The 288358-nt window shown below is 37.4% G+C and overlaps 3 protein-coding genes and 1 pseudogene across 5 annotated transcripts; 2 read left to right on the forward strand and 2 right to left on the reverse strand.

Moving 5' to 3' along the window:
• Positions 1–517: 517 nt before the first annotated feature.
• Positions 518–18900, forward strand: LOC138335668 (uncharacterized; annotated as a pseudogene).
• Positions 18901–27637: 8737 nt separating this feature from the next.
• Positions 27638–216566, reverse strand: LOC138335669 (uncharacterized). Its single transcript, XM_069284830.1, has 150 exons — positions 216365–216566; positions 202092–202211; positions 200903–201120; positions 200467–200614; positions 196737–196963; positions 196166–196267; positions 195769–195934; positions 195269–195474; positions 194898–194980; positions 194600–194663; positions 194247–194459; positions 193150–193252; positions 192910–193018; positions 192398–192561; positions 191868–191989; positions 191133–191276; positions 190688–190844; positions 189766–189944; positions 189324–189545; positions 188687–188801; positions 188199–188471; positions 187362–187625; positions 181846–182078; positions 181377–181469; positions 179859–180062; positions 179302–179523; positions 178946–179022; positions 177671–177944; positions 177256–177367; positions 176900–177008; positions 176207–176364; positions 174213–174325; positions 173729–173884; positions 168937–169123; positions 168526–168716; positions 167785–168003; positions 167219–167333; positions 166761–167030; positions 166169–166426; positions 165518–165771; positions 164675–164767; positions 164065–164327; positions 163597–163806; positions 162955–163018; positions 162278–162487; positions 153197–153308; positions 152747–152855; positions 152226–152377; positions 149225–149337; positions 147270–147425; positions 145898–146048; positions 145409–145640; positions 144620–144836; positions 144012–144126; positions 142741–143078; positions 142005–142364; positions 140179–140255; positions 139810–139873; positions 139035–139241; positions 138276–138393; positions 137290–137404; positions 136820–136968; positions 136340–136440; positions 135989–136144; positions 135580–135757; positions 132486–132676; positions 131148–131339; positions 130628–130742; positions 130347–130384; positions 129546–130182; positions 128924–129144; positions 128335–128427; positions 127864–128066; positions 127343–127615; positions 126702–126969; positions 122259–122479; positions 121518–121696; positions 114639–114748; positions 114278–114433; positions 113817–113994; positions 113153–113349; positions 112594–112779; positions 111717–111831; positions 110892–111527; positions 110160–110410; positions 109727–109819; positions 106884–107285; positions 105404–105480; positions 104719–104782; positions 102851–103063; positions 101379–101490; positions 100943–101051; positions 100421–100596; positions 99837–99949; positions 99018–99173; positions 97281–97461; positions 96855–97048; positions 96422–96622; positions 95182–95296; positions 94088–94720; positions 93748–93965; positions 93360–93452; positions 91186–91667; positions 90920–90983; positions 90391–90597; positions 89882–89981; positions 88819–88924; positions 86797–86978; positions 85517–85623; positions 84950–85105; positions 84324–84507; positions 83829–84022; positions 83473–83664; positions 77349–77463; positions 76067–76649; positions 75978–76033; positions 75445–75671; positions 75067–75159; positions 73966–74334; positions 73321–73397; positions 73076–73139; positions 72584–72790; positions 70675–70783; positions 69720–69828; positions 69247–69452; positions 65354–65460; positions 64366–64521; positions 63807–63987; positions 62356–62543; positions 61803–62018; positions 61266–61380; positions 58480–60888; positions 55905–56120; positions 55121–55359; positions 54297–54389; positions 53289–53678; positions 51682–51758; positions 51429–51492; positions 50905–51105; positions 46680–46782; positions 44592–44706; positions 43977–44122; positions 39720–39847; positions 39100–39255; positions 38517–38703; positions 37558–37748; positions 36318–36548; positions 31446–31560; positions 30863–30980; positions 27638–29031 (listed from the first exon to the last, which is right to left on the reverse strand). Exons 1-150 carry the CDS (start codon positions 216444–216446, stop codon positions 28767–28769), a joined length of 28992 nt encoding a protein of 9663 aa, XP_069140931.1. The 5' UTR covers positions 216447–216566; the 3' UTR covers positions 27638–28766.
• A 27364-nt stretch (positions 216567–243930) lies between these two features.
• Positions 243931–258374, reverse strand: LOC138334292 (protein TRC8 homolog). 2 transcript variants are annotated; one of them, XR_011210084.1, is made up of 3 exons: positions 258081–258374; positions 249745–254236; positions 243931–249633 (listed from the first exon to the last, which is right to left on the reverse strand). XR_011210084.1 is itself a non-coding variant. In XM_069282932.1 (2 exons), the coding sequence occupies exons 1-2, from the start codon at positions 258268–258270 to the stop codon at positions 252501–252503; spliced, it is 1926 nt and encodes a 641-aa protein (XP_069139033.1). In that variant the 5' UTR covers positions 258271–258374; the 3' UTR covers positions 243931–252500. The 2 variants fall into 2 exon arrangements, 1 of the variants encoding a protein (XP_069139033.1); XM_069282932.1 differs by having other exon boundaries at positions 243931–254236.
• A 234-nt stretch (positions 258375–258608) lies between these two features.
• LOC138334293 (RING finger protein 145-like) lies at positions 258609–264776 on the forward strand. Of its 2 annotated transcripts, none has more exons than XM_069282933.1 (3): positions 258609–258664; positions 259493–259690; positions 260980–264776. In XM_069282933.1, exons 2-3 carry the CDS (start codon positions 259522–259524, stop codon positions 262806–262808), a joined length of 1998 nt encoding a protein of 665 aa, XP_069139034.1. In that variant the 5' UTR covers positions 258609–258664; positions 259493–259521; the 3' UTR covers positions 262809–264776. The 2 variants fall into 2 exon arrangements, with proteins under 2 accessions (XP_069139034.1, XP_069139035.1); XM_069282934.1 differs by having other exon boundaries at positions 258615–258630.
• The last annotated feature ends 23582 nt before the right edge of the window (positions 264777–288358 follow it).

Below are 288358 nucleotides of genomic sequence, written 5' to 3' on the forward strand. Positions count from 1 at the left end.
CTTGAGATTTCCTAAATGTCAACCCGAGACTCTTTTACCAACTTCCATGGGTTATTTAGTTGGGCGTCAATGTAGAAGAACAGGGAAAATGCACATACCTGTCGAGTGCCCTGACCAGGAATCGAACCCTGGTCTCCAGCGTGAAAATCTACGACTCTGTCGACTGAGCCAAAGAAGCATGCTCCGTCAGCTGAGTGACAGAGAACGTATTTAATAACACTATGTACCAATCACACCGACCCACTCATTTTACAGTATCATTTGACAAAGTATAGGTCATATTGTCTCAAAGGGCTGATTGTCATTGATATTTCAGAACTCTGGTGACAGTCTACATACGAATGTAATTATTACATAGTTCTGAAAATAACACCTTCTAACTGCTTAGAGCTATTGTCTATATGCTTGTTTTCTTTAAAAGAATGGTTCTTGTCACTCATTTTCCTGATTTTAGCACGTCCCCAAATCATGCTCAGACACATGATTGATTTAAATGCATTCTCAATAACGATGTGACAAACGCCTGGTTGACCAAGACAGCTGAAATTGACAGGTGGCGCGAGATTCAACATGTCCGCAGGATGGGCTCGGCTGTTCTTATTGGGGGCAGTTCTCCTGAGTGTTTTTAAGAAGGTAATGTTTTGATATGCTTCTTTAGTAGAAAAAATATCACACTTGTTCATTCATTCAAATAGCATCCTCTTGCTGAGAAACTCACAATGATGTACACAATTATCAATAACGTACACTCATCCTCGCAATTTCCTGGCATGCTTATAAAAAAATCATTCCAACTTACACTCTGTTAAACCCTGATCAGATAACAATCATTCTTCCAAATAACGATATTTGAATGGTACAATATCACATTATATTGTCCACTTTATTCAAGCCTGCTCTTCTGTCAGCACATGTATTGTATCCAAAATTACTAAAACACATTATTATCCATTGGCTTTTCTGGAATCGACTTGAGTCCCAAATCTCTCACATGACATTATCTTCAGTTTGTTGAAGTTAATTACGCAAAAAAATATGTCTGTTTAGGGTTACCCGACCGACCCTATTTTTTTTAACCCCTTACCCTATTTTTTCCCACTTTGCTACGAAAAAAAAATAAAAGTCGAGATTTCGATCTCAGACTCCAGTTCTGGTCATTATTTTAGAGTGAAAGATACTTAAATAAAAAAGAAAAATTCTCCTGACCTACCGACCATGTTTTTTGTTACAGACATATATCTTTTGGCCTCATTAATTACCAATTAGAGATAAAAGTAAATCCATGTCTTTATACAAACTTAACCTTTCTGTTAAAATTATATAACTGTTATAACGTTTAATTATTGGTCAAATAGCTAGGCTAGATTGCTAACTTGATTTGTTTTGGGAGTAAGCTTTTTGGCAGAAAACATGGGTGATGAGCTAGGTTTAAATGTGTCCTTGGGGGCAGAGGCTAAAAGGACCATGTAGCTGAATCAGCAGAGCATCTAAATGACGACCAGAGGTTCAAACCCAGACCTTGTCAAATTATGCCTCTGGTAGACAATTATTGAAGCCTTTGAAATCCTGATCTGAAGCATTAACTTTGAAACAGACATTTTCATCATCACATAAGTCTTTAAGTCTTTGTTTCAAGAAGTTATTTTAGATTTATGCCTGATCCAGGAGATTCTTTATAAAGTTATTGCTGAGAATAGTAAAACCTGTTTATAATGAACATGTTTACAAAAACTTCATGGTTATAGCGTAGTGAATTTAATTCCCCATCAAGGTCTTTATAAGATGTCTGTATGATGTGTATAACGAACTATGACTATAACAAATTGATTTTGTCAGTCCCCAGAGGTACATTATTACTATTATTATTTTGCTGTAAGTATATAATTATCCCCCGCCCAACGAAGTTGGCGGGGGATATACAAATGGATTTCGTCCGTCCGTCCGTCCGTCCGTCCGTCCGTCCGTCCGTATGAATGGTTTCCGGAGCATAACTCTAAAACCAGTAGAGATATTTCCACGAAACTTCATACACACATTGGTGTTATGGTCTAGTAGTGCCTTTTGCTATTTTAAGGTTTTCAGTTTTTGTACTTTTTTCTGTAACCATGGAAACATTGCTGAAAATGGCAGATTTTTGTGTAAGAATCGTTTCCGGAGCACTACTCTAAAACCAGCAGAGATATTTCAATGAAACTTCATAGACACATTTTTCTTATGGTCTAGTAGTGCCTTTTGCTATTTTTAGGTTTTCATTTTTTGCAATTTTTCCGTAACCATGGAAACATTGCTGAAAATATCATATTTTTGTACCAGGTTCGTTTCCGCAGCATAACTCTAAAACCGGTTGAGATATATGCAAGAAACTCCATAGGCACATTAGTCTTATGGTCTTGTAGTGCCTTTTGCTATTTTAAGGTTTTCACTTCTTGTACTTTTTTCTGTAACCATGGAAACATTGCTGAAAATGGCAGATTTTTGTGTAAGAATCGTTTCCGGAGCACAACTCTAAAACCAGCAGAGATATTTCCATGAAACTTCATAAAAACATTGTTCTTATGGTCTAGTAGTGCCTTTTTATATTTTTAGGTTTTCACTTTTTGTACTTTTTTCTGTAACCATGGAAACATTGATGAAAATGGCAAATTTTTGTGTAAGAATCGTTTCCAGAGCATAACTCTAAAACCAGTAGAGATATTTCCACGAAACTTCATACACACATTGGTCTTATGGTCTTGTAGTGCCTGTTGCTATTTTTAGGTTTTCATTTTTTGCATTTTTTTCCGTAACCATGGAAACATTGCTGAAAATATCACATTTTTGTGTAAGAATCGTTTCCGGAGCATAACTCTAAAACCAGTAGAGATATTTCCACGAAACTTCATACACACATTGGTCTTATGGTCTAGTAGTGCCTTTTGCTATTTTAAGGTTTTCGTTTTTGTACTTTTTTCTGTAACCATGGAAACATTGCTGAAAATATCATATTTTTGTACCAGGTTCGTTTCCGGAGCACAACTCTAAAACCAGCAGAGATATTTCCATGAAACTTCATAGACACATTTCTCTTATGGTCTAGTAGTGCCTTTTGCTATTTTAAGGTTTTCATTTTTTGCACTTTTTCTGTAACCATGGAAACATTGCTGAAAATATCATATTTTTGTACCAGGTTCGTTTCCGCAGCATAACTGGAAAACCAGCAGAGATATTTCCATGAAACTTCATAGACTCATTCTTTTTATGGTCTTGTAGTACCTTTTGCTATTTTTAGGTTTTCATTTCTTGCACTTTTTCCGTTACCATGGAAACATTGCTGAAAATATCATGGTAAATGGTAAATGTTACTTTGCAAAGCTCCACCCATCTTTGTGTATAAAGTCTAATATAAATGTCAAGGCTGTATACCTGATTCAACAATTGCAGCCCCGCTCTACTTGAATTATACTCCATCTTTCTTTAGCTAAACTTCCTTTTTCCTGGTTTTTTTCATACACATAAGTCTTCTCAATCAAACTTACTTCAGCTTTGATATCTCCATTGGCGGGGGATCTGAATGACTATGTCCTTGTTAACTTTTCAAGCATGCATTCAGTAGGTGAGGGGGTTGTTCTTTGTAGCTTCTTAAGATCTGAAAAGGATTGCTTATATTTCTTGGTATTTGAGGATACTGCCAAGTTCAAACAGATTTGATAGTGTCCACATAGTTGAATGAATCTACAAGGTTCTATCTGATGGATATAGTTTCATGTGAAGAAGTAATGGAGATTTCAGATTAATTATGTTTGCAGGACAAATCCAGGAAATGTATTTTAGATCCACATTTTACAATTTGTACTTCAATACATTCTATGTTATACATGTACAGTGACGAACCACTCAACCATTTGTAACTAATGTTCCTTTCATTTCTTAAAAAGAAAGTTGTGTCCATGAACGTTTCCACAAGCTATTCCAATCCAGAAGATGTGGTCTCCAAGACAACTCCAATGGGAGTGTGTTCCCCACAGGAGAACTCGGAAACAGGTACATGTCTAAATAAAACGTTCTGAAGAATTTTCTCATTTATTCCTGACCAAGTATATATAATTCAAAGTGAAAATTGTAGCATAAAAAAATTGTATACTTCAATCCTCTGCACCCACTTAGTAGTTAATGAGCATAAGGTCACATTCACCTTGAACTCAAAGACAAAGGTCAAATAAATATTTGTCTTTATTCATACATGTTTGCATGAAATTTGAAACTTTTTAGCACATAATAACAAAACAGATGATAGGCATTGAAAGGCATCTATGTAGAAAACTACCAATTACTTCAGTAATGATATTATATGTACCTATCTGTTTACAGGTAAAGATGAGAAGCCAGTTCTATTTTATCTGTTCCTGCTACTGCTGCTGGTACCTGTTGCCATAGCTACCTACATGTGTATAAAGTAAGATTTGGTTACTTTTTCTCCTGCCATTGAAACAACTTCCAAAACAAAGAACATAATTGATGTAGTAATCCGTCAAAATAATTCTTATGCAGGAAAAGAAAGAAGGATAGAGAGAGAGACAGAGACGCGGAATTAGTTTTCCAAAGATTTCAGAGGAAACATTTTCACACAACGACTAGGAAGGCAGGAAGGAAAATCAAAATAGAGGTATTGTTTGACATGACCAATTAAAAAAAAACCACAACAACAGTAATTAAGTTGTATAGTACTGGTAATTCTTAAAGGTAGGTTTCGCCCAACCAAGAATTTTTTTTTGTAAAATCCTTTAAAGGCCCACTACCTTTCCGAAACGGCTTTTAATTTTTAAAATGGGAATGTAAAACAAGATCAATAATTTTGTAGAGTCGCAAAAATTATTAACTTACCGTTAATACTACATTTATCATCACCTTCTGAACGATTTGAATAACATAAATAAAATGTTTAGTTTTCATAACGCGGGTCGTATTATGTTTCCCGCCGTCGTCCTAAATACCGCGCGGTAGTTGACTTTCACTGCGCCAGACGACAAAACAGCAAATTGACTCTACACTGTTTTCATATATTACGCAGGAAATCTTGCATATGTTTGGTGTCGTAACCTTATTTTAGGTCATCGGTATGCATTTTCTGATGTTATTAATGTTTTTTTAAGAAACCTTTATATTTTGCTCCAGAAAGGGAATGGGCCTTTAAACGGAAGAAAAGATGAAAAAATATATTAAAAATACCTCAATTTAATTTCTTTAAGCATATGAGATTGAGCAAATGTGTCTTGAATACAAAATTGAAGGAAATCCTTGATTTATTACAATATGTCAGCCAGACAGGATAGTATGCAAAAGAAGCTGTGATGGATTGTGTTGTCGAAGTCTCGCGCATGCGCATTGTTACATAATAAAAGTAAACAAAATGGCTGAACGAAAGCGTGTGAGAAAAAAAATGTATCTGAATCAGCAACAAAGAGGATGGAATTAGAATGGAATCGGTAGCACCCTAATCTATCTATAGGGAATGAAATTCGGAGATGGCATATAGCAATAGAAGAAACAGAAGCCACATCACAAGCAGAACTTGCCCGGATTCTGATGTGACTTGTTGCACGTGGTGAATTAATTTCAAAACATATGCCAGCGCACATACAGCGACAGACAAATTAGATATATATTTGATGTACTAAGCTAGCGAGCGTATGTAAGTAACATGAAGTGATTATATGATATGTATTAACAGTCCATCACACTTCGAATTGTTGTTGTTATTTTTTACTAAACACGCCGTGGCAAGACTGTCACTGCTACCTGACTTTTTGTTGCACACTTCCGTTTGTTGATGCGGCCTCGTTTTGGAAAAAAATATGTCATGTTCTATGTAAAGCTTGACTTCGCTCTATTTTTAGAGGAGTATTTTTCTGGACAAGCTAGGCAACTGACCACCCATATTGTTCGCTGTATGCGTTAAAAATGATCTAAAGATTATATCTATGTACAGGATAAATTTCAATTTCGTAGTTTTTATATTTCATTGGGCGAAACCTACCTTTAATCTGACTCTGATTTAGTTCATTGTAACTGTATGAGGTTGTAGAATTTCTATGTTTTTATTCATAGTCATAATAATTTTTAGAAAGGATGCCAAACAAATGGAATAATATAAGGAATTAATATCAATGATTTATTGTGTAAAGTTGTGTGAACTGAAAACTTTTCTTATCAATATAGGTGTCACCACCTTCGGAGGACGAAGGCGAGTATCATTCTCGAAGACATTACAGCAGGAGACGGATGCATACAACTCCCTCTGGTGACTACGATCTCATCACTAATCGGGATCACGATTTCCATGTTTACAGAGGTGTGTTCTGGGGATAAACCTGTTATCATAAATGAATTATCATATCAATATCTCATCACCAATCGGAATCATGATTTCCATGTTTACTGAGGTGTGTTCTGGGGATAAACCCGTTATCATAAATGAATTATCATATCAATATCTCATCACCAATCGGGATCATGATTTCCATGTTTACAGAGGTGTGTTCTGGGGATAAACCCGTTATCATAAATGAATTATCATATCAATATCTCATCACCAATCGGGATCATGATTTCCATGTTTACTGAGGTGTGTTCTGGGGATAAACCCGTTATCATAAATGAATTATCATATCAATATCTCATCACCAATCGGAATCATGATTTCCATGTTTACTGAGGTGTGTTCTGGGGATAAACCCGTTATCATAAATGAATTATCATATCATTATCTCATCACCAATCGGAATCATGATTTCCATGTTTACTGAGGTGTGTTCTGGGGATAAACCCGTTATCATAAATGAATTATATCATTATCTCATCACCAATCGGAATCATGATTTCCATGTTTACCGAGGTGTGTTCTGGGGAGAAACCCGTTATCATAAATGAATTATATCAATATCTCATCACCAATCGGAATCATGATTTCCATGTTTACCGAGGTGTGTTCTGGGGATAAACCAGTTATCATAAATGAATTATCATATCAATATCTCATCACCAATCGGAATCATGATTTCCATGTTTACCGAGGTGTGTTCTGGGGATAAACCCGTTATCATAAATGAATTATCATATCAATATCTCATCACCAATCGGAATCATGATTTCCATGTTTACCGAGGTGTGTTCTGGGGATAAACCCGTTATCATAAATGAATTATCATATCAATATCTCATCACCAATCGGAATCATGATTTCCATGTTTACCGAGGTGTGTTCTGGGGATAAACCCGTTATCATAAATGAATTATCATATCAATATCTCATCACCAATCGGAATCATGATTTCCATGTTTACTGAGGTGTGTTCTGGGGATAAACCGTTATCATAAATGAATTATCATATCAATATCTCATCACCAATCGGAATCATGATTTCCATGTTTACCGAGGTGTGTTCTGGGGATAAACCCGTTATCATAAATGAATTATCATATCAATATCTCATCACCAATCGGAATCATGATTTCCATGTTTACCGAGGTGTGTTCTGGGGATAAACCCGTTATCATAAATGAATTATCATATCAATTATCATCATCACCAATCCGGAATCATGATTTCCATGTTTACAGAGGTGTGTTCTGGGGATAAACCCGTTATCATAAATGAATTATCATATCATTATCTCATCACCAATCGGGATCATGATTTCCATGTTTACCGAGGTGTGTTCTGGGGATAAACCCGTTATCATAAATGAATTATATCAATATCTCATCACCAATCGGAATCATTTTACCGAGGTGTGTTTCTGGGAATACAACCTTGTTATCATAAATGAATTATCATATCAATATCTCATCACCAATCGGAATCGACGATTTCCTTGTTTACTGAGGTGTGTTCTGTGGGATAAACCCGTTATCATAAATGAATTTCATATCAATATCTTCTCATCACCAAATCGGGTATCATGATTTCCTTGTTTGGAGAGTGTGTGTTCTGGGGATAAACCGTTATATAAATGAATTATTATCAATATCTCATCACCAATGAATCTATGAATTTCCATGTTTACGAGGTGTGTTCTGGGGATAAAACCCGTTATCATGAAAAATGAATTATCATATCAATATCTCATCACCAATCGGATCATGATTTCCATGTTTACCGAGGTGTGTTCTGGGGATAAACCCGTTATCATAAATGGGAGAATTATATCAATCACCAATCTCATCACCATCGGAATCATGATTTCCATGTTTACCGAAGGATGTGTGTTCTGGGGATAAAAACCTGTTATCAATAAATGAATTATAATATCAAGTCAATATCTAACATCACCAATCTGGGGATAAACGAGAAAACCTATACTACCCCCCCCAACATTGAAAATATCATCCAAAACACAACAAAGAATTATCAATATCACACCCTACTCAATCATCACCAATTAATCGGTCGGACGGAAAATCAAAATAATTCCTTCTTCCATGTTTAAAATATATGAATTTCCCACCAAGATTAAACAAAAACCACCTCCTGTTTAAACTGAACACCCGAGGTGAGTGTATGCTGGGCTCTGGGGATACACCTAAACCCCGTTAATCAATAAATCAATCCATTAATTCATATCAATATCTCATCACCAAATCGGGATTTCCAATCATAGCCGAATATTCCATGTAATTATAACCGAGTTGTGTTCTCAAGGGGAATAAACCGATGTTATCATAAATGAATGTATTAATATCATTATTATCTCATCACCAATCGGAATCATGATTTCCAATTTCCATGTTGTTACATAAGAGAATTATGTGTTCTCTGGTGGCAAAATAAACCCAGTGGGGGGATAAATCATCCATAAATGAATTATTAGTATCATTATCTCATCCATCCAATCATGATTTCCAAATCAGGTGATTTCCATGTTTACATCATACCAGAATTTATATCAATTATCTGGGGATAATCAAATTTTCCCCGTTATCCATAGCCCGTATCATAAATGCAATTATCATATCAATATCTCATCACCAATCGTGAATCAATGATTTTTCCATGTTTACCGAGGTGTGGTTTCTGACGGAATCACAAAACCCGGTTATCATAAAATAGAAAATTATATCATATCATTATCTCTCATCACCAATCGGGATCAACGATTTTCCAAAGATTTACTGCGAGGTTTGTTCTGGGGAGAATAAACCCTTTATCATAAATGCATTATCATCTATCCATATCCTCATCACCAATCGGGAATCATGATTTCCATGTTTACTTGAGAAGTGTGTTCTTGGGGAATAAAACCCTTATCATAAATGAATTATCATATCAATAACTCATCCACCAAAACGGAATCATGATTTTCCAATGTTTTACCGAAGGTGTGTTCTGGGGATAAAACCCAATATCATAATTGAAAATATTATCAGTTTAACTATCCATTCACCAATCGGAATCATGATTTCCATATATTACCTAGGTGTGAGTTCTGGGGATAACAACTCCGGTTCTATCATAAATGAATTAGATCAAATTATCATCATCGGTATCATGATATAGTTTGTTCTCATCACCCCAATTTTCATTAACACATCAATCATCATGGATTTACCATGTTTTACTAGAAGGTGTGTTCTGAGGATAAACCCGTTATCAAAATGAATTATCAAATCATCTCATCACCAATCGGGATCATGATTCCATGTTTTTATAACCCCGAAAATATAAAATATCAAAATCTCATCACCAATCGGTAATCGGGATCATGATTTCCATGTTTACCGAGTGTGTGTCTGGGGGATAAACCCGTTATCCATGCAATGAATAATAACAATAATATCACCATATATCTCATCACCAAGTTTACCAGGTGTGTTAATATGGGGGATCAATGAAAATATATCAATTCCATGTTTAACGGAATCGAGAATTGTTTACCGAGATGGGTTTTCAGGATAAAACCTGTTATCATTAATGAATTATCATATCAATACCTTCATCACCAATCGTGAAAATCATGATTATCCATGTTTAACCAATGTGAGTTCTCTGGAATAAACCGTGTTATCATTAATGAATTATCATACAATTATCTCCATCAACAATCGAATCATGATTTCCATGTTTAACGAGGTGTGTTCTGTTCTGGGGATAAACCCGTTATCATAGAAAATGAATTAACATATCAAGTATCTCACTCATCACCAATCGGAAAATCATGATTTCCATGTTTACCGAGGTGGTGTTCTGGGGATAAACCTGTATCATAAATGAATTTATCATTATCCTGAACACCAAACGGGTCACTATTATCATTGTATACAATATCTGCTGGGGGAATAAAACTGTTTATCATAAATGAATATCATATCAATATCTCTCACCAATTGGGAAGCCGATCGATTTCCAAGTTTACCGAGGTGTGTTCAGGAATAAACCCTTTATCAGTAATGAATTATATCCAATCTCAATCACCAATCAGTCCACGATTTCCATGACATACCGATTGGTGTTCTGGGATAAACTGTTATCATAAAAGAATTAAAAATCATTAACTCATCACAATCGGGATCACGATTTTCCATGAATATCAGACTATCGGTTTTGGGGAATACACCCGTCACAAAAAATGAATTATCATAATAACTCATCACTGCAATCGGCAATCATGAGAATTTCTCCATGTTTACTCTAGGTGTTGTTCTGGGGGGGATAAAACCTGTTATCATAAATGAATTATCGTATCAATATGCCCATCGACAAACGGTAATCATGATTTCCATGTTAACCGAGGTGTGGTCTGGTGGGATAAACCTGTTATTATTAATGGAATTATATCAAAAATCTCATCACCAGATCGGAAATCAACAGATTTCCCATGTTTACTGAAGTGTGTTCCTGGGGATAAACAACCTGTTATCAATAAAAATGAATTATCATATCAATAATCTCATCAATCAAATCGGAATCATGATTGCCATGTTTAACCAGAAGGTGTGTTCTGGGGATAAACCTCGTTATCATAAAATGAATTATCATATCATTAATCGTCATCACCAATACGACATCATGATTTCCTATGTTTACAGACCGATCTGGTGTGTTATCTGGGGATGAAAACCGTTTTTATCATTAAATGAATTATCAAATAACAATATCCTCAATTCACGAATCGGAATCATGATTTCCATGTCTTTACTAGAGGTGTGTTCTGGGGAATAAACCCATTTATCAAATAAATGAATTATCATATCACATATCTCATCACCAAAATCGAATCATGATTTCCATGTTTAACCGAGGTGTGTTCGAGGGGATAAACCCTCGTATCCATAAATGCAATATATCATTAACAAAAAAATCTGCGTCACCAAGTCGGAATCACGTTATTTCAGTGTTTACAAAGTTGTGTTCTGGGGAAAAACCGTTATCATTAATGAATTAAAACATATCATTAAACTCATCACCAATCGGAATTCACGATTTCCCAATAGAGTTTACAGAGAGGTATGTGTTTCTGGGGGATAACACGGTGTTACATAAATGAATTATTCATATCAATATCTCATCACCCAATCTGGATCAATGATATGCCAAGTTCATTTACTACCAGAAGGCGTGTGTTTCTGGGGTGTAAAACCCGTTATCATAAATGAATTAATCATAATCATTAACTCATCACCAATTTCGAATCATGATTTCCATGTTTACTGAGGTGTGTTTCTGGGGATAAACCCGTTAACATGAAATGAATTGTCATATCATTACCTCATCACCATCGGAATCATGAATTTCCATGTTTTACCGAGGTGTGTTCTGGGATAAACCCGTTATCATAAATGAATTATCGTATCACAATATCACATCACCAATTCGGGATCGATATTTCCCATGTTAACCCCGAGGTTTGGGTTCTGGGATAAACCCGTTATCATAAATGAATTATCATATCAATATCTCATCACCAATCATGATATGTGTTATATTTTCCATGTTTTACAACATTTGATGTGATGTTCTCATAAACCAAATGTGTTAATTCATAAATGAATTTCCAATTTATATCACCAACCGGACATTTTTATGTGTTAATTACCCTCTGTTTTCTCATCAAAATTGTATGTGTTATTATAATGTATTTAACATACCACATTTGTATGTGTTAATTTCCATGATGTATTTGTAGGGTACCAACATTTGTATGTGTTAATTACCCCTCATTATGTATTTGTAGGAGTACATATGTGTTTCATGATGTATTTGTAGGAGTACATTGTATGTGTTAATTACCCCTCTGAATGTATTTAGGAGTATCACCAAATGTATGTGTTTATATGTATTTGTAGGAGTACCACATTTGTATGTGTTAATTACCCCTCTGATGTATTTGTAGGAGTATCACACATTTGTATGTGTTATATTAATAATCTGATGTATTGTATGTTTACCACATTTGTGTGTGTTAATTACCCCTGGGATACATATGTATTTGAAGGAGTACCACATTTGCGTATGTGTTACTTACCCTGTCTGAAATATTTGGCGAAAGTCAGTACCACATTTGAACTGTGTTAATTACCCCTCTGATGTAATTTTGTAAGGAGTACAGACATTTGTACTGTGTTATTACCCCTACTGATGTATTTGTAGGAGTACCACATTTGTAAGTGTTAATTTACCCCTCTGAACTGTATTTGTAGGAGTAACTCATTTGTATGTGTAAATACCCCTCTGATGTATAGAGTACCACTTTTGTATGGTTAATTACACTCTGATGTATTGGTTGGAGTAACACTCACATTTGTATGTGTTTAATTACCACTATTTGTCTGAGTTAATTACCGCTTCTAATATATTTGTAGGAGTATCCAGACATTTGTATGTGTTAATTACCCCTCTGATATAGTTACCACATTTGTATGTGTTAATTACCACTTATTATATTTGTTACCCATCTGATGTATTCTGATTATTGGTAGGAGTACCACATTTGTATGTGTTAATTACCCCTTGATGTATTTGTAGGAGTACCACATTTGTATGTGTTAATTACCCCCTATGATGTATTTGTAGGAGTACCACATTTGTATGTGTTAATTTACCCCCTCTGATGTTTTTGTAGGAGTACCACATTTGGTATGTGTTAATTACCCCTATGATGTATTTGTAGGAGTACCACATTTGTATGTGTTAATTACCCCTCTGATGTATTTGTAGGAGTACCACATTTGTATGATGTTAATTACTCCTCTTGATGTATTTGTAGGAGTACCACATTTGTATGTGTTAATTACCCCCTCTGATGTATTTGTAGGAGTACCACATTTGTACTGTGTTAATTACTACCCTACTGATGTATTTGTAGGAGTACCACATTTGTATGTGTTAATTACCCCTCTGATGTATTTGTAGGAGTACCACATTTGTATGTGTTAATTACCCCTCTGATGTATTTGTAGGTAGTTACACATTTGTATGTGTTAATTACCCCCTCTGATGGTATTTGTAGGAGTACCACATTTGTATGTGTTAATTACCCCTCTGATGTATTTGTAGGAGTACCACATTTGTATGTGTTAATTACCCTCTGATGTATTTGTAGGAGTACCACATTTGTATGTGTTAATTACCCTCTGATTGTATTTGTAGGAGTACACATTTGTATGTGTTAATTACCCCTCTGATGTATTTGTAGGAGTACCACATTTGTATGTGTTAATTACCCCTCTGATGTATTTGTAGGAGTACAACATTTGTATGTGTTAATTACTACTCTGATGTATTTGTAGGAGTACCACATTTGTATGTGTTAATTACACCTCTGATGTATTTGTAGGAGTACCACATTTGTATGTGTTAATTACCCCTCTGATGTATTTGTAGGAGTACCACATTTGTATGTGTTAATTACCCCTCTGATGTATTTGTAGGAGTACAACATTTGTATGTGTTAATTACCCCTCTTATGTATTTGTAGGAGTACCACATTTGTATGTGTTAATTACTCCTATGATGTATTTGTAGGAGTACCACATTTGTATGTGTTAATTACCCCTCTGATGTATTTGTAGGAGTACCACATTTGTATGTGTTAATTACCCCTCTGATGTATTTGTAGGGAGTACCACATATTGTATGTGTTAATTACCCCTCTGATGTATTTGTAGGAGTACCACATTTGTATGTGTTAATTACCCCTCTGATGTATTTGTAGGAGTACCACATTTGTATGTGTTAATTACCCCTCTGATATATTTGTAGGAGTACCACATTTGTATGTGTTAATTACCCCTCTGATGTATTTGTAGGAGTACCACATTTGTATGTGTTAATTACTCCTGATGATGTATTTGTAGGAGTACCACATTTGTATGTGTTAATTACCCCTCTGATGTATTTGTAGGAGTACAACATTTGTATGTGTTAATTACCCCTCTGATGTATTTGTAGGAGTACCACATTTGTATGTGTTAATTACCCCTCTGATGTATTTGTAGGAGTACCACATTTGTATGTGTTAATTACCCCTCTGATGTATTTGTAGGAGTACCACATTTGTATGTGTTAATTACCACCTCTGATGTATTTGTAGGAGTACCACATTTGTATGTGTTAATTACCCCTCTGATGTATTTGTAGGAGTACCACATTTGTATGTGTTAATTACCCCTCTGATGTATTTGTAGGAGTACCACATTTGTATGTGTTAATTACCCCTCTGATGTATTTGTAGGAGTACCACATTTGTATGTGTTAATTACCCCTCTGATGTATTTGTAGGAGTACCACTTTTGTATGTGTTAATTACCCCTCTGATGTATTTGTAGGAGTACCAACATTTGTATGTGTTAATTACCCCTGATGTATTTGTAGGAGTACCACATTTGTATGTGTTAATTACCCCTCTGATGTATTTGTAGGAGTACCACATTTGTATGTGTTAATTACCCCTCTGATGTATTTGTAGGAGTACCACATTTGTATGTGTTAATTACCCCTCTGATGTATTTGTAGGAGTACCACATTTGTATGTGTTAATTACCCCTCTGATGTATTTGTAGGAGTACCACATTTGTATGTGTTAATTACCCCTCTGATGTATTTGTAGGAGTACCACATTTGTATGTGTTAATTACCCCTCTGATGTATTTGTAGGAGTACCACATTTGTATGTGTTAATTACCCCTCTGATGTATTTGTAGGAGTACCACATTTGTATGTGTTAATTACCCCTCTGATGTATTTGTAGGAGTACCACATTTGTATGTGTTAATTACCCTTCTGATGTATTTGTAGGAGTACCACATTTGTATGTGTTAATTACCCCTCTGATGTATTTGTAGGAGTACCACATTTGTATGTGTTAATTACCCCTCTGATGTATTTGTAGGAGTACCACATTTGTATGTGTTAATTACCCCTCTGATGTATTTGTAGGAGTACCACATTTGTATGTGTTAATTACCCCTCTGATGTATTTGTAGGAGTACCACATTTGTATGTGTTAATTACCCCTCTGATGTATTTGTAGGAGTACCACATTTGTATGTGTTAATTACCCCTCTGATGTATTTGTAGGAGTACCACTTTTGTATGTGTTAATTACAACCTATTTGATGTATATTTGTAGGAGTACCACATTTGTATGTGTGTTAATTAACCCCTCTGATGTATTTGTAGGAGTACCACATTTGTATGTGTTAATTACCCCTCTGATGTATTTGTAGGAGTACCACATTTGTATGTGTTAATTACCCCTCTGATGTATTTGTAGGAGTACCACATTTGTATGTGTTAATTACCCCTCTGATGTATTTGTAGGGAGTACCACATTTGTATGTGTTTAATTACCCCTCTGATGTATTTGTAGGGAGTACCACATTTGTATGTGTATTAATTACCCCTCCGGATGTATTTGTAGGAGTACCACATTTGTATGTGTTAATTACCCTCTGATGTATTTGTAGGAGTACCACATTTGTATGTGTTAATTACCCCTCTGATGTATTTGTAGGAGTACCACATTTGTATGTGTTAATTACCCCTCTGATGTATTTGTAGGAGTACCAACATTTGTATGTGTTAATTACCCCTCTGATGTATTTGTAGGAGTACCTACATTCATGTATTGTTAATTACCCCTCTGATGTTATTTGTAGGAGTACCACATTTGTATGTGTTAATTACACCTCTGATGTATTTGTAGGAGTACCACATTTGTATGTGTTAATTACCCCTCTGATGTATTTGTAGGAGTACCACATTTGTACTTGTTAATTACCCCTCTGATGTATTTGTAGGAGTACCACATTTGTATGTGTTAATTACCCCTCTGATGTATTTGTAGGAGTACCACATTTGTATGTGTTAATTACCCCACTGATGTATTTGTAGGAGTACCACATTTGTATGTGTTTTTAATTACCCTTCCTGATGTAACTTGGTAGGAGTACTACCAATTTGTAATGTGTTAATTACCCCTCTGTTGTATTTGTAGGAGTACCCACATTTGTATGTGTTAATTACCCTCTGATTATTTGTAGGAGTACCACATTTGTATGTGTTTAATTACCCCTCTGATGTATTTGTAGGAGTACCACATTTGTACTTGTTAATTACCCCTCTGATGTATTTGTAGGAGTACCACATTTGTATGTGTTAATTACCCCTCTGATGTATTTGTAGGAGTACCACATTTGTATGTGTTAATTACCCCTCTGATGTATTTGTAGGAGTACCACATTTGTATGTGTTAATTACCCCTCTGATGTATTTGTAGGAGTACCACATTTGTATGTGTTAATTACCCCTCTCTGATGTATTTGTAGGAGTACCACATTTGTTGTGTTAATTACTATGTATGTGTAGGAGTACCACATTGTATGTGTTAATTACCCTCTGATGTATTTGTAGGAGTACCACATTTGTATGTGTTAATTACCCCTCTGATGTATTTGTAGGAGTACCACATTTGTATGTGTTAATTACCCCTCTGATGTATTTGTAGGAGTACCACATTTGTATGTGTTAATTACCCCTCTGATGTATTTTGTAGGAGTACCACATTTGTATGTGTTAATTACCCCTCTGATGTATTTGTAGGAGTACCACATTTGTATGTGTTAATTACCCCTCTGATGTATTTGTAGGAGTACCACATTTGTATGTGTTAATTACACACCTCTGATGTATTTGTAGGAGTACCCACATTTGTATGTGTTAATTACCCTCTGATGTATTTGTAGGAGTACCACATTTGTATGTGTTAATTACCCCTCTGATGTATTTGTAGGAGTACCACATTTGTATGTGTTAATTACCCCTCTGATGTATTTGTAGGAGTACCACATTTGTATGTGTTAATTACCCCTCTGATGTATTTGTAGGAGTACCACATTTGTATGTGTTAATTACCCCTTGATGTATTTGTAGGAGTACCACATTTGTATGTGTTAATTACACCCTCTGATGTATTTGTAGGAGTACCACATTTGTATGTGTTATTATGTATTTGTAGGAGTACACATTTGTATGTGTTAATGTGTAGAGTACCACATTTGTCTTGTTACCCTCTGATGTATTGTAGGACTGATGTATTTGTAGGAGTACCACATTTGTACTGTGTTTAATTACCCCTCTGATGTATTTGTAAGAGTACCACATTTGTATGTGTTAATTAATCCTTGATGTATTTGTAGAGTACCACCTGTTAAATATTTGTAGGAGTATCACATTTGTATTGTTAATTACCCTCTGATATATGGTAGAGCCTGATGTATTACCCTTTGTTTTGTAGGAGTACCACATATGTATCTACACATTTGAGAGTATCACTCATTACACCCTGCCTCACCCTCAGCTGTTTAAAAAACGGCTTTAGTCCAGCCCCACAGTATGGTGACTACCGATGCAGTCCCTCCCGCCCAAGAGGTAGACCAGAAAAAATTGCTAAAAGTCTGCCATTCTTATATGACTTTGCACTTAACGGGAAAACTTATGTTTCATCTGATTCCTTAAATCACAAGGAGTCTTGGCAGAATGTGAAGTCTCACGCCAATGAATTGTCCAACAGAAGCTGGTTTCCTAGTGAATCTGATATTGCTGAGTACTGTACTGCCCACGAAGACACGCTGATGAACTGTACAGAGAGTACTGTTTTTGAACAAGGTCCCAACATTTCCCAGGGTAAACCATCTGGTCATGGAATCCACAGTATCAGTCAGACACCCGTCCAATCGACTGGTCGATCTGTCGTGACTCCACAGACTGTTAAAGTACAGAATTTCTCTGTGAGTCGGGTGTACGCCGCCGATGATTCTAGTGATGGTAAAAAGGCTCTGTTTACCTCCATGTACAATAAGAAACAATCTCTATTGAGCATTGAGTGTGATTCTGACTCTGTTGTAGCAGGTCAGGATTGTGACAGTCACAATAATTCATCAAGCAGACACTTTGACTCCATTAACATGTCACAGCGGCCACGCTTGGTTGCTGATTATGAAAACACTACATTTGAGACATCTGTGGTAGAAGTTGTACCAAGGCTTAGTCTTCCCCTCCAGGATAATATAGGTGATATTGAAGCCCCAGAAAACAAAATGTCTGCTGTATTAATAGATCCTAATAATAATATTGAGGGGAAAACGGGTCTAGTTCTGCAGAATGAAGAGAATGGTGATGTTTTCGTCCTGGAGGAGGGAGAAAGTATGGTGTGACCTTAAGGAAGGTGAAAGTATGGTGTGACCTTAAGGAGGGAGAAAGTATGGTGTGACCTTAAGGAAGGAGAAAGTATGGTGTGACCTTAAGGAAGGAGAAAGTATGGTGTGACCTTAAGGAAGGTGAAAGTATGGTGTGACCTTAAGGAGGGAGAAAGTATGGTGTGACCTTAAGGAGGGAGAAAGTATGGTGTGACCTTAAGGAAGGTGAAAGTATGGTGTGATAGTATGGTGTGACCTTAAGGAAGGTGAAAGTATGGTGTGACCTTAAGGAGGGAGAAAGTATGGTGTGACCTTAAGGAGGGAGAAAGTATGGTGTGACCTTAAGGAAGGTGAAAAGGAGGGAGAAAGTATGGTGTGACCTTAAGGAGGGAGAAAGTATGGTGTGACCTTAAGGAGGGAGAAAAATGGTGTGACCTTAAGGGGGAGAAAGTATGGTGTGACCTTAAGGAAGGAGAAAGTATGGTGTGACCTTAAGGAAGGAGAAAGTATGGTGTGACCTTAAGGAAGGAGAAAGTATGGTGTGACCTTAAGGAGGGAGAAAGTATGGTGTGACCTTAAGGAAGGAGAAAGTATGGTGTGACCTTAAGGAAGGTGAAAGTATGGTGTGACCTTAAGGAAGGTGAAAGTATGGTGTGACCATAAGGAAGGTGAAAGTATGGTGTGACCTTAAGGAAGGTGAAAGTATGGTGTGACCTTAAGGAGGGAGAAAGTATGGTGTGACCTTAAGGAGGAGAAAGTATGGTGTGACCTTAAGGAAGGAGAAAGTATGGTGTGACCTTAAGGAAGGTGAAAGTATGGTGTGACCTTAAGGAGGGAGAAAGTATGGTGTGACCTTAAGGAAGGGAAAAGATGGTGTGACCTTAAGGAGGGAAAAGTATGGTGTGACCTTAAGGAGGGAGAAAGTATGGTGTGACCTTAAGGAAGGGAAAGTATGGTGTGACCTTAAGGAGGGAGAAGTATGGTGTGACCTTAAGGAAGGTGAAAGTATGGTGTGACCATAGTAATGGAAGGTGAAAGTATGGTGTGACCTTAAGGAAGGAGGAAAGTATGGTGTGACCTTAAGGAGGAGAAAGTATGGTGTGACCTTAAGGAAGGAGAAAGTATGGTGTGACCTTAAGGAAGGTGAAAGTATGGTGTATAAGGAAGGTGAAAGTGTGACCTTAAGGAAGGAGAAAGTATGGTGTGACCTTAGTAGTGACCTTAAGGAAGGTGAAAGTATGGTGTGACCTTAAGGAAGGAATGGGAAAGTATGGTGTGACCTTAAGGAGGAGAAAGTATGGTGTGACCATGGTGTGAATAAGGAAGGTGAAAGTATGGTGTGACCTTAAGGAAGGTGAAAGTATTGTGTCTGAACATGAGGAAGGTGAAAATATTGTTTGACCTTGAGGAATGTCCTAGAATGATGTAACCTTGAGAAATGTGGGACTATGGTGTGATTTAGAGAAAGGTGAGACTATGGTGTGATTTAGAGAAAGGTGAGACTATGGGTGTGATTTAGAGAAAGGTGAGAATATGGTGTGATTTAGAGAAATGTGAGACTATGGTGTGATTTAGAGAAAGGTGAGAATATGGTGCGACCTTTAGAATTATATGGGTAGTGTGTGACCTTGAGGAATTTTAGGGTATAATGTGACCTTAAGAAGGTGAAAGTATCGCGGTTTACCTTGAAGAAAGTAATAAAAGTCAAAACTTTGTGGAAGATTTAGTAAGGTGTCGACTGTGCCTTTGAAAGTGTTAGAAATTTGACTTTAAGGAAATAGCTTGCTGTCATCGAAAATGGAGAATATTTCAACATTCAGATATAAACGTTGAGTTTGATATTATATTAGACAATGAGATTATATACGGAGGAAGGTGTATGAGTATATTATTTGACCATAGACAGATTCAGAAATTAATTTTTACTGTAGCACAAATAGAATGTGAAAGGTTGGTTTGTATTTTTCAGTGAATGTTATACTGTATCACAAGTTTTGACATGCGGTTGTAAACTTGAAGCAGACTACTGCTGAGGTGAAGGTTTCGCTGTTGGAAATGTTCAATAAGTTGTTGAAATTAAACCATACTAATGGAATCAATTCTATTTAGTTATTCTTTCATCAGAAGTTGATCTATTATAGTCACCTTAACCATTGTCTGCATGCAATCCTTGTTGTCTATTAACACCACAAAACATGTATCAAAAACAGGTGTAATATAAGCAAAACAGGTCTCGGAGAACAGACCAGGTCAAAAGTTACCAATGACATCCTAGGCTGCCTTCGACTCGCAACTCTCATGTAAGAGTGAAGTTATTTATAGTAACGTCAAGCTCTTTGTCAGTCGAATGCTGTACTCTCAAGACTAAGGCCGTTTTCGTTACATACGGTTTGACTGGTAGGGCCTAGTTGTTTGTTTATAAATTAAAGACAGATCTGGTGAATTTATATTGTTTTCAGATAAGCTTTGATAACGCCATTGGGTCTGTATTACAAGAGGCCCAAGAGGCCTTGACTGTCACCCGAGTGCTGAAACAGAAAGAGCATTGCAAAGTTGGTCCAAATCTGTAAAAAGTATTTACGAATTAGAATAAACTTTAAAGTTGAATCTTTGTATAAGAATTTTTTGTTTCTCATCTTGATAGTTAGTATATTATGTTAGCAAACCTTATGCTTAAAATTCCAATTTGCTTTGCCAACATTAAGCAACAAAACCAATTTTAGCCATTTGGATCCATTTTGGCCCCACCCCTCTGGCCCCTGGGGGTCAGCCAGGATCAATATAGAGGCACCCCTGGCCAATGGGGGTCATAGATATATAGTGTTAAAATGCTATTTCAGGCTAATAATTCTAACCCAGTTTGACTCATTACCCCCCGCCCAATGAAGTTGGCGGGGGATTATACAAATGGGTTCCGTCCGTCTGTCCGTCCGTACGAACGAATGGTTTCCGGAGCATAACTCTAAAACCAGTAGAGATATTTCCACGAAACTTCATAGACACATTGGTCTTATGGTCTAGTAGTGTCTTTTGCTATTTTAAGGTTTTCATTTTTGTACTTTTTTCTGTAACCATGGAAACATTGCTGAAAATATATTTTTGTAGCAGGTTCATTTCCGGAGCATAACTCTAAAACCAGCAGAGATATTTCCACGAAACTTCATACACACATTCTTTTTAGGCCCTTTATGACACTGTCATTGTACTAGTTATAAACAGGTTAATAGTTTTTCACCTATATGCTTCACATTCATAAAACTATTCACCTTGCTGTATCTGCCCTTACCAGAAAAGAAAGAAAAACATTTGGATTATATTCGTGGCAGTGTTATTTGATGGATGAAAGAAAATACGAATTTAAAACTGCTGTCAAATTTGAAGGATATATGTATCTTAAGACATTAGACAACAGACAACACAGACCTTGAATTTAATACTGCGTGGAGTAAAATATTAAAAAAAAAAACGGGAAAATTATCGCCAACAAATGTCAAGGCTGTATACCTGATTCAACAATTGCAGCCCCGCTCTACTTGAATTATACTCCACCTTTCTTTAGCTCAACTTCCTTTTTCCTGTTTTTTTTTCATACACATAAGTCTCCACAATCAAACTTACTTCAGCTTTGATATCTCCATTGGCGGGGGATCTGAATGACTATGTCCTTGTTTCCTATTAAAACTAAGCAAATAATGTTCATAAATGTGTTTTTCCTATATAAACTATAGTAAATTTGACTCCCTCCACAGGGGAAAATCTGCGATCCCAGGGCCATGAAATATTCACACATTTTGTAAAGGGCCTTAAGACCTTTCAATCTAGGAAGAGTATTTGGTTCCATCGAATCTGTGAATTCAGAAGAAAGATTTTGAAAAGTTAGCCAATTTGACCCCTTTTGGCCCCGCTCCTCTGGCCCCCTTGGGGTCGACCAGGACCAATATGGATAAGATGTTAAAATGCTTTCTCAGGCTGATAATTCTTATTTCCTATGAAAGAAAGCAAATAATGTTCATAAATTTGTTTTTCCTATATATAGTAAATTTGACCCCGTCCCCAGGGGAAAATTTAGATCCCAGGGCCATGAAATTCATAATTTTTGTAAAGGGCCTTAAGACCTTCAATCTATGAAGAGTGGTATCTGTTTCCATCAAATTTGTCAATTCAGAAGAATATTTTTTTTGTTTTAGCCTATTTGATCCCTTTTAGCCCCGCCCCTAAGTCTATTGTAGTCACAGCTAGGTACCAAAACAGGTCTGTCTATTGTAGTCACAGCTAGGTAACCAGAACAGGTCTCTCTATTGTAGTCACAGCTAGGTAACCAAAACAGGTCTGTCTATTGTAGTCACAGCTAGGTAACCAAAACAGGTCTGTCTATTGTAGTCACAGCTAGGTAACCAGAACAGGTCTGGCTGTTGTAGTCACAGCTAGGTAACCAAAACAGGTCTGTCTATTGTAGTCACAGCTAGGTAACCAAAACAGGTCTGTCTATTGTAGTCACAGCTAGGTAACCAAAACAGGTCTGTCTATTGTAGTCGTCACAGCTAGGTAACCAGATCAGGTCTGTCTATTGTAGTCATCACAGCTAGGTAACCAGAACAGGTCTGTCTTAGGTAACCAGATCAGGTCTGTCTATTGTAGTCACAGCTAGGTAACCAAAACAGGTCTGTCTATTGTAGTCGTCACAGCTAGGTCACCAAAACAGGTGTGTCTATTGTAGTCACAGCTAGGTAAACAAACAGGTGTGTCTATTGTAGTCACAGCTAGGTAACCAAAACAGGTCTGGCTATTGTAGTCACAGCTAGGTAACCAGAACAGGTCTGTCTATTGTAGTCACAGCTAGGTAACCAGAACAGGTCCTCTTCTATTGTAGTCACAGCTAGGTAACCAAAACAGGTCTGTCTATTGTAGTCACAGCTAGGTAACCAAAACAGGTCTGTCTATTGTAGTCACAGCTAGGTAATCAAAACAGGTCTGTCTATTGTAGTCGTCACAGCTAGGTAACCAGATCAGGTCTGTCTATTGTAGTCATCACAGCTAGGTAACCAGAACAGGTCTGTCTATAGGTAACCAGATCAGGTCTGTCTATTGTAGTCACAGCTAGGTAACCAAAACAGGTCTGTCTATTGTAGTCGTCACAGCTAGGTCACCAAAACAGGTGTGTCTATTGTAGTCACAGCTAGGTTAACAAACAGGTGTGTCTATTGTAGTCACAGCTAGGTAACCAAAACAGGTCTGGCTATTGTAGTCACAGCTAGGTAACCAGAACAGGTCTCTCTATTGCAGTCACAGCTAGGTAACCAGAACAGGTCTGTCTATTGTAGTCACAGCTAGGTAACCAGAACAGGTCTGTCTATTGTAGTCACAGCTAGGTAAACAGAACAGGTCTGTCTATTGTAGTCACAGCTAGGTAACCAAAACAGGTCTGTCTATTGTAGTCACAGCTAGGTAACCAGAACAGGTCTGTCTATTGCAGTCACAGCTAGGTAACCAGATCAGGTCTGTCTATTGTAGTCGTCACAGCTAGGTAACCAAAACAGGTCTGTCTATTGTTAGAACGAATATACGTACCCGGTCTACTATACATTTTGGCCGGGTACGAATTGTTCCCTATGTATCGTAGTGGAGCACTGCCTCCGAATATCATTCGGGCACAATTTTCTATACTCTGTTGTAGGTTTCCCATTAATTTATGCATATACAAGCATTTACATAATGTTGTTATCCTAAACAAACATAACTACCATTCTTAATATCTACCGTACCGCTCACAAGACGTCAAATTCATAATTTGAAGACTTCCGGTATAAATTCTCTTCAGAAAGGCCTTGATATGTATGTGTAATTAAATAATGTCTAGCTGAGAATTTGATATTTCATACGGTTCAGTTTTATTGTCTAGTAGGTAAGAGATATGAAACAAATAAGATAAAATGCAAACAAACGTTTTATAATGGTTCGCATAATCATTACTTTGCTCCATTAGCAGTAATAGGCACCAATTGTAGCTCACAAGACAACGCCATTTTCTGTCTAAAAGTCTTTTGAGCTACAATATTGCAGCTATCTACTGTAGTCGTCACAGCTAGGTAACCAAAACAGGTCTGTCTATTGTAGTCACACCTAGGTAACCAGAACAGGTCTGTCTATTGTACTTAGACCTAGGTAACCAAAACAGGTCTGTCTGTTGTAGCCACAGCTAGGTAACCAGAACAGGTCTGTCTATTGTATTCACAGCAAGGTAACCAAAACAGGTCTGTCTATTGTAGTCTCAGCTAGGTAACCAAAACAGGTCTGGCTATTGTAGTCACACCTAGGTAACCAAAACAGGTCTGGCTATTGTAGTCACACCTAGGTAACCAAAACAGGTCTGTCTATTGTAGTCACAGCTAGGTAACCAGAACAGGTCTGTCTATTGTAGTCGTCACAGCTAGGTAACCAAAACAGGTCTGTCTGTTGTAGCCACAGCTAGGTAACCAAAACAGGTCTGTCTATTGTAGTCACAGCTAGGTAACCAAAACAGGTCTGTCTATTGTAGTCATCACAGCTAGGTAACCAAAACAGGTCTGTCTATTGTAGTCACAGCTAGGTAACCAAAACAGGTCTGTCTATTGTAGTCGTCACAGCTAGGTAACCAAAACAGGTCTGTCTATTGTAGTCACAGCTAGGTAACCAAAACAGGTCTGTCTATTGTAGTCACAGCTAGGTAACCAAAACAGGTCTGTCTATTGTAGTCACAGCTAGGTAACCAAAACAGGTCTGTCTATTGTAGTCACAGCTAGGTAACCAAAACAGGTCTGTCTATTGTAGTCACAGCTAGGTAACCAAAATAGGTTTGTCTATTTTAGTCACAGCTAGGTAAACAAAACAGGTCTGTCTATTGTAGTCACAGCTAGGTAACCAAAACAGGTCTGTCCATTGTAGTCACAGCTAGGTAACCAAAACAGGTCTGTCTATTGTAGTCACAGCTAGGTAACCAAAACAGGTTTGTCTATTGTAGTCACAGCTAGGTAACCAAAACAGGTCTGTCTATTGTAGTCACAGCTAGGTAACCAAAACAGGTCTGTCTATTGTAGTCACAGCTAGGTAACCAAAACAGGTCTGTCTATTGTAGTCACAGCTAGGTAACCAAAACAGGTCTGTCTATTGTAGTCACAGCTAGGTAACCAAAACAGGTCTGTCTATTGTAGTCACAGCTAGGTAACCAAAACAGGTCTGTCCATTGTAGTCACAGCTAGGTAACCAAAACAGGTCTGTCTATTGTAGTCGTCACAGCTAGGTAACCAGATCAGGTCTGTCTATTGTAGTCACAGCTAGGTAACGCCAGGCAGCCATCTTTGATTTTGGCAATTTGAGGTTTGTTATCGATATTTCTTGAAAACTATTGAAGGGATCTTATTCAAACTTCACATGGAGGGTTCCCTTGGTCCCTAGTTGTGCCATACAGATTTTGAGGCTGATATGAAAAACAAGATGGCCGCCAGGCAGTCATCTTGGATTTTGGTTGTTGAAGTTTGTTATCGATATTTCTTGAGAATTACAGAAGGGATTTTGTTCAAATTTCACATGGAGGATCCTATTGGTCCCTAGTTATGCCATTCAAATTTTGAGGCTGATCAGAAAAACAAGATGGCCGCCATGCAGCCATTTAAAATTTTGGCAGTTGAAGTTTGTTATCGCTACTTCTCATAAAGTTGTGAAGGGATATGTCTCAAATTTCATGTGCAGGTTCCCCTAGAGGTCTTGTTGTGCATACAGTATTTTCGGACTGATCGGTGAACAAGATTGCCGACAAGCCGCCGTCTTGGATTTTGATAATTGAAATTTATTACTGCTATTTCTCAGAAAGTACATAAGGGATCTGTCTCAAATTGTATATGTAGGTTCCTCTAGGTCCCTAGTTGTGCATAATGCATTTTGGGACCGATCAGTGAACAAGATGGCCGACAGACGCCATCTTGGATTTTGACAATTGAACTTTTGTTACCACTATTTCTGAGAAAATACTGAAATAATCTGTCTCAAAGGAGTATATATGATAGGACCAGCATTTGGCCTTAATTTTTCAGGCCGAAAAAAATTAACTCTGATCCCCATCAATTTCATGTCAATAAATACTCTCATACTTGCCATTCATCAAAACATAATTTTTTATAACCATGTACACGATGTGTCCCACCTATGACGTCATCAAATTGATGATTTTCCTCTTCTCGCCAAATTTTGCTAGAAATTCATCATCTTTAGGTTAGAAAAGGCTTGAAATGGATTTGGCCGCCACCTTGGAGCAACTTTGCATTTTACATGGATATGCGTAAATACACGATACAAAACGTGTGAAAATCTCTTTTTGCTCCACGAAGGCGGCCACATTCATTTTTAGAGAAAACCACTCAAAAAGTATGATTTTTCAAGGATTTTTGTGAAAAATGGCGGGAAATTGCATGTTGATGACGTCATAGTGAACATAATTGGCACATGCGGGATATTTTTAGATGTAATGTGTTAGCAAATGTATTCAACTCTTATATGGCAAAATATGTTGTTCTTTACTGGAGAATTAATTTGAGGCCATATTCGAGTCTTAACGTACCTTCTCCTTTCAAGTGCAGGTTCCCATAGGTCCCTAGTTGTGCATATTGCATTTTCAGATCATTCGGTGAAAAAGATGGCCGACAGGCCGCCATCTTGGATTTTGATAATTGAAGTTTGTTACTGCGATATATCTCGGTAAGTAATGAAAGGATCTTTCTCAAATTTTATATGAAGTTTTAGTAAAAGTTTGAAAAGCAGAGAAAAGATCCATCTTTCCATTGTCAGACGTAGATCATTCTTTGGTGGGCACCAAGATCCCTCTGGGATTTCTAGTTATGGATTTTCTTGCCTTTTCTGTATTTTTTCTTGATTCACAAATCTACTAGGTCATCTAACATATCCATACAATCTGTTTTGTTAAAAAGACAAGATCAGATTTGTAACACATGACAATATTTTATTACAAAAATAAGATTTGAGCATAAAACTGTACAACATGTAATAGAAATAGACATGTTTAATATATATTTATAAAAGATAGATTTTACTTGAGAACAACACTTAGGAAGCACCATCTGTATGTTACACAAGATAATATAACCCTTGATTGTGGTACGGACAATAACTGAATGTCAATAATTTTCACATTAGAAAGATAAATACATGTAATAACTGCCTTTGATCTGCTGATTACGAATTTCATCATATACAAAAATAACATCAACAACATGTAGACTATTTTTTACCATTATTCTCTGATATGATATCTTTGTTTACAAAAAGAGACTGAATTAACGTAAGCATCACATCATACAGTAAATGGACCAGGTTCAAAACTTCTCTCAATTCAAAAAGTTACTCCTTCAATCATTGATGACTTCTAATCACAGATATAGAAGACAGGTATATTATCATAAGCCATTTATCTTAAATAACCAAATGTAGAGTTCAAATCTATCCTAAATAGTTTTCATCATAGTAGGCACTAGAGTTCAACATTGGTTCAAACTGATCCTTAAATGGTTTTGAACTAATTGGAATGACCATTGCTTTAATTGGAATCTGTTAAACCCGAATATATTACCTAAACTACTAAATAAAGCACTTATCTGCACAAATACTACTCAATCTTTGAGTAGAAAAAGCCTCTTTGTAAGCAACATTCCGTTTATCTATGGCATCAGGCAAAACATAATTTTTAGTACTTGGTCAAAATAATGGTAGCTGGAAATTTGAGTTTCATTTTCAAGACATTTGGTGTCAAAGATGACCCAACCCTTTCAGTAAGATTTTGTTCACATAAATTAATTTTGTAAATTATAATATTTCAATTATTGTAAAAACTTCATTTTTACATTGACAAAACATTCACAAGCACTACATTGTAGAAATATAAGTATTGAAAAAGTAAAAAGAATAAAATAGGTTCTGTTTGAATCATCCAATCTTACATGCACGTACACACCATTCATATTCATAAAGGCAGAATCTAAAAGTAAAAATTCGTAGAAAAGCTGTGACATTATATTAATTATAGGTTACCATGGTAACTATGATCTTTATTGTCAATCCTCGAAGTAATCGGTGGTTGGAGTTTGATAGAATGTGACCGGTTCTTGGTGTTGTGCTGTATAGTAGCCGGATCCCATTGGGTTGTCGTACGACATTCCATAATCATACACAGGTGTTGTCCTTTGGTCAAATGAATTATTGTCGTACATGTATGTCTGGGGATCATCATTGTACCTTACACGCCGGCCGTTTCCATTCATATGACGAGATGAATGTCGGGATTCCTTCTTACGAGCGAGTTTTCCTTTGCTGTTACTTCTACAACAGATAAAACATACATCTGTGAATACTTTGTGCTACATGTAATGATCTCTCCTTTATAAAGAGCCTATTGTATCAGTGAATACTTTGTGCTACATGTAATAATCTCTCCCTTATAAAGAGCCTATGATATCAGTGAATACTTTGTGCTACATGTAATAATCTCTCCCTTATAAAGAGCCTATGATATCAGTGAATTTTTTGTGCTACATGTAATAATCTCTCCCTTATAAAGAGCCTATGATATCAGTGAATACTTTGTGCTACATGTAATGATCTCTCCTTTATAAAGAGCCTATTGTATCAGTGAATACTTTGTGCTACATGTAATAATCTCTCCCTTATAAAGAGCCTATGATATCAGTGAATACTTTGTGCTACATGTAATAATCTCTCCCTTATAAAGAGCCTATGATATCAGTGAATTTTTTGTGCTACATGTAATGATCTCTCCCTTATAAAGAGCCTATGATATCAGTGAATACTTTGTGCTGCTACATGTAATAATCTCTCCCGTATAAAGAGCCTATGATATCAGTGAATACTTTGTGCTACATGTAATAATCTCTCCCTTATAAAGAGCCTATTATATCAGTGAATACTTTGAGCTACATGTAATGATCTCTCCCTTATAAAGAGCCTATTATATCAGTGAATACTTTGAGCTACTAGTAATGATCTCTCCCTTATAAAGAGCCTATTATATCAGTGAATACTTTGTGCTACATGTAATAATCTCTCCCTTATGATGAGCCAATTATATCGGTGAATACTTCGTGCTACATGTAATGATCTATCTCTTATAAAGAGCCTATTATATCAGTGAATACTTTGAGCTACATGTAATAATCTCTCCCTTATAAAGAGCCTATCATATCAGTGAATACTTTGAGCTACATGTAATGATCTATCTCTTATGAAGAGCCTATTATATCAGTGAATACTTTGAGCTGCATGTAATAATCTATCTCTTATGAAGAGGCTATTGCACTGTTATTTCTACATTTTGTCATTTAGCTCAACTATTCAACACACCACTGTAAATATGGATACACTGTAAACCATCTTTTATTCGCGTGCGATTTACTTTCGCGATTGACTAAAAATCATGAAAGTTAATCTCCACAAATTATTATCGTTACATGCTTTGTTAGGATGATCATATTTGTTCAGAAGTAAACTATCTATGTTCAAACTAAATAAACACAATTCACAGTTCAGTAAAACTAATCCCAGAATGCTACCATTTGCATGAGACGGTGTTTGTGTCGGTCGCCATATGACACGCCAGGCGGAAATCATTATCGGCGCATTCGTTTTGTTTCCGTGAGGGGACAATAGGGGTCACATCAGTTCCGGAGTTTTTCGATCTCAAGTCTCAGAATTTTGAGCTATGTTATCCTATTTAGCTACATTTAGTAAATGTTGTTTTGTTTTGACTACACTAATACCGACATGTTTACCCAAAGACAACTCAAGGCAAACTGATCGTCTTCAATACTGGCAGATTCCATTGTTTTTTTGTGTGTGATCGTGAGTTCTATTCTATCGTGCTGTCTGTGTTTGTACAGAGATTAACACTTAAACCTATTATGAATGAGATACATGTACCTTATACAAACGCAGGTACACGGCTAGTCTGTTTCACACAAAAAACCCCAGATCTGTAATACCCTATAAATACTTTATTACGTCAGAAAAAGTAATGAAAGTAGAACGATAGTCTGATCCGCAAAAGTTAATCTCCATGAACTTGTTTTGAAGTGGAATTCACGAAATAAAGTAACCGCGAATAAAAGTTGGTATACAACATATGGATCCTACTGACCTTCTAACAAAGACTATGCCCAGAGCTATGATGGTGATCAGTAGAACCGCCGCCACGATGGCAGTCACTATGACAACGGTCTGGCTATCCACATCAATCTTCGTAGAACATTCATTCACTGCAATGAAAAATGAAATTTTGTCTCAATCAAGTCACCCATTTCCTTACATATATAGCTGGTGCTGGAAGAATTGCATTGGAAATGTTAATATTTTAATGTTTCTATTATATGGTTCAACTTCCTTGTTTTATTTTGTTCTTAAAACGCTCTCTAAAAGTGATACATTATTTGGACCTTGACTTTGTAACATGGCCTTGACCTTTTATAAGCTGTACTTTAATTTGATCTTATCCTTGTGTCTTGACCTTGATCCTTTACAGTTAGTACTTAAATTTGACCTTGACTTTATGACTTGATACTTTGACATTTGTAGTGTTAGTTCTGGTATATGTTTTAGATTTTTTTTTTTTAATCTACAAACCAAATTACAAATTACTTTGTATGATATAGTTTATATATATATTATATTCAAAGGATGATATCATAAGATTATTTTGGAATGGAAGCATCCATAAATCTTACCAGTGGAGCGTGTCCAGGCTGAAGTGGACACAGATGGACGACAGTAATAACAAGAATCGGTTGGACTGAGATCATTTGCCGAGTAACACACAGAGTTGATATAACAAGCATCCGACTGAAATAGAGAGGAATAATGACAATATATCAAAATCATCAATGATTACATCTGTTATCAGGTAAAATACATTTGTTTACCTGGGAAACAATATTATGTGTAATGTAAACAAACTTCACGATCCAAGTACCAGGTATCACTAAGGTCTATTCCACAAAATACATGATTAAAGTACCAGGTATCAACAAGGTCTATCTCCACAAAATACACGATTAAAGTACCAGGTATCAACAAGGTCTATCTCCACAAATTAAACCATTAAAGTACCAGGTATCAACAAGGTCTATCTCCACAAAATACATGATTAAAGTACCAGGTATCACCAAGGTCTATCTCCACAAATTAAACCATTAAAGTACCAGGTATCACCAAGGTCTATCTCCACAAAATACACGATTAAAGTACCAGGTATCACCAAGGTCTATCTCCACAAAATACACGATTAAAGTACCAGGTATCAACAAGGTCTATCTCCACAAAATACATGATTAAAGTACCAGGTATCACCAAGGTCTATCTCCACAAAATACATGATTAAAGTACCAGGTATCAACAAGGTCTATCTCCCACAAAAGTACACGATTAAAGTACCAGGTATCAACAAGGTCTATCTCCACAAAATACATGATTAAAGTACCAGGTATCACCAAGGTCTATCTCCACAAAATACATGATTAAAGTACCAGGTATCACCAAGGTCTATCTCCACAAATTAAACCATTAAAGTACCAGGTATCAACAAGGTCTATCTCCACAAAATACACGATTAAAGTACCAGGTATCAACAAGGTCTATCTCCACAAAATACATGATTAAAGTACCAGGTATCACCAAGGTCTATCTCCACAAAATACATGATTAAAGTACCAGGTATCAACAAGGTCTATCTCCACAAAATACACGATTAAAGTACCAGGTATCAACAAGGTCTATCTCCACAAAATACATGATTAAAGTACCAGGTATCAACAAGGTCTATCTCCACAAATTAAACCATTAAAGTACCAGGTATCAACAAGGTCTATCTCCACAAATTACACCATTAAAGTACCAGGTATCAACAAGGTCTATCTCCACAAAATACATGATTAAAGTACCAGGTATCAACAAGGTCTATCTCCACAAAATACATGATTAAAGTACCAGGTATCAACAAGGTCTATCTCCACAAATTAAACCATTAAAGTACCAGGTATCAACAAGGTCTATCTCCACAAAATACATGATTAAAGTACCAGGTATCAACAAGGTCTATCTCCACAAAATACACGATTAAAGTACCAGGTATCAACAAGGTCTATCTCCACAAATTAAACCATTAAAGTACCAGGTATCACCAAGGTCTATCTCCACAAAATACATGATTAAAGTACCAGGTATCAACAAGGTCTATCTCCACAAATTAAACCATTAAAGTACCAGGTATCAACAAGGTCTATCTCCACAAAATACATGATTAAAGTACCAGGTATCAACAAGGTCTATCTCCACAAATTAAACCATTAAAGTACCAGGTATCAACAAGGTCTATCTCCACAAAATACATGATTAAAGTACCAGGTATCAACAAGGTCTATCTCCACAAAATACATGATTAAAGTACCAGGTATCAACAAGGTCTATCTCCACAAATTAAACCATTAAAGTACCAGGTATCAACAAGGTCTATCTCCACAAAATACATGATTAAAGTACCAGGTATCACCAAGGTCTATCTCCACAAAACACACATCACCAAATTTAGTAGCTGTGGAAGTTTGTCTACAGTACCTTACATCACAGATATTTTATAGTGTGTACAGTACCTTACATCACAGATGTTTTATAGTGTGTACAGTACCTTACATCACAGATATTTTATAGTGTGTACAGTACCTTACATCACAGATGTGTTTATAGTGTCTACAGTACCTTACATCACAGATGTTTTATAGTGTCTACAGTACCTTACATCACAGATATTTTATAGTGTGCACAGTACCTTACATCACAGATGTGTTTATAGTGTCTACAGTACCTTACATCACAGATGTTTTATAGTGTCTACAGTGCCTTACATCACAGATGTTTTATAGTGTCTACAGTACCTTACATCACAGATGTTTTATAGTGTGTACAGTACCTTACATCACAGATGTTTTATAGTGTGTACAGTACCTTACATCACAGATGTTTTATAGTGTGTACAGTACCTAACATCAGAGATCTTTTATAGTGTCTACAGTACCTTACATCACAGATGTTTTATAGTGTGTACAGTACCTTACATCACAAATGTTTTATAGTGTGTACAGTACCTTACATCACAGATGTTTTATAGTGTGTACAGTACCTTACATCACACAGATGTTTTATGTGGTACAGTACCTTACATCACAGATGTTTTATAGTGTGTACAGTACCTTACATCACAGATGTTTTATAGTGTGTACAGTACCTTACATCACAGATATTTTATAGTGTGTACAGTACCTTACATCACAGATGTTTTATAGTGTGTACATACAGTACCTTACATCACAGATGTTTTATAGTGTGTACAGTACCTTACATCACAGATGTTTTATAGTGTGTACAGTACCTTACATCACAGATGTTTTATAGTGTGTACAGTACCTTACATCACAGATGTTTTATAGTGTGTACAGTACCTTACATCACAGATATTTTATAGTGTGTACAGTACCTTACATCACAGATGTTTTATAGTGTGTACAGTACCTTACATCACAGATGTTTTATAGTGTCTACAGTACCTTATATCACAGATGTTTTATATTATGTACAGTACCTTACATCACAGATGTTTTATAGTGTGTACAGTACCTTACATCACAGATGTTTTATAGTGTCTACAGTACCTTACATCACAGATGTTTTATATTGTGTACAGTACCTTACATCACAGATGTTTTATAGTGTGTACAGTACCTTACATCACAGATGTTTTATAGTGTGTACAGTACCTTACATCACAGATGTTTTATAGTGTGTACAGTACCTTACATCACAGATGTTTTATAGTGTGTACAGTACCTTACATCACAGATGTTTTATAGTGTGTACAGTACCTTACATCACAGATGTTTTATAGTGTGTACAGTACCTTACATCACAGATGTTTTATAGTGTGTACAGTACCTTACATCACAGATGTTTTATAGTGTGTACAGTACATTACATCACAGATGTTTTATAGTGTGTACAGTACCTTACATCACAGATGTTTTATAGTGTCTACAGTACCTTACATCACAGATGTTTACATTAGTGTCTACAGTACATTACATCACAGATGTTTTATAGTTTACAGTACCTTACATCACAGATGTTTTATAGTGTGTACAGTACCTTACATCACAGATGTTTTATAGTGTGTACAGTACCTTACATCACAGATGTGTTTATAGTGTCTACAGTACCTTACATCACAGATGTTTTATAGTGTCTACAGTACCTTACATCACAGATGTTTTATAGTGTCTACAGTACCTTACATCACAGATGTATTATAGTGTCTACAGTACATTACATCACAGATGTTTTATAGTGTGTCCTACAGTACAGTACATTACATCACAGATGTTTTATAGTGTCTACAGTACCTTACATCACAGATGTTTTATAGTGTCTACAGTACCTTACATCACAGATGTTTTATAGTGTCTACAGTACCTTACATCACAGATGTTTTATAGTGTCTACAGTACCTTACATCACAGATGTTTTATAGTGTGTACAGTACCTTACATCACAGATGTTTTATAGTGTGTACAGTACCTTACATCACAGATGTTTTATAGTGTGTACAGTACCTTACATCACAGATGTTTTATAGTGTCTACAGTACCTTACATCACAGATGTTTTATAGTGTGTACAGTACCTTACATTACAGATGTGTTTATAGTGTCTACAGTACCTTACATCACAGATGTTTTATAGTGTCTACAGTACCTTACATCACAGATGTTTTATAGTGTCTACAGTACCTTACATCACAGATGTTTTATAGTGTCTACAGTACCTTACATCACAGATGTTTTATAGTGTCTACAGGATAACATTTTTATTAGGCTAGACAATAACACACAAAGAGTATAAACATAGGAATGGGAACAAGTTTTTATATGTAACAAGAGGCCCATGGGCCTTAACACTAATATACTGGCCCTTGAATTCGGTCAGTGATTTTATAAATTTGACTTTTTAATCTATGAAGAGTATTTGCTTCCATCAAACCTGTGAACTAATTATTTTTTTTGAAATTTTAAGTGATTTTGACCCTGTTTGCCCCACCCCTTTGGTTCCCCAGGGGGTCAGCTAAGACTGAAATGGATGTTAAAATGCTATATCTCAGGCTAATTATTCTACTCAAGTTTGACTCATTTCTTATGAAAATTGAGCAAATAATGTTCATAAATGTGTTTTTCATAACTAAACTAAAGTAAAACTGATCCCCTCCCCGGGGGGAAACCTGAGACCCCAGGGTCATATAATTCACAATTTCTATAAAACACCTGAAGACCTTTCCATCTGTAAAGGTATGTGATTCTACCATTTCCAGAATTTAAGAAGATTTCTGAAGTTTTAGCCTATTTGACCCCTTTTGACCCCACCCCTAAGGCCCTTGTGTGTCAGTCATGGAAAATTGGTTAATAGAATGCTGACTTCGTCTCAGGTGACCTAAAAATCTCTCGCTTTTAGAAGATACTTATGTAATTTAGGAAGAATTATGCATGTGTAGTTAGTACTGACCCTGGCTGAACATGTGGCGTGTGTACTGGTCTGGTTCACTGTACACGCAAAACAGCTGGAGTTGTACACGACGAACAGCGCCTCGTTGGAACTCATTGTAGAACCATCATTACTGATTCTGACAACATAACTCTTCTCCTGAGGAAGGGCACACTGTACTGCCGACAGTCGATGGAACTGAGCACTCGATGTAGTCGTTGACGATAACCTGATGACACGAGTGGTTGTTACCTTCAATAAAACACGATCTTTATCAGTGGGAGTGACAGAAAGTATAAGGACAGCAAAGAATTAATAGTTAGTGCTGTTTATGTCAAATATCAAATTACTTTGTTATCAATATATGACAAAGCAGTCCTACTTAAAGCCTGTATAAACTAAGTATTCTGTCAGGATTAAAACACATACATATGTACCAGCTCATGGTGATAATGACATAAAAATATTACAAACCTGCTCAGTCATATTAGTGTTTGAATGCCAAATTACACCTACAGATCCATGTTCACATTGAAAATCTGGCATTCTTATGGTATCAATTATAACCTGTATTTCTGTGAAATGAGAACCTACCTGTGTTTCTGTGAGAAGAGAACTTACTTGTATTTCTGTGAGAAGAGAACTTACCTGTATTTCTGTGAGATGACAACTTACCTGTGATTCTGCGAGATGAGAACTTACCTGTGTTTCTATGAGACGAAACTTACCTGTATTTCTGTGAGATGAAAATTTCCTGTGTTTCTGTGGGATGAGAACTTACCTGTGTTTCTGTGAGAAGAGAACTTACCTGTATTTCTGTGAGATGAGAATATACATGTATTTCTGTGAGAGGAGAACTTACCTGTATTTCTGTGAGATGAGAATATACATGTATTTCTGTGAGAGGAGAACTTACCTGTATTTCTGTGAGATGAGAATATACATGTATTTCTGTGAGAGGAGAACTTACCTGTATTTCTGTGAGATGAGAATATACATGTATTTCTGTGAGAGGAGAACTTACCTGTATTTCTGTGAGATGAGAATATACATGTATTTCTGTGAGAGGAGAACTTACCTGTATTTCTGTGAGAGGAGAACTTACCTGTATTTCTGTGAGAGGAGAACTTACCTGTATTTCTGTGAGAGGAGAACTTACCTGTATTTCTGTGAGAGGAGAACATACATGTATTTCTGTGAGAGGAGAACTTACCTGTATTTCTGTGAGATGAGAATGTATTTCTGTGAGAGGAGAACTTACCTGTATTTCTGTGAGATGACAGGTGGTAGAACTAGAGTTGATGAACTTGTCTCCCAACACCATCACTGAGGTACATGCGTCAGTCAGAGTATCACATACAACGTTGGACACCTGAGGCACCACGATCGGGACCTCGTTTATCGTCAGTGAACAATCGGGACCAGCAAAGCCAGAATTACAGGAACAATCACCTGTCATCACAACGATATAAACTCTTAATAATTATTTAAGTGGTATCCTGTTCATGTTAAACTTTTATCAGCCTTATAAGACAAATAACATAAGGTATATTTCCTTAATGACCAAGCGACTATGGTCAAGGTCATTAAATCTATTTCCTTGTCTATCTGATTATGAATTGTGGAATACAACTGAATGCATATCAGTTAAGATGGCCAATTTATCAGTAAGTACCAATAAGTAACAAGAGATCCCAGAGGGATCTTGGTGCCCACCAAAGAATGATCTGTGTCACAAAGGAAAGAGGAATCTTTTCTCTGCTTTTCAAACTTTTACTACATACTACATGTGAAATTTTAGAAAGATCCTTTCGGTACTCTCTGAGATATATAGCAGTAACAAATAATTATCAAAATCTGTTCACCAATTGGTCCCAAAATGAAATATGCACAACTTAGGTCCTTGGGGAACATGAACATAAAATTTGAGACAGACTGTTTCAATTCTCTCTGGGAAATAGCGGTAACAATCTTAGATTATCAAAATCCAAGATGGTGGCCTGTCCACCATCTTGTTGACCGATCTGTCCCAAAATGCAATATGCACAACTAGACCCCTAGGGGAATCTGCACATGAAATTTGAGACAGATCCCTTCAGTACAATTTAGAAATAGGGGTAACAATCTTTGATAATCAATATTGAAGATGGCGACCTGTCGGCCATCTTGTTCTTTCTGATGATGGTGGGCTAACATTAACAAACCTAAAGGCTAACTTACCAGCATTACAAGTTCCGTGTCCGGAGCAGAGATTTGGACAGAGTGTATTTGTGACACTAGAAGGCAGAGTCGGGGCGGTGTTGGGTGCGGTTGATCCCCATGTATTGGTGTTACGCTGTATCGCACTGTTACAGGACGCTTGCATACTTGCCAAAGCTGAGTCCGCCCAGGTAGTGGATCCAGACAGCTGCAATCATAAACACTGCATTTTTATCAACAGTTTCCCAGGTTAATATTGATTACAAAGTATCTTCCAATAACTCAAATGTTTTTTCATAGTTGTAGATTGAGCACTACTTGTATGACTAAAAATATCTGCAGAAATGCCACACCTCAATATATCAGAGCGAGGTAAGATGTGACAGGCAATGGTAACACTATCAGTCCCTAAACTGCTTTTAATGGTGGAGGCTCATAAATTCATCAACCAATACTTTAGGTAATTGTCAGGTTTCCACCTGTCATTTGATATTTAACAGGGTTTGATTTTATCCCATTTTCAAAGCCTTTGATTCAAATCATACAAATGGACTCCACCTTATGTATAAGAACCATAGTCCAAACACACCCCATGATCACTCACCTGGACATCCCGCATGCAGGCATTAATACGTTCGAGCACATCATCAGGGATGATATCCTTACAGGCAGTGTACGTGGACGAGCCCAGCAGTTTATTACCACAGGCATCTCTAGCTTGGACCTCGGAGATACCGGTACTTGTAGGCCAGGTGAGAGGCTGAAGGTAAACATGTTAGAAAATTATTAGTTCATATTCCCTTAAACCAAACGTCTTGAAATGATTTCTTTTTTAAGCCGCCTTTCACTTTTGCATCCTTTATGAAAGTCATTTTATCATTGTAAGTTTACTTTAAGTGTAAATATTAGAGTTCTTTAGAGACTTTTGTTGTTGTACTGTATAGCTGGCTGTTTTTTTACAGGAATATTTTTGTGATTTCACAGATCATTGCCAGCTTCGTAAAATTTTGGTCCTAGAAATATTGAGAATTGGTTGAATTATTTGTACCTATAATTAAGGCAACCTGTAAAAATTTGATTCATTAAAATCTCATTAAATTTTAATCAATTTTAGAAAATGTTGACCTGCCAAAAGAACCAGCTCATTGGGTATACAGTACTACAAAGGGAGATAAATCTGTTCAATAGATATCAGGAATATCTATAAAGGGCTTGAATACTTACAGAAGGAGCATCATAGTTAGCATCGTACTGAAAATCTGCATCAGGTGTGGCTCTCTTTCTCCTCCGGCCCAGACTAGCAATGTTATCAGCTAACGCCTCGTTAATCAGAGTCTGTGTCAGGTCTATCCCTGTAATATAGTCAATTGGAAATCTTGTCAAAAATAAAGTCTTCAATCTAATAATGACTTATTATTTTCTAAAAAAAAACCAACGATTCTCCATAGCTATAGACATTAAGATTATAATCTTGAGGTACCATCATCGTAACAATAGACCGGGTAATTGGGGGATAACTTACCTGCTGACGACCGTCCACAGCTGTACACATCCAGATTATAATCACATGACCAGGTACCATCATCGTAACAATAGACCGGGTTATTGGGTGAAAACTTACCTGCTGACGACTGTCCACAGCTGTACACATCCAGATTATAATCACACGACGAGGTACCATCATTGTAACAATAGACTGGGTTATTGGGGGATAACTTACCTGCTGACGACTGTCCACAGCTGTACACATCCAGATTATAATCACATGACCAGGTACCATCATCGTAACAATAGACCGGGTAATTGGGGGATAACTTACCTGCTAACGACTGTCCACAGCTGTACACATCCAGATTATAATCACACAATGAGGTACCATCATCGTAACAATAGAACTAGTAATTATGGGATAACTTACCTGCTGACGACTGTCCACAGCTGTACACATCCAGATTATAATCACATGACCAGGTACCATCATCGTAACAATAGACCGGGTAATTGGGGGATAACTTACCTGCTGACGACTGTCCACAGCTGTACACATCCAGATTATAATCACATGACCAGGTACCATCATCGTAACAATAGACAGGGTAATTGGGTGATAACTTACCTACTGACGACTGTCCACAGCTGTACACATCCAGATTATAATCACATGACCAGGTACCATCATCGTAACAATAGACAGGGTAATTGGGGGATAACTTACCTACTGACGACTGTCCACAGCTGTACACATCCAGATTATAATCACACAATGAGGTACCATCATTGTAACAATAGACCGGGTAATTGGGGGATAACTTACCTACTGACGACTGTCCACAGCTGTACACATCCAGATTATAATCACACAATGAGGTACCATCATTGTAACAATAGACCGGGTAATTGGGGGATAACTTACCTACTGACGACTGTCCACAGCTGTACACATCCAGATTATAATCACATGACCAGGTACCATCATCGTAACAATAGACAGGGTAATTGGGGGATAACTTACCTACTGACGACTGTCCACAGCTGTACACATCCAGATTATAATCACACAATGAGGTACCATCATTGTAACAATAGACCGGGTAATTGGGGGATAACTTACCTACTGACGACTGTCCACAGCTGTACACATCCAGATTATAATCACACAATGAGGTACCATCATTGTAACAATAGACCGGGTAATTGGGGGATAACTTACCTACTGACGACTGTCCACAGCTGTACACATCCAGATTATAATCACACAACGAGGTACCATCATTGTAACAATAGACCGGGTAATTGGGGGATAACTTACCTACTGACGACTGTCCACAGCTGTACACATCCAGATTATAATCACACAATGAGGTACCATCATTGTAACAATAGACCGGGTAATTGGGGGATAACTTACCTACTGACGACTGTCCACAGCTGTACACATCCAGATTATAATCACATGACCAGGTACCATCATCGTAACAATAGACCGGGTAATTGGGGGATAACTTACCTGCTGACGACTGTCCACAGCTGTACACATCCAGATTATAATCACACAATGAGGTACCATCATCGTAACAATAGACCAGGTAATTGGGGGATAACTTACCTGCTGACGACTGTCCAAAGCTGTACACATCCAGATTATAATCACACAATGAGGTACCATCATTGTAACAATAGACCGGGTAATTGGGGGATAACTTACCTACTGACGACTGTCCACAGCTGTACACATCCAGATTATAATCACACAATGGGGTACCATCATCGTAACAATAGACCGGGTAATTGGGAGATAACTTACCTGCTGACGACTGTCCACAGCTGTACACATCCAGATTATAATCACACGACGAGGTACCATCATCGTAACAATAGACCAGGTAATTGGGGGATAACTTACCTGCTGACGACTGTTCACAGCTGTACACAACCAGATTATAATCACACAACGAGGTACCATCATTGTAACAATAGACAGGGTAATTGGGGGATAACTTACCTACTGACGACTGTCCACAGCTGTACACATCCAGATTATAATCACACAATGAGGTACCATCATTGTAACAATAGACCGGGTAATTGGGGGATAACATACCTACTGACAACTGTCCACAGCTGTACACATCCATATTATAATCACATGACGAGGTACCATCATCGTAACAATAGACCGGGTAATTGGGGATAACTTACCTGCTGACGACTGTCCACAGCTGTACACATCCAGATTATAATCACACGACAAGGTACCATCATCGTAACAATAGACCGGGTAATTATGGGATAACTTACCTGCTGACGACTGTCCACAGCTGTACACATCCAGATTATAATCACATGACGAGGTACCATCATCGTAACAATAGACCGGGTAATTATGGGATAACTTACCTGCTGACGACTGTCCACAGCTGTACACATCCAGATTATAATCACACGGTGAGGTACCATCATCGTAACAATAGACCGGGTAATTGGGGGATAACTTACCTGCTGACGACTGTCCACAGCTGTACACATCCAGATTATAATCACATGACCAGGTACCATCATCGTAACAATAGACCGGGTAATTATGGGATAACTTACCTGCTGACGACTGTCCACAGCTGTACACATCCAGATTATAATCACATGACCAGGTACCATCATCGTAACAATAGACCAGGTAATTGGGGGATAACTTACCTGCTGTTCACTGTCCACAGCTGTACACATCCAGATTATAATCACATGACAAGGTACCATCATCGTAACAATAGACTGGGTAATTGGGGGATAACTTACCTACTGACGACTGTCCACAGCTGTACACATCCAGATTATAATCACATGACAAGGTACCATCATTGTAACAATAGACCGGGTAATTGGGGGATAACTTACCTGCTGACGACTGTCCACAGCTGTACACATCCAGATTATAATCACACGACGAGGTACCATCATCGTAACAATAGACCAGGTAATTGGGGGATAACTTACCTGCTGACGACTGTTCACAGCTGTACACAACCAGATTATAATCACACAACGAGGTACCATCATTGTAACAATAGACAGGGTAATTGGGGGATAACTTACCTGCTGACGACTGTCCACAGCTGTACACATCCAGATTATAATCACACGACGAGGTACCATCATTGTAACAATAGACCGGGTAATTGGGGGATAACTTACCTGCTGACGACTGTCCACAGCTGTACACATCCAGATTATAATCACATGGCGAGGTACCATCATTGTAACAATAGACCGGGTAATTATGGGATAACTTACCTACTGACGACTGTCCACAGCTGTACACATCCAGATTATAATCACACGGTGAGGTACCATCATCGTAACAATAGACCGGGTAATTGGGGGATAACTTACCTGCTGACGACTGTCCACAGCTATAGACATCCAGATTATAATTACATGATGAGGTACCATCATTGTAACAATAGACCGGGTAATTGGGGGATAACTTACCTGCTGACGACTGTCCACAGCTGTACACATCCAGATTATAATCACACAACGAGGTACCATCATTGTAACAATAGACAGGGTAATTGGGGGATAACTTACCTGCTGACGACTGTCCACAGCTGTACACATCCAGATTATAATCACATGACAAGGTACCATCATTGTAACAATAGACCGGGTTATTGGGGGATAACTTACCTGCTGACGACTGTCCACAGCTGTACACATCCAGATTATAATCACATGACAAGGTACCATCATTGTAACAATAGACCGGGTTATTGGGGGATAACTTACCTGCTGACGACTGTCCACAGCTGTACACATCCAGATTATAATCACATGACCAGGTACCATCATCGTAACAATAGACCGGGTTATTGGGTGAAAACTTACCTGCTGACGACTGTCCACAGCTGTACACATCCAGATTATAATCACACGACGAGGTACCATCATCGTAACAATAGACCGGGTAATTGGGGGATAACTTACCTGCTGACGACTGTCCACAGCTGTACACATCCAGATTATAATCACATGACGAGGTACCATCATCGTAACACAGACAGTAGACTGGGTCGTTGAAGGTGATTGTTGAAGTGTAACCCAAGGGGTAGTAGGAGTCAGATCGATCGACTCTGTAAGGCATAGAAATGATATGAGGTTTACAAAAAAAAAGTATTAATAACATCTTAATTATTAAAGATCTACCAGTCATTGTAATGATTACACTGAATATTTATTATATAATGGTTTATTTTGCAAAAAAATGTCCTCCAGGCCACAGTACCATTTTATATCTAGAACTGTTGCCAAAGTGGACTAATACCCCCGATTACACTAATTTAAAAATAACTCCATTAATAGGGGACATTGCAGAACCTTATATAGTTTAATCAATTCCCCATTATGTCAGGGTTCCGTGTACCAAATTGTATCAAAATCTGTCAAGGACAAAGTTGTGTCTACAGGAAAACACATGACAAGACGGACAGACAACCCGATTCCAGTGTACCCCCTAAACTTCGTTATGGGGAGTATAAATACTATAATTACTTATCAAGGCTGATTATTATATAACTGTAAGCACTGCTGAATAAATCTTACCTCCAGGTTCGACTAAATGCGTTGGGTCGGTCTGCGGAATTGTTGACAGTGTGTAACACACCATTAGCGTCCACCAAATCATTGCTGCTGATGCCATCATATTTACCACACAAACCTGTGATATATCATTGTTAAAAGACTCAGAACCAGATTTACATTAAACCACTTCAACAGTATCTCTGGACAAAATTGTATTGAAGTATTATGAGCCTGTTATATTAAACAAAGTATTTTAGTATTTTATTCCAGGTGTTTTCTATCCACTACTTAATATGATGATTTCCCTATTGGTTATTTTAACATGGCTACCATCACTACCGTAAACATATCACTATGGTAACCTCTACATTAAACATACCATCATGGTTACCTCTACAATAAACATAGCACCCTGGTAACCTCTACAATAAACATATCACCTTGGTAACTTCTACAATAAACATATCACCCAGGTTACCTCTACAATAAACATATCACCCTGGTTACTTCTACAATAAACATATCACCAAGGTTGCCTCTACAATAAACATATCACCATGTTTACCTCTACAATAAACATATCACCCTGGTTTTCTCTACAATAAACATATCACCCTGGTTACCTCTACAATAAACATATCACCCTGGTTACTTCTACAATAAACATATCACCAAGGTTACCTCTACAATAAACATATCACCATGTTTACCTCTACAATAAACATATCACCCTGGTTACCTCTACAATAAACATATCACCCTGGTTTTCTCTACAATAAACATATCACCCTGGTTACCTCTACAATAAACATATCACCCTGGTTACCTCTACAATAAACATATCACCCTGGTTACTTCTACAATAAACATATCACCATGGTTACCTCTACAATAAACATATCACCCTGGTTACCTCTACAATAAACATATCACCCTGGTTACTTCTACAATAAACATATCACCATGGTTACCTCTACAATAAACATATCACCCTGGTTACTTCTACAATAAACATATCACCAAGGTTATCTCTACAATAAACATATCACCATGTTTACCTCTACAATAAACATATCACCATGTTTACCTCTACAATAAACATATCACCCTGGTTTTCTCTACAATAAACATATCACCCTGGTTACCTCTACAATAAACATATCACCCTGGTTACCTCTACAATAAACATATCACCAAGGTTACCTCTACAATAAACATATCACCATGGTTACCTCTACAATAAAGATATCACCCTGGTAACCACTAATTTTATAAACATATCACCCTGGTTACCTCTACAATAAACATATCACCTTGGTTACTTCTACAATAAAAATATCACCAAGGTTACCTCTACAATAAACATATCACCAAGGTTACCTCTACAATAAACATATCACCAAGGTTACCTCTACAATAAACATATCACCCTGGTTACCTCTACAATAAACATATCACCAAGGTTACCTCTACAATAAACATATCACCAAGGTTACCTCTACAATAAACATATCACCCTGGTTACCTCTACAATAAACATTTCACCAAGGTTACCTCTACAATAAACATATCACCATGGTTACCTCTACAATAAAGATATCACCCTGGTAACCACTAATTTTATAAACATATCACCCTGGTAACAACTAATATTATAAACATATCACCAAGGTTACCTCTACAATAAACATATCACCCTGGTTACCTCTACAATAAACATTTCACCAAGGTTACCTCTACAATAAACATATCACCCTGGTTACCTCTACAATAAACATATCACCCTGGTAACCACTAATTTTATAAACATATCACCCTGGTAACAACTAATATTATAAACATATCACCAAGGTTACCTCCACAATAAACATATCGCCCTGGTTACCTCTACAATAAACATATCACCCTGGTAACCACTAATTTTATAAACATATCACCCTGGTTACCTCTAGTATTATAAACATATAACCAAGGTTACCTCTACAATAAACATTTAACAATGGTTACACTTAATAGAAAGGTATCAAAATAGTAACCACTACTTTTACCACTACATTTAATGATATACCACCAAATTTTTTCCACTATGATAAATGGATACCATCTTACCATCAGTCTTATTCACATCAACTGCTGACGCTTCAATGTACACATTCATGTATTTTCCTTGGTCGTTCTGTAGGATCACTTTGGCACCCGTAGGTAGGAAGATCTGTAGAGAGAGAAACACCAGTAGTAACTATATATAGATACAATGGGGGGTAGGGAGCACCAGTTGGTAGGTAAATCTGTAGAGAGAAACTCCAGTAGTAACTATATATATCAATACAGTGAGGGGTGGGGGCACAAGTGGGTAGGTAGATCTGTAGAGAGAGAAACACCAGTAGTAACTATATATAGATACAATGGGGGGTAGGGAGCACCAGTTGGTAGGTAAATCTGTAGAGAGAAACTCCAGTAGTAACTATATATATCAATACAGTGAGGGGTGGGGGCACAAGTGGGTAGGTAGATCTGTAGAGAGAGAAACACCAGTAGTAACTAAATAAAGATACAATGAGGGGTAGGGAGCACCAGTTGGTAGGTGAATCTGTAGAGAGAGAAACTCCAGTAGTAACTATATATTGATACAGCGAGGGGTGGGGTCACCAGTGGGTAGGTAGATCTGTAGAGAGAGAAACTCCAGTAGTAACTATATATAGATACAGTGAGGGGTAGGGGGCACCAGTGGGTAGGTAGATCTGTAGAGAGAGAAACTCCAGTAGTAACTATATATAGATACAATGAGGGGTAGGGAGCACCAGTTGGTAGGTAAATCTGTAGAGAGAGAAACTTCAGTAGTAACTATATATTGATACAGTGAGGGGTGGGGGGCACCAGTGGGTAGGTAGATCTGTAGAGAGAGAAACTCCAGTAGTAACTATATATTGATACAGTACGGGGTGGGGGCACCAGTGGGTTAGATCTGTAGAGAGAGAAACACCAGTAGTAACTATATATAGATACAGTGAGGGATGGGGGGCACCAGTGGGTAGGTAGATCTGTAGAGAGAGAAACTCCAGTAGTAATTATATATAGATACAATGAGGGGTAGGGAGCACCAGTTGGTAGGTAAATCTGTAGAGAGAAACTCCAGTAGTAACTATATATATCGTACAGTGAGGGGTGGGGGCACCAGTAGGTAGGTAAATCTGTAGAGAGTGAAACACCAGTAGTAACTATATATAGATACAGTGAGGGGTAGGGGGCACCAGTGGGTAGGTAGATCTGTAGAGAGAAACACCAGTAGTAACTATATATAAAAATACAGTGAGGGGTAGGGGGCACCAGTGGGTAGGTAGATCTGTAGAGAGAAACTCCAGTAGTCACTATATATAGATACAATGAGGGGTGAGGGCACCAGTGGGTAGGTAGATCTGTGGAGAGAAACTCCAGTAGTAACTACAGTATAACTTGTCTAAACCGAACCCTGTATAAACCGGAAACTTGTCTATACCAATTAATTTGTTTGGTCCCTGCTTTCTTAATAAACTATAGTGCCCAAAACCTGCATAATCCGGAACCTGTCTACTCTGAAAACCGGAACTGCATAGGTAATGTAACTACACCTTTCTTTGTAAAAGTAACTTGGGCAAACCAGCAGCAATGTTTTCACAACATGGGACTGATCATGAGGCGCCTAAGGGGATTTACCTGTAACAGTATACTAAGGGCCAGATAGTGACAACTTTTCACTTTTCATTCAACGGTTTTGTTACATGTACATTGTATTTGTGAATACTTTTCACGGTCAATTCTAACACAAAAACATACACATAACTTCTGAGAGTTCATTTGAATGTAGCACACCGAGAGATTTAATGGATCGTACATGTACACCTCAGAAACCAAGAAAACGTAGGATGGAATTCTGTGTTCTAACATGTACATATGTGAGAATAAATGTTTGTGCTGTAATAAAAAAAATTCTTCTGATGATTCCGATGTCATCATATTGTAATAAGGTTATATCCTCTATAAACCGGACACCTGTATAAACCGAACAAATAGACTGGTCCCGTTCACATCCGGTTTAGACAAGTTATACTGTATATATAAAGATACAGAGTGGGGTTGGGGTACCAGTGGGTAGGTAGATCTGTAGAGAGAGAAACTCCAGTAGTAACTATATATAGATACAGTGAGGGGTAGGGGGCACCAGTGGGTAGGAAGATCTGTAGAGAGAGAAACTCCAGTAGTAACTATATATAGATACAGTGAGGGGTGGGGGGGGGGGCACCAGTGGGTAGGTAGATCTGTAGAGAGAGAAACTCCAGTAGTTACTATATATAGATACAGTGAGGGGTAGGGGGCACCAGTGGGTAGGAAGATCTGTAGAGAGAGACTCCAGTAGTAACTATATATAGATACAGTGAGGGGTAGTGGGCACCAGTGGGTAGGAAGATCTGTAGAGAGAGAAACTCCAGTGGTAACTATATATAGATACAGTGAGGGGTGGGGGGGGGGGCACCAGTGGGTAGGTAGATCTGTAGAGAGAGAAACTCCAGTAGTTACTATATATAGATACAGTGAGGGGTAGGGGGCACCAGTGGGTAGGAAGATCTGTAGAGAGAAACTCCAGTATATAGATACAATAAGGGGTAGGGGGCACCAGTGGGCAGGAAGATCTGTAGAGAAAGACTCCAGTAGTAACTATATATAGATACAGTGAGGGGTCGGGGCACCAGTGGGTAGGAAGATCTGTAGAGAGAGAAACTCCAGTAGTAACTATATATAGATACAGTGAGGGGTAGGGGGCACCAGTGGGTAGGTAAATCTATAGAGAGAGAAACACCAGTAGTAACTATATATAGATACAATGAGGGATGGGGGGCACCAGTGAGTAGGTAGATCTGTAGAGAGAAACTCCAGTAGTAACTATATATAGATACATTGAGGGATGGGGGGCACCAGTGGGTAGGTAGATCTGTAGAGAGAGAAACTCCAGTAGTAACTATATATAGATATAGTGAGGGGTGGGGGGCACCAGTGAGTAGGTAGATCTGTAGAGAGAGACTCCAGTAGTAACTATATATAGATACAATGAGGGGTAGGGAGCATCAGTTGGTAGGTTGGTAGGTGGGTAGATGCCGTGAACATTCAGAGAGGGGGGGTGCAATAGGGGGGGGGGCAATAGAGTTGAATGTCTATTGAGGAGTGGGGGGGGGGCAATAGGGTTGTATGTCTTTTGAGGAGGGGGGGGGGGGCAATAGGGTTGTATGTCTATTGAAGGAGGGGGGGGGGGCAATAGTGTTGTATGTCTATTGAGGAGGGCAGCAAAAGGGTTGTATGTCTATTGAGGAGGGGGGGCAATAGGGTTGTATGTTTTTTGAGGAGGGGGGGGGCAATAGGGTTGTATGTCTTTTGAGGAGGGCAGCAAAAGGGTTGTATGTTTATTTAGGAGGGCAGCAAAAGGGTTGTTGTCTATTGAGGAGGGGTGGGGTGGGGGCAATAGGGTTGTATATCTATTGAGGAGGGCAGCAATAGGTTTGTATGTCTATTGAGGAGGGCAGCAAAAGGGTTGTATGTCTATTTAGGAGGGCAGCAAAAGGGTTGTTGTCTATTGGGGGGGGGGGGTCAATAGGGTTGTTGTCTATTGAGGGGTGAATAGAGTTGTATGTCTATTGAGGGGGAGGGGAGCGTAAATAACCTTGACAAGATCTTTCAAAGAAAGTCACTCAGACTAATTCTTTTACATAACCAAAAAGCAAAATATGGCATAAATGTATTGTTTTACATTTCTTATGAAACATATAACATAAAATATTGACAAATTCCACGTCATTGATTAGAATTTTAATTGATACCTTTGTAATTACAAATGGTTGATCAATACGATTAAGCAAATACAATATGTACGCTGTACCCAAGTCAAAGTCATGCACGTTAAACAAATGAACTACATAACCACTGAGGAGGTGATAAAAGATTTTTTTAGGCAAGGCAATTCACCTAGTAAGGTAAACACACTGCTGTCAGAGCAATTTGAGCAGTTCTAGACAAAAGTTTGAACATTTCACAGGCATTTCACCACCATGGGCTTTTCTAGCATATCACAGTAAAACTGACTGATCTAATTTCTATAAGAACTGGGTTTTTCCGATATATGTACAAATTTTAATGTTCTCTTAGACTGAATTTCCCTTTAATTTCTGAGAGAAAATACCCCTTATATAACTATTCACAGTGAGTCACATTGACCTGATGTAGGGGGCTGATGAATTTCTAATAGGGAGATAACCAGTTTAGCTGAAAGGGAGATAATCAATTGTTTGTAAGAAGGGGAAATAATTACATCATATCTGTTTCCATCTTGTGCCTGATAAATCTTTGATCCCAGCGTCAACTCAGAGTTGATGAAAAGTCTTCGGTTGATTGGATAAGCTTGTAGTGTTCCTGGCAGACATTTGTCAACCTTAATGACGTCGTCCCCTGATCTTATTAACACTCCACAATTACATGTACCATCACCACACCTCACAAACAAGGCGCGCACCTAGACAGAAGACAAGGTGAATGAAATATTGGTGAGAATTGTGATGTATCAGTAGTTAACTGATGGTGAAATGATTACATTATAAATAAACAACATTCAAATGACAGGATAGACAGTAACAATATAATCATGACATTGTGGTTTTAAAAAGCTAGTGAAATGTTTACCTAACTTTGTTATTAGACAAAGAAATATAAAATAAAGTATGACAACTGAAATTAACTTTAAAACAGGATCTCGGTTCTAATTTGTAAAGATACTTATATATATTTATGTCAGTCTTATTTGAGTTATTGGTTGCTAAGTAACAAAATCAGACTCACCTCTATATTGTACTCAACATTCCTGTACATGATGAATTCTCCAGGCAAGAAGTTATCATACAACCTGTCATAGAAAAGTCAAAATTAACACCAAAATTATCATAAAACCATCTTACTACCATACCTCTGATAATTTACAGTAAAACTTCATTATAAAGAAGTCAGTCAGGACTTAATAAGAATTAATATATCAAGCTGTGGAAAGGAAATTTTCAAATTACACAATCCTGATAAAGGGTCAGGCAGTACTTACACTCCATCAAATGTGGCCATATGGGGATCGTTTTGGGAATGACAGAAGCCTGCATGGTCTGCATCCTTAATGATCACCTGTAATAGATCATCAGAGCATGAACGAGGATGTCAATATTCTTTCTTGACCAACGGTATCTAGACTACCCCTCTATAGACAAACTTACAGTGACATTTTTTAGTAGACTTTCACTGGTCTGATCCCCAACAATATCTAGACTACCCCTCTATAGACAAACTTACAGTGGCATTTTTTAGTAGACTTTCACTGGTCTGACCACCGACGTTATCTAGACTACCTCTCTATTGACAAACTTACTGTGACATTTTTCAGTAGACTTTCACTGGTCTGACCACCAACAGTATCTAGACTACCCCTCTATAGACAAACTTACAGTGACATTTTTTAGTAGACTTTCACTGGTCTGACCACCGACGGTATCTAGACCACCCCTCTATTGACAAACTTACTGTGACATTTTTCAGTAGACTTTCACTGGTCTGACCACCAACAGTATCTAGACTACCCCTCTATAGACAAACTTACTGTGACATTTTTCAGTAGACTTTCACTGGTCTGATCCCCATAGTATCTAGACTACCCCTCTATTGACAAACTTACTGTGACATTTTTCAGTAGACTTTCACTGGTCTGATCCCCATAGTATCTAGACTACCCCTCTATAGACAAACTTACAGTGACATTTTTCAGTAGACTTTCACTGGTCTGACCACCGACAGTATCTAGACTACCCCTCTATAGACAAACTTACAGTGACATTTTTCAGTAGACTTTCACTGGTCTGACCACCGACAGTATCTAGACTACCCCTCTATAGACAAACTTACTGTGACATTTTTTAGTAGACTTTCACTGGTCTGATCCCCATAGTATCTAGACTACCCCTCTATAGACAAACTTACTGTGACATTTTTCAGTAGACTTTCACTGGTCTGACCACCAACAGTATCTAGGCTACCCCTCTATAGACAAACTTACTGTGACATTTTTCAGTAGACTTTCACTGGTCTGATCCCCAACAGTATCTAGACTACCCCTCTATAGACAAACTTACTGTGACATTTTTCAGTAGACTTTCACTGGTCTGACCACCGACGGTATCTAGACTACCCCTCTATAGACAAACTTACTGTGACATTTTTCAGTAGACTTTCACTGGTCTGATCCCCAACAGTATCTTGACTACCCCTCTATAGACAAACTTACTGTGACATTTTTCAGTAGACTTTCACTGGTCTGATCCCCAACAGTATCTAGACTACCCCTCTATAGACAAACTTACTGTGACATTTTTCAGTAGACTTTCACTGGTCTGATCCCCAACAGTATCTTGACTACCCCTCTATAGACAAACTTACTGTGATATTTTTCAGTAGACTTTCACTGGTCTGATCCCCAACAGTATCTTGACTACCCCTCTATAGACAAACTTACTGTGACATTTTTCAGTAGACTTTCACTGGTCTGATCCCCAACAGTATCTTGACTACCCCTCTATAGACAAACTTACTGTGACATTTTTCAGTAGACTTTCACTGGTCTGATCCCCAACAGTATCTAGACTACCCCTCTATAGACAAACTTACTGTGACATTTTTCAGTAGACTTTCACTGGTCTGATCCCCAACGGTATCCACCATTACAATGTTCAGTGTTCTGTTTCTCTCTCCTGTTATCAAGTTGTCTATCACTGCTTTAATCCTCACAACAAAGTTTTGACTACTAGCGTCAGCGGTGGCTCCACAGGTTGCCAGGGTAGCATTTGCAGCAGTAGTTTGGATGGCCAGGTCTGGGATGACGGAACCATCTGTACATAGTCTCTGGTCGTTACCTCTAACCACTTCGGTCTTCATCTGTACGGTACAGCTTTGGCCATACTTCACAGCGCAGTAGTATTCAACCGTCTGGGTCAGCGAGATTGTTATTTCATACGACGGATCACCTTCTTGGACAGTTATAACGGCACCTTCATTTACCTGGAATAACATTTAAGTAATACTAAAGAAAGGACAAAGTACCTGAAGAAAAACCAACGGCCTACATTCTCAACTTTATCACTATAGTAACAGATCCTGATGGACAAACATAAGGTGTCAATGTGACAAAATGAATTAACTAAATCTTCCTAAAGTTTATCTTTCCTTCCGAAATAACGTTATGCACTAGTTACAGACCTCAGGAAAACGCCAAATTTAAACTTCCCTATTTTGATACAAAAAATGCGAAAATTTCCTGATGTCAAAATATCCCAATTTAACTCCATCCTGAAATTCCAAAATGGACTACAGTATTCCAACCTTTGAACTAGAAGAACCTAAATGTGTTTTCATGGGTAAATGGGTTAAAAACACTCACAAGAGGAACCAAAGCCTGAACTATAAATACTCGAAGGAGGTACCAAAACCTGAAAGAACTAAATTAACTTATGCAATGGCATTTATTTGATGTGAATTTTGTATATTTGTGTAGCTTTTTTGTATAAATGAAATTAAAACTGATTGAACAATATGTAAAGCTATACATAAGATGATTTGTGTAAATGTTAATTTTACTATTAACTTCACATCCGGCTACAAAAACAAAAACATATATACCGTTACTGTGAAGATAATACTATCACTGTTGAGTGGGGGACTCGCACCATTTCCACATCTGTCAGGGTTCCAAACAACAACAGCACACCGGATCTGTAATATACATCAATTTATCTCATTTCTGTATCCATTACATCTGATATTTTTGTGACTGATTAAAGAATACATTTATAATTTAATTTCATATGTTACACTAATTTCTATTGGTTAGATCTTTGAGGTTATTTTCCTATACCGAAAGCATTGTACATCAAGTATTATGACGTCATACATACAGAACGGTTTTGTGGGGAATTTTAAAAGTGGCACAGCCATTAGCCAATTTGAATTATTAGATAAGATATCAATGAGCAAACGAGTCAATTTGTTTTATTGTAAAAGTAAGTAAAATCACTGAAATTTATGTTTAATAAGTACCGGATTGATTGATTTAAATCAAATCATAAGTATTATTCTCAATATCTTTTGGGTATATAAAGTAATAGACAAAAAACAGGTGGACGCTTTCTGCTATTTTGTCTGACTTCATAAACCCAAAATATATTGAGAAAGCTTAAATATTTTGTAGAACTAAATCTACAGTAAAATTTTATAGTAATATTCAAAAATATGTCTGCAAGTTGTTATTCCTCACTTAACTTCTACTTGGCAAATGCAGCATAAAAATGAATCATCATATATAGTTGTTCTCAATTTTCTAATTATTCACCATTAATCATTACCGTCTTGATACAGAATCTGATCTTTTGGCTCAGACAGAACACAAAATAACTACCAACTATATACTTTAGTGTTGATTGGAGGACAACTGTTAGATAGCCTACCCCACTGGTCAGTAGAACTGTTGTATCAGTCAAGTCTATAGTCTCCAGTATATCATTTGTATCTCCGGCCGTCAGATTTACTGCTTTGGTTAGTGAGTCCCCAACATACCACCAGATGGCGTGCCGAGCTCCCTGCTCTGTTGACGTAGTAATCATACAGACAAAAGAAACCTTGCTGGTGGTGACCGTTTTTGTGAGGACTGGCTTTGTAGTGATAGCAGGGTAACTGTCTACATCACCTAATAAAAATAGATCAAATATTAGTACCAATTCTCACTTCTTAAAATAATTAAATGTTCTACCATTAAAAATCTTGTTCAAACAAAATGGAACTCAAACTTTATGGAGAACAAACAATTTATTTTACATAGAAGGGCATTCATAAATGGCCTCATTGTATTGTTACTAAAGGCAATGATGAATAAATCTTACCTGTACAGGACTATGTCACTATGGCGATTATGAATAAATCTTACCTGTACAGGACTATGTTACTATGGTGATGATGAGTAAATCTTACCTGTACAAGACTTTGTTACTATGGCGATGCTGAGTAAATCTTACCTGTACAGGACTATGTTACTATGGCGATGCTGAGTAAATCTTACCTGTACAGGACTATGTTACTATGGCGATGATGAGTAAATCTTACCTGTACAAAACTGTGTTACTATGGCGATGATGAGTAAATCTTACCTGTACAAGACTATGTTACTATTGCGATGATGAGTAAATCTTACCTGTACAAGACTATGTTACTATTGCGATGATAAGTAAATCTTACCTGTACAGGATGATGTTGTTGTTGTTTGAGTGGTTGTTGGCTCAGCTATCGTTGTTGTGGTTATTGGTTGAGCAGTAGTTGTTGATGTTGTCGGTTCTGCTGCTGTAGATGATGTTGACTGAGCAATTGTCGTCGTTGGTTCAGGTATTGTAGTGGTTGTTGTAGGCTGTCCTGTAGTTGTCGTGGTAGGCTGGGCTGTGGTTGTAATGGTTACTGCTGTTTTCCATAAAATGATTAAGAATTAGATATAATACAAACAAATGCTTTTATTTCTGTTACAAAACATAAAACAAGAGTAAAAAATAAACCTCATTATATCTGAGAGAAATCCATAGATTTCTTTTCAATATTATATATGTATAATGTATTTCAATTGTGTATTCATTAAAGATAACATAAAAATATCTTTAAACAAAACTGAAATGTTTGAGGTTTTTTTTTTAATATTTCCTTTTATCTCATGAAGTGTATTACAGTAATGATAGTCAAGAGAAGGAAAACAAAGTACAGGCAAAATAAAAATATATTAAAACAATAAAACATTAAACAAAAGAATTAGATTGGTTTAAAGATAATGAGATATATGTTAAGCATGTTGTAAAAAGCATGGCAACTAGTACCTATCAAAGGCATGTTGGAAAATACATTACAGAAAATCAAAATGGAAGTGTGTAAAACAACATTTGAAAAGTCAGTCTTGTTGTGTGGGAATCTCTAAAAGTTATAAATACATCAGCTTCATGTCTGATAACGGATATCACAAGTTAAGGAGAAAATCAAAATGTTTGCATAAAATAGCATCATACAACTCTAGTATGACGAGTGATGACATATCTTACATACTGTAGTGCTGTATGACACAAGACATTCATGTACACTTTGTTATTCTAAACTCTTATTTCTTACTATTTTTCTCTATTTACAGTAATACCAGAACACACAAACTGATCAGATCACAATGACAAATAAAACTTTTTAGTATCTATAAGACAATTTTTTTGTCTAAAACTTATAACATGAAATCCATAGAGGTGTCAATAACCGACCTTTCACCTTTGAAAAGTATTTCATAAGCAAGCTTTTCTGCTGAGACAAATGTGTGTGAAACTTAATTGGAAAACTTGAAATAAACTTAAAACGTTAACTTGCATTATTGAGCAGAAAGGAATTTTCTATTTTGGATAACAGTTTGCCTCACTGGTTTAAAGGAATTTCAGCCAACACTGGCTCTTGCACATTAAAAACAATTCTACCGTACTAATTTGTCAGCTACTTCTACAAGTAACACAAGAGATACGAGAGGGATATTGGCACTATCAAAGAATGATCTATGTCTGACAAATGACAGACAGATCTTTTCTCCCCTTTTCAAACTTTAACAATCACAATCCAAGGTGGCGGCCTATTGGCCATCTTGATGACCGATCGGTCCTATAGTGCAATATGCACAACTAGAGCACTTGAGGGACCTACATATGAAATTTTAGACAGATTCCTTCAGTACTTTCAGAGAAATATAGCGGTAACAAACTTCAACTACCAAAATCCAAGATGGCTGGCTGGCAGTCGTCTTGTTGACCGATTGGTCCCAAAATGAAATATGCACAACAAGGGCCCTAGGGGAACCTACATATCAAATGTGAAAAAAGATCCCTTTAGTTCTTTCTGAGATGGTGGGCTAATAAAAATTTATGTTTTCTGTAACACATTATAATTCTTTAAATAACTTAATAATGTGACTAGACTTACCTTTAAAATACCACAAAATCACAAGTTAGCAATTAAAAAAGAAAGCAAAACAAAAATCGCAAAACAGATATGGCAAATACAGAATATATGAACAAATAGCTGCAATATTGTAGCTCAAAAGACTTTAGACAAAAAATGTTGTCATTTGTAGAGCTACAATTGGTGCCTATTACTGCTAATGGAGCAAAGTAATGATTATACAAACCATTATAAAACGTTTGTATGAATTTTATCTTACTTGTTTATATCACTTACCTACAAGGCAATAAAACTGTACCATATTTTTTTACATAAACATATGAAGGTCTTCATATTATACGACACTTACAAGACAAGTAAACAAATTGTGAACTTGACACTGTTTAAGCCATACGGTAGATATTAAGAATGGTCATTTTGGACAAAAATAATATATTAATGCATGTATACGCTTAAAATAATTTGAAACCTACAAAAAAGGATCGAAAATTGTGCTTGAGTCATTTTCTGAGGCAGTGCTCCACTAGGACACATAGGCACCATTTCGTACTCAACAGAAAGGTATAGTAGGCCAGGTACGTATATTCATTCCAATAAACAACAGGCATCAAAAATTGCAAAGCTAAATTTCTTGCGATAAAAAAAGGTGATGCTAGGCACAAAACTTTCCATGTAGTTGTTTGAACCACCTAACTGTTGGGCGTGCCGGGGATGTAGGTAGTGTGTAATGGAGATGTAAAATTAGGGAAAGGAATACATATAGTTATAAAACAGGGGAGCTCTACAGACTATCAATATTGAAATTATAAAACAGGGGAGCTCTACAGACTATCAATACTGAAGTTACCACTGTGGGTCCGCTCTGACGTGGCACCAATGGAAGGCATCTCGGCTGTACTGCCCGGTAACACAGTGGTAGTCATGGGAGATAAAGTGGTAGATTTTGAAGTGGAAGTGGTTACCATGGGGACAGTGGCTGTGGATAACTCAGAGGAGGTGGGCTTTGTATTGGTTGTAATTACTGTAGGGACAGATGTGGGTGCCTTAGTAGATGTAGTGGTACTACCAGGAAGTGGAGTAGAAGTGGTAGTGGTTACCATAGGGACAGAGGAAGTAGTATTATCAAGAAGTGGAGTAGAAGTGGTAGTGGTTACCATAGGGACAGAGGAAGTAGTATTATCAGGAAGTGGAGTAGAAGTGGTAGTGGTTACCATAGGGACAGAGGAAGTAGTATTATCAGGAAGTGGAGTAGAAGTGGTAGTGGTTACCAAAAGGACAGAGGAAGTAGTATTATCAGGAAGTGGAGTAGAAGTGGTAGTGGTTACCATAAGGACAGAGGAAGTAGTATTATCAGGAAGTGGAGTAGAAGTGGTAGTGGCTACCATTGGGACAGAGGGAGTAGTATTATGGGGAAGTGGAGTAGAAGTGGTAGTGGTTACCATAGGGACGGAGGAAGTAGTATTATCAGGAAGTGGAGTAGAAGTGGTAGTGGTTATCATAGGGACAGAGGAAGTAGTATTATCAGGAAGTGGAGAAGAAGTGATAGTGGTTACCATTGGGACAGAGGAAGAAGTATTATCAGGAAGTGGAGAAGAAGTGGTAGTGGTTACCATTGGGACAGAGGAAGTAGTATTATCAGGAAGTGGAGTAGAAGTGGTAGTGGTTATCATAGGGACAGAGGAAGTAGTATTATCAGGAAGTGGAGTAGAAGTGGTAGTGGTTACCATAGGGAGAGAGGAAGTAGTATTATCAGGAAGTGGAGTAGAAGTGGTAGTGGTTACCATAGGGAGAGAGGAAGTAGTATTATCAGGAAGTGAAGTAGAAGTGGTTACCAAATGCGTAGAAGTTGTGGTGGCTTTATTAGAAGTGGTGCTACTTTCAGAAGTGATACTTGATACCATTTGACCTGAAGTTGTGATATTTGAAGTAACATCGGTGACTGATTGAGTTATATTGATTACTTTAATAGATGTGAAAGCTTCAGTAGTTAAAGTTGGTGCAGTGGTTACATTTAACATATTTCCAGTGGTTATATCTATTGACTTTCCAGTGGTACCTTTGGTTGAGGTCGAGGTAATGACCTCGGGAGTAGTAGAGGTCAAAGAAGGTTGAGTGGTCGTGGTCATAACTTGTTCAGTAGTAGTAGTTGAAGGCAGTTTGGTGGTTGAGGTCATAACCTCAGAAGTAGTAGAAGTCAAAGGCTGCTGAGTGGTTGAGGTTGTAACCTCGATAGTTGTAGAGGTCATAGGTGGCTGGGTTGTCGAGGTCGTAACCTCGGGAGTGGTAGAGGTCATAGGTGGCTGGGTGGTCGAGGTCGTAACCTCGGGAGTGGTAGAGGTCATTGGCAGCTGGGTGGTAGAGGTCGTAACCTCAGGAGTGGTCGTTGTTGTTGGGGAGCCAGTTGAAGAAGTAGAAATCTCTGCAGTAGTAGAAGCTGAAAAAGTTTCAGTAGAAGATGTTGTACCTCTATCAGTGGTAGTTGTGGTAGCCGGTCCAGTGGTAGTTGTAGTAACCGATTCAGTTGTTGTAGATACTGGTTCAGTTGTCGTAGTTACTGGTTCAGTTGTCGTAGTTACTGGTTCAGTTGTCGTAGTTACTGGTTCAGTAGTAGTGGTCATGGCTTCAGTTGTTGTCTCAACATCCAGAACAGAAGCAATTTCTTTAGGTGCCTCAGTTATATCCCAGCCTTCGATGACAATGTTAGCATACACATTGCTTGAGAAGCCAATATACAGATTTGTTACTCTAGTTACTGTAACAGTTCGTGTGATAAATTGTGTTGTTGAGGCAACAACAGCTCCATCGAAGTACAATGACAGTCCTGTTTGTATACTCCACGAAAACTCTATATTCACAAAAAGGTTGACCTGTAGCTGTGTAGTGTAAACCGTCCACTGAGCTGTCGCCGTGGATACTGTCAAATACAGACGACTGTGTCGATAGTACATAGCCACACCATAGCCGTCAGGCTGATCCCCACCAAAGTTCAGGATGTACATGTTTTCTATGAAAGTGATGACCTTGAGATTGAATCCCATGGTCAAGCCAAGTCCACATGTAGTCAGATCAGTTATACAGGTACCTAACTGACCACTGAGGTCAATATACTGACTCACTCCGTCCAGTTGTATAGCATCACCATTTAGTCCAGGAACAAACATGGGATTTCCAAACAAAGTGAAGGAGGCCGACGATGTGACAAGAATGTTAACGTTGATAGAGATGAAGAAGAAGGACACGACCGTTACATCTGTCCCTGATAAAGAAACAAAAATATATAAAACAACATAGAGAAATAGAGCATATTCTTATTATAGTGGCATCTTTGTGACATAACTAAACAATTCTTTCTACTTTTAATTATCAGGGAATAGATATTGTTCATTATAGATATCATATGGTCTTTGTGTATTGTACCTATAGCATTGAAATTTATAACAAACACCTAATATTGATATCTTAAGCAAATACAGCAAGGTATTTTTGAAAATAATGTTGAGTAGACATATTTTCCTGGAACGTTCCTCCCATATTGCTGATTGATTATACTGCTATTAGGATTCAATATTGAATAAAAGTAAACACATTTGATAACAATGACCAAATATTAATCTGAAAATAAAATCGACTTACGTGAAATGGCCGACCAGGAAGTGCTACTGAGTGTAGCATTACAAATTTCCAATGGAGATACAGGATTGAAAAATCCACTGCCATAGCAATCATTTCCAATGAAGCAGACATTTGTCTGAAAAAAACAACAGCAGAAATAAAATAATAACAAGTTCAGCCATTTAAGAAGACATAATTTTCTTTGTGTATTTAATATTAATCTAAACAATTATTTTTTGCAATTGTATGGTATAACAATTATATGATAATTATTTAACATTTTTCTCATATTTTTATCCTACATCTCATCAGATTTCAATGTCTATATATATATATATATACTGATTTCTTCTTCTCCCTGAAATTATCTCTCATTATTACTATTTAACTAAGTCTTATGCTGGAATGTTGCATAAAGTAAAATACTACTGCTTAGATTCTAGAATATCTAAAGAAAATCTAAAAGAGATTTCATTTCATGTCTTGTTTACTGAATTGGATAGGGATCCCTTCTTTGATAAAGAAAAGAAAACAAAGTACACAAGTTCCATAACTTACTCTTTCCTGGCATCCATTTTCATTACACTCATAGCAGATGGGGTTAAAGGTCACAAAGAGGACTGCGGTAGTGATGACAACATTCTCTCCAGCGTTACTAATGGTGATATTAAATGACCCAGCGTCAGGGAGGTCACATATCACCTGTTCACTGCTCACATAGGTGGCGCTAACAGTCACAGTGTCACCAATGGCCACATATGTTGTCGTCGTTTTCTTAAAACATATTTAAATCAATTTTTAAAATTGTTTCTTTCATGTTGTTGGCTAATTACACCACAAGCATCTATTTTACCCACAGCCAAGCCTATGATTACCAGAGTGACACAATCTTGCAGTAATTTTACATACAGTATAGTTCTTAGCCTTTACCAACTTTTTCATAATGTGTATAGAGAATTTTTCCTGTAAAAGGCTTGTCTACAACATGGATACAAAATAAATGTTGCTGTATATTTATATCTATGTTTCCATGATAAGTAAAACAACAAAAGTTCAAAATAATTTAACTTTCCATGTGATGTCTGAACCTCTAGTATAATATATGACTAACCTCAACTCTCTGTAAGATACAGACAAGGTCAGTGCCCTGTATAAAACCTTGTCCTGTGATGGTAACTTGTTGACAAGGGAAGCGTGTGATGTCACAGAAAGGTTCAGGGAGAAGGTCCACAGCCGGTACATCCTCCACAAAGATAGAACAATCGTCTCCAGCAAAGCCGGTGGCACAATCGCATACCCCTACAAAATAAATTTTTTATCTGTGTCACACTTGCAAACCTCTACAATATAAAATTTTTATCAGTGTCACAACTCACATACTTCTTGAAAACAAAAGGCCCAGAGGGCATGTATCGTTCATACATTTTGGACACCAAGCAATGTAAAAGTAATGTGTTTATATAATTTCCTCAAGGATGGTCACACAAGGTAAAACTTACCCTCTACACACTGTCTGTTACTGCTGCAGAGACCAGGACACAGTGAGTCAATAATTAGCTGGTCACACAAGGTAAAACTTACCCTGTACACACTGTCCGTTACTGCTGCAGAGACCAGGACACAGTGAGTCAATAATTAGCTGGTCACACAAGGTAAAACTTACACCCTACACACTGTAGGTTACTGCTGCAGAGACCAGGACACAGAGTCAATAATTAGCTGGTCACCCAAAGTAAAACTTACACTCTACACACTGTCCGTTACTGCTGCAGTGACCAGGACACAGCGAGTCAATAATTAGCTGGTCACACAAAGTAAAACTTACACCCTACACACTGTAGGTTACTGCTGCAGAGACCAAGACACAGTGAGTCAATAATTAGCTGGTCACACAAAGTAAAACTTACACTCTACACACTGTAGGTTACTGCTGCAGAGACCAGGACACAGTGAGTCAATAATTAGCTGGTCCCACAAAGTAAAACTTACACTCTACACACTGTAGGCTACTGCTGCAGAGACCAGGACACAGTGAGTCAATAATTAGCTGGTCACACAAGTAAAACTTACACCCTACACACTGTAGGTTTCTGCTGCAGAGACCAGGACACAGTGAGTCAATAATTAGCTAGTCACACAAAGTAAAACTTACACCCTACACACTGTAGGTTACTGCTGCAGAGACCAAGACACAGTGTGTCAATAATTAGCTAGTCACACAAAGTAAAACTTACACCCTACACACTGTAGGTTACTGCTGCAGAGACCAAGACACAGTGAGTCAATAATTAGCTGGTCACACAAGGTAAAACTTACACCCTACACACTGTCCGTTACTGCTGCAGAGACCAGGACACAGCGTGTCAATAATTAGCTAGTCACACAAAGTAAAACTTACACCCTACACACTGTAGGTTACTGCTGCAGAGACCAAGACACAGTGAGTCAATAATTAGCTGGTCACACAAGGTAAAACTTACACTCTACACACTGCAGGTTACTGCTGCAGAGGCCAAGATACAATGATTCAATAATTAGCTGGTCACACAAGGTAAAACTTACCTTCTTCACATTGTCCGTTACCGCTGCAGAGACCAGGACACAGTGATTCGATAACCAACGGATTTGGTCCGGGGATCCCACCTACAGTGATCCAGAGATCAACATTAACTTCCATCTGTATCCTACACAACTGGAGGATGGAGGCGAGAGCTTCTGCTGCCCAGTCAACGTCATCCATAATCTATATATAGATACATGGACAGTTTTAGTCAATAAGGATCTATTTATAGCTTTTAAATAGATTGCAAATTAATCTCTGCCTTGTAATGTTGATGCCAATGACATAAGGATCCAGGAACTTGTTGATGACGGATTGCAGACAAGATAGTATGAGAAGTAATGAAAGAAGGACACATTACACACACAATAAACCCCTTCCTATGGTAAGGGACTAATGATATTGCTATTTTTATGGCAATAACCAGGTTTGCCTTCATAAATATTTGTTCTTTAAATAATCTCCTATACGGAGTTCAAATTTCAACAGAAATGCTCATTGTATCATGAAGAAAACATAAGTTTTTAATTTGTGATGTTTTGGGAAGTGTCAGTATAATACCTTGAGATCAACAACACAGGAATCAAGTGACATAGTGAATCCAATATCTGGGACATCCTTACAGCCCTGGAACGCTGCTGTCGCCTCGATATACGTCTTACAGCTACGTATGGCATCAACCTCTGTCAGGCCGTTCGGGGTCGGCCATCCAAATTCCTGAAATTACAGAATCAACCTCCATTATTACACTGAGGGTAGGCCATTCCAAAACACTCACTCATTAATGATATGTAAAAGTGAATGATATCACTTACAGGTGAGATGTAAAAGTGAATAATATTACTTACAGGTGAGATGTAAAAGTGAATGATATTACTTACAGGTGAGATGTAAAAGTGAATGGTATTACTTACAGGTGAGATGTAAAAGTGACTAATATTACTTACAGGTGAGATGTAAAAGTGAATGGTATTACTTACAGGTGAGATCTAAAAGTGAATGGTATTACTTACAGGTGAGATGTAAAAGTGAATGATATTACTTACAGGTGAGATGTAAAAGTGACTGATATTACTTACAGGTGAGATCTAAAAGTGAATAATATTACTTACAGGTGAGATGTAAAAGTGAATGGTATTACTTACAGGTGAAATGTAAAAGTTAATGATATTACTTACAGGTGAGATGTAAAAGTGAATGATATTACTTACAGGTGAGATGTAAAAGTGAATGATATTACTTACAGATGAGATGTAAAAGTAAATGATATGACTTACAGGTGAGATGTAAAAGTGACTAATATTACTTACAGGTGAGAAGGTGAGATGTAAAAGTGAATGATATTACTTACAGATGAGATGTAAAAGTGACTAATATTACTTACAGGTGAGATGTAAAAGTGAATGATATTACTTACAGATGAGATGTAAAAGTGACTAATATCACTTACAGGTGAGATGTAAAAGTGACTAATATTACTTACAGGTGAGATGTAAAAGTGAATGATATTACTTACAGATGAGATGTAAAAGTTAATGATATTACTTACAGGTGAGATGTAGGTGAGGTTGAACTGGAACAGAAGTGGAGGCTCTGTAGAGAAACACTTGGTAGGGGGTCTGGCGTCCACCATTAACACGGAGGTCATGTCTTCCCCTGTCAAATACATGTACATAGACCAATGTCAACTGTTAACAATACATTTCATTGTAATCAATAGATGTCTTTATTACAACATGTTCATGAATGATAACTATATTCCCAAAGTCAAACAATAGCATTACATTTGAAGTTCATGAATGATAACTATATTCCCAAAGTCAAACAATAGCATTACATTTTGAAGTTTTCAAGACCATTCTAATTCTTTTCATAAAACATTAAGCCATGTAAACTATCAGCATTGCATTTTAAAAGTGTTTTTATTTTTATCAAATAATGTATTCCTTATTCATCAACATATACACAATGACTATAAACAATACATTTTACATATACACAATGACAATACATTTTACATATACACAATGACTATAAACAATACATTTTACATATACACAATGACTATAAACAATACATTTTACATATACACAATGACTATAAACAATACATTTTACATATACACAATGACTATAAACAATACATTTTACATATACACAATGACTATAAACAATACATTTTACATATACACAATGACTATAAACAATACATTTTACATATACACAATGACAATACATTTTACATATACACAATGACTATAAACAATACATTTTACATATACACAATGACTATAAACAATACATTTTACATATACACAATGACTATAAACAATACATTTTACATATACACAATGACTATAAACAATACATTTTACATATACACAATGACTATAAACAATACATTTTACATATACACAATGACAATACATTTTACATATACACAATGACTATAAACAATACATTTTACATATACACAATGACAATACATTTTACATATACACAATGACAATACATTTTACATATACACAATGACAATACATTTTACATATACACAATGACAATACATTTTACATATACACAATGACTATAAACAATACATTTTACATATACACAATGACTATAAACAATACATTTTACATATACACAATGACAATACATTTTACATATACACAATGACTATAAACAATACATTTTACATATACACAATGACAATACATTTTACATATACACAATGACTATAAACAATACATTTTACATATACACAATGACTATAAACAATACATTTTACATATACACAATGACAATACATTTTACATATACACAATGACTATAAACAATACATTTTACATATACGCAATGACTATAAACAATACATTTTTACATATACACAATGACAATACATTTTACATATACACAATGACAATACATTTTTACATATACACAATGACAATACATTTTACATATACACAATGACAATACATTTTACATAACACAATGACAATAAACAATACATTTTACATATACACAATGACAATAAACAATACATTTTACATATACACAATGACAATAAACAATACATTTTACATATACACAATGACTATAAACAATACATTTTACATATACACAATGACTATAAACAATACATTTTACATATACACAATGACAATAAACAATACATTTTACATATACACAATGACTATAAACAATACATTTTACATATACACAATGACTAAAAACAATACATTTTACATATACACAATGACTAAAACAATACATTTTACATATACACAATGACTAAAACAATACATTTTACATATACACAATGACTAAAAACAATACATTTTACATATACAAATGACAATAAACAATACATTTTACATATACATAATGACAATAAACAATACATTTTACATATACACAATGACTATAAACAATACATTTTACATATACACAATGACTAAAAACAATACATTTTACATATACACAATGACTATAAACAATACATTTTACATATACACAATGACAATACATTTTACATATACACAATGACAATACATTTTACATATACACGATGACAATACATTTTACATATACACAATGACTATAAACAATACATTTTACATATACACAATGACAATACATTTTACATATACACAATGACTATAAACAATACATTTTACATATACGCAATGACTATAAACAATACATTTTACATATACACAATGACAATACATTTTACATATACACAATGACAATACATTTTACATATACACAATGACATACATTTTACATAAACAATGACAATACATTTTACATAAACACAATGACAATAAACAATACATTTTACATATACACAATGACAAAAAACAATACATTTTACATATACACAATGACTAAAAACAATACATTTTACATATACACAATGACTATAAAACAATACATTTTACATATACACAATGACTATAAACAATACATTTTACATATACACAATGACAATAAACAATACATTTTACATATACACAATGACTATAAACAATACATTTTACATATACACAATGACAATAAACAATACATTTTACATATACACAATGACTATAAACAATACATTTTACATATACACAATGACTATAAACAATACATTTTACATATACATATACACAATGACTATAAACAATACATTTTACATATACATAATGACTATAAACAATACATTTTACATATACACAATGACAATAAACAATACATTTTACATATACACAATGACTATAAACAATACATTTTACATATACACAATGACTAAAAACAATACATTTTACATATACACAATGACTATAAACAATACATTTTACATATACACATGACATACATTTTACATATACACAATGACAATACATTACATATACACAATGACAATACATTTTACATATACACAATGACTATAAACAATACATTTTACATATACACAATGACTATAAACAATACATTTTACATATACACAATGACTATAAACAATACATTTTACATATACACAATGACTATAAACAATACATTTTACATATACACAATGACTATAAACAATACTTTACTATACAATGACACATCTACTTACACAATGACTATAAACAATACATTTACATATACACAATGACTATAAACAATACATTTTACATATACACAATGACTATAAACAATACATTTTACATATACACAATGACTATAAACAATACATTTTACATATACACAATGACTATAAACAATACATTTTACATATACACAATGACTATAAACAATACATTTTACATATACACAATGACTATAAACAATACATTTTACATATACACAATGACAATAAACAATACATTTTACATATACCACAATGACTATAAACAATACATTTTACATATACACAATGACTATAAACAATACATTTTACATATACACAATGACTATAAACAATACATTTTACATATACACAATGACTATAAACAATACATTTTACATATACACAATGACTATAAACAATACATTTTACATATACACAATGACTATAAACAATACATTTTACATATACACAATGACTATAAACAATACATTTTCAGGGTATTAATCTTATTTCTCAGTCAGCATTATTAATCCTTACAAAACTTGTATCCATATGGCTTAGGTGCTGAGAAACGGATTAGTCTGTAATGTTGTGGTTACCCTTGTGATGTTGATCTTTACAAAACTTGTATGGCTTAGATACTGAGAAATGGGCTAGTCTGTAATGTTGTGGTTACCCTTGTGATGACATTGTTGGCTTTCTGAGTGAATTGTTCACCATCTGCAGCTATAAGATTTCATCTGACCATTACCCCTTAAGGTTCATTGGGCTTAAACAATTCTGAAATAGCATTTATGGCTTATCTGCAGGCTATTTGCGATATATTTGAATATGACTTACCATATCGAGACTTTTTCTTCTTCTTTTGTGTTTCATCTGTAATATGCTCTAAAGACAGAGGTTGATTACAAGATAAAAGATCAAGGTTGTTGGTACAGGTCATGGCAGTGATGTCACAATCACAGTACGTCTCCATGGTAACGGGTGGCGGTACATCATCAGGACAGATTCCATTATATAGAGTTTCTATTCCCATCTCTGTGACTCTGTCAGTACAAAACACAAACCCTCATCACCATAGCATGTAGTAACAGCTTAACACGTACTGAACACTTCAACAAATGTTAAAATATTACAACATAATGAGAATGTCAAACTGAAATTAAGAGACCAAGTGGCCTAATCATCTTTGCTTTTTTGGAGAAAAAGTGTCTGTTCAATGTAACAAGAGTTTACTCAAACCTTTGACATATTCCAGTTATTTGCAATGTGCGATATGCATTACTGATTTATTCATACCAAAATTAACATACCTCCAGCTTCTCGAGAAATCTGTCGGGCGTTTTTCTGTGCCAAAATACTCGGTCCCATCCGGCATTATAAGATCATTGTTAGAATCATCATCAAAATTTCCACAAAGACCTGGTAAACAAATTGATGCATTTAAAATATTATATAACAGAGTAAACAAGAGGCCCATGGGCCTTAACGGTCACCTGAGTTCAGATACAGAATGAAACAAAGACATGCATATAAACACTATATATTTGCCCATCAGGCCCTTGAAGTCAGTCAGTGATTTCATAAATGACGAGTATTTGATTCTACAAGTTCCAGAATTTCAGAAGAAGATTTTTGAATGATCAAATAATACCTCAAAAATGTGTTTCCCTATATAAAACTAAAGTAAACTAAACCCCCTCCCCAGGGGGAAACCTGAGACCCCAGGGTCATATAATTCACAATTTTTAAGCAGAACAAAAAGGGTACCAGATTTTGCCTTGTCAGAGCAAAGAGGGTTTACAGATTTTGCCCATCAAAGCATAAAGGGTTGAAGATGATTTTGTATTCATTTTGCTCTAAAAAATCACTATCAATGAATATAGCTTGGAAGGACTTAAAAAACAAGAGCTGTTGGAGAACAGCAAAGCTCGCCTATTCAGAAGAAGTTGATGTTCAAGTATTTTTACTATTTAAACATGGAAATATGACAAATTAACAGACTCAAAAACCCCTAAAGGGCCCCAAATTGGTGTAATTATCACGTTCAGCATCCATACACATTAGGAAAATAAAATCATAAACATTTATGATGACTTAAGCTTAAACAATTGACAAAACAGAAACTTGCTCAAAAACTTAAATGTGAAATGGGACGCCAACGCTGACGCCGACGCAGGGGTGACAACATTAGCTCCCCCTATTCTTCGAATAGGCGAGCTAAAAATTTGTTTTAAGATAAGTCCCATGAGGTATAAATGAGCTAACCTTCAGCATTGCCAAAGTCGATTCCAGCAGCCTTGTAGTAAATGTTGATAAATTCCTTCTGTTTGCCTGCAATCTTTACTGTAACATACCCTCCAGTAGGTAACACCACCTGGGGAAATATATAACATATTATTGCTCCACAAATCTTGTATTTTAAACAGAATTGTACATATCATTGCTCCACAAATCTTGTATTTTAAACAGAATTGTACATATCATTGCTCCACAAATCTTGTATTTTAAACAGAATTGTACATATCATTGCTCTAAAAATCTTGTATTTTAAACAGAATTGTACATATCATTGCTCCACAAATCTTGTATTTTAAACAGAATTGTACATATCATTGCTCCACAAATCTTGTATTTTAAACAGAATTGTACATATCATTGCTCCACAAATCTTGTATTTTAAACAGAATTGTACATATCATTACTCTAAAAATCTTGTATTTTAAACAGAATTGTACATATCATTACTCCACAAATCTTGTATTTTAAACAGAATTGTACATATCATTGCTCTAAAAATTTGTATTTTAAACAGAATCGTACATATTATTGCTCCACAAATCTTGTATTTTAAACAGAATTGTACATATCATTGCTCCACAAATCTTGTATTTTAAACAGAATTGTACATATCATTGCTCTCCACAAATCTTGTATTTTAAACAGAATTGTACATATCATTACTCTAAAAATCTTGTATTTTAAACAGAATTGTACATATCATTACTCCACAAATCTTGTATTTTAAACAGAATTGTACATATCATTGCTCTAAAAATCTTGTATTTTAAACAGAATTGTACATATCATTGCTCTAAAAATCTTGTATTTTAAACAGAATTGTACATATAATTGCTCCACAAATCTTGTATTTTAAACAGAATTGTACATATCATTACTCCACAAATCTTGTATTTTAAACAGAATTGTACATATAATTGCTCCACAAATCTTGTATTTTAAACAGAATTGTACATATCATTGCTCCACAAATCTTGTATTTTAAACAGAATTGTACATATAATTGCTCCACAAATCTTGTATTTTAAACAGAATTGTACATATCATTGCTCTAAAAATCTTGTATTTTAAACAGAATTGTACATATCATTACTCCACAAATCTTGTATTTTAAACAGAATTGTACATATCATTGCTCCACAAATCTTGTATTTTAAACAGAATTGTACATATCATTGCTCCACAAATCTTGTATTTTAAACAGAATTGTACATATCATTACTCCACAAATCTTGTATTTTAAACAGAATTGTACATATCATTGCTCTAAAAATCTTGTATTTTAAACAGAATTGTACATATCATTACTCCACAAATCTTGTATTTTAAACAGAATTGTACATATCATTGCTCCACAAATCTTGTATTTTAAACAGAATTGTACATATAATTGCTCCACAAATCTTGTATTTTAAACAGAATTGTACATATCATTACTCCACAAATCTTGTATTTTAAACAGAATTGTACATATCATTGCTCCACAAATCTTGTATTTTAAACAGAATTGTACATATCATTGCTCCACAAATCTTGTATTTTAAACAGAATTGTACATATCATTGCTCCACAAATCTTGTATTTTAAACAGAATTGTACATATCATTGCTCCACAAATCTTGTATTTTAAACAGAATTGTACATATCATTGCTCCACAAATCTTGTATTTTAAACAGAATTGTACATATCATTGCTCCACAAATCTTGTATTTTAAACAGAATTGTACATATCATTGCTCCACAAATCTTGTATTTTAAACAGAATTGTACATATCATTGCTCCACAAATCTTGTATTTTAAACAGAATCGTACATATTATTGCTCCACAAATCTTGTATTTTAAACAGAATCGTACATATTATTGCTCCACAAACCTTGTACTGTTTGCCGTTATTCAGGCTGATGACATAGGTTCCTTCCGTCAGGTCACCATTGACATATATACGTGGCACCAGGGGTGTTTTTTTACCATCAGCCACAGGTCCACACCGATCGAACACAATAACGTCGTCACCTGATCGTACGGCTGCGGCACAGTTACACGAGGCTCGTTTGTTACAACTACGGTAAAATCCTCTCACCTGAAAGGTAAATTTAGGTTTAGTTTACAAACTTTAACTCATTTCAAAGAAAATTATGCTATCATCACAAAATGTTTATATAGATGTTTTTATATAAAGATTCAGTTTTTGCTTAGATATCATGAAATTCAACTACCAGGTAGTTACTCTAATATTCAATGCTTCTAAAGGGAAAATCTTAAATAGCTTCTCAAAGGATCTAGTATCACAAAAATTGTGTTGTCAAAGAATGTCCAGTTGCTAAGGATACTGGGGATAGAGCCTCTCTTAATCCTATTGACTCACCTCGTATGGTAGGGTCTTGTGTCTGAACATCACAAATTCACCCTCTAGGAAATTGTCATATGTTCTGAAAAACAGCACATTAATGATTTTGAAATTTGTTGAGATTTCATATCAGTTGCTGAAAAACAAGAGGAAGCGAAAAACATACAAGCACATAACTTGAAAACATGTTTCATCCCGAAATTCCATCCTTTCAAAATTTTAAAGAAGATGTCCTACATAACTACAAGGATTTTTATACTTACTTTTTATCAAAGGTGGTGATGTGCGGGTCGTTAACTGATCTACAGGTCGCCGTGCGGTCTTGGTCAATTACTTCAACCTGTATACAAAGTCATAGAAATCAATCGTCAAAAATGAAAGTAGTTTTTTTAAAGATGCTCCACCGCCAACGGAGCATAAATGATACCCATCATTTGAACAATAACTGATGTTTAATTGTGTATTTATGTGTCTAATTAACACAAAAATACATATAAAATAATAACTTTGGTTGCATGCACAATCAGTACTTCATCACACATAGGACGAAATTTTTTCAGGATGCAATTAATTATTTTAAACACTTTCATCTTGAATTAAAATGAGAAGCTCAAACTTTTCAATAATGGTAATGGTGTAAAGTAAGCAACTTTTGTTACTAAAGAAAAATACTCATTCGTCTGCTCCTGATTTTGATAATGAAAAATTACCATTTGTCAGCGGTAGAGGATTTTAAAATAAATGATTTCTGCTCCCATTCAGCATAATGCTCATAGCACAAGTTTTAATAAGTGGGAGCTTACTCATCGATACTGATATTAGGATAGTAAAGGGAGATAATCCAATGATAATGACAGCAAATTAAGTTTCACATCATAAAGGATAAATACGAAGGAGAGATAACTCACCGATACTGAGATGGACACTAATTCTGTAACTGTTGTACTATCCCACAACAATGGGATCAGTAGGATTGTCTGCTCCTGATCTTTGTCCTTCAGTCCATCAATAGTGGCCTTGACCTTGATGCACATCTCTGTCATCCAGTTGTCATCGGTGATGTAGACAGAACAGCTGTCGTTTCCGCTGACCTGGAACATGGCCTGAGGGATCTGGCGTCCTGAGGGACAGTAATTGACCATCGCCTCAGTGAAATTATGGGATATCTGGATACTACAGTTGGTACCAGTACAGAACATTCTTGGTGGGAGAAGGGATCGGACTGATACACACTTAGAAACTCCTCCTTCATACACCTTTAGTGAAGTGTCCTCCACCTAAAACATCCACAACATTGAGTATTTATAAGTAACAATATTAACTGTGGATAACTATTGGTGTAATAGGATCAGGTGATGTAGAGGTTAACCAAGGTAAGCCATTCATCACTCACCTAGCCAGCTTGTGTCCGACCCTGTGACCAAACATTTTCAGGGTTATCTGCCCATCTCAGGGCCCTCTGCTTTTCTCCAACTCCAGGTCAATGACAAAGTTTATCCCCATGTGATTTTATCATATTACAAAATTAATGATTGTTATAAACATTGTAAAGATGAAGCAGCACAAAAACAAGTAAGCGTAAACAAACTTCATTCCTTTGCTGACTAGATAATTGAACCTCTCTGTATAGAGGTCACTCTAGCTCTAATTGGCCTTGAACCTACCTGTGTAGAGGTCAATAGCTCCAATTGACCTTGAACCTACCTGTGTAAAGGTCGCTATCACACTAAATGACCTTGCACCTCCCTGTTTAGAGGTCACTTTGGCTCTAAATGACCTTGAACCTACCTGTATAGAGGTCACTATGGCTCAAAATGACCTTGAACTTACCTGTTTAAAGGTCACTATCTCTATATGACCTTGAATCTATCTTATAGAGGTCACCAGCTGTAAGTAACATTCAACCTCACTATACAGAGGTTACTATGACTCTAATTGACCTTGAACCTAAATGACATTGCACCTCCCTGTACAGAAGTTACTATGGCTCTAAATGACCTTGAACCTACTTGTATAGAGGTCATCAATGAATCACTCCGCCTCTCTGGCCCTGTAGTACCGTTACAGTCATCAGCGAAGCAGGCCATCACACCACACATAATCTAAAACAAAAAGAAAGAGATCTCTTTTAATAAGACATGAACTTTGCAAAAGATTCTAATTGCCTATATAACATAAACACCACACCTCTATATGTTAAAGCAGGACGGAGTGGAATGTAATGTAACAGGATTTGAAAAACATAGAAAATATAACATGTCCCTCCATTTCATATTGAGGACTTCAAACTATTCTTGATAGTCGATTATTTTAAAGTAAATACACCAATTAAATCTGAGTCCGATGAGATATAAGTATCCTTTATGAAGAATGACCATTGAGACTACCTTGCTGCCGTAGATGACTTGTCCTAGAGCTTCCTCTGTCAACCTGCTGGAGAATGTGACATTGTCAAGGTCGTACATAGCCACTGTTCTGTTGTCGTTGTACCACATGACTTTGTAAAGGTGCGACGTGGTTGTCATGGTTATAGGTTTGAACGTACACATCAGAGACACACTACCATTTACGACTTCGAGTTCAATTTCTGGCTCCTCGTCAAATGATGGCAGAGCTATAGAGATTAAAACAATGTGAAGTTTTTTACCTTTTTTTTTTTTTTTTTTTCAAATGTTCCTACAATGCACCCATGGTTACAAATCTTTTAAGGGAATTATTTTGCAATTCACAGTATTTTGCCCTCATCAAATTTACTAAACTTAACAATTTTACAATTATCTGAATTACAAAACCATTTAGGTTTTCTGACCTTTGTGACTTGCAAGAGGTAATATCTCATAAGCTTCATATTGTTTTCCATCATTTCCATCAAAATTTATTTTGAGTCCTATTTTTGTTATTTTTACATATGTCAACTTACCGAAGGTGATGTCCAGTTGTTGTATGATATCCAGTGAGGCGGTAACAACAGAGAACCTGATATCCAGTGAGGCGGTAACAACAGAGAACCTGTCCAACGCCATGTGACAGAACCCTCCTGTCAGAGCCTGACCAAAGTAAAAGTTAGTACTTAAGCTCAGACTTGTTGTTCCTCTATCAATGTAATTGGTCGTTCTGGCAACTCTGCTGTTGTCTAAATATAGCTCCAATCCACCCTGTAGACTCCACGAGAACTGGACAAAATAGTATTGTTCTAGTTTAAAGTCTTTAGTGTACACAGTCCATTCCCTTGTTTGTGTAGAAACTCTACAGTACAGCCGATTCCGTGTAAACCACATGGCGTATCCATAGTTACTTGATTCATCTCCTCCATTACTTAATACATAGACCTTAGACCCGCTAACAGATATAATTTCCAGTCCGAATGAGAAGGTCACACCAAGGTTACAACGTTCTACATTTCCTAGACAACTACTGGAATAGTCACCAATATCAAATGCCTGGTCAACACCATTGAGAACAACTGCGAAGCCTCCAAGTGGTCCATACACTAGCTGAGGTGAGCCAATCAGATTAAACTGATAGTTCCCAGCATACAACACAGAGGAAACAATTCTCAGGAACAGGAAGTAATGGACAGTCACGGTATCAGCTGAAACAGATCCAATGTTACTTATAATGTATTCATAAGTCTATAAGTACGCTGGACAGTCACATTATCAGCTGAAACAGATCCAATGTTACTTTATTGAACCACGGTATTCATTCTATATTCAGTCAACTTAGCATTTCTAAGTATAGATCCATTCTTAAAGCAATCTACACTCTACTCAGAAGTCAACTTGTTTTGTGCTCTTCAAAGAAAAGATTTCTCAGAAGATCTTCCACCTTATAGATGGTCCTGAAGCAGAAAAGCTATAAATCGGTTGATCGAAAGGCATATTCTAGAAGTAAATTAGACCCTAGGGGAACCTGCACATGCAATTTAACACAGATTCGTTCAGTACTTTCTGAGAAATAGCGGTAACAAATTTCAATTGTCAAAATCCATGATGGCTGCCTGGCGGCCATTTTGTTGACCGATTGGTCCCAAAATGCAATATGCACAACTAGGGCCCTAGGGGAACCTACATATGAAATTTGAGAAAGATCCCTTAAGTACTTTCATTCTTCATAGACCAAAGGGAGGCAGTGACTTTGGTTTTGGTTCTGATGACAAACTCCTGAAGGATATTGTATGAAGTTCTCAGGACTGGGCTTGACACTGATGACCATTTCAAATGAATTCTTGAATACCAGGAACATAAGTATATAAATCTAACAGTCACTGAACTTGTTCCGTCAAACTTACCCTGTAGTTGTGTCCAAACTGTAGTGGACTGACTGATGTCACACACTTCATTTGGATTGTTTTCATTCACGGTTCCATCTTCATAACAGACTGAATTAATCCTACAAACGTCAGTCTGCAAGTTGGAAAAAGTACAGAACCTTTATTTTAGCTTTGAACAACCTATTGTCAGAAACACTTGAAACTAGAATGTTTGGAAGACAATGTGACCACTTTTAAAAATCACCTAAACCGCCGACAGAACATAAATGATACTCATCAGTTGAACAATAATTGGTGTTTAATTATGTGTATATATATGTCTAATTACCAAAAATAAAAAAATTTAAAATAAATTATTTTGTAATTGGTGCATGCACAATCAGTATTTTATTCCATATAGGACATAGTGCCAGGGATTTTTTTGAGATGCAATTGATTATTTTTTTTTTATATTCATATCTTGAACTTTTTAATTTTTGTAATGGTGCAGAGTAAGTATTAAAACTTTTGTAACTGAAGAAAAATGCTAATTTGTCTGCTTCTGTGTCGGATAAAGAAAAAAATACTGTTTGACAGCGGTGGAGCATCTTAAGTCTAGAAAGGCCAGATGGGTAGGATGGGATATAGCCATCAGATAGAACTTAATCAGAAGTTGATGGGTAGGATGGGATATGGGCATCAGATAGAGCTTAATCAGAAGTTGATGGGTAGGATGGGATATGGGCATCAGATAGAGCTTAATCAGAAGTTGATGGGTAGGATGGGATATGGCCATCAGATAGAACTTAATCAGAAGTTGATGGGTAGGATGGGATATAGCCATCAGATAGAGCTTAATCAGAAGTTGATGGGTAGGATTGGATATGGCCATCAGATAGAGCTTAATCAGAAGTTGATGGGTAGGATGGATATGGGCATCAGATAGAGCTTAATCAGAAGTTGATGGGTAGGATGGGATATGGGCATCAGATAGAGCTTAATCAGAAGTTGATGGGTAGGATGGGATATGGGCATCAGATAGAGCTTAATCAGAAGATGATGGGTAGGATGGGATATGGGCATCAGATAGAGCTTAATCAGAAGTTGATCGGTAGGATGAGATATGAGCATCAGATAGAGCTTAATCAGAAGTTGATGGGTAGGATGGGATATGGGCATCAGATAGAGCTTAATCAGAAGTTGATGGGTAGGATGGGATATGGACATCAGATAGAGCTTAATCAGAAGTTGATGGTAGGATGGGATATGGGCATCAGATAGAGCTTAATCAGAAGTTGATGGGTAGGATGGGATATGGGCATCAGATAGAGCTTAATCAGATGTTGATGGGGTAGGATGGGATATGGGCATCAGATAGAGCTTAATCAGATGTTGATGGGTAGGATGGGATATGGGCATCAGATAGAGCTTAATCAGAAGTTGATGGGTAGGATGGGATATGGGCATCAGATAGAGCTTAATCAGAAGTTGATGGGTAGGATGGGATATGGGCATCAGATAGAGCTTAATCAGAAGTTGATGGGTAGGATGGGATATGGACATCAGATAGAACTTAATCAGAAGTTGATGGGTAGGATGGGATATGGGCATCAGATAGAGCTTAATCAGAAGTTGATGGGTAGGATGGGATATGGGCATCAGATAGAGCTTAATCAGTGAAGATGGATGGTAGGATGGGATATGGGCATCAGATAGAGCTTAATCAGAAGTTGATGGGTAGGATGGGATATGGGCATCAGATAGAGCTTAATCAGAAGTTGATGGGTAGGATGGGATATGGGCATCAGATAGAGCTTAATCAGAAGTTGATGGGTAGGATGGGATATGGGCATCAGATAGAGCTTAATCAGAAGTTGATGGGTAGGATGGGATATGGCATCAGATAGAGCTTAATCAGAAGTTGATGGGTAGGATGGATATGGGCATCAGATAGAGCTTAATCAGAAGTTGATGGGTAGGATGGGATATGGGCATCAGATAGAGCTTAATCAGAATGGGTTGGGATGGGTAGAGTTACAGAAGGATAGATGGGCATCAGATAGAGCTTAATCAGAAGTTGATGGGTAGGATGGGATATAGCCATCAGATAGAGCTTAATCAGAAGTTGATGGGTAGGATGGGATATGGGCATCAGATAGAGCTTAATCAGAAGTTGATGGGTAGGATGGGATATGGGCATCAGATAGAGCTTAATCAGAAGTTGATGGGTAGGATGGGATATGGGCATCAGATAGAGCTTAATCAGAAGTTGATGGGTAGGATGGGGATATGGGCATCAGATAGAGCTTAATCAGAAGTTGATGGGTAGGATGGGATATGGGCATCAGATAGAGCTTAATCAGAAGTTGATGGGTAGGATGGGATATGGGCATCAGATAGAGCTTAATCAGAAGTTGATGGGTAGGATGGGATATGGGCATCAGATAGAGCTTAATCAGAAGTTGATGGGTAGGATGGGATATGGGCATCAGATAGAGCTTAATCAGAAGTTGATGGGTAGGATGGGATATGGGCATCAGATAGAGCTTAATCAGAAGTTGATGGGTAGGATGGGATATGGACATCAGATAGAGCTTAATCAGAAGTTGATGGGTAGGATGGGATATGGGCATCAGATAGAGCTTAATCAGATGTTGATGGGTAGGATGGGATATAGCCATCAGATAGAGCTTAATCAGAAGTTGATGGGTAGGATGGGATATGGGCATCAGATAGAGCTTAATCAGAAGTTGATGGGTAGGATGGGATATGGGCATCAGATAGAGCTTAATCAGAAGTTGATGGGTAGGATGGGATATGGGCATCAGATAGAGCTTAATCAGAAGTTGATGGGTAGGATGGGATATGGGCATCAGATAGAGCTTAATCAGAAGTTGATGGGTAGGATGGGATATGGGCATCAGATAGAGCTTAATCAGAAGTTGATGGGTAGGATGGGATATGGCCATCAGATAGAGCTTAATCAGATGTTGATGGGTAGGATGGGATATGGGCATCAGATAGAGCTTAATCAGAAGTTGATGGGTAGGATGGGATATGGGCATCAGATAGAGCTTAATCAGAAGTTGATGGGTAGGATGGGATATGGGCATCAGATAGAGCTTAATCAGAAGTTGATGGGTAGGAGCAAGGATGTGATGGTAGGATGGATATGGGCATCAGATAGAGCTTAATCAGTGTTGATGGGTAGGATGGGATATGGCATCAGATAGAGCTTAATCAGAATGTTGATGGGTGGATGGGATAGGATGGGCATCAGATAGAGCTTAATCAGAAGTTGATGGGTAGGATGGGATATGGCATCAGATAGAGCTTAATCAGAAGTTGATGGGTAGGATGGGATATGGGCATCAGATAGAGCTTAATCAGAAGTTGATGGGTAGGATGGGATATGGGCATCAGATAGAGCTTAATCAGAAGTTGATGGGTAGGATGGGATATGGGCATCAGATAGAGCTTAATCAGAAGTTGATGGGTAGGATGGGATATGGGCATCAGATAGAGCTTAATCAGAAGTTGATGGGTAGGATGGGATATGGGCATCAGATAGAGCTTAATCAGAAGTTGATGGGTAGGATGGGATATGGGCATCAGATAGAGCTTAATCAGAAGTTGATGGGTAGGATGGGATATGGGCATCAGATAGAGCTTAATCAGAAGTTGATGGGTAGGATGGGATATGGGCATCAGATAGAGCTTAATCAGAAGTTGATGGGTAGGATGGGATATGGGCATCAGATAGAGCTTAATCAGAAGTTGATGGGTAGGATGGGATATAGGGCATCAGATAGAGCTTAATCAGAAGTTGATGGGTAGGATGGGATATGGGCATCAGATAGAGCTTAATCAGAAGTTGATGGGTAGGATGGGATATGGGCATCAGATAGAGCTTAATCAGAAGTTGATGGGTAGGATGGGATATGGGACATCAGATAGAGCTTAATCAGAAGTTGATGGGTAGGATGGGATATGGGCATCAGATAGAGCTTAATCAGAAGTTGATGGGTAGGATGGGATATGGGCATCAGATAGAGCTTAATCAGAAGTTGATGGGTAGGATGGGATATGGACATCAGATAGAGCTTAATCAGATGTTGATGGGTAGGATGGGATATGGGCATCAGATAGAGCTTAATCAGAAGTTGATGGGTAGGATGGGATATGGGCATCAGATAGAGCTTAATCAGAAGTTGATGGGTAGGATGGGATATGGGCATCAGATAGAGCTTAATCAGAAGTTGATGGGTAGGATGGGATATGGGCATCAGATAGAGCTTAATCAGAAGTTGATGGGTAGGATGTGGATATGGGCATCAGATAGAGCTTAATCAGAAGTTGATGGGTAGGATGGGATATGGGCATCAGATAGAGCTTAATCAGAAGTTGATGGGTAGGATGGGATATGGGCATCAGATAGAGCTTAATCAGAAGTTGATGGGTAGGATGGGATATGGGCATCAGATAGAGCTTAATCAGATGTTGATGGGTAGGATGGGATATGGGCATCAGATAGAGCTTAATCAGAAGTTGATGGGTAGGATGGGATATGGGCATCAGATAGAGCTTAATCAGAAGTTGATGGGTAGGATGGGATATGGGCATCAGATAGAGCTTAATCAGATGTTGATGGGTAGGATGGGATATGGGCATCAGATAGAGCTTAATCAGAAGTTGATGGGTAGGATGGGATATGGGCATCAGATAGAGCTTAATCAGAAGTTGATGGGTAGGATGGGATATGGGCATCAGATAGAGCTTAATCAGAAGTTGATGGGTAGGATGGGATATGGGCATCAGATAGAGCTTAATCAGAAGTTGATGGGTAGGATGGGATATGGGCATCAGATAGAGCTTAATCAGAAGTTGATGGGTAGGATGTTGATATGGGCATCAGATAGAGCTTAATCAGATGTGTGGATGGGTAGGATGGGATATGGGCATCAGATAGAGCTTAATCAGAAGTTGATGGGTAGGATGAGATATGGGCATCAGATAGAGCTTAATCAGATGTTGATCGGTAGGATGAGATATGAGCATCAGATAGAGCTTAATCAGATGTTGATCGGTAGGATGGGATATGAGCATCAGATAGAGCTTAATCAGAAGTTGATGGGTAGGATGGGATATGGGCATCAGATAGAGCTTAATCAGAAGTTGATGGGTAGGATGATATGGGCATCAGATAGAGCTTAATCAGAAGTTGATGGGTAGGATGGGATATGGACATCAGATAGAGCTTAATCAGATGTTGATGGGTAGGATGGGATATGGCATCAGATAGAGCTTAATCAGATATTGATGGGTAGGATGTGATATGGGCATCAGATAGAGCTTAATCAGAAGTTGATGTGTAGGATGGGATATGGGCATCAGAGAGAATTTTATTAGAAGTTGATTGGTAGGATGGAATATGGACATCAGATAGAGCTTAATCAGAAGTTGATGGGTAGGATGGGATATGGACATCAGATAGAACTTAATCAGAAGTTGATGGGTAGGATGGGATATGGGCATCAGATAGAGCTTAATCAGAAGTTGATGGGTAGGATGGATATGGGCATCAGATAGAGCTTAATCAGAAGTTGATGGGTAGGATGGGATATGGACATCAGATAGAACTTAATCAGAAGTTGATGGGTAGGATGGGATATGGGCATCAGATAGAGCTTAATCAGAAGTTGATGTGTAGGATGGGATATGGGCATCAGATAGAGCTTAATCAGATGTTGATGGGTAGGATGGGATATGGGCATCAGATAGAACTTAATCAGAAGTTGATGGGTAGGATGGGATATGGGCATCAGATAGAACTTAATCAGAAGTTGATGGGTAGGATGTGATATGGGCATCAGATAGAGCTTAATCAGAAGTTGATGGGTAGGATGGGATATGGCCATCAGATAGCTCTATCTATGTCTACTAACTGTGTTTAAGTTACTAATACTTCAATACTACTTCTGTATCCATAGTAAAACTAGGATTGTCTACAAGATATGAATGTTCATCTCTATATGTAATATTTAAAGGGTGTGACACCAGAAAAGACATAAGGGGACAGAAATGAATACCATTATACCTCCCCCCCCACCCCACTCACAACATCTTTTCTATATTATTTACTCCAAGACTGCATTAGACCTACCCGATCTGTACAGTAGCCTGAAGAGTTACAGTAGGTGCAGAGGGAGTTGTAGACTACGTAGTCCAGGCCGTTACTGAATGTCACGCCATCATTTGTACACTTGACGATGGCCTCGAATAACTCCGCGCTGTTAGGTAGAGGACACATGATGTCATCAAACGACTGGAAGGTCGCAGACTCCAGGACCGTCGGCTGTCACAAATTAACAAAGTCATACATGTTTTATGTAGTCATCACTCAACATTCTTTTTAATTTGTCTCTATTAATCAATATCTTGATTTTTCTACAAAAGGATATTTAATCAAAATTAAAAAAAAAATTGTTGTCATCATTATCATCATCATCATGACCTTACCCTGTCTGTAATTTCAAAGCTACATGACAGATTGCCAACCGGTGAGAATCCCAGTCCATATATTATGATGTTTTCACAGGAAACTGTTTGCCTGTCACAGATTCGGCCACGGAAAATGTCCACAAGTATCGGGGGGTCAGTCAAAGAGATGGAACAGTCAGCTCCTCCAAAGCCAGAAGGACAGAAACACACTCCTAGAGGTCAAGGTAAAAAAAATATGTGTGTCAAGGTAAAGGTGAGCAGTCAGAAATTTGAAATCAACTCATTTCCAGTAAAGGATCTGTGAGATTGTGCGACTACATTTGTAATGTAGTCCCTAATAAAGTTCACATAACGATTATAAGTTCATAACTCACAATGCTTTGATGACATTATTGCAATTATCACATCACAATGAACTTGCTTTCATTCACTTAAACTAATTGTTCAATCTTTCAGATATTGTTTGTATCTGGGAACTGAATTTTACTTAAAATTATTATAACTAAAGGTTACCTTCAGTACAGTTGCCACGGTAACTACATTCATTGGGGCATATCAGCTCAATGATGCCGGGTAACAAAGGCAGCCCATCGTCACCCTCAATCCACAGTGTGATATTGGACTCCATAGCGATGACACACTGCTCATTGATGTCAGACAGAGCAGTTTTCAACCACTCGTCAAACGTGTCTGTTATCTAAACACACAAGCAGGACCAACAGGTGTTAATTAAAGGTGTTCATAAAGCCAATACAGGTGAGTATGTGCCACTTCTTCTTATAGATTATAACTGTGAATTACTCGTTTTATAGCTATATCTAGTAGCCCTTCTGTCTATTTACCAGAAGATTTTTTGGGAAGGCTTCCCTTCTGAGAAAAGTGTTAATTGAGTAAGCCTATGCGTTTCTAGTCTTACACTCAAATGACAAAGCTAAAGGGACATCCCTTTTAGTATGAAGGTAGAAGGTCACACATTATATACAGTCAAAGTTTCCTATTAGTAGTCTATAAATTGATTGATTTAATATTCTTTTATATCATTGTCAAAAGTTACAAGAAACGACCTACAAGAAATTTCTGAAAATATACATATAAACAAAACGGCTGGCTCTCTGTAAGATTATAAGAGTTTTTCTTACTCCGACATCTGACACACAAGCATCGATAGTGGCCGCGAAGTCCACGCCTGGGATGGACAAACAGGCCGCCCCAGACACAGAGCCTTGTATAAAGGTCGTACACCTCTCGACGGCCTCATTGTATGTTATACCACCAGGTGTAGGGAAAGAGGCTGCCTGAAATGTCAAATAATAAAAGTTTTTATTACTCACAAAGCATTATTAAGGAATGGAAAATTTATAAAAGGCTGCCTGAAACATTACATACAAACAATTTTTTACTTACAAGGCATTGCAAAGAAATGGGAGCAATATACACAGACTCCTAAAAGTTTCTATACAGTCAGCCTATCTATAGAGACCACCCAAAGAACAAAGAGGATCTTCATTGACAAATTGTTCTCATATACAGGTCGTGATTGCCAAGTGGTCTTTATACCCGAGTCAAGTTCTGGTTAATTGGCTATTTGAGACATTAAGAGAGGGGTTTTATTAAGCAGGTGGTCCTTAAACAGAGGTGGTCGCTACGGCAGGTTCAACTGTGCACTGTTCTGGGAGGAAATGACCCAGTGATGGCGAGTTACTTACAGGTGAGGTGTACAACAGATTCACTTCAAACGTGATCTGGATCACAGACGAGAAACATTTCACTGTCTCCAGACTTTCCAGTAACAGTTCTGTGGTGATGTCTTGCACTGAAACATAAACATTCCTCTTTGTGAGATTTACTGGTAATTAACAATAAACTGACAAAGAGACCATACATAAAGTCACATTATAGTGTGAGATTTACTGGTAATTAACAATAAACTGCCAGAGAGACCATACATCAAGTCACATTATAGTGTGAGATTTACTAGTAATAAACAATAAACTGCCCAAGAGACCATACATCAAGTCACATTATAGTGTGAGATTTACTGGTAATTAACAATAAACTGCCAAAGAAACCATACATCTAGTCACATTAGAGTGTGAGATTTACTGGTAATTAACAATAAACTGCCAAAGAAACCATACATCAAGTCACATTATAGTGTGAGATTTACTGGTAATTAACAATAAACTGCCAAAGAGACCATACATCAAGTCACATTATAGTGTGAGATTTACTGGTAATTAACAATAAACTGCCAAAGAGACCATACATCAAGTCACATTATAGTGTGAGATTTACTGGTAATTAACAATAAACTGCCAAAGAAACCATACATCAAGTCACATTATAGTGTGAGATTTACTGGTAATTAACAATAAACTGCCAAAGAGATATCAAGTCACATTATAGTGCAGTGAAAAAAATACTGCAAAAGACAAAATAGCTGAGAGTGTAGTATATACAGCTTCCTCTGGGGAGTCTATTGTATCAAACAGTCACTCCACCAGATCACATTATAGTGCTACCTCACTGAACATCCAACAAAATACTCCCATAGTGTCAAATTATTTCAAACTCAATTAGATCTTATGTACTTTATAAAAATGTTTTTTTATATCATCTGTACACAGAATACAATTGCACACGAGAATAAGGTGGTTATATGAAGAACACTTCACACTGCAAATTTAGTGCTATTGCAAGCACTAGTAGTTTCTCCCCTCACAACATGGCATTATATGCAGGAGTAGTCCTCCAGTAACACATAATGCTACACCAGTCAGACAAGAAGATATTTTAACTAGAACTGTCTCTGGATTGGACGACTAATAACCCCTGCTGTACTAGTAATAACTACATTAATAGTAGTTGTGCCGACAGACAGACAGTCGGACAGGCAGAGAAACAACCCAAAGCCAGCATACCCCCCTTAACTTTGTTGCGGGTCCTGGGTATAAAAATTGTGATTAAGAGTTAACTATTCTAATACCTTGTTTGTTTTTCTTGTTGCGGACAATTCCACAGTTGACAACATCATTACCGATGCCACACACAGGTTGTTCGTCATAGAAACAGTCACATGAGTAGCCCCCACCACTAATTAAGGACGTCTGGGCGTCCAGGATGGTCTCTCCACAGAATCCAGTGTATAGAGTGTCTCTTACATCAACTCTGATAGAACAAAGGCCCGGAAATCATGTCAAATTAAATTAATACAAGAGGCCTATGTGCCTTCACGGTCATCTAAAAATCATTTTAACGAATTATAACAGGAGGGAGAGAAAACAAATATATGATTAAAAAGAAACCAAAACATCAGTGTTGGGCAGAGTCACTATACAAAAGCTTTTCCCATTCTCAAAAGGATGTTTGATAAAATTTGGCCAAAATTTATCGATACGTTTATGACTACCAGCTTTTTCAAAACGAATTCCTCATTTTCTACTATTGGGCCCCCACATCTCCTGCTCCAGGGGAATCATATCTAGAGCCATCATTTTACATAATTTTGTAATCTTCCCGCTAAAATGATGTTAGGAGGGGATATCATCTTTTGATGCCATTCCATCACCAATAGAAACAATGGTCCCGCACAAACGTTATCAGGTGTCACTTACTACGTGAATTAGTCCCATTACTGTAAACAGACTTTCCGTCCATAATTGTAAATATGTAATGGATAATTTTCGAAAACCTGTCCATTATTAGAGAGAATGGATAGTACTGAGCCCGCAGCGCGCGATACAATCCATTCTCTAATAATGGATAGGTTGAGGAATTTATCCTACTTAAAACCCATCATACCACTACCCACTACCTTGCGTACCCTGTTAGAGAAATGGGACATCCCACTTCAGGTATTGCACAGGTGTTCACTCACCTGTGACAAATAATGGATTAACAATGTTGAGATGCATGCACAATCATTTAGTTTTACACCTTTGGTGGTACCACAGTGTTTTTGAACATGTCGTTTAGTGATATATTCCTTACCCGGTCATCAATTAGGGATGTACGCAGCTGTGATTCAGATGATATAACGTTCTAATTGGAGTTATTGTTTGCCTGTTTGAAGTGACCTATTTATTCGTACAAGGACAGGTGGATCATCTAACTTAACATCAAATACACACAAGGAATGTGAGTTTTCCCTACACTTTAAACATAACTGGGTTTTTTTAATCGACGATGCACATGTTATTTATATGATGGTATATTGTGAAACCTGTCTAATCCGACACCACATGGGAGCAATTTGTTTGGTCAGATTATTCAGGGTGTAGGAAAGTCAGATATTGTTCCTCATGGGAAAACGGAACAGTTATAGATAGGATGTAGGGAAACTAGGTGTCAGATTAGATAGGTATCGCTCCATTATGATTATTATATATGTTTAACCCTAATCATCAGATTATATGTTATAAGGGTTGTGAGATATCTGACCTAAAAGGCTGCATATTATCCCACCTCAGTAAAGGATCTAAAATTCCTTTTCCTTTTTAGACTTGATATGTTTCTGTATCAGATCACTATTAAACTATGTAACAAATGATGATGCAAGACTCTCATTATGTTTTGTTTTTTTGCTTTCAGAACAGTAACAGCTAGGAAGGGAAGTAATAATTTCGATGGAGCAGTGAACATAAATGTAAAATTTTGGATGGTCCAATAAATTTGTTTGGTTTTCCTTACAGCAGCATTTTTTTACCTTTGTTCAAAATAGACTGTCCATTATTCCCTCTGACTGTCCATTATTTTAGGGAATACATGTAATGGATAGTGGCCCTATAATAATGGACAGCGAGTTACATAATGGACTCCTAGGTGTCCATTATTTAAGATAATGGTCATATACAACAAAGGAAACTTTACTAGCTGGGTTTTAAGTCAGACTTATGGCTATCACCAACTAGTGGTACACACTATGTGAGGCCACAGACAGAACCAGGAAACGGTTTGATTATATTTATCATATAATGATGACAACATTGTCAGGCTCTGTGATACCTACCTCCATGTAATAGAGAATTCATCGGGTTTACCACTCGGTACAAAAAGAGTTCCATTTGGAGACAACAAATCATTGTCAGATTCTCCGTCAAAGTTTCCACACAGCCCTACAACACAAAAGAAGATAACGTATTTAGCTGATATAAACAGGTTTCAGGATTATACAGTTTTAATCACGATAAATCAAGAAGGACAAAGGGCCTAAGGGCCTTAACGGTCATCTGACTACCTTAGCAATAGTCTTATAGGAAATTAATTAGATATGGTGTCATGGAAGCCATTTTCAAATTGGGATCAACCAGAGATGTAAAAACACTGTGTCAAGATAAATTGATGATTATTTCAGGCAAGTTTCAGTCAAATTGCACCGGTAGAATTTGAGAAGAAATTCAAAATGTGTTTTCAAGATGGCGGCTGTGGCGGTCATCTTGGATTTCGCATCAACCCGAAAAATAACAACACTTGGTTGGGACCATGTCAGGATCATTTGAGGCAAGTTTCAACTAAATTGCACAGGTAGAACTTGAGAAAAATTTCAAAATATCTTTTCAAGATGGCGGCTGTGGCGGTCATCTTGGATTTCAGATCGACCCGAAAAATAACAACACTTGGTTGGGACCATGTCAGGATCATTTGAGGCAAGTTTCAGCCAAATCGCACCTTTAGAACTTGAGAAGAAGTTCAAAATGTGTTTTTGAAGATGGTGGTTGTGGCGGTCATCTTGGATTTCGGATCGACCCGAAAAATAACAACACTTTGTCGGGACCATGTCAGGATCATTCATGCAAGTTTCAGCTAAATCTCACTGGTAGAGCTTGAGAAGAAGTTCAAAATGTGAAAAGTTTACGCCTGGCGGACGGCACACAATGACAAACAAAACATGATGACTATAGGTCATCCTGACCCTTTGGGTCAGATGACCTAACACTGTCATACAGTACCACAACTCAAGAGTTTTTAAAATAATAGATCTGAGCTGATGATTTTTTCAAAACAAAACTGACTTTTGTCAAAACAAAATTGACTAACAGTCACATGACTTTGTTTAATGAACATGTTGTTACCTTCAACATTTTCGATGTCACTGGGGGCTGCTTTCATCCAGACGTTGAGGTATGTCCCTTGCTTTGTTACAGTGAGGTAGGCTCCGTTAGGGAGGTAGATCTAGTGGGGAAATGTACATCATTAAATGGCCTGCCTGATTTTCTTTGTGGAAAATCAAATTAATTAATGGGAGCCAACATTTCTTTGTGGAAAAAAATCATTTGATGAGCAGCCAGGATTTTCTTTGTGGAAGCTAGAACACTTTAACTTCAAAAACTTAAAAACTCAGGTTTTTGTATTCTGTTTATATTGAACAAACTTCTATCTATGTAAACTTAACTTAACTAAAATTGTATCATAATCCTTCCAATTTTGAATTAATATGCTTATAAATGAAATTATGGCCAAGATATGTTTGGACAAAATTCAATATTGATCCTGAGTGTGTAGAATAAACTTTTGTGGAAAAATCTATTTAAGATAAAATAAACAACTTTCTGCTAGAAGACTTGTTGATAATGCCGTTTACCATATAGGTAGATCCGCCATTCTTCTGGAAGACGTAGGTGCCTGTGGTTAGGCCTCCATTTACATACATCTTCTTTATCAGTGGCTGAACTCTATCGGTCTTCGTCGGGCCACAGATGTCTAATACGATGACGTCGTCGCCGGATTGTACAGCTACTGCACAGTTACAGGATGCCTTCCCGTTACAGTTCCGATAAAATGTGTGTACCTGTAGTATATTATACAGATATATATACAGATATAGATACATATATATAGAAGACCTTATTTAAGAGACCATTCGTGTTCAAATTCCCATTTTTAACCTCATTTATAATGAGGATCAAATTTTCTTAATCAATCCAAAATCCTGTGAAATTTGGAAAATATAAACCCCGTCGGAAAGAAATGGCAATTCAGTACATTAAAACTAGCTCTGGTAAAGAATGAAGATTTGATTGGTAATTTGGAATCTATAAGTATGGAATATTTCAGCGAGTTAAGAAAGATTTAAGATCTTGGTATGGACACAGTGTAGCTGGAGCACTTACTGCATAAGGTAACCGCTTGTGTCTATATAGTACAAACTCTCCCTCATAGAAGTTGTCATATTTCCTGAAAATATATTAATGTGATAATTTTTGTCATATCTTTGTATAAAATAAACTTTGCATGAGTCAGATTAAAATCTTGGTTCTATTAAAATATATGCAGTGTAATCGTCAACAGTGATTTCACAATAATTAGTCTTTATACTCATTAGTGATGGATATTGAAGTCCTGCAAACAATATTTGCTCCCAAAGAAAAAAACTTACAGCCCATCAAATGTCGTCATGTGCGGATCGTTGATAGATTTACAAACGGCCGACTTATCTCGGTCCTCCACCGTGAGTTTGATACGATCGGTGATGTAACGGACCAATGAGAAGCCAGATTCCACCCGGATCTCCACTTGTATGGACTTTTTCTGGTCGCCGTCATTGATTCCATCAACCTTCGCCAGGATGGGGACGTAAACCTCCTCCCGCCATGTAACGTTGTTACTGGTTGCCATGGCACCACAGATTGACATACGACCCGTAGAGTTATCTGTAGCTGTAGGGAAAACAGCCTGGGCTATTGGAGAACCACCAGGACATCTCTTCTCCTTTCGGGCTATTAATGACGTCCAAATGGAGATGGTACAGTTGTCAGATCGGTCAGCAACTTTACAGAACAGACGAGGAGGAACCATGCTTTTGAAGATTAGATTTTTAGCATCGCCTCCTTCAGATATTGTTATTTCCTCTGTTATTGTCTGCAAAATCGAAAAATTGAGATTATTTGTGTCATTGTCTACAAAACCGAAAAATTGAGATTATTTGTGTCATTGTCTACAAAACCGAAAAATTGAGATTATTTGTGTCATTGTCTACAAAACCGAAAAATTGAGATTATTTGTGTCATTGTCTACAAAACCGAAAAATTGAGATTATTTGTGTCATTGTCTACAAAACCGAAAAATTGAGATTATTTGTGTCATTGTCATGCAAAAAGCCGAACAAGAGATCCAGAAGGGATCTTGGCGCCCCACAAAGAATTGATCTATGTCTGACAATGGAAAGAGGGATCTTTTCTCTGCTTTTCAAACTTTTGCAAACATACTACAAATAAATTTGAGAAAGATCGCTTCAGTACTTTCTGAGAAATAGCGAGTAAAAAACTTTAAGTACTATCAAAATCCAAGATGGCTCCTTGGCGGCCATCTTGTAAATCGATCGGTCCCAAATCGAAATATGCACAATCTAGGGCCATAGTAGGAACCATTTTGAGACAGATTCAGTCAATACTTTCTGAGAAATAGTGATAACAAACTTTAACTATCGAATTCCAAGATGGCTGCCTGGCGGCCTTTTTGTTGAGCCGATCGATCCCAAAACGCATTATGCAACCAACGAGCCCTAGGGAAACCTACATTATGAAATATGAGAAAGATCCCTTTCAGTACTTTGTGAGAAATAGCGATAACAAACTTAAAACTATCAAATTCAAAGATGGCAACCGATCGATCCCAAAAAACGCATTATGCACAACAAGAGCCCTAGGGAAACGATACATATGAAATATGAGAAATGCAGTATCCTTCAGTACTTTGTGAGAAATAGCGAAAATCTTTGAGATAAAAAACTTTTAAGTATTAAAATCCAAGATGGCTGCCTGGCGGCCATCTTGTTAACGATTGGTCCCAAAATGCAATATGCACAACTAGGGCCCTAGGGGAACCTACATATGAAATTTGAGAAAGATCCCTTCAGTACTTTCTGAGAAATAGCGATTGTCTACAAAACCGAAAAATTGAGATTATTTGTGTCATTGTCTACAAAACCGAAAAATTGAGATTATTTGTGTCATTGTCTACAAAACAGTGCTTTCTGAGAAATAGCGATAACAAGAATTGTTAACGGACGGACGGAAGGAAGGACGGACGGAAGGACGGAAGTACACGGACAAAAGCGATTTGAATAGCCCACATCTGATGATGGTGGGCTAAAAATTGAGATTATTTGTGTCGAAAAATTGAGATTATTTGTGTCATTGTCTACAAAACCGAAAAATTGAGATTATTTGTGTCATTGTCTACAAAACCGAAAAATTGAGATTATTTGTGTCATTGTCTACAAAACCGAAAAATTGAGATTATTTGTGTCATTGTCTACAAAACCGAAAAATTGAGATTATTTGTGTCATTGTCTACAAAACCGAAAAATTGAGATTATTTGTGTCATTGTCTACAAAACCGAAAAATTGAGATTATTTGTGTCATTGTCTACAAAACTGTAACATTACTTCTATCTTTACTACTAATTGTTTCTATAGAATTAAATATCGGAAAATATTCAAGATGGTAACCAAAGGTAACTGGTGGTATGTTTTATTCTAACACTGCATCACACTTTACATGATCTGTTATGATATAAGTTATCATGTCAGTGTAGGATGAACAGCTTACCTCAATCCTATTGTAGATGATGTTACTGTGACTTGGTGTTCCTTTTGTGATCTCACAGTTATATGCAAAACAGGCAGACACTTTACAGTACAACTGCAGGAAAGGAAAACAAAATACAATAAGCATTGGCAGATGCTGTCACATTGTGTGTCTTAACTGTAGTTCACAGTTATTTATATATGACCTCCAAATATACTAATCTCAATTTCTATAACTCTGAAACCCAGCATAACCCACCTGACCCGGACAAATGACCCTTGTTGATTTGACAATGGACTCCTGTTGACAGAATTGAGACATGTTGACCTTGACAACTTATCCTTGTTGACTTTAACAATTGACCCATAATGACCTTGAAAAATGACCCCTGTTAACCTTGACAACATACCCCTGTTCCATATTCAGGCTCTCCATACATGTCCTCTGAGAGAGTTGCTTTGTACTCGTCTCTAGTGAGGTTTTGCTTGGTCAGTTTGGAGTCTCCTAGATACCATTCTACCTGGTACTGGACATCGGCACGGAACTGTTGGTAACGACAAATGAACACAGCCTGATCCTGCTCAACATCCACTGTCAGGGTAGGTCTCTCTGTGAAGCTTGGCAAACCTGCAATAACACTTTATCACTGAGAGCGGATAGTGAACATTTTTCATTATTTTTATTTTTTTCTCAGAATATGGAAATGTAAGCATGGTAATTGTGATGTTCTGATACTTAAGAATCCTTACCTATGACAAAACCAAGGTATATGAGAACTTCTCTGGAAGCCAGGCGGACATTCCAGTACTCCACCACCATGTCTGTGAAGTTGCCAGTGGAATGGGGCCCTCCAATGAGCAGGTTACAATCCCTGGGGCTCGGAACATCTCTATACAGGAAATCTACAGCACTAGCCTTATTTTCAAAGTCGACAAACATATGGAGTCCAAACTGCGGGCTCCATGACACATCGAAATGGTAGAGTGTATCGGCGCTGACAACTGTAGACACAGTCCATTCTTTTGTGCGTGTACTCACAGTGAAATACACCAGTCCATTACGATAAAACATGGCATAGCCGACAGAGCCGGGCTGGTCACCACAGTTTGTGTAGATGTACATGTTGTCACGGAGAGATCTAAATCTCAGCGATAGACTGATGGTGATACCCAGGGTACACAGATCAGGATCCATCAAACAATCACCGGCTGTCGAGGAAATGTTGAAATACTGATCTATTCCATTAAATGCTATGGCATTCCTACCATTCTCTGTTACATCTATAACCAGGCCTCCCTCAAAAGGAATCTTTCCTGCATTGGTTATTACGTTAGTTCCTTCAATGTACAGGAAGATCAGGTCGTACCATTCGATTGTTGTAACTAGAAACAAACCAAAACAGAAATGTAGTTGTTTGACAAGAAAAGAATTTCAGATCGTACCATGCGATTGTTGTAACTAGAAACAAACCAAAACAGAAATGTAGTCGTTTGACAAGAAAAGAATTTCAGGTCGTACCATTCGATTGTTGTAACTAGAAACAAATCAAAACAGAAATGAAGTCGGTCGGAAAAAAGGATCTACGTTATTCATGGAACATCTTATCTATATTATCATAATGAGGTTTTATCAAGTAGATACAGATTGTGAGCAATAATTGCTGATCCTTTACTAACTGTACAGAAATGAAAGACTAGACACAAATGACAGTATTCAAACAGTTGTTTTAGCTTTATAGAATATTTCAAACAAGGCCTACTGATAAAACATATGACTGATAATTTTGTGAGGTCATGTGACCCTGAGCTTGCTGATGATAATGTGACAATGTCATGTGACTTACCGCTGATGACTGTCCAGTCTGATGTAGACACTTCTACCCGACATCCTAACGACGGTTCAGCAGGATTGACGTACCAGTTATCATAACAAATGCCGTCAATAACACAAACATCAGTCTGAAACAAAAAGTACAGTTATCAATAATTGACCACTTCAAGCACCATCTTAGATATCTACCATTGGATTCAATGACCTCTTGAATTTCTCAAGAAAAATTCAAACCTTTATTGTACATTTAGATAACATCAGCTGTTACCAAGTATCAAAGTAATAAGCCTGATACTTTTCTGGATACCAATATCTCTAATGCCCTGACAAGTCATTTAGTTTTTTTGTTTTTTTAGGAGAAAAAAAAAGAAGATTTTTATTACTTATAAGAGAGAAATGATACAACAAGTTACCCTCACACAGAAGGGGATCCATTCAACTCGCAACTTTCATACTTATTTAAATTCAAAAGCACGTTGTAAAATTGCAGGGTTCAAGCAGAAGAAAAAATAAGTAAAAGCAAGAAAACTTGAAACTTCATAATACTGCATTTGTAATCTCAGGCCTATTTTTAATTGAGGCATTTTAAGCTGTGAAGTTTCAGATGGTCTAACAATCATTCAAAAATGTTTGTAAAAATATGAAATGTTCTGGCTTCAACTGCCCTTTCTTGACTACTTGAACTCTGTTTTAAGAAGCACATGAATACCGGTATGTTTGTTTGTACAGTACAGTTGTGTAGAATATTAATATGAACAAACACATGGACACACAATTTTACCTCTCAACTACAGTTAGATTCCACACAATGTATATATTCGCTGACTAGGGTGCTTCACCTTATCTATTGCTTTTCTCTTCCAGTAGTGAGAGGTAATTATATATAATTTATAAAGTAAAATTATCATTTCTTACTCCTTTAATTACATTTCTTTGGGTGAATATTAGAGTATAGAGAGGAAAGAGAGAGAGAAAAAAAAGAAAAGAAAAAAAAGAAATAGTGGGGTGTGTGAGGTGTGGAAGGGGAGCTTGAGGGGTAGATCTGGGAGGAGTAGGAAGGAAGAAAGAGGATAGTACTATCAATGTTAATTTATACAAATTTAACTTGATGATATATGAATAAAAATATCTGATTATTCTTAAAAGATGGATCAGCAACACTGTGGTAGCATTTGAGAGTGGTTTTGGGAGAGACGAATATCTACTATAGTTTAGAAAATTTAAAAGTCATTTAGGTGTTAATAAGTACTTACCCTGGGTGAACACCCAACAAGCGTACAGTTGAGACAGATTCCATTATAGATGAAGTAGAGATTAGCCACACTTTGGACAATACCGTTATTGCTGACTGAGATATTGTAAATACCATCGCCAGGCAACACACACTCAACAGTTTCAGAATTGAAATACACTGCAGCAGATGATCCCATGCTTTCCACAATGGACAAGTTCATCTGTGAGAAAATCAAGGGAAAAAAAATCAAATATTATTATCACAAAGAAATGAGTATGTTTTCTGGTAGATTTAGTCACAATGAGCGCTTACAGAATCAAGATTGATCACTGAGAAAATATCATATTTTGACATATTGAATTTAAAATGGCCAAATTTTCTTCTTGATAATTCCCTTGCATCTTACTATTCGAATCATGGAATAGTTTCAGCTAATAACTTGTTAAACTCACTGATAAAACTTGGTAACTGCAAGTCAGGTTCACAGTATCAGCAAAATAGTCTCCGTAAATCCTGAGTGTCGAACATGAACGGGACACACGACTATTACAGAAGAAGCCACCCTCGAAGGAGAAAACATCTGGGGCCCTATTGGCATCAACTTCACAGCTGTCACCCAGCCATCCATCATTACATACACAGACGCCTGTAAACCAATATTAGACATCCACTGTTAATAGTAGTTAAATCTAAAGATTGATTTTATCTCTCACTTTTACTTAATTTGGAGAAAATCTTCCATAAATATGATCTAATAGATCATATAATATTCAAACCTTTTAGTAGTAATATCAAAATATTTGTTAATTTATGAATTTCTCATAATCCCTTTGTAAAATTTCACTGTGACCTTTGGTTGACCTTAGTTGTGAACTTACCGTCCGAGCAGTTGCCATTGTCATTACATTCATCAGGACAAATAGCACCAATGACCACTGGGTCAGGTACAGGTTCTCCGTCAACAATTACCCATAATTCCACATTTACTTCCACGATTACAAAACATTGGAGAAGGAGATTGTCCAAGCCTTCACTGGCCCAAGTGATGTCGTCTGTCAGCTGGAAATTTAGTTTTTAGTTTTTAAACGAAAAGAAAATTTATTAGTTCTTCAAAATCATTGACAATGAATGGATTTTGCATGTTTATGTTTAACAAACCTTTTCATGGCATTTCAATTCTGAGATTTCCAGGTAATTAAAAGTATGTAGTGATTCCAATTTATCTTTATTTGAAATTTTTTCAGTTGATTTATTTTAGCGAATTCTAAATGTCCAAAAAATTAAATTGGATGCAAAACTAAGTGATTAACAGTATTCGGTCAATAATTTATCCGACATCATTAACATTTTGACATCATCAATGATGACCATCAGGGTACATACTATATTATCCCCTAAATTGTTTGACTTTCAAGGACCATGTGGTAGATTGTCCAAGTAAGTTATCCAACATTATTATCAATACTATAACAAATTCTTATCCTACATTATCATCAATATTATTACAAATTCTTATCCTACATTATCATCAATTTTATTACAAATTCTTATCCTACATTATCATCAATATTATTACAAGTTCTTATCCTACATTATCATCAATTTTATTACAAATTCTTATCCTACATTATTATCAATATTATTACAAATTCTTATCCTACATTATTATCAATATTATTACAAATTCTTATCCTAAATTATTATCAATATTATTACAAGTTCTTATCCTACATTATTATCAATATTATTACAAATTCTTATCCTACATTATTATCAATATTATTACAAATTCTTATCCTACATTATTATCAATTTTATTACAAATTCTTATCCTACATTATTATCAATATTATTACAAATTCTTATCCTACATTATCATCAATATTATTACAAATTCTTATCCTACATTATCATCAATATTATTACAAATTCTTATCCTACATTATTATCAATATTATTACAAATTCTTATCCTATATTATATCATCAATTTCAATATTATTACAAATTCTTATCCTACATTATTATCAATATTATTACAAATTCTTATCCTACATTATTATCAATATTATTACAAATTCTTATCCTACATTATTATCAATATTATTACAAATTCTTATCCTAAATTATTATCAATATTATTACAAGTTCTTATCCTACATTATTATCAATATTATTACAAATTCTTATCCTACATTATTATCAATATTATTAATCAATATTATTACAAATCTTGTCCCACATTATTATCAATTTTATTACAAATTCTTATCCTACATTATCATCAATATTATTACAAATTCTTATCCTACATTATTATCAATATTATTACAAATTCTTATCCTACATTATTATCAATATTATTACAAATTCTTATCCTACATTATTATCAATATTATTACAAATTCTTATCCTACATTATTATCAATATTATTACAAATTCTTATCCTACATTATTATCAATATTATTACAAATTCTTATCCTACATTATCATCAATATTATTACAAATTCTTATCCTACATTATTATCAATATTATTACAAATTCTTATCCTACATTATCATCAATATTATTACAAATTCTTATCCTACATTATTATCAATTTTATTACTTACTTTAATATCCTCCACACAAGCCTCCACAATGGGAGAGAGCTCCAGGCCCGGGACACTGAGACAGGTGCTCCCTGATTGAGGACCAGAGAAGTACAGCATACATATCTGTGTCGCCATTTCTAACGTAATGTTACTGGGAGTCGGCCAGGTCACATCCTAAAAGAAATACAATCAATGTCACAGTTCAGATCAATGAAACAAAAAAGAAAAAAGGAATCAAATAGCAATTCACTCCAAAATATTTTTACCAATCTTTTAACATTTTATTTCAACCAGTCAATGAATTTTTTTAATCATAGCAATCCAATAAACTTAGTGACACACTATACCCAACTGTAGGTGTTCCTTGGTATTAGCATGTACTTTCTATTCACAACTTTAGTCATTTAAGGATGGCCTCCCCTGTATGCAATGTATTGTGGTGTGTGGTATGTTTTGGGAGGCTGCGGTATGTTGTGTTGTGCCTCCATGTAATATTGGAACTCTTGCCCTTTTTATAGTAATATAGATCTTAAAGTCATTCCTCTGAAATTGTCTTTACTACATCATGTCTACTGTGTCTTTGTATATAACAGAGTTATCTGCCCTTGTAGGTAGGTATTGATTGTGATGCCATGTATTAGAAAGTGTAGCGTCATACTTTTCCGAGAAAACAATGCAAGAATACCGACCCACAAGGGAGGTAACTCTGTAATGTGTAAAGACAGAATAATACATCATGAAGGTAGAGAAAGACACCATTTATTAATATCAGCATTGTACTATTACCGGTAAGCTGTGATTTGTTGCTCCCTACATGAGGTAGCAGTTCTCCCTTACCTGATGGATGTAGTTGATGTCAAACTCAAACTGCACGACAGTCTGTGAGGAGAAACATTTTGACACTGGACTCTCGGCAGTTTGAATCAGGTCTTCTGTAATATCCTTTGTACCTGTTATAACAGAGCAGTGAAATTCTCCGTTATTTCAGCATTTACTTTTGAAGACAAGCTTTGACTCTTCTAGATTCAGGGAAACGACTCGAAAAGTTGATCCCAATGTCTTTTCAAAACTTTTATGGAGCTAAAATGACCGATCGTTAGCCACATTAGACAGGTGGTCGTTATGCACAGTACAATTATATAGTAAAAACACACAAAGAGTCTAAAATCTGGTCATTATAGACAGACAGTCATTATAGTCAGGTGGTCGTTATAGACATGCGGTCGTTATAGACAGGCAGTCGTTATAGACAGGCGGTCGTTATAGACAGGCGGTCGTAATAGACAGGCAGTTGTTAGAGCAGGTTTGACTGTTCATTTTTTATATATAAACTCCATGCATATCTCTCTTAAACTGCAATGGTATCAAAATTTATAGTGAAGACATACACTTAAGAAAGATTATCTAGAAACAGAGCCAACCTTTCTTTTGTTTTTTGTTTTTCTTTCTTCGCTTGATTTCATCACAATCCATTAGATCAAGACTTGGGCCACATTCACCGGTCAGTCCAGCAGTACAATCGCAATAGGTGGTGGGCAGTTGGTCAAGAACAGTTGTAGGACAGTACCCTCTATACAAGGACTCGGCCTGAGACACTCTGTAAGCAACGTCATTCTAATTAACACTTTCAGGTCACCTCCATGCAGTAGCTTGATTTGCTCTGGGACCAGATTTCTTTTATAACATGTTTCTTGCAATTAAATCCATCATAAGCTTATTGAAAATAGGCATAACTTTTACTTTCAGTAAATTATTGAAAAGTTAAAATTCTAAAAAATAAATATTGAGTTTAACTGAGAATGAGAGATTTCTATATAGAATTCTGTAAATTTTTAAGTAATTATGCCTGACAGAATTGCAAACAGCTTCTGAGAAGGAGATCTGTTTTGCTGGAGGAGTAGAAAACAGGTAAGAAAGCATGGGTCATTAAGACATATACATACCTCCAGCTTTTTGAGAACTCGTCCGGGAACTTTCCCCTCTCTCCAGAGAGACCGCCAGTCCTGAGCCAGAGGTCGTTAGTATCGTCGTCATCAAATGTGCCACACAACCCTGAGTATAAGATATCACTACCATACAAATCATATCCAGCAATATACTTTGGCACACTCCATTTTTCAGTCCATAAAATGCAATTTTGAATAATTTTTTTTTTATGTTTGAGTGCAGTGTTTGACTATTTGCTATTACCAGAATAATGTGGAATATTAGTTGTAAGATAATGTAGTAAATTAAACAGACAATGCACTTCTCCTTATAGACACAATTCCATCGATGCTAATGATTATGTTGTGCAATACTTAGCATGCTCCATTATGATGTTACTTCAGGATCATTTTGTGAGCTTTTTCTGGAATAAAAATTTATTCTAGAACTTACCCTCTGAGTTATTAAAGTCATAGGAAGAAGCCCTCATCTTCACATTGATAAACTGATCGGTTCTTCGCTTTCCTTTTGTGGCAAACACCACAGCCCCCGAGGGTAGGATGATCTGTAACACAACATTTTAATGATCCATCAAAACAACAGAAATTTCTCATGACTTTACACTGTATGATAATTCCTTTCTTATTGTCTGGAAGTCATGGAGGTATAGGTTTGCTGATTCGATATAATCACCATTAGCCCTCCACCTCTGGGTTACGAATTTGAAACCCAGCTACTGGCCACAGGTTGGTGCCTTTCTTCATCTCTGTAAATCAACCAAGCTTCAAAGGACGTTAAAATAGGCTCACTCTTGTTGTGTGATACTGTATCTTTTGTTGTGTGATACTGTGTCTTTTGTTGTGTGATACTGTATCTTTTGTTGTGTGATACTGTGTCTTTTGTTGTGTGATACTGTATCTTTTGTTGTGTGATACTGTGTCTTTTGTTGCGTGATACTGTATCTTTTGTTGTGTGATACTGTGTCTTTTGTTGTGTGATACTGTGTCTTTTGTTGTGTGATACTGTATCTTTTGTTGTGTGATACTGTGTCTTTTGTTGTGTGATACTGTATCTTTTGTTGTGTGATACTGTGTCTTTTGTTGTGTGATATTGTGTCTTTTGTTGTGTGATACTGTATCTTTTGTTGTGTGATACTGTATCTTTTGTTGTGTGATACTGTATCTTTTGTTGTGTGATACTGTGTCTTTTGTTGTGTGATACTGTATCTTTTGTTGTGTGATACTGTATCTTTTGTTGTGTGATACTGTATCTTTTGTTGTGTGATACTGTGTCTTTTGTTGTGTGATACTGTATCTTTTGTTGTGTGATACTGTGTCTTTTGTTGTGTGATACTGTATCTTTTGTTGTGTGATACTGTGTCTTTTGTTGTGTGATACTGTGTCTTTTGTTGTGTGATACTGTATCTTTTGTTGTGTGATACTGTGTCTTTTGTTGTGTGATACTGTATCTTTTGTTGTGTGATACTGTGTCTTTTGTTGTGTGATACTGTGTCTTTTGTTGTGTGATACTGTATCTTTTGTTGTGTGATACTGTATCTTTTGTTGTGTGATACTGTATCTTTTGTTGTGTGATACTGTGTCTTTTGTTGTGTGATACTGTATCTTTTGTTGTGTGATACTGTATCTTTTGTTGTGTGATACTGTATCTTTTGTTGTGTGATACTGTGTCTTTTGTTGTGTGATACTGTATCTTTTGTTGTGTGATACTGTGTCTTTCGTTGTGTGATACTGTATCTTTTGTTGTGTGATACTGTGTCTTTTGTTGTGTGATACTGTATCTTTTGACAAATAAAACTATTATTGTTCAATCTCCATAAGTAAAGAAATGCAGGCACAAATAGCTTGGTTAATGTAGAAATGTAGACACATTAGTTAGGTTAGACCTGTTTAGGCGACATCACTCACCCTGTATCGCTTTCCTCCACCGACTCTGATGACTTGAGTCCCCTTCGTCAGTCCACCTCCGTTGATAAACATTTGGACTTTCATTGGCTGTCTGCCATTTTTTACTTGAGATGGACCACATGAGTCAATGAGTATGACATCATCGTCAACTCTTACAGCTACAGCACAGTTACACGACGCTCGTCCGTTACAGTTACGGTAGAAAGTCCTCACCTACGTCAGAAATCAAGACCAGTTACATATCACAGTTACACGACACTCGTCCACTACAATTACGTTAGAAAGTCCTCACCTAGGTCAGAAATCAAGAACAGTTACAGTTACGTTAGAAAGTCCTCACCTACGTCAGAAATCAAGAACAGTTACAGTTATAGTAGAAAGTCCTCACCTATGTCAGAAATCAAGAACAGTTACAGTTATGGTAGAAAGTCCTCACCTACGTCAGAAATCAAGAACAGTTACAGTTATGGTAGAAAGTCCTCACCTACGTCAGAAATCAAGAACAGTTACAGTTATAGTAGAAAGTCCTCACGTACGTCAGAAATCAAGAACAGTTACAGTTACAGTAGAAAGTTCTCACCTATGTCAGAAATCAAGAACAGTTACAGTTATGGTATAAAGTCCTCACCTACGTCAGAAATCAAGAACAGTTACAGTTATGGTAGAAAGTCCTCACCTACGTCAGAAATCAAGAACAGTTACAGTTATGGTAGAAAGTTACAGTTATGGTATGGTAGAAAGTCCTCACCTACGTCAGAAATCAAGAACAGTTACAGTTATGGTAGAAAGTCCTCACCTACGTCAGAAATCAAGAACAGTTACAGTTATGGTAGAAAGTCCTCACCTACGTCAGAAATCAAGAACAGTTACAGTTATGGTAGAAAGTCCTCACCTACGTCAGAAATCAAGAACAGTTACAGTTAGAAGAAAGTCCTCACGTACGTCAGAAATCAAGAACAGTTACAGTTACAGTAGAAAGTCCTCACCTATGTCAGAAATCAAGAACAGTTACAGTTATGGTATAAAGTCCTCACCTACGTCAGAAATCAAGAACAGTTACAGTTATTGAAGAAAGTCCTCACCTATGTCAGAAATCAAGAACAGTTACAGTTATGGTATAAAGTCCTCACCTACGTCAGAAATCAAGAACAGTTACAGTTATTGAAGAAAGTCCTCACCTATGTCAGAAATCAAGAACAGTTACAGTTATGGTAGAAAGTCCTCACCTACGTCAGAAATCAAGAACAGTTACAGTTATTGTAGAAAGTCCTCACCTATGTCAGAAATCAAGAACAGTTACAGTTATGGTAGAAAGTCCTCACCTACGTCAGAAATCAAGAACAGTTACAGTTATTGTGGAAAGTCCTCACCTATGTCAGAAATCAAGAACAGTTATATATCACAGTTATGGTAGAAAGTCCTGATATGGATAATAATCACTCTATCCCCCTCTGCCATCATGGTCATGGCTGGGGAACAAATTCAGTAACACCAATTGCCATCAACTTTGCAAACATAACAATAGAACAGAGACAAGAAAAAGTCATTTTGTTCATAAATATTCTTTCAATAAATCTTATCAAAAGTTATGATTCAAATTGTTCTATTATGGTTGTCAGGCAGATTCCCATACTACTTTTAATAGATTTAGTCTGTTTTGTGATTCAGTCTTATTCCGATCACAAACATTATTAGAACTTTACGGATGCAGACAAGTCATCCAAGGATAAACCGCTAAATTTCAGGGACCTTAGTGTGGAGATATCAGGATCCTAATCACAAACACCTCTGTGTTTTGAAATAATGGAATACTTCCATGGTTACACAGACAATATACATGTACAGAACACTCTACACCATCAAATTACCTCGTATCGACCGGACCTGGATCGGTAAAAGATGAACTCTCCCTCAAAGAAGTTGTTGTAATACCTGCAACAGTGAAACAGTTAAGATAGGCGGAAAAAAAGGATGGTTGTAGCCAAATTTGGTTACAATCCATGCAGAACTCTAGAACAAGTAGCGATCTATCCCAACAAAGTCTGTTCTTATTCCTCCAAGGATGTTTCTGGCCAAATTTGATTACATTCCATGCAGAACTTTATGACTAGTAGCGATTTAAAGGATTTACCTCTATTTCCCCTATTGGGCCCCGCCCCTCCCGCCCCCGGGGGGTCAGAGCCAAAATTTATACAAGTTCTGTTCCCCTTCCCCCAAGGATGTTTGTGGCCAAATTTGGTTAAAATCAATGCAGAACTATAGGACAAGTAGCGATTTATAGGATTTACCTCTATTTCCCCTATTGGGCCCCGCCCCTCCTGCCCCCGGGGGGTCAGAGCCAAAATTTATAAAAGTTCTGTTCCCCTTCCCCCAAGGGTGTTTGTGGTCAAATTTGGGTACAATCCATGCAGAACTCTATGACTAGTAGCGATTTAAAGGAAATGTTGACGGACAAACGGACGGACGGACAAACGGACGGACGGACGACGGACGCCGCGCCATGACATAAGCCCACCGGCCCTTCGGGCCAGGTGAGCTAAAAATGAAATCTACCTTCCATCAAACGTGGTGATATGTGGATCATTGATGGAAGAACAGGTAGAGGTTTTATCTCGGTCTACAGCAGTCACCTGTCAAACAAAACAGGATTACATTTATTACTTGTCTACACATGGTAAAAGTACAATCACATGTGAGCTATAATTACACATTGAGTTATAATTACACATGTGAGCTATAATAACACTTGTGAGCTATAATTACACATGTGAGCTATAATTACACATTGAGTTATAATTACACATTGAGTTATAATTACACATTGAGTTATAATTACACATGAGCTATAATTACACATGTGAGCTATAATTACACATGTGAGCTATAATTACACATTGAGTTATAATTACACATGAGCTATAATTACACATGAGCTATAATTACACGTGTGAGCTTTAATTGCACATGTGAGCTATAATTACACATTGAATTATAATTACACATTGAGTTATAATTACACATGTGAGCTATAATTACACATTGAGCTATAATTACACATGTGAGCTATAATTACACATTGAGTTATAATTACACATGAGCTATAGTTACACATTGAGCTATAATAACACATGTGAGCTATAATTACACATGTGAGTTATAATTACACATTGATCTATAATAACACATGTGAGCTATAATTACACATTGAGCTATAATAAAACATGTGAGTTATAATTACACATGAGCTATAATTACACATGTGAGCTATAATTACACATTGAGTTATAATTACACATGTGAGCTATAATTACACATTGAGTTATAATTTCTCATAATTCAAGACTCAAGTATCTTTGATACTAAAAAGAGTTTGGTTCCCTGTGCCCTTGAATGGAGATCAAAGTAATTGAAAAATCTATAAAAAGTATAATTCTTCAACTCAGCATTCTGCCTGCTGACTATTACCAAGATTGTATATAAAATCAGCATTCTGCCTGCTGACTATTACCAAGATTGTATATAAAATCAGCATTCTGCCTGCTGACTATTACCAAGATTGTATATAAAATCAGCATTCTGCCTGCTGACTATTACAAGATTGTATATAAAATCAGCATTCTGCCTGCTGACTATTACCAAGATTGTATATAAAATCAGCATTCTGCCTGCTGACTATTACCAAGATTGTATATAAAATCAGCATTCTGCCTGCTGACTATTACCAAGATTGTATATAAAATGATTATAATACACTATTTGGTTGTCATATACTATACTGAAATAAATATCACTTGAAAGTTAAAATCACCTAAATATTTGAAAAATTACTTTTCAATTTTGACAAATCAGTATCTTACTTGTAGATATTGTTTAACATTCCTGTAGGTATTGTTTAACTTACCTGTAGATATAGTTAAACTTACCTGTTGATATAGTTAAACATACCTGTAGATATCATTTAACTTACCTGTAGATATTGTATAACTTACCTGTAGATATTGTTTAACTTCCCTGTAAATATTGTTTAACTTACCTGTAGATGGTTGGTAAATTGTATAATATTGACATCTTCCCCAGACGTGATGTGAAGTTTAAATGCAATCTCTCTTGTCTGGTCCTTGTCCTTGAGACCGTCTATCGTAGCTTTGATAGGAATCCTTAATCCATTCAACCAATTATCTTTATTGATAATGTATTTACAAGCATCTTCATAATTGTCAGTCAGACTCTGTAGGCCAAACACAAACTGAACAATCTCTTCATCTGTGCCAGGACATTTTCTCTCTTTTTCTTTTAACAATTCAAAGGTAAAGTGCAAATTGCAGTAATCTTTTCTATCACCACGGAAACATAAGAGGCGAGGGGGCACCGTCAAACTGATCACAATTATTTCCTCCGGTGATCCTTCATTCATTGAGAATTCCAGGTGGTTTACCTAGACATTAAGAAAGATTTTGAGTTAAAGAACACAAGCAAAAATGATTTTTATCAAAAATGATTTTTATCTCTGTATGACATAAATATTCACATCTCCAAATATCAAAGATACATAACAATGTATTAGGATGGCCAAGGTAAGGGAGATAACTATGTTCCCTGGGAAGGCCAAGATATCAGAGATTACCATGTTCCCTGGGATGGCTTAAATTAAGAGAGATTACCATGTTCTCTTTGATGGCTGAGATTAGGGAGATTACCATGTTCCCTGGGAAGGCCAAGATATCAGAGATTACCATGCTCCCTTGGATGGCTGAGATTAAGAGAGATTACCATGTTCTCTTTGATGGCTGAGATTAGGGAGATTACCATGTTCCCTGGGATGGCTGAGATTAGGGAGATTACCATGTTCCCTTGAATGGCTGAGATTAGGAAGATTACCATGTTCCCTGGGATGGCTGAGATTAGAGAGATTACCATATTCCCTTGGATGGCTGAGATTAGGGAGATTACCATGTTCCCTTGGATGGCTGAGATTAGGGAGATTACCATGTTCCCTGGGATGGCTGAGATTAGGGAGATTACCATGTTCCCTGGGATGGCTGAGATTAGGGAGATTACCATGTTCCCTTGGATGGCTGAGATTAGGGAGATTACCATGTTCCCTGGGATGGCTGAGATTTCAGAGATTACCATGTTCCCTGGGATGGCTGAGATTAGAGAGAGTACCATGTTCCCTTGAATGGCTGAGATTAGGGAGATTACCATGTTCCCTGGGATGGCTGAGATTAGAGAGATTACCATGTTCCCTTGGATGGCTGAGATTAGGGAGATTACCATGTTCCCTTGGATGGCTGAGATTAGGGAGATTACCATGTTCCCTTGGATGGCTGAGATTAGGGAGATTACCATGTTCCCTGGGATGGCTGAGATTAGGGAGATTACCATGTTCCCTGGGATGGCTGAAATTTCAGAAATTACCACATTCCCTTGAATCGCTGAGATTAGGGAGATTATCATGTTTCCTGGGATGGCTGAGATTAGAGATATTACCATGTTTCCTTGAATGGCTGAGATTAGGAAGATTACCATGTTCCCTGGGATGGCTGAGATTAGAGAGATTACCATATTCCCTTGGATGGCTGAGATTAGGGAGATTACCACGTTCCCTGGGATGGCTGAGATTAGGGAGATTACCATGTTCCCTGGGATGGAGATTAGGGAGATTACCATGTTCCCTGGGATGGCTGAGATTAGGGAGATTACCATGTTCCCTGGGATGGCTGAGATTAGGGAGATTACCACGTTCCCTGGGATGGCTGAGATTAGGGAGATTACCATGGTACCGTGGATGGATGAGATTAGGGAGGTTGCAATGTTCCCTGGATTTGCTGAAATTTCAGAGATTACCATGTTCCCTTGGATGGCTGAGATTAGAGAGATTACCATGTTCCCTGGGAAGGCTGAGTTTAGGGAGATTACCATGTTCCCTGGGATGGTTGAGATTAGGGAGATTATCATGTTCCCTGGGATGGCTGAGATTAGGGAGATTACCACGTTCCCTGGGATGGCTGAGATTAGGGAGATTACCATGTTCCCTGGATTTGCTGAAATTTCAGAGATTACCATGTTCCCTTGGATGGCTGAGATTAGAGAGATTACCATGTTCCCTGGGAAGGCTGAGTTTAGGGAGATTACCATGTTCCCTGGGATGACTGAGATTAGGGAGGTTACCATGTTCCATGGGATTGCTGAGATTAAGAGAGATTACCATGTTCCCTTGGATGGCTGACATTAGAGAGATTACCGTATTCCCTTGAATGGCTGAGATTAGGGAGGTTACCACGTTTCCTGGGATTGCTGAAATTTCAGAGATTACCATGTTCCCTTGGATGGCTGAGATTAGAGAGATTACTGTGTTCCCTTGAATGGCTGAGATTAGGGAGGTTACCATGTTCCCTGGGAAGGCTGAGTTTAGGGAGGTTACCATGTTCCCTTGGATGGATGAGATTAGGGAGATTATCATGTTCCCTGGGATGACTGAGATTAGGGAGGTTACCATGTTCCCTGGGAAGGCTGAGTTTAGGGAGGTTACCATGTTCCCCTTGGATGGCTGAGATTAATGAGGTTACCATGCTCCCTGGGATGACTGAGATTAGGGAGGTTACCATGTTCCCTGGGATGACTGAGATTAGGGAGGTTACCATGTTCCCTGGGAAGGCTGAGTTTAGGGAGGTTACCATGTTCCCTGGGATGGCTGAGATTAGGGAGATTACCATGCTCCCTGGGATGGCTGAGATTAGGGAGATATGCCCTAGTTAACCTCATTACAGAAAAAAACAGATTTAGTTTTCTCATGATGAACAATTTTGAATACTATTCAAAGCTATCATTCTTAGAATACTGAATGGAAGACATTATCCCTTATGAGAATCTTACAGTGGCTCCGACTTTGAGAGCAGTGCTGTCTCTCCAAGGTCCTCGGGTACCAGCACAGTCTGATGGGTCACAGGCAGACACAGAACAGTGCAGCTGAAACGGAATAGGGTTAAATAAATCAAATATTCTGAAACATGAATTAAGTATTCTGAAATATAAAATAAGAAGTACACAAAACAACAAATTAAACATATAAATTAAACTTTGCTTGATGTCAAAAATAACATTCAGCTACTTTTCTTGTAGAAATCATAACTTTTTAAAATGATACACAGATAAGGAGAAACTCCCCACCCACAAGGTGCTTATTGGAGGATTATTGGACAAATTGCGATAGATTTAAGGTACATCCAGAGAGTGTTTAATCAACTAGATACAAAGGAATGGAGTTTGATGTAGATGTTAAGTACATATACATTATGTTCACACCTACCGTGTCGTCATAGGTCAGTTGGTCAATGATATCCTCAGAGATTGTACTGTTAAATTCACTTGAACTTGAGCTGTTGGTGAAGTCAGTCCCGTTCATGTCATCTCTCAATAACAGGTTGTCGCCACGGTACCACTTGACACTATAGGAGAGGCCAGCAGTCTCAAGGGGAGAGAACTCACAAACTAAATTAGCCTTCTCGTCCTGGCCGATATTGATGGAGAGTTTAGGGCGCTCAGTAAACTCAAGAGTTACTGTGAAATGTACAAACAAACAAAATATAAGACAAGATCAAAATTGATTGAATACTGTTAAGTCTCCCCCTCATAGAAACTTCTCAGGTAATAGAGGGATTCTCTGTCATGGAAGCCTTTATACTGTTAAGTCTCCCCCTCATAGAAACTTCCCCAGTGATATAGGGATTCTCTGTCATGGAAGCCCAAAGGCTGGATAGTTACACTCAGGGATCGTGCACCTTGTTGAGTGTCAAGTGCTAATGTAACTGGACAATGATCAGGCTTAATGAAGGAGAATATAAAATGTTGATAGTATAGAAACTTCTGTTGCTTTGTAGAAAAATGAATGTAAAAACAAACAAATTTTGTGTGATTAACCGTTATTTCTACTCAAAAAGATTTGAAGACTTCAAACCACAATACAATTATTTCATAATATACAGTCATGGCATAGAGATTATAATTTGTCCATGACAAAATAAGAACAAGATTCCTTTACCAATAGTAGCACCAAGCCCCATAGCGACATCTCTTGTGGCCTCGGTCACACCCCAGCCTTCGATAACAATATTAGAAAATATATTCAGTGAAGCAGAGTATCCGATGTATAGCGTGGGGTTAAAGGTGGCGTCCAGTCTCTCGTAATATGTAGTAGTCTGAGAAACAACCACACCATCAAAGTAAAGACTGAGTCCAGTCTGAAGACTCCAGGAAAACTCAATGTTGACAAAGTCACCAGTGACTCTAAACGGAGCGTAAACGGTGTAGATTCGGGTCCTGGTGCTACACGACAGATAAATACGATTTCTGGAGTACCACATTTCTATTCCGTAGACACCCCTCTGGTTGTCACCATTACTGATAATACGCATCCCTTCTGTGAAGGAGAGTACTTTCAGGTTAAATCCGACAGTCAGTCCGAAATAGCAGGTCTCCAAGTTTCCAAAACATGAGCGTTGTGCATCAGTGTCCAAAGCAATAAATTGATCAATACCATTTAGGAGAAGTCCATTACCACCTGTAGGGCCAGGCACAAAGATTGGTCCTCCAGAGATAGTGAAGTCAAAACTCAGCGTCCTCAGGAGAATTCCAATGATTTCCAGGAAACTCAATCTCCGGATGGTGATCTCTGTGCCTGCAATACAAAAGGATTTATTATTTCATTTTATGATCAGGAACCTAAAGCTAACACAAAACTTAGTTAACACAGACGATGATTCAATCAATGATCAGGATTAAGCTGTTGATAACCTTTAATTTAGGAAATAAAGACTTCTTTTTATTATGAGCATCTTTGAGAAACATCCATAAAATAACATCTTACTTGTGAGTATTGACCATCCTAGAGTAGTCATACTTGGCAGACAGACACGAGTGGGATCTCCAGGAAACGTGAAACCTCTCCCATAACATACGCCACCAATAATACACACATCCGACTGTAAAATAGTAAGTCCACAGTAATGTTTATACATCTAAAATTCCTGGAGGATGGAACAATTTTACAGATCACATTTAATTTTCCAAAGTGGTTAAAATTGATGAGTCTGAAATAACATATACGAATAAATAATAGCAGTTAACAATATATCACAAACTAAAATGTAATACAGCTATGGTAACAGTTACCCACCCTTGGTACACCTGAGTTGTCCACCCTTGATACAACAGATTTACCAGCTCTTGTTAAACTACACCAAAGTTACTTACCCTTGGTACACAAGAGTTATCTACCATGTATAACCAGTTGTCTACCCTTAACAGAGTTACTTACCTTTGGTACACAAGAGCTATCTACCATGTATAACCAGTTATCTACCAATAACAGAGTTACTTACCTTTGCTACACAAGAGTTATCTACCATGTATAACCAGTTATCTACCCTTAACAGAGTTACCTACCATTGGTCCACAAGAGTTATCTACCATGGATAACCTTTAACAGAGGTTCTTACCTTTGGTACACAAGAGTTATCTACCATGTATAACCAGTTGTCTACCCTTAACAGAGTTACTTACCTTTGGTACACAAAAGTTATCTACCATGGATAACCAGTTATCTACCCTTCACAAATTTACCTACCCTTGGTACACAAGAGTTATCTACCATGGATAACCAGTCATCTACCTTTCACAGAGTTACCTACCCTTGGTACACAAGAGTTATCTACCCTGAATAACCAGTTAACAGAGTTACCTACCCTTGGAGTACATTCTGTGAGAGTACAGGTTTGACAGAGGGAATTGTACACCACAAATGTCAGGCCAGATGAAGCATGGCTGACACCATCATTACTGACTGTTATTTCATAGAATCCAACATCAGGAATTGGACACTGCATCACTTCTAAGTTACCATAGATACCAGATAACTTAAGTTCTGTTCCCTAAAATAAATATAAACATGAATTATAATGATTCCTGATGGTTCTGCAAAACAAGCCCTCAATGTCACGAAATTGTCTGAATTCAAAAATGTTAGTGCTTAAAGTTTTCACTCAGCCAAGAACATGTGAAGAAACCTTATCTTTATTGGCAATGCAAAAAATTGTTTTATTTTTCTTAAGAGCAAGATCAAAAGGCACTTCTATATACTTTTCGCAAAACACACAAAACAAATACATGATGTTTGTAATAATTCTTTCAAATATCATACGCAATATCAGTTTAATGAGCCATAAAGAAGTGCATGTAATGTTGAACATTGTAGTATAATAATTAAAACAGATAATAAGATAAAATAATCATTGACAAACATACATTTGCTAACAGGTAGTGACAGGTAAGTGTATCGACATCAACAAAGTCCAATCCGTAAATCGTGAGGAGGTTTCCTTGGGATGGTCGACTGATATCCCAGAAGAAACTTCCATGTCCAAAGGAGGTCACTGCAGGAATATCATTCACGGAAACAGCACAGGCGTCTCCAAAGAAACCAGCATCACAATCACACACACCTAAAATGATAGTAAGAATGGAGCACTGTCATTAAAAGGAGATTTCATATGGTTGTCTAACACTAATTACTTTAAACGTGCTATCTGTTATAAGTAATTTAGAAATTGTTTGTATATGAAGAAACACACTTTTTAGGTCCAAAAATCATGAATCAATCTCATATCTACCATAGTCTTAAATTTACACTTAGCCATTCACAGCAGGCATAAAAAAGTACAAAAAGTTGCATCATATTTAGCCTAAACCTTAGATTAGTCTAAGATTACTTTGTGATTTCAGAGCCAGTTTACCATGTCAACATTTCAATTGTTTACAGTGTAACTTTAGCATGCTAGCCAAACTTTAAATACCGGTAGTTAGTATTGCTGCACTGAGTGTTAACGCAATTAACTAAAAAAAACATAATTAGGGAATGAGAATGGGTTTGAAAGGGACGGAACAAATCAATTTTAAGTTTATCAGTTACCTTCATTACAAGTTCCACGATCACTACATTGTGCAGGACAAAGGGCATCATCAAGATTGGGGAGTTCAAACGTTCCACCAATAAAGATCCAAATCGTGAAGTTGAAGGTCAGTTCTATTGAACACTGCTCCTGGACGTTGTCTAGTAACGTGGTCGCCCAGGTCTGATCATCCGTCAACTGAAACACGGAATGGATACAAAATTTCAATACATTATTTCAAAATAAAATTTGGAATCCATCAAAAAAAATATTCCATTCCTTGAAATTCTGTTGCTGAATGAAAGACACATAAGAGCCAAGAAAGGAGACAAGTCGACAAACAGTGTGCTGTTGGTATCACTCTTGTTCTGTAATATGCCTTAGTAGCAAATAAGTAAAACGGACTGAAATGTAGATAATTTTGTGTGTGATAGATTTGACCTGCTTTGGTATTTGTGGACAGACCTAACATGAATCTTACCTGGATGTCCTCCACACAGCCTTCCACAGAAAGGTCAAATTCAATGTTAGCCAAATTCAAACATTGTGAGGACCAGGACACACTGAGGACAAAGTTCTGACAGTATTGCAGGGCGGCCTGGTACGTTATTCCAGAATCTGTCGGCCAGGTTGGTATCTAATAATAAACCATGTAAGAATTTACTACATATATCAAAAATTTAAATTTGCCTTGTACAATTTCTTAATCTAGATTTTAAACATGTTCCGATCTCCGATAGACATTGGCTTAATGAATTTGACCATTACTATTCAAGTTGATTGCGAGTTACACGATAAGAACAATAGTTTTATTCATGCGATGATCAGAAGATAGAACTTACAGGAGATACGTAGTCAGGATCATACTCAAACCAGATCTGAGTCTGGTTGAGGAAACACTTGGTAGTCTGTTGTGAACTATCGGCCAGTATACTTTCAGTGATATCTTTGCCTGCAAATCAATAAATCAGTTCATAGAGAGAGCATGCACACAGAACTCCAACATCTATACATTGTACTCTTACATGCTCCTGACCAACAGTTCATAGAGAGAGCATGCACACAGAACTCCAACATCTATACATTGTACTCTTACATGCTCCTGACCAACAGTTCATAGAGAGAGCATAAACACAGAACTCCAACATCTATACATTGTACTCTTACATACTCCTGACCAACAGTTCATAGAGAGAGCATGCACACAGAACTCCAACATCTATACATTGTACTCTTACATACTCCTGACCAACAGTTCATAGAGAGAGCATAAACACAGAACTCCAACATCTATACATTGTACTCTTACATACTCCTGACCAACAGTTCATAGAGAGAGCATAAACACAGAACTCCAACATCTATACATTGTACCCTTACATACTCCTGATCATGACCAGAGGTTCAAAGAGAGAGCATGCACACAGAACTCCAACATCTATACATTGTACTCTTACATACTCCTGACCAACAGTTCATAGAGAGAGCATAAACACAGAACTCCAACATCTATACATTGTACTCTTACATACTCCTGACCAACAGTTCATAGAGAGAGCATAAACACAGAACTCCAAACATCTATACATTGTACTCTTACATACTCCTGACCAACAGTTCATAGAGAGAGCATAACACAGAACTCACACATCCACTCTATACATTGTACTCTTACATACTCCTGACCAACAGTTCATAGAGAGAGCATAAACACAGAACTCCAACATCTATACATTGTACTCTTACATACTCCTGACCAACAGTTCATAGAGAGAGCATAAACACAGAACTCCAACATCTATACATTGTACTCTTACATACTCCTGACCAACAGTTCATAGAGAGAGCAAAAACACAGAACTCCAACATCCATACATTGTACTCTTACATACTCTTGACCAACAGTTCATAGAGAGAGCATAAACACAGAACTCCAACATCTATACATTGTACTCTTACATACTCCTGACCAACAGTTCATAGAGAGAGCATAAACACAGAACTCCAACATCTATACATTGTACTCTTACATACTCCTGACCAACAGTTCATAGAGAGAGCATAAACACAGAACTCCAACATCTATACATTGTACTCTTACATACTCCTGACCAACAGTTCATAGAGAGAGCATAAACACAGAACTCCAACATCTATACATTGTACTCTTACATACTCCTGACCAACAGTTCATAGAGAGAGCATAAACACAGAACTCCAACATCTATACATTGTACTCTTACATACTCCTGACCAACAGTTCATAGAGAGAGCATAAACACAGAACTCCAACATCTATACATTGTACTCTTACATACTCCTGACCAACAGTTCATAGAGAGAGAGCATAAACACAGAACTCCAACATCTATACATTGTACTCTTACATACTCCTGACCAACAGTTCATAGAGAGAGCATAAACACAGAACTCCAACATCTATACATTGTACTCTTACATACTCCTGACCAACAGTTCATAGAGAGAGCATAAACACAGAACTCCAACATCTATACATTGTACTCTTACATACTCCTGACCAACAGTTCATAGAGAGAGCATAAACACAGAACTCCAACATCTATACATTGTACTCTTACATACTCCTGACCAACAGTTCATAGAGAGAGCATGAACACAGAACTCCAACATCTATACATTGTACTCTTACATACTCCTGACCAACAGTTCATAGAGAGAGCATAAACACAGAACTCCAACATCTATACATTGTACTCTTACATACTCCTGACCAATAGTTCATAGAGAGAGCATAAACACAGAACTCCAACATCCATACATTGTACTCTTACATACTCCTGACCAACAGTTCATAGAGAGAGCATAAACACAGAACTCCAACATCTATACATTGTACTCTTACATACTCCTGACCAACAGTTCATAGAGAGAGCATAAACACAGAACTCCAACATCTATACATTGTACTCTTACATACTCCTGACCAACAGTTCATAGAGAGAGCATAAACACAGAACTCCAACATCTATACATTGTACTCTTACATACTCCTGACCAACAGTTCATAGAGAGAGCATAAACACAGAACTCCAACATCTATACATTGTACTCTTACATACTCCTGACCAACAGTTCATAGAGAGAGCATAAACACAGAACTCCAACATCTATACATTGTACTCTTACATACTCCTGACCAACAGTTCATAGAGAGAGCATAAACACAGAACTCCAACATCTATACATTGTACTCTTACATACTCCTGACCAACAGTTCATAGAGAGAGCATAAACACAGAACTCCAACATCTATACATTGTACTCTTACATACTCCTGACCAACAGTTCATAGAGAGAGCATAAACACAGAACTCCAACATATATACATTGTACTCTTACATACTCCTGACCAACAGTTCATAGAGAGAGCATAAACACAGAACTCCAACATCTATACATTGTACTCTTACATACTCCTGACCAACAGTTCATAGAGAGAGCATAAACACAGAACTCCAACATCTATACATTGTACTCTTACATACTCCTGACCAACAGTTCATAGAGAGAGCATAAACACAGAACTCCAAATCTATACATTGTACCCTTACATACTCCTGATCATGACCAGAGGTTCAAAGAGAGAGCATGCACACAGAACTCCAACATCTATACATTGTACTCTTACATACTCCTGACCAACAGTTCATAGAGAGAGCATAAACACAGAACTCCAACATCTATACATTGTACTCTTACATACTCCTGACCAACAGTTCATAGAGAGAGCATAAACACAGAACTCCAACATCTATACATTGTACTCTTACATACTCCTGACCAACAGTTCATAGAGAGAGCATAAACACAGAACTCCAACATCTATACATTGTACCCTTACATACTCCTGATCATGACCAGAGGTTCATAGAGAGAGCATAAACACAGAACTCCAACATCTATACATTGTACTCTTACATACTCCTGACCAACAGTTCATAGAGAGAGCATAAACACAGAACTCCAACATCTATACATTGTACTCTTACATACTCCTGACCAACAGTTCATAGAGAGAGAGCATAAACACAGAACTCCAACATCTATACATTGTACTCTTACATACTCCTGACCAACAGTTCATAGAGAGAGCATAAACACAGAACTCCAACATCTATACATTGTACTCTTACATACTCCTGACCAACAGTTCATAGAGAGAGCATAAACACAGAACTCCAACATCTATACATTGTACTCTTACATACTCCTGACCAACAGTTCATAGAGAGAGCATAAACACAGAACTCCAACATCTATACATTGTACTCTTACATACTCCTGACCAACAGTTCATAGAGAGAGCATAAACACAGAACTCCAACATCTATACATTGTACTCTTACATACTCCTGACCAACAGTTCATAGAGAGAGCATAAACACAGAACTCCAACATCTATACATTGTACTCTTACATACTCCTGACCAACAGTTCATAGAGAGAGCATAAACACAGAACTCCAACATCTATACATTGTACTCTTACATACTCCTGACCAACAGTTCATAGAGAGAGCATAAACACAGAACTCCAACATCTATACATTGTACTCTTACATACTCCTGACCAACAGTTCATAGAGAGAGCATAAACACAGAACTCCAACATCTATACATTGTACTCTTACATACTCCTGACCAACAGTTCATAGAGAGAGCATAAACACAGAACTCCAACATCTATACATTGTACTCTTACATACTCCTGACCAACAGTTCATAGAGAGAGCATAAACACAGAACTCCAACATCTATACATTGTACTCTTACATACTCCTGACCAACAGTTCATAGAGAGAGCATAAACACAGAACTCCAACATCTATACATTGTACTCTTACATACTCCTGACCAACAGTTCATAGAGAGAGCATAAACACAGAACTCCAACATCTATACATTGTACTCTTAACTCCTACAGTTCATAGAGAGAGCATACACAGAACTCCAACATCTATACATGTACTCTTACATACTCCTGACCAACAGTTCATAGAGAGAGCATAAACACAGAACTCCAACATCTATACATTGTACTCTTACATACTCCTGACCAACAGTTCATAGAGAGAGCATAAACACAGAACTCCAACATCTATACATTGTACTCTTACATACTCCTGACCAACAGTTCATAGAGAGAGCATAAACACAGAACTCCAACATCTATACATTGTACTCTTACATACTCCTGACCAACAGTTCATAGAGAGAGCATGCACACAATGCACACAGAACTCCAACATCTATACATTGTACTCTTACATACTCCTGACCAACAGTTCATAGAGAGAGCATAAACACAGAACTCCAACATCTATACATTGTACTCTTACATACTCCTGACCAACAGTTCATAGAGAGAGCATAAACACAGAACTCCAACATCTATACATTGTACTCTTACATACTCCTGACCAACAGTTCATAGAGAGAGCATAAACACAGAACTCCAACATCTATACATTGTACTCTTACATACTCCTGACCAACAGTTCATAGAGAGAGCATAAACACAGAACTCCAACATCTATACATTGTACTCTTACATACTCCTGACCAACAGTTCATAGAGAGAGCATAAACACAGAACTCCAACATCTATACATTGTACTCTTACATACTCCTGACCAACAGTTCATAGAGAGAGCATAAACACAGAACTCCAACATCCTTACATTGTACTCTTACATACTCCTGACCAACAGTTCATAGAGAGAGCATGCACACAGAACTCCAACATCCATACATTGTACTCTTACATACTCCTGACCAACAGTTCATAGAGAGAGCATAAAACACAGAACTCCAACATCTATACATTGTACTCTTACATACTCCTGACCAACAGTTCATAGAGAGAGCATAAACACAGAACTCCAACATCTATACATTGTACTCTTACATACTCCTGACCAACAGTTCATAGAGAGAGCATAAACACAGAACTCCAACATCTATACATTGTACTCTTACATACTCCTGACCAACAGTTCATAGAGAGAGCATAAACACAGAACTCCAACATCTATACATTGTACTCTTACATACTCCTACCAAATTCATAGAGGAGCATAAACACAGAACTCCAACATCATACATTGTACTCTTACATACTCCTGAGAGAGCATAAACACAGAACTCCAACATCTATACATTGTACTCTTACATACTCCTGACCAACAGTTCATAGAGAGAGCATAAACACAGAACTCCAACATCTATACATTGTACTCTTACATACTCCTGACCAACAGTTCATAGAGAGAGCATAAACACAGAACTCCAACATCTATACATTGTACTCTTACATACTCCTGACCAACAGTTCATAGAGAGAGCATAAACACAGAACTCCAACATCTATACATTGTACTCTTACATACTCCTGACCAACAGTTCATAGAGAGAGCATAAACACAGAACTCCAACATCTATACATTGTACTCTTACATACTCCTGACCAACAGTTCATAGAGAGAGCATAAACACAGAACTCCAACATCTATACATTGTACTCTTACATACTCCTGACCAACAGTTCATAGAGAGAGCATAAACACAGAACTCCAACATCCATACATTGTACTCTTACATACTCCTGACCAACAGTTCATAGAGAGAGCATAAACACAGAACTCCAACATCTATACATTGTACTCTTACATACTCCTGACCAACAGTTCATAGAGAGAGCATAAACACAGAACTCCAACATCTATACATTGTACTCTTACATACTCCTGACCAACAGTTCATAGAGAGAGCATAAACACAGAACTCCAACATCTATACATTGTACTCTTACATACTCCTGACCAACAGTTCATAGAGAGAGCATAAACACAGAACTCCAACATCTATACATTGTACTCTTACATACTCCTGACCAACAGTTCATAGAGAGAGCATAAACACAGAACTCCAACATCTATACATTGTACTCTTACATACTCCTGACCAACAGTTCATAGAGAGAGCATAAACACAGAACTCCAACATCTACATTGTACTCTTACATACTCCTGACCAACAGTTCATAGAGAGAGCATAAACACAGAACTCCAACATCCTTACATTGTACTCTTACATACTCCTGACCAACAGTTCATAGAGAGAGCATAAACACAGAACTCCAACATCTATACATTGTACTCTTACATACTCCTGACCAACAGTTCATAGAGAGAGCATAAACACTGAACTCCAACATCCTTACATTGTACTCTTACATACTCCTGACCAACATGAGTCAAACATCAATTAGACTTTGCACAACACTAAAGCTTCTCCAACTTACACACAATTAAAAAATCTAAAATGAATCTTTTATAAAAGAGGAAATGTTTATATCTAAATAATGTACAGACAGACATTTTTGTGGAGATTACGTTTTTAGCGATTTCGCGGGACGTTGCTATGATAAAAAATTTGATTTGAAAAACATTGATAAACTATTTAATGATATATGACCTTAAATCCATATCGCAAATATTTAAAACAGCTAAAATAGGATTTTCTCGTTTTGAGATCAAATTGTGAAAATGTGTTCGTAAAAATAAGTGTCAGTACACTATCTATATATTCTTTGGTAAGAAAAATTTCTAATTGAACTTTTTGTACATATACATGTATAATAACAAAGGCATCCTTTACAAATATGACTGCGAGTTATACCTTTTTTCTTCCCTCGTGTTTTGGTTGTTAGGGGCGGACCACAGTTTGCTATGTGTAAGGTATCACCACATTCTCCGTAGGAATTCATGCCACACTGACAGTAGGTAACCATGGAGGCGTCCTCCACATCTTGGGGACAGAACCCTGTGTACAAGGTGTCTTCTCTATTGGGGTCAATCCTGAAATAACAAACAAAATCAGTAAGTGGACAGTTTCCAGAAAAGATAAGAAAATCCATTTCAAAAGAAAATTTTACAAAATATTGATTTTGATAATGTCTTGATGTTGAAAAGTAAGAGCCATCTTAATGAACCGGAGTATATTATTAACCATTGACTTTATTGAAATCCTGTAATATTCAGTCAGGTCCGTCATCCCAACATAAAATTTTTCCAAAATATTTGCATATCTAGATACTCTGAATTAACATCACACCAAACAGTAATTACTATATTTGCATCTCTGATACACTGAATTAACATCACACCAAACAGTAATTACTATATTTGCATCTCTGATACTCTGAATTAAAATCACACCAAACAGTAATTACTATATTTGCATATCTGATACTCTGAATTAAAATCACACCAAACAGTAATTACTATATTTGCATCTCTGATACTCTGAATTAAAATCACACCAAACAATATTTTCTAATTATCCTTGATTTCTTTAAATTAAACCCTGTTCTAAGCACACAGGCCTCTAAGCCCCTTTACTCAATATGTGTACACGTACAGCCAGCTTCTTGAGAATTCCGTGGGTTGTTTGGTTGTTCCCGTGTATAGATTACCATCCCTCATAGTTTTATCATTGTCTCGGTCATCGTCCCACATGCCACACAGTCCCTCAGAATTCCTGTAATCAGCAGCACCAGCCTTCACCCAGACGTTGATGAACTCTGGTTTCTTTCCTTTGCCGTCCTTGATGACGATGACCATACCGTGGGGCAAATACACCTAGAATTTTAAAGGAGAGTTCATAGGACATTACACAAGCATGCTAAAAAGAGAATTAAGAGGTTATCACACACAAGTAAAACTAGTCTTATCACACTTAACACGAGTCACAAAACCTACCCTAGCAACCACCTACAGAAGACCTTTTTCTTAGGATCCAAATTTAACACCATTCATCCCATTAATAAAGAAATCTCTATATCCCATGGGTGGTGAACTTTATAGAAAGGTTTGACAGTACTTCACTAAACGACCATTTTTTGTCTGTATCCCATGGGTGGTTGATGTTATAGAAGGGTTTGACAGTACTTCAATACAACACCAATTTTTACTCTGTATCTTGTGGGTGGTTGATGTTATAGAAGGGTTTGACAGTACTTCAATACAACACCAATTTTTACTCTGTATCTTGTGGGTGGTTGATGTTATAGAAGGGTTTGACAGTACTTCAATACAACACCAATTTTTACTCTGTATCTTGTGGGTGGTTGATGTTAAAGAAGGGTTTGACAGTACTTCAATACAACACCATTTTTACTCTGTATCTTGTGGGTGGTTGATGTTATAGAAGGGTTTGACAGTACTTCAATACAACACCAATTTTTACTCTGTATCTTGTGGGTGGTTGATGTTATAGAAGGGTTTGACAGTACTTCAATACAACACCAATTTTTACTCTGTATCTTGTGGGTGGTTGATGTTATAGAAGGGTTTGACAGTACTTCAATACAAGACCATTTTTTGTCTGTATCTTGTGGGTGGTTGATGTTATAGAAGGGTTTGACAGTACTTCAATACAACACCAATTTTTACTCTGTATCTTGTGGGTGGTTGATGTTATAGAAGGGTTTGACAGTACTTCAATACAACACCAATTTTTACTCTGTATCTTGTGGGTGGTTGATGTTATAGAAGGGTTTGACAGTACTTCAATAAACAACACCAATTTTTACTCTGTATCTTGTGGGTGGTTGATGTTATAGAAGGGTTTGACAGTACTTCAATACAACACCAATTTTTACTCTGTATCTTGTGGGTGGTTGATGTTAAAGAAGGGTTTGACAGTACTTCAATACAACACCAATTTTTACTCTGTATCTTGTGGGTGGTTGATGTTAAAGAAGGGTTTGACAGTACTTCAATACAACACCAATTTTTACTCTGTATCTTGTGGGTGGTTGATGTTATAGAAGGGTTTGACAGTACTTCAATACAACACCAATTTTTACTCTGTATCTTGTGGGTGGTTGATGTTAAAGAAGGGTTTGACAGTACTTCAATACAACACCAATTTTTACTCTGTATCTTGTGGGTGGTTGATGTTATAGAAGGGTTTGACAGTACTTCAATACAACACCAATTTTTACTCTGTATCTTGTGGGTGGTTGATGTTATAGAAGGGTTTGACAGTACTTCAATACAACACCAATTTTTACTCTGTATCTTGTGGGTGGTTGATGTTATAGAAGGGTTTGACAGTACTTCAATACAACACCAATTTTTACTCTGTATCTTGTGGGTGGTTGATGTTATAGAAGGGTTTGACAGTACTTCAATACAACACCAATTTTTACTCTGTATCTTGTGGGTGGTTGATGTTAAAGAAGGGTTTGACAGTACTTCAATACAACACCAATTTTTACTCTGTATCTTGTGGGTGGTTGATGTTATAGAAGGGTTTGACAGTACTTCAATACAACACCAATTTTTACTCTGTATCTTGTGGGTGGTTGATGTTATAGAAGGGTTTGACAGTACTTCAATACAACACAACACCAATTTTTACTCTGTATCTTGTGGGTGGTTGATGTTATAGAAGGGTTTGACAGTACTTCAATACAACACCAATTTTTACTCTGTATCTTGTGGGTGGTTGATGTTATAGAAGGGTTTGACAGTACTTCAATACAACACCAATTTTTACTCTGTATCTTGTGGGTGGTTGATGTTATAGAAGGGTTTGACAGTACTTCAATACAACACCAATTTTTACTCTGTATCTTGTGGGTGGTTGATGTTATAGAAGGGTTTGACAGTACTTCAATACAACACCAATTTTTACTCTGTATCTTGTGGGTGGTTGATGTTATAGAAGGGTTTGACAGTACTTCAATACAACACCAATTTTTACTCTGTATCTTGTGGGTGGTTGATGTTAAAGAAGGGTTTGACAGTACTTCAATACAACACCAATTTTTACTCTGTATCTTGTGGGTGGTTGATGTTATAGAAGGGTTTGACAGTACTTCAATACAACACCAATTTTTACTCTGTATCTTGTGGGTGGTTGATGTTATAGAAGGGTTTGACAGTACTTCAATACAACACCAATTTTTACTCTGTATCTTGTGGGTGGTTGATGTTATAGAAGGGTTTGACAGTACTTCAATACAACACCAATTTTTACTCTGTATCTTGTGGGTGGTTGATGTTATAGAAGGGTTTGACAGTACTTCAATACAACACCAATTTTTACTCTGTATCTTGTGGGTGGTTGATGTTATAGAAGGGTTTGACAGTACTTCAATACAACACCAATTTTTACTCTGTATCTTGTGGGTGGTTGATGTTATAGAAGGGTTTGACAGTACTTCAATACAACACCAATTTTTACTCTGTATCTTGTGGGTGGTTGATGTTATAGAAGGGTTTGACAGTACTTCAATACAACACCAATTTTTACTCTGTATCTTGTGGGTGGTTGATGTTATAGAAGGGTTTGACAGTACTTCAATACAACACCAATTTTTACTCTGTATCTTGTGGGTGGTTGATGTTATAGAAGGGTTTGACAGTACTTCAATACAACACCAATTTTTACTCTGTATCTTGTGGGTGGTTGATGTTATAGAAGGGTTTGACAGTACTTCAATACAACACCAATTTTTACTCTGTATCTTGTGGGTGGTTGATGTTATAGAAGGGTTTGACAGTACTTCAATACAACACCAATTTTTACTCTGTATCTTGTGGGTGGTTGATGTTATAGAAGGGTTTGACAGTACTTCAAATACAACACCAATTTTTACTCTGTATCTTGTGGGTGGTTGATGTTATAGAAGGGTTTGACAGTACTTCAATACAACACCAATTTTTACTCTGTATCTTGTGGGTGGTTGATGTTATAGAAGGGTTTGACAGTACTTCAATACAACACCAATTTTTACTCTGTATCTTGTGGGTGGTTGATGTTATAGAAGGGTTTGACAGTACTTCAATACAACACCAATTTTTACTCTGTATCTTGTGGGTGGTTGATGTTATAGAAGGGTTTGACAGTACTTCAATACAACACCAATTTTTACTCTGTATCTTGTGGGTGGTTGATGTTATAGAAGGGTTTGACAGTACTTCAATACAACACCAATTTTTACTCTGTATCTTGTGGGTGGTGGATGTTATAGAAGGGTTTGACAGTACTTCAATACAACACCAATTTTTACTCTGTATCTTGTGGGTGGTGGATGTTATAGAAGGGTTTGACAGTACTTCAATACAACACCAATTTTTACTCTGTATCTTGTGGGTGGTTGATGTTATAGAAGGGTTTGACAGTACTTCAATACAACACCAATTTTTACTCTGTATCTTGTGGGTGGTTGATGTTATAGAAGGGTTTGACAGTACTTCAATACAACACCAATTTTTACTCTGTATCTTGTGGGTGGTTGATGTTATAGAAGGGTTTGACAGTACTTCAATACAACACCAATTTTAACTCTGTATCTTGTGGGTGGTTGATGTTAAAGAAGGGTTTGACGGTACTTCAATACAACACCAATTTTTACTCTGTATCTTGTGGGTGGTTGATGTTATAGAAGGGTTTGACAGTACTTCAATACAACACCAATTTTTACTCTGTATCTTGTGGGTGGTTGATGTTATAGAAGGGTTTGACAGTACTTCAATACAACACCAATTTTTACTCTGTATCTTGTGGGTGGTTGATGTTATAGAAGGGTTTGACAGTACTTCAATACAACACCAATTTTTACTCTGTATCTTGTGGGTGGTTGATGTTATAGAAGGGTTTGACAGTACTTCAATACAACACCAATTTTTACTCTGTATCTTGTGGGTGGTTGATGTTATAGAAGGGTTTGACAGCTTCTTCACTAAAAGGCCATTTTTTTTTCTTTCTCTTGTGGGTGGTGGATGTTAAAGAAGGTTTCTTTTCTGTATCCTATGGGCCTACAGCAGTATTTTATTATACATAACTTACTTCGTATTTCTTCCCGCCACCCAATCGTCGAACTCTTGTTCCTGGGGTGAGTACACCGTTCAGATATGCTTTGATAATTAAAGGTGAGCGTGTCCCGGCCACTGGTCCACACCGATCAAACAGGATGACATCATCACCAGATCGTACGGCGACGGCACAGTTACACGATGCTCGTTTGTTACAGCTACGGTAGAACGTCCTCACTTCAAAGGGGAGGAAGGTGTGTCTATAGAGAATGAACTCTCCCTCCAAAAAGTTGTTGTATTTCCTGTGGATGTATATGTATTTGTTAAATGATGGCCCTTTTTAGCAAAGGTTTTCTCTATGCTATTCTTTTGTTTTTGAATATGAAAACCTTAAAAATTAGTTTGCCAAAGATTCCATGACAAATACATTCCTCAATTTAAGAAATTCTTTAAAGTTCAGGAATGGGCATGAACCTGGGCCCAGATGATATAGGCCTAGATATCAATCACCAATAAGGACTAGAAATGTCATGACCTCCATATGAACGAGACAGTACAGTACAGGATGCGACAGCCATTTCTTTGTGAGGGATAGAAATTTAAAAGTCAGATCATATCAGTCTTAACAAGCTATTGGTTATAATAATATCTGGTGCTCTATATATTGCTACTCACCAGCCATCAAAACTGGTCATATGAGGGTCGTTGATGGATTTACAAATGACACTCTTGTCACCGTCTGTTACTGTGACTTTGACCTCTCCGACGGTGTCATTGAAAACTGTGTCATTCCCACAGTGTATGGAGGCTGAAATATTGAGGTGCCTCTCAACTTCTCCGTCGTACAAAAGATCAACAGTCGCAGCCACAGGGAGACGGAATTCATCCTCCCACGTTTCCATGGAGATAAGTCCACCACAAAATGCTTCATTAGGTGAGGAACGGTACCTTAACAACAAATATCTAATATAGAAACGTACTTACAAATGTTCCCTTTAACAGTAATGTCTATTTTGTCCATAATATAAACATACTGTTCAATACATAGCCTGGTATATGTATATCATGGATAATAACTATATCAACTCATCTATAACTAGCTAAGTTGTAATATTCTCTCTCATTTTTTTTTAATAATGACCTTGAATAATGACAATCTATTCTTGAATTGATATAAACAATAACATGACACCTACCTGTAACCCAGCACTGCTTGGTGTAAGGCGTTACCATTTGGACACACATCAGCTTCTTCCTGGAACTTAGCAGTCAGTCTAACAATGCAGGAGTTGTTTGCCCTTTGTTGGGGAGAAAGGAAGAGGACAGGTGGCACTGTAGACTGTACTAGCACGTCCCCTACCGGACCTCCTTCATGGACTTCTAAATCTCTTGTTATCACCTACAAAACATAATGTCAACTTATCAAACCATTTTGAAATTTAATTTCATTATCAACCTACATTATTCGTTCAGTAGAAATTGTACCTTCTGTAAGGTCAATGGAATTTACAGTTAAGTTCTATCAAAAATAATTTTAACAAGGTCCAAATTTGAAAAAAAAAATCGAATTCAAGGGACAAACATACGATTTACAGATCAGATGGTAAAAGGTTATCTACGTTAATGTTAAGATTGTTACTGCTGTCAGCAGGTATGAGAACACTTACCCGCACTTCTGCGGTGAAGGTGACACTGTGCCTCTGTGGTCCTCGTGTGTTATCACAGTCGTAGGAATAGCAGGGTGTCACATGACAGGTCACCTACAACAGTAATGTCAGGCTTTTATTATAAATACAAACTACAATACATCGCTGAGCTGGAGACAACTTTGGAAAAAGTTCAGCTGAGCAAGAGACTGGTAATCCAGAGGTCATGAGTTCAATCTTCAGAGGAGGCAGTGATCTAAATCGATATAGCAGATAATTAACCCATACTTTATGAAAGAAAACTCAATGGGTAAATTTTACATTTCGAAATCAGCACTTTATGCATTGCTTTAGTAAGACCTATCACACAATCTACTTAGGAAAAAAAACAACATGTGTAGTAGGTTTGGACTGGGTCAATCATTGGTGACCTGGTAGCTCAGCGGTAGAACATTTGGCTTGTGCTTGGAGGTCCCAGGTTCGAATCCCAATGTAGAAGCTAAACATTCTTCTCTACTGTTACACTTGGTCTTTAGATACCATTTTTGCTGAAGACAAGTCACAAAGCAATCACAAGACCAATAATAAAGAGCTCTACTTGTAAACTGACCTTGACCCCGTAACCTCCATTGTTGTAAGTTGCCTCATCCATGACATCCATATCACCATCTAGACTAGATGACTTGACAATGACGTCATTGACCTTCCAGTCCAGTAAGTAAATCACATCCCCTCGCTCTAACTTGTCAAATTTACAGGTGAATTTCGTCTCCATCTCGGTCTCATCATAGTCAACGGATATGACAGGCTTTTCTGGAAGTTCTGGGAATTCTAATAGAAGAAACGAGCACAGTGAGTGGAAAGAATGGCTTAAATAAATTCTTAAGTAGAGATAAACCACTGAAAATAGTGAAGAACTTATACAGACATTCATTCTGAACATACAATATAAGCACTTTTCAGAAATATCATCAAAAAATGAATCTAACAGAATTGTTTAACACTATCAAATGCTCCTTGGAAATTGAAACACAGCTACAGACTCAAATCTGGTAATAGTACTACATTAATGTCCATGCCTCTTTTGTTTTGCTATTGCTTTTTATGGGGTTTTTTTCCACACAAAGGTCTGTCAGACCTACATGTCCTATCTTCTGCAGATCAATCTAGGAAATAATACGACATGACAAACAAATTACGGAATTAGAGGTTTATCCTTGAGTACAACTTACCAATAAGGAAGCCAACAGCTGATATAACACTGCGGTGCCAGTTAATCATGTTCCACTGTCCTAGTACAAAGTGAGCAGTAAATCCGGGTCTGTAGAATCCTCCGAGGTGGAAGTCGCCCAGACGGTAACCAAACACTGTACGCTTGATAAACTTAACTGTCCGTCCTCGACTGATACCGTCGATAAAAAGCTCAAGTCCGAAACCTCTACTCCATGTCCACTCAAACTCCATAAAGGTTGTAACCGTGGAGAACCTGGTGGACACTGTCCACTCCTCAAACATAGTACTGATGGTGAGGTAGATTCTACCACGTCTGTAGTACATCACGATTCCACGATAATCAGGGTTATCTGCCCCTGATGAGAACATTACCATGCCGTCTGTGAGTGTTAATATGTTGGCCGAGAACATAAAAGTAAATCCTTGTCCAGCACACGAGTCGGGATCACTCAGACAGCCTAGGGTATTGGTGATATTTACATAGGCTGACGGGTCATCAAACGATAGAGCGTAGTCTCCCTTAAAGCCGTTCACCAAACCTATCTGACCACTGAAGGACATGTTCCCACTCTTCATTTCTATGTAATTCCCAAATATTGACAGGAACCGTTCACGGATAGCAAATATCATACTCGACTATAGACTCTTCATATGTGATATGTAAACAAAAAAGGCTTGCCGAGGGTTTTGAACATCTGTGATATCCACTTATGAAGAGTAGACATTTGATATTTTCACAAAATTCCGTTGCTTGCATCTTTTAGTAAACAGTCAATTTTGTGAAAAAATGTAAAATTTACCGAGGAAATAGAATTTGTTGACGCCGTGACGTCATGAGCTTTTTAGGGACATGAGTGATGCCTATTCTTTATACTTCTTATAGTAATGATTATATGTGCCGTTTTAAACAAACAGAAGAAAACGATTTTCTCTTTTAAACTCAATTGAATTTTTTTTTTTTTATATAACACTAACTTTGCCATTTTTTCACAATCTCCTAACAGCTGACCTTGACCTACAAGTATTTCCCTTATCCTAAAACATTGTGATTAATCTCTTTTCCATGTCATTGTTGACTTACCATTGACCTCTGTCCAGATACTTGTGCTGATTTCTGGGAAACAGACCCTGGTGGGATCTTGGCTGAAGAACTGTCCTTGTATATAACATTGCCCATTAATGATGCACGTGTCATTCTACAAAAAAAATGTATAAACAGTAATTTGGTATATCTATGGTAACCGAAAGAATTCCCCAAATGGAAGGTCCATAATAGCAAAATGCACAACTAGGGCACTTGTCTGATGTACACAGAAAGTTTCAAGGAACTGCGTTGAACGGTCTTTGAGTTATAGCCGGGAAAAGACAGAGCCCAAAACAATATACCCCGCAAACACGTTTCGCAGGGGATAATTATCAATCATATCATGAGACAGAATGGATGTGGGTAAAACTATACCCCCATCCCCTTTATATCATGGCAGAGACATTGCTCCCTGATGATAAATTGTCTGATATTTGGATTGGATGTTGTAAATGTCACAAGAATATTTTTTGAAGAATTTGGTTTAGTAGAATCAGTCCATCCTACATAAACTCACCCTGCTGGTACAAACTCCAGTGTCAATGTCACACAACTCGCAGAAAGAATCGTACACGATGAAGGGTACCGGGTCACTCTCCACAGAATCAAAGTTACTGACCGTGACATTGACACTGGTCACACGGTCAAGCTGACAGATGACTGTCTCTAGTGATACATATCTGGCAGGCACGCTCATCACCTCACCAGTCTGTAAAACACAAAAAAAAATTATAGTTTAATCAATTATAAATCTCTGATTTTAATTTAATGTACAAATGCATGAAGTAAATGGATTTCAAGTAGTCCTATAAGGATAAAAGTATATTCATTATCATAAAAAACATTATACATTCCCTAAGAAAAAAATAACATAACAAAAAATGATTGCTGCAGATATATTGAAAAACTGTGTTTTCTTGCACTTAACTACACAGAAAGTGATGAGTTGATGGGTCAATAGGAGTTGACATATCAAAGTTTGGTCAAGGTTAATAGAGCTGACTTCTTTCTGTCCAATCATTACCTGGATGTCCCTCAGATGACATGATAAGTTCATTACCTGGATGTCCCTCAGATGACATGATAAGTTCATTACCTGGATGTCCCTCAGATGACATGATAAGTTCATTACCTGGATGTCCCTCAGATGACATGATAAGTTCATTACCTGGATGTCCCTCAGATGACATGATAAGTTCATTACCTGGATGTCCCTCAGATGACATGTTAAGTTCATTACCTGGATGTCCCTCAGATGACATGTTAAGTTCATTACCTGGATGTCCCTCAGATGACATGTTAAGTTCATTACCTGGATGTCCCTCAGATGACATGTTAAGTTCATTACCTGGATGTCCCTCAGATGACATGATAAGTTCATTACCTGGATGTCCCTCAGATGACATGTTAAGTTCATTACCTGGATGTCCCTCAGATGACATGATAAGTTCATTACCTGGATGTCCCTCAGATGACATGATAAGTTCATTACCTGGATGTCCCTCAGATGACATGATAAGTTCATTACCTGCATGTCCCTCAGATGACATAATAAGTTCATTACCTGCATGTCCCTCAGATGACATGATAATTTCATTACCTGCATGTCCCTCAGAGATGACATGATAATTTTCATTACATGCATGTCCCTCAGATGACATGTTAAGTTCATTACCTGCATGTCCCTCGATGACATGATAAGTTCATTACCTGCATGTCCCTCAGATGACATGATAAGTTCATTACATGCATGTCCCTCAGATGACATGTTAAGTTCTATTACCTGGATGTCCCTCAGATGACATGTTAAGTTCATTACCTGAATGTCCCTCAGGTGACATGTTAAGTTCATTACCTGGATGTCCCTCAGGTGACATGTTAAGTTGTCGTTGAGGATGAAGTTTCGTCCGTAGATGATGAGAACAGAGCATGCACTGATCCTAGTGTCACAGAATTGTCCCCCCTCAAATCCCAGTAGAACTGGTGGGTCTGCCTTCACCATAGAACAGTCAGCTCCAGCGAACCCATCAGCACACACACAAAGTCCTAAAACACAAAATTAATTGCACAATGTAGGCAAATATATTCTAACCAAAATCTAAAATGTCCATAAGACATTAATAATCCTGCCTTCATATGAATCCAGGATTAGATATCATATAATTAATGTAATGGCACCTACTCAACGTTCTCACACTCAGGACACAGTAAGTTTGTAGAGTTAAGAGGAGGGGTCAAGCCTCCCCAGTCTAATGACCTTACATACTAGATACTGACCTCCTGTACAGACACCACCGTTCTCACACTCAGGATACAGTAAGTTTGTAGAGTTAAGAGGACTGGGGACATAGCTGTTCTCACACTTAGGACACAGTAAGTTTGTAGAGTTAAGAGGAGGGGTCAAGCCTCCCCCGTCTAATGACCTTACATACTGAATACTGACCTCCTGTACAGACACCACCGTTCTCACACTCAGGACACAGTAAGTTTGTAGAGTTAAGAGGAGGGGTCAAGCCTCCCCCGTCTAATGACCTTACATACTGAATACTGACCTCCTGTACAGACACCACCGTTCTCACACTCAGGACACAGTAAGTTTGTAGAGTTAAGAGGAGGGGTCAAGCCTCCCCCGTCTAATGACCTTACATACTGAATACTGACCTCCTGTACAGACACCCCGCCGTTCTCACACTCAGGCCACAGTAAGTTTGTAGAGTTAAGAGGAGGGGTCAAGCCTCCCCCGTCTAATGACCTTACATACTGAATACTGACCTCCTGTACAGACACCGCCGTTCTCACACTCAGGACACAGTAAGTTTGTAGAGTTAAGAGGAGGGGTCAAGCCTCCCCCGTCTAATGACCTTACATACTAGATACTGACCTCCTGTACAGACACCACCGTTCTCACACTCAGGACACAGTAAGTTTGTAGAGTTAAGAGGAGGGGTCAAGCCTCCCCCGTCTAATGACCTTACATACTGAATACTGACCTCCTGTACAGACACCACCGTTCTCACACTCAGGACACAGTAAGTTTGTAGAGTTAAGAGGAGGGGTCAAGCCTCCCCCGTCTAATGACCTTACATACTGAATACTGACCTCCCGTACAGACACCACCGTTCTCACACTCAGGACACAGTAAGTTTGTAGAGTTAAGAGGAGGGGTCAAGCCTCCCCCGTCTAATGACTTTACATACTAGATACTGACCTCCTGTACAGACACCACCGTTCTCACACTCAGGACACAGTAAGTTTGTAGAGTTAAGAGGAGGGGTCAAGCCTCCCCCGTCTAATGACCTTACATACTGAATACTGACCTCCTGTACAGACACCGCCGTTCTCACACTCAGGATACAGTAAGTTTGTAGAGTTAAGAGGAGGGGTCAAGCCTCCCCCGTCTAATGACCTTACATACTGAATACTGACCTCCTGTACAGACACCACCGTTCTCACACTCAGGACACAGTAAGTTTGTAGAGTTAAGAGGAGGGGTCAAGCCTCCCCGTCTAATGACCTTACATACTGAATACTGACCTCCCGTACAGACATTACCGTTCTCACACTCAGGACACAGTGAGTTTGTAGAGTTAAGAGGAGGGGTCAAGCCTCCCCTGTCTAATGACCTTACATACTGAATACTGACCTCCTGTACAGACACAACCGTTCTCACACTCAGGACACAGTAAGTTTGTAGAGTTAAGAGGAGGGGTCAAGCCTCCCCAGTCTAATGACCTTACATACTGAATACTGACCTCCTGTACAGACATCGCTATTCTCACACTCAGGACACAGTAAGTTTGTAGAGTTAAGAGGAGGGGTCAAGCCTCCCCCGTCTAATGACTTTACATACTGAATACTGACCTCCTGTACAGACACCACCGTTCTCACACTCAGGACACAGTAAGTTTGTAGAGTTAAAGGAGGGGTCAAGCCTCCCCGTCTAATGACCTTACATACTAGAATACTGACCTCCCGTACAGACATTGCGTTCTCACACTCAGGACACAGTAAGTTTGTAGAGTTAAGAGGAGGGGTCAAGCCTCCCCCGTCTAATGACCTTACATACTGAATACTGACCTCCCGTACAGACACCACCGTTCTCACACTCAGGACACAGTAAGTTTGTAGAGTTAAGAGGAGGGGTCAAGCCTCCCCCGTCTAATGACCTTACATACTGAATACTGACCTCCTGTACAGACACCACCGTTCTCACACTCAGGACACAGTAAGTTTGTAGAGTTAAGAGGAGGGGTCAAGCCTCCCCCGTCTAATGACCTTACATACTGAATACTGACCTCCCGTACAGACAACACCGTTCTCACACTCAGGCCACAGTGAGTTTGTAGAGTTAAGAGGAGGGGTCAAGCCTCCCCCGTCTAATGACCTTACATACTGAATACTGACCTCCTGTACAGACACCGCCGTTCTCACACTCAGGACACAGTAAGTTTGTAGAGTTAAGAGGAGGGGTCAAGCCTCCCCCGTCTAATGACCTTACATACTGAATACTGACCTCCTGTACAGACACCACCGTTCTCACACTCAGGACACAGTAAGTTTGTAGAGTTAAGAGGAGGGGTCAAGCCTCCCCCGTCTAATGACTTTACATACTAGATACTAACCTCCTGTACAGACACCACCGTTCTCACACTCAGGACACAGTAAGTTTGTAGAGTTAAGAGGAGGGGTCAAGCCTCCCCAGTCTAATGACCTTACATACTAGATACTGACCTCCTGTACAGACACCGCCGTTCTCACACTCAGGACACAGTAAGTTTGTAGAGTTAAGTGGAGGGGTCAAGCCTCCCCCGTCTAATGACCTTACATACTGAATACTGACCTCCTGTACAGACACAGCCGTTCTCACACTCAGGACACAGTAAGTTTGTAGAGTTAAGTGGAGGGGTCAAGCCTCCCCCGTCTAATGACTTTACATAATGAATACTGACCTCCTGTACAGACACCGCCGTTCTCACACTCAGGACACAGTAAGTTTGTAGAGTTAAGAGGAGGGGTCAAGCCTCCCCCATCTATTATCCACAGGTCAGTGTTGGTGGATATCTCTACCAAACACTTGGTCTTCACACTGGAGAAAGCCTCAAATGTCCAGGATATATCGTCAGTGATCTAAAACAAAATTAAAATATCTCGCAATCTCGTACAATGATTTTTGATATTGGGTATGATGATGGGAATATGGTTGTTTTAGTTACCATAAATCAGACAAATAACTGCAATATACATTTGTTTAATAAGGGGCCATAACTCTATTGTAAAATAATGTTTTTAATCAAGGGGTAATAAATCTGCAATAGAAATCTTGTTAATAGACTTTGACCTATGACTTTAGATACTTACTGCAATGTCTTCCACACATGACTGTATGCTAAGGTCAATTTGTGCTGATATAAAAGTATTACATAGAACGCCAATCTCCGCGGAAATGATATAATCCCGGCAAATCCTGTTGGCCTCGGTTTCATTCAAACCACTGGGGGTTGGGAATGTTCCTGCCTGAAATAGGCAAAAAAAGTTAATGATTATTTTGTAATGAAAGAAATATACAGATTAATAAGGTGACTAGGATATGATAAATGAAATTGTAAAATGATATTTTCATTAGGATATGATACACGGAAATATAAAATGATATTATCATGATGATCTTAAACTGAACAAAATTTTTCGAGTTATGCTCCATGAACTTACTGTTGCTATGTAGGTTGCGTTGTATTGGAACACAATCCAAGGCTGGATACTGAAGCACCTGCTCAAGGGGAAATTTGGAATAGAGGCAGTGATGTCTTCTCCTAGATAGATATAAGGCAATTTGGTGTTAACATAATCAACATAAAATGCACATTTGTTAAAATAATATTAATAAAATTATAAATAATTGTGAAATATTCAGTAAATATAAGTGTGTTTTTTTATTTAATTATATGTAACACAGACTAATTTAGACACTGACTAATTTTAAGCTTGGCTAAATTGTAGATTGTAGGGATTAGAAAACCTTTATAAGATTGGACTGGAGAGACATAAGTAACACCACAAATTGCAGGGTCATAAAGACTTTCAAACAAGAGGCCAAATACAGAATACGTTTTCAAAGTGAGATTTTGTAAATTTCTCATGTGGTATGAAATGATCAGTTTTGAGATTGTTGAGACTGAGGTGTGTACTCACCAGGAACTGGGTCAACTTCACACTGGTAGAAGAGACGTGGATCACAAGTAACATTGTGTCCTTCCTGACATGTACACGACGTATCATCCATCTCTACAGACTCCTCCTCCGCTCCCGAACAATACCCAGCAAATAACGAGTCCTCCTCACTACAAGTATAAAACAAGCATCTTAATATCTCCAAATATAAATATTTACAATTCTAATTAATAAAACATACTTTATCAGTCAGGTTTGGGACATGGTTTTTTAGGAGCACTATTTTGGAGTCCTTGGGTACAATTCTAATTAATTAAACATACTTTATCAGTCAGGTTTGGGACATAATTTTAAGAAACACTATTTTGGAGTCCTTGAGTAGAATATCCTTTTCCTTCATATCCACTCATGAAAAAGTCTTACATTATAGACAGAAGAGGGACGGGCTGTCATTAGGCTATTGTTTTTACCTTACTCTCCATTGTTTTTACCTTACTCTCCACTCGAGGGAATAGGAATCAGGTTTCTTAGACTTTGTCGTGTCTACACTTCCATCAGGCAGTGTTAGATCATCATCCATATCACCGTTAAATGTTCCACACAATCCTGAAAAATATATAACAACCTCATACCTTCTTCAAGTGTTTAATCCTGTAGAAAAAGATAAGTAAAAACAGGCTAAAACCTGCAGTATATGGTAAATAGGGTATCAACCTGTTACACACAACAAATCAAGCTAAAGGGGAGATAACTCTTCAAAAGAGTAACTCTACCATTATAACTGTCGTTTCTGAGACACCATTACTATGTGTTTTTGTCTACCTACTATTATTACTGGCGTTTCTGAGACACAATCACCATGTGTTTTGTCTACCTACCATTATTACTGTTGTTTCTGAGACACCATTACTATGTGTTTTGTCTACCTACCATTATAACTGGCGTTTCTGAGACACAATCACCATTTCTGAGACACCATCACCATGTGTTTTGTCTACCTACCATTATAACTGGCGTTTCTGAGACACCATTACTATGTGTTTTGTCTACCTACCATTATTACTGGCGTTTCTGAGACACAATCACCATGTGTTTTGTCTACCTACCATTATTACTGGCGTTTCTGAGACACCATTACTATGTAGTACGTGTTTTGTCTACCTACCATTATTACTGGCGTTTCTGAGATACAATCACCATGTGTTTTGTCTACCTACCATTATAACTGTCGTTTCTGAGACACCCTTACTATTTGTTTTGTCTACCTACCATTATAACTGTCGTTTCTGAGACGCCCTTACTATGTGTTTTGTCTACCTACCATTATAACTGTCGTTTCTGAGATACCCTTACTATTTGTTTTGTCTACCTATCCTTATAACTGTCGTTTCTGAGACGCCCTTACTATGTGTTTTGTCTACCTACCATTATAACTGGCGTTTCTGAGACACAATCACCATGTGTTTTGTCTACCTACCCAGAGTCTGGTTGAAGTCGAGAGCTGAAGCGTGTACAAACACATTAAGGTAGCCTTGTGGATCTCTCTTCAGCTGTCCGTCCTTTATAACCACGTAAGTGCCTGTTGGTAGGGACACCTGTATAATGATACACAACAAACAATTAAGAGATTTTCAAACAATTAAGAGATTTTCAATGTCAAAAACAAGTTTAACAAGCAAATTTGTGGAATTTCCATCCCCCGCTTTCAGGACATATTGTAGGTAAACAATATTGAGGTTAGGTTTAACCTTGGTTGAAACAGGAAAAAATAAACTGAAGTCTTATTCAGAAGTAAGACATTAAACTTTGTTACCAAGTTTGAAGAAAATCAGTTAATATTTATTACAGTTAGTGTACGGAAGTGGCAGAAAATGACTTTTTTTTTTTGTTAAAACAAAGGGCCATAACTCTGCTAATCAAGATCTGCCAAAAGTGGCGATCGAACTTGGCTAAGCCCTTAAGGCATTTAACTTTGTTACCAAGTTTTAACAATATTAGTTTTAACATTTGTTAGTTAATACACAGAAACTGCAGAAAAATGATATTTGTAGTAAATTAAAGGGCCATTACTCTGATAAATAACATCCGCTGAAAGAGCTGATCGAACCTGGCAAGGTGATTAAGGTATTCAACCTTATAACCAAGTTCCCAGTATGTTATTCTAGATGAACGGCTCTAAAAACATCATGTGTGTTGTCTATGTAAAATCAAACAAAGAGATTTAAATAAAACTTACCCTGTATTCCTTTCCACCCTCGTACTTCCTGACCTGTGTCCCAGGGGTGAGATCATCGTTGATGTACGTCCTAACATCCAGATGAGGATTAGCACTGTCAGCCTCCGGACCACATCTGTCAATCAGGATTACGTCGTCCCCAGATTTCACCGCCACGGCACAGTTACAGGCAGCATGGCGATTACATCTACGGAAAAATACTCGCACCTAAAATACAAATGAAATATACTTGTATTTTAAACATGAATTCAAAACTAGAAATGTTTGTAAGACATATATAAATGTCTGCCGATGTATGTAACTTGAATGGGACACGATATGACACAATGAGAAAATACTTGTGTAATGGAATGAATATGTGTAATACAAAACGCTTGCTTTAAAGTTTTTTATGATTGGGACATTAAGATCAGAATTTGAAACATATATTATAATAGAAAAATATATTTGAATTAGCAAATCGAAATTTAATAGCATTTTCTAATTGTTAAAAAGTGAATTGGTGACTTGAATTAAATTGTCATGCTAATTCTTGATGAAGAGTGACTTATAATTGTAGAAGAACAGGGAATATACACATATTATTCCTGCCAAGTGCCCCTACCAGGAATCAGACCTGGGTCTCCGGTGGGAAAAACTACGGCTATACGTCTGAGCTCCGTCAGCTGAGTGACAGAGACCGTATTTTACACCATGTAAAATCACAGTGACACGCTCCTTTTACATAATAATACAAATACTGTTTAAGATGAATAATGTAATCTATCATACATACCTCAAATGGTAGCCTTGTGTGTTTATATAACACAAACTCGCCTTCAAAGTAGACGTTGAAGTACCTGTCAATTACAACATAAGTTTATTGTATGGTTTTTAATCAGGACAATTCAGTAAATTAAACCCCCCAGCATATGTGAAACTAGTTCAAAATGCAGGTCACAGTGACCTGACATAAAACACTCCTACCGTATACAGAGAATCTCTGGTATTGTATGAAAGTGTCTATATGATTTTAGTGTGAAATACACAAAGACATAATGTTATATTTGTAATCAGAAGATACCTTTTACCCTTTATAAACACCAGAAAATAATACAAATTAGATGTAGAATTTTCAAAGTGTAGCCAGAATGTGAACACTGACCTGCCGTCAAATGTTGTTGTATGTGGATCGTTGACTGAGGAACAGAGACCAGATGGGTTGATATCTTCTACCGTCACCTGTAATTATCAAAACTCCCTTGAGTATACAACATCATCATGATGGGGATATGATAATATTACATCATTCTGTTTTGTCGCCAGTGTCATTCTAAAGCAAATTTCAGACTTTGCTGAAAACAATTATCAATATACGTTTGTATTAACAATATACTAAGTTTAATATTTTTACCCTACACAAGTTCTTGTGTTAAACCCTTCCCTTCCTTCTCCATCCCACTAAACCAATAAGTACTTGGACATTGATAATATGTGACTCAAGAAGCCTGCACCCTGTTGACCCCCTCCCCCCTCATTAGCAACCATTTACCTGAACAGGTGTTCCGTCGACTCCTCCCCCCTCATCATCAACCATTTACCTGAACAGGTGTTCCTTCTACATCATCAACCATTTACCTGAACAGGTGTTCCTTCTACCCCCTCCCCCCCCCCTCCTCACCAATTATTACCTGAACAGGTGTTCCTTCAACCCCTTCCCCCCTCATCAGCAACCATTTACCTGTACAGGTGTTCCTTCGACCCCCTCTAACCTCCTCACCAATTATTACCTGTACAGGTGTTCCTTCGACCCCTTCCCCCCTCATCAGCAACCATTTACCTGAACAGGTGTTCCTTCGACCCCCTCCCCCCTCATTAGCAACCATTTACCTGAACAGGTGTTCCTTCGACCCCCTCCCCCCTCATTAGCAACCATTTACCTGAACAGGTGTTCCTTCGACCCCCTCCCCCCCTCATCATCAACCATTTACCTGAACAGGTGTTCCTTCGACCCCTTCCTCCCTCGTCAGCAACCATTTACCTGAACAGGTGTTCCTTCGACCCCTTCTCCCCACATCAGCAACCATTTACCTGAACAGGTGTTCCTTCGACCGCCTCTCCCCTCATCAGCAACCATTTACCTGAACAGGTGTTCCTTCGACCCCCCTCCCCCCCTCCTCACCTTTATTACCTGTACAGGTGTTCCTTTGACCCTCCACCCCTCCTATCCAACCATTTACCTGTACAGGTGTTCCTTCGACCCCCTCCATCCCTACTCACCAACCATTTACCTGTACATGTGTTCCTTTGACCCCCCACCCCTCCTATCCAACCCTTTATCTGTACAGGTGTTCCTTTGACCACCCACCCCTCCTATCCAACCATTTACCTGTACAGGTGTTCCTTCGACCCCCTCTAACCTCCTCACCAACCATTTACCTGAACAGGTGTTCCTTCGACCCCCTCCCTCCTCATCAGCCACCATTTACTTGTACAGGTGTTCCTTCGGCCCCCCCTACCCCCTCATCAGCAACCATTTACTTGTACAGGTGTTCCTTTGACCCCCTCCTCACCCACCAATTACCTGTAAAGGTGTTCCTTTGACCCCCTCCCACTTCCTCACCCACCATTTACCTGTACAGGTGTTCCTTCGACCCCCTCCCACCTCCTCACCCACCATTTACCTGTACAGGCCCTGATTTCTCGAAACACAAGTGCAGACTTAAGTCTAAACTTAATTTTTTCTCCTTATGTAATTTATATGAAAATTTATGACTTAAGTCAGTTTTTGACTTAAGTTTGTTTCAAGAAATCAGGTGTTCCTTCGACCCCCTTCCTCACCCACCAATTTACCTGTACAGATGTTCCTTCGACCCCCTCCCACCTCCTCACCCACCATTTACCTGTACAGGTGTTCCTTCGACCCCTTCCTCACCCACCAATTTACCTGTTCAGGTGTTCCTTGGACCCCCCTCCTCACCCATCATTTACCTGTACAGGTGTTCCTTGGATGAGATCCCCACCATTCAGACTTGACATCACCAGTAAATTTCTCTCCTGATCACCATCCTTGAGGTTATCCACTGTTGCCTGAACCTCAAACTCATGTTCCTCGCCCCAATTTTCTCCTGTAATCATCAGACCACAGGGAGGACCATCACCAGCACGCTGAACGCGGAGTTGTGGAATCATTCCATTACAGACAAACTCTTCTGCTTCCTGTACTCTCGTCATAACATGGATACCACAACTGTCTGAGTTGTTACAGAAGATAAAGGGAGGGAACTCCATCTTAACTTTGACATGTTTTCCTTGCTGTCCCTCTGTCACTGTGAGAGATTCTGTCAACACCTGCAGTTATATCAGAAGTCAAGGAGTAAAATTAAATCAGAACATTTCGATAGCAAAAATTATTATTCATTTTATCCAAACTGGAAACTAAGATCTAAAACCAATATTAAGTGAACTAAAATCAACTCTTCTGTGTTTATCTTATTCTGAGTGATTTAACATCCTTACAACATTCCCTTAGAGAACTTCTACAGAGGTATCTAATGTTTACAATACAAGTTTTCACCTGGACGGATTCATTCATCATGTGAGTTGATAGAAACTCTTATATAAGCTTTACTCACAAGACAGCTCGTTATGAATTTTTGACATTGTCAATTAAAAGAGCTAAAACAGGCATTAAAGATCAGACTAATCAAATTAAAAAGTCACTTACAGTTAGGGAGGCCTCAATAGTGTTACTAAGTTTGACAGCACTGGTTGAGTTATCACAATTATCTTCATAGCAGGCTTCAAGTCCACAATTCACCTGGGATCCATAGGTAAAGTTTTGAAACACATCCAAATCAGCATATTCTTGTGTCATGTTTGCGTCAGTGATATTATTCTCCAGCATGACGGTATCCACAACCTGGCCATCGAGAGTCCACACAAGAGAGAACATCGTGTTGTTCCTCTGTGTCGGGAGTTGATAGTCACAATTAAACCAGAATCTCTGAGCAGACATGTTGTACCCGTAGGTCAGGACCGGAGGGTCTCTGATCAGAGGATATGCTGGAAACAATATCACATCAAATGATAATCTAAAGTATTACATTGTAGGTCAGGACCGGAGGGTCTCTGATCAGAGGATACGCTGGAACAATATCACATCAAATGATAATCTACACATATTACATGGTAGGTCAGGACTGGAGGGTCTCTGATCAGAGGACAACGCTGGAACAATATCACATCAAATGATATCTACAGTATTACATGGTAGGTCAGGACGGAGGGTCTCTGATCAGAGGATACGCTGGAAACAATATCACATCAAATGATAATCTACAGTATTACATGGTAGGTCAGGACCGGAGGGTCTCTGATCAGAGGATATGCTGGAACAATATCACATCAAATGATAATCTACAGTATTACATGGTAGGTCAGAACTAGAGGGTCTCTGATCAGAGGATATGCTGGAAACAATATCACATCAACTAATAATCTACAGTATCACATGGTAGGTCAGGGCTAGAGGGTCTCTGATCAGAGGATATGCTGGAAACATTATCACATCAAATGATAATAATCTACAATACATGAAAAACTGCTTTCATAAATAAAAGTATATTTACCATTCTTACATAGTTGTAGCTTCATAAATATTCCAATATCAGAATATGGTCATGTATTATTATGACTTTGAAATAAGAGTCAGCAATCCATTCTTTAAGATCATAACTACGACTGGTTCTTTTCCTATCGGACATGCTTTACCTCTAACATTACTGGAGTGCCCATTTTGGTGTCCCATAGTCTGATGCATAAATACATTTTAACGAAAAATCTTAAAAACTTCATCTATTCTCAAATAACTTTATCCTGGACAATGATTCATGTTAGCAACGGGAAGTAATACATCCTAAAATAATGTTAGCAACAATAAAGTGTCCTTTCTGTGGAGAAACACTATGTCTTCCAATCCTTGTAGATCAAACTTACGTCTAAGTATGCTCCATGTATCATAGTTTTCATCTGAGTTGCACACTTGTGAGCTGTTGTCAGGATTCAACTGACCAAACTGGAAGCAGTCGTTGTCGATGAGACAGGTCAAAGGCTGTAATGATAATAACACAATGTACCACAACACTTATATCTGTATAAAGTCAGAAAACACCAATATTTTGTATCCTTTCCACATTTATAGATATAAATCAAACTTTCCATGAATATTACAAAGAGAAAATGCTGCTTTACTAGATATGTATCAATCTAGTTTCTCTATACTGAAGTGTATTTTGAAATTTCTATCTTTCCATTTCAAAAAGCAAATTAGTATATTTTTTCACAAAACTAATATCTTTTGAAGCTGATCAATGAGATATTTTTTATACTTGATTTATCTAATGAGAAAAAAAAAGTCTTCAGTAAGGACAAATCAGAATGATCAGAATCAATTATTGTCATTTAAGTGCACAATCTGACCAATCACAACGAAGACATAACATTTAAACTATATAATAAAAGAAACGTATACCTAATATTCTATGACAGTGAGCTACATAAGTCTTTATGAAACCTGATGTGGCGATTTTGGGCTCAAAAGTTACCTTAACGACACACATGGCTGGCCCAGTACAGACGTGACATTTACTATGGAACACAGTAAAGATGAGAGAGTTACTGAAGCTGGAGTTGTCGTTACTAAGGGTAACCATGTAGGTGGAGACCTTCGGGATCATTACTACTGCCTGGTAGGGTGTCAGGAAGAAGGCTGGTCGATAAATCTCCTGCTCAAGTGTCATATTGGTACCATCATTGTTCAAACTAGCATTACACAGATGTACTTCACAAACTTTACACACTAAAAGTAACACATGACTAATTCACCAAACATTTACCAAAACTTGAAATACTAAGCATGTAACACTATGCTAACTTCCAACCAAACATTTACCAAACTATGGATTATGTAAAGATTGAAATATTAACAAGCATGTACACATGATGCTGTAACTTCCAACCAAACATTTTACCAACACTACTTGAAATTATTAACTAAGCATGTAACACAGTAACCAATGCGTAATTCACCAACATTGATGCTGTAACTCCAATCAAACAGATGCTTAAACCAAACACTACTTGAAATTATTAACTAAACTAACGCAATATAATGTATATAACAATGGACTTTGAGACGTCGTTCATATACTTAAGGAAATGCACCTACTGGATTACATCTTGAAATGATACCACTGTTCTAGTACGCTTGATGGATATGTAATGATGGTAACATTCAGAAGGAAAGTCTTGATGAAACATTTACTGCCAGGACATTATCATTATGACCTTTCATTTCCCCCCAATTTTCACAAATTAGAAGAATGAAGGCAAACAATGATATCCCCACAAGCCATGTAGAGGATGGATAAGCTACCATTATTTCCTGTAGTCCAAATGTAAGGTTCTCAGATCTGATGAATGTATCCCCGAAAACAGTAATATCTGTACAGTCGGATGTAAGGAGATCACAAAATCCGCCTCCTCCGAGGAAATAGAGCTCAGGAGGTTCTGATGTGTTTACTCTGCATGCCTCACCACCGAATCCTTCATTACACATACAGACACCTGTGAATATAGCAATAATTAAAACTTCTTATAATCTCCCTAAGACCCTATTATGCAAGCTCAATGTATTTTTTACTGCATTTTAATGTTGTTTAGATCATTATGAAAATTTTTGATTCAACTTAAAATAAAAGAAATATTTTCCTTAAATCATACAGTAAGACCCTTCTCTTTCCTATCTCTCCTAATAAGAATTCTTTTACTAGGTGCTTTTACTAGGTGCTTTCCCCCCCGAGCCCTGAACCTGGCACACTAACCTCCAACACAGGAACCCTTGTTATTACAATCTTCAAAGCACAGACCATTCAGAATGGTTTCGGATGGATTGACTGAACGTTGAACTTCTATTTGGCAACGTACAGCTGTACTTGTTAACATGTTACTTGCAAAGTCGTATGAATCTGTGATCTGTTGAAAAAATAAAATATTGGTACAGCATAGTTGTAAGACTCTTGGTTAAAACAAGATTTGATAAATTCTGAAAAATAGAAAAAGATTCTATTACAGAAATGTATATCCTGTAAAGAAGCCAAACAAAACAATATAACAAACACGTCAAAACGTCAAAGAAATCTGATCTTTGTATAAAAGAAGGCTTTTCAACAGTGTTGTAACAGAATGAAATATGTCCTATTTCATAACTTCAGCATAAACAAGAGGCCTATTGGGCCTGTATCGCTCACCTGTTTTGGCTAAGAACACAAGCTACCAACTTGAAGGCTTTAGAATTGAACTTAATCTAATTATTTCTACAGATGGATTTAAAGAATTTGCTATATTTCCCCTATAGGGCCTCGTCCCATTGGCCCCTAGGGGTAGAGCCCCAACATTTATACAAAATTGTTTCCACTTCACCCAAGGAAGCATCAGACTAAATTAGAACTAAATCCCTTTGCTATATTTTCCTTATTGGTCCCAGCCCTTCAGGCCCCTGGGGGACCAGACCCACCATTTATACAAAATTGGTTCCCCTTTATCCATGGAAGCTTCAGACCAAATTATAGCTAAATCCCTTCATTGCTACAAAAGAAGAAGGATTTCAAAGAATTTACTATATTTTCCTTATTGAACTCCGTCCCTCAGGCCCCTGGAAGACCAGGGTCAACATTTATACAAGATTGATTTCCCTTCACCCAGAAAGCTTCACACTAAATTAGTACTAAATCTCTTCATTCCTACAGAAGAAGAGGGTTTTTAAAGAATTTGCTATATTTCCCTTGTTGGGTCCCGCCCTTCAGGCCCCTGGGGGCCAGGGTCACTGTTTATACAAGATTGGTTCCCCTTTAACGAAGGAAACTTGAGACCAAATAAGAACTAAATCCCTTCATTCCCACAGAAGAAGGATTTTAAAGAATTTGCTATATTTCCCCTATAAGGCCCCACCCTTCAGGCCCCTGAGGAGCCAGGGTCATCGTTTATACAAGATTGCTTCCCCTTCACCCAAGAAAGCTTCAGACCAAATTTGGTGAAAAATCATTCCGTCGTTAATGAATAGTAGGGATTTATGTGAAAAGTTGATGGAAGCCGGAGGACGGACGCTGGATGCTGGACGCTGCGCCATGACATAAGCTCACAGGCCCTTTGGGCCAGGTAAGCTAAAAATATAGAAAGCATTTGAAAGCATCTTACCCTGACCCCTGTGACACAGGACTCGACGGCCAGACCCATGTCCACCTCGGTGATGTTGACACACAGCTGTCCTACAGGACTAGCGGTCAGTAGTCCCTCACAGTGTGTACGGGCCATGTCCTCCGTTATATTGGACATTGTCGGGAAACTGTAGGTCTGTAACACAAAATATATAGCAATGTTATCACAACATGGAAATGTAGGTAAAACAGAAATGTCCTCGAAATATCAAAGCCACCCTAGGTAATGTTACAGGAGAACACTGGTTAGACCTCAATAGCACTAAGTGCCTCCCACTACATGGCAGATGCATAAAAATCCTAAAATGTCAACATACTGTATATATCATATAATTATACTATAATTTTGCTGAGAGTGAATTTTTACTGTATTCTCAGTTTTTCTGAAATCCCAAAATTGAAAACACAATCAATTCATTTGAATTTCATTACTGTTGGGCAAAAGTGCTATGTGCGATTAAATTCCATTGACGAAACCGAGAAGTATGTACCCAGCAAATTTAAAGCTCTATAAGGTAACAAGTTACTGTCAATGAAATGTCTGTCTATATCTTCCCACCTAAATGTACATCTCTGATGGTCATGGACAAACATTTAAGATTGTATAATATTAGCAGAGATAAATTATACAGAGGATTCCGCTTATTTGAATAAGTCATTTTCCTGAAGAAAATATGCAAATAACCAGAGTATTCGAATAGGCGGAGATGACATTTTGCACCTTCGTTTGACCCCACACATATGTATGTGAACAGGCAAATAGATATTGTTGTGTTTACTTGATAAATACGTAAATTATTTACACTTAAAACAAACAACAAGTAATTATTTTCAAAGTTGTAGATCGATTTTAATTGTTTAATAACAAAAAATATTCTAATATTAGATTCTTGTTTACGTTAGATCGACACGTGAAGCTTTGAGAAACAGCTAAACGATCTATATCAAATGCAATAACTAAACAGGATTGAATTTGTGTCTACAATTCTGAACCTAAATAATAAACAAATTTACGTACATTTGCCTGGCAAAATGAACTTACAATCGTGATTAAACTTCAAAGTGCCGATCAACTAGCAGTGTTGTTTTTACACATGTGTATGAATTCGAAAATGGCAGCAGGTGATGAAGCCATGCGTTCACTGGACCTAAATGTGTTTTGAGAATTTTCCTTGTATTGCTGATCTATACAGCGAATAGCTTGATAACATTTCAGAAATTAATGCATATTCAAGTAGCAATGAAACAACGTAGCAAGTATCTTTTGTATCCATAATATTACATACAAAACTTGCGGTAGTCATTGCACGCCGACTTTGCATGCTTTTATGTCTCATTCAACAAGACGCTTGATATGCACATGTCTGTCGTAGTCAACAAGACTCTGGTTGAACAAGACTACTCATGAATGTCGATTGTTGTAAAGAAGCATGGTTTCTCCAACCGATCGCGAACTAAGATACGTTACGTTAATAAATAAACATATTTGAAAGTGCAAATGCTTTAATTAGATGTTTGAGTCAGTGATTATACTAAAGTAATGATCAACCGCTGCTGATAAAAATCGTAACAGCGTCGAATACCTTTGCAGATTCATGCATAAAATAACAAGCCATACGATAACGTTTATCTGTCACCATGATGATTTCTAGTAAAAGCAAAGTATCTTGAAACACATATCAGCGAATTTCGCTAAAAATATATTGCAAAATTGCAAAATATTCTATTTTATTTTTAGAATTTCCCAAATATTTTATTCAAATAACCGGAGGTCATGTAGTAAAAGTCTATTCAAATACACGAAGTTGAAAAACAAAAATAAAGAAGGAAAAAATCGGGACCACAGAATTTTATGCAAATAACCGAAATATTCAAATAACCGTTATTTGATTATGTGCAGTCCTCTGTATTTTCAGAACAAAGTGTAACACCTACCAGTGGTGTAAAGTCTTCATCAAACTCGAACCTCAGGGCCTCGGGAACGTCTTCATTAACCAAAGCCACAGGGGCACGCTGTACCAAGGATAACATGTCTGCAGTCAGGTCATCTACACGAAAACAAGATAATACTGAGCTCAGACCAGAAGGATGATATCAGTTACATCTACTTAACTAGAACCAAATCAAACTGGTTGTTAATACAAAATATGATTGTTACATGAGTGAATGTTAGTGTAGGTTTTAACACCGTTTGTTATAATCAATATAAGACAAGAACGCAGACAGTGAACACTGATATAACAAGCTAATTTTTGGATTTTATATCCCTGCTTTCGTTAATCAAAGGCCCATAACGCTGCCAAATATGGTCCTATGAAAGTGGTGATCAAACTTGGCTAAGGCCCCCCAAGATATTTAACCATTTTACTAAGTTTCGAGAAAATTTGATAATAATTGCGAAAGTTTTTGAACGGAAACAGACGAAAATTGTGTTTTTTGTTAATCAAAGGGCCATAACTCAGCCAAATAGGGTCCAATCAAAGTCCCTATCAAACAGGGCTAAGGCCCTGAGACATTTAACCATGTTGCTAACTTTTGAGAAAATCTTGTAATATTTGCAAGTTATTGAACGGAAACAGCTGAAAATGCCGTTTTTTGTTAAGCAAAGAGCCATAACTCCACCAATGAGGGTCTGATGAAAGTGTCGAGGGAACTCATCCTAGCCCTTGGCACTTTTAACCATGTGACCAAGTTAGATAAAAATTGCTTAAGATTTGTGGCTATTATTGCACGGAAACCAGGCGTTGCAGACAGACAGACAGAAGGACGGACAGACCCAAAATAATATCCCCGTTTCTGTAAAAGCTGAGGATAAAAATATAAATATGGATACATTGATAATATTCAAAATGTTCCCTATCTAATGTGGTAATGAATTTCTATATTTATTTGGTATATCCATAACAAATTCAACCACTTTAACCCTATACACATATATAAATTACATACATGACTATGTTTGGTCCTTTTTTTGTTGAATATTCTACAAGTGACAACAAATTGTTTAAAGTTACTTGAGAAAATAATATTATCATTTAAAATACACAAAAATCAGTTAAATTCTTCATATTAATAATTGCAAGTTAGACAGACTTACCTTTATACTTAGCTAAAGGCGTATGTATGTGTAGGGACCGGTTCATGCAGGGACAAAATTATTATCTCAACTTATACATTCGCTTACCTCTCATCCTCACAACAGCTAACACACACATATATGTACATGCACAGGACATCACTTGACACAGGGACATGTAAACACTACACAGTACATGTATTTAAACATCCTATTTACAGGTTCAAATTACACAATAAGGTGGATATAAACACCAGGACATTCTCCCCTCCAAAGGAAAAATTACTCGAGGCATTTAAATAAAAATTAAACATTACAGTTAAAGCATTCGTAGGACATCAATTAGTAATGCAGTATCTAATAGCCAATTGATTGGGGCAATCACTACCTACAAGATATAGCTGCTCGCGGAACAATATAAACTACTGTAAACTTCATATTAAATCAGAAAGGATCAGATGTGATAGTACTTCAGGACGGGACAGACATGGAACATAACAAATTAACATATGGACCATGACATGTACAATGTTACAATGTTATGTTAGTATTTTAGAAGTTTGTAGTACTGTTGATCATTTGGTGAATTGACTGTTCTACAGTGATGTGTTACGATGTTATGTTAGTATTTTAGAAGTTTGTATATCTCTATAATTTGGTGAATTGACTGTTCTACAGTGATGTGTTACGATGTTATGTTAGTATTTTAGAAGTTTGTATATCTCTATAATTTGGTGAATTTACTGTTCTACAGTGATGTGTTACGATGTTATGTTAGTATTTTAGAAGTTTGTATATCTCTATAATTTGGTGAATTTACTGTTCTACAGTGATGTGTTACGATGTTATGTTAGTATTTTAGAAGTTTGTATATCTCTATAATTTGGTGAATTGACTGTTCTACAGTGATGTGTTACGATGTTATGTTAGTATTTTAGAAGTTTGTATATCTCTATAATTTGGTGAATTGACTGTTCTACAGTGATGTGTTACGATGTTATGTTAGTATTTTAGAAGTTTGTATATCTCTATAATTTGGTGAATTGACTGTTCTACAGTGATGTGTTACGATGTTATGTTAGTATTTTAGAAGTTTGTATATCTCTATAATTTGGTGAATTTACTGTTCTACAGTGATGTGTTGATGTGTTACGATGTTATGTTAGTATTTTAGAAGTTTGTATATCTCTATAATTTGGTGAATTTACTGTTCTACAGTGATGTGTTACGATGTTATGTTAGTATTTTAGAAGTTTGTATATCTCTATAATTTGGTGAATTGACTGTTCTACAGTGATGTGTTACGATGTTATGTTAGTATTTTAGAAGTTTGTATATCTCTATAATTTGGTGAATTTACTGTTCTACAGTGATGTGGTTACGATGTTATGTTAGTATTTAGTATTTAGAAGTTTGTATATCTCTATAATTTGGTGAATTTACTGTTCTACAGTGATGTGTTACGATGTTATGTTAGTATTTTAGAAGTTTGTATATCTCTATAATTTGGTGAATTGACTGTTCTACAGTGATGTGTTACGATGTTATGTTAGTATTTTAGAAGTTTGTATATCTCTATAATTTGGTGAATTGACTGTTCTACAGTGATGTATTACGATGTTATGTTAGTATTTAGAAGTTTGTATATCTCTATAATTTGGTGAATTTACTGTTCTACAGTGATGTGTTACGATGTTATGTTAGTACTTTAGAAGTTTGTATATCTCTATAATTTGGTGAATTTACTGTTCTACAGTGATGTGTTACGATGCTATGTTAGTACTTTAGAAGTTTGTATATCTCTATAATTTGGTGAAACTGTTCACTAGCTTAGAAGTTTGTATATCGTGATGTACTTACAGCCCGGTAACTGGGCGACGGGACAAGGCTCAACATTCATCCTCAGGCTACAGGTCTGGTTATCTCCCTTACCACAGTCACATGACCCAAAGGTACGAGAGGCTTGCACCTCACTGGTAATTCCATTGTACAAACTTTCGTTCTGTGGCACCCTGTGGAAATTAATCGTAGTTTACAAAGCTGCATTTTTTATATTCATGTTAAAAGTTTTATGTTTGAGTTTAATCAGCTCAAGGAAACTGCAGTTATAGCATATAAAATTAATTTTCTGTATCAGTATTAAGACAGTGAAATTTGACCTTTGAACCTAAAAATCACTCCCAATCAAGCTAGCATTTGTTGTTAGGAAGATCTGCATGGAGATCGAGTGTGACCAGCCCAATGGATCTGACTCAGTGACAGCACAACAACTAATTTCCTAATTTATGTTTTGATAACTGTGACCTTGACCTTTGACCTTCCAACCTAAATCAGCTGATAACCTTTGAGTGTAATTAGTGCTCCTTTGTAAACTCTCTCACCTCCATGACAGTATGAATGGGTCGGGTCTCAGTCCAGGAGCAGTGTAAAGGACCTTGTCCTTCATCTCAAGGTCATTATTCTTCTCTCCATCAAACGTTCCACACAAACCTGTAATACAATGTATACTTCATACAACAGATGAATATCTGTATAGCAAAAGCAGAAAATTTCTTTTATGTTATGTAAGAATCACAACCTAAATTTGATGTAACATTGTACACTATAGTGTTGTTGAATTCTGAGGGTGTAAAATTTAACTATGTAAGTTATTTGCGATAGTTAATTTTCGCCGATCATCTTTTAAATGTCCTTCACGTATTGTGATGTAATATGTAAAACCATGTTTTTGAACGTGAGATTTTAAATTTTGGGAGTTATGATCAGTCCGCGAATTTAGAGAAATTAAACCCCACCCAAACATAGCAAAAGTAGAAAGATAGAATATCTACCTTGTGTTTTGTTGTAGTCTGCACTAGAAGGTGTGATCCAAACCTGAAGGTACTTCCAGGAATCTACATCACTCAGGCCAACGGTTACTACGGTACCGGTAGGCAGGTGGGCCTGAACAACAAATCAAATCTCATTCATGGACAATACACAAATTTAGCTACATTTTAGCTTAATATGAATTTACCTCGCACCTGATGCCTGGGATGGCGGAGGGAATTTACCTCATACATGATGCCTGGGATGGGGGAGGGAATTTACCTCGTACCTGATGCCTGGGATGGCGGAGGGAATTTACCTCATACATGATGCTTGGGATGGGGGAGGGAATTTACCTCATACATGATGCCTGGGATGGGGGAGGGAATTTACCTCATACATGATGCCTGGGATGGGGGAGGGAATTTACCTCATACATGATGCCTGGGATGGGGGAGGGAATTTACCTCATACATGATGCCTGGGATGGGGGAGGGAATTTACCTTGTACCTGATGGCTTGGATGTCAGGGGAATTTACCTCATACATGATGCCTGGGATGGTGTAGGGAATTTACCTCATACATGATGCCTGGAATGACAGGGGAATTTACCTCGTACCTGATGCCTTGGATGTCAGGGGAATTTACCTCGTACATGATGCCTGGGATGATAGAGGGAATTTACCTCATACATGATGCCTGGGATGATAGAGGGAATTTACCTCATACATGATGCCTGGAATGATAGAGGAATTTACCTCATACATGATGCCTGGGATGGTGTAGGGAAATAACCTTGTACCTGATGCCTGGGATGATAGAGGAATTTACCTCATACATGATGCCTGGGATGATGGAGGGAATTTACCTCGTACCTGATGCCTTGGATGTCAGGGGAATTTACCTCGTACATGATGCCTGGAATGGGGGAGGGAATTTACCTCATACATGATGCCTGGGATGATAGAGGAATTTACCTCATACATGATGCCTGGGATGATGGAGGGAATTTACCTCATACATGATGCTTGGGATGGGGGAGGGAATTTACCTCATACATGATGCCTGGGATGGGGGAGGGAATTTACCTCCTACATGATGCCTGGAATGGGGGAGGGAATTTATCTTATATATAATGCCTGGGATGGTGGAGGGAATTTATCTTATATATAATGCTTGGGATGGGTAAGGGAATTTACCTCGTACATGATGACTGGGATGGGGAGGGAATTTACCTTGTACCTGATGCCTGGAATGGGGGAGGGAATTTATCTTATATATAATGCCTGGGATGGGTAAGGGAATTTACCTCGTACATGATGACTGGGATGGGGAGGGAATTTACCTTGTACCTGATGCCTGGAATGGCGGAGGGAATTTATCTTATATATAATGCCTGGGATGGGTAAGGGAATTTACCTCATACATGATGACTGGGATGGGGAGGGAATTTACCTTGTACCTGATGCCTGGAATGGCGGAGGGAATTTATCTTATATATAATGCCTGGGATGATAGAGGGAATTTACCTCATACATGATGACTGGGATGATAGAGGGAATTTACCTCATACATGATGCCTGGAATGACAGGGGAATTTACCTAATACATGATGACTGGGATGATAGAGGGAATTTACCTCATACATGATGCCTGGGATGATAGAGGGAATTTACCTTGTTACCTGATGCCTGGAATGGCGGAGGGAATTTATCTTATATATAATGCCTGGGATGGGTAAGGGAATTTACCTCATACATGATGACTGGAATGGGGAGGGAATTTACCTCATACATGATGACTTGGATGGGGGAGAGAATTTACCTCATACATAATGCCTGGGATGGGGGAGGGAATTTACCTCGTACCTGATGGCTTGGATGTCAGGGGAATTTACCTCATACATGATGCCTGGGATGGTGTAGGGAATTTACCTCATACATGATGCCTGGAATGACAGGGGAATTTACCTCGTACCTGATGCCTTGGATGTCAGGGGAATTTACCTCATACATGATGCCTGGAATGACAGGGGAATTTACCTCGTACCTGATGCCTTGGATGTCAGGGGAATTTACCTCCTACATGATGCCTGGGATGATAGAGGGAATTTACCTCATACATGATGCCTGGGATGGGGGAGGGAATTTACCTCATACATGATGCCTGGGATGGGGGAGGGAATTTACCTCGTACCTGATGCCTGGGATGATAGAGGAATTTACCTCATACATGATGCCTGGGATGATAGAGGGAATTTACCTCGTACCTGATGCCTGGGATGGCGGAGGGAATTTACATCATACATGATGCCTGGGATGGGGGAGGGAATTTACCTCGTACCTGATGCCTGGGATGGGGGAGGGAATTTACCTCATACATGATGCCTGGGATGGGGGAGGGAATTTACCTTGTACATGATGCCTGGAATGGGGAAGGGAATTTATCTTATATATAATGCCTGGGATGGGGGAGGGAATTTATCTTATATATAATGCCTGGGATGGGTAAGGGAATTTACCTCATACATGATGCCTGGGATGGGGAGGGAATTTACCTTGTACCTGATGCCTGGAATGGGGGAGGGAATTTATCTTATATATAATGCCTGGGATGGGTAAGGGAATTTACCTCGTACATGATGACTGGGATGGGGAGGGAATTTACCTTGTACCTGATGCCTGGAATGGGGGAGGGAATTTACCTTATACCTGATGCCTGGGATGAGTAAGGGAATTTACCTCTGGGATGGTAAGGGAATTTACCTCATACATGATGACTGGGATGGGGAGGGAATTTACCTTGTACCTGATGCCTGGAATGGCAGAGGGAATTTATCTTATATATAATGCCTGGGATGGGTAAGGGAATTTACCTCATACATGATGACTGGGATGGGGAGGGAATTTACCTTGTACCTGATGCCTGGAATGGCGGAGGGAATTTATCTTATATATAATGCCTGGGATGGGTAAGGGAATTTACCTCATACATGATGACTGGGATGATAGAGGGAATTTACCTCATACATGATGCCTGGAATGACAGGGGAATTTACCTAATACATGATGACTGGGATGATAGAGGGAATTTACCTCATACATGATGCCTGGGATGATAGAGGGAATTTACCTTGTACCTGATGCCTGGAATGGCGGAGGGAATTTATCTTATATATAATGCCTGGGATGGGTAAGGGAATTTACCTCATACATGATGACTGGGATGGGGAGGGAATTTACCTCATACATGATGACTTGGATGGGGGAGAGAATTTACCTCATACATAATGCCTGGGATGGGGGAGGGAATTTACCTCGTACCTGATGCCTTGGATGTCAGGGGAATTTACCTCATACATGATGCCTGGGATGGTGGAGGGAATTTACCTCATACATGATGCTTGGGATGGCAGGTGAATTTACCTCATACATGATGCCTGGGATGATAGAGGGAATTTACCTCATACATGATGCCTGGAATGACAGGGGAATTTACCTCGTACCTGATGCCTTGGATGTCAGGGGAATTTACCTCCTACATGATGCCTGGGATGATAGAGGGAATTTACCTCATACATGATGCCTGGGATGGGGGAGGGAATTTACCTCATACATGATGCCTGGGATGGGGGAGGGAATTTACCTCATACATGATGCCTGGGATGATAGAGGAATTTACCTCATACATGATGCCTGGGATGATAGAGGGAATTTACCTCGTACCTGATGCCTGGGATGGCGGAGGGAATTTACATCATACATGATGCCTGGGGATGGGGGAGGGAATTTACCTCGTACCTGATGCCTGGGATGGGGAGGGAATTTACCTCATACATGATGCCTGTGATGGGGGAGGGAATTTACCTTGTACCTGATGCCTGGAATGGGGAAGGGAATTTATCTCATACATGATGACTTGGATGGGGGAGAGAATTTACCTCATACATGATGACTGGGATGGGGGAGGGAATTTACCTCATACATGATGACTGGGATGGGGGAGGGAATTTACCTTGTACCTGATGCCTGGAATGGCGGAAGGGAATTTATCTTATATATAATGCCTGGGATGGGGGAGGGAATTTACCTTGTACCTGATGCCTGGAATGGCGGAGGGAATTTATCTTATATATAATGCCTGGGATGGGGGAGGGAATTTACCTTGTACCTGATGCCTGGAATGGCGGAGGGAATTTATCTTATATATAATGCCTGGGATGGGTAAGGGAATTTACCTCATACATGATGACTGGGATGGGGAGGGAATTTACCTTGTACCTGATGCCTGGAATGGCGGAGGGAATTTATCTTATATATAATGCCTGGGATGGGTAAGGGAATTTACCTCATACATGATGACTGGGATGGGGAGGGAATTTACCTTGTACCTGATGCCTGGAATGGCGGAGGGAATTTATCTTATATATAATGCCTGGGATGGGTACATGATGACTGGGATGATAGAGGGAATTTACCTCATACATGATGACTGGGATGATAGAGGGAATTTACCTTGTACCTGATGCCTGGAATGGCGGAGGGAATTTATCTTATATATAATGCCTGGGATGGGTAAGGGAATTTACCTCATACATGATGACTGGGATGGGGAGGGAATTTACCTCATACATGATGACTTGGATGGGGGAGAGAATTTACCTCATACATAATGCCTGGGATGGGGGAGGGAATTTACCTCGTACCTGATGCCTGGGATGATAGAGGGAATTTACCTCATACATGATGCCTGGAATGGTGGAGGGAATTTACCTCATACATGATGCTTGGGATGGCAGGTGAATTTACCTCATACATGATGCCTGGGATGATAGAGGGAATTTACCTCATACATGATGCCTGGGATGAGGGAGGGAATTTACCTCATACATGATGCCTGGGATGGGGGAGGGAATTTACCTCATACATGATGCCTGGGATGAGTAAGGGAATTTACCTCGTACATGATGACTGGGATGGGGAGGGAATTTACCTTGTACCTGATGCCTGGAATGGCGGAGGGAATTTACCTTATATATAATGCCTGGGATGGGTAAGGGAATTTACCTCATACATGATGACTGGATGGGGAAGGGAATTTACCTTGTACCTGATGCCTGGAATGGCGGAGGGAATTTATCTTATATATAATGCCTGGGATGGGGGAGGGGAATTTACCTCGTACATGATGAACTGGGATGATAGAGGGAATTTACCTCATACATGATGCCTGGGAATGACAGGGGAATTTACCTCATACATGATGCCTGGGATGATGGAGGGAATTTACCTCATACATGATGCCTGGGATGATAGAGGGGAATTTACCTTGTACCTGATGCCTGGAATGGCGGAGGGAATTTATCTTATATATGATGCCTGGGATGGGTAAGGGAATTTACCTCATACATGATGACTGGATGGGGAGGGAATTTACCTCATACATGATGACTTGGATGGGGGAGAGAATTTACCTCATACATAATGCCTGGGATGGGGGAGGGAATTTACCTCGTACCTGATGGCTTGGATGTCAGGGGAATTTTACCTCATACATGATGCCTGGGATGGGGGAGTAGGGAATTTACCTCATACATGATGCCTGGAATGATAGGGGAATTTACCTCGTACCTGATGCCTTGGATGTCAGGGGAATTTACCTCATACATGATGCCTGGGATGGGGAGGGAATTTACCTCGTACCTGATGCCTTGGGATGAGAGGGAATTTACCTGCTACATGATGCCTGGGATGATAGAGGGAATTTACCTCATACATGATGCCTGGGATGGGGGAGGGAATTTACCTCATACATGATGCCTGGAATGGGGAGGGAATTTACCTCGTACCTGATGCCTGGGATGATAGAGGAATTTACCTCATACATGATGCCTGGGATGATAGAGGGAATTTACCTCGTACCTGATGCCTGGGATGGCGGAGGGAATTTACATCATACATGATGCCTGGGATGGGGGAGGGAATTTACCTCGTACCTGATGCCTGGGATGGGGGAGGGAATTTACCTCATACATGATGCCTGGGATGGGGGAGGGAATTTACCTTGTACCTGATGCCTGGAATGGGGAAGGGAATTTATCTTATATATAATGCCTGGGATGGGGGAGGGAATTTATCTTATATATAATGCCTGGGATGGGTAAGGGAATTTACCTCGTACATGATGACTGGGATGGGGAGGGAATTTACCTTGTACCTGATGCCTGGAATGGCGGAGGGAATTTATCTTATATATAATGCCTGGGATGGGGGAGGGAATTTACCTTGTACCTGATGCCTGGAATGGCGGAGGGAATTTATCTTATATATAATGCCTGGGATGGGGGAGGGAATTTACCTCGTACCTGATGCCTGGAATGGCGGAGGGAATTTATCTTATATATAATGCCTGGGATGGGTAAGGGAATTTACCTCATACATGATGACTGGGATGGGGAGGGAATTTACCTTGTACCTGATGCCTGGAATGGTGGAGGGAATTTATCTTATATATAATGCCTGGGATGGGGTAAGGGAATTTACCTCATACATGATGACTGGGATGATAGAGGGAATTTACCTCATACATGATGCCTGGAATGACAGGGGAATTTACCTAATACATGATGACTGGGATGATAGAGGGAATTTACCTCATACATGATGACTGGGATGATAGAGGGAATTTACCTTGTACCTGATGCCTGGAATGGCGGAGGGAATTTATCTTATATATAATGCCTGGGATGGGTAAGGGAATTTACCTCATACATGATGACTGGGATGGGGAGGGAATTTACCTCATACATGATGACTTGGATGGGGGAGAGAATTTACCTCATACATAATGCCTGGGATGGGGGAGGGAATTTACCTCGTACCTGATGCCTGGGATGATAGAGGGAATTTACCTCATACATGATGCCTGGAATGGTGGAGGGAATTTACCTCATACATGATGCTTGGGATGGCAGGTGAATTTACCTCATACATGATGCCTGGGATGATAGAGGGAATTTACCTCATACATGATGCCTGGGATGAGGGAGGGAATTTACCTCATACATGATGCCTGGGATGGGGGAGGGAATTTACCTCATACATGATGCCTGGGATGAGGGAGGGAATTTACCTCATACATGATGCCTGGGATGACAGGTGAATTTACCTCATACATGATGCCTGGGATGATAGAGGAAATTTACCTCATACATGATGCCTGGAATGACAGGGGAATTTACCTCGTACCTGATGCCTTGGATGTCAGGGGAATTTACCTCGTACATGATGCCTGGAATGGGGGAGGGAATTTACCTCATACATGATGCCTGGGATGATAGAGGAATTTACCTCATACATGATGCCTGGGATGATAGAGGAATTTACCTCATACATGATGCCTGGGATGATGGAGGGAATTTACCTCATACATGATGACTTGGATGGGGGAGAGAATTTACCTCATACATGATGACTGGGATGGGGGAGGAAATTTGCTGGGATGGGGAGGGAATGTACCTGATGCCTGGAATGGGGAAGGGAATTTATCTTATATATAATGCCTGGGATGGGGGAGGGAATTTACCTCGTACCTGATGCCTGGAATGGCGGAGGGAATTTATCTTATATATAATGCCTGGGATGGGTAAGGGAATTTACCTCATACATGATGACTGGGATGGGGAGGGAATTTACCTTGTACCTGATGCCTGGAATGGCGGAGGGAATTTATCTTATATATAATGCCTGGGATGGGTAAGGGAATTTACCTCATACATGATGACTGGGATGGGGAGGGAATTTACCTTGTACCTGATGCCTGGAATGGCGTCGGGAATGGTTTATCTACATATGAATATATTTGCCTGGGATGGGTAATGAAGGGAATTTACCTAATACATGATGACTGGGATGATAGAGGGAATTTACCTCATACATGATGACTGGGATGATAGAGGGAATTTACCTTGTACCTGATGCCTGGAATGGCGGAGGGAATTTATCTTATATATAATGCCTGGGATGGGTAAGGGAATTTACCTCATACATGATGACTGGGATGGGGAGGGAATTTACCTCATACATGATGACTTGGATGGGGGAGAGAATTTACCTAATACATAATGCCTGGGATGGGGGAGGGAAATTTACCTCGTACCTGATGCCTGGGATGATAGAGGGAATTTACCTCATACATGATGCCTGGAATGGTGGAGGGAACTTACCTCATACATGATGCTTGGGATGACAGGTGAATTTACCTCATACATGATGCCTGGGATGATAGAGGGAATTTACCTCATACATGATGCCTGGGATGAGGGAGGGAATTTACCTCATACATGATGCCTGGGATGGGGGAGGGAATTTACCTCATACATGATGCCTGGGATGAGGGAGGGAATTTACCTCATACATGATGCCTGGGATGACAGGTGAATTTACCTCATACATGATGCCTGGGATGATAGAGGGAATTTACCTCATACATGATGCCTGGAATGACAGGGGAATTTACCTCGTACCTGATGCCTTGGATGTCAGGGGAATTTACCTCGTACATGATGCCTGGAATGGGGGAGGGAATTTACCTCATACATGATGCCTGGGATGATAGAGGAATTTACCTCATACATGATGCCTGGGATGATAGAGGAATTTACCTCATACATGATGCCTGGGATGATGGAGGGAATTTACCTCATACATGATGACTTGGATGGGGGAGAGAATTTACCTCATACATGATGACTGGGATGGGGAGGGACTTTACCTCATACATGATGACTTGGATGGGGGAGAGAATTTACCTCATACATGATGCCTGGGATGGTGGAGGGAATTTACCTGATACATGATGACTTGGATGGGGGAGAGAATTTACCTCATACATAATGTCTGGGATGGGGGAGGGAATTTACCTCGTACCTGATGCCTTGGATGTCAGGGGAATTTACCTCGTACATGATGCCTGGGATGGGGGAGGGAATTTACCTCGTACATGATGCCTGGGATGATAGAGGGAATTTACCTCATACATGATGCCTGGGATGGGGGAGGGAATTTACCTCATACATGATGCCTGGAATGACAGGGGAATTTACCTCGTACATGATGCCTCCATACAACTGCTGTAGTCGGAAGCCAGGTGTAAGTTCCCCAGTAACATAGTAATGCATCATGAAAGGCCACTTGGTGGCATGGTTTCTCCTTGCTCCACATCGGTCCATTACGAAGACATCGTCCATCAGTTTGATGGCCACAGCACAGTTACAGGTCAACTGGTCACTACATCGTCTGTACAGCACATTTACCTGGGAAATTTTAGTACATTCATTGGTAAAACATGCAAAAGGAAACTTTTTTTATTCAACTGTATAAATCTATATATGATTCTTAGAAACTTTATTTGAGAAAACATTGAACGTACTAACCATTTTATTCTTATAGCACGGCCTCAAGTTATAGGTAAATACGTTTTGTGTATATAGTACAGTAGATCTAGAGCCGGTCAGGTGTTAGTTGTTACACCTTGAACAGCGAGCATTTGTGTGGTTCACGCTCTTTATATAGGAGTTGGTACGCGTGTTGTATCCAAGCAGAATTAAAACAAAATGGCGACTGCCAATTCTTAGAAACAGAAGGGGTTGTCTCAGAAACAAATTTTGAAAAAAGTTGGTTTTTTTAATCTCAAATGTATATTTTCTAACTTGCATTGTAAGTTTTAAGTGATTATGTCACAGTAAGGAAGCAATTTTGAAATATTAAAACTGGTACTCACAGCATATGGCAGATCTCGGTGCTGGTACAAAACAAACTCCCCCTCATAAAAGTTGGTGTAGTAGCTAAAATCAAATAATGTATCGACAACAATATTTTCTTTTGTTTTAAAGAACAAAATAGATACATTTCACAACATCATAGTCAATATACAACTGTAACAGAGAAATCAGTATTCATTACATTTAACCTTGAAAAGTATCACAAGGTCATAGTGAAAGTCAATCAAAAATAATATGCAGACATCGCGAAATTCGTTGGTCGATGGACATGTCCGGCAAATTTTGACTTGGACCACCTATTTTAAAATGCAGTCTGGACCTACTGTCCAGCAATTATTGAGAACCGGAAGACGGTAAAAAGTCATCATTTGACTTAACAAAATCATTTTTTTAACCTAACAGTAATGTAGAATTTAAACTGCATAAGATAATCATGAAAGCAGCTGCCTGGATACTAATAGCAGGAAGTTATGTTTACTTTCAAAATTCACATTATTGTTCGGTCTGGCTTACTCACAGTCCTTACAGGTCCGAATGTCCAGCCATTTTTTTCAACTTTCGCGATGTCTGAATATGGACTCTAAATCAATCCAAAGTGCCCTGACTGAAGGACAAGTTATTTGCTATAGTTAAACTCTCACCTTCCATCAAAAGTCGTAATGTGAGGACTTTTAACAGAACATAGTCCTGGACGATCCATATCAATAGCGGTCACTTGTAACGTCTCAAACTCAACAGCGTCCATCATCTGACCTCTCTCCAACACCTGCCCAGAGATATGTACTCTACGTGTGTGGTCGCCATCATAGATTCCATCAACTTTGGCTCCCACCATGATTCTCTGCATCGCTCTTGAAATGGTCCAAGAATAATTATTAGACAAATTATCTCCCTTTTCAGAACATATTGTTTACAATGGACTAGTCATCTTAATGTATTTTATCACAAACTACAAGGTTACCATACAAATAACGACTTGCTGATATTTGAACATTTCACAAAAATACATTCTTTGAAGTGCAAAATTAATGTAAGTTGTGTTTTTCAAGTTCTTGGGATGTATATTACTTAATATCCAGTTACATATGTAATGAGTCAGGACACCATACCTCCAGTTATTCATGGTAACCATGGCACCACAAGAAAGCTCCTCCATCTTGTCACCAGAGCCTACAACTAGTTGTTGTATAATGGACTGGCCGGGACAGGTGATACCATCCTCAGACTCGTTAATGGATGCCTGGATGTAAACGTGGCAGTCCACAGGAGGGACACTCAATGCACACAGAAACGATGGAGGAACGGTCAAACGTGTTCTCACCTCCTCTCCTACTTCACCTTCCTTTACTGTCAAGGTCAAGTCTGATAACACCTGCAAAAGTCAAGTTAGATGTCAGCATTAAGTATGTGTCACAAGTAAGTTCAAAGATATAGAATAAATAAAAGGTTCAAGGATACAAATGTAAGAAGAGAGCTCAAAATTTTAGTCTTTCATTCGTTCTATGCCTGTAAAGAGCAAATCAAGTTCAACGTCAATGACTGTCATTTTTGTGCATAAATTATGATTTAATACCGTATCTTTCAGTCAGAGAATATGAAATGCTTGGAGTTTTTCAGGATAAAGACAATGACTTAAATTTGACTGGCATTAAGACATAGTCTAACATTTCACTATTTAAGTAACATCTATTTACTAGATTTTGATTGGTTTAGACCTACCTGTACTGCGATTGTAATTGGTTCACTCTGCCTAAATGCTCCCTGCGTCTCATTACAATTGCCTTGTACACAAGCTGATACCCCACAAGACAGCTGTAATATAACACACATTTCTCTCATTTAAACAAATCCTTATATCAATATTACTTCCATATGTACATTGGCCTCCAACAGAGAATCACTGTGACATCCTTACTTGATGTGAGACTCCTCAAATTAATGAATCAATGACTTAATACTAAATATTTATTCTGAATGGTATATCATCAAGTTAGCCCTAAACTAAAACTGAAAGCCAATGGTTCCAAAGCAAGTTTTCCAAATTTGTACCAATAAATGAATGTTTTCAAGGTACAGTAACATCTATCAAATGGTAAAATCCCTTACTTATGGTAAAATGGTAATTACCCCTTACAGGTAACTCCTACCTAGGTATCTTGATAAAAGAATATCTTTATATTTGTAACAATTTTAAACTTTAAAGGTAACTCAAATAAAAGTACCTACTTTTGTACCAAATGAAATATTTTAAACGTAACTCAGGTCTAGATAAAACCACTTACTTTTGTACCAAATGAAATATTTTAAATGTAACTCAGGTCTAGATAAAACCACTTACTTTTATACCAAATGAAATATTTTAAACGTAACTCAGGTCTAGATAAAACCACTTACTTTTGTACCAAATGAAATATTTTAAATGTAACTCAGGTCTAGATAAAACCACTTACTTTTGTACCAAATGGTAAATTTTAAACGTAACTCAGGTCTAGATAAAACCACTTACTTTTGTACCAAATGGTAAATTTTAAACCTAACTCAGGTCTAGATAAAACCACTTACTTTTGTACCAAATGGTAAATTTTTGAGGTAATTCCTATCAAGGTAAAATGCAGCCATGTCCCTGACCACATCTGATGAAGTCTCCATGGCTACAATGACATCATCGATTAGCCATCTGACCTGATATTCAATGGTACTGGCGGGAGATTCAATAGCATCAACACTACATTTTAATGTCTGATTGTAGACATCCTCTCCCGGAACCATGGTGACCGACACAGTAGGGTTTTTCTTCACTATGGGGAAATTATGGCCTGAAAACATACATGTCAACATCAGTAAATTTAACATTATGTTACTGAAAAGCAGTTTAAAATCTTGATTTTCAGGTTCAATAACTTTCACCTCCGCTAACAAATTACACATGGCCAGGTTTGTTGGTGGGGAATACCTGACAGCAGTCAGTACCTGACATAGGATTCAAACTAAAAACCCAGAGATGGAGGGCTAGTGGTAATTTGTCAGGACATCTGAACCACTCGGTTATGGTGGCCCTTTTTTTAGATAAAGGGATACTAAGGAGTAGGACAGCCATCAGTAACACTTTACTCCATCCAATTCCATGTTGGAACATAAAATATCAAGTTACTGGAACAATCAATGTTTCTATTGTAATTTAATTTTGACAGTTTTTCTAATGTTTTGTCGCACCTGTAGCACACTTCCACTCCATGTAAATAAATCCTGACCAGCGTACAAAGTCTGATATGACATCTGACCTCGTCAAACTCATCAGAGTACATCGGCCATCTTGCATGTTGAAGGAACGACACAGGAACTCTGTCTCGGTGAGACAATGTCGCTGACATTCATTGATCAAGGTCACTCCTTCTATGGCCTTGGCTACATGACCATTGACGGTGTAACCAGGGAATCTTGTCCACTGAATGCCACGCTTCCCACATGGATCTGGAACACAAGAAAACATGAATGACTAGCACAAATATTAATTGAGAATTCTATAAAATTGTTTTAATGTGTATACAGTAAAACCTGTCAATGATGACCAACTCTGTATAAAGACCACCTGTTTCGAAAGATTATTTCATGAAAGCTAAAATGGACATTTTTTTTTTACTTCATGCCATGATAGGTTCTTTATAGAAATGTCTGACTGTAATTGAAAAGTATACAAATAACTCATAACTTTAACATATAATAAAATAACTGTGATCAGTTCACACGGATATACCGTGTATTAAGAGCAATTTTTATAAGTTGAGGCAGATTAAAAATAATGTACCATTCCGACATTGCCATTCAAACAGTGTAGAATCGGCCATCTCCTCCGTGTCAGCACCGAATGACAAGGTATCCCTCAGATTAAGTGTACAGTTATCAGACACAGAGTTATAGGTAAACGACTGGCAGATATTATCTGGTCCATAGTTAGTCAGACACGCCTCCTCACAGGTGCTAATATCTCCATTACTGGCGATGTTGTCCGAGACTATACCCATGATGTCACTTCCTCTATACTGGTACCAGGTCAGATCCAGAATTTCACAGGAATCTACATCAGATGAAATTTACACAATTAAGCTGATTTTCAGGTTTCATAATTTCTTCATCATCATTTTTTTTCTGTACTTATTTTTCTAATATAATAAAATATTTAAAAGCCATCTTAAAAATCTACACATTTCTCAATTTCACTATCATTAGAATTCTACATATGACCATAATTCCTTTCCCACTCACCATTAGCCATCTGCCATTGAGAATTGTTGACCAGAGGATCACAGAACTCTCTACTGTTTGTTGGATTATATTCACCAGCCTCATAACACACATCATCTATCAAACAGGAAGTATTCTGTGGGGAAAAATACACAAATGTTGAAAACATGGCACAACCTGTTGGAAAAAGAAGGGGTACAGGTATATAAAATACACAAATGTTTAAAACATGGCACAACCTGTTGGAAAAGGAAGGGGTACTGGTACATAAAATACACAAATATTTAAAACGCAACCTGTTGGAAAAGGGAGGGGTACAGGTACATAAAATACACAAATGTTTAAAACATGGCACAACAATCTTCAACTATCAAAATCCAAAATGGCTGCCTGGTGGCCATATTGTTTTCCAAGCAAGACACTCCTAGACCCCTAGGAAAACCTACAAATGAAATTTGAGACAGATCACTTCAGTGATTTCTGAGAAATAGCGGTAACAAGCATTGTTTACGGACGGACCACGGACCATGGACGAATCTGCTGATGGTGGGTTAAAAATAGGCTATGTTACTGATCATGTGACTTACCTTAGGTGTACATCTCTTGGTTGTGAGGTCACAGGAAAAACAGAGAGAGTTATACACAATAAAATAGGCCGCGTTACTCAGCGCCTGGCTGCCGTTATTACTGATGCTGATTTCATAGCTCCCCACCGACGGCAATGAACACGTCAACTCGTTGAATGAAACAAACACCGCAGGGACAGTTTCAGTTTCGTTGATAATTGTAAAAGAAGTCTCATTCACCTGTACAAAACAAAAATTAAAAAAAAAATAAAAACAGTCTTCAGTCTCTCTATACAGTTTCATTAAAACCTGGCTTTAAATCAAAACCTTATGAGGTGTAGACGTCTAAACTTTCCCCTATTGGACTCCATTCTTCCTGCCACCAGGGGATCAGAGTCATCATTTATAAAAAATTTGCTTCCCTCAAGAATATTTCTTACCAAATGTGGTGGAAAACTATTGAACTGCCTCTTTTTCCTTTAATAGGCTTTACAGTCTCGCCCACATATATATATACAAACTCTGTATCTCTTCTCCCAAGGATGTTTCAGACTAAATTTGGTTGAAATCTGTTGAGAACCTAAATTATGACTTTATGAAGTTTAGGACGCTGCAACATGGCATAAACTCACCTGGTCCAAAGTATAGACAGCATAATGTCTTAGTTTTGATGCATTGAAATCAGACTAGGACAATAGACTAGGAAAAACAGATACTGCTGAGATTTAGGTAACAATTATTGACATAATAATTTGTTCTCACCTCAATTCTCCGGAGATTACAAGTCAGTGTCTCAAGGTTCAGTGTGTTGTTACTGTATACAGACACAGAGGTACAAAGAGCGCTGCGGAGGTCACAAAGACCATTAAAGCTCAGAGAAAATATGTTTGGGGCCTCTGTAAGCTTGGTAAAGCAGTCCAGTCCAGCATAGCCTTCATCACATACACAGTTCCCTGTCAAAAGCAAACCCTGACCATTTTAGTAATCATCAATCACATTTAGGACAGTATTTGATTGATAACAACTTTTTATTATTATTCAAAATCAAATTATATTCAAATGACAGAAATTATATCATTCATGGAAATTGTTTTGGCCATTACAATATTGTTAATTTGAATGTTCCTATTATATTGTCTATTGAATGTGCATAACATCAGGTAGAGCTCTGACCTCTGATACAGCTGCCTGCACCGCCACATTCGTGTAGACAGATGATGTCGAGGATGGAGAGAGGAGGGCCGACATACGATGTGTTCACTCTTGGCTCCCAAAGGTTGGTGTTTGTCAGAGCCTGAATCTCACACTGTTCTTTCATATCCTCCACCAGTGTGATACTCCAGCGTATATCGTTAGTGCTCTATAAACATTACAATTACGTACATACATTACATGCTTAGGTATTCAGCGTATATCGTTAGTGCTCTATAAACATTACAATTACATACATACATTACATACTTAGGTATTCAGCTGAAATTTTTTCAGTAAACTTGAAATAACTGTAAGATATAAATTCACCCCTGCATGTGAATTAGAATAATTTATAAATAATCGTAAATTTTCTGAAATTTGGTAGTGCCATATAGCCGATAGAGTTATTAACCATAATGCAGTATTACACATATCGGTGTAAGTATAACTATAGAATCCAAATCTTATGATTCTACTTGCCCTCTACATCATGATTTCAATCAGTAACACATACCCCTATATCTGTGACACAGTAACACATACCTATATCTGTGACACAGTAACACATACCCCTATTCGTATAAATATCTGTGACACAGTAACACATACCCCTATATCGTGACACAGTAACACATACCCCTATATCTGTGACACAGTAACACATACCCCTATATCTGTGACACAGTTAGTAACACATACCCCTATATCTGTGACACAGTAACACATACCCCTATATCTGTGACACAGTAACACATACCCCTATATCTGTGACACAGTTAGTAACACATACCCCTATATCTGTGACACAGTAACACATACCCCTATATCTGTGACACAGTTAGTAACACATACCCCTATATCTGTGACACAGTCAGTAACACATACCCCTATATCTGTGACACAGTTAGTAACACATACCCCTATATCTGTGACACAGTCAGTAACACATACCCCTATATCTGTGACACAGTAACACATACCCCTATATCTGTGACACAGTAACACATACCCCTATATCTGTGACACAGTAACACATACCCCTATATCTGTGACACAGTAACACATACCCCTATATCTGTGACACAGTAACACATACCCCTATATCTGTGACACAGTAACACATACCCCTATATCTGTGACACAGTCAGTAACACATACCCCTATATCTGTGACACAGTAACACATACCCCTATATCTGTGACACAGTAACACATACCCCTATATCTGTGACACAGTAACACATACCCCTATATCTGTGACACAGTAACACATACCCCTATATCTGTGACACAGTTAGTAACACATACCCCTATATCTGTGACACAGTAACACATACCCCTATATCTGTGACACAGTTAGTAACACATACCCCTATATCTGTGACACAGTAAGTAACACATACCCCTATATCTGTGACACAGTAAGTAACACATACCCCTATATCTGTGACACAGTCAGTAACACATACCCCTATATCTGTGACACAGTAACACATACCCCTATATCTGTGACACAGTAACACATACCCCTATATCTGTGACACAGTAAGTAACACATACCCCTATATCTGTGACACAGTCAGTAACACATACCCCTATATCTGTGACACAGTAACACATACCCCTATATCTGTGACACAGTAACACATACCCCTATATCTGTGACACAGTAACACATACCCCTATATCTGTGACACAGTAACACATACCCCTATATCTGTGACACAGTCAGTAACACATACCCCTATATCTGTGACACAGTAACACATACCCCTATATCTGTGACACAGTAAGTAACACATACCCCTATATCTGTGACACAGTCAGTAACACATACCCCTATATCTGTGACACAGTAACACATACCCCTATATCTGTGACACAGTAAGTAACACATACCCCTATATCTGTGACACAGTTAGTAACACATACCCCTATATCTGTGACACAGTCAGTAACACATACCCCTATATCTGTGACACAGTAACACATACCCCTATATCTGTGACACAGTCAGTAACACATACCCCTATATCTGAGACACAATAACACATACCCCTATATCTGTGACACAGTAACACATACCCCTATATCTGTGACACAGTAAGTAACACATACCCCTATATCTGTGACACAGTCAGTAACACATACCCCTATATCTGTGACACAGTAACACATACCCCTATATCTGTGACACAGTTAGTAACACATACCCCTATATCTGTGACACAGTAACACATACCCCTATATCTGTGACACAGTAACACATACCCCTATATCTGTGACACAGTAAGTAACACATACCCCTATATCTGTGACACACAGTAACACATACCCCTATATCTGTGACACAGTCAGTAACACATACCCCTATATCTGTGACACAGTCAGTAACACATACCCCTATATCTGTGACACAGTCAGTAACACATACCCCTATATCTGTGACACAGTCAGTAACACATACCCCTATATCTGTGACACAGTAACACATACCCCTATATCTGTGACACAGTAACACATACCCCTATATCTGTGACACAGTAACACATACCCCTATATCTGTGACACAGTCAGTAACACATACCCCTATATCTGTGACACAGTCAGTAACACATACCCCTATATCTGTGACACAGTAACACATACCCCTATATCTGTGACACACAGTAACACATACCCCCTATATCTGTGACACAGTAAGTAACACATACCCCTATATCAGTGACATACTAAGTGACACAGTAACACATACCCCTATATCTGTGAACAGTACAGTAACACATACCCCTAATCTGTGACAGTAACACATACCCCTATATCTGTGACACAGTAACACATACCCCTATATCTGTGACACAGTAAGTAACACATACCCCTATATCTGTGACACAGTAACACATACCCCTATATCTGTGACACAGTAACACATACCCCTATATCTGTGACACAGTAGTAACACATACCCCTATATCTGTGACACAGTAACACATACATGACACACAGTAACACATACCCCTATATCTGTGACACAGTAACACATACCCCTATATCTGTAGACTGTATATCTTACACACATACCCCTATATCTGTGACACACAGTAACACATACCCCTATATCTGTGACACACAGTAACACATACCCCTATATCTGTGACACAGACACAGTAACACATACCCCTATATCTGTGACACAGTAACACATACCCCTATATCTGTGACACACAGTAACACATACCCCTATATCTGTGACACAGTAACACATACCCCTATATCTGTGACACAGTAACACATACCCCTATATCTGTGACACAGTAACACATACCCCTATATCTGTGACACAGTAACACATACCCCTATATCTGTGACACAGTAAACACATACCCCTATATCTGTGACACAGTAAGTAACACATACCCCTATATCTGTGACACAGTAAGTAACACATACCCCTATATCTGTGACACAGTAACACATACCCCTATATCTGTGACACACAGTAACACATACCCCTATAATCTGTGACACAGTAACACATACCCCTATATCTGTGACACAGTAACACATACCCCTATATCTGTGACACAGTAACACATACCCCTATATCTGTGACACAGTTAGTAACACATACCCCTATATCTGTGACACAGTTAGTAACACATACCCCTATATCTGTGACACAGTCAGTAACACATACCCCTATATCTGTGACACAGTAACACATACCCCTATATCTGTGACACAGTAACACATACCCCTATATCTGTGACACAGTCAGTAACACATACCCCTATATCTGTGACACAGTCAGTAACACATACCCCTATATCTGTGACACAGTAGTAACACATACCCCTATATCTGTGACACAGTAACACATACCCCTATATCTGTGACACAGTAACACATACCCCTATATCTGTGACACAGTAACACATACCCCTATATCTGTGACACCCAGTAACACATACCCCTATATCTGTGACACACAGTAACACATACCCCTATATCTGTGACACACAGTAACACATACCCCTATATCTGTGACACAGTTAAGTAACACATACCCCTATATCTGTGACACAGTTTAGTAACACATACCCCTATATCTGTGACACAGTAACACATACCCCTATATCTGTGACACAGTAACACATACCCCTATATCTGTGACACAGTAACACATACCCCTATATCTGTGACACAGTAACACATACCCCTATATCTGTGACACAGTAACACATACCCCTATATCTGTGACACAGTAAGTAACACATACCCCTATATCTGTGACACACAGTAACACATACCCCTATATCTGTGACACAGTAGTAACACATACCCCTATATCTGTGACACAGTGTAACACATACCCCTATATCTGTGACACAGTAACACATACCCCTATATCTGTGACACAGTAGTAACACATACCCCAATATCTGTGACACAGTAACACATACCCCTATATCTGTGACACAGTCAGTAACACATACCCCTATATCTGTGACACAGTCATAACACATACCCCTATATCTGTGACACAGTAACACATACCCCTATATCTGTGACACAGTCAGTAACACATACCCCTATATCTGTGACACAGTAACACATACCCCTATATCTGTGACACAGTAACACATACCCCTATATCTGTGACACAGTTAGTAACACATACCCCTATATCTGTGACACAGTAACACATACCCCTATATCTGTGACACAGTAACACATACCCCTATATGTGTGACACAGTTAGTAACACATACCCCTATATCTGTGACACAGTTCTGCAGGCTGGCGGCGGACTCTACACCTGGTACATTTTTACATGTGGTGGCAGCAACAGAAAGGTCTAGACTGGACTGGCAAATAGACCGTACCAATAGTTCACTCAGTCCGATATTGGTAGGCCAAGTGACTAGCTGTTTAATACAAGAAATATGAAATAAGAATTTGACTTGATGTCAGAATGAGTGTTCAAAAGCTTTAGTTAAATTATTTGACTTGATGTCAGAATGAGTGTTCAAAAGCTTTAGTTAAATTATTAAACAAGTATTTCAAAATGGTTCATTAAAAATTTAGATAATACTCTGATCAAAGGACAATAAATTTCTACACTTTATAAACTCAAAATTTCATTTCTTTTTCTTTCTGTGAAAAAAAGAACTGTCATAGGTAACTATTTACTTACAATAAAACTACAGAAAAATGTACAACCAACATAAAAACAATAAGACAAGAAAATCTTACCGGCACTCTGTAGTCTGGATCATAACCAAACTCTGGGTACTGTAACTGAGCACCCGCTAAACATTTCGTAGGGGAGTACGCATCAGAGTTCACGTCCGCAGTGATGTCTGATCCTGTGGCAGATATTTCATTAAAATTTAAAATTACAACAAGATTATAGTAAGTGTTGCTAGCAACACACGTCCCCTGCCGTCAATTACATTTTTCTAATCTATGGCAAGTTATTATTGCTTAGTTTTGCTATCATTGTATGAAGTTTGAACTAATCTTGTCTCAAGTTAACATTCGGAAACGACAATTTGTGAAACAAACTATTTTTAGTATCAGTGACCTTTTGACCCCAAATTCAATCCAAAGCTGTTTTCTCCTATGTTACCATTGTATGGAGTTTGAACAAATTCCGTTCATGTGTTCTCAAGTTATCATTCAGAAACTAAAATTTGTGAAACAATCTATTTTTAGTTACAGTGAAACGAATTCCGGACAGACAGACAGACAGACAGACAAGAACACTTTCACCAACAGGGGACTAATAATAATTAAAGATTTAGTTCAGCTTCCCCATGAGGAAAAAATGCTTATTAACTTCTTGGAGAATATATTCAGTATATAGTATTATAATGTTTTATACTGACAGACAAAATCATGAAGGATTGTAACATCATGATCATGTATAGTCTGTATTGTCAGATTTAACATTTTCTACATTTCATAACCTGTTGGTTTAATAGATTTCTGAAGAAAAACCACAGTAGGTTAAATTTTTTGACCTTACAAATAACCTTAATAGTCTAATTCTAAGGTTCTAAAACTTACCATCATTTGAATAAGAACAGGTGAAGATGTTGTATAAATTCTGACTATGTTGTGATTATTATTTCTTGTGAGTTTACCTGCTCTGAAGGATCTGATTCAGGATGGTAGGATTATTTCATCAGAGTCCTCGTCATTAGCATGGTAATAATACTTCTGCGATAATTTTACATACATGTGTAGGTATGAAGGGTGTCGTAGTCAGACAGGTTGTAAATGTTTGAGAGAATATTTTGGAAACGATCTTTAGACATTTTGTCCTCAGGAAAAATGGAAAGTAAAAAATTAACGTTCTCAGTTGCCCAGTAAGTATCGGTTTTTGGACAATCCCATCGTCTATAACAAGACCTCAAAAAATACTTTCATCTCCTCGAGTGACACCTGGTTTCCTACTCGAAGATTACGTGGAGTGATTTCCTTGACGATCCTTGATAATTTGCAGGCGTCGGCATATAAAATCTGTTGGACAATATTTAAAAAATCGTCATGTAGAAAATAGTGAAAAAAAAATCTATAGGTTCCTGATAATTTCCATATAATAATAAGTTTTGAATTGTCCCTTGTAGCACGGGGCACACAAAGGTGGCCCCGATGATTTCATCCAACCCTCCGCTTTGTCGGAGGTTGTCTTCGTCGTCATTCTCGGGGCGAAAATTCATCCATATCAATGTGAGTAATTTACTGCTCCGTTCCTAACAATATACATTCGGTGACCCAAAACCTTTAAATTCAGTTTAACTGTCATATTTCATTGAAGATATTTTCAATATTATTGTCTTCGTTTATCACTGTGCCAGTCTAAGTCAAAAGCGGCCCGCCATGATGAAATTTACGAATTGTTTATGTTTGCTGTCGGGGCCTGTTCAACATAGCATATCGTAGTACTCCCGCCGAGAGTATCAGTACACACACGCTGTTATGCTAGTTTGGGGCCTAAACAACCAATCAGAATCGTTTTTATTTATAAACACGTAGATGGGAAATACCTAAGAGCCGTGTGAAAAAGGTTGTCAACAGAACGACATTTGCGGTGACCATCATTACGAGACCGATACTAGCGGAACAACATTTACGGTGACAAGCGCTTAAAGGGTTAATAGATTTCTGAAGAAAAACCACAGGTTAAATTTTTGACCTTACAAATAACCTTAATAGTCTAATTCTAAGGTTCTAAAACTTACCATCATTTGAATTAGAACAGGTGAAGACATCATATCCTTTACCACAGACTTCCATACCCGTCTCACCACAGTAACAGTAATCCTGATAGAAATATCTCACCTCACCCTCATCAGCAGACGGACAGAATCCATTGTAGATAGTGTCTGCAGGATCAACCCTGTCAAAGAAATTAAGAAATCTTGCTGTTGTCTATCCAGTACTAACTATTGACAGCAATTTGACTTTGAATGAAGATCTGGTGTCCCTGCAAGGTCAGAGCCAAAATTTAAACAAACTCTGTTCCCATTCCCCCAAGGATGTTTTGACCAAATTTGGTTACAATCCATGTAGAACGCTATGACTATAGTAGCGATTTAAAAGATTTACCTCTATTTCCCCTATTGGGCCCCGCCCCTCCTGCCCCCAGTGGGTCAAAGGAAAAGTTTATACAAACTCTGTTCCCCTTCCCCCAAGAACGTTTCTGGCTAAATTTAGTTACAATCCATGTGGTGCTGTCAGGGCAGGTGAGCTAAAAAGTAGTTCAACAAATTAAGCATTCTTAATCTTGTGACACGATATGGAATGAAGGTCAAGGTTTAATTTGGAAAACTTGGCAGCTCTTTATGGCAGCATACTGCAGACTATCAGACGACTTTTTGTTTCAGACCTGTTGACCAGATGAGGAAATAGTCCATAAGAAATGGTGACCCTACCTCCAGCTGAGTGAGAAACTGTCGGGTCGGGTCATATCTCCGGTGTACAGTGTTCCATCCTTCAGGATAAAGTCATCAGAACTATCGTCGTTCATTGTGCCACAAAGACCTAAACATAATACATCATGAAGTTACAAATTACTGGGGACCACAGAAATTAAAATGAATTTGTTAAACATAAATTTTCATTTACTTACAGGAGGATTGACAGGGGGAAATATCTAAGCTACAACCATGAATCCATATAATAATTATTGTTTACTGTAATCTGAAGGGCTCTTCAATTAAAGCAGTTCCAGATATGGGGCAAAAATAGATGAGAAAAGATATGAGAAGAGCTTGAGACAATTACTTACCATAAGTATTGTTATAATCAGCTGCTGAAGGCTTGAGCCAAACATTGAGATAATTTTGTCCTCTGATCACACTTCTTTTCACAGTCAGCTTTGTTCCAGTGGGGAATGTAAACTTCAAACACAAGGGTAAAAGTTACGTTATAATTATCTATTGTATTTATATTCAATTTCAACAAGTCATAATGTCAATTTCTAGCTCAAGAAAATGTAAAATACACCAATATCAATCACTGCAAAGATGTTTCATCTCTAAATACAAGTTACTCTTTACATTGTAAACCACGGCAAATTAGTAAACATGAAAAGTGTTGTTAGACTTGAAAAGCAAAATTAACTTGGCACGAAAAATAAAAAAATTCTAGTACAGCTACAGTAATAGAATCTAATTATCATATTAAAAGGACGTAATACAAACCTGGATTTTCCTGCCTTCAAAGAAGCTGTCAATAGTGAGCCCTGGAGTAGGGATACCGTTCCTGAACATCTGTATAGCCATGGGGTAGAATCCAGTGTTAGTCTGGTCAGGTCCACACTTATCAATAACAATGATGTCATCATAGGCACGGATAGACACCGCACAGTTACAGGACGCAAAGCCGTTACACCGTCGGTAGAAAGTACGAATTTCATAAGGCAGGGTATTATGATGGTAAAGAATGAACTCGCCCTCCAACATGACATCATAGTTACTGTAAGGAAACAGTACAGATTGTTTACCAACATGACATCATAGTTACTGTAAGGAAACAGTACAGATTGTTTACCAACATGACATCATAGTTACTGTAAGGAAACAGTACAGATTGTTTACCAACATGACATCATAGTTACTGTAAGGAAACAGTACAGATTGTTTACCAACATGACATCATAGTTACTGTAAGGAAACAGTACAGATTGTTTACAAACATGACATCATAGTTACTGTAAGGAAACAGTACAGATTGTTTACCAAAGGACATCATAGTTACTGTAAGGAAACAGTACAGATTGTTTACAACATTGTTTACCAACATGACATCATAGTTACTGTAAGGAAACAGTACAGATTGTTTACCAACATGACATCATAGTTACTGTAAGGAAACAGTACAGATTGTTTACCAACATGACATCATAGTTACTGTAAGGAAACAGTACAGATTGTTTACCAACATGACATCATAGTTACTGTAAGGAAACAGTACAGATTGTTTACAACTATATTCTGTAAGGAAACAGTACAGATTGTTTACAACTGACATCAAGTTACTGTAAGGAAACACATTGTTTACAACATGACATCATAGTTACTGTAAGGAAACAGTACAGATTGTTTACCAACATGACATCATAGTTACTGTAAGGAAACAGTACAGATTGTTTACCAACATGACATCATAGTTACTGTAAGGAAACAGTACAGATTGTTTACCAGGAAACAGTACAGATTGTTTACCAGGAAACAGTACAGATTGTTTACCAGGAAACAGTACAGATTGTTTACCAGGAAACAGTACAGATTGTTTACCAACATAACATCATAGTAACTGTAAGCAAACCATACAGATTATTTAGTGTCAAACAAAACCTGATTTTAATTACACGAATTGCACTATGATTTTGGGATATCAATATAACGAGGGTGAAGCACAATTTAAGTGGATTAGCCCACCTTCAGGTGATTGTGACATCCTATTTGAATACTTACACATTGTCAAATGTAGTGATGTGTGGATCGTTAACAGATATACACATACCAGTCCGATCCCTGTCCAGTACCATCAGCTAAAATACATGAAATAGAAAGGCTTAGTTTTATAAAATCAAGATTTTGAGTGACATAAGTACCTCCAGAATTTGAATCTAAAACATGATACTAGACTAACATAACAGCCTCTAGGGCCTCTAACTTATCACCAATAGGTTATACTCTGTGCAAGGGCAGGCAAAAGGCATTTGAGCCATAAAAAAATTGTGTCTAGGGGACAACAGCATGGGAATACAAAAGTTTAACTGAACAAAAGAATTTTTTTTCTCAAGTACACCTAATCAGAACTGTTTTACCTGTGACTCCATCTTGAGAACTTTGGCTTGTTCCACCACGCCACTGACGAAGTAGTCAGCCTCTAGTACAATCTTCTCCGAGTAATTCCCATCTATCAAGTTATCCAGAGTGGCCTTAACCTCGAGGTTATATCTTGCTGACATCCAGTTGTCGTTGGTTACATTCACCATACAAAAGGCTGTTGGATCTCTCTCTCCCCTCATATACATACGAGATGATACCTATTTGATTTGAGTTACAAATATATTTATTTGTGAAAAATGTAAATCATTTAATTGCCCAGGAGTCTCTTGCGAAATGTTAAGTCAAGAATCAAGAAAGTTTGAATTGACATTATCCTCATATAGAAATCTCCTCAACAAATGTAATTGTTTATTAGACAATGGTTGTTGCTTTTGGTTTCAATTTTAATCATTTGTACCTGTTATATAAAGCTACTGTCCGCAACAATTCTTTCCAGGTACCAATTAATACACATGCCATGGTGAAAATGTCAATGTGTACTTGGGAATTGTACATTGTAGTTTTCTGTGTAATACTCTAAAGTTGTATGTACCTGTTGTACTAGGGTACCATCCACACAGGTAAGGTTGCGGTTATCGGTGCTGGACACTGTCGTAATGAGGCTGATAGAACAGTCGTTAGAGGAAGTCAGATTCCTGTTCCTACACAACACATAAGGAGGGGCCGTGACATCTATGGTAAATAACTTTGGGTCCTCTCCCTCATACAGGTCCAGGCTGTCGGCCCCACCTCTTATCTTTGGAAATGAAAAATAGTATATATATTTAATGACAGTTTCTAGGTTGTTGAGGAGTCACATGACAACAGTGTTAGAATACTGAACGTTGATGGTAAACACTACATAAAAGTTGAGAGAACAATTCAGTCAGCAAGTCAGCTGATTTATAATTACTTTGGTTGTTGTGTAAAAGTTGAGAGAACAATAAGTTGGTGTGACGGGTGTATTTATAATTACTTTGGTTGTTGTGTAAAAGTTGAGAGAACAATAAGTTGGTGTGACGGGTGTATTTATAATTACTTTGGTTGTTGTGTAAAAGTTGAGAGAACAATAAGTTGGTGTGACGGGTGTATTTATAATTACTTTGGTTGTTGTGTAAAAGTAGAGAGAACAATAAGTTGGTGTGACGGGTGTATTTATAATTACTTTGGTTGTTGTGTAAAAGTTGAGAGAACAATAAGTTGGTGTGACGGGTGTATTTATAATTACTTTGGTTGTTGTGTAAAAGTTGAGAGAACAATAAGTTGGTGTGACGGGTGTATTTATAATTACTTTGGTTGTTGTGTAAAAGTTGAGAGAACAATAAGGTGTGTGTGACGGGTGTATTTATAATTACTTTGGTTGTTGTGTAAAAGTTGAGAGAACAATAAGTTGGTGTGACGGGTGTATTTATAATTACTTTGGTTGTTGTGTAAAAGTTGAGAGAGAACAATAAGTGGTGTGACGGGTGTATTTATAATTACTTTGGTTGTTGTGTAAAAGTTGAGAGAACAATAAGTTGGTGTGACGGGTGTATTTATAATTACTTTGGTTGTTGTGTAAAAGTTGAGAGAACAATAAGTTGGTGTGACGGGTGTATTTATAATTACTTTGGTTGTTGTGTAAAAGTAGAGAGAACAATAAGTTGGTGTGACGGGTGTATTTATAATTACTTTGGTTGTTGTGTAAAAGTTGAGAGAACAATAAGTTGGTGTGACGGGTGTATTTATAATTACTTTGGTTGTTGTGTAAAAGTTGAGAGAACAATAAGCTGGTGTGACGGGTGTATTTATAATTACTTTGGTTGTTGTGTAAAAGTTGAGAGAGAACAATAAGTTGGTGTGACGGGTGTATTTATAAATTACTTTGGTTGTATTATAATTACTTGTTGTTGTGTAAAAGTTGAGAGAACAATAAGTTGGTGTGACGGGTGTATTTATAATTACTTTGGTTGTTGTGTAAAAGTTGAGAGAACAATAAGCTGGTGTGACGGGTGTATTTATAATTACTTTGGTTGTTGTGTAAAAGTTGAGAGATCAATAAGTTGGTGTGACGTTTGTGTTATTTGTTTACCTCGATAGTTGCAGTGTAAGGATCCGACATCATAAGAGTTCCACGTGTCATTTCACAGTTGTCATAGTAACATGCACTGACAGCACACTCAAGCTACAAAATAGATTGGTAAATGTTGATGATAGCAAATAAAACATAAGCCTATAGGGTAATCAAGCAATCCAATAATTTACAAACACCATTTAACTTTTACTTTACCATATACAAGAGGTCTAATGTGCCTTACAGACATCTGACTATACAAACAATACAATATGTTGTAGAAATGAAGTATATGCAGTAAGTTGTAATAAATTATATACTATTTTATCCCTGTGACCTTGGATGAAGGTCAAGGTCTTTCATATGAATAAACTTGTTAGCCCTTCATCCCAGCACGCTAAAGCCCCAATATCAGGTCTCTTTCTTATTGACGGCAACAGATGATGTACAATGACAATGTAGGTCACTTTTTTACCCAATTACTTACCATCGACCCGTCCATCAGACTATTGGCGTATTGTGATGGTAACGTTGACTCAGTCTCGTTGTCTCTCATTGTGTCCTCGTACAGTTGTACACCATCCACCTTCCAGAGTACATCATAGATCACAGCCATGTCTGTCTCAATCTCCGGGAAGGAGCACATAAAACTGTCATTTCCAGGTCCTTGGAAGGACGGTACCAATGTTACATTGTCAACTGAGGGCCCTGGCAGCAAACCTACACAAACATTTCACAAGTATAAGGTTAAACTTCTTAAAAAAATTCCGACATAATTACAAAACTTTCGACCAAGTAATTTGATCTGTAGACATCGAGCTAGTATTTGGAGGTCCCAGGTTAAAACCATGCTCATTAGAAGTGTCTTCATATCTCAGACAAAATACATCTTAGTTTATCAGAAAGTTTATGTGTTGAGCTGTTAAACCTGAGCTTGACCAGAGCCATTATTTCACATTTTTTTTTTTAATGTGTTATGTATACATGTGTATGACTTCTCATGGTTTTATAAGCTGCAGTGAGAAAGGGCCTTAAAATGTTTCACCAAATTAATGCAATATTTATCAACCATTGAAAGCAAATCAAATTGCTTCATGAACTTCTTTATAACCAAAATTACAACAAAATGTACTCATATGGACAGGTCGAGTGTACAATCCATGCTGTGATATGTATTATACTTACTGTCAACACAGGTACGATAGTGATACTCCCATGTCAAGTGTACAATCCATGCTGTGATATGTATTATACTTACTGTAAACACAGGTACGATAGTGATACTCCCATGTCAAGTGTACAATCCATGCTGTGATATGTATTATACTTACTGTCAACACAGGTACGATAGTGATACTCCCATGTCAAGTGTACAATCCATGCTGTGATATGTATTATACTTACTGTCAACACAGGTACGATAGTGATACTCCCATGTCAAGTGTACAATCCATGCAGCGATATGTATTATACTTACTGTCGACACAGGTACGATAGTGATACTCCCATGTCAAGTGTACAATCCATGCTGTGATATGTACTTACTGTCAACACAGGTACGGTAGTGATACTCCCATGTCAAGTGTACAATCCATGCTGTGATATGTATTATACTTACTGTCAACACAGGTACGATAGTGATACTCCCATGTCAAGTGTACAATCCATGCAGTGATATGTATTATACTTACTGTCAACACAGGTACGATAGTGATACTCCCATGTCGAGTGTACAATCCATGCTGTGATATGTATTATACTTACTGTCAACACAGGTACGATAGTGATACTCTCATGTCAAGTGTACAATCCATGCAGCGATATGTATTATACTTACTGTCGACACAGGTACGATAGTGATACTCCCATGTCAAGTGTACAATCCATGCTGTGATATGTATTATACTTACTGTCAACACAGGTACAGTAGTGATACTCCCATGTCAAGTGTACAATCCATGCTGTGATATGTATTATACTTACTGTCAACACAGGTACGATAGTGATACTCCCATGTCAAGTGTACAATCCATGCTGTGATATGTATTATACTTACTGTCGACACAGGTACGATAGTGATACTCCCATGTCAAGTGTACAATCCATGCAGCGATATGTATTATACTTACTGTCAACACAGGTACGATAGTGATACTCCCATGTCAAGTGTACAATCCATGCAGTGATATGTATTATACTTACTGTCAACACAGGTACGATAGTGATACTCCCATGTCAAGTGTACAATCCATGCTGTGATATGTATTATACTTACTTTCGACACAGGTACGATAGTGATACTCTCATGTCAAGTGTACAATCCATGCTGTGATATGTATTATACTTACTGTCAATACAGGTACGGTAGTGATACTCCCATGTCAAGTGTACAATCCATGCTGTGATATGTATTATACTTACTGTCGACACAGGTACGATAGTGATACTCCCATGTCAAGTGTACAATCCATGCTGTGATATATATTATACTTACTGTCAACACAGGTACGATAGTGATACTCCCATGTCAAGTGTACAATCCATGCTGTGATATATTTTATACTTACTGTCGACACAGGTACGATAGTGATACTCCCATGTCGAGTGTACAATCCATGCTGTGATATGTATTATACTTACTGTCAACACAGGTACGGTAGTGATACTCTCATGTCAAGTGTGTACGATCCATACACTTATATGTATTATACTTACTGTCAACACAGGTACGGTAGTGATACTCCCATGTCGAGTGTACAATCCATGCTGTGATATGTATTATACTTACTGTCAACACAGGTACGGTAGTGATACTCCCATGTCAAGTGTACAATCCATGCTGTGATATGTATTATACTACTACTGTCAACACAGGTACGGTAGTGATACTCCCATGTCAAGTGTACAATCCATGCTGTGATATGTATTATACTTACTGTCAACACAGGTACGGTAGTGATACTCCCATGTCAAGTGTACAATCCATGCTGTGATATGTATTATACTTACTGTCAACACAGGTACGATAGTGATACTCCCATGTCAAGTGTACAATCCATGCTGTGATATGTATTATACTTACTGTCAACACAGGTACGATAGTGATACTCCCATGTCAAGTGTACAATCCATGCTGTGATATGTATTATACTTACTGTCAACACAGGCACGATAGTGATACTCCCATGTCAAGTGTACAATCCATGCTGTGATATGTATTATACTTACTGTCAACACAGGTACGATAGTGATACTCCCATGTCAAGTGTACAATCCATGCTGTGATATGTATTATACTTACTGTCAACACAGGTACGATAGTGATACTCCCATGTCAAGTGTACAATCCATGCTGTGATATGTATTATACTTACTGTCAACACAGGTACGGTAGTGATACTCCCATGTCAAGTGTACAATCCATGCAGTGATATGTATTATACTTACTGTCAACACAGGTACGATAGTGATACTCCCATGTCAAGTGTACAATCCATGCTGTGATATGTATTATACGCACTGTCGACACAGGTACGATAGTGATACTCCCATGTCAAGTGTACAATCCATGCTGTGATATGTATTATACGCACTGTCGACACAGGTACGATAGTGATACTCCCATGTCAAGTGTACGATCCATACACTTATATGTATTATACTTACTGTCGACACAGGTACGATAGTGATACTCCCATGTCGAGTGTACAATCCATGCTGTGATATGTATTATACTTACTGTCAACACAGGTACGATAGTGATACTCCCATGTCAAGTGTACAATCCATGCTGTGATATGTATTATACTTACTGTCAACACAGGTACGATAGTGATACTCCCATGTCAAGTGTACAATCCATGCTGTGATATGTATTTATACTTACTGTCAACACAGGTACAATAGTGATACTCCCATGTCAAGTGTACAATCCATGCTGTGATATGTATTATACTTACTGTCAACACAGGTACGATAGTGATACTCCCATGTCAAGTGTACAATCCATGCTGTGATATGTATTATACTTACTGTCAACACAGGTACGATAGTGATACTCCCATGTCAAGTGTACAATCCATGCTGTGATATGTATTATACTTGCTGTTGACACAGGTACGATAGTGATACTCCCATGTCAAGTGTACAATCCATGCTGTGATATGTATTATACTTACTGTCGACACAGGTACGATAGTGATACTCCCATGTCAAGTGTACAATCCATACAGTTATATGTATTATACTTACTGTCAACACAGGTACAATAGTGATACTCCCATGTCAAGTTTACAATCCATGCTGTGATATGTATTATACTTACTGTCAACACAGGTACGATAGTGATACTCCCATGTCAAGTGTACGATCCATACAGTTATATGTATTATACTTACTGTCAACACAGGTACAATAGTGATACTCCCATGTCAAGTGTACAATCCATGCTGTGATATGTATTTTACTTACTGTCAATACAGGTACGATAGTGATACTCCCATGTCAAGTGTACAATCCATGCTGTGATATGTATTATACTTACTGTCAACACAGGTACAGTAGTGATACTCCCATGTCAAGTGTACAATCCATGCTGTGATATGTATTATACTTACTGTCAACACAGGTACGATAGTGATACTCCCATGTCAAGTGTACAATCCATGCTGTGATATGTATTATACTTACTGTCAACACAGGTACAGTAGTGATACTCCCATGTCAAGTGTACAATCCATGCTGTGATATGTATTATACTTACTGTCAACACAGGTACGATAGTGATACTCCCATGTCAAGTGTACAATCCATGCTGTGATATGTATTATACTTACTGTCAACACAGGTACGATAGTGATACTCCCATGTCAAGTGTACAATCCATGCTGTGATATGTATTATACTTACTGTCGACACAGGTACGATAGTGATACTCCCATGTCAAGTGTACAATCCATGCTGTGATATGTATTATACTTACTGTCAACACAGGTACGATAGTGATACTCCCATGTCAAGTGTACAATCCATGCTGTGATATGTATTATACTTACTGTCGACACAGGTACGATAGTGATACTCCCATGTCAAGTGTACAATCCATGCTGTGATATGTATTATACTTACTGTCAACACAGGTACGATAGTGATACTCCCATGTCAAGTGTACAATCCATGCTGTGATATGTATTATACTTACTGTCAACACAGGTACGATAGTGATACTCCCATGTCAAGTGTACAATCCATGCTGTGATATGTATTATACTTACTGTCGACACAGGTACGATAGTGATACTCCCATGTCAAGTGTACAATCCATGCTGTGATATGTATTATACTTACTGTCGACACAGGTACGATAGTGATACTCCCATGTCAAGTGTACAATCCATGCTGTGATATGTATTATACTTACTGTCAACACAGGTACGATAGTGATACTCCCATGTCAAGTGTACAATCCATGCTGTGATATGTATTATACTTACTGTCAACACAGGTACGATAGTGATACTCCCATGTCAAGTGTACAATCCATGCTGTGATATGTATTATACTTACTGTCGACACAGGTACGATAGTGATACTCCCATGTCAAGTGTACAATCCATGCTGTGATATGTATTATACTTACTGTCGACACAGGTACGATAGTGATACTCCCATGTCAAGTGTACAATCCATGCTGTGATATGTATTATACGCACTGTCGACACAGGTACGATAGTGATACTCCCATGTCAAGTGTACGATCCATACACTTATATGTATTATACTTACTGTCGACACAGGTACGATAGTGATACTCCCATGTCGAGTGTACAATCCATGCTGTGATATGTATTATACTTACTGTCGACACAGGTACGATAGTGATACTCCCATGTCAAGTGTACAATCCATGCTGTGATATGTATTATACTTACTGTCGACACAGGTACGATAGTGATACTCCCATGTCAAGTGTACAATCCATGCTGTGATATGTATTATACTTACTGTCAACACAGGTACGGTAGTGATACTCCCATGTTGAGAACATTGACCCGTCACCCTGTTGGTCACTAAGCGACAGATTATTGAGGGCACACAGTCCTGCTGATTTGCTGAATACGATATCAGAGCATTCTACATCGGCGTCACACAGACTCTGACAGTGGTTCACCGTCCACACATTCATTTGTACACTGCCACTGGGCTGGTCAAATCTCATCTTGTTTGGCCATTTCTTCCATTCCACATACTGTCCTGGACAACGGTCATCTGGTAAACAATGAGAAAATAACATGATTAGACAATGGTCATCTGGTAGAAATAATGAAGCAATAACACCTTTTTTTTTATTGATATAGTGTAATGTGCTATCAAAATCTATACACAAGTGTATGCTTCAGAAGCTTTCTTTAATTGTGTTTCTGCCTCTGACAGCATTTAACACCTGTCCACATTATAGTGCCATCACATTGAAGTATACTGCTTCGTCATTCTGTATGAAACTATTGATATGAACCGATTTGGGTAATAGTCAAGAGCTCTTTAAACACTATGATAATAGAACTCCCTCAACACCAAAATGACATTAGAAATTTCCTAGCTTTTATATAACCTCATTATTAGTATCTAAAATTTCTGCAACTAGGATCATGTTCAGATGACCAAAATGTAATGAATGTCTTTGACACTACCATGTAAAGTGGACTTCTGAAAATTCTATTTGTTTAAACAAATGTTAAATATAACCCTGGTCCAAAGTAATAATTTTTTTTTTATTTCTTAACTATATTATTGAATGAATGTCTGAGGCCACCAAATGTTTGTTTACGTATGATAACCCACCAGTGCATTGCCATTCGGAGTAAGCCCATTGGCTGTCAAATCCTCCTATATCTACATAAGTAGTCACATCAGCCACTTGGAATGGCGACAGATTACAGATGGAACTAGACGAATCGTAATCGAGGGAGCGACACTGGAAGTCACCGTTAAATGTGGAGCACACACTCTGACATTCCTCTAGACTGCCGACATTGGTCGATGTGTTCAGATTGTAGAATGCCATGGCCGAGGCGTTATGTACGGTCCATTGGAGTCGTGATGTTAAACAGGGACCTGATAAATAACAAGGATTGTCAAATATTATTTAACAACAATGGTAACTTATTTCAGTAACTTTTTTTAATTTACAACAATTTTATTTTTTTAAGTAACTTTTTCATTTTAAAACAATGAGAATTTGTTTCATTTTAAAGCAATGAGAATTTGTTTAACAAACTTTTTCATTTTACAATAACTGTAATTTGTTTTAATAAATTTATGTTATATACTTGGGCGAATGCTCCATCCTGAAGAATTTGAACCAGGAGCACAGATCTGCTGGTTGTCCATGGGATTCAGTGTCAGATTCAGATAACACATTCCGTCTATAACGCAGACGTCATTCTAAAATAAAGAGAATTCATCTTCATTCCGAATATTTCCAACATAAATCACAAACCATATTAATGAGCATACATTGTCAGTAATTTTTTCTTTTCTTAAATGTTTTTCTCCTTTCAGTCACCGGTTGGAAACCTTTTGAGCTAGTAAGCTCAATTGAGGTCAGTCTCTCAATTCTGTATTTGCAATTGCAGAGTTATCTGCCCTTGCAGGTAGTTACTGATTGTGATATCTTGTTTCCGAATGTAACGTCACAGTTTTTGGAGAAAACGACGTGAATTGCGCCCACAAAATAAATATGTCACTATGGATATTTACTCACAAGGTAATATATGTAATATGCATAGATGGAACAGCATAACCTTTTGACCTTGAATAAACACTGTATACAATTTAACATTTTCAGCTTTCAAGATCAAAGAGAAATTAGTTGAGGCAGTATAATCTTTTGACCTTGTCAGGTCTCAGAGAATAAAGTGTCAGCATTTAAACCTTTGAACTTGGAAGGTTAAAATGGACGCTTACCTTTTGAGTACATGATCCATCCTCAATATTACATGAGAAGCACATGGGGTCATAGGTCAAATGCAGAACAGCATTGCTGATGTTGCTGGTAGAATTGATGTTGCTAACGGCGACCAAATAATTTCCTGCTGCTGGTAGTAAACATCTGACTTCAGAGAAACTGACAAAAGTCGCAAGAGCTTCCTGCCAGGCTCCGGAGACCTCATAACCAGTCTCATTAACCTGAAATGAACAGGAAAACATCTGACTTCAGAGAAACTGACAAAGTCGCAGGAGCTTCCTGCCAGGCTCCAGAGACCTCATAACCAGTCTCATTAACCTGAAATTAACAGGAAAACATATAACTTAGTGAAGGAAACATATCACCTTCAAAGACATCCAGGCCAATACAATTCTGTGGGTCGATTTAGAAAACAAAGAAAAATTAATAATTATTGCTTACCTGGATTTCTTGGTGGTAACAGGTAAGATTTTCTGTGTTGATGAACGTCTGACCTGTGAGATGTACAATCCTACAGGAAGATGTTCTGGAGTTACACAAACCATTCTCGGGTCTGGCCACTCGGATTGTTGGTGGATCAACGACGTTTGTACTGCAGGTAAGGTCGCATTCACATCCAGCTAAAATAAATCAAATCAAATAACATCACATTCATCTACAATGGATCATATTGGATCATACAAATACAATACATCAATTGGATGATCAAGAGGTGTAATGGTTAAGCCACTTGTAATTTATCTAGCTGGCAAGGGTTCCGTCCCCAGCATGGACATGAAAAGATTAATAGAATCTTACATGGGTCTGTGAAGTGGACAGGGATATCTCAACCCGAGTGAAAGATTTTGGCCGGTCAACCCGAATCATTCACGAGGGTTGAGATATCCCTGTCCACTTCACAGACCCATGTTTGATTCTTTTTCTCCCATACTTAGTAAAAAAAAATGATGAAATTCCACTTGGTTTCCAGCTTTTTCATCGCGCCATTATCGCAGGAACGTCGTTATGCGTCAAAATTGATGACGTCATCTACAATGCGCGGCGCAGTTACGCCGCATGTATTGATGACGTCACGTTATTGTCTAGCGCGTGTGAGCTGTCTTACACCCCCCTGTGTAAGATAGAGTTATCTTTTCCCTAGCAACCGCGGGATATCCCTGTGAAGTATGGGAGATAAGGGGTCACCTACCTGATCATATGGGTTCTCCAGGCACTCTGGTTTTCTCCCACTCTAAGACCCCTTGTATGCTTACATCCAAGCCATTGAAAGTGATTTGTATAAGTTTTGTAACTTGTTTTCGATTAATGTAAATTAAATAAAATTTTATAAGTACAATGGATCCTAACAGAGGGTTAGCCTTACCAGCGGTACAGTGGCTGTTGTCACATAGGTAAGGACACAGACCAAGCACAGCCTCGCCAACTTCTCCACTGTCCGAGGAATTCCTCTCCAACTCAAACCAACATCGTCGGGATATCATCTCGTTCACAACCAAACCGAAGCCTTGGTCATCAGTCCACTGTGTTACAGAGTTATATAAAATTCAAACTAGAGGATTGTTTTTATAATATATTATAATTTATCTATAATCATTATTCTCCAATATATGGAAAAATAATTTCAAACACACATCACTGCCATAAAAAGGTAATTGTAACTAAAAATAATATTTCCAGTTATGAATTATGATAACAAGTTCAAAGAAACTTTAAAATTCACAAAAATATCTACATTATCACAGAGGTAACTTTATCTTAGACTTATACATTCCTGAATTACATGTTTTTGACCCCCACACGATACCTACCCTAATGTTTTCCTTGCAGTCCTCCATATCTGTCGGGATGAGGAGGGGTACCAGATTACCACAGGAGGTGTTTAGATGACTGTTGACCTCACTACATAACTGGGTGGCCATCTCCTCGGTTACACTTCCTGCCCAGCCAACAGGCTGGTGAAATACAGACAAATGTTTATCAATAATCCTGTGTTTTAGCAGTAGCTCTAGTTATGCTAAACCTGCCTATATTATTAGTTTTTTTTCCTAAAGACTACCCCGATATATATTAGACAGAAAAAAAATATTACAATACAGGCAGGTTTAGCAGACTAAGTAAACTCAAACATTCAAAATAACAGCTTAGGTATCCATTCAGAAATTAAAAAAAAACAACATAAAGATTCTTTCTAAGATTTTATGTTTTACATTTTGACATGCACAAAGTATTTCAATTTTCATGTGTGAAAATTATGATCCTGATGACTATTTTTCTACTTTTTCCTGTCTGAGACAAATAAAGTGAACTCTTGATAATCTGAACATATCCATTCCTAGCTTAAAACGTCCAGATTATGGATTTGCAAAACTGCCGAATTCTGCGTTCTTATATCAATATGTTATGTAATGGTAATATGTTCACAGAAATTTTTGTCTGGACTTTTCCAGATTATCCGGACTATCGGGAGTCCACTGTACCTGATGAAGTACAGGCGTTTACAACATCAGTCACACACAACATCTGTCACACACAACATCACTTACAATGACAGGTAAAGTCTCAAGGTAATCAAACGAGCCCACTCTGTAGGCTGGTTCTGAGGCGAAGGGAAAACAATTCTGGGGAACCATTTTATCTTGCAGCACAACATCAGTAATATCTTCACCTGTAAAAAAGGTATGATATAAACAACAAGAGAACAAATAAGTCTGTCAGCTCCATAACCCAAATAAATTCTGCTAGTAATATTTTGCAACCACTTTGCAATACTGGTGTTGTGCCAAAAAATCAATTCAGAGGAGAAAATGTAGTGGTCAGACCGGGACTCAAACCCAGGACCTCCCAACACTAGTCGAATGCTCTACAGATTGATCTATACATAGGCACATATGTTCAACCAAATTCAGTCTCACTACATTTATTTGCTAAGTAATCAGGTTTTAACTGTCATAGACTTAAATTGTAGTACATGTACATCAATGTTATTTTGAAAGTAGGTAGGTCAAGGTCATTAATTTGAGTATTGTTTCTTGTCCTCTACCATACCTCATTTTTGTGTGTAATCTTTCCTTACCCAGAAAGTACTGTTGTTCACTGTTGCAGGTTCGGACCAAGCCCCACTCATCACATGAGGCTAGTTCTGACCCTGAACACTGACAGAGGTTTCCTTCTGGTACTGCTCGGTCATCCTTCATGTCCTCACAAAGGCCGGTGTATATACTGTCTGCCTCCGGAACCCTGCAGGTGTATATATATAGGTGTGATGCAAACAGGGTAAAAGTTTATCTTTTCAAAGATTTACAGCAATGTTGTTTAATTTTATGGGGAATTTTAAATCTAATTTCCAGCGAACTGTACAGTAGTTCAATGAGTCATACATGAAGTTTTCTAGTCTACTCTTTTGATTTCTTCCTAAGCCTCTAAGAATAAAATTCAACAATTGGGAAACTGTCATGAAATATCAACTGTATTTGGACCGAAATTAATAAAAATGTAATTAAACAGAATGGCAGGACCCTTACAGGAAATAATCATAATTAAATCATAGAACATATTGTCAGTATGACCTATCTGTATAACTGTTACCTCCAGGACAAGGTAAAGTTGTCTGGATATTTTTCTCCAATGACTGAGGATGTGTTGTCACTATGCTGGAAGTCATTTGCATCTTCTCCATCAAAGTTTCCACAAAGTCCTGGCGATAAAACCAAATGTCAAAATTACTACTAAGACCAAAACAGCATTTCAGACACTGGTCATGCACTAATCAAAGATTGTTGAAAACATAAATATTTTTTAGTCGTAATAAGGAATATTTTATCTCACCGCTTGTGTGGTTGGAGTCGAGTAGAGAAGGATAAAACCACACGTTTAAGTTTCCCTGGTAGCTGGGCTGGACGACTACTTCTCCCCCTGTAGGTAGGTGTACCTGTATATCAAACAATAACGATAATTATTTCTTTGACAGAGATATATCAATATCTACCAATCAATACAAAATGTACAGTTTTAGTGCTTTATTCTAATTATTTGTAAAATGGTAAAGGGTCACTTGATTGATGACGACATTTATCCTTACCCCACAGATCCATATCCCAAAAGATTCTATCAGCCAGTCCATACAGTGATTTATATTAGCCAGTAAATCACACATTCTATTGAAATATTTACTTTACCAATGAATCACATCTATTATGGAATGGATTTCATTCCCATCATCTTTATGAAAATCATCATGAAATTATATTGATAGCACCTCCAAATAAAATCTGGAGTTCTTAAGTTTGTTGATAAGAAAACATATCGATCCATTTTAATATCGATAACAAACTTCAACAGCCAAAAATTAAGATGGCTGCCTGGTGGCCATCTTGTTTTTCGAATCAGCCACAAAATATGTATGGCACACGAGGGACCAAGGGAACCATCCATGTGAAGTTTGAACAAAATCCCTTCAATAGTTTTCAAGATATAGCGATAACAAACTTCAACTGCCATAATCAAAGATGGCTGCCTGGCGGCCATCTTGTTTTTCCGTTCAAGCTCAAAATCTACATCGCACAACAAGGGACCAATGGAATCCTCCATGTGAAGTTTGAACAAATCCATTCAAAAGTTTTCAAGAAATAGCGATTTCAAACTTCAACTGCCAAAATCAAAGATGTCTGCCTGGCGCCCATCTTGTTTTTCTGATCAGCCACAAAATCTGTATGGCACAACTATGGACCAAGGGGACCCTCCATGTGAAGTTTGAACAAAATCCCTGCAGTAATTTTTAAGAAATAGTGATAACAAGCATTGTTTACAGACCATTTGATGATGGTGGGCTAAAAATCAACTTAGGAATTTTAAAATATGAGTTGTAACAACATTAATACTTAAACCTTGGACTTACATATCAATCATACAATTTACAAACTCACACGAAATTCCCGTCCCGAGTCGACACTCGCCACACGGAAAAGTGAAGCCATTCCACCATTAACATACATCTGTGTTTTGACAGGATGTGTCGGATCTGAACCTCTCTCCGCACCACATCTGTCAATGACCAGAACATCATCGTCCACTAATACACTGACGCCACAATTACAGTTATAGTCATTTTGTCCACAGCGCCGGAAAAACATGTGAATCTGAAAATATGAAATTTTGAGTTATTCACAGAAAACTGTTTCAAATTTTTGTTTACTTGAACAATTAGCTGTAGAAATATAAAATGTTGTCTAACATGTCTCTGTTTTCATGGTCTGATATAAAAGTCTTGAATACTTACTTCTACTGGGAGTGTGTCATGTTTGTAGAAAACAAATTCACCTTCATGTTGGTTGTCATATGATCTAATAAAACAAATAAAAATATAAATAAAATGTGCATTATCATTATCAACTTAAATTAAGCAATGTGAACATTAAAGATTCCAGTCAAAATTGCCTCTCATGAATTCAATTATACTTAATTCCAAAACCAAAATCAGCAAAATAAAATGATCTCTGAACCAGGTATATGTATATTTGTCATATATGTTACACATTGAAGTATAAAGATAAAAGACAATTTAAACACAAACTCACACTCCATCAAATGTCATGAGATGAGGACCAGACGTAGAGCTACATACAGCAGCAGTATCCTGGTCGTCAACGGTAACTTGGACCTGTATTCACATAACATCAAAATGTCTTACACTAGCTACCAATACTAAATACTAAAATGTTTTGACTGGTATTCTAGAAGATTTTAGTTACAGTCCTTTATCAGAAGTTGTATCAGAGATGAATTTTATTACAAAGCAATTGAGTTGTTCCCAACATATATAACGTATATAATTATGTATATAGACCAACAAGTTTGATGTACAAAAAGTTGAGAAGGAAAAAATATATTTACAAAAACTTATCAAGATTAAAAAGCTGTAGAAAGGAGGCTAACTGTTAGCACTTACATCCAAACCTAGTGTTAGCAGCAGTTTCTGGTTGGCTCTGGTCTCCAGGGATACAATAGCTTGTTTTGTTCCATCTATAAGGCCATCAATGTTGCCTACGACTGGAATACTGTGTACTGTATCCCAGTCATCCTGGGTCACTGTGACAAAGCAGGAATCCTGGCTGCTGGCCGACTCTGGAAACACTACTTGGGACAACTCGGTGCCTATAGAAGCAAAAGAACATAAGTCAAGGTCATTTCTAGTCAATTTTTTTTTCGTAAGGACTAAAAATTTGGTTGGTATTTAAGCATTGATGTCACTATTTTTTAATTTCATCCAGTATAAAAAAATTTGTTTGAATCTTCATAGTGGATTCTCTCAAAATTTTGCCAAAAAATTTCCTTACCCAACATAATTAAATAAAAGTGACATCAATGCTTATAATTAATCTTTATACTATTTGACTAAATAGAATATATTTTAATAAGAGTAGCACTGCCATGCTGTTAGAAACTTACCTCCTAAACATGTGGCATCGTTCTGAGATTTGACCTTCACGGTAAGAAGACATGATGGGTCTGCGTTAACACCGAGACAGAACACTGAAGGTGGCACCGTAGATTTGATTTGTATGATGGCGGGCGGGCCGTTCTCCACAACAGTCAGACTATGTTCACTCAACAGCTGGGTGGAGAAAATCATATAAATCAAAAACATTAAAGCATTGACCCAAGCAATCAAATAGAATGGTTTAAAATACTGGAAATTGAAATATAGACTAACAAAGGGAGATATACTGAATCTATATCCCAAATTCAAAGCCACAGGACCTATTCCAAAAGTCTACAAAAAAACCTATTATAGTTATTAGTACTGTATTCTTTTTAAGACCCTTGTGTACAAGAAAAGACTTACTTGAATTTCAGCCTGGAAGAAATTGCTGTATTTTTTCTCCCCTCGTACTGCTGAGCAGGTTTTTGTGTAACATGGCTCTATATAGCACTGGTACCTGTTGATCTGTGACAAAAGGTTCAAAATAACAAAGCAGGAAAAATACAATTACATTAGGTAAATTGGTAACAAAACGTTCAAAGGTAAAACCAAATCACATACTATTAACTCTTTGATAGCAATGAATTCTAAGAGAGAGAAGAAAAATAACAAAGACATGTAGTTGATCAGCAATCACAATTATGTAGCTTAACTCATGGAGTCTGATATACTTCCAATATTAAATTGTTAAGTCACTTGCAAATGTTTGCTTGTCTTTTTATTCAAATGACTTTTCCACTCTGTCTGTCTCAAGTTTTCTAGAAATCTAACATTGTTCGATTATATCTAGAGCCTTAATTTAGAGATTAGTAAATCTGTGATTCACTGGTCTGGCTACTACATTTTCTCCTCTTCTGTAACATAAGACATTAAAGACTTGAATGACAAACCTTCAACTTACAAATATCCAGACATGAATGCAATGACAACAAACCTTGAAGTCATCCACAAGATCACTGGCCTTGACCTTGAGGTCACTCAACAGTTTCTGGTCAATATATTCCGATGTGATGTTGCCCTCACCCTCCTTCCACCAGGTCAGGTAGTACTGGATCCCTCGGGTCGGTAAATCTTGTAAGGTACAGGTAAGACTGATGTCGTCATCGGAGACGTAGTTCAAGGTCAGGACAGGGTCAGATATCTCAACAGGCACCAAACTCTCTGTAATGGCAATCATTCAGCAAAGTATGTCCGATTAAAATATACCAAACACTGAAACAGCTGCAAGGAATTCTCAGCTAAGACAAAACAAGGACATAGATGACAAGAGTAAGTCACTCAGGGTTTTGAACAAATACTTTGCCAATGCTTTTGTGTTCATGCACTGACCATGACTGATTTACCTTTGAGATCTGCCGGCGCAACCTTTGATATAGCTTGCAGGTGTGAGGGTTATCATCTTACTTTCTGATGCGGCAGTCATTACATGTAATGGTATTTTAAATAAAAATTCATAACATTTCCTCTAAATCTTATATTGTACCTCCTTAAAGCAAGGATTAGATGTTGTGAAATTGTTTAAACTTTTCATTGGTGTTTCACTTGACTTGATAAGACAAGTATTTGTTGAGAAAAATGGTTTTTATTCCGGTTCATAGGCATCTTGCGTGGTGTTTAGTAGTGTTAAGAGACAGTGACAATTCCTTTTCACTTAAAAATCCTTGGACAAAAGTAATGAAAAATATAATTGGTGGTATATTTATAGGTATGTCTTGTTTAAAGAAGATTTAAAGGTATTATAAATCACACAATAATGACATGTGTATCATATAGATGGACGTTTGACATGCTAGCATATGTTACCAGAAACATGTTTAAAAAGAGATCTCTTATAAGTTTTGTATGTTACATGAGCATTGATTTGCAAGTGGCTATCCTGGTTTTTTCACAATAGATTTTTTCCAAGATTCATATTTCCTGATATGCGATATGGCGCATACCAACTATCCTTAGTTGCAGGTGAAAATCACACTTTTATTTACACCACAGTATGATTTAATTTTGACCTGAACCGAAGATATAAACTTAATCAAGAGAACTCAGCTGATAAATTAAAAGGATTCATCTATCTATGTACGTCGTTGGTTAAATCCATCAGTTGTAAACCATATGTTTTTGTTATTTTTATTGTGGTCCACTGTAAACACCCCTCCCCCCTCCCTTACATGTACGTGTGGCGGCTGCAGATCGAATATAAAGGCTCACTTGCATTGATTTCAACTGATTCCAACATTCCTAATATTAATGACATGGTTTTAATTGAAGAATTAGCAACTTCATATATTATTGTAGTATGATTATACATGCTTGTGCTTATTTCAAAACCGCGCGAAGTCAGAGTTCAAAATTGGTTAACAGATTTGTTAGGCAAATAAAGTGATACTGCTGCTTCCAGTCCCTACCTGATAAACGTTCTAGCAAAACTTGACAATTCTAAGGTATATAAGTGAATTTCATTCGTAATTTAACAAACAATAGCCTGGGTAGAACTATTCCACGTTTTGTTGTGTTTTGCCAGTTTCGCCATTTCAGCCACTGAATCTGACCGGAAATAGAGTTTTCCCGACAACCACTGCGCAGTCGCGTGCGATTGGATTGTCGGTAATATAAGTTGGTGGAGGGACGGATACCATCTGAAAATGACCGCAGCAACATAACAAATATAAGTGTATTAGGATTTTCCTAACTTTTTAAATCACTTTCCTTGTGATTTAGTACAGTGGACAATTTGAATGAACTAATTAGCCTACCGTACAGTATTACTTCTCTTTAAAATAAATTAATCAAATGGCCACAAAGTTGCATCGTCGTTCTATTTGCGAAATTTGGTAGGGGTTTCCCGAACTAAAATCCACTTTTAACATAAAGCGCATTTAATAGAGGACCAACTTCTACTATGACTCATTTTATTCAGTGTTGTAAAATACTACTTCAATTGTTCCTATCAAGTGGTTTTCCGATGAAAAATGAGAAAAAACGTAGCAGATAAAATATTTTAATCAACACCAGCACTTAGATTATTATTGTATTAATCCTGTGTATGATCCATGTGGTTGAGTCTCTTCATTATAAACAGAGATCGACTACTATACTGCCCTGTGCCTTTTATTTATATTTTGACAAGTTATAGAAATCTGTATTTAATGTAAATAGATATTTTCAAATAAATTGTGAGTTATATATTTTAATATCAGATAAATTACCTACAATTTATCAGAAAAAAGGCCCTGTTAAAGTGAACGAAAGCCTACATTTTATTATTATTATTATTTATCAAATATCTATTGTACCACGTCAAATCCGGTAAAATGCAATTTAATTTTACTACAGGTTGAGATATCTTTCATAATCTTGTCTTTGCCGTTTATATGCGACCAAAGAAGTAGACATGTATTTACCCATAATATGTCACGTGACATTTTGCCAAGGTAATGCCAATATCTTTAAAGATGCTCCACCGCCGACAGACCATAAGTGATACTCATCATTTGAACAACAATTGGTGTTTAATCGTGTATATATACATGTAGGCCTAATTAACACAAAAAACAACATAAAAAAAATATTTCGCTTTTGGTGCATGCGCAGTCAGAACTTCATTCTATATAGAACATAAATCCATGGATTTTTTCCAGGATGCAATTAATTATTTCTAATATTTATATCTTGAAGTAAAATTAGAAGCTCAAACTTTCCAATGGTGGTAATGATGTAAAGTAAGTAACTTTTGTAACTGAAGAAAACTACCAAATCGTCTGATCCTATTTTTGATAGTGAGACAATACCATTTGTCCGCGGTGGAGCATCTTTAAAGCCACACTATACGTATCTAGCAGCAAAAAAAGTCAAGTTAGATTCGACCCCGATATTGTTAGTATTTGTAGATGTAGTTGTTTTATAATGATTTCTCAATAACTTTGGTACAGCAGGTGTTGAAAGTTGATGCTTCATTTTAAACTAAACACCATAGAATTCCGAAGTTCGAATCATTTATCAAAACCTTTGCATGCATTTTATCTTACTTGTTTTATATCGCTTATCTACTAGGCAATAAAACTGAACCGTATGAAATATAAAATTCTCAGCGAGAAATTATTTGTATTACGTATATATATGAACGTCTTTCTGGAGAGAATTTATACGGCAAGTCTACAAAATATGAATTTGACGTCTTTCGAGCGGCATGATAGATATTAAAAATGGTTGTTATATTTGTTTTGGACAAAATATTATGTAAATGCTTGTTCACGCAAAAAATAATTGGAAACCTACAAAAAAAGCATAGAAAATTGTGCCCGACTGATTTTTTGAGGCACTGCTCCACTAGGACACATAGGGACCAATTCGTACCCGGCCGAAAGGTATAGTAGGACAGGTACGTGTATTAATTAATCAAAATTTTGTTTAAATGCACGAAATATGTAGTCTAATAATAATATGATATGTCCAATTACTTTCTTCTTCTTAAGAATAATGCCGTCCATTAATGATGATGATTATAGGCACCAGGCATAGTTTGCACAGCGGCGTGGGGAGGGTTACTTATTTATTGTGCATTTTTTGTCCAGTCTTTGTATATGATACTGTGCACGATTCTGGCTAACAAAACTACATGTATATATAATGATATGTAAAATAGAACCGTCTGATACTAAAAGACCTACCGGTGACGTTACATCCCAGAAGTTCCAGTCTGAAACATGGCTCGCCAGTGTAGTTGAGTACCACGATTCTCACTCGTCTGACGGGCAAATTGTCTATTAGCTCAAAAGTGTTCTCAGCATCAGTGGGGAAATTAGTGCTAAACGTCTCCTGATAGAAACAAAGGAACCGATGTTTCATTTATTTTGTCTCCTTTTTTATTTGCTTTGCAACACGATAGAATTACCAGTAGTTTTAGCTTAAAGTCTAAAAAATACATTGAGACATTTTGAAAAGGAAATCTAAATAGATATTAATATGAACAAAACTATTTTTTTTTTAAAACATAAAAATCATTGATTTAAGTATCTCTCCGGTGATATCTAATTTAAACCCTTCATCCTCGAACACTTTAACAGATATACTGTTTTGATAAGTATAACAGTAACTATGACTTACTGGGACATCCCCTGCCCCGGTGTAGTCAGTGAGATTTCCGGGGGACGAGGAGGCTAGCTCCAGCTGTAGCGAGAAAGCTGTGACGTACGAATCTAACGTTGTGTTAGTGAACGGACTCTGTATGATCAGCCCGGACAAATTAAACGGGTGTTCAAAGGTCACTTCAAACCATTCATTTTCCCGCGCAGTAGCCGGACACCATGCACCAAACGTTGAATCTGAAATAGTTACAACACAGGTGTAAAACATCGTCATTCATTGAATGCGATACAGGCTTATGTTATTACGCCTTCAATATCCAAAAAGATGTATTTACAAGATATGATGTTACAAGCGAAACGTTTAATTTCAAGCAGCAGTCTTTCAATAGTACACTAGAAAGTCGTTCTCCGAAAGGTTCTGAAATGGATGATTCATTAAACTGAAGGAAACTCCGATAGCAAAATTCTGTACGCAATACAATTATTATTGTACACAGAATGTGAGCAAGACACACACAGGAAAGCAGTAGTTAATAAAATAGTAGCAAGGATTCGTAAACGATTCCAGAAAATCGTTCAACAAATGAGAGCAAGATTAGTAATAAGAGAAAATCGTTCACTGAATGGAACAATGCCATTTTACTGATAACAATACAATTAGACAAAATATTATTCAACAGTAGTGCCATGTAGACTTGTTCACAAAAATGAAGAAAGATCACTAAGGAATACAAGAAAGGAGCAATGCAATACTAGAAAATAGTTTAACAAGTGAAAGCAATTTTCTTGAAACAATAACAGAAAATCGTTTTCCAAATGAAAACAAAGTTCTTATGGCAGAACGAAAAGTCGTTCAAAATATTGGACCCAGGATTCAATAAGCAATATAGAGGAAAATGTGTTCACTCGACATAATTTCAACAAAATTGCTCCATAAAATCGAAATTTGCTCGCAAAATAGACGATTTCAATAGGTTCTTGTAGGATTAAAAGAAATCATTTATTAAATGGATTTTCCTTAAGTATTTAACAATATAAGGTATTTCGATGGGAACAAGGGGACATCAGAGACAAAAGAAAGATCGATTACGAAATGTAGATAAGAATGCATTAAGAAATGTTTTCAACAAATAGAGAGAGAATATGTCAAGTTAATTATGACAACGATTTGATATTGCGTTTCTGATGTCAATGTAACAATAACTTACCTTGACAACAATTTAATCTAGCATTTTCAATGTCAAGGTCATTTCGTATTGATGAAGCACCCAGTTCATCCCGGATAATACTTCCATCCTCGAGGCCAAGTGGTTTGTTACAATTAGGGTCTGCAAAATAACAATTCAACATTAAACCATCAACGAACAAATTAAATACCGATGCTGCCTTTTATTCAGAATTTAACCCTCGACAGAAAGAATCACGGCTGAGGATGAAGGTCATTTTTTTTCTCCAGTAAAATAGAACAACTCAACATTGAATGACAAAGCTGTCCTGTTTTAGCAATTAATAAAATAAGATTTTTCAACTCATTAAAGTGGACAATGCATTAAATACTGATGATTTCGTGGTAATTCAATAGAGAATGCAACTTACAAGAATTTTGAGTGGCATTGTTTCCGAAGAAAAGATAATATAATTTAATGGAATTCAGTGTTTGAATGCTTTGTTTACTTTATTTCTTTGTTATATGTTACTCTTCTCGGCGGTTAGTTTGCTGAATTCTTAACACGTCAACACTCATCCCTACTGCTAACGATTTGGTTTCAGTTTTTGTAGGTTTTTAATGTACCCTTCGTCTTTGTCAAACGGACGCCCCAGCTGGTTTGTAAAAATGTAAATAAAAACCTGTTTTGATAATTAAATTTTGATAAATGCGAAGAAGCTACCACTGGCTACGGAATGCCACCTCGGCTGTCAGCTAGATCTTGAGTAATGAGACTCGTCATCATAGATATAAATTACTTTCGAGTGCTTCGCATTACATATGTATCATAACACATTAGTCAAACACACTATAAAAGTTATCAAGTGTCAAGTAGCACGAGAGAAAAGAGTTGGAGGATTGATTTTTTTTAAGGACGCAACCATATACTTCTGACAACAGAAACATGTTTAAAGTGTTTGTAAACTTCAAGTATGTAATATAAACAAAACTGCACAGAGAAAAAAAAATCTTGGCATACCAAAGCTACATACTGAAAACAATAGGGTTTATGGAAGAATAAAATGTTTTATATGTGATGAAATAAAGATAATGTATGCAGAAAAATGTCCATTGTAACTCTCAAAACAAAAACGGATCGTGCCAGTAGACTAAGGGACACCATGCAACTGATTTATCCTTCTAAGACTCGTCAGTGATGTTAGGGACACCATGCAACTGATTTGTCCTTCTGGGACTCGTCAGTGATGTTAGGGACATCATACAACTGATTTGTCCTTCTGGGACTCGTCAGTGATGTTAGGGACATCATGCAACTGATTTGTCTTTCTAGAACTCGTCAGTGATGTTAGGGACACCATGCAACTGATTCGTCCTTCTAGGACTTGTCAGTGATGTTAGGGACACCATTCAACTGATTTGTCCTTCTAGAACTCGTAAGTGATGTTAGGGACACCATGCAACTGATTTGTCCTTCTAGAACTCGTCAGTGATGTAAGGGACACAATGCAACTAATTCGTCCTTCTAGGACTTGTCAGTGATGTTAGGGACACCATGCAACTGATTTGTCCTTCTGGGACTCGTCAGTGATGTTAGGGACACCATGCAACTGATTTGTCCTTCTGGGACTCGTCAGTGATGTTAGGGACATCATGCACCTGATTTGTCCTTCTAGGACTCGTCAGTGATGTTAGGGACACCATTCAACTGATTTGTCCTTCTAGAACTCGTAAGTGATGTTAGGGACATCATGCACCTGATTTGTCTTTCTAGAACTCGTCAGTGATGTTAGGGACACCATTCAACTGATTTGTCCTTCTAGAACTCGTAAGTGATGTTAGGGACACCATGCAACTGATTTGTCCTTCTAGAACTCGTCAGTGATGTTAGGGACACCATGCAACTGATTTGTCCTTCTAGGACTCATCAGTGATGTTAGGGACACCATGCAACTGATTTGTCCTTCTAGAACTCGTCAGTGATGTTAGGGACACAATGCAACTGATTCGTCCTTCTAGGACTCGTCAGTGATGTTAGGGACATCATGCAACTGAATTGTCCTTCTAGGACTCGTCAGTGTTGTTAGGGACACCATGCAACTGATTTGTCCTTCTAGGACACGTCAGTGATGTTCGGGACACCATGCAACTGATTTGTCCTTCTGGGACTCGTCAGTGATGTTCGGGACACCATGCAACTGATTCGTCCTTCTAGGACTTGTCAGTGATGTAAGGGACACCATTCAACTGATTTGTCCTTCTGAGACTCGCCAGTGATAGTCAGGTTACTTTACAGCTGTTCGGTCATTCTATGTCAGTAATGTTACGGACATCATTCAGTTGTTACGACCTTTACGAATTTGTCAGCAATTTAAGGGATACCATTTAGTTGTTTCGGCGTTTACAAACTGTTTTAAGATTTAAGGGACCCCATTAGTGTTTTTTTTTCATCCTTCTTGTACACGTAAGTGATGTTATGGACTCATAAGTAACAGTAGGCAAACAATACCGTTGTTTTGCCATTTTTTGACCTGTCAATGACATTAGGGATGCTATACAACTGTTAATTCTTTTAGGACCTGTTGATGATTTTAGGAACGAAATTACCATGTTTTTATATTTCTATGACTCATCAATGATGTTAGAGACACCGTATTCGTGTCTTGTCTAAGGACTTGTCACTAATGATAGGAACATGACAGCTTTGTTTTAATGTAATATCGTTTTTGTTGGGACACATATACATAAGTTTCGACATACTGGGACAAATCATTGTTGATGGTGAAACGATAATTTTTTTTTTCATTATTCCTGTGTCATTAGTGACTGGGCACCATAAAATCATCTAGTTCTCGTCAGTAATATTGGGGATTTCAATGCGATCTAAGATATACCATACTGCAGTTCCGTCTCGCCAGGATGCGCTTCGATGTTGCAAGGATGTTAGCAGCACAAAACCAAAACAATAATATAATTGTCTTTGTTATGAGTTTTTCATTGCCGATGCAATTGAGTGTGAGATTGAGTGTGAGTGAGAGTTCCAATTCAAAAGTTTTGCGTTCTTTGTAGTAGATGAGTTTGCATGCAATAAATGAAAGTTCCCCTTCACAAGTGTTGCTTTCTCTGATGACTGATACAAATGGTTTATATGAAGTAGACTGTAATGCCAAAAGAGGCCAATACCCGAACCACTTCAGACCGTCTTCAGGTCACTGGATTGAGGATATTAAAATATGACATTTGTGTGATGATGTGTGACACTAACATATTCAGTACGGTAAACAGTGGCCGAATATTGACGTAGTAAAGTTTACATATGAATACGGGGCGTTAAGCGTTCTTTACAAATGATTGAAGGACAAAGGCGAGTTAACTGGGTCAACACGGCATGACTCCCATTACAATATTGCTTGCCCGAGAGCTTAAAGGAATTTCATATTTCACCGGCATGATTTTGCAAAAGAAAAAGTTATTTCATGGTACTGCATTTTCACCAATAAGAATGCTTTTAAATAAATCACTCAACAATTACTTTTCGTTTTCAATTAGAAATATGAACAGTTTGAAGTTGCTTGAACTGTAAAAAATATATATATAAAACGTTAAAGGACGCCATTAGAATATCACAGAATGTCAGCAAACTACACTAAGGCTAAATGTAGGAATATGAGGTTTACATAAAGGCTGAGAATCATCAAGACCTCTAGGTTAACTCCACCAAGACTTGGGATAGAAGGTTTTAATAAAGACTGAAAATCATCAAAACCTTTCGGCGAAGTCCACTAAGACTTGGGATTGAAGGTTTACATCAAGACTGAAAATCATCAAGACCTCTAGGTTAACTCCACCAAGACTTGGGATAGAAGGCTTACTTAAAGGCTGAGAATCATCAAGACCTCTCGGTTAACTTTACCAAGATTTGAGTTAGAAGGTTTATTAAAAGGCTGAAAATCATCAAGACGTCTCGGTTAACTCCACCAAGACTTGGGATAGAAGGTTTTAATAAGACTGAAAATCATCAAAACCTTTCGGCGAAGTCCACTAAGACTTGAGATAGAAGGTTTTAATAAAGACTGAAAATCATCAAAACCTTTCGGTGAAGTCCACTAAGACTTGGGATTGAAGGTTTACATAAAGGCTGAAAATCATCAAGACCGCTAGGTTAACTCCACCAAGACTTGGGATAGAAGGTTTACATAAAGGCTGAAAATCATCAAGACCTCTCGGTTAACTCCACCAAGACTTGGGATTGAAGGTTTTAATAAAGACTGAAAATCATCAAAACCTTTCGGTGAAGTGCATTAAGATTTGGGTTAGAAGGTTTACATAGCGTCTGAAAATAATCAAAACCTTTCGGTGAAGTCCACCAAGATTGAGACATAAAGTTTACATAAAGACCGAGAATCATTAAATCTTCTAGGTGAATTCAATTTGCATATCACTAAAACTGCAAACTAAGACTCAAATCTTCACACCAAGAATTATTAACCGGTTTGAAATCAACTTTTATATTTGATCGAGGAATCGAACCATGTGTCTCGGAATTGAATCGTCACACCAATACTCTTAACCATAATACAGGATTGGAATTTAACCTTTATAACTAGTCTTGGAATCAAACCTTCAAATCAACATTTTTTAAAGCATGTTTCATTGCTGTTCGAATGTTCAAAGCTCACGATAAGAATCGTATGAACTCAACAACATTTACACGACAGCAACACAAGGAACAAATATTGATTTAAAAGTCCAACCTCACTACTAGAATATCGGTAAAATTCTGACTTCACCATTTTAGCTTCCCATTCCTGTTGACAAATTCTTAACAGGATTATGATTAAACTTTAAACACGCCAATCCTTATGTCGGGGCAGTGTTCATTCAACACGTCTATGAAATCCTGGTGTGCTCATAATCCGACTTCTCTGTAGGGATATGTGTGGGTGAAACAACCCACTGTGAAGATGATCAGATTCACGCAGATGTCGTAGATTATAATAAACATATACGTACGGACCGTTACTGTATATCTCTTGGCTTTAAAGTCTCTCACTAACGATAATGGTGTGTTTTACCTGTTCATATCACCTGTGATGTTCTGATTTGAAGTCACTCTTGATATTTCCACTCAATGAACAGGAAATTGGTACAAATTCACCTCACATGATATAGGCTTTATCTGATTAAAACATAGAGATACTGATCTGCATTTGAAAGAGATTTCTTTAGATTTCATGGTTCATTATTTGTTCATACAAATATATTTAAGTTTTGGTCCAACTTTGAGTAAGTAATCAAATATAGGGACGAAAATGGCGTCTTCAGATAAATGGAAAGGCTGGTTGTCAAATATTGGTTTCTGTATAATTACTATTATGTGTAATTATGTCTGAATTACTTATGTCTGAAAACATTTGTATCCAAGATGACATGATCCAACTTGTCGTACATTTGGTTTTGGTTTTATTCGTTTAACGTCCTTCTATCAGCCAGGGTCATTTAAGGACGTACCAGGTTTATTGGTGGCTGGAGAAAACTTTCCGACCATGCGGTCAGAATTTGGCAACTGCCCCACATGGGACTCTAGCTCGCAACCCTGAGGTGGAGGGCTTGGTGTTATTAGTTACACGTATGTCGGGACATCTTAACCACTCGGTCACCGCAGCCCCTTGTCGTACACATGTCGGGACATCTTAACCACTCGGTCACCGCAGCCCCTTGTCGTACACAAACAATACGTATATACGTATATATTACAAGACTTTATTGAAAACTTGCACTATGGCTAAAAAAAATTGAATCGCAAACGTATTTTGCTATTTGCATAAATCTGCAAGCTTTTTTACATGGAAATCTGTATGGATACGCAATTCAGGGGTTGAGGCATGTTCTCCATACTTAGTAGTATGACTTAATAGATATGCAAATAATACCTAAATTACATTTGATGGTTATTCTCAATGACTTGGATTAATGACGATGAAATCTGATTTATATCCAAGGTTTTGCTAACGGTCGTTCATCATTCTTGTGTGTGATGGTATCGAGGTCTTGTGTAAGCTTTCCCAAACCATTAAATCACTTAACATATTTAATATTTAAAAGTTATGCAAGTGCTCCACCTGTATCTGTGACGGGCGTTTCCTCTCTACTCTGTATAACACATTCTAAAGAGTTATGACATAGTTTGAGGAGTTCATTGTTAGGAATGCTGCCTGGGTATTGTTGTGTGCCATTGAACCACAGGTCTAATTGTTGGTTAATGTGTAGGCGTGACAAGATAACGTGGCCCTGTCGACGATCACAATTACAGATAATTGCTTGACTTGATTTTGTCCACAAATCTCTCCATGTAGCAAAAATTAAAAAAAATAAAGAAATTGATCAAATTAAATGACGCCCATCAACGGAGGCGAACTATTCACAGTCCTTCATTAAAAATAGAAACACGAAATTTACATTTTTCGGCTGTTGACAATTACGTAATTCACAATGTCATTTCCACTTCAAAAGTAAAAATAAATATGTTTAATAAATAAACAGAAAATACCGTGTATATACAAGGACATATACTTTAGATATCGATAGTATTTCACAACATGCTATATCCGCTCAATCCAATAACTAACTTTCCATAATTTCCATCTGTTCACTAAATGAAAAGTTGTATTGATAGTTCAACATTGGGGGCTAGTATTGTATCTTGTCTCGAGAGATACATATAATAATGAGAGCTAGTTAATAACCCTTACCATTAAATGACTGAGATGTTTATGTTAGTTAACTACAGCTCGTGTTTTATAAGATAATTTGTCATAACATTTAACATGAGTTAAGTACCAAGACAGCACCAGACAGGGACTAAATAATTTTGTGGTGTTGTCACATTAAATTAATAAATCTATTCATTCGATTGTTCATTCATTAATTCATTCGTTCGTTCGTTCGTTTGTTCGTTCGTTCGTTCGTTCATTTTCAGTTATATTTTCTTTTTAATTCATTTTTTGCATATTTTGTCGTCATTACAATATCTTTCAAACTTTTATAGGTAGACAGAGATAAGATCGCTCACGAGTCTATTCATTAACTTGTCAGATGTAAAGGAGCTTTGAAAACTACCGAACCCGTAAAAAACCACCAACTGTAGGAGGGGTATCACTCGGTCATGTGTCAAGGCGACGGTACATCACAAATAAACAAATAAATAAAACATTTACAGACTGTAAGCTTACCGTACGGTATTTCTCTGTACGAGACCTCACCTGGTTACCTGCACTGTTTTAGTGCGCTTACTTACGTAAGAGATGCTTAAGATAGACCCAACTAATTACTGCAATTTTTATTTGTTGTTGTCATCTTAGGGTTCCTATGGAATTCTTTCATTTTGCGCCCATCCAATTACAGATCTTATCACAGGCGTATACTGTGTGGGACACAAATGGATATCATGCTAAGTTTTGAAATGAGGCGAGTGTTAGGAGAGCATGACTAGGGCATTTCTGCCAATATACAGATCTGGGTGATACCAGTCAATGTCCTAACTTTTGTAGAAATTGCTATGCTAGATAACCTGAAACCTTGGCGAAGAAATATCTCCTTCAAAGTGTGACAATAAAATTTATACCCACAGAACGGTTGGAATGGAGAGCATGGCGGTGATAGATAGCCAAAGTTGACTGTCTAGCACTAAGTTGCCAATTATGGTTTAAAATATAACCATGACGATACAAAAGTTTCAATCAACCGTTCAGATAGAGGTTCTACTAACCACACAGAAGAGTTTCAATAATTCTCTTTGGATTACTGTATAACATGGAATATTTGTAGGTGTTTTCATTCGTGGTTTGGAGTTACAATACAGTCACTTTGTGGGTAGAAATATTCTCGGTTTGTTACAATACTGTTAACCAACTTTCTTTCGTGGCTACTAAATTTCGCGATTTCCATTTCAAAACAAGTTCGCGGAGATTAAGTTTCGCGAATTTAAAATTGAATTGAGATATCTTTGAATTTAATTGTGTAAGAATAATCTAAGACATTATTTCGTGGAGATAAACATTCGCGAATTTACCTTGATCTCGAAATTTGCCAAAATAAATCGCACGTGAAAGAAAGTTGATTTACTGTAATATATGAACGAAATCCATTGTTTCATATATGTGTTTCCATAACAACCACGAAACAAACTTTTTCTACGCAATGGCCTATTCTTTACATGTTGTATTCATAATTTTATTGCATTATCATATTCCTTTTTTCAACGCCGAAATGTTTGAACTTAATTTTCGCCACTCTGACATTCCGAAATGATCATCAAAATATTCGGAGAAAATATCAACACCTCTTCCCATCACTTTGCCTACCCATCACCTTTCTCGGTATCCCAAGAAACCGAATTCAAATACAAAACAAGTTCAGTCACGATGTATATTGCTTTATGTTAATTTCTCACTGGAAGGGAGGGCCTGCAGTCGGCCATAACATGTAATAATCCATACAGCCAAAATGTAGGGTTTCATGGTTTTCAATAAGGTTATCTAATAAATCGAATTTGCAACCGCAAATGGAATCTTTGAATGTACTCCACAACATTTTTTTTTACCAGAAAATCTAATATAGAAATTTGAATGGCACAGACATTACGTAACCCGATAGATATAGACTGCAATTCTAATCCAGTATTAATGAAATCCAGCTAATGTCCTGTGTGAAGGACGATAACCGTAGAATCTCATTTCGTTTATCCTTTATAGGCATGATTTTTTTTCTCTGGCGAAGAGAAAATAATAATGAAATATCGATGCCAAATAGTGACGTCATTGTTGAATACTAGAATTGGATTAATCATTCAACTTTTTTCCTTAGGAAATTCATTAGGAAAGGTCAGTCATATTTAATATGTATGAGCTTGGTCTGACTCTAAAAGCTGAAGGGTGGGGCCCCAAAATGGCAAATTTTCTTAATTTTAGCTTTAAAATCCTACTCCCTCTTCCTTCATCCTTGGATGGATTTCATCCATATTTGGAGTTGGGTCCCAAAAGGGGAAATTTTCTCAATTTTAGCTTTAAAATCCTACGCCTCCTCAACTCTTGAGTGGATTTCATCCATATTTGGTGTGAAACATCATTAGGGAACGACAATCATATTTTTATAAAGATTTTAGTATTTAAGATGGCCGCTGGCCCACTTCCTGTTTACAGTCTTCAGTCTCTGATCTCAAATGAAATTGGTCTATAGGGGTTTTAAGGGATGGCGAACAACATGCAAATAGTTCATAAAAATTTTAGTTTTCCAAGATGGCTGCGGGCCCACGTCCTGTTTTCAGGTTTCGGTCTCTGATCTCAACAAAAATTAGTCTGTAGAGGTTTTAAGGGATGGCGAATAACATGCAAGCATTTTGGTAAAGATTTTGGTATTCCAAGATGGCCGCTGGGTCAACTTCCTGTTTTTATATTTCGGTCTCTGATTTCAATGAAATTTAGTTTAAAGGGTTATAAAGGGATGCTTATCAGTATGATAAAAATTTGAAAGATTTTTGGTGGGGGGCAAATCTCCTGTTTTCAAATTTTCGTCTGCAATTCATTGAATGTTAGTACCTCAAAATTTCTTTCAAAATTTTCATACACTGTGCAACTGCGTTCTTAATTTGTTGCAGGTGGAGATGGGGAGGGGGAGGGAGAGGGTCATTTGGGGGATTATGTATTAGTGTCCATTACAATGAGTACATGTACTTGTTTTAGCTTTAAAATCCTACTCCTCCTTAACACTCGAGTGGATTTCATTCATATTTTGTGTAAAAGATCGTAGAGGAAGGACTGTTATATTTTTAATAAACAACTAAGGTCCGACCCTGGGGACAGATGGGGAATTTTGATTAAATTTTGCTTTAAAAGCCTACTCCTTCTTAACCCTTGAGTGGATTAATGCATCCATATTTTGTGTGAAACATCACTGGGGAAGGACAATCATATTTATTATAAACGAGTTAGGTCAGACTCTAGGGGACAGAGGGGCGGGGCTCAGAAGAGGGGACATATTTTATAAAGGACGAGGTAAGACCCATGGGGATAGAACGTCAGGGGTCCAAAATGGATGTTTTGCTGAAATTTGGCTTTAAAATCCTCCTTCATCCTTGAATGGGTTAAAACCATATGTGGATGAAGGGCTACCAAGTTTGTTCAACAAATGACCTTTACCTATTTCAGAAACTTACATATTCAAAAAAAGAGTTTGTATTGCTTATATTAATTGTTAACCACTCTATTATACTGTGACTGTTGTTTTGTGCCATGAGTCAGATGACCGTTAAGGCGCATGGGCCTCTTGTTTGTAGTATAATACCTTGCTGAAGATTTAAAACTTTTTCTAGTGAAGTCTTTGTATTTTATTCAACAGAAATAGGAGTTTATTTTATCGGTATTAATGGGAACTTGTCTTGTAAGTATGTTTTATATGGCCTGTAGTGAAAACAAACGACACACTCTATTGGACAAGCATCCAAGCAACATTGGTTTAACAGATATGCGTATGATCTTTTTTTCAAAATTAATGATGAATCGTGTGTACTTTGAAAACAGGTATATTTACCAAAGTACACTTCAACTTGTCAAAGAATCACATCTGTACCCACGAACCACCTTCTCATAAGTGCAAAGAACTCGAACTACATATTTGTTTATGCAAAATTATGCAAAATGTAAACAAAGACGAGAAATCTTGTCTAGACCAATCATCCACAATTTTGAAGAATCTGACTCCAATATTCAACCGGCCATCTCGAATTGACAGCTAACGACATATACCCCACACGTGAACAGTAATGAGAAAAGATGCCGATAATTGTTAATTACGAGGTATACTTCGATAGTAAGTCCAACTGATGGTAATATGGAAATAATATATCCGTCTATCTTTTCTTTCTGTAAAGAATACATGTAATACCCTAGTGAAATGAGGAAAAAGGGAAAGATGTACATACCTTTTCGTCCATGAACCAAAGATAACTTTAGCGAAGGACTTTTTAAGCATTAAAAAAACAACAATAGAATTTGAAATCAAATACTTTGTCAAAACTGCAGAAAAATTCAGATCCGTAGTGAATGCATAAAACAACAATTTGAGTGACACGTGTCATATGCGTTATATAGATAGATATTTACACGAAGGTAGCTTTGGGACTTCAACATCAATTCATACGTGTTGTTGAAAACAATATTAAACAATGCAAATGTCACTACTCGCAATCTATTTTTTTTTACTTCTTACGTCCTTTTTTCTTCTATAGCAATGTTATTCATATTAACTAGTGGTTTGTATTCTGAACGTATCATTAGTCACATAGGAAAACATACAAGGAGTACATATATCATTTACATTAAGCTGTACTTAGACTAGTGAGGACTGGGAGCTTTAAATCATAGAGAAACCCAGACGATCGCAATCAGTACCTTACAAACGTCATGAATAGTGAAAATAAAATATTGACTTTAAATCAAATTCTTTCTTTTATAGCGAATGTTTTAGAGCCCAAACGTCAACACTTGAGTTAGTGTTCCCATTGTACACAAAACCACAAAAGTGGTGGACTTACATTCACACTCAGAAGGACTTAATAGAGATCATGGTAATAATTCCGAATTTGTATATTACAGAGTTATCTGCTCTTGCAGGTAGGTATTGATTGTGACGTCATGTGTTTGCGAGCGTAACGTCAAACGTTTCGGAGAAAACGACGTGAATTGCGCTCACAAAATAATGACGTAACAATCAATACCTACCCGCAAGGGAGCTAACTCTGTAATATGCAAAGACAGAATAATTAAATAACAGTTGTAGAAGGTTAATTCTGTCTCCTTCCGTGGAGTTACAACATCATATGTACAATATGATTATCAAAACAATGATGTAAATAATGATTCAGAATATCTGCATTCATTATGTAGGTCAACATTCCAACAACACAATCACCACCTCCATCATTATCATCATCATCATGACAAACAAGACTAAACTCTAGAAAGAAGACATAAAGTCATATCGGTCGGACTAGGAGAACCATCATGTCCCAGATAAAGGATCAACAATCGCATGTTCTTCAGCTATGGTTATGCATCGAAAGCCTTTTGGGTTCTTTAGGCACTTCTGATGCTTATTTATGAGGTTTAAATGTAGTATACAAAAGAAGAACGAACTGCCTTTAAGAAGTTTATTATAACTGATGATTTGATTAATACATATTGTATTTGTAAATCTTTTAAGTACATTTGTATTTGGATTTTCAGGGTGGACATGTTTTGTAAATATTTCAATGCTGCAGCTGTAGTAGCAAACCATTTCGATACCGTAAGTTACCTTACTACAGGTGTTTGTGTTTGGACAATTATAATTGATATCCTTAATTTATTTCTTCTAATGAAATTAAATACGATAAATCCCCTTCTTTATACTTTCATGGCACAGGGTGACATTGTAACATGATTAAAAAAAACAGCAAAGAAACTTAAAAGTCATTGAGAGCCTTTTAAACACTACATTTACCATACATGAATATATCATTTTTCAGCGTATGATAGGAAAGATGAAATGTAAATCTTTCCTTCGCCGACCACGAAGAAAGAAGTATACAAGGGTGACCGAAGTGGGGAAGAAAGAAACTAAAAAGCTCTTAAAATATCTAAGTACCATTCATATCTGATTTGTAATCATTCACTGACGTAGATATCGAAAGGACCACAAATAACATGTTGGATCAACGAAAAACATGTCCGGGATATCAGCAAGTATATAGGATAGTCATGAATGGCTGCTATGATGGAAATAATTGGTTATAATAAGGGTGGTACCATAAGGGTGACTGGAGATGCAAGTTATAGCTTTACGTAACCGATAATCGTAGCATCATAAAACAGACAAAAATGTAGAAAATTTAAAATCTGAAATGATATATAAATGTATAGTAATAAGTGCTGAAAGACATGACAGCAGTACAGAAAGATGTCTACTAAACCATGTGTGTAATCGTCGAGAAGTGGGTAGCACGCGACCAACTGTTGCTGTCTTTTGTTGTTAAACAATAAGATATACATATATATATGTTTAGTTCGTTCAGCTATTGCTAATTTGAATTATCATTTACATTATGTAATATTGATTTATATGGTGGTTGTGAATTGTTGATGTCTGTTTCCTTTTGGTGATATAAAATCAGTATCTGGAGCAACATGTATATTTGAAAGGACATATTTTCCCTGTCAAATATTCCAGCGTCATGTAATTGTGTTTGTAAGGCCATTAAATGTGGATTTTAATGTAAAACTGCGACAAGAAAAATTGCAAGCGCTAATTTTTATGATATGGCTTTATGCTTTGACAAGATACATAACAATTTAATAAAACTACGTAGATGAGACATATTCCTTCATGCACCAATTAAAATTACTTTTAACGTGGAGAAATACATATGAACAAATCCTGTAGAGTAGGTTTGTTGATGGTTATATAATTGTATTCAACTAGGTGTTACATGTATAGTTACTTCTACAGACCCAAAACGGTCCAACAGAAGCACAGCAGAAAGACAACATACGATTTTTTTCAAATCAGGTAACTTTTGACGTCAATTGCTAAACGTTTATGGTGTAAAAATGGTCATGATTGCTGTACATAACAATGCTATATGACAATATAACAGTTTGTTTGATCGTATGAATAGAGAATTGGTGCTACTTGTTAGATGCTATAACATGTCATTGCCTTGTTGCAGACAGTGATATGTCCGAGTAATTGATAGTTTCTACTCATTATTACTGCATTTGGCTATATGTGTTTGACTGTTTTCTCATACCCTAATCACCGGGTCTGTTGCATTGGATAAACATGTTATTCTAAATATAAGATTCAACTTTTGTTTTAATTCGTATTTTCGATCCATACATATACGTGCATTGAAGATCTTTATCATGAATTGGGAATAAAAACAAGTATTACACACACTTATGTAAACCTATCGACATTTGATGCAACTAATATACATGACAAGACACCCAGGATTCACGTAATGAACGATATTACTAATCTATAATTAACAGTTTACTGTCTTAATTAAGAAAAACCACGTGTCTCCTAATTTGCTAATAACTGTACGGGTATAAATCGATAGTTGATCATGGTATCATAATAGTTAAAAGGAGAGGTCTATACCCGAACACCTGTTAGATAAAACTAAATATTCCGATGTCATTATGTAATAAATAAGATGTAACTTATGCATGTCTAATGCATTATTGCTCTTACACAGACTGCATTAACGACACTTACCTATAGAGACGGCGATATTTGTCAGGTAAACTCCAAAAATTAACAGAAATAAAAACACACATGATGGATCAGTTCCTCCCATCCTAGTGTCCAGCTCCGGACACTGGACTAACACCGGACACTGGCCGAATCTCTCCGGAGTATTTTACGTAATTAACGCTCGAGGTATCCGGTATATGGGGTGTAGACCCGTACTATCAAAATGGGGTTTTAACAGTGAGAGTTCGACTGTGCCTGGGTATATATATAGATCGTACCCTGAATATACGGTAAATGCTCCGAATCACGATCACCTTAATGCTCGTTTAAGTAACATTTAAAACTGATAAATTTTGAAACAAACCAAAATAATTTCTGCTTTTAGCAAGTATTTTACTTCCGTTTAAAATACGTTATTACAAAAAAGTACCACAATGCCTAAAAGATAGTTTTAATAGACATTGTATTGTTATATTGCAATGATTAAAGTGTTTAGATAAGATTTAATTAGTTTTACTGATCACGTTTAATCCTATCTGAAAAATGATCTAGGACATGTTAAGTCGTCATTTTCTATTTCTATTCCGTCACATTGGATGATATTATTAATTTATTTATATTTTTTATGTGTTTAACAAATGTTGACTAGGAAATGTTCGCTATTTCTATAATTTGTGTAATATTGAAGAGAAAACATGCTGAGAATGTATTCTTATATTTTGATGTTGTGGTATGTAAATTGATCCCTATCAAATTCTATGAATACTTTACCCACGGCCATGTGCTTAATTGTGAGTGTAGATGTTGTTGTTTATATCGATTATGTATTATTCTACAGAATAAAATCGTGCTGGTTATTTATATTATGTTAAATTTCTTATTTCGTATGTGTATCTGCTTCGGGAGTGGGGACTGCATAAGTATTAAATGTCAGAAACATGAAAGAACTGCATTAACTTTGCAGTGAGGTTGTGAACACAATCTGGTGATTTGGAAGGATAGGTGATCGATTACGGCAATAACTTTTTCTGTGTGTAAATGATATATCTTGTGGTGTTGGATATACTTTTGTGTTGGTAAACAACAAATATATCTGCATCTACATAGAAACATCTTAATTCAACAGTCAAAGATGGAAGATGGTATGTTGGATGATGCGCCGGGTATAAGACATGTGTCAAGGGGAGGACATGAAAGTAGAAGGGATTGAGGTGTTTTTTGAACGGTACCTGGTGGAATGGTGTTCCAGAGTTTCGTCGTCGAGGGAAGAGGACGATCTGCTAGGTGTCAGTCCTGCTTACGAGGATATATGATATGATATGCGAGGTTCTCCCGGGTCTGCGATGTGGTGGCTATCTTTTCTGTTTGTTGATCGTAATAAGGCATCAGACAATGGTGTAAAAATACCGGTACTGACAGTCGAAAATGTCGGAAACAGTAGATGTACTCCAATGACGGCAGGTAAGACAACGTTCAGCTCCACTCTGTAAGTTCACCAGTACAGGGCTGGTATACCATCGACTTCATCTTTGTGGAGCATCTGCCTGGACTTTTGAATTGAGATTGCTTTAACTACAAAATTTAGATTGCCTTGACTACAGGATCTAGATTGCTTAGACTACAGAATTGTGATTGCTTTGACTAAATAATGTAGAGTGCCTTGACTACAGGATCAATATTGCTTGACTACAGAATTGTGATTGCTTTGACTACAAAAATTTAGATTGCTTTGACCACAGAATTTATATTGCCTTGACTACAGGATCTAGATTGCCTTGACTACAGAATGTAGATTGCTTTAAATACAGAATGTAGATTGCCTTGACTACAAAACTTTGATTGCCTTGACTACAAAACTTTGATTGCCTTGACTACAAAATTTAGATAGCTTTGACCACAGAATCTAGATTGCTTTGTCTACAGAATCTAGATTGTCTTGACTACAAAATTTTGATTGTCTTGAATACAGAATTTAGATTGTCTTGACTACAAAGTGTCGATTGCCTCGCCGACTGCATTGCTGATTTGCCATATATATGGCAAGTGATTTCGATTATCTTCTAGTTGGCGACTGCCCTCATGACAACGCATTTGAAATCTAGTGTACCTCTAGTCATTCCATCATCCAAACTTGTCTTGACACGTCTGGAGGTATTTCCCATTGTTTTCTGAGATAATGATAAGATACGCAATGACGTAATTAATACATAAATCGAAAATTGATGCTAGGAAAAGGTACGTATTTCATTAAGTACTTGTTATCTACTTTTATTTCTCCTGGAAATAGAAAATGGCACCTCAGTTGACGTTGTTGTGAATTTCAATACAAAATTATGATCTTTCAACCTTTAAATGTTTTCGCATTCTCTTGGTGTAACCATTTCATTTAGACTTTTGCAATCATTTACCTTAAGATTCTTCGGGAATTTTGTTCTCCCGTACCTCCCTCCGTCCATCAGCCATTTCTCCACTTGTCTCTACATGCGCTCGATTATGCTTAAATCTGTCTTGAAGGTGATAATATCTTGTATTGTTTTTTTTCGTTAAAAATTAATTGAAATTGATAATCGAAATAAATGGTATACTTTTGTCATTTGTATTGGTACATAACGCACCATCTATTTTGGCTTTGGTTCGTTGAAGTAACCTTATTGATATGACCATTATCATTGAAATATTTTGTATAGCGCGATCGTTTCATACATACCGTATGTATTCAATACTAATATGTATAATAGTTTCTCAGCTTGATGACAAGGTTTGTAAACTAGAGAAGTTGTGGACTTTTCCCGTAACGCTCGGTTTGGTCGGGGACGGAGCTGTCCTATTATACTCTACATGGAACCACCTTTAAATCTAATTCAAATATGGTGAATGCGAAACACGGCGAAATACCAATATGTCACATGGCATCAGGTCAGACGCTATTGAGCGCCGACAAAACGGGTTTGGTAGCTTATGGTAAATATTGGGTTCTGTTACTCCACTTCCGATTGTATCCTTACAGTCTGTAGACCTTTATTGTATCGATGATTGTCGGAATAGTCTATCTAGATGAACCCTAACAATGGATAAATGCTGCCTCAGCGTCTGTGTCAATACACTTAGCGTAATGACCTGCAATGTTCGGCATGTTCCATAGGACATCATTCCGACATCGAGATAGCAGACTTTTTATTGTTTAAAGTTGATTTTTGCACTTGGACTGTCTTATCATCTGTAGTTGTACCTTTTGGTCTGAACATGGAGATCAGACATTTTGTTGGTAGGGTAGAATTACTGGCGAGTGATGCGCATCGCCTAATATAAGACCTGATCTTCTATCAACACTTGCAAAAGAATGTGACCTACTTTTGTCCGATTCTTTGGTACATATATAGCCTCAGCTATTGTATATATAATATTATGGTACCTTATGATGGGTATCTCTGGGTTTTCTTTAGTTGTCTTTGTTCGAAATATTGTGCTGCCTTTACGTTTATACGTATGGACCAGCCCCATTCATTAGTCTTGACAAGTAAATAGCCTATACAATTATGTGGTAATAGTAATACCTCACACTCGTACAAAAACGTTAAATTACAAATAAATTCAAATCAGCCAAACTGATACACCTTATGTGCAGGTAATTGTACATTTCAACGTACATGTACCTTAGTAAAGTGCAGATTAACAGTTTTCAAAGCCCTGAACTCGTAATAAAAAACCCCAAAATAACCCTGTTGTTTTCATATGCAACTTTACTGCTCAACGGTTGAATCATCGCTCCAGCGTTCTTTCACAATCTATTCTCGTGGCGGCTAATTTTCATTAACACGAAACAGCATTGGCGTCCCCGTCTTGTGACTACTCTTCCGTGAATGTACTCATTTGACAATCGCGCAAAGCTATTACATTTTATATGTAGGTTAGGTATTTGTTACATAACAATCCACTGTTTTGCTAGATCTGATTGAATTGCAAATGGCCTCAAATACCCACATTCGTTTTTGACTGTGTTTAGTTCTTACAACGCTCAGTACAATCCAGCTTGTTATTTATAATTTTAAGCGTAAAATCATATTTCTAAATTGCATCACCGATTTTGTCCAGACATATTGTTATTTAAATCATGATTCAAAAGTGATTAATGGGGAGTATATTTAAAACCATCCGATCCTATCTGTGACCGACATTTTTAGAATTGTCATGTGGTAAGAAACAGATATTCATCGGATAATGATTTAGCAATATACGTATTTAGTTTGTGGTAAGAAACAGATATTCATCGGATAATGATTTAGCAATATACGTATTTAGTTTGTGGTAAGAAACAGGTACAACATTCACGCCCTACCTGTTGGTCAAGATATAGGCCTGTTTTTACCAGAAAAGCCTCAATTTTTTATAGGGGTAACAGTAATCTCTGTGTTGACGAAGTGACATCACAGAGCGTGTGTTGCATTGAAGAAGACTATCATGAGTCCATTATCCATCACTGGTATAACAAGAAAAAACCCAAATGGCTTAAAGCAACTTAAGTGTTCATTTGTCCAGAAGTTGATTGTATTATTTGTAATCAAGTGTTATGTTCCATTGTGAAAGTAGATTATACTTATATACATAAATATTATAGCGATTGGAGATGTCTGATGGATAAATGACAAAAACCTTCAACAGAATGAAATAGGTTCCTTTATACTCTCTTAACTGTTTTCATTAACGTTTTCTAGACATCTTTCCTAAAGTCTATAGTGGTAAACGAATGTAGACTATATCAATAAAAGTATTAATAGTCTTTTTCTTATTTGTAACGCGAGAACAAGACATTTCTCATGGGTTATGTTAGAAAAGCCATCGACATGATGTTTTGGATAACTTCAGCATCTAAATGTGTTTGAATGTATCGTTAAACAATAAGTAAAATCAATCATTGGTTGTGTATAGAATAGATACTTAAACCTTATTTTTCTAGCCATTGAAATAAATTGAAAAATAACCTAATACATCACGCTGCAACATGTTTAATATTGTCATAGCAGCTCTACATTATATGACTCATAACATTTTTGTACATATATGCCCTTGTTCAACAATAGTATGCACCAATTACATAATATATGTAAACTAAATAGGGCATAAACAGAGGCTTAACTCAGACATGTCTGCTAAGTACAACGAGGGCATACACGATTCATCGTGCGTGTAGTATCTTTCTTTTGTGTTTGTTTTCAAATTCACTACTTGACACTGATATAAAAAATGTGCAGTGTGTATTATTAAAATTAAACTGTCATCACTGTTTAAAAGCTCCAATATTTTACCCAAGAAAAAATTCGAAAATTCCACATTACAGAACAAAGTCGCCATGTACATTTTCGCGTAATTTCACGATAGAACTTGAACGTGAATTCACATGTTTGGCGACTAAATGTAAAATAACACAGACGCGATATATTTCATAATGTATTTTACAGCAGTGTAACATACATTTTCGAGATAAATCTACTGATATAGGGTCGCTGTGAGTTTATTGTACGTATCGAAAGAATACAGCAAATATAAAAAAGAACTATACATGCGCTGACAGCCGAACCAATAAAAGACAACGTTGAAACCAACACGCATGTTTTCGCGTTCAAGGTGGAATTTTTTTAAATGAGATACATTTTGTAGTTCGTATTTGATTTTTATAAATGAACTTAGAATTTACGTGGTAAATACCATCCTCGATACTCCAGGGGTTCCGATCACTTACGATCTCTACACCCCTGGACTATCTCATAGTGAAATTGAAGGCAGCTCAGCTGAAAACATTTGACCAATCACAGGCCAGCAAAGATTTCCTTTGAAGACTACAGAGAGAGCGACGCCTAACACCAAAGCCACACAGTCAACCACAGTGTACCGTTATACGGTTCTTTTGATGTACATCAAATGACTAAATTACCTGTAAAACTGTTGCCTCCAGTTTTACTATGAGATAGTCCAGGGGTGTAGTAGAGATCGTAAGTAATCGGAACCCCTGGAATATCGAGGATGGGTAAATACATACACCTTGTAAATATCTCGTCGTCCTGTCATAATAGTCAGCATTCAATCGACTTTATTTTAGACAGGTGCGCATATTTTGTCTCTTACTCTAGGTATACTGCATGGATCCATATTACAAGTCCTTGTGGCTTTAACTAGTTCCTTCTAAGTTTGATTTGGTTTAGTTTATAATAGTTAAGTCCTATTAACAGCCGCCAGGGTCATTTAAGGACGGCCTGTCGTGTATATGGTGTATTTCGTGTGTGGATTATGTGTGTCGAATACAAATTGCTGATGACAACACTTTAATGGCAGAGGACATAAATGTATTATAAAAGAAAGAACATAACACACAATGGTGTATCAGTACCCATGTCTTCAAACGAAGATAAAGACAGAAAGCAAATATCAACAGCAGGCCAATTATACACTTAGAAATGCTATTAGTGTAATCGATACAAGTGATATTGTATACACATAATCATTGTATCAGGCTGGGTAATTGATGAAAGCATATCCTTATTTTTTCAGTATAAGAAGGGATAGTGGGTTTCCTTTTAAAACGACGGCTCATTCAACACATTATACCTACAGAATCAACTAGATGACACACATAGGTAGGACACTTCACGTTAAAACGTCTGACCTATAGAGACCTGCTAATTCCATTTGTTGTGTGGTAAGCGGGTTTTTTTATAACAGGGTTGACTGAAATTGCAGTAAAATATCCCATAAACATACTGCAGTCATTGTAAAGAAAAACAGACCGTTCTTCTCCCGAGGGACTGCAATATGTAAACCAGCTTACTGTCAGCAGAGATTTAGATACTATCATGTTACTCAAAATCTCCAACATGAGGAAAGATTCCATTTTCCGGAAGGACTCACGGAAAATTTTCATAAAAAATATTTATGGAAAGAATAATATTTCCACTTCTCCACAATTTCTGGTAATGTTACTATCTTCACTTAGAGGAGAAAAATACAAGAAGGAAATATTATTGTCTCATCATCGATGCTGCTAGCATATCAATGGAACCATCATAATAAAGAAGTCTAAACTGCAAGCCATGAAATATGTCAAGTATCAACAGGCAACGACATGGATCAAGCGTAAGCACTGTGGTAAAGCTGATGGTCGTACCATGTGGTACTAACATCCCAAGATGGCGACAGGCTTGCACGGTTCGTATGTTTGCAGCTCTAGTTCGGCATCATATTGGCATATTGTCATGTTGTTTTTATGCAGGTCAATATATCTCGTGTGTCTGATATCTATTTGAATACAAATAATAACAGCATTTCTTAGTGAAGTCGTATTACTTAGTTAATAAAAATGCACGTACCAGCGTCTGCGAATTTCAATCCTTGTTCTACGTACATCATTGCCGTTTTCATTTTGAAAGGAATCTGAGTTAGATACAAACTATAATTACCTTTAGTACGTGAATTACATAACGGACAATCGTTACGTTTATGACTATAATTTTTTACGAAAATATGCCAATTTGAGACCGAACTAGAGCTGCAAAGATACGAAGCATACGAGCCTGTCACCATCTTGGGATGCCACATGTTATAATCAGCTTTACTACAGTGGTAAGGCAGAGTCGCTGTTTTGACTTATATACGTAGTTCGCCTTCTCAGGCTGCGCAATTACCAATATAGAAGAGTCCTCCATGAATGCATCGATCATCACACACCAACATTTAGGAATAAAGGTGGATCCGTCATGTGGACATGGGCCAAACACAACAGCCAGGGAAGATCACTTTCATTGGGGGTAATTTTGTTGCAGCCATTCGAGGAAACAATGTTGGAGTAAATTTATAGCATTAGGATAACCCTCTATATTTGAAAAATAAGCAAATACTAAGGTACGAGGCTAAAACTGTGTTGTTGAAGCTGTGTTTGATATTTCTAAATTTTAGCTAAGAGGTTGTGATACCAGACTGTAATTAATATATAAAGTAAGCAATAGTGCAAAATATAAGAATGCAAGAAATAATGAACACCTTTCTAGAACATTTGTATATGGATAAATACACACTTTAACAAAAAAAATTCTCACAAAAGCCTCGTTCTTGTTTAGCCTCGTTCTTAGAAGACACACGCGTTGATAATTTTTGTTTAGCCTCGTTCTGGATAACCTTACAGTACTTGGTTACTAGGTTAGATGTTTACGTTTTTCGTTTGGACGCCCACGATAACAATTTTTACTGTATTTTATATCGTAATAAAATGGTCTTTCGTTTAAGTTATTAACATTTTCGTCTCAAAATCTGTTTGTCATGACTCAAATAATATCCTTGATCGTGAGAGTAATTTCATATTACTTCCTTTAGCAACTTATTTTTAAACATGTCCAGGTTATAAATTCCAAAACCCTGTGCACTTTACATATGTTAATTATTTTATAGAGCGGGTGTTTCATTTGTAGATATCAGGCCATGTGTATTTGAGGTATTTACCGTTACTGACAGTTCATTAAAATACAAATCAGTGATTTAAAGTTCCAATTGCGCCCTGGCATTTACGCTACTGTGCATGCAATATACATTTGAAAAAACTAATTCAATTTAAAGAAACTCATACGTGTTTTGTCAGACTTGAAGGAGAACTATTGCTGAGTACCGGGCGTAATCAGTCTAGAGGATGACCTCCCCGCCTGGAAACTGTCTGACATCGAGAATACTCAAGTCAAATAAAACCGGTTTTTAAAAAATACAGTCTACGGGTGTGGAAAGGTAAATAAAACAGTTGTAATGGTGACGTGGTATCTAAGTACGCTCTAACGCACAAAACGTGGGAATACATGTATTCATGTTTATATGTACGATGCTCATAAAGCATGTTACTGAAGACAGATTTTATCTGACAAAAAAAAACTGGATGAATAACGCTATTATTGGATGATCTGCGCGTTGTACGCCCAAAATGACCATGATTTTGACAGGGTGAAACAGTGATGTAATAATTTATATCATTCATATTCGGCGAATAGCAAATCGTTACTGGGCTATATGGGGACTGACAGGGGGTCGGAAAATAGTAATAGAAAACCGAGTGAAGGGTTAAGTGGGTGATACAAACCCAGGTAAATAACTGCAGCTGACTGAGTTAGAGGGGTTAGGTGGTAAATAATAGCAGCTGACTGAGTTAGAGGGGTTAGGTGGTAAATAACAGCAGCTGACTGAGTTAGAGGGGTTATGTGGTAAATAAGTAGAGGGGTGTGAAATACACAGCTGACTGAGTTAGAGGGGTTAGGTGGTAAATAACAACAGCTGACTGAGTTAGAGGGGTTAGGTGGTAAATAACAACAGCTGACTGAGTTAGAGGGGTTAGGTGGTAAATAACAACAGCTGACTGAGTTAGAGGGGTTAGGTGGTAAATAACAGCAGCTGACTGAGTTAGAGGGGTTAGGTGGTAAATAACAGCAGCTGACTGAGTTAGAGGGGTTAGGTGGTAAATAACAACAGCTGACTGAGTTAGAGGGGTTAGGTGGTAAATAACAACAGCTGACTGAGTTAAGAGGGGTTAGGTGGTAAATAACACCAGCTGATTGACTGAATTAGACTGGGTTTAGGGGTGTGGTAAATAACAGCAGCTGACTGAGTTAGAGGGGTTAGTGGTAAATAACAACAGCTGACTGAGTTAGAGGGGTTAAGGTGTGGTAAATAACAGCAGCTGACTGAGTTAGAGTTAGGTGGTAATAGAGCTGACTGAGTTAGGGGTTAGGTGGTAAATAAACAGCAGCTGACTGAGTTAGAGGGGTTAGGTGGTAAATAATAGCAGCTGACTGAGTTAGAGGGGTTAGGTGGTAAATAACACCAGCTGACTGAGTTAGAGGGGTTAGGTGGTAAATAACAACAGCTGACTGAGTTAGAGGGGTTAGGTGGTAAATAATAAACAGCTGACTGAGTTAGAGGGGTTAGGTGGTAAATAACAGCAGCTGACTGAGTTAGAGGGGGTTAGGAGGTAAATAATAGCAGCTGACTGAGTTAGAGGGGTTAGGTGGTAAATAATAGCAGCTGACTGAGTTAGAGGGGTTAGGTGGTAAATAACAACAGCTGACTGAGTTAGAGGGGGGTTAGGCTAGGTGGTAAAATAACAACAGCTGACTGAGTTAGAGGGGTTAGGTGGTAAATAACAGCAGCTGACTGAGTTAGAGGGGTTAGGTGGTAAATAACAACAGCTGACTGAGTTAGAGGGGTTAGGTGGTAAATAACAACAGCTGACTGAGTTAGAGGGGTTAGGTGGTAAATAACAACCAGCTGACTGAGTTAGATAACAGGGGTTTAGGTGGTAAATAACAACAGCTGACTGAGTTAGAGGGGGTTAGGTGGTAAATAACAACAGCTGACTGAGTTAGAGGGGTTAGGTGGTAAATAATGCAGCTGACTGAGTTAGAGGGGTTAGGTGGTAAATAATAGCAGCTGACTGAGTTTAGAGGGGTTAGGTGGTAAATAACAGCAGCTGACTGAGTTAGAGGGGTTAGGTGGTAAATAACAACAGCTGACTGAGTTAGAGGGGTTAGGTGGTAAATAACAGCAGCTGACTGAGTTTGAGGGGTTAGGTGGTAAATAATAGCAGCTGACTGGTTAGAAGGGTTGGTGGTAAATAACAGCTGACTGAGTTAGAGGGGTTAGGTGGTAAATAACAGGCAGCTGACTGAGTTAGAGGGGTTACAGGGGTAGTTAGACAGCAGCTGACTGGTTTATGATAGGTTGAGGTAAATAACAGCAGCTGAGCTGAGTTAGAGGGGTTTTATAATAATATTCCTATATAATGGTGGTAATAATATAGCAGCTAACTGATCTGAGTTGAGGAGGGTTAGGTGTGGTAAATAAAAATACAGCTGACTGAGTTAGAGGGGATGGTGGTAAATAACAGCAGCTGACTGAGTTAGAGGGGTTAGGTGGTAAATTAACACAGCTGACTGTGAGTTAGAGGGGTTAGGTGGTAAATAACAACAGCTGACTGAGTTAGCGTAGGGGTTAGGTGGTAATAATAACAGCTTGACTAAGTTGTAGAATAACTGATGCGTTACTGAGTTTAGGGGGTTAGGTGGTAAATAAATAAACAGCTGACTGAGTTAGAGGGGTTAGGTGGTAAATAACAGTAGTTGACTCAGTTATACAGGTTAGGTGGTAATAACTGTAACAGCTGACTGAAGTTAGCAAGGAGGTTAGGTAGGTACAAATAACAACAACTAACTGACGTGAGTTAGAGATGTTAAGGTGGTAAATAATAAGCTGGACTTGAGTTAGAGGTTAGGTGGTAAATAACAACAGTTGACTGGGTTAGAGGGGATAAGGTGGTAAATTAACAACAGCTGACTGAGTTAGAAGGAGTTAGGTAGAGAGTAAATAAAATTAGCTGAATGAGTCTGAGAGGGAGTGAGGAGGTTATAAGAGCTGCTGACTGATGTAGGTCGGATAAAGTAACAAAATAGCAGCTGATTTACTGAGTTAGAGGGGTAAGAGGTGTGTTATAACAGATACGCTTATCATAAGGTTAGAAGGGTAAATAACAGCAGCTGACCGAGTTTAGAGAGGGTTTATGGTTTAGGTAGCGTACATAACTAGACAGCTCGACATGAAGTCTAGAGGGGTTAGATTTGGAGATAATAAAGAAAGCTTACTGTGTTAGATAAGGAGAGTTGAGGTGCGGAGTAAGATAACAGAATGGAACCTGACTTGAGATATGCTCTGATGTAGAGTATGGCTAGGTAAATAAATGTACAGCCTGACTAAGGTGGCTAGGAGAGAGCGTCTAGGCTGGTTAGAAGTAACTTCGTCAGGCTATAGATGAGTGTTGAGGGGTTTATGTGCGCTAAATTATAGCAGCTGCTTGATGTAGACGCAGGGAGTGTAGAGTGAGTAAATAAGACACCAGCTAGACTGAGGGTAGAAGGGGCGTTGCAATGCGCCTGGCTAAATAAATGAGCCAGATGAACGATTGAAGTGTGCAGAGGGAGAAGTTAGGTGTGGGTAGAGATCTCTCTAAGCATGCCTAGAAGAACTCTGCTGTGATGTTAGTGGGGTTTAGGTGGCGGTGAAATAACAACATGTAGGCTGGAACTGAGTTGAGAAGTTGGATGAGGGGTGGAGTGTGGTAAATAACAACAGCTGACTGAGTTAGAGGGGTTAGGTGGTAAATAACAACAGCTGACTGAGTTAGAGGGGTTAGGTGGTAAATAATAGCAGCTGACTGAGTTAGAGGGGTTAGGTGGTAAATAACAACAGCTGACTGAGTTAGAGGGGTTAGGTGGTAAATAACAACAGCTGACTGAGTTAGAGGGGTTAGGTGGTAAATAACAACAGCTGACTGAGTTAGAGGGGTTAGGTGGTAAATAACAACAGCTGACTGAGTTAGAGGGGTTAGTGATGAGTGGTACAGCCAGCTGATGAAACTGGTTAGATAACAACAGCTGACTGATCCAGAGGTTGGAGGTTGGTCACGAAATAAAACAGTGCAGCTGACTGAGTTAGAGGGGTTAGGTGGTAAATAACGGCAGCTGACTGAGTTAGAGGGGTTAGGGGCGGGAGAGCAAATGCAGGGAGGGTTAGGGTAAATAATGAGCAGCTGCAGCTGACTGAGTTAGAGGGGTTAGGTGGTAAATAACAGCAGCTGACTGAGTTAGAGGGGTTAGGTGGTAAATAACAACAGCTGACTGAGTTAGAGGGGTTAGGTGGTAAATAACAGCAGCTGACTGAGTTAGAGGGTTAGGTTAAATAATAACACTACGCTGACTGAGTTATGAGGGGTTAGGTGGTAAATAAATAGCAGCTGACTGAGAGTAAATAACCCAAACAGCTGACTGAGTTAGAGGGGTTAGGTGGTAAATAATAGCAGCTGACTGAGTTTTAGTGGTTAGGTGGTAAATAACAGCAGCTGACTGAGTTAGAGGGGTTAGGTGGTAAATAACAGCAGCTGACTGAGTTAGAGGGGTTAGGTGGTAAATAACAGCAGCTGACTGAGTTGAGGGGGTTAGGTGGTAAATAACAATACACATGACTGAGACTAAAAATGTCCAGTTAGGGTTAGGTGGTAAATAACAACAGCTGACTGAGTTAGAGGGGTTAGGTGGTAAATAACAAAGCAGAACTAGAGTTAAAAGATAACAACAGCTACTGAGTTGTTAGGTGGTAAATAACAACAGCTGGATTATGTACAGTTAGCAAGGGGTTATTGGTTAACAACATTACTTTTGAGGGGTGGTAAATAACAACAGCTGACTGATTTTCGCCGACTGGTTGAGGGGTTAGAGGGGTTAGGTGGTAAATAACAGCAGCTGACTGAGTTAGAGGGGTTAGGGGTAAATAATATGGTGAATAAATAAATAACAGCAGCTGACTGATTTAGAGGGGTTAGGTAATGTTAAAAATAAAGCAGCTGACTTTAGAGGGGTTAGGTGGTAAATAAAAAGACCGGATTTTTCCCGGGAAAGACCCCCGAACCCCCATAACACCAAAATCTCGCGCTTTCGGGCGCTCGCAAAATCATCAAAATACACTGTAAAATTCATCTCAGCCATTCTAAATCGTAATATTTTTCCCGGGGTCGACCCCCAGACCCCAAAATCTCGCGCCTTCGGCGCTCACACGCTAATTTGGCCAGTTTTCGTTAATTTCCTTTTAGCGACCCCACTGTCTATAAATGTGTACAAGGATTATATTTAATGATATATGAAAAAAGTATATAAAGTATATATGGTTGTGTGTTGAATTAATCTCCTCCTGTAGGTGCGGCGGGGGGGGGGGGGGGTTACAAAATAGTGAGGACCTTTGCCCCCCCCCCATTACGTTTCATCTTCCTACGCCACTGATGTATATATATTTTCCATTGTAGAAGTATGTTCACACTCAACAGATCCTTGTTATATGTCAGACTAGTACTTAGCTAGTCAATGTGAACCAAGACATGATGCTAACTCCCCAAGTAACAAAATGGAGAAATTCTTTTTGTCGAGTGTCGAGTTTCGAGTTAACTTTTTCGAGTTTCGAGTCAACTTTTTCGAGTTAAATTTTCCGGACTTTGAGTAACAAGGTAGGATTTGAAAAAGCAAGATGAATAAAGCATACCTAAAATAGCATTATCTTGACATAATCTTGACCAGAATTTAATATATTATCTTGACATCATCTTAACCAAACTTTAATACATTATCTTGACATAATCATGACCAAAATTTAACACGAGTTTCACATGAAAGGTAAAATTTACATAAAGTGAATTGAAATTCACATAGCGAATTTTATGTCATGATTTTAACATTAGAATTGACAATTTTTCCGGTCATTTTTAGTTGAATTTTAGGCCAAGATCTCTTAGGTCAACCTGGTGGTATTTTCCGTGTATAGCATTGGGCGCTTTTATTAAGGATGCTCCGCCGCCGACAGAGCATGAATGGTCTTCATTATGTGAACAAAAAAAGATGTTCAATCGTGTGGATGTATGTTAATTAACACAAAAATAATATATATATTTTCATTTTGCCTTTGGTGCATGCGCAATCAGTACTTCATTCCATATAGGATATAGTGCGTCGAAATTTTTTCGGGATGCCATTAATTATTTTTCATATTTTTAACTTGACGTAGAATTAGAAGCTCAAACTTTTCAATGGTGTTAATGGTGTAAAGTAAGTTTATTTTTGTAACTGAAGAAAAATACTAAATCGTCTGCTACTGTTTTTGATAGTGAACAAATACTATTTGTCGGCGGTGGAGCATCTTTAAATAGAAAGCTTACAGTGGTCTCGGGTGTGACACAATATTATTATACATAAAATAACACATTAAGTATTACTAGGACAATGCACTATACTCTAAATCTTTGTGTTTTAAGCAAACGTCTTTACTATTTAGGTAACATTTTCTGTGGGGACAAAGACTATTGAATTGTTAGGGTTGTTACTGGGGAGCCACAGAATGATCCAAATTGATACTTATTATCTCTGTAAAGTTTTCCTCATTGTCACAGTGCCATTGATGTATACCACAGAATGATCCTAATTGATACTAATACTAATTATCTCTGTAAAGTTTTCCTTATTGTCACAGAGTCATTGATGTATACCACAGAATGATCCAAATTGATACTTATTATCTCTGTAAAGTTTTCCTCATTGTCACAGTGTCATTGATGTATACCACAGAATGATCCTAATTGATACTAATTATCTCTGTAAAGTTTTCCTCATTGTCACAGTGTCATTGATGTATACCACAGAATGATCCTTATTGATACTAATTATCTCTGTAAAGTTTTTTCATTGTCACAGTGTCATTGATGTATACCACAGAATGATCCTTATTGATACTAATTATCTCTGTAAAGTTTTCCTCATTGTCACAGTGCCATTGATGTATACCACAGAATGATCCTAATTGATACTAATTATCTCTGTAAAGTTTTCCTCATTGTCACAGTGTCATTGATGTATACCACAGAATGATCCTTATTGATACTAATTATCTCTGTAAAGTTTTCCACATTGTCACAGTGCCATTGATGTATACCACAGAATGATCCTAATTGATACTAATTATCTCTGTAAAGTTTTCCTCATTGTCACAGTGTCATTGATGTATACCACAGAATAATCCAAATTGATACTAATTATCTCTGTAAAGTTTTCCTCATTGTCACAGTGTCATTGATGTATACCACAGAATGATCCAAATTGATACTAATTATCTCTGTAAAGTTTTCCTCATTGTCACAGTGCCATTGATGTATACCACAGAATGATCCTAATTGATACTAATTATCTCTGTAAAGTTTTCCTCATTGTCACAGTGCCATTGATGTATACCACAGAATGATCCTTATTGATACTAATTATCTCTGTAAAGTTTTCCTTATTGTCACAGTGCCATTGATGTATACCACAGAATGATCCTTATTGATACTAATTATCTCTGTAAAGTTTTCCTCATTGTCACAGTGCCATTGATGTATACCACAGAATGATCCTTATTGATACTAATTATCTCTGTAAAGTTTTCCTCATTGTCACAGTGTCATTGATGTATACCACAGAATGATCCTTATTGATACTAATTATCTCTGTAAAGTTTTCCTCATTGTCACAGTGTCATTGATGTATACCACAGAATGATCCAAATTGATACTAATTATCTCTGTAAAGTTTTCCTTATTGTCACAGTGTCATTGATGTATACCACAGAATGATCCAAATTGATACTAATTATCTCTGTAAAGTTTTCTTCATTGTCACAGTGTCATTGATGTATACCACAGAATGATCCTTATTGATACTAATTATCTCTGTAAAGTTTTCCACATTGTCACAGTGCCATTGATGTATACCACAGAATGATCCTAATTGATACTAATTATCTCTGTAAAGTTTTCCTCATTGTCACAGTGCCATTGATGTATACCACAGAATGATCCAAATTGATACTAATTATCTCTGTAAAGTTTTTCCACAGTGCCATTGATGTATACCACAGAATGATCCTTATTGATACTAATTATCTCTGTAAAGTTTTCCTCATTGTCACAGTGCCATTGATGTATACCACAGAATGATCCAAATTGATACTAATTATCTCTGTAAAGTTTTCCTCATTGTCACAGTGCCATTGATGTATACCACAGAATGATCCAAATTGATACTAATTATCTCTGTAAGTTTTCCACAGTGCCATTGATGTATACCACAGAATGATCCTTATTGATACTAATTATCTCTGTAAAGTTTTCCCCATTGTCACAGTGTCATTGATGTATACCACAGAATGATCCAAATTGATACTAATTATCTCTGTAAAGTTTTCCTCATTGTCACAGTGTCATTGATGTATACCACAGAATGATCCAAATTGATACTAATTATCTCTGTAAAGTTTTCCTCATTGTCACAGTGTCATTGATGTATACCACAGAATGATCCAAATTGATACTAATTATCTCTGTAAGTTTTCCACAGTGTCATTGATGTATACCACAGAATGATCCTAATTGATACTAATTATCTCTGTAAGTTTTCCACAGTGCCATTGATGTATACCACAGAATGATCCAAATTGATACTAATTATCTCTGTAAAGTTTTCCTTATTGTCACAGTGTCATTGATGTATACCACAGAATGCTCCAAATTGATACTAATTATCTCTGTAAGTTTTCCACAGTGCCATTGATGTATACCACAGAATGATCCAAATTGATACTAATTATCTCTGTAAAGTTTTCTTCATTGTCACAGTGTCATTGATGTATACCACAGAATGATCCTTATTGATACTAATTATCTCTGTAAAGTTTTCCTTATTGTCACAGTGTCATTGATGTATACCACAGAATAATCCAAATTGATACTAATTATCTCTGTAAAGTTTTCCTCATTGTCACAGTGTCATTGATGTATACCACAGAATGATCCTAATTGATACTAATTATCTCTGTAAGTTTTCCATTGTCACAGTGCCATTGATGTATACCACAGAATGATCCAAATTGATACTAATTATCTCTGTAAAGTTTTCCTTATTGTCACAGTGCCATTGATGTATACCACAGAATGATCCAAATTGATACTAATTATCTCTGTAAAGTTTTCCTCATTGTCACAGTGCCATTGATGTATACCACAGAATAATCCAAATTGATACTAATTATCTCTGTAAAGTTTTCCTCGTTGTCACAGTGTCATTGATGTATACCACAGAATGATCCAAATTGATACTAATTATCTCTGTAAAGTTTTCTTCATTGTCACAGTGCCATTGATGTATACCACAGAATGATCCTTATTGATACTAATTATCTCTGTAAAGTTTTCCTCATTGTCACAGTGCCATTGATGTATACCACAGAATGATCCAAATTGATACTAATTATCTCTGTAAAGTTTTCCTCATTGTCACAGTGCCATTGATGTACACGTATATTACACTCGTGCAGTGTTTTAATCCTTTTCACATATCATCATTAATCCACTTATTAATCCAAATGACTTATAAAGCATGCTAGTATGCTGGACATTTTATAATATTTCCGATTTTCTGTAATAGTTATTTTAAACATGATACTGCTGCGATATTGGTATAAACTATATAGTTATAATGTATCTTGTAGTATGCAACGTTAATAAATATGTTAGAATCTTGAAAGTTTAGTTAAAGTTATCTTAAATGCTTCGAGGACCGATATAGAGTTTTACCTGGTACTTAATATCTTCTGTAACATATTCTGTATTTGCATATTACAGTGTTGCGGGCAGGAAATGATTGTTTCGTCATGTGTTTGCAAGCGTAATGTCCTATTTTCGGAGAAACGACGTGAATTGCGCTCACAAAATAATGACGTCACAATTAATGGAAACCTACCCGCTAGGGAGCTAACTCTGTAATATGCAAAGACGGAATATGTAATGTTAAATTAAATAATGGTTGAAAATCTACCGGTTATTTAAAGTTGTGTTGACCTGGTACTTAACAACATCTTCCGCGTTAGTATATTAAATACCTGCACGCCTCTGTAACATTCTGACACTGTCGACCAGTTGTATCGTCGCTGGTTGATAGGAAGGCTCGTGTGTCAAGTTGTTACTTTACGATATCACTCCAGTGAGGTGACACCTGAAGTGGGCCTCAAGTGGAAACGACGGAACCATCGGACACCGAATCTGTAAATATTTGTTGGTACACAGCCATAAAATAAACAAGTAAAAAACTCAATTTAAAAGGTGCACTCAACTGGGATTAGGAGCTCAGCGTGAAAACAGTCTGGAACCTCCAAGGGTAAGGTTTAAGTTAGTGTAAGGTTGTCAGATAGGCAGAGAAGTCCACGGATCATCATTGTTAATACAAGGTTGTCAAAAAGAGAGTTCGGTCATGGAAACATAGCCGTTATATTATGATCTCATTAATACAAAGGGATACGGACATCTGTCATTTTTTTAAATTTTCACAGAACAACAGTAAGAACATATTTTATATGTTAGATTGACTCGATTAAGAAATCATGTAAGAATTCTACTTCAATAGATGTAGCTTGGTAGCATATTTAGATCCTCAAATCGGCGTTTCACAAAGAAGACACCAGAAGGAAAGTTTTATTACCTCCCCCACCCAACCATTGCCCCCCAAACAAACCCAACAAAGGTTAGCAAAGATATCGATTGATAAAGACAGTTTATATCATGAAAAATTGAGAATATATTTCACATTGAAAGCCCATGTTAGCACTTAAATACAGCATATGGTTAGAGTGTGCTAAACATCAAATCGTGCAGACGGTGATGACAGAGGACAAGAGAAGGAAGCTTGTTACTTATCTACATCGCAAGAATGCTACAGATTCTAATAGAATCATAGCATAAACAAGATCTCTGTGTCCGGTATTTAACCACCATCCTAAAAGACTGAATTATTAATTAATCTCCCAAAGAAGATGACCCTTCAAAGTAACACTTAGTGTGGAATTTTCGTGGTAACGAACCAACAGACCATGTATTGCGGAAGGACAAGCAGGGTTAAGGAATGGTGAATATATTATACCGCGACCACAGACACGACACGATAAAGAGTAAACAGCGGAAAGTGAATGATACCATCCCTCTAGTATAACCATAGAACGAATAATCATATATTGCCTTCATTCCGTTCTGACGACGACCATCTGACAGAAACTTTCCGTCCATTGACCAGAGCTACGCCATTTCAGCTAGAGGAACCATGTATTGGTATTGTTAGGACAGACATATAAAAAGAAAATGATAGAGGTTCTAAAATACAACACAGTTATGCTATTATACCTAATGTTGTTATCCACACATTTACCCAAGAATCTTAATAAACTAGCTTCCTCTCATCTGTAGTACTAAATGTTACAGAAGATACATTTGCGCTGCCATAGGGCGTAAAGCGAATTAGATAAGGATATATTGGTAACGTATGTATGGGATACATTAGGACCTGACTGGATAGCAATATGACAGATAATATGAGTTGGCCAATGGAAATCTGGTGAGACGACTGAGCAAGGGCAAGAAAGGTGGCCAATGGAAATCTTGTGGACCACTGAGGCAAGAGCAAGAAAGGTGGTCAGTGGAAATCTGGTGGACGACTGAAGAAAGGGCAAGAAAGGTGGCCAATGGAAATCTGGTGGACGCCTGATGCAAGAGCAGGAAAGGTGGCCAATGGAAATCTGGTAGACAACTGATGCAAGAGCAAGAAAGGTGGCCAACAGAAATTTGGTGGACGACTGAGGTAAGAGCAGAAAAGGTGGACAGTCGAAATCTGGTGGACGACTGAGACAAGAGCAAGAAAGGTGGCAAATGGAAATTTGGTGGACGACTGAGGTAAGAGCAGAAAAGGTGGACAGTCGAAATCTGGTGGACGACTGAGACAAGAGCAAGAAAGGTGGCCAATGGAAATCTGGTGGACGACTGAGGCAAGGGCAAGAAAGGTGGTCAATAGAAATCTGGTGGACGACTGAGGCAAGAGCAAGAAAGATGGCCAATGGAAATCTGGTGGACGACTGAGGCAAGAGCAAGAAAGGTGGTCAATAGAAATCTGGTGGACGACTGAGGCAAGAGCAGAAAAGGTGGACAGTGGAAATCTGATGGACGACTGAGACAAGAGCAAGAAAGGTGGTCAATGGGAATCTGGTGGACGAAGTTAAATACAGACAACCAGTACTGAAAGTAACAGGTGGTGACATTATCTGCACCACTACATCAGAAAATTTTACAAATTCACCATTCACAGACTATTATCTTTAATTTTAACTTTATCGACGAAACTACGCATTAGAAGACAACCAAGATTTTTAACAGAGTTTTTTTTTCCTGATTATTTCTTTTTTGGACAAATAAAAGACATCATTTAATACGAAGTAAATACGTGTTCAAATTTTTGATGTATGTTGCGTGAAATTAACAGAAAAAACCACATTCTCCGTTTCGTTGAATATGCATCAATAATTATATCGTGCTATTTTTCCTGTTAACGACACTCGTATAAAAATGATTACCTTTTTAAAATGAGATACGCAATTTTCGATAATAATGGAAATGTTTTCTTGCTCCGTTTGACATTATGTCAATGATAACATACCAACATGAATAAATTACACGGTTCACTGATAATTCGCGGTATTTGTCGTCACACTCAATAAATTGGTATGTTCCCAGTACATCACCATCATGAGATCCAGTGAAATCACTAGACCCCAGGATTTTACATCGTTGACAACTCTGTGTGCTGTCCCATTCCTATGTTTGGTTGTTCGTACACTTAGGTTACACCCAGTGTCTTTTGTTGTACAGTATTTGAAGGTTGCTGATGTCTGCTACAAGTGGAACAAATTTCTTTATTTATTAGTTTTCCATGATTTTAAACTAAACACTCTGATATATAGTGGCTTTAACTCACAACACCTGGACACTTGGCCCTGTTGTTAACTGTTTAAGGAGACAATATTAAGTGAGACTAATTCTGTTACATACTCACAAGGCAAACTATGGCACAAATGTATTGTTCTACATTCCATAGGAAACATGCAACATAAAATATTGACAAATACCGTGCCGTTGTTAAGTATTTTAATTGATACCGTTGAAATTCCAAATGGCATAGCAATGTACAATATGTACGCTATACTCATACACGGGCCAAAGTCATAAAAGTTAAACAAATGCAATACATAACCACTGAGGAGTTGATGAAATCGATTTTTAGACAGGAGCATGCACCTAATAAGGTAAACGTGCTAGTGTAAGAGCAATTTGAGTAGTTCTGGACAAAAGTTGCATTACTCCTAAACCAAGGGCCATGGTTAGGCATACAAGACGTCCGATAGCGGACAGCGAGCGAGTTTGAACACTGCACACTCATTTCCACCATGGACTTTCTTGGTATATCACAGTAAAACTTAATTTCCATCATAACTGGTTTATTTCCGATATATGTGCAAATTTTAATGTTCTCTTAGACTTAATTGTCCCTTTCAGAGGAAAAATTTAACTTTTTGTATTTTTTTTCGCAATTCATTGGCATTTGCCTCCTTTATCAAAACTATGTTTTATGTCCGAAAAAAAAAGAAGAAAAAAAAAAACCATAAAGAACATGATTCTAGAAAATATCGTACAGCTTACAACAAAATCTTGCTTTGCGGTACCCAGCAAGAACAGGACTCCGGGAGAAATGTTTACGCATTTAACAACATCTTCAGGTGGAGCCTTCAATGGTAAACAAGACCGGGCTGACCGTCTTCAAACATCTTTGGTAATAAGGTAACATCTCGAGGTGGAGCCCGTGGAAGCAACTTTCACAACGGAGATGACGTCGTTGTGATATATTTCGATTAAAAGGACGAACTCCAATGATGCAGAATAATTTTCCAAATATGAATTTATTAAATGTAACTTCCTAGAAGTCGGTAGGCGATTCCCGGAGTATCCGAAAATCGACCCGTGCCGTCCGAGCTCTAGACCCTAATGTACTCATCACAAAGCATAACACATAGGATTATATAACAATAACAAAAACACGGAAGATAAACAGATGGCATTTAGAATTCAAGTGTCAGTGGTGAATTAATTGTCCAATGTCCTAGGGATACGTGTCATACCTGGTCGGACCGGTCTCCTTAATACTACTCAATTGACAATATACGGTAAAAAGATATAATTACTACAGAGTTAGGCCGACACGATAAATCAAATAATTACGAATAACAATATTAAAAGTAAAATGAATTGATCATAGTATTTCAGTACAACTTATTACACAATATTCAAATAATTTGGCGAGGGTTTGTAATTCAAAAGTCTCGAATGATATAATAGATCGAATCCACATAAAATGTTTAATAAGCACTTTTTCCTTGTGAAGCCCGTGGAAGCAACCATTAAAACATTGACCATAGATCGTAACACATATTGAAGTGATGCTAAATTTTAGTTGGACGAAACAGCGATAGTTTGAAGCATCATCGGAAAGCTGTTTTATGATTATCTTAGAAATACACGTGGCCCTATATAGATACGGGGCAGTTACCTGGTTTTTTTATGTTGAAATATCATGATTGTAAATAAGTGACAAAACATCTATTGCCGTGACCGTTTGTTTGTTAGTTAATTAAGTCGTGGTACAAATATAAATACACAGACCGTTCGAGCTTGAAATCCAATACCACGAACACGTTAAAGTATGTAAATAGTATATAGGTTTTGTTTGACACCGGCCGCATTGGACCACTGGACCTTTAGGTAATGGACTTAATGGTCGTTTGATTTACACTGTGACTCAGTCCAGTTGTAGATAATTACTAAATAAACCAATCAGCAAAGCAAGGGTGAATATGACCATGAAGTCAGTAAGATACATTATACTGACAAGTGTTAAAATAAGACCCCATTCGGTTCACATACCGTATTTGTATAGAATAACTTCAGGTTATTTGAAACTGTTAACATGTCGATCATTTTTTCCGTTTAAAATCTGTAATCGAATATGAATGTTTACAATATTGTAGTATATCTTGAATGCAGTACTTATAACGTCCGTCGTCGGAATGCAGTACATGTACTGTTAATAAGCCTACATATATATATTCGTGGTTATGATATTTTCGAGCAAACATTTTTTTTATAAAATAAAACTTCCATGATTTTATTAGTATAGCAGTTATTGTAAATGCGCAGCTCCCCACTGCGCGACCCTGTTCAGAACTGTGTACAAAAAAGATCGCGCAAAAATCAGTACGTTCAGTGTTTCTATGTATTTTACAGGATAGGCTTTGAACCAAAAATGTATTTTACAGGATAGGCTTTGAACCAAAAAACGCACAACTCTTTGTCGAGCGTATGTGACAATCTCAAGAATCCGTTGGGCCATAAAAAAGGCGAATTATCCCAGATAGCACATAAAAATGGATATAAATTCTACATCAAATCTGTACTATTAGAACCTAGACTTAAAATGAAGTCAAAGTTGCTCCAACACCAGCTGATGTGTGCAAAATATATTCTTAGGGCATTACAATGACATTTAATGAGGCAGAAGAGATGCCAAGTCGCGAAAGCTAAGGAAGATACTGAAACAACTAATGTAAAGTGAAATAATAATAATAATGGACTTTATTTTTATTCGATTGCACATTTAGTCAAAGACTCTTCTAACATGTGGTCGAACATATAAAATGTACAGTATTTTCAACTCCTTGTTGTTGGCTAAACCATTAAACTTATTTTGATGTTTCGGTATAACATTGTGCAATTGCTTGACAATTACTGTGGAAACCACTGAGTGTGTTATTTTCAACACTTTCTATCTGTGAAGTCCACGATCTTTGTACTTCAAGTCTGGAGTGCTTAATCTCATTTCACGTGTCTAAGGACAACTTGCAGATGATAAAATCAATGCACTTATTTAATTCACACAGTCATAACTACATTCATTAATATAAAGAAAAAGAAGTACACGTTTAGCAGGTAGATTGTACATTAAATATTAATTTCAAACCTACGCCTCTTAAATACACACATCGCCGTATGAATATGGTGAACATTCAAGGAAATCGAGTGTTAACCTGTTAATGTAAACATGTGATCAATGACCACCATTAGAATGCTTTAGAGACTAATAGGTCTAACCACACCTACACAATCAACACTTAGTTATATAGGCACACTCTCTGGCCGAACCGCTCCACTCGAAATGGTAAATAGAGAGTTTGTATTGACGTGGGGGATTATATAGAACACATCGGGACCCGCCCTCACTTTTCTATGGGGGAATAACTTTATTTAGAATGGTTGAACGAAAGTGTGCCTAGCGGAGCGTAAAATTACTGCAAATATATAAGGGAAAGTATCAAAAGGTTCAATTTAATTTAATACAATTCAAATACATCGTTGGTTTTGATTTCAGATAAGGTTGAGAAGCAGAGAGTGAATTTGAAAGTAGAAGTCAGCAGAAAGCGACGGGACCCACATTTAGTGACTGGAAATTGATTTGGGGACGCGTGAAGTTTAAATAACTTGATAGAATAACCAGTATTAAAGCTATCTTAATTCGCGCTATTAGCTTAATGGCTATATTATTTTCACAATATCATAATTTAGCAAAGTTCTAAAATATTGGGGGACATGACCCGCGAACTTTTTTACGTAAAATAATTCTGCATTAAGATCCAGAACTGCTTTTAAAATGTTTGAAATTGAACTTTGAATGCTACAGCATAAATGCACTTCTAGCTACTTTTCTGCTACAAAAGTAGCTACTAAATGAATATATAGTACCTATATATTGATCCCGATTCATGGCACAGACCAAATAATCATATTTATGTGAACCTTGTATGATGGTAAAAGTTTAAATCTTGGTAGTCTTTTACTTCGTCATAACTCTGGTAAATAATCTGGCCTCTAGACTTTGGTTATTTTGTAATTATATCGGTCAATTCGACCCCTATGGCCTCCAAGGTTCATGTCATTTATATGAACACACAAGTTGGCAGCAGTTTATTCTAACCTAGATTGGACCTTCATATTAGAACTTGAAAAATTCAATAAAAAAAACAAAATGTGTAAAACAAAAAAATATTTTATAATATATCGTTATAAATCTGAATATCAATTCAAACGCATTCTTCTAAAAAGTCTTCGTGAACAGTATATTAAAATGTGGCACACAACACGCGATATGTTAAAGGATGGCAAGCTCTCAACTTATTGGTACTGAACAGTATCTCTCATCTCTGTCCAATTTCAACTCGAGACGATCTCTCACCAAACTTCAAATTTCCGCGTATAGACTGATGATAGAAGCTGGACGTTATTTAAAGATCCCTCGGGACGAAATTAAAGGCATTGTAAAAATTGTAATGACGGACACATAGAGGACGAAGTCCATTTTCTATTTGCCTGTGATAAATATAGAGCTCAACGTCAGAAATTAATCAATGTATGCCATGACGTATGTCCAATTTTTTTTACAACTTAGATCCACTTAACCAATTTATATGGCTCTTGAACAACGAAAACATGAATATCCTCGTGTCTCTGTATGATTTTATTTCACAAAACCTTCGTCTGTATTTAAACAACTCAATTTCCCACTGAAACGACACAGCCACTTCTCGTTGTCGCTAATAGTTAGGAATCTAACTGTCAAATTGTATACATTTAACTATCTATCTACTGTTGGTTGTATATCTACTATTATATAACCTTTATAGTTATCTAAGTCATGAATCTCTAGTCATAAGTGCGTTTTCACTTTAAAAGTTGTCCTGTATGATGTCTACTTTATGTAATCATAAATGTTTTGTATGTAAATGCCCCATGCGGGACCTTGATTGATTTTATAAACATTGTCTATTGTCATCATTTGAACAATTTCAGTTAACTGATGCTTAATTGTGTATGTGTGGTCTATAACACAATTTGTTTTACTTTTGGTGCATGCGCAATCATGATCAGTTCTTCATTCCATATACATGTAGGATATAGTGTTACGGATCTTTAAAGATGCTCCACCGCCGACAGAGCAAAAATGGCATTTATCATTAGAGCAATAATTGGTTTTAATCTTGTATATGTATGTCTAATTAACACAAAAAATAATATAAGATAATTTATTTTGCCTTTGGTGCATGAGCAATCAGTGCTTCATTTCATATAGGATAAAAAGCCACGGATTTTTTTCGGGATGCAATTAATTTTTTTTTTATATTTTCAACTTGAAGTAAAATTAGAAGCTCAAACTTTTCAATGGTGGTAATGGTGTAAAGTAAGTAACTTTTGTAACTGAAGAAAAATATAAAATCGTCTGCTCCTGTTTTTGATAGTGAAAAAATACCAATTGTCAGCGGTGGAGCATCTTTAACAGGACGCAATATATTTTATCTTAAAGTAAAAGAAGTTCAAACTTTTCATTGGTGGTAATATTAAGTAACTTTTGTGAATGAAGAAAAATACTGATTCGTCTGCTCCAGTTTTTGATAGCGGAAAAAAGCCTTTGGTCAGAGGTGTAGATTAATGGAGCATGTAGATTAGAATGGCCACCAGTCTCTAGAATATTAAAAGCATCACTTAAGTATGGCTTGATAGTTTTTGTCTTTCTGTTTTATTCAAACTAGGGGGGAGACAATATAGTATAAGAACTCTGCTGAGAAAGTCTTAGAACAACTTCAGGGTCGGGTGGCCAGTCTATGTGTCTCTGGGAGTTATGTCCCATATAACGATTTTTCAAGCGTCTGAGATTTATCTCCCTTAAACTACAAACATCACAATACCCAACAATTCGATGATTTCAATATTTATTTTCGATTTCACAGTAATGATACATATACCGTTAAACCTGTCTGTAGAGGCCACTCTTTAGACAATAGAGATGTGGCCTTGATACACAGTCGGTGTACAGGATCATTTACTATCAATTATATAAATTTGGTATCAACCTCAAGTGCCTTACCAACAAATGCATTGACAATATATGCAGGTGGCTTTTCAGTTAGTTTTGACTGTATCCGTAATTAAATATACATAAAGAATTCAAAAAGATTACTTAATTATTTTAAATATACATAAAGAATTCAAAAAGATTACTTAATTATTTTTATATTTCTTCCCAGCACTCACTGGTTAAATTTCTATTGCAACAATTTTATATTAATAATATTTTTTCATATCCTTTTTTCTTCTTTTCATATAATATTTTTTTCTTCACCCCAGTGAAAAGCTATATAATGATAAAGTCTTTGGCACACATGTTATAGCAAGCTCTGTATCTGATCAGATTCTCAAACTTAAAACTTTCCATCTCAAGGACAACAATATGATATTATAAACCTTTCTTGGTCTGCTAACGCTACTCAAACTGACTCTGACACAGACTTATAAAGGTCAGTTTTCACAGGACGTTTTGTCATATCAATGTTGTTATGGTAATATCATAAGTACTAGTGTAACTGGTTAAAAATAACCTAATGTGCTAACTTCATATTCAGCAAACTACTTCATCAATAGTGTATCATCATTATTAATTTGAAAACTAATCTAGGATCTCTTAATAATGAAGGATCTTATGTTTGAAATCCCACATTATATGTTGCAACATATTGAGTCGTTAAAGGGGAAGTAACTGTGTTACTGCTAAGAACATTCTTTTTATAAAATCCCTTACAAAATATACTCTGATTACAATATCTCTCATTTCCATGCTAGTTAAGCTACACTTTAAACAAAATAAATATGTATGGCTTCAGATTTTAACAAAACTTAATGGCTGGCATTGCTAACTTCTGAAGGAATTGGAATCATTTTAGAATTTAAGGAAACTATGGCTCAATAGGTTACCATCGTTCATCAAAGTTATTTACAATTAATTTATAACCTACAAATGATACAATGAAATTAAAAGAGCTTTTTGCCTCTTGGTGATTAGGAAGTGATTGGTATAATTAGCCTTTTAAGTCTTCAATCTTAAAAGAAAATGTACCACCCAGTTAACTTGTTCTCGGGCAGCTAAATGAGCTAGATATATAAGTGTCCTCCAAAAGTTCTGTTACATGTGTTAAAATTTGCTGACAATTTAACTCTCAAAAATGCAATAAGGATTTAGAGAAAATACTGATGCCAGTAATAACAAGGTTAGACATTTCAAAAATTATATATGTAACAAGAGGCCCATGGGCATTAACAGTCACCCAAGTTCGGATACAGAATGAAACAAAGACATATTAAACACTATATATATTGGCCCATCAGACCCTTGAAGTCGATCAGTGATTTTATAATTTTGAGTTTTTAATCTATGAAGAGTATTTGGTTCCATCAAATCTATAAACTCAGAAGAAGATTTTTGAAATTTAAGCCATTTTGACCCCGCCCCTCTATCCCCTGGGGGTCGGCCAGGACTAATATGGATATGACGTTAAAATGCTATTTCAGGCTACAGTATTAATTCTATCCGAGTTTGACTAATTTCCTATGAAAAATAAGCAAATAACGTTCATAAAAATGTTTTTCCTAAATAAACTATAGTAAACTTGACACCCTCCCCAGGGGGTAACTTGAGACCCCAGGGTCAAATAATTCACATTTTTTTGTAAAACCTTTCTATCTATGAAAAGTATTTGATTCTATCAGTTTCAGAATTCGGAAGATCTTTGAAATTTTAGCCTATTTGACCCCGCCCCTAAGGCTCCTGGGGGTCATTCATGGAAACTTTGTTAATAGAATGCAAGGGACTTCTCATAGGGATAATTTTGACAGTATTTGACCAATTTCCTTATTATAAATGACCAAATAATGCTCAAAAATGTGTTTTCCCTTTATAAACTACAGTAAACTTAACCCCCTCCCCAGGGGGAACCTGAGACCCCAGGGTCATATAATTCAAAATTTTGTAGAGGGCCTTGAGACCAATCTATCTATGAAAAGTATTTAATTCTACCACATCTGTGAGTGGTAAAGAATATTTTTGAAATTTTAGTCAATTTTACCCCCTTTTGGCCCCTAGATTCCACAGCCCCCTGGGGGTTGGGGGTCATATAATTCACAATTTTTGTATAGGGCCTTGAGACCTTTCTATCTATGAAAAGTATTTGATTCTACCACATCTGTGAGTGGTAAAGAATATTTTTGAAATTAGCCAATTTTAACCCCTTTTGGCCCCTTCCACAGCCCCCTAGGGGTTGGGGGTCATATAATTCACAATTTTGATTAGCCTTATGCCTTAGAAGGTTTTTCCAAAATTTCATTGAAATTGCTTCAGCGGTTTTGGAGAAGAAGTTGAAAAATGTAAATTGTTTATCGTCCCACGATGGACGATGGATGACGCACGACGGACAATGCAGGACAACGTACAAAAGGCAATTAGAATAAGTCACTTGATACGTTGTCTCAGTTGACCTAAAAATGCACAGAACTTTTGGAGGGCAGTGTATTTTTGAGGAATCAATGACTTTCCATGGATATGAAACTGGTGTCTAGATCTGTGTAATTCTAGCTACAGATATAATCAACATGGCTACACTGACTAGGTAAAACCATACAGGAAGTATACAATGATTCTATGTTTTTATTTGCTTTATACTGGTCAAATTTCGCGATTGGTTTATATTTGCTATTAACTAAAATCTGTGAATTTTAGAACCCTGAGAAATATTTAGAAATTAATTGGCATAAATAACAGCAATAGTATTGGATAATTCACATGTTACTTGAACTGTAAAATTTAACCACTGCGAATATGTCTTGTACAGGAAACAAAATATTGACCCCCGCGAATATGAGGATTTCGGGATCCAAAAATAATAAACATGCATTAAGCATGATTTAGTGTAGATAAGTCCCACCTTCCAGTGATTGTGACTTAATATTTTGACGTGAATTTGGTGATGTCATAATCACCAGAAGGTGGGAACTTACTTTACCCACATTGTTTTTGGATCTCGACACCCACATTGTATTGGGATCTCGACACCCACATTGATTTGGGATATCAACACCCACATAGTTTTGAGATATCAACACCCACATAGTTTTGGGATCTCGACATCCCAATCGTTTTGGGATCTTGACACCCCCATCGTTTTGGGATCTTGACAAACCCCTTGTTTTGGGATCTCAACATCCCCATTGCTTTGGGATCTTGACACCCCCATCGTTTTGGGATCTTGACACCCCCTTATTAAAAGCACTGTAAATTATCATAATAATGGTAATGTAACATGATAAGAAATGCTCCAGATAGTATGACCAATATCTTTGAATATAGTTTTACCTCCTCTTCCTAAAACTATTTGAATCACAAACTTTTATGACAAATAATATTTTTGTGATGTTTTTTCATTACAAAATCTCAGAATCAGTATTGCAGTACATTAAAATTGAAAAAAAAAAACCCAGAAAAAACAAACAAACAAATATAAAAAAATACATGTAGATGTAAATAAACAAATTACCTAAGTATTTAGAACGTTACCAACATACATGGTAAAGTGTACGCGTAATCACAAGCATGAGTAGCTGAATATTATACTTGTTAATAATAAAAACATTTATGCCAAAGCCTTCACAGATGATAAAATAAAGTAAATTCATGTGAATCTCTAGTGAAGAGGACCCCATACCAATGTGTACTTAATGATTACAAGTGTTCTGCTCATAGTAGAAACAAAATCATTTGGTGTGAAAACTATGTTTTGAGAGAGATGAAGGAGTCAATAATATAATAATGAAAAACCATGAAATTTCACAAAGACACGAGTATCATATACTTTCATACAGATGTAACAGAATGCTCAGAGCTTTGACATTGGTTTCTAAACCAAAAAACGATTTACATGTGTATAACAATTTTGACTTGTTTGGTTGCTTTTTACTACATTATGTCCTACAGTCATGGACATGTGAGGGTGTGCCACATCATACCGAAAAACCACTGACCCACAATCTGTGGGAATCCCAGCTGTTGTCTAATGTCAGACACATTAACCACTTCTTCTTTGTGCCCCATTATACAGACCAGATATATTGACAATGAAAGAGAATCAATACCAAAATTCTTGATAAAACTAGAATTGCTGGTAATTATAAGCCAATGGTTAACTAATACCCCTGCTACCTCTAATTTGATACCATGGCAGCCAAATGGTACATTAAAACAGGACCATGCAGGTTTATCAGGTAGATGAAATTTGAAGTATACCTTGAGAAAATCACTGACCTTCAGCCAGTACTTATCAACTGCAAAATGAGGTTTCAAACTTATAACCCAGAGGTGGAAAGCTAGTGGTTATAACTAATAAGCCATATTCCCTTCAGTTAATCAGCCACAGCAGCCAGCTAGAAACAGGAATGCCTGGGGAACACATATTAAAATGAAAGAGAGCCACAAAAAAACAACAAAATGAAGTAACATTGTAACTGAAGCCAACAGAACTGATAAAGTCAGAATGCCGTTATGATTAATCTGTTTTAATCTCTCTTTTTCATTCACTCATCATTCATTTTCTAGCTTGTACATTGTATCTGCAATCAGCAAAAACTTCATACTGATGTGATTCATGAACACATTACTATGTGCACATCAACAGCAGGGTCAGTTAGGTCCAAACTTTAAGAATGATACTAAGATTCATAGCTTGTGAAACAAGCCGATTTCGGTACAGAAAATAACATCAAGTCTCATGACATGAAATAGAATTAGCAACTGCATGTCAGAGATATCAAAGAACCAGTACTTGTCTCTTATAAATTGAAAATCTGCACAGTGTAATAAAATACTGACATTATAAAAATAACAACATAAAACAATAACTAAACATCGTAGAGCTATAACGTACATAAACTTTCAACAAGCGTTTTAACATTTATATCACATTCACATCTTATGTACAATAAATGATCACACCATATAGTGATATGACTGACCGTGAAAACATAACAAATCGTCATTCCCTTTCATACATATAGCATCTGTGGAATACAGAGTGAAAATACAATCAATTTCAAATCCGATTACATTTTTTAAAATGTTCCTAGAGGTGTGTATGGATGTGGTTTTTTGAGTGTGGTTACATGTCTGTTCTACAGTAATTAAATGTCTTTAGAGATGTGTACATGTATGGATATAATTTTGAAGTGTGTTTATTGCTCTGTTTGGTGGCACTAAACGTCGATCCCCTTCAAAGGAGACTTCCTCAATACATAATTTCAGGTCCCTGTTATAGATGGAATCTTTTCTTTCTAAATATTTGCTAATTTATATACACATAAAAAATATGCACACCACATGCGTACAAGTTAATGTAATTAATGCCTGATGAGTCCTTTCACCATTTCTGTTTAATTTTATACAAAATATGAGTGTGAAGCCTATCAGTATCAACATGCATCGTGATTTACCCACGGTAATCAGTGTACCGTCTTGATATAAACAGAGTGTAGTGGATTTTGTTGTGGTATCCAATGGTGATCAACAAATAACAAGAAAATTACAATGACCAACACATTATACTGCCGTATTGGGAATAATAAACAAGGCAGGGAAATTAGAACCATAGGAATGTTAACAGACCCTACACTGGTCATCACCAAGGAGAAACTTACACATTGTGTTGTTTTGATCTCATCTCTCATTTACTCTGAAGGGACAAATCGGTGTAGCATTTTTCACATGTAAACACAAAGAAAATTATTACATAAAACAGGTTCAGGTTGGAGCTAAAAAAGTAGTCGCGCCAATGTGTAATGCAGAGGACAAGCTAGTTATCACCTTGTATACAGTGGACACTTCTACAGAAAGGTCACCGTACTAGTGATACGTATACCATTATAAAAAAGTAGTCGCGCCAATGTGTAATGCAGAGGACAAGCTAGTTATCACCTTGTACAGTGAACACTTCTACAGAAAGGTCACCGTACTAGTGATACCATTTCCCATGTGAATCATTATTTGACTGTATCTTTGACTAAATTGTCCCCTTAATAATCAATGTTAAATGAGACAAATTAGAATAAATATTTTCTCTGTAATTTAAAAAAAAAAAAAGAAAAAAATTTGTCTTAATTCAAGATAGGCATCTGTTTTCTGATGATGGACACATTTACAATTGAAAATGGAGCCAAGGAAAACCTAATCATTGGTGGGGGTTGCTACAAAACTACAATCATTTCTTAAAAACCATGCTATATATATGTACTATCTGAGAACTATCAATATGTGAAGATGCCAATAATTCTAATTACTTCGTAAATCAAATCAAAATTATCTGAAAAATCTAAGACAAAACATTAAATTCAAGAAATTCTGATACCCATAACAAATTACAATGATCATAATCAAAGACAGAAATTTGTTGATCATTTCTTTCTCTGAAAAGATTGAAAAACAATGTTTAGAACAAAAGAGAAAATCTTAGGATTCTAATTAAGCATTAACAAAGGAACAACTATATATATATATAACATCCCCATAACAATGACTGTCTGTGGGAGAGACAAGACAAGTATATCTGATCTACATTATAATTTACCCATTGTATTCTATCACAGATTACGTGTAGCATCAATGGTATAAGTCCTAATTTAATATACACAAAATTATTCTGGATATTTTTGTTTGTTGGCCTCAATATATATAGGCTCATAAGTCGATGACCAGTGCATGTTATATGAATATAGTCTGTTTCAATGTACAATACTATAAACCATTTTGGCAAGATTATTTTTTTTGTGTAATCTCGCAAGACAACTTGAATGAAAATTCAAATGTTTTGCAAATAATTGTATATCACACGTTACGTCTTTGCATAAATTACAGAGTTACCTCCCTTGCAGGAAGGTACAGATGGTGATATCATTGTTTTATGAGCAAAACTCACAGTCTTCTCTGAAAGATATGACATGCATGTGGACTAGCACACACATGACATCACAATCAATACTTACCCACAGGGGCAGATAACTCTTTAATATGCAAAGACAGAATATATATGAATGAAGGATTATTAATATTAGTAAGAGCCTTTGATTGCAAATTTATGTGGTATTTGTGAATATGTTGGAAATAACAAAGAAGTAAAATACGAAACATGAAAAAAGTGGTTGCTGGTAGCTACCTCATGGTAATAGCCTACATTAGACTGGCATGCAATCATATTTAGGATTGTTGCCACACCAACAGTACTGAATATAATTATATACCTGGTAATTAGTTTTTTGTGTTGTGTATTGCATTAACAGATGCTTATTTCAGTATATACTATATTTGCTTGTAGCACAAAAAAAACACCCATATATAACTATTCTATTCTAGGTGATTTCCTTGTAGGAAATAACAATGAAAAGCTGACATACTGTATATAATTTGGATAAACAAAACATAACAAAACTTTAGTCCCACAGTTCATTCATACAATGCATTCATCAAATAAATTAATCTCATTCCAACACTTACTCTTCTATCCTAATCAAATGTTTCATTTCCCTCACTATCAAAAAAAGAAAACATGGGTTATCCTGTCCAAGATATTTAAATTAAATATTCTTCAAAAGACCCAGATTTTAAAATAATTCATATAGACATTTGTAACAAGTTCTGTAATGTCATTATATTTAGGCTTCTTTATCTCCATAGACAAGCTTAAGTTAGAAATGAAATTTCTGTCCCAGTTGTGTTATATCTTAACACTTGGAAACAAAAATCAGGAAATCTGAACAAACAAAGCAAACAATCTTTCTTAATGAACTTATTTTCTATCTACAGATAAAAAAAAACAACTATTCCCAGAAATACCAGTTAAATCTCTGCACCTTTGTCAAGCTATCACCTTCTCCCAGATATACCAGTAAAACCCAACCTTTCAAATTGGACTTGTCTTGTTTGAAGCATAGCTTGTAAAAAGATGTTACAGCATTCGCCATAATTAGTGTCCAGGGCGCTTAAATAATTGTAACAAAGGGGGGAGGGGGGCGCTTATTAGGGTGCTTAAAGTTCTATAGTTGTAGATGAAAAAAGTCACCCATTTTTTTTCCTATCTGTACTCATTATGCATTAATCTGTTACAGTAAACATATATGTGCCTTTTAACCTTTGAGATACACTATTATGTTGGATTCACATATAAAAGACTCCAAGTTCATGTAATATGGGATACAATGCTGATATTAGAGGCATCACATTTTGTAAAACAGGGTTAAATCCATGGGATGGGGGCGTTTATACAACTTCACCAGAAAAGGGGAGGGGTGCTAATTACCGCAAATACAGTGTTTAGAAGGCTCGATAACTTTGTGTAGGAGTTGTACCAGTCAACAAGAGGCTCGCTGAGTGCTTGCCAGCTCTGCACTCTTATGGAAGAGACAAAGGTTTGATGACAGTAAGTGTATATGATATCTTTGATAAATCTAACATTGTTAAACATATTGTTAAGGCCGATGAATGTTGATTAAGGTGGCCTGACAAGAAAGCAATGATAAGACCCTGTATTCTTAAAAAAGGTCTATGAACAGACAGTACTGGTAAAATAATAATAAATAGTTTTCTCTACCTTCTCTGGGGGTTAAAAATTCAACAGACATTCAACACATTTTGTTTAGCCTTTAACAAACTTTAACAGAGATGGTTTACCCCATTCTGACCTAGTCCTGATGGTCCTGTTGGACAGGAACAGGTATTGGTAAGCCTAAACCATTGTTTATATTATTTTGATTGGCGTCATCCCCTTCCATACTGGAGTTGACTCTCCCTGGAGGATTGTAAATAACTTTAAAGCACAGCGGACAGTTATCCTGAACATAGAGCCACTTACGAAGACAGACACCATGGAAATAATGGTTACATGATGTTATACGGGCATTCTGAAGCTCCTGGTAACAAATAGCACACACATCGTTAAGACTACTGAGTTGTTCCTGACTGGCTAAAGGGAGAGAATTGATCTTATCCACTGCTGTTTTCCTTTTCATAAAGACTTTCCAGCCTTCTTTTGCTTGGACCCATATGTTGAAATAGGCATGGATACACATCATAACAGCTCGAATGGTTCCTCCTGACTCAAACAGTAATATCCAACCTCCATTACAGAACAAGAAGATCCCAAATAAGAATTCTATTGTGTTGCCTGTTGATTGGATATAATAAACATAATCGTCCAGCGACTCCCAGAACTTGTCTCGGTAGGCATCCAGCATAAACAAACAATATACCATGAGAGACACGATGACCTTGATGATGACTTCAAGGCTGAATGCTGTGACGGCCATAAGCCAAGTGTTGATTCTATGAATACTCCAGAGGTAGACCAAAAGGCAGGAAGGGAATGTGATGAGGAAGGCACACATTGCCAGAGCGCGAACATGGCGCTGGACGTGCATACTGCGTGACGCACTCAGAGACATCAGTAGTGGATGAACCATGCTGTGTATAAAGTGTGTAATTGCTGTTCCTAGTAAGTATACATTTTTGTAAAGTCTTGCTAGCCGTTTCTCAGGCTCTAGGCCTGTGAGTCCAGTTTGCAGAGCAAGTATAAAGAATAAAATTGCGGACACTGTTCCAATATTTTTGTCATCATCTTCTGATGATCCAATACAAAATGCCATAAAAACTCCAATATAATGAGCACACAAGGAGACAATGCTAGTCAAACCTAGTAATGCCACAACATTATCACAGCTTCCTACCACTACCTGGTAGCTCACATTGTTTAAAATATCCATGTTTACCTGATTAGTAATCGCTTGCCTAGACGGCACTTCTGATGTCCAAAACAGGTATGCAACTTGAAATATAAATCTACTTGTAAAAAATAGTCTTAGCACCTTTGGAACTTGTAAACGAACCCAATGATTTTCAAGAAATCCTTGTAATCCAATGGCATCAATTGTCAGCTTAATTAAGTTGTATGAACGTTTTAATCTGACGTAGAGAAATGACGCGGAGGTGATAACATCCTCTGATAGAATGACTAGTGGTATAACCAGTCCTAGCCAATGAGACCAGAAAAGTAAACTTTCTGAAATTGGATATATTACTTGCATCACTGATTTTATACAGACTGGAAAAACAAATGAAAAGAAAATAATACCAAAATATTTCATGGTGTTGAAACGGAAATCTGTCTGAAATTGCCAGGATTTACAAAAGATGAAAGCAGCAGTGAGCTGACAAATTAGATAATGAACACATGTTTGTAATCCATGTTGAACACTCTCCGGTGGTTCAGAGGTCATTGTGTCCGTTGTAATGGCAGCTGACTTTGTGAACTCTTTATTCATGAAGTAAGCGACAAGGATGGCCAGTAGAGACATGATACGGCTGTACACGGTGAGCAGCTCTCTTGTTCCCAACAGGAAAACACCCACAGCAATTGTTATACCTGCAAAAAGACATAAATTATATAGCGTATTAACAAACAGAAATTTGTATCAAGCAATTTTTTGTACTAGACAGAATATAAATATATATACATAGATTAAATTGAGGGTGCATGATTTATAATAAATTCAATCACTGCCTCTGCCAGGTTTTGAACTGTTATAGTATGACAGTCAAAAGTTTGAGCTAAACAGAAGTTCTCTCTAGTTCTCTCCTTCGCAAATATCATTCCAGCATCCCTACATGGGCAAAAATGTAAAATAATAAATTTAATCACTGCCTCTGCTATGGATTAAATTCGGGACCTCTGACTTACTAGTCTGACGCTCAACCGATCGAGCTGAAGAGATCTAGAAGTCAATTCTCTCTAGCTGAATATTGCGGCTATATAAGTATCGACCAGGGTTACACATGTAAATTGCTAGTGAAGCAATAGTGTACATTTTAACATGTTTCAGACAGGAAAAAAATTATTTTAGGTTATAGGACAAAAAATATAGGGTACATATATATACTGTACTACAGTCCACTCAGGATCAAGAAGTCTACTCGGGATCAAGAAGTCTACACAGAATATTGTATAGTAAGGAATCAAGTAAGGTCACTCACAAGGAAGGCGGTAAAATTACATGAGAAACAAATAGCACAACAAGTAAAAGACAATCCTAAAAAATTCTGGAGATACGCGAAATCTAATACAACAACGTAAATCCAATATTTCAAATCTGTACAAAAATAATAACAAAGAGGATATCACTACAACAGATGATGAAATAGCAAATGTACTAGCTAATTTTTCCCAGACAGTGTTTACCCAAGATAATGATAAATCACTGCCTGATATTGAAAAGACTGATTTGGAGCCGATCACTCAATTAAATATTTCCACAGAAATCGTGCAGAAGCTAACGAAGTTGAAAATTTCGAAATCACCTGGACCGGATAGGATCCATCCTAGAGTTCTTAAAGAGACATGCGATATTATATGCCATCCTCTATCATTAATATTTCAAACATCAACCGACAATGGGAAATTACCTGCGGACTGGAAATGTGCTAATATAATGGCAATATTTAAGAAAAGAGATCGGAAGACGGCTTCAAACTATAGACCAGCAAGCCTGACCAGTGTTGATTGTAAAATATTAGAATCAATAATAAGGGATAAAATAATGAGTCACATGAAAAGAAATAAGCTATTTAGTAACGCCCAGTTTGGTTTTATAGACAGTAGATCCACGGTTCTTCAACTTACCAATGTCATGGATAGATGGACAGATATTTTGGATAAAGAAGCATGCGTGGATATTATATACTGTGACTTTATGAAGGCTTTCGATATTATATACACATATATATAGTACCTCATGACCGACTAGTACATAAACTCGCAAAATATGGCATCGGTGGTCAGTTTTCCACCTGGATCTAAGCGTTTCTGTTTGGAAGAAAACAAAGATCTATAGTTGTAGTGAATGGCAAAACGTCGGGAGTGGAATCCAGTTTTAAGCGGGATAGCACAGGACTCTGTGTTGGGACCACTTCTCTTTGTTCTCTATATAAATGATATCCCCGATGTAACAAGTACCGGCGGGACAGACACCTATCTGTATGCGGATGATACGAAAAGCATGATGGACATGATTTGAAAGTATACAAAGAACATTCAAGGCTGTGCGTGAGAAAACACTCGTTCACCCAGAGAGTCGTGAATGCTTGGAACAGTCTCCCATCAAATGTTGTTCACTCTAGGACAGTTACGCAATTTGAATACGAACTTGATTCACATTGGAAAAATCAGCCACAAAAGTATTTGTACACTGAAAAAATAAATCCGTAAATTTGTAAGAGCTGACTATTATAGGATTATAAAAAATCCTGTACATGTTTACATGTACACGTATGTAGTCAGAATAAATCTATGTATCTATCTATGTACAGCACTGTCCTGTGTCTGTGGTGACTTACCTGTGGCATACTTGCATGACAGCTAGTGACTGCCTCTCCGAGCATGTGCATCAGAGCTAGCAAAGCACCAAGACTGATATCTTATAGCTTATCTTGTTTCTCTTTCACAAGGATTCTGATAACTTATACATGCTTTGGTGGGCAATTTTATGAATATTTTATAAAACTGCAGCAAATACAGTGCTTGTCGCGAGAATAGCACTACAGTGCTAATGTTGTATTTGTTTCAAATATGCAACGTAAAACAAAATTTCTTGAATCATGAATCTTGAATCTACAATTTTAATGTACATTCTCTAGAGTCCCAGTATAATGCAACGTACATATACCTGGGACTGTGGACAATGGGCTACCAGACAAGTTAATTATTCATTTGGGAATCGGAGAAGTGAATATTGAACTGGACCTGATCATGATGACACCAACAAAAAATATGTAAAACTTGAACAAAAATGTACAGTAAAAACATCAAAACATTTAGTAAATCTTGGGTAAAATGACAATAAACGGATTGCTATGAGTAGATAAAATTATTATTCATTTGTTGAAAAGACCAAGGTAAGTACGCTTCATGGTGGTAATATTTTGTTGTAAGCTAGCTGTCTGAATAGGAGATGACCTGGCCCGATACCAAACGGTGTCGGCGAGTTCCAACTTTTTCCTATTTAAGTACAGTGCTTGTGTTGAATGCATGCAAGCGCAACCAATATTCTTGCAATTGGGTGAAGTCCACAGAAACCCTTGGTGAAGGTGTGGTGAAGTTATTGGTGGATATCCCCATAATCCACGGTTACCTTGTATGTAAGCTTATGTAGATTTAGCAATTAAATTAGCATGACCTTTAACTTACAGGTCAGAGACCACTGACTGACTAACTATTCTCACCACCGCAATAAATTAAGCCTTCTGTATATTGATACTGCTATGCTGATTTTCACAGCGAAGCTCTACTAACCATAACACGTGTGTGAGCATATAGAATCCAATACATTCCAGTACCCCTTGGACTTTGAAATCGTGTCCCGCGGGAAAAGTCTCGCGCCTCCATGCAGGCAGCCATGTTTTAATTCTCGTTGTCAGCATGACGAGATTTTATTTTTTTTCTGTAGGCAAAACGTATCACCAGGATTCACTTTGAAATTACTTTAAGTAGTTTTAGATAACTACACAAGGATAAGAACGACACAATAAATGTACTGGTCAAAATGATATACTGTCTGTGTGTTGTCAAGCGCACAGCACCGTCAACCGTGACGTCAGGAAGCTTGGTGCTAAAGATGACCCCACATATTCCCGCACATTTTTGATACATAGCATGTTGCCAAGTTTTCCGCATTGGAGGGAAACAAGATCGAAAGAAAAAAATAAAATAATCCAGTTGAATATTTCTTTCTAACCTGCTTTAATGACGACTGCTAGACACAAATATTGAAGAATAGCACTAAAAATCAATGATTGGACTACAAGTTAAAACAGTTTTAATCACATTCTGAGGTTATATTCCTAACTATATTTACATTTTTTATAAGTAGCTGCGCTCTTCTGAGGCATTGCCTTAAATTCATATTATCTTATCAAAACTGCTTTGAATAATCGCTATAAACAGCCACTGCAAGTTTCAGGAGTAAGGTTTTGAGCGGAACAATTTTTATCTACAAAGATGTTGTTTACCGTCAGTTATGTATAGCTATAAATAGTTATTATAGCTAGGCCTATATATCGCTATAATACCAATAAGTTTACATGTGCCCAACCTGACTACACCAGTATATGGTCATGTGGTCGCTCCGGGATCCTAGAGACCAAAAGTCATCACAACATTAAAGAATGGGGTCAGATAAATAAAAAATGAAATATACCTATAAAAAGTTACTTACAAAACGTTAGAACAAACAGCCATCCGATGTACTGGATCAATGTCGTCGGTGTTTCAAAATAAAGGAACTGAAAGTAGGAGAAAAATGTGTCGTTCAGGAGAGAGTCTATCCAGAAAAGTGGGGGCACTCTCAAGATGACTTCCCACATTCTGATTATATCTGTCATCCACGGCATGGCTGTGATCTTCATCAGATATAATGCATAGACAAATGTCTTTGACCTTCTACGTCAAATGCATTATTACTAAAATTTGTATTCTCCGAATCTACAATCGTTAGGTTGTGTCAACGGACAACTTCCGGTGGGTTAGTATAATTTGCTGAATTATCTAACGTTTAGGGAGTAATCAATGTTTATATTTTTATTAACTCCATATCATAAAATCACTTCTGAACATTTAAATAATATTTTCCGTTTTTATTTCGAAATAAAATTAAAAGATGTTTCTCATTTTTATATTTCCACTATATCTTCACATCCATTTTGTTTCGTTTTATAATAACATTAGAAACATTTTTTCAGTACTTCCGGTTTCATTTCTCCCATCTGGTACGTGAGAATATCATTTCCACTGACACTGCAGGTATAACTTAGTTAGACTTGCTCTCTGAAGGTCGCAAACATTTCATTAATGTAATTGATGTATTATTAGATATTACAATCTATGTGTTATAGCTTGAACAACATTTGTCCATCTAGAAAATTGGTTTCACTTTGAAGGTGTGAAATGTAATTTTTCTATCGAAAAATTTCTCTTGGCCCTGACATTCAATTTAACAGTTAATATCTCGTGTCGGCTGTGATTGACATCTATCTGTCAAAAGTGATGATTCGGTTTGGTGGCAGCCTGATAGCTACATGACGCACAGTATATCTACAATTGCAATCATCTGACAGCTGAAAACTGTACTGTGCATGTTGGCATGTCTGTTCAGTTTCAAATATAGTTAAAAATGTTATAGGAGAGGAGAAAATATAGCAGCCAGACTGGGATTCGACCTCTGAACACTAGCCAGATCGATGTTCCACCAACTGAGCTACCAATCTCTGCTCTGATCACCACTGACGACCAAGCCCAATTGAGCTACTCTCCTTTTGCCCTCGAAGACACAACAACTCACAAGTTTACATATCCCCTGCTTAGAGTACTAACAATGCTTGAAACAGCTGAGTTGGCATGTTTGTCAATTTTGAAACAGAATCCCATGTGGGGTAGTTGCCAGATACATGCACAGACTGAAGGTCAATGGTTTTTCGCCAGGTACTCTGGCTTTCCTCCACCAACAAACATGGCACATTTTCTTATATGACCCTATTAATAGGATTATAAACAAATAAAACCAAAATTATATTGTACATGTAGCAGCAATAGGACCCATATGTTTTACAGCTTGCTGTCTTTATGTTGTAGATGTTATGTGGTGCTAGCTACATGGAAGCATGCTGACTGTCGGTCAAGGCTCCATCAAGTCAGCGGTATGTGTGATACTGAGAGTCCCTGCTCTCTTTATAGTGGAGCTTTGGTTCCGAACCTCACAAAGACATGCCAACAAACTCTTTAGCAAAAATCCACCAGATGAAAATCTTTATGCTGTGGGAAGCTATGCAGGTAAATATTATTTTCAAACAACTCAGTTATTTTAACAGTTTTTAGGTCGGTCATCTGAACTGAACAGTAAAGTTGAGCTATAGACATCATGTTTCGTTTGTCGTTGTCAATCATGCATAAACTTTTCATTCAAACAACTTCTCAATAACGGAAAGGCTCATGCAGTGTGCTGATATTTGGCCCGTAGCATGCTGGAATGAAGGCTACTAATTAAGTTTGTTCAAATTAATGACATTGACCTTCATTTAAGGTCCCAGGGGTCAAAAAGAATGTAAATAACTAAGAGGTTTGGAGACCTGGGCCCAGTTTCATAAACATTCCTTAACTCTAAGGAATTCCTTCCTTACCTTAACTTTGCCCATTGAAAAATAAAAGTTAATGAAACAATCTTAAGTTAAGGAGCCTTCCTTAAATTTAGGTAATGTTCATGAAACTGGACCAAGGTATTTGACCTGATGTTGGACCTATAGAATGCTGTCATAAAGGGCTACATAATTTGTTCAAATAAATGTCCTTGGCCTTCAGGGTTAATGGAGTCAAAAGACTAAAATCTTATCACAACATTTTTGTCCTAATTTAAGAGGCCTAGAAGCCCGATATTGGGCTTGTAGCATGCTGGTATACAGAACTACTATGTTTGTTAAATTGAATGACCTTGTATGCATGCCCTTCATTCAAGGTCAAATTCATCAAATACATATTTACTGATAGTCAAATTAAATGACCCTTAAAGCAGCCCATGGGTCTCTTGTTACGTAGCATTCTTTTAAACATCATGGCTAAAGCTTTCTGTAATCTACCATTGGCTTCTGCTCACAGAAAGGTTTCTTGGGCTTAACTTTTATTATAATATTTGTTTCCTTTGTCTTCCTGTATCTTCTGCTATTAAATCATTTATTAGGGGAGTATGCGGTGAGTTAAAATACATATCACTCTGAATCGGATTGATTATGTAGTAAAATTCCTGATTCTAATATTGAATGTTTTATTAGTTAATACTCTTTGAGTTTGATAAATATTTATTAACAGCCATTTTATGATGTATATACAATACATTGTATTTCAATTATATGTACATATGTAGCATATTCAAGAAATTAACTTGTCTAAATTATTCTATCATTTGCTTTCTTTCCAGTTTATATAAGGATATCATTCTGATGTTCATTGGCTCAAGGCCAGTATAAAAAGACAATAAAATGACAGAATGATTCAGAAAAACAATTGACTTGATATTCAAGAACCAATATATTAGCTATTAATCCTTTTTGCTTCTCTTTTTTTTCCAGCACTCTTCGTTGCTGTTGTGGTGGCGACACTCCCTCTTCGGAAACTTGTGAATCTGTACATGCATTTCATTGCAATGATACTTCTCTTCTTCCAGCATAAGCTGGTTCTGTTGTACATAGAGACTCACTCTGAGGACACCAGGGAAATTCAGCAGGTTGTGATGTTCCTAATTTTTCAGTGTGTAATGGCAATTGGTACGGCTTATCTGTTGGACATCACAAATTGGGTCCGGTACACATTCTTCGTTTTTACGATGCCAATTTTCGCGTGTTTATTAGGAACAGGCGTGGAGGAACAACGTGTTGTACTTGATGTTGCAGTGATATTTACTGTTATAATGGCTTGTCTGTATTTCCTGAACTGTATTGGCAGCATCATTAACACCTGTAAGGAATCTGTGAACAGGCTGTACATCTCGTTACAGGTGTTTGGTATCATCCCAGTCCTGCTCGGCCTCTGGCATTCCCTATTGTTTTCAGTGCAGCTTCTTGTTTTCTGGTTAGTGATGTTTTCTACGCAACTTTATATCTACGCCACCTCCATCAATCAGCCGATAGTAGAAGAAGGCGTCATGATCACATTTTTAGCCAGTATCGGGGAATGTTGCGCCACACCAATTTCATTGTTCGCACTGTCCGTCACCATTTCATATGCTTCCTACTGCATTTTGACCTTGACGAAAATCTTCCTCCAAGGTTGGTCAAGTTATCAAGCTGACAACGATTCACTTCGTGGCTGGACAGAAGGTTTTACAATGTTACTCATTGCCTTCCAGACTGGTCTTCTAGAGTTGAAGCCTCTACAGAGAGCATTTCTCATGAGTATACTCCTTTTCATCGTAGCTTCCTCACTCATACAGTCCATGTATGAAATGGCTGAACCTATTTTACTAGGGCTGAGCGCCGCCCACAACAAGAACATATTTAAACATGTCCGCGCTGTAGCCTTATTCACATTCCTCTGGATGTTTCCATTATTTATGACCTATTCAATTTGCCATTATTTTGACCTTGACTTTTGGTTACTTGTTATCATGTCAAGCTGCTTGCTTACAACAGTCCAGGTCATAGGAGCTCTTGTAGTCTATGCACTTTTCATGTATGATGCCTTAAGTACAACAAATTGGGACTCTTTGGACGACGTTATTTATTACACGAGATCTGTTGTTCGTATTTTGGAATTTGTGGTAGCGGTGTTTGTGGTTTGTTATGGTATGAAGGAGTCCATCACTGGAGAATGGAGCTGGATTAACTCCTCCATACTCATTATTCACTGTTATTTTAATGTTTGGCAAAGACTACAGACTGGCTGGAAAAGCTTTTTACTGAGGAGGGAGGCAGTCAAAAGAATGGAATCTCTACCACACGCGTCAGCGGAACAGCTTGCCATGTACAATGATGTTTGTCCCATTTGTTACATGGGTTTAGATTCGGCAAGAATAACACCCTGTGGTCACTTCTTTCATGGAACTTGCCTGAGAAAATGGCTTTATATTAGGGAAAATTGTCCAATGTGCCATAAAAAAATTGACCAAACTGCCACAGATAGTGATGCACAAGGTTCTGGGGATGGAGTGAAAGGTCGTGTAGACGATGTTAACAATGTACCTGTAGATGAAATGGGAGATAATACTGCTTCTAATGGTGACTCTCCCCAGGCAGAGAGAGGTGATGATAGTGATGATAATGATGATGATGATGATGATGATGATGATGATAATGATGATGATGACTATAGTGATGATAACTATAGTGATGATGATAAAGTCGATGATAACAGTAATGAAGATGATGCCAATAAAGAAAGTTATAATTTAAATACATCTTAACACATAAACCTTGATACTGATTTTAACAATGTGTATAAACCTATCTATTTTAGTATTGCTGAAGTGCTCTTCATGCTGATATTTATTTTAGTATTGCTGAAGTGCTCTTCATGCTGATATGATATATATGATGCATGAATTCAGGTGATCCCGGGTCGAATCATGATTTTTATTAATGTTTAGTTTGCTTTGTTACTTGTTTAATGGTGTCAAAAAGGCTAAAGATTGAAATTTTCCTTTTACGTAAGAAATATTTCATAAACAGAGCTAGAATAATGGAATATACATATATGTATTCCTGTTGATTGCCTTGACCACGAATGTAACCCGGTCTCTGGTGTGATAAACCACTGGCTCTACCGACTGAGTCACAGAAGCTGATCATTGAGCTTATTTAACACTAGTGACTTATATGTATGTACAAGCCAAACTGACCTGTTCCATTCACCTTAGTACAGTAATAAATATCATAAATCTATCTTTACAGTAGTGTGTTGGGAAATCAGGTCGGGTCGTTTCATAACTTGCAGTGTATTTTAAGGTTTTAATTCTAAGTTGAATTGATAAAGAACTTGTATAATGTAACTAACAAGCCTAATTTACAGAGTGGGGAACTTATTGTGTTTGCTCCGTTTCTTATCATTATTCTTCTTCTTCTGGTTATTCTTTTTTTTTGCCCTTGTGTGTAGGTATTGTTTTGGAGAAAATGATGCGAGTTTTGTTCACAAAATATAAGGACATCACAATCAATACCTAAAGGGAGGTAATTGTTATAGGCAAAGACAGAAAATAGTACTGACATCCAGAGTTCCACTCGTTCTACCCTAAATCTGCAACCTCAGCAATAAATCTTCATTGTATCATCGTCATCGTTTGTCCTAGCTGGCATCGGGAGCACTGGATCGACCTACAATTGGTGTTTTACTATATGCAGAGCTACTTTGTTAGAAAAATAAAACATTGATTTTTGTTTTTCTATAGTGGATAGGTACATTTTTGTCTTTGTCTATAGTGGATAGATACATTTTTCTCTTTGTCTATATTGGATAGGTACATTTTTCTCTTTGTCTATAGTGGATAGGTACATTTTTCTCTCTTACCTTTCGGCGTAATACTCGTTTATTTGATGCAATATACACTTGTATTCTTTGTGGCTGTACCATTAAGCCTGTAATTGTTGCGGGGTTGATATTTTTTCAGGATATTGATATTAATGTGAAAAATTGAGGAATTATATACATTGTATATACCTTTATAGTCAAAAAGCACTAAAATTAAATTTCTCATTTCTTGTCCAAATCACAGCCATTTTGACCCGTGAAAATACCCGACTATACTACAGATGGTAGACGAGTTCCTGTGACTCAGAAATAAAAAGATTTGAAAGTTCGGCCAATACACATGTCCTTATTAAGTTCATAAGAACGTGTATTGGCCAAATTTTCAAATCTCTATTAAACTTGTCTACCACCTGTATAAAACTTTGTGATGTCACTGTGTAAACAAAATTATAGTATTCTGGGTGAATTTTGATGGTTTTTTTTGGAAACTACTAGTTTTACTTGAAAGAATGCAAACAACCGTATTTGCTTTAAAAATATCACACAATTTCTTATGTGGATAATTAATACTTTGTTGTTGAACTTTCTAAAAATGGCCGGCTATCATAATTTTAAATTTGTTATAAAACATCAAGGTATAAGAGAAAAATACTTTTTGGATTTGTGGATTTGAAGGATAGGGATATTCTACCCACAGGATCACAAAATATAGGTATAACATTTTGTGTCCCTTGATTAGAATATCTCTATCCACATATGAAAAAGTCTTACAGTATGTGATAGATAGGTATGTGGGTAAACTGTGCATTTGACTTGATCAGCTTTTGAATTGAGATCATGCTTATTTGATGGTTAATGATATTTGTTTTTTCCAAAATCAAGTGATATTAAAAAGAATGGAATGATATTTAACCTGTTAAGTCTTATTTTTACAAGGAGCATACTGATAAATAGAAGGATATTATCTATTGACGGATCGCCAGCTGTCAATTAAATCGCACGTGACTTTGCATTTTGTATTGTGTGTGCTACGATGTTTGCTCCGACAGTGAATAGAAATATGCGCGTTTGTGAGCGCGAGGCATGGCTATATTACACCTGGCGATCGGTCAATTGGTATGAGGGTGACTGGGTTATCTACTGGTAATGAGAGTGACTGGATTATCTACTGGTAATGAGGGTGACTGACTGGATTATCTACTGGTAATGAGGGTGACTGGATTATCTACTGGTAATGAGGGTGACTGACTGGATTATCTACTGGTAATGAGGGTGACTGGGTTATCTACTGGTAATGAGAGTGACTGGGTTATCTACTGGTAATGAGGGAGACTGGGCTATCTACTGGTAATAAGAGTGACTGGATTATCTACTGGAAAATAGGGTGACTGGGCTATGGTAATGAGGGTGACTGGGTTATCTACTGGTAATGAGGGAGACTGGGCTATCTACTGGTAATAAGAGTGACTGGATTATCTACTGGTAATAAGTGTGACTGGATTATCTACTGGAAAATAGGGTGACTGGGCTATGGTAATGAGGGTGACTGGGTTATCTACTGGTAATGAGGGAGACTGGGCTATCTACTGGTAATAAGAGTGACTGGGTTATCTACTGGTAATGAGGGAGACTGGGCTATCTACTGGTAATAAGAGTGACTGGATTATCTACTGGTAATGAGGGTGACTGGATTATCTACTGGTAATGAGGGTGACTGGATTATCTACTGGTAATGAGGGTGACTGGGTTATCTACTGGTAATAAGGGTTACTGGATTATCTACTGGTAATAAGGGTTACTGGATTATCTACTGGTAATAAGGGTGACTGGGTTATCTACTGGTAATAAGGGTGACTGGGTTATCTACTGGTAATAAGGGTGACTGGGTTATCTACTGGTAATAAGGGTGACTGGGTTATCTACTGGTAATAAGGGTGACTGGGTTATCTACTTGTAATAAGGGTGACTGGGTTATCTACTTGTAAATAAGGGTATCTACTAGGGATTATCTACTGGTAATAAGGGTGACTGGGTTATCTACTGGTAATAAGGGTGACTGGGTTATCTACTTGTAATAAGGGGGACTGGGTTATCTACTGGTAATGAGGGAGACTGGGTTATCTACTGGTAATGAGGGAGACTAGATTATCTACTGGTAATGAGAGTGACTGGATTATCTACTGGAAAATAGGGTGACTGGGCTATCTACTAGTAATGAGGGTGACTGGATTATCTACTGGTAATGAGGATGACTGACTGGATTATCTACTGGTAATAAGGGTTACTGGATTATCTACTGGTAATAAGGGTGACTGGGTTATCTACTGGTAATGAGAGTGACTGGATTATCTACTGGTAATGAGAGTGACTGGATTATCTACTGGTAATGAGGGTGACTGACTGGATTATCTACTGGTAATGAGGGTGACTGGGTTATCTACTGGTAATGAGAGTGACTGGGTTATCTACTGGTAATGAGGGAGACTGGGCTATCTACTGGTAATAAGTGTGACTGGATTATCTACTGGAAAATAGGGTGACTGGGCTATGGTAATGAGGGTGACTGGGTTATCTACTGGTAATGAGGGAGACTGGGCTATCTACTGGTAATAAGAGTGACTGGATTATCTACTGGAAAATAGGGTGACTGGATTATCTATGGTAATGAGGGTGACTGGGTTATCTACTGGTAATGAGGGTGACTGGGTTATCTACTGGTAATGAGGGAGACTAGATTATCTACTGGTAATAAGAGTGACTGGATTATCTACTGGAAAATAGGGTGACTGGGCTATCTACTGGAAATGAGGGTGACTGGATTATCTACTGGTAATGAGGGTGACTGGATTATCTACTGGTAATAAGGGATACTGGATTATCTACTGGTAATAAGGGTTACTGGATTATCTACTGGTAATAAGGGTGACTGGGTTATCTACTGGTAATAAGGGTGACTGGGTTATCTACTTGTAATAAGGGTGACTGGGTTATCTACTGGTAATGAGGGTGACTGGGTTATCTACTGGTAATGAGGGAGACTGGGTTATCTACTGGTAATGAGGGAGACTGGATTATCTACTGGTAATGAGAGTGACTGGATTATCTACTGGAAAATAGGGTGACTGGGCTATCTACTGGTAATGAGGGTGACTGGATTATCTACTGGTAATGAGGGTGACTGGATTATCTACTGGTAATAAGGGTTACTGGATTATCTACTGGTAATAAGGGTGACTGGATTATCTACTGGTAATGAGAGTGACTGGATTATCTACTGGTAATGAGGGTGACTGGGTTATCTACTGGTAATGAGGGTGACTGGGTTATCTACTGGTAATAAGGGTGACTGGATTATCTACTGGTAATGAGGGTGACTGACTGGGTTATCTACTGGTAATGAGGGTGACTGGATTATCTACTGGTAATGAGGGTGACTGGGTTATCTACTGGTAATGAGGGAGACTAGATTATCTACTGGTAATGAGAGTGACTGGATTATCTACTGGAAAATAGGGTGACTGGGCTATCTACTGGTAATGAGGGTGACTGGATTATCTACTGGTAATAAGGGTTACTGGATTATCTACTGGTAATAAGGGTTACTGGATTATCTACTGGTAATAAGGGTGACTGGGTTATCTACTGGTAATGAGAGTGACTGGATTATCTACTGGAAAATAGGGTGACTGGGCTATCTACTGGTAATGAGGGTGACTGGGATATCTACTGGTAATAAGGGTTACTGGATTATCTACTGGTAAAAAGGGTGACTGGGTTATCTACTGGTGATAAGGGTGACTGGGTTATCTACTTGTAATAAGGGTCACTGGGTTATCTACTGGTAATGAGGGAGACTAGATTATCTACTGGTAATGAGAGTGACTGGATTATCTACTGAAAAATAGGGTGACTGGGCTATCTACTGGAAAATAGGGTGACTGGGATATCTACTGGTAATAAGGGATACTGGATTATCTACTAGTAATAAGGGTTACTGGATTATCTACTGGTAATAAGGGTGACTGGGTTATCTACTGGTAATATGGGTGACTGGGTTATCTACTTGTAATAAGGGTGACTGGGATATATACTGGTAATGAGGGTTACTGGGTTATCTACTAGTAATGAGGGAGACTAGATTATCTACTGGTAATGAGAGTGACTGGATTATCTACTGGTAATGAGGGAGACTTGGCTATCTACTGGTAATGAGGGTGACTGGGTTATCTACTGGTAATGAAGGAGACTGGATTATCTACTGGTAATGAGGATGACTGACTGGATTATCTACTGGTAATGAGGATGACTGACTGGATTATCTACTGGTAATGAGGATGACTGACTGGGTTATCTACTGGTTATGAGGGTGACTGGATTATCTACTGGTAATGAGGGTGACTGGATTATCTACTGGTAATGAGGGTGACTGGATTATCTACTGGTAATGAGGCAGACTGGATTATCTACTGCTTATGAGGGTGACTGGATTATCTTCTGGAAATTAGAGTGACTGAGCTATCTACTGGTAATAAGGGTGACTAGATTATCTACTGGTAATGAGGGTGACTGGGTTATCTACTGGTAATGAGGGAGACTGGGCAATCTTCTGGAAATAAGGATGTCTGGAATATCTACTTGTAATGAGGGTGACCGGATTATCTACTGGTAACGAGGGTGACTGGGTTATCTACTGGTAATGAGGGTGACTGGATTATCTACTGGCAATGAGGGTGACTTGGCTATCTACTGGTAATGAGGGTGACTGGATTATCTACTGGTAATGAGGGTGACAGGGTTATCTACTGGTAATGAGGGTGACAGGGTTATCTACTGGTAATAAGGGTTACTGGAATATCTACTGGTAATGAGGGTTACTGACTGGATTATCGACTGGTAATGAGGGTGACTGACTGGATTATCTACTAGTAATGAGAGTGACTGGGTTATCTACTGGTAATGAGGGTGACTGGATTATCTACTGGTAATGAGGGTGACTGGGTTATCTACTGGTAATAAGAGTGACTTGGTTATCTTCTGGTAATAAGAATGACTGGATTATCTACTGGTAATGAGGGTGACTGGATTATCTTCTGGTAATGAGGGTGACTGACTGGATTATCTACTGGTAATGAGGGTGACTGGGTTATCTACTGGTAATGATATAAATCACGATACATTGAATGGTTTTGCAGTTGAGCGCTAAACCTATCTTAGCTATCACAAGTTTGAAGACTACCTGTTTGATAAGATCACATTCTTTGGTCCCAAATGGCCCATTTCAACACAATTTGTCATGTGCATAAAGGCCACTTGAACATAAAGTCTCTTTGTCTCAGGGAAAGTCGTTAGGAACCTTTTTGACTGGTCATTTGTCTACTGAAGTTAATAATGGTAATGGATAGACACTTTCTCTATTGTACAGTTATTCCTTGTCACTGTGACCTACTGAAATTCCTGTCGTAAGTCGCAGATTGACACGAATGAAATGTTCTCTGTCTTTTTATATTACCCACTTGTGTAGATACATGTTCTGAATAAAATATGAAACAGCAAAAGTATTTTACTTAGTAAATGGAACTCATACACGTATGAACTTTCTAAATGTTGTACATCAATTTACTTCCACTATAATCCGTGAAATGAAACCTTGAATTATGCAGAATAGCTTGTGACATTTACATACGCACTGTGGGTATCCCTACACCGGATATTGGTATCGACGAGGCGGTGACCGGTCACAACAAGGGGAAGTTTTGCAATATTTTCACAGTTTTAATGTAATTAATGTATCTGTAACTATTGTCCAGTTCAAGCTTATTATATATCGCGTCCGTGTGAGGTCTTTCAGCCCCCGGCGCCATATATTTATTTAGGAATAAACAGGAATACAGGGTCACATGCAGAGGGGTACCGCAGTGAAAAAGTCGGTTCAAAATAAATCATTGATATGGATATTTAATGCTTTCCTGATAACGGAATTCATTTTCTATGGCTAATTTACAACATATGAAAGCAACTCACGCCCGATGCCTAATTTTGAGGTCATGAAGATTACGAAATGAACCAGTGAATATCACATTGTGTACGGGCGCTTGATTGTTGTTAAAAATCAAGTGTACGGGGGCTTGGATGGTGATTGTACGGCAGCTTGCATTGGCTGACGATTGTACTTTGTATTTTGGGGCCGCGGTGGCCGAGTGGTTAAGATGTCCCGACATATTACCACAAGCCCTCCACCTCTGGGAAGCGGCTTCGAATCCCATGTGGGGCAGTTGCCAGGTACTGACCGTTGGCCTGTGGTTTTTCTCCGGGTACTCCGGCTTTCCTCCACCAACAAACCTGGCACGTCCTTACATGACCCTGGCTGTTAATAGGACGTAAAAAAAATAAACAAACTGACGATTGTACGACGAATTAGTTGGTGAATTGAGTAACACAGCTTTTTAAGCCAAATATTCCTTTCTATATAGCAATATATATCGTTCTATACGATTATTAAATTACTGATTGAAACGATACGCAATGTAGAATGATTAATCATTTTGATTTTGATCAATTCAGGCAAAAATTGTTCTTTTCAATTAATTTTGAGTTTGGGCAACTAAAAGTATTAAAACATTATCTTTAGATAAAAATAAATAACTGCAAATGATAAACAATAAATCTGACAAATAAGGATAGGATGCAAAATTAAAAGGGAAAATGTAAGAAACGGAACCATATCAATAAAGGGTGACATCTGGACAGGTGTGCATTAAACTGAAGTTCCGTGCTGTATTCTCGAATTATAGAGTTCATGGGTTTGTCATCAAACACGACCGCATTGCAAAATACATCGTCAATATTTAAATCTGTAATGACGAGTTTTGCAGCTGCTGAGGGTTACAGACTTTCCGTCAAACATTGCACCGTAAATATCGTTAAATATTACAATTAACTATGCTAAAATATACTACTCACCTTCGTTGTGTTGGAGCATTGTGGAAAATACCTGATTGGAGTTTTTCTTGTACAAACGCGATGTTAAACAATGCTATGACAAATATGTATTCGTAGCCATGGTTTACAGTTCAAAAGTAAAATTACTTGAATCTTACCAGATGAAATTATATTTCTGATCGAAATCGGCGCTATATGGTTGTGTAATACAAGTACATTCCTTCCTCAAATGATCCCCTCCGTTAAAGAATTTAACAAAATTGCCAGCAAACAAACAAACAAACTGATATTGTATACAGAATCTACAGACCAACCAACATCCATCATCTTCGTCTGGTAGGGCTACTATTCCATTGGCATCTTAACATGAGATCTACGAAGACATAGACGTCGGGAGAAAACTTTACATCTGTCTTTTGGACGACTAGACACTATCTGTTTTAAATATATTGTGAAGATTGTCATTTTAATGATCCCAAGTCCCCGTACACCAGTTTAGCAAGTCCCCGTACACAAGCTAAATTTTGAGTCGTCTTGTTGAAACATCCATGGCCACGACAGTATGAAATTGGCCTAAAAATGAACTTCCCTATCATAACCCGTCTATACAACCCTAAAATGGTAACCTGGAACAATCTAGTAATTCAATATCACGAACAATTGTTCACAGTCGTTTTCATTGCGGTACCCCCTTACAGGTGACCCTGGACTCCTGTCTATTCCTCAATAAATATATGACACTGGGGGTTGACAGATCGCACACAAACGCGATATATAATATGCTTGAACTGACCAATAGTTACAGCTATATTTATTACATTAAAACTGTGAAAATATTGCAAAACTTCTCCTTGTTGTAACCGGCCACCGCCTCGTCGATACCAATATCCGGTGTACGGGTACCCACAGTGATACTCGCCATAGCCATTGGATTTGTTAGGATAAAAGTCAAAGACATGCAGCTGTCATGTAATAAAAGATATATTATAAATGTAAATCGATAATATCCACTACCATGGCCTTCAGAGTTAGTTAAGCTTTAACTTCTATTGACTGTTCCCGGCGGCTCATCCGGAGTGGCATTGTTCTCCCCACTGGTCTGGTCTGCAACATGTCTCTGGCTTAGTCTCAGAATATATGTATAATCTTTAAAGATATATCGGAAAGGACTTAAAGTACGTGTAGCCTGATGTCAAAACTGTTGAAATTGAAAATTCCTCTCAACAAACAGTTGATTGAAGTAGTCTTTAGCAGAATTGACGTATTCGATCTTAAAACAGGATGTCAAGCTCGCTGTTTTCAAGGTCAAGGTTGAGATGACCGGAAACAATGTATAAATCGACATTACGTTTAGTAGGTCTCTCTATGACAGTTTTGTTTTGCGGGTTGAGACCCCTGATATATAACATATTTATCATTTTATGTCAATGATAAATTCTAGTCACATGTGTATGTCTGCTTTGAAATTAGAAATGATTTTTTATTAGCGTGAAGTTTCAGGAAACAACCATTACACAGTTGTATGTTCTCACAGGCATGTCCACCGCCATCCTCGATACTCCAGGGGTAATATAATGTCAGTAACAGTAACCCCTCGACTATCGAGGATGGTCCGCCCCAGGAAAACGCAGTCGCCACAGAAAACTAGTTTGGGTTATGGTACAGTGGATTTATTACTGCTCAAAGGTTATTAAGCATTTTCTCTCCTACCTACAGGTGTAATTAGGCGGCACGGAAGTGACACGAAAAATGGTTTTTAATGTAGAACACAAAAAATATATATATATGTAGGGTGATTTGTTTTTCTTTTACGTGCTCACGTAGATTCTACACAGGATACTCTTGAAAAGATAAAATTAACAGATATATATATGCCACCAATCCTGATGCAATGTCAGCGTCGCAACGTAGACACAGTCCATGCCGTCACCACATACTCCTCATGTTCTGGCCCTTGGGGGTCTAATGGCTGACCATCTTGAATGAGGGTCCTGACGCCCGCACTCCCTCATAAGTTGGCTAGGCCCTGGTTGAGGTTACGTCCTCCTGATCATGTGGCCGTCACTTGGAGCACAGTCTGTCATATGTGCCTGTATGTCGGTATAAAGCTGTTATCACAGCATATAAGACGAAATTTACCCGTAAACAACTCTGCACGAAATCACGTGTCCGCCATGAACTCGGTCTCACCTCGGTCAAACACCCTAGTACGGCAGCCCATACGGAACATAGACAAGACGGTACGACAACACATAAACGAATATATACATACGACGTGACAATATCCCCCTTTCCGAAAAAAATGATACACTTTTTCCAGCTTCCACGGAGTATGTGTAGCTCAGAGTCTGCTCAGATAATCAGCAACAACGTTGTCAACTCCTTTGATCGCTCGGATCCTGAATCTGTAAGGCTGTAGGATCAACGCCCACCGCATCAATTTGGCATTTGCTGCTATCGACCTGTGAAGATAGGTCAAGGGCTGGTGGTCTGTTTCCAGGACACACTCTTTTCCATTCAGGTATGGCTCGAATTTCTGGATCCCCCAGACGATGGCTAGACACTTTTTCTCCACTTCCTCCTGTAAAATCACCGCACCTAATCCCGTCTCAGATGCAACGGTGCGAAGGATGATTCCCTGCTCCAGGTCAGCAAGCTTCAACACCGGTCCTGCTGTTAGCATCTTCTTCGATGTATTGAAGCCAACGTCATGGCAATCCTCCCATATGCCTTTGTTGGGACTACCTTTCTTTGTCAAGTCCGTCAGAGGCACACTTATGGCGGCGAAATTCGGATTGAACTTCCTGTAAAACCAGCCAATCCCAAGAACAACCGGATTTGTTTCTTACTGGTTGGTCGTGGAGCTTCAGCTATCGCCTTCACCTTCGCTTCCTCCAGTTCAAGTCGTCCTGAGCCAACAACATGTCCAAGACAAAGTAAACTTGCGAACCCCAATTCACACTTGCTGGGTCTAACGATCAATCCCGCATCGCGCAACCATGCAAACAGCCTGACCAACACATCCAAGTGTTCCTCCCACGTGGAGGTGTAGATAAGGATATCATCAATGAAATTCTCTAAATGGTCCATCCCAAACAATAACTTCCTCAACACACGACTGTTGTAAAAGCTATCATCGGCTTTGCTCTCTCCGACAATGGCACCTGCCAGTATCATTTACTGAGGTCTAGTCTGGAGAAGTAACGAGAGCCTGTTAATTTGGAAAATATCTCGTCCGTATTCGGCATAGGCTCGGCGTCCAACACGGTAACTCGGTTAAGTCTCCTGAAGGCAATGAAGAACCGATTTGAGCCGACCTTGTTTCTGACCATCACTACAGGAGCTGAATACGGCGACGATGATTGCTCTATTACTCCCATTCCCAACATCTTGTCTACTTCCTCTGTTATCACTACATTGGTGTTGAATGGCAGCGGATACGGCTTCACACGTACAGGTTCCGCTGTTTTGGTGACGATGTCATGTTCAATCAGTACGGTCCTTCCTGGCTGGTCGGTTAACATATCAGTATATCCCTCCAGTAGTGACTTCAGCTCACTCCTCTGGTCCTCGAATAAAACCTGTGATACATTTTCACCTTGAATCCCTTCTTTACCTTTACCACCAGGAATAGTCTCCAGCATGAGACCAAAGTCCTCTCCTTTATCTTCATCGCACTCTTCAATGACCATAGACATGTCGCATGCCATGACATCTCCAGTAACTATTGTCATCAAGTTATCACGACTCTTTTGCTATCCGTACTTCTTCAGTAAGTTTATGTGCATTAATCTCACCTTCCCATCTTGGTTGACAAGTTAATCTGATGGACCAATCTTCTAAACTACCTCGTAAGGTCCTCTCCACTGCATCAATAGCTTGTTGGCTTTGTTGGCAAAAGCACCAAAACTTTGTCTCTTCTGATTAACCTTCGCATTCTGAAGTTGATCAGAAGCCAATCGACACGTTTCCTTCATCCTTTCACGTAAGTCCAGTATGTACTAATACGTTGTCTTTACTTCCTCATCTGGAATATCTTTTGTCATCAGTTCCCTCAAGATCATCATTGGTCCTCTAACAGCTCTACCATAAAGCAACTCAAACGGTGAAAATCCAAGAGATTCTTGAGGAACCTCACGGTAAGCAAACAACAGAGGGGTGATAAATCTGTCCCAATCCTTGGGCCGTTCTGCGCTCATCTTGCGCAGCATTTGCTTCAGGGTACCATTAAACCTTTCCACCAAACGTTGCACATCGGATGATATGGTGTAGTGGTCAGCTGCCTAATGGACAAAAGTCGGCTTACCTCTCTCATCATGTCCGATGTGAACTGTGCGCCTTGGTCGCTGAGCATTTCTGATGGAATACCCACTATACTGAAAATATCGATGAGTGCCTCTGCAACCCTCTCGGTATCGATGCTCTTCACAACGACCGCTTCCGGATATCGGGTTGCGTAGTCTACGACAGTCAAAATGAAACGGTTCCCTCGGTCAGTCGCCGGCTCCGCTGGTCCAATGAGATCCATCGCAATTCTCTTAAAGGGAGTATCGATGAGAGGCATATCACAAGAGGAGCCTTGGGAACTCTTCCTTTCGGAAATGTCCTTTGACATATACCGCAGAATCTGCAAAACCTCGTTACCTCCGCTTGAACGCTCGGCCAAAAGAACTCCGACAAACTGACAACTGTCGAAAGGTCATACCATTCCTTACTTTCGGGCTCTGGAACCTGCGATACATTACTCCCTTCTGATAGACTATAGTAGACGAACTTCTATCGTATCTTTCGTAGGTCTCCTCTTCAGACGCCAATTTTTCTAAACTTAGTCAACGTTGGGTCTTTTTGCTGCTCCTCCTTGAGCTCTTCCACACTACAAATATATCAGTTATAAAATCAGGCACCTTCAGCGACTTGTACGCCATACCTTTCTTTTTCGCTTGTGCGCCCGTCTCCACTGCCTGGATATTTCGTTCCTTCTTCTCCCACTTCTCGTCAGGCTGATCTAGGGATAATGCTCCAGGAATGTTGCCAATAATAAGATCATATAATGGGGTCACGAGAGCCCAAGCCTCAGTAGTTCCAACGAAATAAGGCGAATCCACCTCCACTACAGCAGTAGCTTTGAACCATTGGCAAACGTACACACCTGAACTCTGTCAGTGACACTATCTCTGTCATCCAAACACCGTCTGACAACGACTCTACTGCATCCTGTATCACGAAACACTGACACACAGTGAGTTCCAACACAGCCTTTCATCACTGGCATTCCCATAGACTGGGAACTCCTAACATCACAGGATATACTCAGATTTGTCGAATCCTCACTGGAAGACTTGGTTGTTGCCGATGTCCAATCCTTGTTACTCCCCTTCTTGGCACCCCTCACTTTCCCTTTGCTATTCTCCTCCTCAACTAGGCTGGCTACTTTGTTTCTAGACACATTCTTCTTTGCCATACAATCATACGAAATATGACCCAACTTACCACAGTTGTAGCACTTCTTGTTCTTTGTAGATGTCTTAGAGGTAGCATCATTAGAAGAAGAGGATCCGTGGTGTGGTTTACTGGAACCTGATTTTTGCCCCTTAGATATGCTCTGACATACCTTCGTACCTCTTGCTTCCACGTACTGGTCTGCAAGTTTTGCCAATTCCTCAAACGAAGCCGGAGATCGTACCTTCAAAAACAAGGATAACTCCTGTCCGCATCCATGTTCCAGGACCGGAATCAGTATTTTGGCGTCAAAAAGTGTTGATCAAAGTTACTAAAAATAGATATTTTGCATTAAATTTTGTTTCTGGGAAGTGTTTTGAATAAAAAAGATCTCAAATATATAACGCATAAACACACCATTGACAAGAGTTTCAGGGTGGTTAGGTGGAAGCTTCGTTTTTTTATTGATTTATACAAAATTACACATATATATAAGAACCAAAATATATTTTTTTTACATTGTATAGATGTTGAGTTTGATGGTAGCAAGGTCGAGATCACCATTGCTATTTTATAGAAAATCATTATCTGAACTCAAGTATATTGCCAGGTCAAGGTCCATCATTGATACTCAAGGGGTTACTATCACTGTCGTTATATACACTCCTGGAATATGTCAAATTTGTCATAGCAAAACAGAAGGCTCTGTATGCGACAACAGCTGATAAGGTAGTTTGGTCCTTAATCGTAATCAAAAGAATTGAATAACAGTACAATGTGTGATTGTGGCTGTGACCACCGTATGGTAGTGACAACGGAAATAGGTACTCCCTGAAGGGAGATCTAGAGAGATAATAAGGATTTGAACAGAGCTAAGATTGTCGCTTTTATCTGCATTTTGAGATGTTTTTGGATACTGACATTTGGTACACGTGTTTCCGAATATATCAGCCATACATTGATATGTAAATGGTTTTCGAGAAGTGTCGTAAAAAACAACTTGACAGCGGATGTAAACATGCCACCGCACCACCAAGGAAGGTACCGATGTAAATCACCTGTAGTTAAAACAGATGCTGGAAAGAACTTCCCATCGACCATAATGTATATTTTAGTCTTCATTACTCTATTATGATATATAAGGGTAAATTCACAAAAAAATACTTCTCAGTCCGTCCCATTTATGTCAAAAGACTCGTCCAAATCGCAATGGTGTACGGCACATAGCGAAGGAGGTGTACGGCTCGCAGCATATGTTCATCCGTTATATAAAGGGAGTTGTACAGCTTATAGTTACTTTCATATATCTTTTCAGTGATGGAATGGTAAAATCTAAAAGGATAACTATGTAAGACTTAAGCTATGTATGTATCGTATGTATAATTATTACACTTGTAGAAGAACAGGGAAAATACACATTCCTGTCGAGTGACCCGACCAGGAATCGAACCCGGGTCTCCGGCGTGGAAATCTACGGCTCTACCGACTGAGCCAAAGAAGCATGCTCCGTCAGTTGAGTGACAGAGACCGTATTTAACACTATTTACAAGTCACACCGACCCGCTCCTTTTACACTACTCCCCTGTTTTTCTTGAGATTTCCTAAATCTCAACCCGAGACTCTTTAACCACCTTCCATGGGTTATTTAGTTGGGCGCCAATGTAGAAGAACAGGGAAAATACACATTCCTGTCGAGTGCCCCGACCAGGAATCGAACCCGGGTCTCCGGCGTGGAAATCTACGGCTCTACCGACTGAGCCAAAGAAGCATGCTCCGTCAGTTGAGTGACAGAGACCGTATTTAACACTATTTACAAGTCACACCGATCCGCTCCTTTTACACTTTAGTGTTACTAACAGTTTACAATTATGCATAAAATTGGGGTTTGTTTGTTTGTTTCTCGTAATCAGTGAATTGCAACATAAAGATACGTACAAAACGCACTAATTTCGTCCCACTCACTAATTAAGTTATCGTTTGTAGATCCATTTATATTCAATACCCACGAAATTGTCAGATGATAAAACCTTTTACTAAAATCCGTTGTCAAGTTTGAAATAAAGATGATGATGATGATGATGATGATGATGATGATGATGATGATGATATGATGATGATGATGATGATGATGATGATGAAAATCATGTAATGATGATGATATAGATGATGGTTGTGATGATGATTTATGATAATGATACGAGAAACATGTTTGACAATGAGTTTGATAGCGATACTGAATGTGAATAAGAATGAAAGTAGTTAGCTATTTTTGGTATATTGCACTTAAAAAAAGAATATATATAATAAAAAAAAAATGAAAAAATAGCTCAACGTGAAGCCGCAAGAGTTATTACTGGTTTGCTTTCATATGTAACTGTTTCAGCTTTATATTCGGAAACGTTTGGTTTTGGTTTTATTAGTTTAACGTTCCATTAATAGCCAGGGTCATTTTAGGACGTGCCAGAGGGATCTTGGCGCCCACCAAAGAATGATCTACGACAATGGAAGGATGGATCTTTTCTCTGCTTTTCAAACTTTTACTACAAACTACATATATTTTTTTAGAAAGATCCTTTCATTACTTATGTAGGTTCACCTAGGACCTTAGTTGTGCACATTACATTTTGGGACCGATCGGTCAACAAGATGGCCGCCAGGTAGCCATCTTCGATTTGATAGTTTAAGTTTGTTACCGCTATTTCTCAGAAATTTCTAAAGGGATCTTTCTCCAATTTAATATACAGGTTACACTAGGTCCTTAGTTGTGCATATTGCATTTTTAGACCGATCGGTCAACTAGATGGCCGACCGGTCGCCATCTTGGATTTTGATAAGTATCGCTATTTCTCAGAAGTTACTGAAGGGATCTCTCTCAAAATTCCATACGTAGGTTCCCCTTGGGTCCTAGTTGTGCATAGTACATTTTGGGACTGATCGGTCAACAAGATGACCAACCGGCAGTCATCTTGTATTTCATCGTTGACGTTTGTTACCGCTGTTTCTCAGAAAGTACTGAAGCGATCAGTGTCAAATTTTATATGTAGTATGTTTGAAAAAGTTTGAAAAGCAGGGTAAAGATCCCTCTTTCTATTGTCAGACATAGATCTTTCTTTGGTTGGCGCCAAGATCCCTCTGGGATCTCTTGTATATCATAGTACAGTAATGAAGACTGAAATATGTATTTATGGGCGATGGAAAGTTCTTTCCCAGTATCTGTTATAACGACAGACGATTTACGTCGGTACCTCCCTTGGCGTGGTGATATGTTATCATCTGTCAAATTATTTTCGTAACACTTCTCGAAAACAATTTATATATCATTGTGTGGCTGATGTATTCGGAAACACGTGTACCAGACGTCAGTATCCAAACACATCTCAAAATGCAGATAATAGCGATAGCTTTGTTCAAATCTTGATTTTCTCACTCTCGCTCTAGGGGGTACCTAGTTCCGGTGTCATTACCATACGGTGATGATTGGTCAGGTTTGTTTCTCAGGAACTGTCTGCAGTTTTGGCTATGACACATTCCCACAGTAAGCGAACTCCACTGTATAAATACCGGACGTTGCGACCGCCGAAGCGAGAGATTAAAAAACAGATTAGCGGGTACTGATGTTCAATGTGTTTTAATTATTCTAGTGACTTTATGTATCGTGTTTTATATCAAAATAGATTCAGCGATTATTTATTTATATTTTGCAATCGGTATAATTATATATATATTGATAACCACTTCATAATCGTTCATAATCAGCCATTAATCAACAACACCGGCATTAGAATCGACCTAATTTCTGTAATTCTAATAACAAATTGGACGAATTATTGAATGATTCAAAATAGGCCTATATGATGAACAAATTATGTATGGAAAGACAACCTAACAATATATGTGAAAAAATATTATTTAGAATGTCCACAACCATGTCTTTTATTCGGGGGCTACTGTTATGTGTCTCTTCGAACTTTTCATCGTATTAGATACATATACCAGTGCTGTGTATATTATATTATATTATCTTAAAAACCGAAACTATTTTGTATCAATGATATACCGTATTAATATAGAAGGTAATCTAAATTATTAGGTGTTTTTTTTACTGTAACGTTTCAGTTTTCATTTTAATTGAAACACATTGATAAAAAATGTCAAAAAAAAAAAATTCTTTGCGTGCATCGAACACCCGATCATGGGGTCACAGATATTTATTGATATCAAATAACTAAGTCAATGGAGATGGTCTTGTTGGGAGTTCCATGGCTTCTGATTGGTCAACATTCAGAAATTGTTTTCAGTGAAAATTGCATTTGTACATTTGGGTTTTTAGGGTAGCCGAACCAAGTATGTGTACAGTGAAAATTGCATTTGTACATTTGGGTTTTTAGGGTAGCCGAACCAAGTATGTGTACATGAACACCACAGTTTTCATCATACGAGACTTTATGCTTTACCTGAAGGCTTGCGAGGATGCCTGAAGGCTTGTTTCCTTTGGAATTATTTGAAAATTCTTTGTTTTTTTTCACTGCTCTTCCTAAAGATGAATTGTTTACAAATGAACAGTGCTCTTGTATGCAGTGGTTAATTATTTCATCAAAATCTACGCAGCTCTCTAGGCAATAACTCCATTATCCTAGTTATCCATCTGTGAGAAAAGGGGTCTTAATTCACTAACAGATATAGTACTTAATCGAACAAATAAAACCAAAGTCGCTATCAACATACAGTCTTCTCGCTACAAGCTATATACTGCCGTGTCCAAGGGTGCTGTTTGTAATCGATGTTTAATTTGTTTTCTAAAATTCGAATGCTTTCTTTGAGAAGTACTTCGAAGTTAAGCATAATCAAATGAAGGAAAAATTCGTAAACTGTAAGTGAAAGATAATCTACAAGTTAATTATTCAAACAATTTGCGAGACTGTCGGCCACAGAGAGTACTACTGGCACTGATTCGATCTATTTTTAGGTAAATATAGGTTTCATTTCCGAAGAAGTACAAGTTAGTGGTTAAGTTAAGGTTAATGTATATATATATTATATATTTTGCGACACACCCTTTATGCTGAGCGCCAAGCAGGAGCAGAAACTACCCCTTCTATAGACTTTGATGTGTCTCGGCCAGGGGACAGAACCCAGAGCCTTCCTCACCAGGGCGAACGCTCAACTCAAGGCATGTGACGACTGGTTCGCCCGTTGTCAGTATAATGTGACCGGGTGGGGTGTGTTGCTTGGGTGTCTTCGGCGGCATGCATCAGTGATATAGCACTATAAAAAAGGGCAACAGTTCCACTGTAAAAGAAGACACAACACGAACATACCGCAGTCTCCCAAACCACATACCACACACTTCACACACGCTACACACTGCATACATGGGAGGCCGTCCTAACATGACCTGGCTGTTAATAGGACGTTAAAATAATCAAACAAACAAACAATATTTTGAGACAACCTTCGTAATCTTGCGAAAGTATCGAAAACTGTGTTTTTCAAACAAATCTCTCGCTTCGGCGGTCGCAACATCCGGTATTTATACAGTGGAGTTCGCCTACAGTGATTCCAGGGGTGGTCATAACCACAGGGGGCCAACTCAATGAAAATGGATGTTGTAATACATTTTTTGTATTTGGTGGATGGACTGATGAGTATATATGACAGTCATGTGATTTTTTTTCGAAAAATACGAGATTTGAAAAATTATTAAAAAATCGGGATATTTACTATAAAACAGTTTTATAGTAAATATCCCGATTTTTTTTCGAAAAAAAATCACATGACTGTCATAACAAACTCATCAGTCCATCCACCAAATACACAAAAAAAATGTATTTACAACATCCATTTTTCATTGAGTGACAACCTATCTCAGTCACAGTTTAGCCAAGCCTGTGAAATACTATCTCCGTATTTTCGTCTCAAGTTTATGTCGGCGTCACAATAACCTCCACTTCCTTCCTTATTGAGAAATATTGATTTTCTCGTGCGAAGTGTGTCTGTCAATAACATTGTCACGCGCTTTAAACATATGACTAGATGTCATATTTCAATTCGAGGCGAAATGGGGCCGAGTGCTGAAAACTGAAAATTAGTGTGTAAATACTGAATACATAAAATCTAGATATCTCCTAGTGTGCATAACATTTATAAATATTCCAGGAGTTTAGCCAAAAACACAGCTGATGTCATATCTCAACAGCAGATAGTTATGGGGATCATTGATTTTGTCAATGTTCGATCTAGATCCCTAAAACGTAGGATAGGTTCAAATATATTTGATATGTAACTAATTTTTGTGTTCCTATGATGGAACGGTCAATTTTAAGTGACGGTCGATGTATTTCAGTACGAGCTGTCATTTAAAATTGACCGTTCCATCATTAAAATCGTGTTACTAGTTATTTACCGATGGATCGTTCCCCGCAAACATAAAGTTCTAATTTATTTCCAGCCTGCTGTATACGTTATGATATCGGCTCTTTGATAAGAAGAGCAGACATATAGACCATATACTAAAAAAAAAATATATATATATTATAATTCATTCTATTCAGGCGTTAAGCAATAGAATGTGGGGCAGTTGTACAGTCGCCGAAGCATATCGAATTGTACGATGGCCGAAAACGGACAGATATAATTGTGTTACTATAGTAACACGTTTTCGTCAGCAAAATATGTACGTTCAAATAGAGATTGAACAGTGTTTTGATTGCGTTAAAGGTGGTATGAACGCAATGGGATACAGACATATTCAATGTAAAGCGTTAGCGCTACATGTAGAATATGTATGTATCCCATTGCGTTCATACCACCTTTAACGCAATCAAAACACTGTTCAATCTTTATATTTACATAAATAAGTCTACTTTTACGTCAAATTTAAAACGGTGATGGTTGCTAAGTTGGGTAACTACTGTAGTCAGGACGACCGAATATATAGTTCCGATTGTTGAATGTTATAGCTGCAGTTTGATTTGAAATATACCAATTACACTTTTAAATTATTTTTAAATTATGTTTTTTTTTCAACTTGCTATTGTATCAATAATGTCAATTTCGAATAAAAATTGAGTTAACCGAAGCGGGACGACTACCGGTATATTATTGTTGGAATAGCCACTCCGCCAAAGAGTAAAAACAGAACTAGAACGCATAATTCCTATCTACAAACTCCCTGGTAGAGAACTCCAACGATTTTAAAAAATAATATGAATTGGATCCAACCTTTCTACAAACACTTCTCTCTCCTATCATTTCTGATAATACACACATTCTTCCTAATGCAGACAATTATATAAGTTTTATAAATTATATAAGTTTTGTAAATTATATAAGTTTTGTAAGTCTGCTGATAAACCTAGTGCGTACAAAATAAATAATGAGAAAAATAGGATATGGGCTGTTCGGACGTATTTGGGTTTTTTTTCTTGATCATTGGGCGTTAAAAACGCTTATGGTTAGTTAGGTACAACACCACAATCACTATACACTAGTGTTACTAACATCAGAGTCATAGAAATCTGATGTAATATGGTGGCGGGGCCTCTTCCTTCTTCTTGAAGTCACAACTCTCAAGTGAATAATTAATTTCGAAACATTAAATTTGAATACTACAATGGGTAATTGGCATTAGATTTGGATACTAAAACTTAACCAACTTAAACAAAGGTTTCAGTAACACTAGTTCTGAAACAGCATTATTCAGAAGGTAATCTCAATTGTCAAAGGCATATGTCTTATGCAACACTTTTGCATCCTGAACGTAACTGTCACATCAACAACAAATCAATGAACACAAGGAATGTTTCCAACAAGGAATAACTAAACAGTTTTATATGGGATGAACACAACAAGGTAACGATTACGAGCTGTAGTTTTGTCCCTATCGGTATACAGATACACTAAGTCACCAACGCTAAATTCGAATGATATCCGACTATCGCGATGTTTAGGATATTTAGACTTTTCGTTAGACCGCTGATTGGCTTCTCGAAGCTTGTTCTGTTCGGTGATGTTGTCTCTGTCGGAAACTGGCTCCATGCAGAGAGACCATATTCAAGAATACGAGAATTCAACCGAGCAACTGCAGTTGCTAGACCAAGTTCAGTAACCGGGTCCTCACCCTGACTCTTGGCGTAGAAGTTATAAGATATTGTCACGGAATGAAATTTGGTGCATGGAGCCTCAGAGGCTGCAATTCCAACTAAATTCTTTCTACGACATATTTTCGACCCCATCTTTACTTGGCAACGTGGGAATTGATAGACGATCCAGCTTGTAAACTCTGTGGAAGACCAGCCAATTTGGAGCATAACATTTCCTCTTGCTCAGTGACAAGACGGTACACCTGGCGTTATGACCAGAATTTGGTGTCTTCCTGTAGAGGTTATATTATTAGTTGCCATGGTTTCGCTGGGCAGTGGAGGGCCCTAACTAATCGATAGGAATGTATGTAGCTACGCCTCGTTCTCACAAACGCACGTGTTCAATGTCGTAGCATACACAATACAAAATCCAAAGTCACATGCGGTACCCTGGCGGTTTGATTGACAGCTCATGATCCGCCAATTGTATTAAGTTTTTATAATTCTATCTATGCTTTCTCAAATTGTCGCCTAGAAACTAGAATTTGACAAAAATAACCTATGTTTATTAATAATGACCTTTGTAGATGGCCATTATACCCACATTTCAATCCCAGTCTGTGCTGTGATGTTTTTTCTGTTTCGACTGTCGCTTTTCGACCAAAGATGTAGTGATGAAATTTCTCGCAGCTGTATGCAACCGCTAACATTTCACGTTCTATCTGAGGATAACGTGTTTCGGTGAGGGCTCGAGATCCATACGCGACCGGTTGACCAGACTGAAGTTGGACTGCGCCAAGCCCTTTTCAGCTGGCGTCGACATTGACGGTGACCTCTTTTCTGACATCGTAGAATTTAAGAACAAGTGCCTAAGTAACGAGAGTTCGTAAGTGTTTATAGGTTTTTTCCTACTCTGGACCCCATTTGAATTCGATGTCGTTTCGGAGTAGAATCCTCAATGGCGCAGAAACTTCGGATTGGTTAGGAATCAATTTTCTAAGAAGCTCCACCGCTCCTCAGAATCGCCTTACACCATTTTTGTCGCCCGTTCTGGACATTTCCTTTATTGCCCTGACCTTCTTAGGATCAACTTTCAAGCCGTCCTTACTGATTGTGTGTCCCACATACCTTACCTCGGTTTTACGGAGTTCACATTTTTATTTGTTGAGTTTTAAGTTCCGTTCACGTGCTCATTGTAACATTAAACGTACGCGTTCGTCGCGTTGTTTGTCATCCTCGCCCCGTACCAGGATATCATCAACAATGCACTCTACACCGGTGATTCCTTCGAAGATTTCATTAATTTTCTTGCAGAAAACTTCACTTGAACTGTTAATACCGAAAGGCAGGCGGCAGTTTCGGTAACGCCGAAAGGGATTGTTAAATGATAATAGCTTTGAGCTCTCCTCATCAAGTTCGATTTGCCAGAAACCGTTTGTCGCATCAAATTTGGAGAAAACCTTCGCGTTAGGCAGTCGGGCTACCACATCTTCGATAGTCTTCATGGTGTTATGTTCACTCTTTATAGCCATGTTCAAATCACGTGGATCTATACGCACACGCGTTTTGTAAGGTGAACCCAATCAGTGATCTCATCTTCCTTAACGAAAACACCTAAACCCTCCATGCGTTCTAGTTCTGTTTTTACTCTTTGGCGGAGTGGCTCTACTATTTTCCTCGGTGGGTGTACACTTAATGTAACTTTTGGGTCAGTTTTTATGTGATATTTACCCGCGATTTCCCCAAGAATTTCGAAAGATATTTCCAAACTCGTCCAAAATGTCATTTTTGGAAAGTAGTGCGATTACAGGTTTCGATTCGATTGTGTGAATTCGTTGAGTCGTACCGGAATTTCAGCGAAAATTTCTGCTCGCGAAACCCTACTGGTAATTGCGCTGTACCGAGTGGTTTTATACGATGACCTCCAAAAGCTGGATGGGCAAACGGCAGAGCTACGTTCATGTTCACGTCCACAGTTCCGGCAATCAACGAGAGAAAGATTGTTTTGATTGTTTTGTCGTGCTTGTGGATGTTTGTTGTTGGGCTGGGTTGGGGTTGTTTTGTCTTTTTATTTCCATACCGTTTACGGCAAGGGCCAGATTGTTTATGTACTGTATGTACGGAAGCTTCATCCGCTTGTGGATTTTTAAGCATGCTGACCTGGGCACTGCTTATTTCCTGAGCGATTCAGAAATTAACAGCTTTTGTAAAAAAAATCTTATCTTATCTTATCTTATCTTATTTTGTTTATCTTTCAACTACACGTGGTTTTTTAAAAATAAATCAGGAAGCCAAGTTGATTGGCTGCCGTTTGCTCTACCAATGTGTATACGACGGCCATTACAAATGTGTGAAATAGAAGGGTCTCGGAAGTATTTCATTGTGCAGAGTTGTTTAATTTTATAAATGGGATGTAACATGGGGGCAGTGGAGTACATAAGATCCCAATATACAGGTATGTGTACGTTTTCCCGGAAAATATTAGAAATATATGCCGCTGACGTAGCGTAGGCCAAATCTGTCGTACGATTTCACATTTTTAAGAGGTACCGCGAGCTGACTATATATAAGGAAAAAAAACACACACAAAAAAGAAATGAAAAAACCTAATAATATAGGCAGGTTTAGCGGACTATATAAAAACCAAAAGAGAGGTCGCGTGATTACTCTTTGAGTTGTCCTGTGTACCTTTAAAGCTCTGCAATAATTCATTTTAAAAATTTAATTTCTGGAAAACGATTGCTTTCAAAATAAATACCAACAATGTTTGATTTCAGAAATTGATTTAAACATATTTTATTGCAAAATGTGCAATAGGATTGGGCACAAGTTATACAACTTATATAAAGCCCGTTCCCAAAAATAATAAAACATTCAAATTACAGACAAGATGGCATTTACAAGAGAATATATATATAATATATAAAGTTGTATTTGAGATAGAGAGAGAGATAGAGTGAGGGAAGAACGAGAAAGAGAGAGGTGGAGGAGGGATAGAGCTATTTTATAACCAGTATGCTCCTCAAGATGTTAGTTTCAACTCGTAATATACTATTATTTTAAAATCTAAAATCTAAAATCTACCCCTCCGATAAAGACGACAGAAGTTCTAAACCACTTTTCTTAACTTTCGACTTCTCAATGTTCATATCGTCCTGTCTTCGGTTTGTCTTTCTCCTGGTTCAAAATAAATACCAACAATGTTTGATTTCAGAAAATGAATGAATGTTCTGAAAAACGATTTGAAGAAAGTATGCCATTCAAAAAGGTATACAATAAAAATTGGGTGAATTTTCCCCACCCGGAATAAAGCATGCCGGTTTACATTGCAGTAAATATTTTGAAATTATTCCCATAACATTGTAAATAATTTTTGTCTCAGATATTTCTTTACTTGAAATATGTATTCTGTCGTGTAGTGATTATATGTAAACAAAAGACTTATAGAGTTACTAGACAGTTATCTCCCCTTTCTATCGCGATTCTTGCCACCGTCCGACAGGGCGCTGTGGTTGGATTACACTCGTGCATGTTTAGCGAATTCTGATTGCCCTTGAAAGGTAATAATGTGTGGTGTTCAATTGCACACACACAGCCATTACAGTCTAATTATTGCCTCTAAATTTAAAAAAAATGAAAAAATTGGAGTAAAAAAATTGGGGGGGGGGGGGTGGGGGGGTGGGGGGTGGGGGGGTGGGGGGTGGGGGGGGGGGGTAAACAACAGAAAAACCCAGTAACATATATACTGAATTCTTTCTATGGGGTTAGTTTGTTCGTGTATGCAGTATTTTAACATTAATTAAAACAACTTATATTACTAATTACATGTATATGTACACAATAACTAATGAGATCTGGAGTGTACAACGCTATATGAATCCTTTAATCAAAGTCCTTTTGGTAAAATAACGTTGGTAATTTACAATAAAATATTTATAGATTAAATGTCCTAAAATAGTATTTATCGTAACAGATCATCCTTCTATAAGGCTGGGTTGGCGATATAGATAATCCTGATGACATTTTTCTG

Source organism: Argopecten irradians, chromosome 11 (assembly GCF_041381155.1).
Source record: "Argopecten irradians isolate NY chromosome 11, Ai_NY, whole genome shotgun sequence".
In the NCBI taxonomy this organism is placed as follows: Eukaryota; Metazoa; Mollusca; class Bivalvia; order Pectinida; family Pectinidae; genus Argopecten; species Argopecten irradians.

Bases quoted from the DNA above. Each gene is read 5' to 3' on its own strand.
- LOC138334293 (XM_069282933.1), top strand. From the start codon at position 259,522: ATGCTGACTGTCGGTCAAGGCTCCATCAAGTCAGCGGTATGTGTGATA. The intron at 259,691-260,979 runs GTAAATATTATT...TTTTTTTTCCAG, and splicing joins TGCTGTGGGAAGCTATGCAG to CACTCTTCGTTGCTGTTGTG.
- LOC138334292 (XM_069282932.1), bottom strand. From the start codon at position 258,270: ATGAAGATCACAGCCATGCCGTGGATGACAGATATAATCAGAATGTGG. The intron at 254,237-258,080 runs GTAAGTAACTTT...GTCTTTTTGCAG, and splicing joins GCTGTTTGTTCTAACGTTTT to GTATAACAATTGCTGTGGGT.
- LOC138335669 (XM_069284830.1), bottom strand. From the start codon at position 216,446: ATGGGAGGAACTGATCCATCATGTGTGTTTTTATTTCTGTTAATTTTT. The intron at 177,945-178,945 runs GTAAGTATTCAA...GTTTCCTTACAG, and splicing joins ATCACTACATTTGACAATGT to TAACTATGATGTCATGTTGG. The intron at 100,597-100,942 runs GTATGTATATGT...CGTTGCTTACAG, and splicing joins GAGTTCTCAAAAAGCTGGAG to AGTGTCTCAGGCCGAGTCCT.